The sequence below is a fragment of the Dromiciops gliroides genome, chromosome 2 (assembly GCF_019393635.1).
Source record: "Dromiciops gliroides isolate mDroGli1 chromosome 2, mDroGli1.pri, whole genome shotgun sequence".
Lineage (NCBI taxonomy): Eukaryota > Metazoa > Chordata > Mammalia > Microbiotheria > Microbiotheriidae > Dromiciops > Dromiciops gliroides.
Genome location: NC_057862.1, coordinates 521584405 through 521872762, shown reverse-complemented (window position 1 = coordinate 521872762; position 288358 = coordinate 521584405). Strand labels below are relative to the sequence as shown.

The following is a 288358-nucleotide window of genomic DNA, read 5'->3' as shown; positions in this document are numbered from 1 at the left end:
TTCTAACCACTGGACCACCTAACTCCCCTCAGCCCTACTATCAGAGATTCTGTTCTCTTCTCAGCTAACAAAAGCTTCCACCTCTTACCACTGGGCCCATGAAATACCCTCTCCCTCCCTAAATCAAGAACCATGTATGCCACTGAATACAGCTTTCAAAGGTAGCCAGGACGGTGATGCCACATACACTTAACTTTCCATTTTGTATCCCAATGCATAGCCTCTTGTATGCCCTCCAAAGAGCTCTTCTACAAGAGTACATAGGGAACACTGGGAGGTGTTTTTTCCCCTGGGGGAATTGTGTTAGCACCGCTTAGCTCCAAAATGCCTATTTGAAATAGAATTCAGATGTTTCCAATCAACTCAATACTTCTCTGTGTCTCCCACACCTACAAGTCTCTGTGCTGGCCTATTTGATGGGTGAGAAAGGTTAAGGCAGTTGGAGCCTTTCCTTTGAATTATGGAAAAAAAGTACCACGTGATCCATGGGATTGGATGTTCGTGAGTCAAACAGAAATGGGTCCCTTTTTCCCCTTGATGAAAAATATTAGAGAAAACACACATGAGCTAATGCCTGCATTCCATGCATTGGGAAGCAGCTCTACCTGCTAGTGCCATTTCCCCCCCCCCCTTTTTTTTTTTGTGAGGCAGTTGATGTTAAGTGACTTGCCCAGGGTCACATAGCTAGTAAGTGTCAAGTGTCTGAGGCTGGATTTGAACTCAGGTCCTCCTGAATCTAAGGCCGGTACTCTATTCACTGTGCCACCTAGCTGCCCCTTAGTGCCTTTTGATGTTCTTCTTCCTTTTCCATAGGAAAACCAGGGGAGATGACTCTTCTGAGCTCGAGTTTAACTAGGCTGGAAGCAGAAAGAGCATTGGAGGAATCTGCAGACTCTCCAAGTCAGGGGTCATGTACCTGAGCACTAATGCCCTCTACATCAGCCCCAGTAAGTGGCCATCTACTGATGGGAAATTCATTCCTTCTGGAGATCCCATTCCCCTTTTGAAGAGCTCAAACTGTTAGGCTATTTTCCTTTATATTATTCATTCTCTCTCTTTAAAACTTTCACCTGTTATTCCTAATTTTGCCTTCAGAAACCAAGCAAAAGGTGTCTAACTGGGGCAGCTAGGTGGTGCAGTGGATAGAGCACCGGCCCTGGATTCAGGAGGACCTGAGTTCAAATCTGGCCTCAGACACTTAATACTTACTAGCTGTGTGACCCTGGGCAAGTCACCTAATCCCAATTGCCTCACTTTAAAAAAAAGGTGTCTAATTTTTCTTCAATTTAATAACCCTTATTCCCTAAATTTTGTCTTCTTCAGGTTAAAAACTCCAAATTTCTTCAACCAGCCCATTATAGCAATGACTTAGTGTCTACTCCCCATCTTGCTTCCATTTCTCTGGATGTAACTCAGCTGTTGATGTTTTTCCTAAGACTGGGTATCCAGAACTTACCACAATGCCCAGATAGAATATGTTTACGGGATTGTGAGGCTTGGGTTCTAGTTGCCTCTCCTATACCCCTGCAGTAACCAATTAGCTGTGTGACCTTGGATAAATTACTTAACTTTTCAATGCTTTAGGTGACTCTCTAAGACAATCAACTGTTTCCCTAAGTTGGTTGAGGGATTTTCCTCCCTCCCTGAGTGTTTTCTATACCAAGGAAATCATAGGTCTGATCCAAAGATCTGTCTCTATTTTTATCTCTAGCTCTATCATCTTTATCTCAATTTGTATCTATATCTATATTATGCATATATAAAATATAAAAACATACACATATATACAGCCATATACATCCACACACATATGTATATGTGTATATATACATACACATATATATTATATATTCATAGATATATATGGCAGGTAGCTGGTACAATACATAGAATGCCAGCCCTGGTTTCAAGAAAGACTCATCTTCCTAGGTTAAAATCTGGACTCAGACCCTTATTAGCTGTGTGACCCTGGGCAAGTCACTTAACCTTGTTTGCTTCAGTTTCCTTATATGTAAAATGAATTAGAGAAGGAAATGGTGAACCACTCCAGTATCTTTTCCAAGAAAGCCGAAATAAGGTAATAGAAATGGACAACACTGAAAAACAACTGAACAAAAACATATATGTAGCCCTCTTATTCTACAGATATAGTAATTGAGTCCCAGAGAGGCTGTGATTACATGGGTAGTAGGGTGGCAGAGCTAGGATTTGAACTCAGGTCCTCTGGCTACAAATCCAGAAACTCTGCCACTTTACCATACCACAGATGAGGGAACTGTGAGTTCTGAAAGATTCAGTGATTTGTTTCTGGAAACACAGTTTTTGATGTTGTTCAGTTGTTTTATTGTGTCTGATTCTCTGTGACCCAATTTGGGGTTTTCTTGACAAAGATACTAGAGTTGTTGACCATTTCCTTCTCTGGTTCATTTTACAGATGAGGAAACTGAGGCAAGCAAGGTTAAGTGACTTGCCCAGGGTCACAAGGTTAGTAAATGCCTGAGATTGGAGTTGAACTCCAGGTCTGGCACCCTATACATTGTGCCACCTTGCTGCCCATGCATTTAAAAGGTGTCAAAGTTAGGACCCAAAGCTCAGCTTTCTAGTTCCAAGTGTAGGGTTCATTTCACTTCATAGTCACTAATTGTTAAATTTTCTAATTAACTAGGGTTTACCCTTTTTAAAGACCAGGACTTTTTTTTTTTTTTTTTTTTAGTGAGGCAATTGGGGTTAAGTGACTTGCCCAGGGTCACACAGCTAGTAAGTGTTAAGTGTCTGAAGTCAGATTTGAACTCAGGGACTCCTGACTCCAGGGCTGGTGCTCTATCCACTGCGCCACCTAGCTGCCCCTAGACCAGGACTTTTAAAAAAATGTTAACCTAGACAGAAGGCTAGAAAACAGAATAGAATATAGATAGAAATAGATATTTCTGAGATAGAAATAGAAATTTTCTTTAAGTGTAACACACAATTTCCTGCCTCTTATGAAGAGAATATTGAATGTGAAAAACTTTTCTTGATAATTCAGGGTCATCATTGGGAACATATCAGTGTAGCTGAAAAAACACTGGATTTGCAGTTAGAAAATGTTGATTTCAATCATACCTCTGCTACTTATCACCTGTTTGACATTTGTAAAAAGCTTTTAAATGCTTTTGAAAATGAGGGAATTGTGTTAGCCAGAACTATAAAGGACTAAAGTCCTAGCTCTAACATCCTGTAGTCTTAATGTACTTTATTTTTTAAAAAAATTTTTTGTGAGTCAATGAGGGTTAAGTGACTTGCCCAGGGTCACAAAGCTAGTAAGTGTCAAGTGTCTGAAGTTAGATTTGAACTCAGGTCCTCCTGAATCAAGGGCCAGTGCTTTATCCACTGTGCCAACTAGCTGCCCCACTTAATGTACTTTAAAAGAGAGATGCCCTGAAGGGTTGTTTAGGTATGTAACAATACATGCCCATAAATTAAATAGTCCCAGATTGTGGTTTATTTTTAATTCTTGTGACTGTTTTTTATGCTTTTTTTCCTGTTTTGTCCTTTTCTGACAAGTCATTTCTTACAGTTGTGAAGGGGCATTCCTTGCTCTACCAGTCCTTTTAATTTTTTTGATCGACTGTAGACTCGAAAACTTGATACCCTAGATTATTAAAATAGTATACGAATTAGAGTGAATAGCCTATGAATGAGGTCTGGAGGGGCTTTTCTGTCCTAAGAATATGGTTAATTTCAGTGCATGGACTTTGTGACATGTTTTGGCTGCTTAGAGATCATTTTTGCTATCTTTGTGGTTCTTGGCTATTTCCTCGTTAGATGAGGTCACTGTGCAGCTGATTTCCAGAAGAGTTGTTATGTTTGTCTGTGTATACATACAAAGCTGTGCAAACACACACATGCTTACACACACACACACACACACATCCATGTCTGAGCAAGGCTCAAAAAGAGGAAGTAGACTGAAATTAAAACAGGTGAGATTATGGTTAGACATAAGGGATTCAGTTCAAGACGACTCAATAAACAATTATCAAATGCCTATTATGTGCCAGACATTTTCCTAGATGCTGAAGGAAAAGGAAAATCACTCTGACAAGTCACTTTTAAGAAGGCAACATGTTGTAATAGAATTCCCCCCCTGCTCCCAATAGAATCTAGTCTCTGCTACTTATTGCTAGTGTGACCTGGAAGAATTCACATTCTCTCTCTGAACTTCAGTTTCTTCTTTTGTTTTGTTTTGTTAAATTATTTTTTATGGGGGCAATGAGGGTTAAGTGACTTGCCCAGGGTCACACAGTTGGTAAGTGTCAAGTGTCTGAGGATGGATTTGAACTCAGGTCCTCCTGAATCCAGGACCGGTGCTTTATCTACTGCACCACCTAACTGCCCCCCCCCCCCCCAGTTTCTTCTTTTGTAAAATGAGTTGGAGCAGATCAGGAGTTCTTAACTTAGGATTCATAGGATATCCTTCTCCACCACCTGCAGTCCAAGTGATAGACATCAGGATCTGTGAACTTGTGTGGGAAGAAAATGATATCTTTATCTTCACTAACCTCTAACTGAAATGAGTATTTCCTTCAAGTAGGAACTCAAGCAACAAACATTTTTTCTGATGAGTCCATGGGTTTCACCAGGCTAGGAAAGGGATCCATGAAAGAAAAATGGTTCAGAGTCCTTGGAATAGCTTTTTTCCAAGGTCCCTTTCAGTTCTAAATCCCATGATTTTACATCAAACAGCAGAATGTGCTTCTAAGGGAGGTTGTTGGATTGCCTCTACTGGGGATCTTTAAGAGAACAATAGAAAACCAACTGTCCTGGATGATCACAGGTGGCCAACTGACCTAGGTTGGATTGTTACCAAAGTCACTGAGAAAAGACGACTATGTTTTCCATACACACACACACACACACACACACACACACACACGCATATACATATACATATGTGTGTCTGTTTATATGTATATATGCATATATATTTAATATCCAGTCCATTTATTATGTCCATCCATGATTCTGTTGGTGTGGGTAGTCCTTCCATGGATACAGAGCCCAGCTGCTCCATACCTTAGAAGATGGTTTCAGAAGTTGCTATGTTCAGCTGGTGGATAGCTCTCTGATGAGGAGTCTCTATGCACTTTGCTAGACTAATTCCCAGATGAGTAGAATCCATGTCTGAGCCTGTGCTTGAATTCCTTCTGTCCTTGGAGGACCTGCTGGTGGTTGCACTCTACTGGCATAGCTTACAAGGACTCACATTCATTCCCATACATTAGAGAAGGACTTAGGTAGAGGATTACATTATTCAGAACTGACAAATGTTTATATTAGTCATCCATTTATTTATTCATAGTGTAGCAGGAAAAAAGCACTGGTTTTGGAGTCACAAGATCTGAATCTTAGTCCTGCTTCTCACTAATGAGGCGACTGAGCAAATCACTTCTTTCTCAGCCTCAATTTTCTCATCTGTAAAATGGGAATAAAGGGCAGGTAGGTGACATAGTGGATAGGGTGCTGGGCCTGAAATCAGGAAGACTCATCTTCTTGAGTTCAAATCTGGCTTTGTACACTTACTAGCTATGTGACCTTGGGTAAGTCGCTTTACTCTGTTGGCCTCAGTTTCTTCATCTGTAAAATGAGCTGGAGAAGAAAAAGGCAAACCACACAAATATCTTTTTCAAGAAAACCTCAAATGGGGTCGAGAAGAGTCAGACACAACTGAAATGATTGAACAAGAGCAAAAATGGCAATAATAGTATTTATACTAACTGCTTCACAGGTTTGTTGTGAGGGAAGTTCTTTGTAATCGAGGGATGCATGCATTATGAATCATTGCCATAATGTGTTTATAATCAATATCATTATTATAATCAATAATAAACCACAACCACAATGTATTGCAATTAATCCAATTACTTTTTTTTGGTTGAGTAATATCTTTGGATATTTTTTGTTGTTTTATTGGTAATTTCCATAGTGAACCCCCTTTCCCACCTCTTTTATATTTGCTTCTAGGATTGCCCATGAAGTTTTGGAGAGGAAAGAAGTCCTTAGGACTAGTGGGATGAGGTAAGGAAAGAAGTCCTTAGGACTAGTGGGACAAGGTCCCAGGTTTAAAATTTCATCTGGCCTGAAGGAAAAGGACTTGAAGAAATGGGTGCTCAAATTCCTTTCTAGCTTTAAGTGTCTATACATTCACTGGGCACCAGTGGGTGTGGCTCATCTGACTTCACAGGGAGTCACAGTCTGTTTCCATAGAGTAGAGGAATGTGAGAACAAAGCATGAAGAAAACAAAGGAATGGAACAGACTCTGCAAAAGGACATAGCAGAAAGAGTGTTGGCTGTGGAGTTAAGAGAAATTTGGGTTCAAATCCCACACCTGACGCTTAATCAGATTCGTTAACCTATACAAAAGTGCCCTGAAAACTGTAAATTGCCATGTAAATATATAATAGATATATAATAGATTTTATAATAAATATATAATATATAAATAGATATTGTTACTATTGTCATCGTCGTCATCATCATCACCATTTGTGACCTTGAACATTAAGCCTCTTTGTACATCTCCAGGTATAAAACAGGGATAATAATGCTTGCATACTTCACTTTGCATTGTGCTTAAGAAGAAAGCCCGTTATGGACTTGGAAGTACTATAAAATGGGAGCTGTTATTGCTATGATCAAACTTTGGGTTGTTCAGACCAGGATGTAGACCCTGAGCTAGGTCTCTAAGTGGGTGGTGAGGTTACTTGATATTCAGCCCTGTTTAAGAGATAGACTCATGACCTTGTCTGCCAGGAGGGTGAATCAACTTACTCAAGAATCTTCTTTCAATTTAAGACCTTGATGAGATTCAAGATATATCTCAGAGCCCCTCAAATCCCAAGGATAATCAATATGGTGAGAGTTCTCAGGGACTGACCTACACAGCCATTGGGCAGGTTGGGAAATTTCTCCGGTACAAGTCTCCTTGGGATGATGGGAGTTGGATCAGGAATTCCTTTTGTAGGGAATAGACCATAAGGATTCAATTTCTCTACCACCACCAAAACATAGAATCTCAGTTCCTTACTTACTATAGCTCTTCACAACCTGGTTCCGGCCAAATTGGAAGGGGTTGCCCTCTGTAGCCCAACTCAAGCAAGAACTCGATCTATGAGGGCCCTGATAATATCCTAGTCTCTGCTCAAAAAACTCTAGGTATAAGGAAATATTTCCTAAAGCAGGCCATTCTATTTTGGGACAACTTGTACCAACATGGAATTTATCCTCAGGTTGAGTTTAAATCTTCCTCTCTACAACTTCTATTTATTGTTCTTTGCTCTGTCCTCTGGCACCCTGAAGAAAAAATATCTCACACTGGTTGCTAGTAAATGTTCAATGATCAGCTCTCCCCAAAAGTATGCTGGACAAGCTTTTAAGTTTAACCTGCATTATTAATATTTTCCCATCGCTTTCTTGAGTCTTGACAATCAACAAGATAATCAAACTCTGATTTTAGCATTTGCCAGTTTCCTGAGGTGTATATGTTCACATTGAAAATTTAACAATGAGCTCTAAGGAGTCAATTGAAGCTGTCTCCAACACACTCCTGAGTGAGCTCAATCCTTTGCCTCAGGAGGAGTCTACAGATGAGAGATTTTTTTGGTATGGATTAGCCTATAAAGATGATGCTTGCTGATGAAGCAAGGGACTGACCTCCCTTCAGGTACTATGACTCCCCAGGGGATATGTGGAGGAAATTGGGGGAAAACTCACAAGTGTCTAGGTCTCTACAAAGAAGCTCAACTACATACCAAGGGCAAGGTGGGGTCTTGAGTGCTTCATGTAAAGATTTACATCTAAAACTTAACTATGGGTGTGGCTGTGACACAGCTGTTGTTTGCCCTCATCTGTGTCGGGAGGAGGGCTCTGGAGGGGAAAATAACCATAGGGTGCCTTATCCATGAATGGCAGCTATAGAAGGACACTGTGTTCCCCCTGCCAGGAGTTGGCATGAGCCACCGAGGAGAATCCTGGTTACAAGGACTTCCCAGGCACGTCCCAGGCTGGGTGGGGTGGGAGGCCTGTGTACAGATGAGGTGGTTTGGCTGAGTGGCTATGGGAATGAAAGCCAGGGGTTAATCACGGCTCTTCTCAGCCTATTTTTTTCCCCCTTCTTTTCCAACTCCACCCTAGCTTGACATTGCTGGGCCTGCTGGGGACAGCTATATCACAGATGACATTGCTTGTTTGGAGAAAGAATTATAGACCTTGCCCTACGGTCACCTTTGTGCTGGGGCTCCCTGTGGCAAAAAGGGATTGGGTCATCTTTGGGGACCCTATTTACTTATCTTCTTATAGGCCTAAAGCTCCCACCCACTGTGACAACAACAATAATGATGATGATATTAATAATAATAATAATGTTACATATATTCAAGTACAGGCTTGGATGTCTACTTGTTGAGATACATGCTCCCCTCTACTTTGAAAAATCTATGAAGGAATGGGGTGGGCAGTGGATCATGGCAGAGGCTATAAAAACTGTTTTTCATGAGTCACCATGGCCAAAACCAGTAATAACGATAATAACAACAATAACAAGAAGAATCAAACTCAAATACTCAAATGCATCTGTGATCTCACTGATTTGGGAATTCCCTCTAGCTCTTCCATACCTGTCTATCTACTGCAACTGTTGTTCATGCATGTCCTCCCCAGAGTTCCTCATGGGGGATCTCTCCAATGTGCTGGAGGTGCTTCTTGTTTTTCTCTTGACATTTAGATGGTACCAGTGGATCACTCTGGCTGTCAATTTGTCACCTCTCATTCTTGTCATGCCACCGCTTCTTATCTCACATTTCTTTGATGACAGTTTTAGAGGAGGTTCAGAGGTGAAGTGGATGGGCATGAAATCAGCAAGATCTGACCCTAGGCAATTCACTTAACCATCACCTGCCTCAGTTTCCTCATCTGTAAAATAAGGATAATAATAGCATATACTTCCTGGGATTGTACCAAGGATAAAATGAAATAATATTTGTAAAGAGCTTTGCAAAACTTAAGCACCATATATATGCTAACTTTTCCTGACTGGGCTTTCTCATTGCTATTATAATGGAGGGACTAGCCAATGAGGCCACATTCCTTAAAATATACACAATTTTCTCTATCTGCTACAATCCAACACCTGGAGACTTGGTGAGTCTGCTTCCAGGAATGTGTATTGGAGAGGACCTTCCCCTACTGGATTGAATCAGTTTGAACTAGACTAAATTGAACCAGTTTGAACTGGATTGAATAGAGTTAGAATGGTTTGAACTGGGTTGAACTGGTATGAACTGGATTAAACTGGTTTGAATCAGTTTGAAGTAGATTAAACTGTATTTTGGGGGGTGAGGATTTCTATAACCCTTTTATTGAGTGGGTCCATTACCTTGTTTGGGGTGAATAAAATTGCCTTTCATGATTTTACTGAGAAGAAGCAAGGTAATGTCTTTGACCAAATCTGCATTTTTCAGGAAATCACATTGGACTGGTTAAATTATCTTGATGGCCATGTTGTACAATGGGTCTATGGGGGGTTGTGTGGATAAGACTTTGATATTTCAGTTTTGTTGAAGCATGGCCATGGAAGTGCGTTTTGGTTTTGTGTTCCAGGAATCCTGCATCACAAGTCCTTTTTCTGCCTGTCCTGCCAATCCCTCATCTCTCCAAGGAAACTGAACCCAGTCTGCACAAGCTACTGCAAATTCCTACTCAGCCATGGGGCCTGGCCCAAGAAATGGGGCAGCCTGGCTGCAATGCCATAGACAAGATCCCTCCTCTCTCCTCCCCATCCTCTCCCCAAACATCACTAAAACAAAAGGATGCTCCCCCAATCCTCACTACCACTGCCTCACTCTCTGTCTATACCCATCCCATCCAAGTACCAACCTCAGCAGGACTCCTCCACTCTCCCCTCACCCATTACCAATGAAGGAGCCTAGGGAAAAAAGGAAAATCTCAGAAATATCCCTGCAAGCTGTAAATAAACTAATCTTACTAAACCCTCTATGCACACTCATAAAGGGGGGCAGGCAGGAGGAGGAACTGGAACCCACATATTCCCTCATGCCTCTGGAAACCAGTTCCAGTCCATTAAAATTAGTACCCAAGGACATCAAGGTGGACAACCTCATCTTCTCAAGCCTCCTAACTCCCTTCTCGCTCCACAGTGCCCTTCCTACCTAATTTGAACTGGTTTGACCCGGATTAAACTGGTTCAAACCAGATTAAAATGAATTGAACCAGTTTGAAGCAAATTAAAATGATTAGGACCAGCTTAAACTTGTTTGAGCTGAACTGAATGTGTTTGAACTAGATTGAACTGGTTTGAACTGGTATAGAAACTTTTCACTCAAAAGCAACTAAGGAAGAGAGTTTTTCTTTAGGCCTTTTTGTTCGATGAAGAACTGTGAATGACTTGACTATTCTCAATGATATATTAATCCAAGACAATACCAAAAGAATATTGATGAAACACAACATCCACCTCCAAAGAAAGAACTGATATTGATGGGACAGATTGAAGCATGCTATTTTTCAAATTATTTCACTAAGTGACAAATATGAGGATGTTTTGCATGATCATATATATATATATATATATATAAAATCCATATTGGATTGTTTGCCACCTTGAGGAGGGGGCAAGGAAGGGAGGGAGGGAGGAATAGAGTGGAACAGAAAACTCTAAATAAAAATGTTTAATCTGGAAAAATTTTTTTTTAAGGTGGGGAGGGGTATGCTGGGAAGGGTTCAGGAAGTTATATATGTATTTATATACACACATAAATATATATGTTGTGCATATATGAGTTATTTAGGTCTTATATAATAATTATATTTTAAAATTTGTCATATGTATTATTTATATAAATGGATATGTATAAATTATTTACAGAACAGTTATTTAAAGATTTAAAATGCTAAGTTATATGTATTGCAATATATCTAAATCTAATAATGTAGAAAATTTACATTACATATGTCACATATGTGTGTTTGTATATATTATATGAATGTTTGCTATATGTATAAAACATAATTATATATCTCAAACAAAAATAAAATGAAAAAAATGTATACTTAAGTACAGCTCAGCAGCAAATTTAAAAGCTTATCATAAAAAGCTTATAATTAGCTCCAATTCAATTCCATTTTAATTCAATACAGTGTAGTATGACTTCTATGACTCAACCTCATTCAGTCTTCACAACAGCTCTGAGAGTTAGTCTGTCCTGGGAGATGAAATTGTTGAAAAGAATAATCACCCTTCCTGATGAAAGCATCCTGAAAAAGAGAAAGTCAGCAGCAAAGTACAGCTTACTGGAGGTGTTAGGCAGTTGGGGGAAAGGGGGAAATGTCTAGGAATAAAAGAGCCTGAAGGGCACAGTGCTGATGATATGTACTGAGGGAAAGGGACAAGTGTTTATTAAATGAATACATGTGCCAGGCACTGTGCTAAGCACTTTACAAATATTAACTCTTCTGATAGTATTATTCGAAAAACATTAGATTGGATGTTAAAGGACACTAGTTCTAGTCCTGATGCCTCCATTAGTAGTGAGAGCTTGGGTTAGTCCCTTCCTGTTTCTGGATTTCAGTGTCCTCATCCCTAAGAGGTAAATTTTAGATTAGCTGATTACTAAGGTCCTTCCTATATCTAAATCCCCCGATTTAGATTGTATCGTATCATCACATGGAACACTGGATTTGGAGTCTAAAGACTTGTGTCTCAATCTTAGCTCTGTTATTTACTAGCTATGTGACTTTGGGCAAATAAATTTGCCTCTCTGGGCTCCAAGTGACCTCATTTGTAAAATAAGGTTAGAACTAAATCATTTGTAAAGTCCTTTCCATCTCTAAGCTTTTGGATTCTGTTTTATCAATTATCATTTCATGTGGTGCCTAATACAGAGCTAGAAACATAGAAGGCACTTGTTAAGTACTTATTGATTGACTGATTGGGTCATAGTCAAAGAAACCAGCTTATTAATGTGGCCAAAAAGAAAAGCCACATCTTAGAAGCCAGAAGCTTCCTAACCTTTGGCTAGTTTGTGAGCTCAAGTCAAAGCATCTATTTAAGCCTGGAGGGAGGTGTCAGTAGTTTACATATTATAGGACTGTGATGGACTAACACATCCCATGCTAGTAATTCTTGTTGTGTGAGTGAGGTTTTCCCTTTCTGGGTATATGAAAAGCCAACAGGCTCAGACAGTAGGTAGCCTGTGTGGGGTACAGAGGCTCACTGTGAGCCTTCCCCTCTGAATAACCAACCACATGAGTGGCTTTCTGTCCTCTCTATAGGGAGGGGGATGGCAAAGGAGAAAGGAGGCCCTTGGGGAGGTCTTTGCTCCAAAGAGAAACAAGGTAGACTAACAATGGCAATGTCCAGATATTCCAAGAGCCTCAGGCAGGTGGCTATATTTCATGGCATTTAGGGACAAAAGGGACCTTGGAGATCATGAATGCCAACCCCCTCATTTTATAGGTGGGGAAACTGAGGCCTAAAAGGGGAAATGACTCACCTTGATCTCAAAGGGAATAAGTAGCAGAGATAGGATTAAAAAAAATTACTGTTCTTTTGACTCCAAATCCAGTTTTTTTTTCCTCATGACATTATGCTGTTCCTCTTATTTTTTATGAAGCCGTTCAGGAAGGAGAGGGATGCCTCTCTTATCTAAGAGTATCCTATGGAGCTTAAAGTCTGATAGAGGCTGTGGCTGGAATGAAACCATTATATGTTCTTCCAGCTAAGGGCAGTTCCAACTTTGACCCAAATGCTATGGTGCTGAAAGAACTGGCCTAGGTGTTATGACCAATTTTGCCATTTCAGAGATCTTTGAAAGAATAGGGAAAACTGGAGTGATCTTGTGGGATTGGAGAAGGATAAATACCCCTGTACTTTAAAAAACAAGCTTATAAGTTTCAGAACCATAGCTATGTGACTCTGGGCCAAAGAACAGAGTAGAGACTCAGTTCTAAACTTTAGCCTTGCACATGAGCTTGCAGAGGAATAAGTCAGGGTAGGGGAATAAACCAGAAGGGAACCAGCATTCCAAACCTGGAGAACCGCCCAAGGAGGCTATTACTGTATCCAACAGTAATCTATGGAAATTCAATCATCTATAAGCCAACAGATCCAAACCAGGACAGGAAATTTCAGCCCAGGAGGGCAGTGAACAGACTTTCTCCCACATCTCATCACTTTGGAAGCATCAAAAAGTTACAGGCTCCCAAAGTGATCTGTGAAAGCAGCAGAAGGATATAAAAGACAAGAGCTCAGACCAGACATCCTCCCCTTCCTGCTCCCTGCCAAGGTGAATAGAGTCCAACACTAATATAAAGTCCAAAGTGAAGAAGTAGATTGGAACCATGAGCAAATAAAAAAAGAACCTGACCATATAAAGCTACTATGGTAACAGGGAAGCTCAAGTCACAAACACAGAAGAAGAAAATGAATTGAAAACATTTACAACCAGTCTCAAGAAAAATGCAGATTGAGCCAATAAGAATATCAGAAGAGTTAAAGAGATCGTTTTTAAAAAAGGCAAAAATGATTTTAAAAATAAAGTGAGTGGTAGAAAAAAATTAGGAAATGAAATGGGAGTTTTGCAGGAAAATAATGGAAAGAGAATTAACAGCTTGGCAAAAGAGTTATAAAAATACTGAAGAAAACATCTTCTTAAGAATCAGAATTGGGCAAATGGTAAAAGAGGTGCCAAATCTCACTGAAGAAAATAACTCTTTAAAAAGCAGAATTGAGCAAGTGGAAGCTAATAATGAGACTTCATGAAACAATAAAACAAAATCAAAAGACTAAAAACATAGGAAAAAAGTGAAATATAGCAAAAACAATTGACCTAGAAAATAGATTGATGAGATATAATTTAACAATAATTGGACTCCTTGAAGGCCATGATCAGAAAAAGAGCCTAGCCATCCTATATCAAGAAATTATAAAGGAAAACTGTCCACATATCTTAGAAACAAAGGGCAAAGTAGAGACTGAAAAAAATCTGCTGATCAACTTCTAGAAGAAATCCCCAAATGAAAACTCCCAGGAGTATTATAGCCAAAATTCAGAACTCTCAGGTAAAGGGGGAAATACTACAGGCAGCTAGAAAGAAATTGTTCAAATACGATAAAGTCACAGCAAGGATCATACAAGCTTTTGCAGCTACCACTATAAAGGAGGAAAGAACTTGGAACATGCTATTCTGGAAGGTGAAGGAGCCAGGATTACAACTAAGAATAACTTACCCAGCAAAACTAAATATTTTCCCTACAGGGGAAAAAAGGATATTTAATGAAATAGAGCACTTTCAAGCATTCCTGGTGAAAAGACCAGAGCTAAATAGGAAATTTGACATTCAAACACAATACATTAAAAAAAAAAAACTAAACATGAATGAAAAATCACAAGGGACTAAACAATATTAAACTGTTTATATTCCTATATGGGAAGATGAGACATTTAATCCCTTCAGAATTTTGTCAGCAGTTAGGGCTGTTACAAGGAGTCTACTTAGAGGGCATGAATGTAATTTTATTATGTTGGGATGATCTCAAAAGAATGGAAGGGTGGAAGAAAGATGCACTGGAAAACAAGAAGGGAGGGGAAAAATGGGGAAAATTATCTCAAATAAATGGTCCACACAAGGAGGAGTTTATATATCAAAATGGAACATGGTGGAAGGAAGTGGGCAATACTTGAACTTCCCTCTCATCTGAACTAGTTCAAGGAGGGAAGGATATGCACATGCATAGTTGGGTATAGAAATTAATTTTATCCAGTAGGGAAGTAGGAGAGAAAGGAGTTAGGAGAGAGGGGAGATTAAGAGAGAGAGAGTAGATTGAGAAAGGCAGTGGTCAGAAGCAAGACAGATTCTTGAGGATGAGACAGGATAAAAAAGAGAAGGATAAATATAAGAGAGTGGGATGGAGGGAAATACACAGTTGGTAATCATAACTATAAATGTGAATGAGATGAACTCATCCTTGAATTGGAAGAAGATAGTAGAATGGTTTAGAAATAAGAATCCAATAATATGTTGTTCACAAGAAATACACTTGAGGTGGAAGGATAAACACAGAGTTAAAGTAAGGGGCCAGATCAGAATCTATTATGTTTCAGTTGAAGTAAAAAATGGCAGGGGTAGTAATCATGATCTCAGACAAAGCAACAGCAAAAATACACCTAATTAAAAGGAAGAAACTACATTTTGCTGAAAGTACCATAGACAATATCAATACTGAACATATGTGCAATACATGGTATACAATTAAAATTTTTGGAAGAAAAGTTAAATGAATTATTAGGAGAGAATAAACAGTAAATCTTAATAGTGGGAGACCATAAAAAAAGAATACAGCAGTTAGACTGACCTCATTTGCTTTGTCTACAGGGTTGTTTAACCTGGAGATAAGGTGAATGCTCCAGATATAAGTTACTAGGATTTGACAAAGTATTTTCTTGTGGACAAATGGAGACATGTAAGCTAGACCAGCAGTTCTCAAAATATAGTTTGAGGATGTCTGAGAGACCTTTTAGAGGCAGCTAGGTGGCACAATGCACAGAATGCTGGGCATTTTAACTTGAGTTCAAATTCAGCCTCAGACACTAGCTGTGTGACCCTAGGTAAGTCACTTAACCTCGGTCTGCTTCAATTTCCTCAAATATAAAATGGAGAATGATAATCATAGCACCTACGTCACAGGGTTGTTGTAAGGATCAAATGAGATAATATTTATAAAGCACTTAGCACAGTTCTTGGCACATAATTGTAGGGACCAAAGTTTAATATATGGAGCATTAATTGAGTGACTTGCTGAAATATTGGGGTCCCAGAAATAATGAGGGACCTTTAAGTTCAAAGCTCCCCCCCTCTGAACTGCCCTTTTAGATATTTCTCCCAGGCCAATAAGAAAGTAGCCTTACAGCTTTATTTTCCACAAAAGGATCAGATTTTATTACTTGGGAATTAATTAAACAACAAAAGTGAAATTAATAAAATCAAAGATAAGGAAATAGGGAAAAAGAAATACAGATAAATTCTCTTAACTCTAAACTAAGTCTATGCAATCCCCAGATTGTTTTCAATTAAGCTAATTCAAAGGAATGCAGGTTTTATTTCTCACATCACCAGGAAGAAGAGAGAGAGAGAGAGAGAGAGAGAGAGAGAGAGAGAGAGAGAGAGTGAGAGTTCTCGAAGTTACTCTTCGCCTCTCCTCAACGAGCATTCAATCTCCCTCCCCCAAAAGGGGAGGTGCTTCAAAAACTGCCTATGGAGAGTTTTCCTTCTGACCTTAGTAGCATATGTAACTTCAGGGTGGGCCAGGTGTGGCCCCTCCCAAATGAGTCAACTAAAACTCCAATAACTTTTTACCACATTATAGGTACTTGGTAAATAACTTGTTTTCATCCTTCCTTCCTTCCTTCCTTCCTTCCTTCCTTCCTTCCTTCCTTCCTTCCTTCCTTCCTTCCTTCCTTCCTTCCTTCCTTCTTTCCTTCCTTCCTTCCTACCTTCCTTTTTGTCTTCCTTCCTGCCTTCCTCAAGACCAAAAATCTTGAGAACTGCTGGACTAGACAAGTACCATTAAGTGGATTATGAACTGATAGAATGGCACCAAAGAGTAGACATTAATGGTTCAAATGTCAGTTGAAAATGAGGTCTCTAGTAGACTGCCCTGCAACCACTGCTTGTTCAGCTGTTTAGTCCTGTCTGACTCAAGCTCTTTGTTACCCTATATGGGATTTTCCTGGCAAAGATACTGGAGTGGTTTGCCATTTCCTTCTTGAGTAGATTAAGGCAAATGGAGATTAAGGGACTTGCCCAGGGTCACACAGCTAGTCAGTGTCTGAGGCCACATTTGAACTCAGGTCTTCCTGACCCCAGCACTCTATCATCTGAACCATTTAGATGCCTCCAATAGGATCTTAGGCTTCCTTAAGAGAGGAACATTGTTTAGGACTGGGGAGGTGCTTTACTCTGGAGCATCTTGTTTTACTCTACTTTGCTCAGACCATATCTCAAATATGGTGTTCAGTTCTGCATGCCATGTTTTAGGAAGGACAGCAATAAACTAGAGAATGTTAAAAAGAGGGTAGCAAAGATGATGAAGGACTTAGAGTTAATGCCATATGAGACTTGGATGAAGAAAATAAAGATGTTTTACCTAGAGAAAAGAAAGTTGTTGTTGTTGGTAGAGTGGGGTTTGTTGCAAGCTGTTTTCAATTACTTTCAATTACTGTCCTGTGGCAAGGGTATTAGGCTTCCTTCGCTTAACCCCAGAGAGCAAAATTAGGAGTAATTGGTGGAAGTTGCAAAGAAGCTATTTTAGGCTTGATGTAAAGAATAACTTACTAAGAATTAGAACTCTCCAAAATTAGAAGGGACTGCCTTTGAGATAGTGAACTCCAGAGGAGTCAAACTGGAAGTGTGAGATATAAATTGGATATTAGATCATAAATCTACCCTACTTAACCTTTCCCTTAATTTATCTCCCAGACTAGTAAATGGAAGAAGCTTCTGGTTTTCTAGATAGACCTTTTATTGTATGGTAGTCACAAGGTGATGTTGATTAGAAGGATAGGAAAGTAGAAATACAATACAAATCGTCTTAAGTCTAGGCTTAGTCTATATTCTGTATAAAGCTCACCAAAACCCAAGGCCACCTTTGGGGAGAGAGACTGAGTCAAGCGTGTGCTGTTAACCGAGAGCCGGGCTGAGTCAAACTCCAGTCCGCGTCTGTCTGTGCAGCGCAGCCAGGAGACCAGCGGAGCAGGAAAAAAGGCCCCACTTCCATTCTCTCCTTGCCTTTTAAGCTCACACCCCAGAAGTCAAGTGCTCAGCAGGCAATCTGGCGTGCATCGCAGGCGGACTGGTGTGCATAGCTCATGCTGTTGGTCTCCTCCCCAAAAGGGTGGTCCTAAAAAAAACCTGGCGTCTCTCCATTATCTAACCGACTGTTAAAACTTTTTACCACATTCCCCCCTTTTGTTCCTCAAGAAACAAAATATTTCCTTGATGGAACAGTAAAAAGAATATAATAACTATTGCTAACTAATAATATGTGAACAACAATATAGAAAAGGAAGAGAGGAAAGTTTTGTCCAGAGGGGCGATTTTTTTGTCCTCATGAACCGACGCTTTGACATTAGTCTTGCAAAGGGAGAGCCTCTGCAGAGAGTACATGTTACAGATAGTGTATATTATTACAGAAAGGAGATAGTAAAAACTAACAAAACATATAAAGTCTCTGAGTTCTCTTGTCTTTTTGAAGTGGTAAGATGTCATCAGGAGGAAACTGGATTCTGGACTCTGGTGTGGATTCTGGTCTGGAAAAACTGGATTCTGGACTCTGGTCTGGAAAGCTGGATTTTCTTCTTTAACTGTTTGAATTGCTGTATTTTTACTAAACCTTAGCATAGCATTGTCAATGATCAAATTAATAAATTCCATTTGGCATCTCTCCATTATCTAACTGACTGTTAAAACTTTTTACCACAGAAGGCATAGGCAAAACCCCAGAATGCAGGTTCAACCAGATTAAAATGTAATTGGGAAATATTTAACAAAATAAATAAAAATACAATGCAACATAGATAATGTTAATTTGTGGGTTTCTAAGTCAATATGTATCCCAGTGATCCATTTCTATTTGAGTTTGACAACAGCAGTACATCCTGCCTCTCTCCCCTCAGCTCTAGACTCCATCTTCTTTTGTTTTTGTTTTTGTTTTTGTTTTTGTTTTTGCAGGGCAATGAGGGTTAAGTGACTTGCCCAGGGTCACACAGCTAGTAAGTGTTAAGTGTCTGAGGCCAGATTTGAACTCATGTATTCCTGAATCCAGGGCCGGTGCTTTACCACTGCGCCATCTAGCTGCCCCCTCCATCTTCTACTAAAAGCAGGATGGCCACTAGTTGGGAGTGTTATAAAGGGGATTCTTGTTAAAGTATGGGTTGTACTGCATGGTCTCTGAGATCCCTTTCAATCTTGAGAGTCTATGATTCTCTTCTAGATGCAATGTCCTTCTCTGGAAACACTACAATAAACACTCAGGAAACAATTATTAAATGCATATTAAGTGGGGCAGCTAGATGGCGCAGTGGATAGAGCACTGGCCCTGGAGTCAGGAGTACCTGAGTTAAAATCCGGCCTCAGACACTTAACACTTACTAGCTATGTGACCCTGGACAAGTCACTTAACCCCAATTGCCTCACAAAACAAAACAAAACAAAACAAAAAAATGCATATTAAGTTACAGGCACTGTATCATGTACTGGAGATACAAAGATAAACAAAAATTCTTCCTGATTTCCTTGCTTAGTCTTAAAACCTCCATCTCCAGCCATCTTCTTTATGATCCACCTGCAGGGGTATATTAGTAAATGTTTAACAATTAGCTTTCTGAAAAAAAAAAAGGAACAAGTATACATGGCACACTTTTAAATTTAATCTGTATTATTAATATTTTCTCAATAGCTTTCTTAAGTCTAGACAAACAAACCAAGCCATGATCTTTAACATTTGTTAAAATGGTTCAATCTGCCTCCAATTCAATACTGCTCCCTTCTTTTCCTCTCCCACCTTCCTCAAATGAACTCTATTCCCTCTTTCTCCCAGCCAAAAACATTAGAGCTACAAGGGACTCTGGAGATCATCTGATCAAATTCCTTCATTTACAGATAAGAAAACTGAGGCAAAGAAAGGGGAAATGAATTTTTTAGGAGCTTTGTAGCATTATGGGGGGCAGAAAAGAACTTTTTCTTTAAAGCCCTTGTCAGTGGTTTTCCAAACGCTAGTTGAATTGTGTATTGGGTGCTGAATCTGCATGACCCATTGTAGAAGGAAAGGAAGATGCAACAGACATAAATCAGACATGTTGGCCATGTTGAAAATCCTTCTTCTGCCTTATTTGGGGATTTTTTTTTCACACGGGGCAATGAGGGTTAAGTGACTAGCCCAGGGTCACACAACTAGTAAGTGTCAAGTGGCTGAGGCCAGATTTGAACTCAGTTTCTCCTGAATCCAGGGCTGGTGCTTTATCTACTGTGCCACCTAGCTGCCCCTAACTTGGGCATCTTTAGGTCTTCCTAGAGAAATTCTGGAGTCCCAGGGAACTGTGTTATTGAATTCTTCATGGACACGGACATTTATAGTTGGTTTGGTGAACTCCCAGATCCCAAATCCAGTATGTGATACCTACCCATCTAACAAAAGGAGTAATTTCTTCACTGACACAGACTAATTTTTTTTCTATGCTAACTCATTCTGTGTGATTCTGTTTGTTTAAGACTTATACTGATAATGAAAATGCTAATAAAAAAGTGTTTCTGGATTCTGGAAAAAAAAAAGCCACAACTCTGTGATTTTATTAGTGTGGCATACTCCTGGTATGGAAAATCCCTCCTCTAGTGCAAATTAACAACTCATTTGTAAATTATAGCCTTAGAGAGTTACCTGGGGACATTGAGATTTCTCACAGTTTATAAAGTAAGTATGTGTCAGAGTGAGTACTTGAACTCAGGTTTTCTTGACTCCAAGGCCCTCTTTCTACTAGCATGATACGTCTCATAATATAGATGATAAGAGTTAAAGAGAGGTACAAAGTACAAGGTGAAGTCCCAGGGTGGACAGGCAGGCCATTACCAAATGGAGGATTAGTGAAGGCTCATGAAGGAGGTGACATTTGAGTTGGACTTTTTTTAGATGGTAAGAATTCAGTAGGGATGGCATTAGCAATGTGATGGTAACAAAATGAATCACCAAGTTTGAGCAGAGACAAGAGTTCATGGAAATGAGTAGTGTGGGATTAGTCTAGAAAGTTAAGATGGCAGCAGAGTGTGAAGGGGTACTGTTTGATCACTGGCCAAAAATGCTCTTTCCTTTCCTCTTAGAAGGCCTCATGAATGGTCCAGTTTCCATAGCGTGAACCACACTGGCTTGTTTACAGCTTTCTGCCTAACAACTTGCATTCTAAAGCTTCTCTTACATAAACTATTCCTTTTACAAAAACAGATGACAAAGAATCTGCTTTGGCCTCAGGCCTGAGTTTCATAACTTTATTATTATTATTATTGTTATTAATTTTATTGAAACAGAAAGAAGCAGCACATTATCTTCCTACTCTATATTTTCTCATGGACTAAGACAGCAACAAACATTTTAGGCAGAAAGGCTGCTTTGTTGTCTGAGGAATTGAAGCTGAAGTTGTAAGGAGAATAGGGCTTTGGTCACAGACCAGAGATCCAGGCACACAGCCCCAGGTCAGGGCTGGAGCAGTTGGGCTGATGGGTTGTGCATGGGCAGCAATAACACTAATTTGCTATTCCTTATTAACTTATCTAAGCCTTTCGATATTTAATACAGAAAGCAGGACCTGAGTTTTCTGCCCCAAGATTCTGCTCAATTCAATTGAATTCAATTCAACAAGCATAATTTAAGTTGAAAAGGCTTTTGCTACGAGCCTTCACATCAATGAGATCATAGATAATTTTTCTTTGTTCCAAAGGTTGCCATGGCCAGAATTTTCATCACCAAGTGGTCAGTCTACTGTTGATGAAGCATCAGCATGTGAATGTTGGACAGACATTGCAAATGGACAATTATTTGGGTCTAGTATGAGGCAGGAGGAGAAAATATTAGATTATTTTTTTGTAAATGCTAATATGACTACGGGACAGTTAGCAAAGTAGGTTATATTTTGGGAAGTTGAATTCAACTTTTGGCTATGTTGCTTATTGATGAAACTATAAGAAACATTAGTATGCTAATCGCCTGAAGGTTAAGTCAGCTTAACTGGAAATGCAAGCTCCTGGAGTGTAGACACTGTTCTATTTTTATCAATGTAGACCCAGCACCTAGCATAGTGCCTTACACATAGTAGATGTTTGCAAATGCTTGTTGATTGGCAAAGAGCAGCCCACCTTTCCAAGAAGGCTTAAGGGTGGAAGAAGACATTATGATTTCTGTTTTCAAGTATTGGAAAGGCAATTGTGAAGAACAACAGAAAAAATAACAATTATAACATATGTAAATAAAAGCCATACTAATATAGTCCTTGAAAACTTGCAAAGTGTTTTACAGACAATTTCATTTGATTCTCACAACAATCTCGTGAGGTAGGGACAACAGAATTTTATAGATGGAAAAACTGAGGTTCCAAGAAGTTAAGTAATTTACTCAGGGTTGCATAGGTAGTAAGTGCCAGAGCTGAACTCAGGACTCAAGCCCAGCATTCAAGTGCACTAAAGATTAGGCTTTTCCCATTTGACCCCAGAAGACAGAGAAATAGATTTCAATTCCATATTACGCAAAAACTTGTTAATAACCAAAGTTATCCCAAAACAGAATGGACTGCTAAGAAAGGACCTGAGTGTCATCTAGCCCAAAACAGACCTGAGGAAAAAAAAACTTCCCTCTAAACCATGGGCTCTTGTCCTGGGGTCCACAAATCCCTTAAGTGGCTCATGAATAGCTTTAAGGTTTCTGTGGAGTGGGATGGACAAAAAATTACCTCTTTATTTTCACTAACCTCTAATTGATATTTAGCATTTCCTTTCAATTACTTAAAAGCATGATTCTGAAGAGGGAGTTTATAGGCTTCAGTATAACACCAAAGGGGTCTGTGCCACCAAAAAGGTTAAGAACCCCACATTTCTTCAGCTTTTCTGAAAGAAAGAATGAAAGCCTTCTTCAAATATTTTGCTAAATGCAGGTAAACTATAGTTACACCTGCCATTTTGGTCATCTTGTCCACAAAACAAGCAAGGCTGGTCTGGGATGACCTATTCTTGATGAAGCTATACTAGTTTTTATGATTACTTTCTTTTCCTCACATGCAATAGCCATCTCTTGAATAATAAATTGTAAAAAAAATTAGCCAAGAATCAGAGTTAAACTGATTCTCCAGTTTACAGATTGCATTTCCCCCTTTCCCCACTTTTACAAATTGTTTGCTTTTCCCCAGGTCTGTAATGTCTCTCCAGTTCCCCACAATCCTTTGGAGATCTCTGACAATGGCTCAGCAATCACATCTTCCCTTTATTTCAGGACCTAAGGATGTAAGTAAATCTGAGTTGTTCATCTAAACGAATTTAGGACTCTCTTACCATCTCTTTATTTACCTGGGGTATGAATCTCCAACTGGCTACTTTGGTTTGGTCTTTTGTAATCCAAAGGCCATTCTTAGTGGCAGAGAAACCAAACAAAATCAGGAATCAACAAATCTGGTTTCTCTTTGTCATTAGTAATCCTAGTCTGAATCAACCCTGAGCCGTGATCCTACTGGGCCTTCTTTATCCCCCTCTTTCCTTTAATATAACAAATAAGAAAAACAAAGGGGGCAGCTAGGTGGCGCAGTAGATAAAGCATCAGCCCTGGATTCAGGAGGACCTGAGTTCAAATTTGACCTCAGACACTTAATACTTACTAGCTGTGTGACCCTGGGCAAGTTACTCAACTCCAATTGCCTCACCCTAGCCTGCAAAATGGTAATTTTCCTTTAAGGTTCTTCTCATTTCTACTCCTACCTTTTGGTGAGAATCATACCCAGAATAGTTTTCCCCTTGTTGGTCCTTCCATCTTTCAGAGGGTGAAATTATTATCACAGAAGCAAGAAATTATCAGCTGTTCTGCTTTCAGAGACAACTAAACAGGGAGAGAAGAAACAGAGACAGAGACACAGAGATGGAGATAGTCAGAGACAGACAGAGAAATGGAGGAAAAGAAAGAGAGCAACATGACTAATATGGAAATAGGTTTTATATGATAACACATACATAACCTACATCAAATTGCTTACTGTCTTAGGAGGGTGGTGGTGAGGAAGGAAGAGAGATAATTTGGAACTCAAAATTTTAAAAAAGATTGTTAAAAATTGTCTTTACATGTAATTGGAAAAAATATTATGAGAGAGAGCACTCTAGAAGATAGATGGATCATTAAAGTCTCCCATTACCACAAAATCAATTCTCTGCCAGTCCTGTGATGTTTTTCTAAGCTCCTCATCTATTTTGTTCTGTCCAGGAGGTATATTCCAGTGACAAGATCATTTTTATTTGTTTCTTTCTTGGTCTTTACCCAAATATTCTTCATCATTATTCCTCCCTCTGGTTCCTGGATTTCCTCACATGAATATATATTTTTCATATATAATGCCACCTTGCCCCTTCCCTCTTTACTTATCTTATTTCTTTGGAAAAGGGTAAGGCCTTTCAGAGGTCTACTCCAGTCCTGAATTTCCTCCCACAAAGTCTCAATGATGCCCATGAAATCCATTTTACTTTCTTGCTTTAGGACCTTTAATTCTAGTGCATTGGTATAGAGACACCTGAGGCTATGGGTTTTATTATCATTTCCTTCTTTGGAGTTTGTTTTGTGAACTTTTGGGTATCAGAGTCATTATATTTCGAAAACTCAGAGATTCTAAGAGAAGTATTATCATTTGGGGAAGGGGAAGTAAGGATAAGAGGCTTGGATCTTTCAGAATCAGGGCTATCATGAGGTTTATCCAGAATGCTCACTTAGGGTCTGGTGGAGTGGAGATGATCAAAGCTGAAAGGCCTGATTGAGTTGTTCCTTAATCCCTCAGGAGGTCTCAACTGTTAAGAACAGGAAGGATGTGTTTTCTTTTTTTTTTTAACTTCTTTTTTTGTGGGGGAGGGGTACTGGTATTTGGTAACTGGTTGGGGATTTGGGGAAATCTTGAGGCTAGATAAAGTTGGATGGGTGGATTGGGGGGTTGGGTGAGGATGTGTATGTGGTGGGTGTGTATAGGGACTAGAGTTTCCCTTTTCAAGGTATCATTGCTGGGAAGGCCCTTATGCAAGTGACATTAGCCAAGGTGACTTCTGCAAAGGACTTTAAAAAACAAACTCATTTCTGTTACCTTTAATTGCTTCATTGCTGGGATGCTGATGGTAAGAAGCAGCAGACCACAGAATTCTAAATATAAAGACCTGGGTCTTAACTGTGATACTTGCTGGGTGTGGAGATGGAATCAGAAGACCTTACAATCTTAGGACCTGGGTTCAAATCGGGCCTCAGATACTAGCAATGTGACCCTGAGCAAGTCATTTAACCCGGTTTGCTTCAGTTTCCTCATCTGTCAAATGAATGGGAGAAGGAAATGGCAAACTACTCCAGTATCTTTACCAAGAAAACCCCAAATAGGGTAATAAAGAGTCAGACTTGACCAAAACAAATGAAGAACAACATGTGCCAGGTACTGTGCTAAGCACTTTATAGATATTATCTCATTTGATCTTCACTACAGCTCTGGGAGATAGATGCTTTTATGATCCTTGTTTAAACAATAATAATGATTTTTTTCAAAGCAGTCAGGGTTAAGTGACTTGCCCGGGGTCACACAGCTAGTAAGTATGAAGTGTTTAAGGCCAGATTTGAACCCAGGCCCTCCTGACTCCAGTGCTGGTGCTTTATCCACTGTGCCACCTAGGTGCCCCATAATAATGATTATTTAATAAAAACATTTATTAATTAATAACAATAACAACTAGCACCCACTATATGCCAGGCACTGTGCTAAGCACTTGATAATATTATCTCAACTGATCCACCCAATGACCCTGGGAAATAAGTGTTAGCATTATTCCCATTTTACAGCTGAGGAAACTAAGGCAGAGGTCAAGCTACTTGCTCAAGGTCACATACCTAGGAAATGTCTGAGGCTGGATTTGAACTCTGGTCTTCCTGACTCCAGGCCTACCAGTCTATCCATTGCCCCTCCTAGCAACCTAAATGAGACAATTAATATATGTAAAGTGCTTTGAAAGTGCTACATAAATATCATATATTAACATGGAGTTAAAAAGAAAAGGCTTTAAAAACTGTTAAGTGTTATGTAAATGGGAGCTATTATTATAATGATGCTACTAACATTCTCTGTAGAAATGTTTTTAAGTGGTAGGAGCTGGAGAGGAAATGGGTATGGGCCAAAATAGTATTTTAGCCTCAACATTTAGCCTGCATTTAACATGACTTCCTAGGTCTGGTTAGGATGTTATCACTTACTGTATATAGTAATAAATTTTGCTATCTCAGTTAAAAAGCCCTCACAGTGAGATCCTCTGCTGCATTAGGTAAGCCTTTGCTGGGGAGAAAAGCAAAAAGGAACACACAGAGGGGAACCACCTTGGCAAAGACACACATAAGACAATGGCAAACAGAGCCAGTTTCCTAATCTGCATATATATATATATGTATATATATATATATATATATATATATTCATTCATTCATTTAAATACGTATTGTGTCCTGACTGTGTCAGAGACCTTGAAATGAAACAAAAAAACCAAGATGTGACTCCTGGTCTCAAGGAACCCACAATTTAGTAGACTTTAGTGTGGAGGGCTTTTCCACTCAATGCTGGAAACAAATCTGAACAAGTCTGTTGGGAAAGAGTATTGACTGATTCTAAATAAGTAACTGCACCTCTTTACCTCTCACAACAGCCTCAGTTTCTTTATCTGTAATATGTGGAGGCTCAACTAGATGAAACTTGGTAGGATCACAGTGACCTTTTATGTCTGAAAATCTCATGTTCTTAATATATGGGTATATACATTTATATGTATATGTCTGATACATACATATATTGATTCACAGCCAATAGGCATTGATTCTACTTACTATGTGTCTGGCATGAAACATTCTGTCTCTCTCACCCTCTCTTTCTCTCCCCTCCTCATTCTCCTCTTCCTCTGTTTGCTCTTCCTGTTCCTCCCTCCAACTTCCTTGTCTTTTCCTCTTTTCTTCCCCATTTCCAACCCTCCCCTCCATCTTTTTCCTCTCTCTCTTCTCTCTCCACTTTTCTATTTGTCCCGTCTCCCCTCCTTCTCTTTCTCCCCCTATATCGTCCTTTCTCCCTTTCCATCACCTTCCTCTCTCTCCCTCTCCCACTTTTCTTTCCACTTTTTTATTTCTCCCCCTCTCCCCTCTTTCTCTTTCTCTCCCAGATTGTCCTTTCTCACTTTCTATCACCTTCTTCTCTCTCCCTCTCCCTCTCTCCCCTCCAACAGTCTGCTAATGAGGATCTCTGACATTGTGACATTAGTTAGCTATGCTGGTCTCCTCTGATAATGGACACAGTCCATCACTGGGCCCATACTTGAAGTCTTTCTAGCTTGTTAGGAACTATTTGTGCTTTTATTCCACTGAAATATCCTGCAAGAACCCAGGGTCTCCTATGTCAGAGGAAGACTTTAGTGAAAGAGATTAAAGGACTATAGTGTAAGAGATCAAACTGGATAACATTCAGGAAATTGCACAGGGCTTTAACTAATCTTCGACTGGCCGCTGGCATTCTCATAGTGGTTCTGTATGGTTGTGAACCATGGAAAAATTAAAAATTACATATAATCCAAAGGACAATGGAAAGCTGCATGGTGAGTGTAGGCAGACCTCTGCATGTCATCGTTTACCTTTGAGAAGTGCAAGAGAAAGAAGTGCTTCACAAACCTCTTCGTTTTATGCTCAAAAATGCATATAACTGGGAAAGGAGGTGGCTTAGTTATATAACAAAAACCTGAGCTAAGAGGTAGACAACCTCAACAGTATATTAGCATCCTGAGATATTAAAAGAAGAACATTGGGTCAATATTTTAAGAAAGATTTTTCTAAATCATAGGGAACTGTTAGACAGTGGGAAAGAACACTAGGTTTTGAGTCAGAGGACCTGGGTTTCAATACTGGCAGTATGACTTCCCACCTGTGCGACCACAAGGAGGTCACTTAACCTCTATGGTCTTCATTTTTCTCATGTGTAAAATTAGAAATTGGACCACATGGCCCTTCTTCCAGACCTAAATCCAAGGTTATGAAACTATCCCGTGATTTATAGGAGAAAAATGTGCAAGAATTGCAAAAGATGGGAAGGTTAAAATTTGTGTGAATGGATAAAGTTCCCATAATGATGAAATCACAGCTCTGGCCAAGTTCAAAATTGTAAAATGAGCATTTGTTTTAATCATTTAATTTTTTGTTGTTCAGTCATTTGAAGTCATATCCAACTCTTTGAGACCCCCCATTTGGGGTTCTCTTGGTAAAGATACTGGAGTGTTTTGCTATTTCCTCCTCCAGCTCATTTTACAGATGAAGTAACTGAAGCAAACAGGGTTAAGCGACTTGTCTAGTAAGTGTCTGAGGCCACATTTGAACTCAGGAACATGAATTTTCCTGACTGCAGGCCAAGCACTCTATCCACTGTACCACCTAGCTGCCCCTAAATCCTTGGATTTACTGGAACTTGAAATGAGCTTCTTCACCACTTCCCCTGTACCTCATCCCCACTGCAAAACAGTAGTCAGAAGGGAAGTTTTATGAGTGAACTTTCCTCAACCATCTCTGTACCAAACATTGGTCTTTTTTTTTAAACTGGGAATTTCTCTAGAAAAGACACATAAATGCAAATGTTAGGCCACAAGATGGGAAGACCTTGAGGTGTATTTAGTACATGGATTAGTTTCTCTTTTCAAGGAGTAAGTTCTGGGAAGGTGCTCATGCAGGTGATATTTATACCTGTGTCTGAAGGCAAGAAGCAAAGAGCTTAATATTAGCTACAAAGAGTTGGCCGATCCTTTTGGAGACTCTTTGTTGGATTCCGTACTTACACAATCCCTTTTCCTGATCCCCCTTAATTCTAGTGCCTTCCTTCTGTTGATTGTTTACAATTTATCCTGTATGCTCCTTGTTTGTAAATCGTTGTTTGTTGTTTCTTTTTTGTTTTTGGTGGGGCAGTGAGGGTTAAGTGACTTGCCCAAGGTCACACAGCTAGTGTCAAGTGTCTGAGGTCAAATTTGAACTCAGGTCCTCTTGAATCCAAAGCTGGCACTTTATCCACTGCGCCACCTAGCTGCCCCCGTAAATCATTGTTTATATGTTGTTTCCTCCATGACACTATAAACTCCTTGAGGGCAGGCATTATTTTATTTTTGTCTTTGAATCCCCAGCTGCTTAGATCAGTGCTTGGCACATAGTAGGGGTTTAGTGCTTGTTTCAGAAAGAAAAATATTCAAAAAAGAAAATATTTAAAAATGTTTCAGAAATGTCAGTTTAGGTTTGATAAAAGAAAATACATCTTAAAAATTGAAGCTATCTAAAGTATAATGGGCTGCCTTGGGAGATAGTGGTTTTCTGCTCACTAGAGGTCATGTAACAAAGTCTAGATGCTCACTTGTTGGAGATACCGTAGAAGAAATTTTTGGTCAAATATAAGTTTGATGAGTTGGCCTTTGAGGTGCCTTTCAACTCTGCCATTCTAATACTCTGAGGCCCAGAGAAGGGAAATAACTTGCTTCAAGACAGATGTAATAAAGTAGCAGAACTGGGACTTCTACTCTGATCCTCTGGTTCTAATCCTGGTCTGTTTCTAGTACCTCATAATACATCATCATCACCATCACCATCATAATTGTTGTCACCACCACCGCTAACATTAATACAGTGTTTGCTTTGTGCCAAGCACTATGCTAAGCGCTTTACAAGTATTACCTCATTTGTTCCCCTCAACAACCCTGGGAGATAGGTTCTATTAATTATTCCCATTTGACAGATGAAGAAACTGAGACAGAGGTTAAGTGACTTGTCTAAGGTCTTGCAACTACTAAGTGTCTGAGGCTAGATTTGAATTTAAGTCTTCTTGCCTGCGACTATGTGGCACAGTGTATATAGTGCCTGGCCTGGAGTCTAGAAGACCTGAATTCAAATCCAGCTTCAGACACTTACTAGATGTGTAACCCTGGGCAAGTCACTTAATCCTGTTTGCTTCAGTTTCTTCATTTGTCAAATGAGAAGGAAAGAGCAAATAATCTGATATCTTTGTCAAGAAAACCCCAAATGGGGTCACAAAGAGTGAGAAATGACTGAACAACAAACAACTTTCTGACTGCAGGCTCAGTACTCTATCCATTGTATTACCTTTTAATGTTGGACTATAATCTGAAGGTGCATTAAAGCCCACTGGGTGAGTTGGGTCAAGTGAAGATGGTCATGGGACATATCAAATGGGATTATGGTATTTAAAGAAACAAAGACAGTATAGGAGGCAGTGAGGTAGTGCTTTGGACAGGTGTATTAAACCTGGAATCAGGAAGGTTTGAATCCGACTTCCACCTCAGGCACTTCTTCCTGTGTCACTTTGGGCATGTTGCTCACCTGGCTCAGACTGGCAAAATGGGAGCCTATATAGTCAGATGTAGATAGGAATAGCACCTCCCTCAGAGGGTTGTAGTAAGGATCAAATGATCTCAGTGCTAGCTATTATTGCTATTGTTATTATTATCTTTATCACGATGACGATGATTTCCTCATTCTATCTGACATCATTCCAATTCTGTTTCAGTAGCATATACAGTGTGGATGGCTGGCAAGAGAGAAACAGGAAATGATACAAAGAAAATGGCAAAAATGATGAAAAGAGTAAGAAATATGAACAATGAAGAAAGGCTAGGAGCATTGACACGATTTAATCCAGAAGACAGAAGCTTGAAGCAGGTGCGAGAGGGACAGAATGTCTTCAAATCCCTGAAGGGTTTACTGGGAGAACCAGCTCTTCTCCTTTTCCCTTGAACACCCCAGAGGAAACTAGTTTGGTGTGTAATAGGAAGAACTCAATTTAGACAGGAGGAAGAGCTTTTGATTATAGGGGTCAGGCATCAGAACAGGCTGTTCTGCACTTCCTTTCCCGGGGCATTTACTCCTTCTGCCTGACATAGGTTTAGATATAGTCCCTCCCAACCCTCAAGTCTGGCACATTACCAGCCTAATGGAATCCATGCAAAAGGGGCTGAAGGTTCCAAAGAGGGGAACATTCCAGGAATTGGAGGCAAGGTCAGAAAAACAAAAAACACCTACTTCATTTTCAGAGGGTGCCATTTTCTGGTGTAGTGGATGAAGCACTGGACTTGGAACCAGGAGTTCTGGATTTGAGTCCTAGCTCTGACCACTATGGAACCCTGGGTAAAATTACTTTACTTCTTTGATATTCAGTTTCTTCTTCTGAAAAATAGAATCAATTCTGATATTATTTAACACATAGGGTTGTTGGGTGGTGGGTGGTGGGTAGAGTGTTTACTAAACTTTAATGCAGTTGTACAACAAAAAATTTCTGGAAGAGAGGACTGATGACAAAATATGTTAGGATACCTACCTTTTGACAGAGAGGTGGTGGACTCTGGGAGAAGAATGAGATATACATTTGTTGGATGTAATTGACACAGGAAGTTTTTTTTTTTTACTTGACTCTGCTTATTTGGGGGGGGGCAGGGCAATGAGGGTTAAGTGACTTGCCCAGGGTCACACAGTTAGTAAGTGTTAAGAGTCTGAGGCCTGATTTGAACTCAGGTCCTCCTGAATCCAGGGCCAGCCAGTGCTTTATTTACTGCGCCAACTAGCTGCCCCTGACTCTGCTTATTTTTTGCAAGAGATTTTTTTTCCCCAAGGGTAGCAGGGGGAGAGAACATGGATTTTTGTTAATTGAAAAAAATTAAATTTAAAAAAGAAATGGCAGTTGTAATTATTATAAGAATCTAAAGAAATGGAAGAGATCAGTCCTTTGCAGAAGGCAGCCTTGCCTAAAGGATGCTTGGTTAGCAGGTTATCAGTGAGACTGAATTGCTTCCTCTCTCAGAGGGGAGTCTAGGAAGGTTTCCTCAAAGGAAGAGCATCCATGTAAAACATAATGAATTGAAGATCCACTATATATAAAGGTAGACATTGTAATACAGCTGTCATGAGGACGTGTTAGAAGGGCAGGTGCTTTTGGTGCCTGAAAAGGGATAACAAAGAAGAGTTCCAAATCTGTGAGAGGGTCCCCAGCACTGCACAGGAAGACGCTTCTCCAATTTGTGACAACTAGTTCTGTATTGTCAGTTGGAAATAATGATGGAGTGTAGAACAGCAATGCTTGGGGGGCATTCTTTGCTTCATGGAAATGTCTTTAAAGAACAAGAATGCTGGATTAGGTATCCAAGGGCTTGGGTTTGAATTCCAGCTTGCCATTTATTTCCCATGTGATATTGGATGTGACCTCTCTTGGCTTCAGTGTAAAATGAGACAGTTGAACTAGATTTTCTAAGGTCTTTTCTATCTTTAAATTTATGATCCTATGATCCAAGTCCATGGTGTCGAAATGAAACAGAAATGAATTCCTGTAGGCTGCAAAGTGACCACATAGAAAATCACAAATTAACATTATCTTTGTTGTATTGTATTTCTACCTATTTTATTAAGCATTTCCCAAGTATATTTTAACATGGTTCTTTCTTACTCTGGTATTTTGCAGCAGGCTGGAAATTTGATACCTCTGATACAAGCCACTCTGTTTGCATTCATGCTTACCAAGTTGTCTTCTAATTTTGTAATTGGCCCTCCAATAAACCAACCCACGAACAGACAGTACCTTGCACAGGCAGTCTCATTCTGGTTCTCATGCCAGACGTAGCTCTCATTATCACTTAATACATTGACTTTCTTGTATCCCCAGCACTTAAACACAGTGTTTGGCACATACTAGGTTCTCAGTAAATACTAGCTGACTTGACTTGATTTGTCCAAGGTCACATAGTAAATAGCAAAGCTAAGATTTGAATTCAGGTCCAGTGACTCCAAATTCAGCACTCTAAGGCTAGTGCTCTTTTCTTTTCTTTTCTTTTTTGGTGAGGCAATGAGGGTTAAGTGACTTGCCCAGGGCCACACAGCTAGTAAGTGTCAAGTGTCTGAGGCCAGATTTGAACTCAGGTCCTCTTGAATCCAGGGCCGGTGCTTTATCCACTGTGCCACCTAGCTGACCCACTAGTGCTCTTTCAACTGAACCACACTGCCTCTCCAATTAGAGAAAAAACATTTTAATTATTTGTAATAGGTTTCTGCATTCCCCATGGCTATGTATGTCAGCAGAGTATAAGCTCCTACAGGTCTTACCAAGCTGGGAAGGCTGTGAGCATAAGCCCCAGCTACAGCCTGGCTAAGGACAGAAAAAGTTTCTCCCTCTGGAGGCTGATACCAGGTCAATCATTTAATCAATCTACAACCATTTTTAAGCACATGAAAACCAAACCAAACCAAACCCTTGTAATAATATGCATAGTGAAGCAAACCAAATTCCCCTGGATTCCATATCCCCCAAATATACATCTCATCCTGAATCCTGAGTCTCCCACTACTCTATCAAAAGGTGGGGAGCATGCTTCATCATTGGTTCATTTGGAATCAGGGGTAGCCATTGAGCTGATTAGGGTTTCTAAGGTTTATAAAGTTGCTTGATTTTATACTCTTGTAGTTATTCTACAAATTGTTCCAGTTCTGTTCCCTCTGCTCTTCATCAGCTCATACAAAATCTCAGGGTTCACTAAAACTGCCCCTCATCATTTTTTATGGCACAATAGCTTTCCATTATAACACAACATTCGTATACAATAATTTGTTTCAGCCATTTCCCAATCAATGCCCCCCCCCATTCTTTGCTACCATAAAAGGAATTGCTGTAAAATTTTTGTAGATGTTGGTCCTTTTCCCCTTTTCTTAGATCTATAAATAAGTTTACATTCTAATAAGGGAGAAAATAACTCCTTTTAAAACAGTGTGTCATAAATGTAAAGTTAAGAAACACATCTATAAGTATATACACATAAAAGAGTTAGATGGAAGGTAGTTTGAGAGGGATAACACTGGAAGTGTGTGTGTTGGGGGTGGTGTGGAATCAGGAGAGCCTTTTAGCAACTCAATAAGACCAACTACTGAGGCAAGGAAGAATTGTGATTAAGTGATAGGTCCTTTAAATTTGATTAAATTACAGGTTCTTTGAATATTGAAATAAGTAATAAATGAGATAAATTTCACTTAATTGAAAGTTCTTGAAATTGCTGCTCAGCCTCCTCCATAATGTTTGACCTTGGAGTTTTATTGATGTAATTGACAGAGCTCAGCAAGGAGACTTCTGAATGGAAGCTGAATGTGACAGATGGAATTAACAGGCTCAAACAAGTGAGAGTCCCCTCTTAAACAGGAAACAGGACTTGGCCGCCTCTGTTTTTCCATTGGGACTCTCCACAGTAGCTGACAAAGTACTTTGCACCAGGTGTATGTCTCATAAATGTTGCTGACCTGCAATAGGACAATACTATGTAAGAACTTAATGATGATTTTGTAAGTAAGAGATATCTGGAAGATACCATCTCAGCCTGCATTCCTAGCTAATGCACAACATCTGAGCCACTTAGACTTACTCATGATACTTGATTGTGGGCACCATTTCAGTGCCTTTCATCCAATCTGAAAAGCCATCGCAACATTAGAACCAGCATCCTGTCATGTGCTTAGAATGGTGATGTCCAAAGATTGTTGTTTTGTTTTCACTCATCAGGGTTTCCAGGAGCCCCATGGAAAGGGGTGAACTTGAGCCAAAAGTCAGCACCCTTCTTGGTGGGGAAGAATTCTGACAGTGCAAATGACCTGAAAACCAGAGACAGAGGACATGATACATGATGAATGTAACCAGATGTCCTAGTTTGGCTGGGATATACTGGGGCTTATTATCTTCTAGGCTGATAGTTTATACAGTTTCAGTCCTGGCTCTTACTAGAAACTAATTAATTCTGTAACAGGATGTTTTTGCCAAAAATCTGGAGATTGGAAATGGGCAAAGAAGGGAATAAATTATAATTTTTTACTTCCAGGTTGGATTTTCATATCATTATATAACAAATTCTGGTAATTTTTATTTATAAGGGGAGCAAAATCAATTGAAGGCTGGTGTGATTTTTGTTGTTGTTGTTTAGTCATTTTTCAGTCATATCTGATACTTCATGACCCCTTTTGGGTTTTCTTGGCAAAGATCCTGGATTGTTTTGCCATTTTCTTCTCCAGCTTATTTTATAGATGAGGAAACTGAGGCAAACAGGCTTCACGGTGACTTTCTCAGGGTCACACAGCTAGTAAGTGTCTGAGACCAGATTTTAATTCAGGTCCTCCTGACTCCAGGCCCAGCACTCTATCCACTGTGCCACCTAGTTGCCCTCAATTGAAGGCTACACTTAAGTGAAAAACAATTTATTTGGGAGTTGTTTTTAGGTGTTAAATACAAATTGGTTTTCTTATCCATTTTTTTTAAATCAAGAAGAAGAAACACAAACCTTTATGCAACAGATATGACAAGTCATAAAAAATATACTGTGGTTTTACGTTATGTCCAGTAAAAGGAGAAAGAAATGGAGAGAAACTGAGAGAGGTTTCTGAGTTAGTATGTTAGCCAAAGAGAGACTTTTGTCATTCTCTGCTGTGTCTTGCTTATGAATATTTGTATTAACAATGACAATAGCTTACATTTTATAGTGCTTTAGGGTTTGCTAATCACTCTTTTCAAAACCCTTTGAAGCAGACAGAGAAATTGTTATTGCCCTATTTTATTTACAGACAAGGAAAACAAAGCTAAGAATTGTTAACTTGTCAAAGGTCACAGAGTTAAATTAAGCTAGTAGGTGGCAGAGGCAGACTTTGTAAGCAGGTCCCCTGACTCAAAGTCCAGCACTCATTTCTATAACACTCTGATTCGTTGAGTGATATCTGAAGGTTATCTTTGGACCACGTACTATATAATTGTTTCCAGTCTTTGTCTACTGAATTAGTTCCCATTTAAGGACAGAAATGTCTAATTCTGGTAAGGTGGGGAAAATAGAGTGGGAGTTCTTTAGGAATATATGGGTTAACCACTGTTTATAGTTTTTCAATTGCTTTTATCTAGCTTTAAAAAAGTTCTGGCGGGGCAGCTAGGTGGCGCAGTAAATAAAGCACCAGCCGGCCCTGGATTTAGGAGGATTTGAGTTCAAGGTCGGCTTCAGACACTTGACACTTACTACCTGAGTGACCCTGGGCAAGTCACTTAACCCTCATTGTCCCGCCCCCCCCCCCCCAAAAAAAAAAGTTCTGTCCTGAATGGAAGAGCCTCAGCATTCCAATAGGAGTGACATTGTTTTCTGCACTGTTGTAACGCTACCATGCAGGGTGGTTTAGGAGGAGGCCTGGGCTCTTGTCCTGGGTCTGCCACTGACTAGCTATGTGGCCTGGAAGAATTGATTTACCCTCACTTTCTTCATCATTGAAATAAGGGGATTAAATCTGATGATCTCTAAGATCCCTTCCAGGACAGAATTATTATGATTCTATGATGAAAATGGTAGCTGATCATCTTGAGTCCTATTCTCTTGGATCGAACTAATTAAGTTTATTTTGAAAAAATTTTTTATAAAAGATTTTATTTCTATGACTTTCTTCCCCCTTGAAAATTAACAAAGATGGAAAAATAATATTCTATGCATGAAAAATTTTCACACTATTATCTGGATGCACAAAAAACTCCACAAAACCCCACACAAGTATTCCCCCCCCCATTTTTTGTTGAGTAGTATGGTTGAAAAGAGTGACAGATTTTCTGTAGAGATTTTTTCTATTTATTTTTAATTTAAAAGTATTCTGATAAAATTCTCACCAATTTTAAGTCATAAATAAGAAAGGAAGTATTTTAAATGCTTTCTATGGTCCTTCTCAGATTTGAAATTTATTATTTCTCTCAAAAGGTTGGATCCCATCGGACATACAGACCAGATCTGAACCAAATAATTGAGCAACAGCCACTTGTCTGTTCATCACAGGCTGTATACACACACACACACACACACACACACACACACACACACACACAGAGTTATTCTTTATTCCTTCTTACTACCTTTTATCTCCTTAGTGTAAGGGTTATTAACTTCTCTAAGGGGAAGCAAATCAGAAATTATATAGGGCCTACTATGTTCCAGGCACTTTCTACAAAATTCTCTCATTTGACCCTTACAACAAAGGTTCTATTATTTTTATTTTGTTATTATTAATTTTAAAAATTTATTTAATTTTTCTTAGTAGTATTTTATTTTTTCCCAATTACATGTGAAAATTATTTTCTTTTTTTAATTAATAAAGTATTTTATTTTTTTTCCCATTACATGTAAAGATAGTTCTCAACTTTTGTTTATACAAGCTTTCCAATTTCAGATTTTTCTCCCTCCCTCTCCTTCCTCCCCCCTCCCCTAGACAGCAGGTAATCTGATATAGGTTTTATATATATATATATGTGTGTATATATATATATATGTATATATATGTGTGTGTATATATATATATATATATGTATATATATATACACACACACACACATAATAACATTAAACATATTTCTGCATTAGTCATGTTATAAGAGAAAAATCAGAGCAATGATGAAAAACCTCAAAATAGAAAAACATCAGCACCAAAACCAAAAGAAATAGTATGGTTCATTCAGCATCTACTCCACAGTTTTGTTTTTTTTTTTCCCTGGATTTGGAGATCCTCTTCTATCATGAGTTTCCTGGAACTCTTCTGTGCCATTGCATTGGTGAGAAGAATATAGTCCATCACAGTAGATCAACACTCAATGTTGATGATACTGTGTACAATGTTCTTCTGGTTCTGCTCATCTCACTCATCATCAGCCCACACAAGACCCTCCAGGTTTCTCTGAACTCCTCCTGTTCATCGTTTCTTACAGCACAATAGTATTCCATTGTATTTATATACCACAACTTGTCCAGCCATTCCCCAATTGATGGGCCTCCCCTCAACTTCCAATTCCTTGCCACCACATAAAAAGCAACCATAAATATTTTTGTACATGTGGGTCCCTTTCCCCCTTCCATGATCTCTTTGGGAAAAAGACCCAAAAGTGGTATTGTTGGGTCAAAGGGTATGCACAGCTTTATCGCCCTTTGGGCATAATTCCAAATTGCTCTCCAGAATGGTTGGATCAGTTCACAGCTCCACCAACAATGCATTAGTGTTCCAATTTTTCCACAGCTTCTCCAACATTTATTATTTTCCTTTTTTGTCATTTTAGCCAATCTGATAGGTGTCAGGTGGTACCTCAGAGTTGTTTTAATTTGCATCTCTCTAATCATCAGAGATTTAGAGCATTTTTTCATATGGGAACAGATAGCTTTGGTTTCTTCATCAGAAAACTGCCTGTTCATATCCTTTGACCATTTCTCAATTGGGGAATGACTTAGATTCTTATAAATTTGATTTAGTTTTTGATATATTTTAGAAATGAGGCCTTTATCAGAAGTACTGGCCATAAAAATTGTTTCCCAGCTTTCTGTTTCCCTTCCAATTTTGGATGCATTGTTTCTGTTTGTACAAAAATTTTTAAATTTAATGTAATCAAAATCATCCATTTTGCATTTTATAATATACTCTATCTCTTGTTTGGTCATAAACTGTTTTCCTTTCCAAAGATCTGATAGGTAGACTATTCCTTTCTCTCCTAATTTACCTATGGTTATCACCTCTTATGTCTAAATCATGTATCCATTTTGACCTTATTTTAGTATAAGGTGTAAGATGTTGGTCTATGCCTAATTTCTGCCATACTATCTTCCATTTTTCCCAGCAGTTTTTGTCAAATACTGAGTTCCTATCCCAGAAGCTGGAGTCTTTGGGTTTATCAAACACTACATTACTAGTGTCATTTACTACTGTGTTTCCTGTGCCTAGCCTATTCCATTGATCCTCCACTCTATTTCTTAGCCAGTACCAGATAGTTTTGATGACTGCCGCTTTATAGTAAAGCTCCAGGTTTGGTACTGTTAACCCACCTTCCTATGAATTTTTTTCATTATTTCCCTGGATATTCTTGATTTTTTGTTTTTCCAGATGAATTTTGTTATTATTTTTTCTAGCTCTATAAAATAATTTTTAGGTAGTCTGATTGGTATGGCACTGAATAAGTAAATTATTTTAGGTTGTATTGTCATTTTTACTATATTAGCTCTGCCTATCTATGAGCAATTGATATCTTTCCAATTATTTAGATCTGATTTGATTTGTGTGAAGAGTGTTTGGTAGTTGTGTTCATAGAGTTCCTGGGTTTGTCTTGGCAAGTAGACTCCCAAGTATTTTATATTATCTACTGTTACTTTAAATGGAATTTCTCTTTCTATCTCTTGCTGTTGGACTTTGTTGGTCATGTATAGAAATGCTGATGATTTATGTGGATTTATTTTATATCCTGCCACTTTGCTAAAGTTGTTAATTGTTTCAAGGAATTTTTGAGTTGATTCTCTAGGATTCTTTAAGTATACCATCATATCATCTGCAAAGAGTGATAGTTTTGTTTCCTCCTTGCCTATTCTAATTCCTTTAATTCCTTTTTCTTCTCTTATTGCTAAAGCTAACATTTCTAGTACAATATTAAATAATAGGGGTGATAATGGACATGCCTGTTTCATCCCTGATCTTATTGGGAAGGCCTCTAATTTATTTCCGTTGCATATAATACTTGCTGATGGCTTTAGGTAGATACTGTTTATTATTTTAAGGAAAGCTCCACCTATTCCTAAACTCTCTAGTGTTTTTATTAGGAATGGGTGTTGTATTTTGTCAAAAGCTTTCTCTGCATCTATTGAGATAATCATATGATTTTGGTTGGTTTTCTTATTGATGTGGTTGATTATGTTAATAGTTTTCCTAATGCTGAACCAGCCCTGCATTCCTGGTATAAATCCCACCTGCTCATAGTGTATTATCCTGGTGATCTCTTGCTGTAATCTCCTTGCTAATATTTTATTTAAGATTTTAGCATCAATATTCATTAGGGAAATTGGTCTATAATTTTCTTTCTCTGTTTTTGCTTTGCCTGGTTTTGGTATCACCACCATATTTGTGTCATAAAACGAATTTGGTAGAACTCCTTCTTCACCTATTTTTCCAAATAATTTGTATAATATTGGAATTAATTGTTCTTTAAATGTTTGGTAAAATTCACCTGTAAACCCATCTGGCCCTGGGGATTTTTTCTTAGGGAGTTCATTAATGAATGGCTTGTTCAATTTCTTTTTCTAATATGGGTTTATTTAAGGATTTTATTTCTTCTTCAGTTAACCTTGGCAGTTTGTATTTTTGTAAATATTCGTCCATTTCATTTAGATTGTCAAATTTCTTGGCATACAGTTGGGAAAAATAATTCCTAATTATTGATTTAATTTCCACTTCATTGGTGGTAACATCACCCTTTTCATTTTTGATACTGGTAATTTGGTTTTCTTCTTTCTTTTTTTTAATCAAATTAACCAATATTTTATCTATTTTATTGTTTTTTTCATAAAACCAGCTCTTAGTTTTATTGATTAATTCTATAGTTTTTTTGCTTTCAATCTTATTAATTTCTCCTTTAATTTTCAGGATCTCTAGTTTAGTATCTAATTGGGGATTTCTAATTTGTTATTTTTCTAGCTTTTTAAGTTGCATGCCCAATTCATTAATCTCCTCTTTCTATTTTTTATTCATATAAGCATTTAGAGCTATAAATTTTCCCCTAAGCACTGCTTTGGCTGCATCCCCTAGATTTTGGTATGTTGTCTCATTATTGTCATTCTCTTGGATATAGTTATTGATTGTTTCTATGATTTGTTGTTTGGCCCATTCATTCCTTTTTTTTTTTTTTTTAAAGTGAGGCAATTGGGGTTAAGTGACTTGCCCAGGGTCACACAGCTAGTAAGTGTTAAGTGTCTGAGGCCGGATTTGAACTCAGGTCCTCCTGACTCCAGGGCCTGTACTCTATCCACTATGCCACCTAGCTGTCCCCCCATTCATTCTTTAGAATGATATTATTTAGTTTCTAATTGATTTTCATTCTACTTTTCCCTGGCTCTTTCTTACATGTAATTTTTATTGTGTCATGATCTGAGAAGGATGCATTTACTATTTCTGCCTTTCTACATTTGACTATGATGTTTTTGTGCCCTAATACATGGTCAATTTTTGAAAATGTGCCATGTACTGCTGAGAAAAAGGTATATTCCTTTCTATCCCCATTCAATTTTCTCCAGACATCTATCATGTCTAACTTTTCTAGTAATCTATTCACCTCTTTCAATTCTTTCTTATTTATTTTTCGACTAGATTTATCTAATTCTGAGAGGGGGAGATTCATATCCCCCACTAGTATAGTATTACTGTCTAATTCCTCTTGTAACTCATTTAACTTGTCCTCTAAGAACTTGGATGCTATACCACTTGGCATATATATATATTTAATATTGATAGTACTTCATTATCTACAGTACCTTTAAGCAAGATGTAATTTCCTTCCTTATCTCTTTTAATGAGATCTATTTTTGCCTGCGCTTTGTCTGAGATAAGGATTGCTACCCCTGCTTTTTTTACTTTAGCTGAAGCATAATATATTCTGCTCCAGCCTTTTACCTTTACTCTGTGTGTATCTCTCTGCTTCAAATGTGTTTCTTATAAACAGCATATTGTAGGATTCTGGTTTTTAATAGACTGTGCAATTTGCTTCTGTTTTATAGCAGAGTTCATCCCATTCACATTCACAGTTATTATTACTAACTGTCTATTCCCCTCCATTCTATTTACCCCCTTTGTACTTTTCCCCTCTTCTTTCACCCTATTCCTCCTCACCGACATTTTACTTCTTACCCCTGCCTCCCCCAATCTGCCCTCCCTTTTTATCACCCCCCTCTCTTTTCTTTACCCTTTTCTCCCTTGCTTTTGTCCTCCCTTCTATCAGTCCCCCCTTTCCCTTCCCCCTTTGCTTCCCTAAAGAATGAGCTAAGTTTCTTTATCCCAATGAACATATATGTTATTCCCTCTTTGAATCAAATCTAATGAGAGTAGGATTGAAACAATGTTCACCCCTCCTTTCTTTCCCTCTATTGTAATAGGTTGTTTTTTTCACTTCTTCATATGATATAATTCATCCCATTCCACCTCTCCTTTCCTCTCCTCCCCAGACTCCCTTTTTAACCCCTTAATTTTTTTTTGTATCATCACATTAAAGGCAATTTATATTTATACCCTCTGTGTAAACTCCTTCTCTCTGCCCAAATACATTTACAGTTCTTAAGAGTTATGAGTATTATCTTCCCGTGTAGGGATATAAGCAGTTTAACTTAATTGGGTAACCTTTTTTCCCCTCTGTTTACCTTTTTAAACTTCTCTTGAGTCTTGTATGTTAAGATCGAACATTCTATTCAATTCTGGTCTTTTTACCAGGAAAGATTGAAAGTCCCCAATGTCATTAAATGTCCATCTTTTCCCCTGAAAGAGAATGATAAGTTTTGCTGGGTAATAGATTCTTGGCTACAATCCAAGCTCCTTTGCCTTCCGGAATATCATATTCCAAGCCTTGCGGTCCTTTAATGTTGAAGCTGCCAGGTCCTGAGCAATCCTGACTGTGGCTCCATTATATTTAAATTGCTTCTTTCTGGATGCTTGGAGTATTTTCTCCTTCACCTGATAATTCTGGAATTTGGCTACAATATTCCTTGGAGTTTTCCTTTTGGGGTCTCTTTCAGGAATAACTTTCATATTTCAAGAAATTATTCAGGAAGTGATCAGTGGATTCTTTCAATGATGATTTTCTTTGATCATGGCTTACAGGTAGCCCAATAATTCTTAAATTGTCTCTTTTCAATCTTTTTCTAAGTCAGTTATTTTTTCCAATGAGATATTATAATCTTCTATTTTTTCTCTTTTTTTGACTTTGTTTTATTGTTCTTGATGTCTCAAGGGGTCATTAGCTTCCAGTTGCCCAATTCTAATTTTTAAAGAATTATTTTCTTCAGTGAGCTTTTGTACCTCTTTTTGTATATGGTTAATTATGCTCTTTAAGATGTTATTTTCTTCAGTATTTCTTGTGCTCCCTTTACCAAGCTGTTAACTCTCCTTTCAGAATTATCTTACAGCACTCTCATTTCTTTTCCCAATTTTCCACTACCACATTCATCTCGTTCTTTATATTTTTTCAGGAATTCTTGTTGGGCTTGGTTCCAATTAGCATTTTTCTTTGATGCTTTGGTTGTAGATGTTTTCATGTTGTAATCTTCTTCTGAGTTTGTTCCTTGGTCTTTCCTGCTACCATAGTAGCTTTTTATGCTCAATTTCTTCCTTCCTCCTTTTATTCCTTCCTTCCTTTCTCTTTCTTTCCTTTTTGTTGCTGTTTGTTCATTTTCCCAGACTCTTTTTTTACTTTGAACTTCATGTACTTTGAATTTCATGTTAGAGTTGGGCTTTGCTTACTTGAGAGATGGAAAGACACTGTGCCAAGCTGTAGACTTTTTACGCTGCTGTTTTCAGAGTGAGTTCTGGGGGTTTTGCAAGTTTTCAGTGTTTCCAAGATGGGTGATGTGTGGTGAGGTGTGGTTACTGCGTTTCTGGCCTGTACTCTGGTCTTTCCCCATGAATGGCCCCTGCTCTCTTGCAGTCACAAGAATTAGTGCTCCTTTTGGCCTTGAACTATGACCAGGGCCCCTGCTCCCTTGTGACTAACCAAAAACATATCTTCTCAACCCTGAAACTGTGACCTAGAACTGCATATGGGCCATACAGTTGTCAGTCAGTACAAACTGCACCCGTTGCCAGTGAAGGATCCCCATTAATCTTTTTATGACTGGTTGTCCTACCTCCTTATCATCTTAGGCTTAGAGTTCCCAAAGCTGTTGCTGCTGCCTCCAAAGCCCACCACTGGCACTGTCACAATGTGCCTGTGCTCCAGACAGACCTCCACTTTGGTGTCACAGACCTCTCCTGCCAAACTCCTAAGTTATTTTAGGTTGGAAAAATGCCTCCCCCTGAACTTTTGTTGGCTCTGCCATTCCAAAATTTTATTTGAGGCATTATTTTAAAGTTGTTTGGAGGGAAATGTTGAGAAAGTTCAGCTGGGTTGCTGCCTATACTCTGCCATCTTAGCTTCACCCCCTGTTCTAGACTTCTTCATGCTAGCCAGTGTCAATATCTCTTTTCAACTTGTACTTACAATGTCTCTACTGTGATCTGAATGGATCCTGGAAGGAATTCTGTACAATGAGAAATACTTTTCTTACAAAACTTTGGCAACTGTGGAGGCTATTTGGTTCCTTATAAAAGGAGCATATGTAGTAAAATTGTCCTTTACCATTAATATAACATGGTTTTGCTCTGTCCTTTAAGAGATAGGAAGTAAATTCAGACCATTTCCAAAAGTTTTCTAATATTTATATTCTCCAATGAGCAGCAGATGTCTATAGTACTTTTTATACAACAGACACAAGTCTCACACTTCTTAGTGAAATTCACAGCCATCTTGATCCAGTAAAATCTATTTCTTTCTGACTCTAGAGTTCTTTCTTGACCCATATGTCCAAAATCATCTTATTGACCCTTTATGCACCAAGTGCTTCCTTGTACTTGAAGTAGGCCCGGTAACTGCCCAGTATAGTTCTCCATTGTACAGCTTCAGCTTCTGCCATTGTCTCTACAGTAAAGAACATTCAGAAGACTGATACTTGGGTTGTTTGCTATTAGCAGCACATTTCATGATTTGCATCACTTCTCATAGCCCCTTGTCAGCCATCTGCCCTCTTTGCCAATCATCTATAGACAACTGAGGCAAAGAAAATTGGTCTGATGAAGGGAGATTCATGTATGCTGCAAGCACACAGTCTGGCGGAAGTCCTAAAGTTTCAGCTGTGCTGCCATCTGCTTGTAGTCCAATAATTTGCTTGTTGAGCATAGCTTTTATTCCTTCTTTAGGTATCACCACAGCTTTGTTGTCTTGCGATCTTCTAGAAAATGCATCTGCATCCACATTATTCTCTCCTGGCTGGTAGTGTAAAAAATATTTTAACTAACTGGTGGGCCTAATCTGTGAACTGCTGGCTGGCTATCTGACTGCTTTCAGCTGGTAACACTATAGCTGGCTATTAGCTGCCTACCTGCATGGGGATTTTAAAATTCCCCCAGGTTCATTAAGCCCCGTATGGGGACCCAACCTTCAAGGGTCTAGCCCTTCCCCTATTGCCTCTCAGACTGATAAGCAAAAACCTTTTTTTTAAAAAAAAAATAAACAAAGCAGGGTTTATTTATATGAAACAAACTTAGAATTGAATACAAAGAGGAATATGACCTGACTGTGTTTTAAACTTTTTCTCCTGCCATCTGCACATCTCTCACCTGAGGGTATACTGGCCGCAGCCACTGCTGCAGCCTGCAGCCATGCCTCGCTCTGACTGGTTTGCCTCCCCCTCTCTATCTCGCTGCTTGTCCTTCCTCCTTCCATCATGTCTTTCACTACCTTCCCTCTTTCACTGTAGCAACCCCTGCTTCACTGTAGGACCCCTGCTTCTGAATATAAACCCTTCTTTCTCACCGGACCCTTGGGCCACGCTGTGCCCACATGCACACCAAGCTAATTCGCTGGCCACTCCCAGGGCAGGTGTCCATGGTCGGCAGGGGCACTAAGCCTTTGTGCCATGCAGGCCTGGAGCTAGGGCTGGGTGGAGGAAGCTAGCGAATCCCTGAGGTTTTTTGTGCACATCCCTGCTGAGCGGGGCCTGGGCTAGGTGTGGCATGTGAGGCTTACATGCCTAGGGCGATTTCAGGGGAGCAGTTAGGCTGGGGGTGGGGTGGCCCATTTGGGGTGCCCCAGGCCAATTTCAGCTCCTCACAGTAGTGAATATTGAATTCATAGTTAGCTAGTGCTGCCACCCATCTTCAGCAAGGAGCATCCAACATGGAACTTGTTCAGAATATGTCAATGGACTGCTATCAGTTCACACTTACATCTTTGCTTCATATACAGTCTCCAAATTTCTCAGTGATAGCCCATTTTAGAGCCAGAAATTCCAGCTTGTGAATGGGATAACATGTTGTACTGTCACTCAAGCTTCTGTTGGCAAACGTAGCTGGTTTCATGTGACCATCACTTGTTTGGTACTGAACTACTCCCAAGCCCTCTATGTTGGCATTTTTATGCAAGGGAGAAAGCTTGCCTGGGTCATCATAGGCTAATATTGGTTCATGCGTAAGGCAATTGACCACGTCTTTAAATACTTGTTCACACGTCTATCTAATGGTCCCCAAAAGTATTTGTTGGTTTTAAAAACAACTTTGTGCCTCTTCTCTTTCTGCCTCTGTGTTTATTCTATTTGTTCAATGGCTTAGCAATAGCAGCATAGCTTTAAACACATTTTTTTATATTAACTATTAAGTCCAAGAAGAGTCCTCAAATCTCAAATATTCTTTGGCCATGGCCAAGTCAGTGTGTCTCTATTCTTTCTGAGTCAGAGCTCACAGCTTGTTGTGACACAATATGCCCCACATATCTGACAGAGGCTCTACAAAACTGGCATTTGACAGTTGAAAGTTTCAGGTTATTTTCCTCTAGCTGATTTCATTAGTCTTTCTTCATGTTTCCCCAGTATCTTCCCAAAGACAAATTATGTCATCAAGGTATAACACAACACTTGCCAGTAATTCATGTCAGTGACTTTCTCCATCAGTCTTTGGAAGGTGGCAGGTGCCCCTGAAATATCTCAGGGCCTATGTTCAAACTGGTAAAAATCAATCTGGACAGATAAAAGTAGTATTTTATCTTCTTCTGCCACAGGAATCTGATAATAGCCACTATGCAGGTCCAATATAGAAAATGATTGCCTAACAGACAATCCAGGGCATCTCAAATCATTGACATGGTGAATTGTTTTACTTTGGTTCCCTTGTTCAAAGACTAGTACTTTACCAACAAATGAATCTTTCCATTATTTTTTTGGGGGGGACTTCCACTATGGGTGATGTGTAGGGACTCTGTGATACCATTCACATGGTTCTTGAATGTTCTCTGAAGTCATCTATCACACCCAAAGGGATATTTCTAGATCTTTCCTGGGAAGTCTGTGAGTGGCAGCAAGATGGATTTTCTGTATTGTTCACTGTGTATATCCAACATTCCACTTATGCAGTGAGAACATACCTGACCTCTTGCTGAGTTTCAGCCATTCCTTCCATCCCAAAGTCATTAAGGTCTATTTCAGTACTTGAAGACTGAGGCAAGCCCTTATGATGAGCATAGTCACAACTTGGACTAGTCCCTCTATAGGATGGGCCAAAAGTTGCAGTGTTCTAATAACATTTTTGTGTGATTTTTTTTCTTTTTTGGTGGGGCAATGAGCATTAAGTGACTTCCTCAGGGTCACACAGCTAGTATCAATTGTCTGAGGCCAGATTTGAAATCAGGTCTTCCTGAATCCAGGGCCAGTGCTTTATCTACTACACCACCTAGCTTCCCCCATTCTAATAACATTTTGAAAGTTATTTTTTCTTTATTTTCCCCCATTTACAAGATTTGATTTTTCACATGTAATGTAAGTTTATTTCCTATATATTATATATTATTATTAGTTATTAAATTATTAAATATTGAAACCCCTTTGTGACTTTGGCCCACCCTGTATATGTCCGTGTAAGGACTAAAATGCACAGATCTTGAGTTCTAGCTTGTAGCTTCCAATATTCAGAATGGAACCAGAACTAATTTGGTATTGGTTCTAATTAGTACTAAAAGTCAGTTTTCACATAAAAGGTCCTGAAAGACCAGAGCAAGAGTTTTCATTACTTTACTGATACCAGTAGTATCTTTAGGATATTCTAAGGTCATTTCAATATGTCCCAAGTATGGGTAGTTTTTTGTCACACAGTCCTCTGAGGCCAAAATCCTACAAGAGTCATTCTTCAAATGTCTTTCATAGAATGACAGGAACACAATGGCCACCTGTGCTCCTCTGTCTGGGACAGCAATGCAATCCACATTCCCAATTCTTACAGGCACTTCTGTTGAAGTGCCTATGAGACCAGGTGGAAAAGAGCCAGTAGGAATTATCAGTGAGTCTCCGCTTGTTGGGGCCAAGGGGACCTCATTCTCTGGCTCCATTTGATTTTCCCCAAGCCAAATCTGTAGCTCTCAGCCTCTGTAGTACTAAGGGTCCCTTCTCTCCTCTAGTACATTTAGCAGCCACTCTCTCCACAGTCATTAACAGAAATGAGGGTTGCCTCTTCAAGCTTCTCTCCGGGACCAGCGTATGCATGCCATTTTGTTGTGGTCTCCATTCACTTGGAGCACTATTCTTCCAAGGCAGCTGTTGTCCTAGTGCTCATCTTGAGGTTTTCCTTTCAGTTTCTCCAATGAGTTCTATATCCCTTTAGTAATTCTCCTGCTTTGTATCATTGGTCCAAGCTTTGGCAAGTGCTCTTGAACCATTTGTATAACGGGCTTCCAGTTAGAATCCTTATGGACACCCCTGCACCTATTTACCATGTCCTTTATGGTGTCTAGCAACTCTCTGAGAGTAGATGGGTTCTGCTTAAAGTCTTGGCTACCCAACTGTATACTCTGACAAATTTGTAATATTTGAGGCCTGCATGTGCTTGGTTCTAACCTGATCTCATCCTCCATCTCAGCCCCCAGTTCTACCAACCTTCATAATTTAGCATCTACACAGAGCATAAAGTCATATGGCTTCTCACCTCTGCACTGATATATAGATGTAACAGATGTGCAATATACTTGACTTGATGTTTGACTACTCCCTAAGCATTGTTCCAGTTTTTGTAAGCGATTTTGCCACATTACATCTGGATTCCTGTCTACCAGATCTTTCAATAGCACAAAAGCTCTTCTGCTGAGATTCTCCCTCTTCACTGTATCAGATGGTAACCAACCAAGAAGTGTCCTTAAAAATCATATCACTGGAGTCTCCCATGTTTGCTGTCCAAGGGGTTCTGTATTCTTTCCTGAGAAAACTCCCAGCTTGGGCCAGCAGCAGTTCTCTGCCATAACATACCTAGTCTCATGTTTTTCATCAGACAGAGGTTTACTGACCCACACAGCTGGTCTTTCTCCTTTTCCATATTCAGAAGAGTTTTCACTATACAATTCAGGGAGCTAGGCCTGCTCCAACAATGGCATCTATGAGGTTCCATCAATCGGTCTTCCAGTGTCATTAGGCTGTCACCTTGATGCCACACTAACATCAGTCACAAGAGTGATAGCCTTCCTTGAACCTCTGGACATAGGAAGAAGCAAACTCTCTGTCTGAAGGACAGCTTCACCAGTACTAGCTGGCCAAGGCTTTTCTTGAACATATTGAAAAGGTGAGAACTCAAGTGTCTTTTCAAGCTTATTCCTCAATTGCTATACTTCATTATTCTCTTCACTCCTTAGAGTGATAATTTTATCAAAAGCTTTCACCTCACATTGGGGGGTGGGGATCAGTCACAAATTAATGTCCAGTAACTGTTTCTTATCAGAATATTTTCTGGCAACTTGTTATGATGGCATGACTCTTGGCAATTGACACAGCACATCCATGGGTTGTCCACAATCCACAGCACATCCTGGGCTGTCATAATTTCACTTCTTAAGTAGGCTTTCCTACTGTGCCTTAACTTGCTTACATTGTCCTTCAAAACTTTCATTAGAACCTGATTACAAGGTCTACTCAAAGTATCAGTGTACCCTTACATACATCAATGCTTTCAAGGTGCTGATGTTTTTCCAATAACACTGTCAGAAGATCACAATGAAACTCTATAATGCCAATGTTTAACCAGTTAACAAAGAACAATACACAATTGGCCAAGGAATTTAGTCAAATTCGACATAGCTCAACAGCAATAATAATAAGTGGCAAGCTCAGACATGAGGAAATAACAGTTTAGTCACAACTCTAAAACTCAAAGCAGTCAGTCACCAAACAGGAGGTGTTCTCACCGGTGGCACCAAATAACAAGCATTACCCTTTGTAAATGTTTTGAGTAAGGTATGAGGATCCCACTAAATGGTATTTGCAAACAAATCAATTCCAAAACCAGCAGAAAAAAAATTACACTGTCTCAAAAGGAAAACCCAAACAGCCTAGCTTTCATGACAATTGATATATAAAATTCTCTTTAACATTAGCCACTACTGAGTTTAATTCAATTCTACTAAGCTGATAAAATGAATAATAATGATTGTAAAATTGAACCAACCAATTGGTTAAAATCCAGAGGAGAAGTAAATCCTGACATCAATATCATCAACTCTTGGGTAATGTTGGGGGAGGGGAGAGAAGAAAACTGGTCCTGGATGAGATTCCCACACCATAACCTTGACTCACATGCATGAGGTAAATTTTTGCACTAGGGCCTGGATTTGTGGCAGTTCTGTGCTGTTGAAATGGCTTGTGGTTATGCCCCTAATTAAACAGTAGAATCCTTTGACAATGAGTGGGGGTTTGAGCTGTCAGTGCCATGCTAAGAAAGCCCCCTCTCTCTTGATTGGTTCCCAATGCTCTCCCATGCCCTCTCTTCGTGTAAACAAAGAACACCAGGCAACTTAAAGGCATGATCAGTCATAGGTATTTATAAAATTAATATAAACATTTGGCAAATGTAGTTTTTTTTAAAGTGAGCCAATTGGGGTTAAGTGACTTGTCCAGGGCCACACAGCTAGTAAGTGTTAAGTGTCTGAGGCTGGATTTGAACCCAGGTACTCCCAACTCCAGGGTCTGTGCTCTATCCACTGTGCCACCTAGCTGCCCTGCAAATGTAGTTTTTTAATGAAAAAAGTTTAAAAACACAGACACAATCAAGTGGGATTAAAGCAAAGGTGGGGTGAGGCTGCCCTTTTCTCCTATCTAGTTTTTCTGCTACTGGAATAACTGCCCAAGAAAACCCTTCGTAGTCACACACATCTTCACTTGTTCAAGAAGTCATTTCTCAGGGCTCTGAAAGAGGGATCCGCCATTGCTGTGCCTGGAAAAACTCCACTCCTTCATCTCTCAGTCAAGGGATGATATCCAATTAATGTCCTTTCTTCCAAAACTGGTAAGAACTACAAATCCCAGAGGGTTTTGTGACCATCCTACCCCTTGATCTGGATGGTTACATTTGAATATATTTATATATGTACATATTTTCTCTGCTGATAGAATGTAAGCTTCTTGAGAGGAAAAGAGGAAGGAAGGAAAGAAGGAAGGAGGAAAGGAAGAGAGGGAAGGAGGAAGGAAGAAATGAAGGAAAGGGAAAATGGAGGGAGGGAAGAAGGAAGGAAGGAAGGAAAGAAGGAAGAAAGAAAGGAAAAGTTTTTTCTTTGCTCTATGGAGTGCAAAGACCAACTGTACTTAAAGGAAGTTCTCCTAGATCCCATTTTGCAACTAACTTTTCCTATTGCCTATTTTATACCTCTGTATTTTATTTTATACATTTAAAATATTATTCTGAAAAAGGGTCTATAGGCTTCACCAGACTTCCAAAGCGCTCCATGACAGAAAAAAGTTAAGAACCTCTGATTTGGTCCAATCCTTCCATTTTAAAAACAAGGAAACTGAATCCCAGAGAAAGAAAATGATTTGGTCAAAGTCACAAGTTAATAAGTGGCAGAGTTAGTACAAAGGCATTTTGTTGTTCTTGCTATTCATTCATGTTCAACTTTTTGTGACCCCATTTGGAGTTTTCTTGGTCAAGATACAAGAGCGGTTTGCCATTTCCTTCTCCAACTTATTTTACAGATGAAGAAACTGAGGCAAACAGTGTTAAATGACTTACCCAGTATCACACAGCTACTAAGTATCTGTGGCCAGATTTGAACTCAGGAAGAAGAGTCTTCTTAACTTGAGGCTCAGCACTCTATCCACTGCACCACCTAGCTGGTTAATATATAGGGGCATAGAGATGTGTAATGAAGAGTCAGGTTTGAGAAACAGCAAGAAGACCAGTTTGACTAAATTGTTAGGCATGTGAAGAGGAGTAAAGGATAATAAACATAAAAACCCTCCACTGGACACTGAGAGCCAGGCTGAGTGAAAGGTCTGGTTCAGACTAGGTTGCTGTTATCCATACTTTCTGTTTTCCTGCTAGTCCAACCCTATCTATCCCCAGATAAACCATCTCTACCTCTCCTGCCATTTAGTTCTGTGCCTTGGGAAAATTCTTAATTTTCTTTCAACATTTGTGGTCAGTAGGGCTAGAATTTATATCCTGCCTCAGACATTTATTAGCTATGTGACTCTGGGCACTAAGTATTTATCCTCTCTGGGTCTTAATTCCTTATCTGTAAAATGAGAGGATAGGACTCAATGGTTTCTAAAGTCCCGTCTAGCTTTAATGTAGACATCTCTGATCCCCCATCCCCACCCCAAATCCCTTCTGGGAGCTACCCGTGATGAGTGTAGTAGAGGGACTCAGAGGGTTCCCTCAGGGGTCTATATATTCCATATCTTCAAGGTTATAGAAAGCCAACAACTGGTTCCCCAAATACTATCAAGAAAAATGAGGAAATAGGTGCTTCTAAGGTGACTAAGGCTAAGTCTCATGGATTACCAGTGCCAACCCCTAGGGGCCGCCACTGTTAGTCCCAACTACAACTATGCTTAGGACTTCATTCTCACAGCACTAAGAGTATGTCCATAAAGTTCTCAGATACTTCTGATTCTGTAATCTATCAACAAATCTGCCAGTCACTAAGTATAAGGCTTTATGCTAGTCACCGGGGATACAAAGGCAAATATGAAACAGTTCCTGCTCTCAGGGAGATTACATTTTATTTGGGGAGATAACATGTACACATATAAGTATATGTAAGCATATATACAAAATAAGTACAAGTTAATTTTTTTGAGGGGGGATGCACTAGCAGCTGGGGGATTAGAGAAGGTTTCATGTTGAAGGTATTGTTTGAGCTTTATTTTGAAAGAAACTTAGGAACAAAGAGGCAGTGGGAAGGAGAGAGTACAGGAAAGATTGGAAGGAAAAAGGGCTGGAGAAAGTGCAACATAGAGCAGTACAGTAACTAGGATGAGGTGATCAGGACTTTGTCCCAGGATGCCAACATTTAGTGGGTATTGATAAGAACTTATACATCTTACTCACAGAAATAACTGAATTTAGTACTTAGTTATTAGGAATAGTTAAAAATTGGAAGCTGCCAGTTAGCATTTTCCTCATCTTCCTCCTCCCCCTCAACCCAACCTTAGCCTCATGGTATCTTTGCTCAGTTGAATTTGTCTTTGAAAGTTGTTTGGGAGGGCAGCTAGGTGGTGCAGTGGATAGAGCACCAGCACTGGATTCAGGAGGACCTGAGTTCAAATCAGGCCTCAGACCCTTGACACTTACTAGCTGTGTGACCCTGGGCAAGTCACTGAACCCTCATTGCACCACCAAAAAAAAAAGTTGGTTGGAGGGATTTTGTGTTACTTTCCCTTCTAGAATCCCTCCTTATGGTTCTGGTATCAAGACAAGAGTACTAAATTTGGGGCTCAGGACAGACTTTGTGAGTTATTGGTACCAATTGCCCAGGGACCTGTGAATAACCTGTATCACTGTTATTGAAGTTTGGGATTAAATCAGGACTCACTCTCATTGGGGTGGGGTTACAGCCATAAAGTCCATAGATGCCCCTGAATCTGCAAATAGTTCTAGCTGGGGCCAGTGGGTCCTTCGTAGCACTACCTGCATTTGAGGCTCACCTAAGAGTTATCATGTGTGAAAGGGAATACACTTCCTCAGCGTCTGCCAAGAAGAATTAGGACCAGAGGAGGGTTTTTAATCTCTGTTTTGTTGTTATCTTGTTGAATGACTTTATACAAATCTTCCCATTCCCCTTGTCTGGATCTTTGTTTCCTTCTCTGGTAAAGGAGGGGATGATCCCTAATGTCCCTTCCATGATCCAAAGAGATGAGTGGAAATCAGGGGCAGCTAGGGTCTGAACTAAGGTAGTGGTAGTGGGAATGGAAGGTTTCGGAGGTGGATGGGGGTGTGGCAGAGGAGAGGAAGGTGAGGAGCCAATCTGGACTGCTTACTGCTGTCTTCCTCCTCATCCTTTTCTCTCTGAAACAGAATCTTCTGGAGGAGTTTCCTGATCCCTCTGGTTGGTAGTACTGTCTCCCTCAATAGATTACCTTGTATTTATTTATCTATCTGTAGTAGCAACCACCTAGCCCACCCCCAATAGAAAAAAAGCACCTTGAGGGCAGGGGATGGTTGGGTTTTTTTGCCTTTATATCCACAGGGCCTAGCACACTGCCTTCCACGTAGTAGGTGTTTAATACATGCTTGTTGTGTTGAATTGATGGGGATGCCAATTATAAAGACAGGAGAGTTAATCAGGATGAGGAGCTGAATGCCATTAAAGGTGACCCTTTTGTCTTCTGGGGGCCCTTACTTTTTGTCAACCTCAACTTCAGATCCCAGGGACAAGTTGGGCTCTCTGAGTAAGCTTTCTTCTTGCCTCTGTAGAGGTGACATCCTTGGCCAGTTTCTGTATCAGCCTAACAAAGAGGGAGGCAGTGGGTTTTCCTTCTCTTAGGTCTTAGGGTAGAGGCTGGATAACCACTGGTTGGGTAGGTTGTAGAGGGGATTCCTGTTCAGGTGTGAGTTGGACTAAGTGGCCTCTGACCCTGCCCAGCTCAGAGATTCTGTACTTGTGTGACGTCAGGGCCAGAGTCTTAGGAGAGGCTGCCCAGCTTGGCCCAGCCCCCAGAATACTTCCCAGCTCCTCTGTCCTGCTTTCCCCCACAGCTGCTGAATGATTCTAAGAGGGTGCTAGGCCCACAGCTGGCTCTCTATTCGGGGAGTTTCCCTGAGCTATATTTAGTTGAATTGGCATTCTCTCTTCTCTTAACTTTCTGGAAGAACTGCAATCCATGGAGATTTCTTTCTGGGGCTGGCTTGAATACTTTTATCCTTTATCTATGAAATCTGTTCTGGCTTATATTTTATTACCTTGAACTATGGTGCACAATACTGGTTTCTAAGGACCTGACGGCTGAGTCATCTCTTGTGACCTCATTTGTTTTTCTTCCCAGTTGTTAGGTGGTAGCTGAGAGGGTTCTTGCCATTCCTGCCTTCCTTCCCTTCACCTTTTCCTCTCTCCCTCCTTCTTTTCCTTCCCCCTTTCCTTCTTTCTTTCCTTCCTTCTTTCTTTTTTCCTTCCTTCCTTCCTTCTTCCTTCTTCCTTTTTTTCTTCCTTCTTTCCTTCCTCCCTTCCTTTTTTCCTTCCTGGAAAGAATACCATCATCAAGGGGACTGGTTCATGCCTGGCCTGTTTCACCAGAAGAAATGGACTGGAAATTTGGATAATGCAGAATTGGGGTGAAAAGCAAAATGCTCAATCATCAATCCTACAAATTGTTTTTTGCTCTCATGAGATTTAAGTATTAGGATTAGATTTAGGCATTAGACTCCTGAGGGATTATAATAGTTGTTATAAATTGTTATTGAATCCTCTTTGAAGTTATCCTGTCAATGTGTGGTGTGAGGTTGTTTTTTGTTTGTTTGTTTTTTGTATCTATTAGTTGGGTAGTCGATCAACATTTATTAAGCACCTAATATATGTGCTAAGCTATAAGGATACAGACAAGAGCAAAAGACAATCCCTGTTTTCAAGGAATGCAGTCTAATCACATTGGCATTTAGCATTTCTTTTTTTTTGTTGTTGTTGTTTTGGGGTTTTTTTTTGGCAGGGGAGTGAGGGTTAAGTGACTTGCCCAGGGTCACACAGCTAGTGAGTGTCAAGTGTCTGAGGCCAGAGTTGAACTCAGGTCCTCCTGAATCCAGGGCTGGTGCTTTATCCATTGTGCCACCTAGCTGCCCTAGCATTTCTTTTGCATGTAGGATAGAAATACCGGTCCTATTCCTGATTTTTTTTAGTACACATTGAGTTCCCCCTTTAGCGAGACCTGACTATGAGCCCAAGCCTAAAATTTAAATTAAAGAGTTATCAGAAAAGGGAGCCTGAACCCCTTTTCATTAGAACCAGTGCTGGACCTGATAGGATCACATGCCTGAGTCTGCAGCAGAGGAGTCTTTTAAAGAGAGAGAGTGAGCACAGAATCCGATTCTCTTGTACCCCACCAGGCTTCTTATACTTCTTTACTCTTTCCTACTCTATTACTTTCATTGTACTTTAAAACAAATATATATGTGGTGGGTACCTGTTATAGAAAGATATTAAAATGAACGAGAAAACTCCTCAGGCTTCTCATACAATTTTTTACAGTTTAAAGGAAATATAGAGATCATTTTGTCCACTGATGGTAACTAGAGGTGAATTAACATAAATACTCTAGATGGAAGCATTTAAATGTCAAAGTGTATTTTAAAAACTAGCCTTAGGGGCAGCTAGATGGCGCAGTGGATAAAGCACTGGCCCTGGAGTCAGGAGTACCTGAGTTCAAATCCGGCCTCAGACACTTAACACTGACTGGCTGTGTGACCCTGGGCAAGTCACTTAACCCCAATTGCCTCACAAAAAACCCCCAAAAAACAAAAATAGCCGTGGCTACATGCAGAGAATACCCATTCAAAAGGACCAAATTAAAAAAAAACAACATTCTGGTATGCTCATTCAAATGCATTTCAAGTATTCAGAAGTAGGGGAAGAGGTTCGATTTTATTAAGAAAGTTTGATCTGAAAATTGTGAAATTTTCACTAATTGAGGAGGAAGAAGAAAGTTAATTGAGTGAGTAGAGCTGGGTTCTAGTCCTGATTTTGCTACACAAACTGGTTGTGTAACTATAGAATTATGAGAATGGAAAATGCCATCAGAAGTCTTCTAATCCAGCCTCTCAACCCACGTAAGAATCTCACCTACAACATTCTTGATAGCTTATCCTTGAATAATTCCAGGGATATGTGCCTTGCTAGCAAATAAGACAGCTTATTTCATTGTTAAGCAATTCTGATTACTGATGAGCTCTTCCTTTGATTAAGCTAAAATCAGCCTCATGGTAACTTCCATCCATCAGTCCTGCCTCTGCCCCCTATTGCTTCAAAGACAACATCTAATCACCCTTCCACTTGACAGCCCTTCAGATATATTACAACTGTCCACATGTCTTTTCCTCACCCCAGTATCCAAGTCTGCCCTTAACAGGCTAAGAGTATCCAGTCCCTTCACCAAGTTCTCATAGGAAGAAGTTTCCATATTCCTCACTCCTTCATTAGTTCCCCCCCCCCCCGCCCCGTTGGATCTTGAATTTGACACCTTTTAAGATATGACGCCCAGAAAAGCATACAGCAGTCCAGAAGCAGTTGGTTTAGGTAAAGTCATTTACCTTGACGTGGACTTTGGACTTTTACACTGGACAAGGTATTTTCCTTTTGGAGGCCTCGGTTTCCCCAACTGTGAAAAGAATGTGTGTGTGTGTGTGTGTGTGTGTAGGTCTCTAGTAGCCACAGGAATATGTGCTTGTCCCTCTTCTGTTTAACATGAGGTCCTAGATATAGAACCAGAAAGGATCTCAGAGATCATCATCTAGTCTAATCCCCTCATTTTACAAATGAGGAAACTCTGTATCATTCCAATTTTAGTATATGTGCTGCTGAAGTGAGCACTGAAGGACTCATTTGTTTTTGTTTTTGTGGGTTTTTGGCTTTTTTGGTGAGGCAATTGGGGTTAAGTGACTTGTCCAGGGTCACATAGCCAGTAGCATTAAATGTCTGAGGCCGGATTTGAACTCAGGTCCTCCTGAATCCAGGACTGGTGCATTATCCACTGTGCCACCTAGCTGCCCCTGAAGGTCTCATTTGAAAGAGGAATAGATTTGTTCAGTTTGGTCCCAGAGGACAGAATCTGTAGCAATGGGTAGTAGTTACAAAGAAGCAAATTTAGGTTTGATGGTGAGGAAGAACTTCTTAATAATTAAAGCTATCCAAAAGTAAAATGGATTGCTTCAGGGGATAGTGGATTCCCCTTCACTGGAAGCCTTTAACCAGATCCTAGTTGCCTACTTTTTGGGCATTTGTTGATGGGGATTCCTTTGGGAGATAGGATGAACCTCCACTGAGGTCCCTACCAACTCTACAATTCTATAACTCTGTCACCAGATGACCTCTAAAATCCTTTCCAAATTGAAAGTTCTTCAGTTTTACAGTGACTCATAGAGTTGAAGATTTTATGACAGGGTTGTGACCACACAGAGGCATCTGATATCAAAACCACATTCGGATATGCCTAGGGGAGCTAGGTGACTCAGTGAATAGAGCACAGGGCCTAGAGTCAGGAAGACCTGAGTTCAAATTTGATCTCAGGAACTTAGTAGATGTGTGACTCAGGACAAGTCATTTAACTTGTTTGCTTCCGTTTCCCCAATTATAATACTGGGATAATAATAGTACCTACCTCCCAGGGTAGGATCAAATGAGAGTATTTGTAAATGATTAACAAAAGCACATACCAGGCCCTTAATAAATGCTTATTTCCTTCCTTCTACCCATTCCCATGCTTTTTTCCCTTCTCCATCCTCTAGAGTTCCTTCTTCATTTTGCCTACTGTGGGACCTCATTCATACCACTGTTTTCTGGGTTAGGCTTTGCTCTCCCCAACTGAACCCTCCTTTTCTGAACTCTAAGTCTCTGTGCCCCCTGAATTCAGCTGTATGACACAGAGGGAAAAGGATCATAGCTCTATTAGGGAACTCAGAGGTCACTGTCTCTAATCCCCTTGTTTTGTTGTTGTCGTTGTGTTTTTCAGTCCTGTTCGACTCTTTGTGACATCATTTGAGGTTTTCTTGGCAAAGATACTGGGGTAGTCTGTCATTTTCTTCTCCATCTCATTTTACAGATGAAGAAACGAATATAAACAGAATGAAGTGACTTGCCCAGTGTCACACAACTAGTAAGTGTCTGAGGTCAGATTTGAATTCATGAACTTGAGTTGTTCTGATTCCAAGCCCAATTCTCTATCCATTGTGCCATCTAGCTGCCCCTCATTTTACAAAGGAGGAAAAAGACGTAAAGAAGGTATCTGTTCATAGGCCTAGAGTTGTAGAGGTCATTGAGTCCAACCCCTGTAACTCTATTTTACAAATGAGTAAACTGAGACCCTGAGACATCACAGGGTCATAGGTTTAGAGCTGGAAGGGACTGTAGAGGTCATTTAGTTCGACCCCCTCGTTTTATAAATGAGGAAACAGAAGCACAGAGAGAAGTTAAATGATTTGCCCAGAGGCACACAGCTATCTGAGGGAGGATTTGAACCCAGGTCTTCCTAACATTAAGTCCCTATCCATTATACCATTATAGCATTATTCATGATATCCATTATACCATCATATCGGTGCCAGGTTTAGAGGGCCTGTATTCAAATCCTACCTCTGATACTTATTATCTGCGTACCTTGTACACACCACCACCTCCCTAGGCCCCAATTTCCTCATGGATAAAATGAAGATATTGGATTAGTTTGACTTTAGCTCTGAATCCATTACTATGACTTGCCCCAGGAGGTAGTCAAACCATGCTCTAATATAAGTGAGGGAGGAGCTCTTAATTAATGGGTTAATTCTCCTAAGGAGAATATACTTGAGCCATTTCATGTTGACTTCTCATGAGGATCATTCCCATTCCCATGGGGTCTTCATCCTCAAAAGTAGAATTAATGCCCATGAGTTGGTGCCCCATAAAGTTTAGAGGATTTAGCTGAAGGGGCTACTGTCCAATGATGGCAAAAACTCCCACTTCTCCAGGGCTCGGAGGTTTTCAAAGCACGGTCTTCACAATGACCTTTGTGAGTAGAGAGTACAAATGTTGGTCAATATTGCCATGTATTAGGTTATTGATGCCCAGAGGGATTATGTGAAACAGGGTTAGAGACCCGGGTCTTTCTCTCCTATATCCATCCCACTGCTCCCATGACATCTGGATGAGTATATGAGTATATGTGAGTACCTATAGCACAACACCTTTTGGTGCTAGATTTGGGGTCAGGAGGGATCTGGTTTCACAGATAGCCTCTCACACTTAACAGCTGGGTGAGTCAGCATAAACCATTTAGCCTTCTCATCTTTAAAATTATGTAAGAGCAGGACTTACCTCACAGGAGTGTTTTGAGGACCACATGAAATGAAGTAGGTATAGAATTTTATATATGCATATGAATATGTATATATGTATATGTACATGTACACACATATGTACAAATATATACAATACACATATGTATTTATATACACACATATATAAGCTGTTTAAAATTTTTATAAATGTGTAATTTTTATAATATTTTATAAATTTATAATTTTGATAAATTTAACTGTTTTTTTTTATATCACCCATATTTCCCAACATATCCTTCCCCTGGCCCCTCCCAGAGAACCATCCCTTATAATAAAGAATAAAAAAGATTAAGGAAAAAGTGCTACTGGCTGCTCTGAGAACTAGTGCCTTTTACGTCTCAGACCTCTTTCCTCTCCAATGGGCCTTCTGAAAGGAATGGAGCTGAGCTTGAGATACTCAGGTCAGTTTCAGGCATCAGAGCCAAGAGCAGATGATAAGGGGCCCTGGAGTTTCCGGCATGAACTCATTCTTTGGCTTTTTCCCCTTCATGGCCTGAGTGAGGACTCCGCATCTTGCCTGGCTGTGGGGACAGAGGGTCCCTGAAACAGACACCAACAATCCAGGGAACTGCATACGAGGGTATCTGCCATGGTTTGAAAGGCCTCATCTACAACTATATTGACCAACAACCGTGAACACCTGTTTCAGACTGAAGGGCTCAGTGTGGACAAACTGGGAGAAGATGAGTTACATCCAGCTCTCACCTGAACTAAAGGCTGATTGTGGAGTTGGGGGGGGGGCGGGCCAAGATGCTGCTACTAAGATGATGACGAGAATTAGAGTGAATCTTGTGTTGGCATATGCAGGGACAAAGTAAGATTTGAAATCAGAACTTACGCTACTATTGGGGTGACTTTCAGAGGATTAGCAGAGGCTACTTCAATGTGGAATAGAGTAAGGCACATGTGCAGGAAAAATATTTTTATGGTTATCTTTTCAAGATTCATAAGGCGGTAGAGATGAGGGGCAGGGGTGGGGGGAGGAGATGTTGGGACCCTTGATCTGGAGCTAGAAAGTACCTTGGAGTCCATCTAATTCACCCCCCCCCTCATTTTATAGAGGAGGAAACAGGCCCAGAGAATTTAAGTGGATTGCCCTAAGTCACAGAGGCAGTATCAGAGGTAAGATTGGACTCAGGGCCTCTAACTTCCAAGCCAATGTTTTTTCCCCAATTCTTTGCTTTCTATTCCTTCCTCCCTTCCTTCCTCCCTTCCTTCCTCCCTTCCTTCCTCCCTTCCTTCCTCCCTTCCTTCCTTCCTTCCTTCCTTCCTTCCTTCCTTCCTTCCTTCCTTCCTTCCTTCCTTCCTTCCTTCCTTCCTTCCTTCCTTCCTTCCTTCCTTCCTCCCTCCCTCCCTCCCTCCCTTCCTTCCTTCCTTCCTTCCTTCCTTCCTTCCTTCCTTCCTTCCTTCCTTCCTTCCTTCCTTCCTTCCTTCCTCCCTCCCTCCCTTCCTCCCTTCCTTCCCTTTCCTTCCTCCCTCCCTCTGGAGGAGTGGATTTCTCTCTCCTCCTCCCCCATCAATTTGTCTAGCAGCAAAGCTATTCACCCAGAAGGAGACCCAATATTCAGTAGCTGGAGAGTCTGCGGTAGAGTGAAAGGAGCAGAGATACACACTCCAGGCCAACTTGGACACAAGAGGCAGAGTCTTGGAGAGGAAGCAGCTTCTGGAAAGACCTTAAAAGATGAATAGAGAAAGGGAAGTCATGAGAAGAATGGAGCTAAGAGAGTGAGAACATGGTCAGGACTCTGGAAGGCTATGTGAACCTAGAGGTCAAGAGTAATGTTAGGATAAATGCTGTGCTGCTTAAACACCCTCCAGAATACAGTGCCGAAGGTAATATATCTTGCTTTCTTTGTTCTCTTCAGCTCCCTTATGGAGGTTTGGGACTTTTCTGGGTATGGGAAAATCTGTTTACCTTTTTCTTCTTTTACATGTATACTTTGTCTTTATAATCACAGGCTCTTGCTGAGTCTGTGTGCACTTATTGGAAATAAGTAGTTCAAAGGATAGGGGAGCATCCTCCAAAGAAAAGAGAGAGTGATCTAATACTGAGGTGTTTTGTGAGGCTCTGTTTCTGGATGGTGACTCAGAGCTTTAAAAAAGGGATAAAATTACAGATCTCTTGATACAACTTCCCTGAGTAGTAGAGGGATATTTATACTGTGAAACTCATTTAAGCAATAGGAATGATGATGGCGGTGGTGGCAGCTAACATTTATTTAGCATTTACTATCTACTAGACTGTGCTAAGAACATTGTAATTTTATCTCACTTGATCTTCACAACAATACTGGAAATAAGTGCTACTATTATCCCCTTTTTACAGATGTAGAAATAGAGGTAAACAGGGGTTAAGTGACCTGACAAGGATCACACAGCTAGTAAATGTACAAGGTCAGATTTGAACTCAGGTCTTACTGACTCCAAATTAGCACTCTTTCCACTGTGCCACTTAGCTACCCCAATGAATCACTAGTATGGCAAAAGGCGCAGAATTGAGTGATTGAACAACTCTGCTTACCACTGCACCCTACATATTGTTTGTGTCTAACAATGTATGTCTCATTAAGTACCTGTACATCACTTCTCTTCCAAGATATGAGAAGCATGCATCACCATCAGTCTGTTGGAGTATTGCTTGTTCATTGCATTCATCAAGGTTCTTCAAGGCTTTTCAAAGTTGTTTTCCCTTACAATATTGCAGTTGTAAAAATAGATGTGTTTATGAATACTTTGCTCTTCATCAGTTCATCTAAGTCTTGCAGGTTTTTCTGAATCTATCCCTTTCACAATTTCATACACTGCAATAATATTCCATTATATGTATATACCATAAATTGCTCAGCTATTCCTCAAATGATGGGTGCCCATTTTATTTCCAGTTCTTTTGATACAACAAAAAATGTTATTGTGGGGTGATAGGGTATGCAAAGTTTAGTGACTGGGGTTATAGTTCCATATTGCTTTCCAGAAAATATTGCCCAAGTCCATAGCTCCACTAATAATGTATGTGTGCCTGTGCTTCCACAACCTCTCCAACAATTGTCATATTTCTTGTTTTCTTGACAATCTGATGGGGATGAGGTGGAACTTAAGAGTTGCTTCAATTTGAGTTTCTCTTATCATTAATGATTTGGACTGTGTGGTGGTGTTGTTTTTTTAAAAATATGGTTAAGGATACATTGCATTTCTTTTGAAGCTGCCTATCCATGTCCTTTGAATACTACTTCTGTTTTTTCTACCATGAGGAATGGTCTCCAGACCAAGGGAAGAACAAAAAGCATTTAACAGGGAATAAAATCAGAACTTCAATGAGGAGCAGGTAAGAGAGCACCTAGCTGCCTTCAGTTAAGTTCAGTTACTAAGCCTAAGCAACTGGGGTCACAGGGAACTGAAAGAACTAGTGCATGGGATTGTTAAAATATTGTCAATGATCTCTGAAAGATGATGGAGAACTGGAGAAAGGTAACTGTCCTGATTTTTTTTTCTAAAGGAAGACAGGACAATTTCTGAATCATAAGCTAGTGAGGCTTGACTTCAAGTACTGTAAACATTCTAGGAGGTATCAGAATTTGTTAGCATTTATAAAGGGAAGCCATGATCACTAAGAGATATCAACAATCAATCAATATTTATTAAGCACCTATTATGTACCAGGCACTGTGCAAAGTGCCGGGGATACAAAAAGAGGCAAAAAGACAGACCCTGCTCTTAAAGAGCTTACAATCTAATGGGGGAGGGGGGAGAGGGGACAACATGCAAACAGATATATATATGAAGCAAGGATACAAGATAAATAGAAAATAAAAAAAAAGAGGGAAAGCGGGGGTGGGGGGGGAGGGGTGGGGGGGAAGGGAAACTTCCTGTAGAAGGAAGGATTAAAAGCAAGTCAAGTGATACTGATTATTACTTTTTTTGGACAAAGTTACATGGACTGGTAGATGAGGACAATGCTTCAGAATATGTGTAGATGTTGGGAAAGTATTTGAGGTACAGTAAAGTACTTTACCCTATGAAGAAATGTAGGTTTGCCGGCCAATGCTAATTAAGTAAATTTAGTTACCAGTTGAGTGGTGGCATCTGAGAACAGTGATTAATGAATTGATGCCAAACTGGAGGGAGTTCTTTAATAGAAAAAAACTGAGATTTGTCTTGGCTTTATTTTGTTTAATATTTTTTTTTACCAGTAATTTGGATGAGGGCAAAGGTGATATGCTTGTCAATTTGTGGATGACGTGAAGTTGAAGACAGCTAACACGTGGGATGACAGAATGGGAATCTTCCCCCTCTGACTCCTAGTCTCATCACACATAAGAAGAGGGGGTTGGAGTAGATGATTTCCAAGGGCATATTTCCAGTTCTATTTCCAAGTCTGTTCCGAGGGAGAATTTTTCCAGCTGCCCTTTTGATTATTTGAACTTTACTGTTGTTATTTCTGTAAGTCTTCTTTCCCTTGTAAATAAATGTCTAGGAAAAGCACAGTTAACGTCTTGAGTGTGTGACAGGGGGCAAAGGAAGAAAGGAAGGTCTGGGCACCAGAGGCTCCAGATATTCTTATTTTGAGGGGTGAGGGAAGTTCAGAATCTAGATATTGTGCTTTGGTTGGTTTAGCTTAGAGTATAATGATTTCTGTCTTGAGCACAGAAATCACCAAGCCAAAGGCAAATGTTTTTCTAGGTGTCAATTCAGAGAAGGACCTTATTTATAGGAAGGGGAGATTATTAGCAAGGCCTGGGCTGGGGGAATTTATAGTTTGTTCTTATATCAAGCTGAAATTTTCTTCTGCTGAAACTTCTCTTCACAGTTCCTAATTTCGACCCCTGGAGCAGCAGAAAATGTCTCCTCCCTCTTCAAATGATTTTTATATCATGCGGTTTCTGGTCCTATCACCTGTCTCAGAGGCAATGTGGTTTAGTAGAAAGAAAACTGGATCTGGATGAGTCACTTAGCCTCTGTGCGGCTCAATTTCCTCATATGTTAAAAGGAGGGCATTGGGACCAGGTCTTCTAATGTCTCTTCCAACTTCATATCCAATGATTAGCTATTTCTGAATACACTCTAGTTCCAGAGTTCTTAACTTTTTCTGTGCCATGGACCCCTATGACATTTAGTCAAGCTTATGGACTCCCACCTCAGCTTCTCAGAATAATGTTTTTTAAATGCACAAAATACTCAGGATCACAAAGGAGAACAATGTGGTATTAAACCCAATTAATCAATTGGCATTTCTTTAAGCCCTAAAATTATACTAGGTAGTGGATTGTCTTGGGCATTGTGGATACAAAGACAAAAAAGAAAGTCCCTCTCTAGGTTCAAGAAGCTTATATCCTATTCATCCAACACCCCAGATGGAGTCTGATCAGTGAGACTATAACTTTTTGTTTTTAGACACTAAACTTTGATTACTGCAGTCCAAGGTGGATCTGGTTAAACAAAGTCTGAATGAAGCAAAACTTTCACTAGCCTGAAGGTTCTAGTTTCCTTCTTCTTTCTTTTCTTTCTTTTTTTTTTTTGGGTGAGGCAATTGGGGTTAAGTGACTTGCCCGAGGTCACACAGCTAGTAAGTGTCAAGCGTCTGAGGCTGGATTTGATCTAGTTTTCTTTTACCAAGATAGAGCTGGGTCTGTGTGTATAAGGTTTGGGAGATAGGTGGCTGAGAGCTAGTTTCTTTATTTGAACAGTCAGAAATCCAGGAGGAAAAATGGCAGCTGCTTTGCTTGGTTCTGTTCAAGCAAGGGTTAAGGTTACAAGTACTGTTGGGCAGCACATTCTTTCCATGATGTCAGATTTTCAGCACTAGAAGGAGTTCCCTCCAAGGAATGTGGATGGCATGTTATCAGCCCAGAGTTCAGTCTTGGATAGGGGTCACTGCCCTCTTCCCCCATCCTATTCATCCTGAACTTGATTACAATTTCTGCAGCTTGAGCTTTGGCCCAGCCTTTTCTCACCTGGACTGTATCACTCCAAGTGAGACTACCTTGAGCCTGGATCTTTACAGGGCAGGAATGGGGCTCTGTTTGGAAATGTAGATGGGGCATCTCTCCACTCCTTCCTCTCATCTGTGACTTTTGTTCAATTAGGGATATGCAGGAGTTTGGGAGAAATTACAAAATGGCAGCTTGGTGCTGGGAAAGATAGTATAGCACACTTTTTTCCTTCTTGGCATGAAAACCCACTTATTTTCTGCTTTTGAGTGGGAAAATATGACTCCGGAATAGAACCACTGTGTCAGCCACAGAACTAGGGACCAGAAATACACAGGAGAAATAGGGCATAATCTTGACCTCAAGGTGCTTACAAATTGAATAGGGCAGTGAGGAAGATAAAATAGAACACATGCAGAAACAATCAATTCAAAAGCTTGTATTAGGTGCACTGTGCTAAGCACTAAGGATACAAAGAAATGTAAAGGAACTCACATTCTAATGGGGAGAAATATAAATTACTAGGTAGAGACAAGATATATATATATATATATATATATATACACACACACACACACATTTATATATGTGTGTATGTGTATATATAAATGTGTATATATACATATACACACACATATATGTGTGTGTATATATATATATATATATATATATGAATGAGAAAATGGGAGATAATCTCAGAGGGGAGGGAAAGAAGAGGTCTGGGAAACAGCTAGTAGCCAAATTTGTCTGGAAGAGTGAATTTTAGCAGGTCCAAATTACAGAGGACCTTAAATGCCAGGTTAAGAAGTTGGTATTTTATCCTCTAGACAATAGGGAGCCACTGAAAGCTTTTGAGCAGAGCCAGGTTGTAATCTGACCTGTATACTCAGCATCTTAAACCTTTTAAATGCTCTTTCATTTCCATTATCTCATTTGAACTTTACAAAGCCTCTCTGAGTTAGGTAGAACAGGATTATCCTCATTTTACTAATGAGGAAACAGAGGTTCAAGAAGTTTGTTAAAGTGAATTACTCGATGTCATATAATGATGGAAAGAATCAGAACTAGAACCTGGGTTCATAAAATTTGTAACTGGAAAAGACCTTGGATTTCAGCTAATTCAACTGCTTATGTTTTAGAGGGAGGAAAGTGAGGGTCAGGATAGGGTAGTGACTTGTTCATGGTCATCACACAAGAGGAAGAACGAGGCTTTGAACTCAAGCCCTCTGACTCCAGAGTCATGCTCTGGGCCCTGTGCTCTTGATATCCTGCCATGTTACAATGGACTATCTTGACCATTGTTTCTTTATCTTTCACTTTGGCCTGTGTACTTAGCTCTGTGTTCCTGGTCTGTTTCTTATTCAATCTCATTTCTGGTAGGGAAAGATGCTCCTGTGAGATATGGTACAGAGCCTGACCCACTCTCTCTTTTTTGTTTTTTGCAGGCCAATGAGGGTTAAGTGACTTGTCCAGGCTCACACAACTAGTAAGTGTTAAGTGTCTGAGGCTGGATTTGAACTCAGGTCCTCCTGAATCCAGGGCTGGTGCTCTATCCACTGCACCACCTAGCTTCCCCCTCCCATTCTCTTCTGAGGCTCATTAATTCCCTAGGTTTTCTATCACTTCATCAAATATAGGGGCAGCAGGGCAGAAAGCTATTCCCATATCAGAAGCATCAAGGAAGACAAATCAGGCTATCCCCGCCTCCACTTTTTAAAATAAAATCTTCTCAAGGGGGTCTTGCAGAAATCAAATACCCGTGAGGCATCAAGCTATTATTCTAGTCATTTGAAAATCTAGAAAATAGAACAAAGATTCTGAGCTAGCAGCATGGAACTTATGTGACAGCTTTTTTTTTTTTTTTTTAGTGAGGCAATTGGGGTTAAATGACTTGCCCAGGGTCACACAGCTAGTAAGTGTCAAGTGTCTGAGGCTGGATTTGAACTCAGGTACTCCTGAATCCAGGGCCGGTGCTTTAACCACTAGCTGCCCCCCCCCATCCCCCACCCCGACAGCTATCTTAATAGCTTTTGTAGGCTTACAGATTTTTAGCTAGAAGGATTCTCAGAAGCCATTAGGCCAGATGAGGAAGGGGAGGCCCAGAGAGATAAGTGACTCGCCTATGGGCATCTGGGGCTTAAGGGTTAGAAGAAGGATTTGAAGGAGAATGAGTCAGCAGACCAGGGCTGAAACTTTATTTCTAACTCACTCCTTAGATGACCATAGGCGAGTTGCCTTTTTTTTTTTTAAATAAGTCACTTAAAAATTCTTGGGTGTCCATCTCCTAGTCTGTAAAATAAAGGAGCTGGGTCAGTTAGCCTCTATGGCACTAGTTCATCTTTGGATCTATGAACTCAGGAACTTTCTTCTGCTAAGTTTCGGGTCTGAAGTATTGGGCATCCCAAGGAGCAATGTTATAAATGGTCACACCACTTTGCTGCTGCTCCACTATTCCTTCTCCTTCCCCCCTCTCTCTGTTGGCCTATGAAATAAGGGTGAGAGTGTGAAGTGACTTCATGAGGCAGGAATGTACCAGTATCAGCATGGCTGAACTTCAGCTCCTGGTTACAGCTGCCCTGGATTACTCTGCATGCACCTGTGTATGATATCCCCAGCAAAACACCAAGAGTCAGAGGGCAGTAGGGGAAAAACACATGGAAGGTTGATGAACACTGGGTAAGTTTGGGTTGAAGGGTTCTGGGTCTCATGGTATCTGGAGCTAGAAAATACCCAAAGTATCTGGAGGAGATCAGGCTATGTTCCCTTTCCCTCCTAAAACATCTGATTTTGCCACTTACTCATTATGTGAAAATTCTTTGTTATGAGGCATGGATCTCTAGGATGGGTGACGGGAGAAACTGAAGAGATGTAAAAACAAAAAGCTATTAATAAAAATCTATTTAAAGGACTCATTATTTGACCTTGGGCAAGCTATTTAACTTTTCCATGCCACAGGTGAGAAAACTGAGTTTTCTACCTGTAAAATAGCAATAATAAGCATACCATTTTTCTTGTCTACCTCACAGCTGAGGCCAAAAATAGAAATAACAAATGCGGAAGCTCTTTCTAAAAGTGGAAAAAAACCATACAAAAGTAACGTATTATTATATTATTGTGAGGCATTACCTTGCCTGGCCTATTTTCCTTAAATAATGACTAAATGGGGAAAGTCCATGGACATTTTGCCTTTTTCCTTGAGGCTTTGGGATACCCTAGAAGTATGTAAGCCTTGGGATGAGCCAGAACTTTGCCTTATTTATCAAGTTCTTGATACCTACAATCTATTCTCCTACATGATTTTGCTCTGCCCCTAAGTTCCCTATTGATCTCCTGATTTCTGCTTGCTTGCCCACCTGGAATCAGTGAATGAAAATGAAGATATCTCTTTCTTTTGATTCCAACATCCTAACCAGTTGGTTCTCAATTGTTTTAGGGGAGTTTGGAGGCTTCAGTGCTTCTAGACTCCCCTTCCTTGTTACATTAGAGCCTGCACTAAATGGGTAAGAAGTTATGTCTGAAGACCCAATGGGCAAAGGCAGTAACAGAAGGAAGATAGAAATTAGAGTCAACAGTAGGTTGTGGAACATGCAGATGATGAACTAGGAAGGTACACATGGGCAAGGTAAGACTGGTGGTCAACAGTTCAAGAAGACTGCCAGGAACTACAAAGGACAGGAAAAAGAGGGTAGAGAGACAGACTAAATGTGCTAACACAAGCACGATGGAGGCAAGTTTTCTGGCTCAACCAGGAGCTTCCTTCACAGTCCAGAGGTCCAAGAGGAAATTGTTACACTTAAAATCTAAAGACATGGTTCAGCTCTTGCCTCTGCTGCTTCTGGTCATGGGCATTTTCTATTAATGTCTTGGATGATGAGGGCACAGGTGGCATGCTTATTACATTTGTGGATGACATAAAGCAACCCATTAACATAGCTAACATGTTTGGATGATCAAATGGAGATCTTAGCCTCTCTGGTTCTCACCTTTCTCCTCTTCAAAATGGGGGTGAAGGGGTGAATTGGACTAGAACTGGATAATCTGGAAGGTCCCATCTAGCTCTAACATCCTGGGGTTCTAAGAAAGCAGGAGATTATATAAAAAAGATCAACATTTTCAGAACCATAAAATATTGTGTAGACTTTAAAATCATAGATTTGAAGCCAGAAGGGACTCTTAGTCCAACCTCTCATTTTATAGATGAGGAAAATGAGACCCAGAGGGATTAAAGTGAATTGACTGTGGGGCAGCTAGGTGGCGAAGTGGATAGAGCACCGGCCCTGGAGTCAGGAGGACCCGAGTTCAAATCCAGCCTCAGACACTTAACACCTACTAGCTGTGTGACCCTGGGCAAGTCACTTAACCCCAATTGCCTCACCAAAAGCAAACAAAAAAAGTGAATTGACTGAGGTCATACAGGTAGGATTTGAACTCAGGTTCTCTGACCTCAGACTGAGAACTTTTCATAATTGACCATGCTGTCTTTTGGAAAATGCCAGTTATGATGGTGGTGGTGATGATGATGATTATCTAAAAGGAGACACTAGGAAATAAAGAATACCTAAGCTTCGACAAGGCTAAGGGGAGAAAGATAGGTTCACAGAGCCACAGCTAGAGGACCTTAGAAACAATCTAGTCTAACCTCATTCCTTTATAGGGGAGGCCTACAGAGAAGCCAGGAAGCCCATGATCATTCAGCTAGTGAGCAGAAAAGCCAATATTTAAACCCAGGTCCCCAAGACTCTAAATTCACTACAACATCCACATCCTCCAAATACTCCAATCCAAATACCATCCTTACTAGGATTAAATTGGAAACTGCTGTCTCACCTTTCCCAAGAAGTTTCTCCTGGCTCCTACTGTTCACATTATTCTCTTTGATGCACAAACTCCTTACCTGTGTCTTGTCATTACAATCTGCTCTATTTGCTTAATTACAGGCTGTTTCTACTGCTCTACATTTATGTTTGTGTGCATATGTTTGTCTCCCCAACTGTGTTTTTTTTTTTTTAGTGAGGCAATTGGGGTTAAGTGACTTGCCCAGGGTCACACAGTTAGTAAGTGTTAAGTGTCTGAGGCCGGATTTGAACTCAGGTACTCCTGACTCCAGGGCTGGTGCTCTAGCCACTGCGCCATCTAGCTGCCCCCGCCAAACTGTGTTTTAAGCTTCTTTAGGGCAAGAAGGCTATGTTTTATACTTCTCCTATAAGGAGCTAGTACAGCTCTGGGTATGAAGCACATGTTCAGTTTTAGCTTTTGTCCCCTTTGCTAGAATAATTTCATTGATTCTAGGAGGCAGGTTGTATTCCTTGCCAATTTTTAGGATCCTTGTAATTTAGTGATGATCATTTTACTTAGGTTTACATTAATATTTGTACAGTAAAAATTCAACATAATTGCAGTGATATTTCAAACTTATTTTTTTTTTAAAAAAAGTCTCAGTCATGTTTTAGAAAAAAAAGAGTTCATTCCTTCATCCTTCAAAACAAGATACAGTACAATCAAACCACAGTGCACATTTCTGGAAAAAAACACAAACAACTGTATTTTATATTGCTTGCTCCTCTTTAAATAACTAACTTGGATACTGAGGAAAAGAACTGCCAATCACATTAACATATTACAGAGATCAAAATTAATTTACCACACAAAATAAATTAAAACATTAAATATTAACTTTTTCAGTGCAACATATACAGAAGAGAGAGTAACCATGACTAAAAAGCATCCGGCTGGTTAAATAATAAAGACAATGATAAATTGAACGTTTTCATGATGGGTTAGTAAAAAGCTACACTGAGTAGTTCTTAGTTCTTCATGTGGGCATCTGTTGGTCTTTCTGTCTGTCTGGATACTATTAGGATGTTTCAGAAAGACTGGCTTCATCGGTTACTGGGAAGAACTATGGTTTGCCTTTGAGAACATTTAAACATTAACATAAGTGCTTACATCATTTCTGCAAATGGATACCTTGGGTCTCTCTGGGCCTTTGAATATTCCCAACCCCCTTGGCTAGGCAGGGTGGGAGACATCAAGGCCTGGAAACTTGATGTCTGTCCCTGGCAACATTGTGTGGGTAAATAACAAACAGCCCATACACACACTGAAAACACTGTCCCCAGAAGACTAGCTTATTGATGCAATGCCCTTCCTACAACTGAATATGGAAAGTCTCCCCAAAAGAACCAGTAAAGACAGACTTCTTAAGCCCAGTGTGGGAGCAGGAAATGTCAGCCATCAAAAGCCTTTTTGGGCCTATATATCTAGATTCTCTTTTGGAAAAGGGCTTAAATATTCCAACTCCCTCTCTGAGGTCAAATTACAATACCGTTCCTTGGTCCATGTGCCAAAAGAGGCACCTCTCTTCTGGGTCAGGATTCTCATCTGAGTTGAAACACCAAATCAGGCAAATGTATCACTTGGGTCATGCCATGGTTAATGAGCTGGAAGAAGACATTTTGCCACTGGTGTGTGCTGGATAACTGGGCTCTGTTTTCCAGGGATCTGTGAGTCTTTTTTTACCTAGTGAGCTTTCATTGGCTCCCCAATCTGACCTTGGGGCTCTATGGACTGCATGTTGGTTCGGTTCAATGCATTAGCTAAGTGGCCTTGAGGATTCAACTCAAGAAAACCCTAATGGACAGCTGATCTTCTGAAGCCAGTAGAATAGAACTTGTAGACGTTGGCAGGAGGGCACAGAATGGACAAATTTTAACCCAAACAGAGAAGAATACACCAATATGACATTTTTACAGTCAAAAACAGAAGTATCATTGCCCCAAATGGTACATTAGCCAAATGCTCATCAGTTATTCCATTTCTAAGCAAGGAATCACCAACTAATGAGCCCAAATTGGAGAAGAAAGCCATTAGTTCAACTCCAGGTTCTATAAAGAGTCATGGAAAGGAAAGACATTTGAATTCCTCTCCCTGAAAGAAGCCTCATCTAAATTACTTCTTTACTACAGCCTTTTAAGACACCACCAAACAAGCATTTACTAGAGGGTGCTTAGTGTGTGGCTAGCCTAGTGCCGCATCTAGGGGACAGATCAAAGCCATGAGGTGAATGGACATTCTACCACGAGTCAGCATGATGTGAGAATCAAAGTGTTGACTGATCCCAAGCCAGAACCCTCTTACAGAGGCCCGGGAAAGTTCCAGCTGGTTTCAATGCCTGCATGTCCCAGGACTGACTTTGAATGGCATCTAACACTGGCCACCGGGAAGGCATGCAGATGCTCATCAGAGAACATATAGAGATAACGGGGCTAGAATTACACATGGGGAAATGCTACTTATAAGCAGAACCACCAAATCCCACAGACTAGATTTTAATTAGTCCATCTAGTAAAACAAATACTTCATATTGGTACTTGAAAAAAATTTTAAAAAAAGAAAAGAGAACTCATATAGCTTCTGCTAAACTATGAGGAGACAGGTTTGCCTTAAAATGAAAATTTTGGCCCACGTTAAAAACATTATTAGAAATCTATTTTCAAATTGTAACTTAAAAAAAATACCTGCACTTTTATGAGTCTCTCCTCTGCACAGACATCTTAACCTCCCAGGAAACATCCTAGGAGGGGGAGGAAGAACGGAAAAGACCAAAATGCCCTGGGGGTCTGGTTTTGATAAAGAGGCTGTGATTGTTCCTCAGCTTGATACATCCATGGCTCACGTGGAGGGGAAGGGTGCTTACCTGCACACTGGAAGCTGACATTTTATTTTACAATTCCAAGGGAGGGGAGGGGAGAGGGCGGCTTAGATCACATGGAGAATTAGAGGGGCAGGTTAGAGAACGGATTGAATCCTCATCCTCAATCTCAGAGATTCCAGCTACATTAATAAAGGAAACAACTGATACTCCAAGGTTAAGACATGGGTGATGGTATTATTATTATTATTATTATTTCAGTTCTTTAAAAAAACAACAAACAGAAGTAAACTGAGATGGGGTGGAAGACTAGAGAGGGAAAGGGAATGAGGGCAGGGAAGGAGTCTGTGAGAAGAGAATTTCAAACTATCTTTACTCATTTAATAGAGTCCTTTTAAGATTTGAGGAGCAGAATGTATTGAAGAGTATAAGTCTCTCATTTTTCAAAGACTAATGAATAAATAGTATCCTTGTATATGGTACAGTAAATTAATATATATATATATCTACCTCATTATAATTCTATCTTGAAATTTTAACTAACAAAGTCTAGTGATATACAAGATATCTACCACTGTTTATTCAGGGATGGTAACTGCATCCTAAGCCAAAAAGTACCCTGCTGTTCTCTGAGGAGGAAATATCTGGCCCAAAAGGGGCAAGGAGGCTTATTTGACATTTAATTTTTTAAAAAAGTTACCTCTAATGGAAAACAGAAAAAATTACTAGAATGTTTTGCTTAATGGCTTGAAAATAAATAGGAAAGGTAAAGGTTCCCAATTTGAAAACAAAGCAACAAACTGACTGAATTACACAAGGAAAGTAAGTGACTGGCTCTCTTTTTCCTGGATCTGGCCTGAAATTTCAAGGATGCTCGGCTAACCATCAGTTTCCAAATACAACTTAGAAGATTTCTCCAGGGGGCCGTCAACATGTTATTTTCTTAAAAAATAAATGAGTAATTTTCTATACACATAGCAGAGCTTACTTACCCTACACACACAAGTACTAATCTATATGCCCATTCATTCTCTCCAGAGGGGATGAGCTTCACGTTTGCTACTTGCTAGTTATCCCACCTAGAATAAGACTGAACCTATGGGATGGCCTAGGGTCTCAAAGCTCAGCTTTAAAATTTCAGTTGTGCATTTTCCCCCCCTGTGATATGGTTCATGCTCTTCCTCCCCAGAGACTAATGATTAGGATGCTGGAAATGCTTCCCCTGATCAAAAGATGCAAATATATTTTTATAAGCTATAACTTCAGTCTGTAACTAAACAGAAAATCTAAAGAGGTTTTGCGTGTGTGTGTGTGTGTGTGTGTGTGTGTGTGTGTGTGTTTTACACTGGTTTAAGAGATGAAAAATGAAAGTCTTTTGTTATCTAATAAATTAGAAATTATCACCATGGGAAAATAGCAATAGAGGATTTATGATATCTTTCTATCAATGGATACATCCAGAGGGCTCAGAGGGTTAAAGTGTTAAAGGTTCTGTAGCCAGAAAAGACAATTCCTCTTAGAACTAGTTGTCTTTCTATAATATAAGCAGCAACCCCATTTTACCCCCTTCCCCTCATCAAACAAATGAGACAGAACTGTAACAACTTGAAAGAAACTTATGATCCCAGGCAAATTCCCAAACACCATAAGGAGGTCATGGGAACGGACCGACAATTTCATCCAAAGACAAAAATGAAGCACAAATGGACAAGAGTGGGGGGAAAAAAGAGGAAGAACTTCGGATTGAAATTCGTCCGGGCAGCGCACACACTCACACCTGCACCAAACTCAAACACCTCCACACCTGCATCCAACTTTGCTACGTAAACAAGAAGCCAACCCTCTTTGCAGTTCCTTCCAGCATCATCCGTCATCCAGCTCCAAAAACGCAGTCTTAAGGGTTACGTGGTCTGCCGATTTCCATCCTCAGTTCACACCAAGTAACCCCAAGCAGATGGAATTCTTGATGAGTTCTGAAAGCCCAGCAAATAATAAAGAGGATGCATAGGAGTTTTTGAGGCAATGCAGGAAAAAAATGCTTGCTAGTATGTCCCCAGCAATACTTGCTTCCATGGAAAATGCACTTCTTCAGAAGAGTCCTTTCTCCTTTATCAGGCAGCAGCAGTCCAACCGGCTGTATCCCTTGGTGTCCTTCCTTCAGACCACTGGAAGAAAAGGGAAAGGCTCCATTACTGAGAGTTCAGAGCTCTCTATTCCAGTTGTTATTCTAAACAGGAAGTCAGCAGGGAGGAGTTGACTTTCAAGACAGAAGTTTGGAATGGACCATAAAAAGCTATCAATTTGTCATCACTATGATGCTTTCAGGCTGTTAGGCTTCAATTCAATTTTTGCTGAGTCCATCTTCAGGAGATTGTTGAGAATTTACATTAAAAGTGTTTGTGGGGCAGCTAGGTGGTGCAGTGGATAGAGCACCAGCCCTGGAGTCAGGAGGACCTGAGTTCAAATCCAGCCTCAGACACTTAACACTTACTAGCTGTGTGACCCTGGGCAAGTCATTTAACCCCAATTGCCTCACTAAAAAAAACAAAAACAAAAACAACAACAACAACAAAAAAAGTGTTTGCAAGGGGCAGCTAGGTGGTGCAGTGGATAGAGCACCAGCCCTGGAGTCAGAAGGACCTGAGTTCAAATCCAGCCTCAGACACTTAACACTTACTAGCTGTGTGACCGTGGGCAAGTCACTTAACCCCAATTGCCTCACTAAAAAAAAAAACCAAAACAAAAAACCAAACAAAAGTGTTTGCAAACCGTGGAGTGCTATATAAACGCAAGCTATCATTATTATGAAGGAGAGGAGGGGGGAAGAGGAGGAGGAGGAGGAGGGTAAAATTGGGAAAGCAGAAAAACTCTCTTAAATGCTGCACTGAAAAAATAAATTGAACACAATAGAAACAAAGGGGATAGCCATCATCTTGGTCTTACCTTTAAGCCAGTATTGCTCAACAGCCAACCTGGTGGCCTTGTAGGCACATCAGGTAACCAGCATTTTAAGTTGGGTGCCCAACTTATAAGAGAACAGGACTTACATCTGGAATCAACCTTAGAGATCATCTCGTTTCATTAACCTCAATTCAGAGATAGAGAAACAGAGGTCTAGGGAATAGAAGCAATTTGCCAAGGTCATAGCCAGTAACGAGCAGTCAGGATTTGAACCTTAATTCCAGATCTAGTGTTTCTGAGGCTATAGTACCAAGCTCACAGCTTCCTGAAATCTGCTACCAGCTGTGGGGGTCTCTGCAAGGCCACTATCCCCATAGGAAATGAGCTACACCCTATCTTCCAGAGATCCTGAGAACTTGTAGAAATGAGGTAATATTCATTTGATCTTCAGCTTCCCTGGATTCACCCTGCCTACTATTGTGTTGTCTGTTTTAGAGACTATTTCTTGCTTGGCCACAATCAGGGAGAAGGAGGAAACAGGGCATTATGGCTCCTGCCTTTGGCAGCACATGACATCTTTAACAGGTTGGAGGTTTGGGGATGGGAAATTTATCTTGCCTACATTTGACCTTCCCAAAAAAGGCGCATAATTAAGTCATTAAGAAAATGATCTGGAGTTTGAAAGGAAGGTTAAAGCAAAGAACATCAAGTTCCAGAGTTGTAGGGGATTTGAGAATATGCAAAACCTAGCATGCTAGAACTGGGAAGTATCTTAGAACATCTTAGTGCTAATGGGACTTTTAGAGCTAAAGGTTAGACGTTAGATGTCATTTACATCAACATTCTTATTTTATAGATTTGGAAACTGAGGCAGCAGTATATTATGGAAAAAAGCACTGAGTTTGGAGTCAGAGGGCCTGGGTTCAAATTCTACCTCTCACTATGTATGTGACTTTCGACAAATCACTGAACCTCTGGTCTCTGCTTCCTCATCTTGGATGAGATGGTTTCAAAGGTCCCTTCCATCTCTAGATTTAGGACCCCATGAGGTTCTGAGAGTGGGAGGCATTTGCACAAGGTCATCCAGGTTGTAAGTAGCAGAGCCAGAGTTTGAACTAACTTTTCGACTCTAAATCTAGTATTCTTCCCTCTCCAGTGCTATGACTTTCTTTTTTTTTTTTTTTTATTAGTAAGGCAATTGGGGTTAAGTGATTTGCCCAGGGTCACACAGCCAGTTAGTGTTAAGTGTCTGAGGCCGGATTTGAACTCAGGTACTCCTGAATCCAGGGCCGGTACTCTATCCACTGCGCCATCTAGCTGCCCCACTATGACTTTCAATGAAGCCAAGGAGTGGGTAGGGGACACCAAAAAGTAATGGGATGCCATGCATTATAGACAACTACAATGAACACCAAGTCTTCCTCAAATGAATAGTTTTCTATCTAGGGTGTTGGGTCTAAATGCTGGGGAAACATTTATCTTTCCTAAGTCATTAACTTACTCAGTGGGTTGTCCCAGTAGGTTAGTGGAGGTATGTCTGTGAGGGGGTGGGGTTTGTATGTCAATCCTGGTCCCCCCCCCCCAAGGTAGAAGCACAATACAGTGGAAAGAACCGTGGATCTAGAGACAGAAGGTTCAAGAAACCTAGATTTGAGATCTGGCTTTGATAGTTCTTCTCTGTGCGACCTTGGACAAGTCATTTGCCTTCTCTGGGATCGATAAAACCAAGGGATGAGAACTTTAGTGTCCCTTCCAGCTTCTTCTTCTTTTTTGGGGGGGGGTGGCAGGGCAATGAGGGTTAAGTGACTTGCCCAGAGTCACACAGCTAGTAAGTGTTAAGTGTCTGAGGCTGCATTTGAACTCAGCTCCTCCTGAATCCAGGGCTGGTGCTTTATCCACTGTGTCACCCCCCCTTCCAGCTCCTAACAGTTTTTTCTGTGATGCTGTCCCACCAAAATGACATGACTGTGGCATGCCACTTTATGGCCTGTTTCCCACACTTTAGACAAAGAGTGAGCATCACATACTGCCCACTTTCTTCTTAATAGTACTTCAGGGATGAAAAAGTCAGCCTTCCCCAAAGGAATTTGGATATCTCTGTATGTCACTATACATACAAGAGAGCATAGCCATGGGTAACAAATTCCTCAGCTTTCTCCAACCACCTCCAGATCCCCTATTTGAAAATGCTTACCCTATATACGATAAACTTCACTGTAGTTGAAGTTCACCTCGACATCCATTCATTCAGCTCAGCTTATAAGAAGTACAAATGGAGGGATATGTAAACCACACAGAGGAAAGGGGTTGCCAGGCCTTGGAAAATCCTGAATCTTTGATCTGTCCCTGTCCAAATCTCTCTTCTATTGTTCGATGTGATTTGGAGGTAAGCAGCAATTTTAAATTATGTGTTTGCGATTGAATTAACCAACAGGACTTTCATAAAAATTTCACTTTCAAAACCCTTAGCTGAGATTGAGGAGGACTTAGAGAGTTTATTTTTTCAGATAAATGGAACTTCAAATTCTAAAATGGTTAGGGTCAGTATTTTAATGCTAGTGAGACTGACTCAACTGAAGGGTTTTTGTTCTTGTTATTCAGTTATTTTACTCATGTCTAACTCTTTGTGACCCCATCTGGAGTTTTCTTGGCAAAGATACTGGAGTAGTTTGCCATTTCCTTCTCCAGCTCATTTTACTGATGAGGAAACTGAGGCAGCAAACAGGGTGAAGAGACTTGCCTGGGGTCACATGACTAGTAAGTATCCGAGGCTGGACTTGAACCCAGGAAGATGAATCTTATTAACTCCAGGCCTGACATTCTATCCTCTGCATCACCTACCTGCCTGAAATGAAGGACCAGGATTCTAAATCTCTTAAGGACGTGTATTTGGCCTTCTCATCTATTCCTTCTGTCCTTCATTGACATTTTAAAAATCATCCACAACTCCCTATTGGCCCATTGAGTGAAGGTCAAATTCCTGTCCCTGACATTAAGGGCTCCCCAAATTTATCTCACATTACTCCCCTCCATGTACTCTATACTCCAGCCAAACTGGACTCATGCTTGTGCAGCTAGGTTTTTGCTTATGCTCTTTTCTAGGCTTAGAAGAACCTTCTTCTCCCTTTTAACCTATTGAAATCCTACCCATCCTTTAAAATCCAACTTAAAGGCCACTCAATTGTCACTAAATCTCTGATGCCTTGGTGGATAACCTATTCCTCCAAACTTTACAGAGAATTTTGGGTGTATCTATTTAATGCACTTATACAATATTGTGACTTAGTTATTTGTGTTAGTGTCTTAGCTTCTTATTACACCATAAGTTTCTTGAAGGTAGGGTCACTGTCTCACCTAAACTCTGTATCTCTTGTAGCCTATTTGCGTGTTCTTCACACGGTAGGTACTTATTGTTCATTCAATGACCAATGAGACAGGTTCATAAAAGCTGCCAAATACTTTCAACTTTCATCTAAGTAATGCAAAAGCAAATCATGATCAACTTGGTTAAAAAAAAATTAGAAATCAACCTTCCTTCCACTGCCTTACCTCTATTTCCTTTCCAAGAAAGAAGCTGGCTGCTTTCTTTACCAACTGGAACCTCCAAACAGAATACATCCCCAAGACATTTGTGCTTACCTGTCTCTGAGCGGCAACAGGTTGTTGTTCCTCCCTTCAAGAGGTCACTGGGCTTCTCATGCTGACAGATGAAGCCTCGGCACCACTCACAAGGCTTCCTTATCCGACAGCAGCTGGAACACGAGGGAGACAAGAAGACAATTTGAGCAATGACTTAAGCCATTAACAGTAGTCAAAAGCCACGTCTGAGTTTTCCACAGAAAGGGAATGCCTGGGCATTCTCTCTCTCCAGACAGAGGCTGAGGGCACATGGGCATTATGAGACTCTTAATATCTCTGTAGCATTTTGGGGCGAGTGAGCAAAGGGGAGAGGAGATAGAGGCAGATTACAGTTAATAAAAGGAAACGTCCCATATTAAAATGGGTTGCCCATGGAAATGGGGAATTCACATCTTCAAGCAGAGGCAGAATGATCCCTGTCAGAAATGCTGAAGAAGGCATTTTGAGTTGGGAATGTATTGGACTAAAATGATCCCTGAAGTTTCTTCTAACCCTAAGATTTAGTGATACTTCTGTTCTTTCCAGTTGGGAACACACTTGTGCCAGTTTTCTGGGAGGATTAGAATCACTTTTTCATTTCTAGAATCTATTTACAGAATCCTTTGAACTCCAGTCTCCTCTATTCTCCCCAGAGGGCTGCATACCTAGCTGTCTCCCAAACAAGAGAACAGTGTTCATGGATGGATATTCCTAAAGGCCTTTGGATGAAGTTGAAAGACCCTGTTGAAATAGAGCACCACTATTAAGAAACAGTTGTTTAAGACTGTGACTGAGCAGCCATCCCAATATCATCCATGCCATACCACTTGAAGATTTGAGGAAGGTGAAGAAAATGAATAGTCATCTACTTCTTGAAGGTTAAGAAAGGAATTTGGAGAGCATGACATAATCCCATGGGAAAAGCTTGGTGGGGGTGGGGGTGGGAGGTGGAGAGAGGGAATGAGTCACCGTTTTATAAAATGGACTCCTAAGGGATCCTGATAACCCAAGCTATCAGGTCACTGAAAGCTTAACATATTTGTGGACGTGTGTCATTACCGTGGTATTATTGCAAGGTCAGAATTACAAATGATAGATACAGGGTCAGCCTACTGTTCCTGTACATTTAAACTTGTTTAAGTCTTTGGATACAATATGAATGGTTTCCCTGGAATCAGCTGAGAAAGGGTACTTATTAGTACGTGAAATCCTGCTTTACAAAACCCTGGGCTTGAAAAAACAGCCAATTGTTACAGAATCTAGAGGTAGAAAAAGGGATCTTAGAATTCACCCAGTCCATGCATTCTTAACCTTTTCCACATCATGGAGCCCACTTTGGTAGTCTGGTGAAGCTTATAAATCATGAATATGGATTTTAAATAAACAAAATAAAACAGGATTACAAAGGAAATCTTTTATATTGAACTAGTTCTCAAAATGTATTTTTTAAACTGAATTTATGGATCTCAGGTTAAGAACCCCTAATCCAGTCAAACCTTCTCATTTAGCAGTTGAAGAAGTTGTGGCCCAGAAAAGGGAAATAAGTGACTTGTCATAAGTCACATTGGTTCTTAGGAGGAGAATCAGGATTCAAATCCAGCACCTTTGATTGCCCATAGAATGCCCTGAATAATTAATGTTGGAATGGGAATTCCATCCATTGAGTGTCAGATTATCTACTCCAACCCTTTCATTTTACAGATCAGAGAATCCTCCAAAGTCCCAGTGAACTTATGGTAGAGGCAAGACCTTGATCCTTCATCTCCTTTCCAGTTCTGTGCTCTTTCCATTACACCACATCTGTCTCTACTGATGATGTGTGAGCAGCATTTACAGGAGGAGCTAAGGGGAAGAAAGAAGGAATGAGATGCTCAGTGGGAAAATGAAATGGGGTATCAAGCTAACTACGACTAAAAATAAGAACAACTAAGACCAACTGGTACATCAGTCCATTTTATCTTAAAGGAAGATCAGACTATGTTGAAAGTTGGCTGAGATGGTTTCTGTAATCTATAGAGAAAATTCCCAATGGAGGAAAAAGTGTCCATGGAAGAGAGTAAAGACCACTTTCATGATTCCAATATAGTCTATTGTCTATCAATCCATAACTTCTATCTATATTTAGGGGCTCAGCTCAAATTCTGTGCCATTTATGAAGTCTTCCTTGAAGAGTCTAGTCCCCACTGCTCTCCACTTGGTTATCTGCAGTATTATAGTCTGGGATACAAAGTTATGTTGCAGTTTTTAACCTCACAGGTCTCTTTCTAGGGTGTTTTTCCCCCTAGTATAATTTATATAGTTACTTGTGCCTTCCTTGGTTGCTGCATTTGTTTACATTTCTTATATTTCTGTTGTCTTGGACATTTGGAAAGCAAATTATTTGCCCATGTCTGGCTTTCTTTGTAGGAAAACTTCAAATATCTCCTTTTTATTAAACACCCATATATTTTCACTGATGGCTAGGTTCAGGTTTGTAGTGTATATCACCTAGGATTGCATCATGAGTGCCTTTGTTCTTTGGAATAAGTTATTTAATTATCTTCTGTAGTTTCTGGTGGGCACAGAATAGTGTTGTATTATTCAATTTTTCTTTCCTTTACATTTGAGTCTTTCTCCAAGTCACTTGAAGAACTGAACTGTTAATGACAACTATCTTCTAGTTTGCACCATAGGGTTCTCTTCTGGAAGCAACTTGTGGATTCTTTCAAGAGGTACTTTGTTTTCTGTGTTCAGATATTCTGTTTAGCTTTCATGTATTATTTCTTGCATTTGAGTGTTTAACTTTTTTGACCTGTCATGTTCTTCTGGGAGACCTATCATCTTTAATTGTTTCTACCTTCATGTTTTTCTTTTATAGTGGTCATGGTTTTAAAAAAATCATTATTGCCTTTTGTTTTCTCTTCTTCCAGCCTGTCCTTCATTTCTGTGTATATGCATTTCCAATCAGTTTTGTCTCTTTGGTGAGATATTATTAATTATATCTACTGTGAAAGCCATGAATTATACTGTCATGATCCATATTTCTCTCTTGAACCTTTCAGAAACATCCTGTTGTGTGGTTCTATACTCTTTTGGGAGTTCACAGGGTCTGTTGAGTAACCAGGTATTGATTAATTTTCCTTTGTTATACAATATTTATTCAGATAAGTTTGGACTCATTTTGACGATCTGGAGGTGATCTTCCCTGTTCTTATTTAATCGTACTCAGGGTTTCTAATTTGAGTTATATTACTCCTGAGATCTTTGGTAATTTCAGTCTTTTTCTACCCTTATATTCCCCTATCATTAACTTTTTGATTACTTTCCCATCAGTGGCCATTTCTCTGGGGGCTGAGATCTCAGCTCTTTCTCAAATAGGTAATTTATGTTTTACTGGGCTTCTCTACCTCAAGTGACTTCTGGGGAGGGGAACAGAACTGACATTAGCTGGATGCTGATTCACTTTCTTTCAGGTGTGAGATTTAAAATTGGATATTAGATCATAAATCTCCCCTACTTAACTTTTCCCTTAATTTATCTCCCAGACTAGTAAATGGAAGAAGCTTCTGGTTTTCTAGATAGAGCCTTTATTGTATATAAGGTGTTGTTGATTAGAAGGATAGGAAAATAGAAATACAGTACAAATCGTCTTAAATCTAGGCTTAGTCTATATTCCTTATAAAAACTCACCAAACCAAAAAGGCCACCTTTGGAGTGAGGGAGACCATCTGTGCCGCGCCGCCAGGAGTCCCGCCAAGCAGGCAAAAAGGCCTCCTCTCGTTCTCTCCACCCCGGAAGTCAAAAAACCCGGCAGGCAGTCTGACATGCACAGCAGGCGGACTGTACCTGGCAGGCAGTCTGACATGCGCAGCAGGCGGACTGTACCCGGCAGGCAGTCTGACGTGCGCAGCAGGCGGACTGTTCATCTCCTCCCCAAAAGGGTGGTCCTTGAAAAACTGGCGTCTTTCAGTTATCCTAACCGACTGTTAAAAACTTTCATATTTTACCACACAGGTATGGTGGAGCCACACACACATGCTGGTGCCTGCCCCCAGTTGCCTCTGTTTCCTAGTTCTCTTACTGAACATTGATAGACTGCAGTAAGGATGCTACCTTACCCTAGACAAAACAAACTTCTGCTTAACTGTATCTCCACCTCTTCTGAACATTGTGGGGGGCAGGGAGGGATGAGTTGAATTCTATCACTTGTTGTCTCAGAATGTTGGAGTGGGGGTAAGGCCAGGGAGAGGGTGGAATGTGCTGTCAGACACTGTGGCTGCTGCAATAGCAGCAGCAAGGAAACTACCGAGTGGATCCCAGACCACAAGCTTGTGGGATGGGTTGGGTTGTTCTATTGGACCATGGAAGCCAATGGAGGAGGGGGTACTAAGTGAGTTAGAAATTAGCTTTCTCTGCCAGTAATTCATCAGGCTGTTACCTGAGTTAGACCATGGAGACAGCTGTAACTCTTGTGCATAATTGCTCTTTTGGAAAGGTTTGAGAAACTGTGAGGATCAGAAAAAAATGTCTGGTCTTCCATCTTTCATGTAACCCCAGAAGTTCTGGGCTGTTCACTTAAAGAGACGCAGCTTTGTACAGTGGAAAGAGTCTTGGGCTTCGAGTTAGAATTACTTGGGTTTCATTTCTTGCTCTCCTGTTGCCTCAATTTTCTGACTTCAGGGATGACACTGAACTTTATAGATCTCAGTTTTTCATTTTTAAACTGAAGGGATGGAATAGCATGACTCCTTCTAGCTCTTTTCTTTTTTAATTTTTAAAGAATTTTTTTTACAGGGCAATGAGGGTTAAATGACTTTCCCAGGGTTACACAGCTAGTAAATGTCAAGTTTCTGAGGCTGGATTTGAACTCAGATCCTCCTGAATCTAGGGTTAGTGCTTTATCCACTGCACTACCTAGCTGCCCCTCCTTCTAGCTCTAAAAGGCATGCTTCAGTGACCTGAAAAAAGTAATTCAACATTTAAAGTATTTTAAGGAGTAAAAATCCTAGGATGGATTTGATTGACCTAGGAGTCAAGAGGACTTCCAGCACTGCTACTTATCAACTGTCTGACCTTGGGTAAATCAATTAATGTTTCTGAGCCTCAAATGGGTTGCATTAGGTGATTTGTAAAGTCCCTCCTAACTCCAAACCCTATGATTATATGTCATATTCCATAATGAAATAGTTATTTTTTTTAAAGGGTGAGAACCCTTGGTTTAGATGAACAAAGTCCATACTTACTGTATTAGCACACAGACCCCAATGAGGACAACCAAGGCTACTATGGAAACCACCACCAGGGCAGTGATGGTCTGTTTCTTCTGATTGGCTGCCACCACTGCAAGGAGGTCTGCATGTTCACATCGTGCCCCAACATACCCAGAATGGCAGCTGTGGAGAAAAGGAAAATCAGTGATGCTCTATGAGATGACCTCATCCTTGGCTGGCAATGGGATGGAAGGGTTTAAGACCAACAAGGAAGTAGGGAAGAACAGAAAAGGCACTGGATGGGCGGTGGGGGGGTGGGGGTGGGTCAGAGGACCTAATCCTGGATCTGTTCTTTATGACCTGTGTGACTCTAGGCAAGTCACTTTCCCACAGAAACAGCCCCAGCTTTTTTATCTGTAGATTAAGGCAGGAGAGGAGTGGTAGTGCCGGCGAATTAGGCAATCATTGCAATCCTGCAAGTTTATGAAATAAGTCTGGTCTCATGAGTGGCCTTCTCAGTTCTGCTACTGACTGCTATATGACCCAGGACAGAGATCTTATTTCTAAATGTATGCAAAGGGCTATCACAGTTCCTACACATCTCCTTCACAGAATGACCAGAAGATTTAATTAGGGACAACTAATTTTATGATTCTAGGATGAAAGGGGCTCCCCAGGGATTATGCTGCTCCTTAGGCAAGCTTTGCAAAGGAAGAAAAAAGGCTAAGATGTGGAGGATGAAAGTTTTCATTTTAATATTCCATAAGGACCAGGTATTTTTTTAAATGAAGAATGTATTAAGAAGATGAGATAAAATAATTGTGCTAATGTAAATCAAACCTGGAGTGACAGATGGGAATTAATTTTCATTTCTCTTAAAACATACCTTCAACAACTAATCCAAACCATAATGGGTTCGAGAGATTGTGTACTATAACTGTGGACCAGGAGTCACTCCAGAAGACCTAGTTTTGAATCTTACCTAAGGTACTTATTAGCTGTGTGACATTGGCTAAGTCATCCTTCAGTTCTTGGGGCCTTACTTTTTCCTTCTCTAAAATGAGGGTTTCTGGACTTGATGACCTCTCAGTTCCCTCCCAGATCTAAAAATCTGTGATACTATGCTCTGATTGTTTGCTATATAATAAAATGATGTATGACCTTGGACGTGTTCTTGGAAGTGTGGTGCAGTGGAAAGAGTGGCGAATTTGGAGCTGGAACACTTAGGTTTAATCCTGCCTTTGCTATTTACTCCCTGTGGGGTTCTGGGCACTCTCACTGAGCCTCAGTTTCCTCCCTTGAGTTTGGTTAGTCTCTAAGGTCCTTTTCCAGTTATAATATGCAATGACACTAGATTTTAACATTCCTTTGCATTGATAATTTAAGTAGCAGAAGTAGCAGTGGCCAGTTTCTTGGGTAGGAAAGTCTCCCCCACCTATTCTGACAGTGATTATAAGGAAGCCCCCAAGCCCCACCTGGAGCTGGTTTTCTCCCTCTTTTGTAGAGGAAGTCTTCCTTGTCAGAAGGAAGACACTCTAGGATTATGCACTCTCTGATGTAGGCACTATATCCAAACACAAATCTCCAGCCCTGGACATTTTTGTCCAGACAATTTTTATTTGTCTAGAAGTCCCTTAATATATATACATTTACAAACACACATGTGTTTACATACACAATTCTGTACATATCTATTGCACTAGGGTTTTTTTTTCCTTCAGAATTCTGTAAAAGCATGATCTGGCTAAGAAAGTGAACATTGCCTGTCACATTTATGATATGCCAACCACTCTGTCCATTATATATATATTCACACCCTTCCCCAAATTTTCTTTCTTTTTAAAGACAGGATGAAAACATCATTCAACTTTTTATTTAACTTATTTATGGCAAAAAAAATGACAGTTACTTGTTAGTCACTACTTCTATACATAAAGATAGCACCTTTACTTTCTCAGTTTTAGATTTTAAAACTTTTAAGGAAATAGGTAAGAGGATGAGGTGTCATGAATGAAACCTTTAAGCAAGGAAGAATTTTGACTCAACCTCTAGCCTGGAAAAACAAGATTTCTGAGTATCCCACAAAGGCCCTTGGGTCATTTATATATTTGAGGAACCAATTTTCCTATGGAAAGAGATGATTGCAGGAAGTCCAGAGGGCTGTGGAACATGTAGACGCCTAAGGAAACTGGTAAGATTCAAACCTTTAACATCATGGCCCTGTTAAAGTGGGAATTGGTTCATGAATAGACAAAACAGCTTGTGTTTATTTGAGGCTAAAGTTCAAAACGGAGAAAATGCTTCAGATCCCAAGATATACATTTTGAGCGTCTTTTTATGAAAAAGGAATCACTGAGATCCAGAGAAGGAAAAGGGTAGTGGGAGAGTATGACATACTCAGATGTGAGCTGTGGGAAGATGACTTTGGCAGCTGAGTGGAGAATGGAGGGGGGTGGGGGGGGAAGAGAGAGACAGAGAGACAGAGAGAGACAGAGACAAGGAGAGAGGGAGGAATAAGCATTTATCAAGCAGCTATGTGGTACATTGGATAGAGCACTGGGCTCAGAATTAGGAAGACTGTCTTTCAGGGTTCAAATCCAGCCTTAGACACTTACTAGCTGTGTGACCCTGGGCAAGTCACTTAACCCTGCTTGTCTCAGTTTCCTCATTAGTAAAATGAGGTAGAGAAGGAAATGGTTAACCACTCTAGTACCTATGCCAAGAAAACCTCAAATGGGGTCACGAAGAGTCAGACACAACTGAACAACATGCTTCTACATTGTGGTAACATAAAAGAAGCTAAATTTTTGTGAATGGAAGGCATTAGGAGTAAATTCTCCCAGGAGGCAAGACTTCCTCAGGTCAAAGCCTGGGTTATTAGCGGAAATCATAGATTCATGAGATCATAGGGTGTAGTACTGAAAGGAAGTTTAAAGACCTTCTAGTTTAACTCCCCCTTTTTTTTTTTTTTGGCAGGGCAATGAGGGTTAAGTGACTTGCCCAGGGTCACACAGCTAGTAAGTGTCAAATGTCTGAGGCCAAATTTGAACTCAGGTCCTCCTGAATCCAGGGCTGGTGCTTTATCCACTGCGCCACCTAGCTGCCCCCCTAACTCCTTATTTTCAAAAGCAATGTGGTAAGGAGTCAAACCCAAGTTCACAGTGCAGAAAATTAATAATGTGGAATGTAAGCTATTTGAGGGCAGGGGCTGTTTGTTGTCTTTTTTATCCCTAGCACCCAGAGGGTAACTGCTTAGTAAAATGGGCTTAATTAAATAGCTAAAACCAAGATAGAAGCCCAGGCTCTTCTGAATCAAAATTTAATGTTCTTTCCATTTCATCATAGGCCTACAGCTACAGTGGACAAAGTCACAGCTTCCCTCACAGCTTTCTTTACTCATTTGTAAAAATGGGACTCACTTGACTTCCATCAGAGAAAGGTTAATGATAATTAACTGATCCACATAAAGAGCCTAGTGTAACTGGATGAAAGGCAAAGCATTCAAGCGTTCCAGCCAGGTGTATGCTTTCCCCCAGGTCCTCCCCTCCCCCAGTGTCCCCACCTTCTTCCCTTTCCCCCCCCTGCAGTCTGTGATTAAACCTTAAGACCACAAGGATGCTTTGGTGTTTCCCCAGGAGCAAACATCGTGGCTGGGTGTATTTCCATTTAAAAAAGAAGAATTAAAATGTCTATGAAGTATAAGCAGGGCCCCTCCAGGCTCCAAGGCAAACTGCCAATGCAAGCTGCTCAGTGGGAGAGTTTGGCCCCTGGTCAGAAAACCCAGTAGGAGCTTCTCAGCTTTCTAAATGTTCTTCCCGATGAGCCGGGCCTGAGCAGGGCCAAGCTGGGGAACCAAGGAAGGACTGAGTGGCCCAATCCCCGATCAACAAAGTGAGTTCTGTTGGGCCAGAGAGAAAGAGCTCAGTATCACGGGCATCTTAGAATTCAATCTATGGGTAGGTTTTCAATCAGGACTTGATCGTTTTTCTAAAATTTCTGCTCTTCCCCTACTCTCTGGTATACTCAGCGTCAGAGATCGACTCACTGGATGCCAGAGCTGGAAGAGATCTTGAAACTGAAGCCTTCAGTCAATAAACACTTATTAAGCACTCACTATATGCCAGGCACTGTGTTAACTGTTGGGGATAGAAAAAGAGGCGAAAGACAGTCCCTGGCTTCAAGGACCTTAAAATCTAATGGGGGAGAGGGTAGCTACGTGGCACAGTGGATGAAGCTCCAGCCCTGGATTTAGGAAGTCCTGAGTTCACATCAGACCTCAGACACTTGACACTTACTAGCTGTGTGACCTTGGGCAAGTCACTTAACCCTCATTGCCCCGCAAAAAAAAATCTAATGGGGGAGACAACAAACAAATATGTACAAACAAGCATGTACAGGAAGAATAGGCAATCATTAACTACAATGAAGAAGGGTTGGGAAAGACTTCCTGTAGAAGATGGGATTTTAGTTGGTACTTGGGAGGTCAGTTCATGGGAAGGAGGGAAGAGCATTCTAGGCATGGGGAACAGCCAGAAAAAATGTCCAGAGTACAAAGACAGAAGGTCTTATTTGGGAAACAGCCAGGAGGCCAGGTCACTGGATTGGAGTATGTGGTGGAGAGTAAGGTATAAGAAAACTGGAAAGGTAGGAGGGAGATAGGTTACCAAGGGCTTTGAAAACCAAATGGAGGATATTGTATTTGATCCTGGAGGCAATAGGGAACCATGGAAGTAATTGAGGAGGCAACAAGGCAAGGTCACTTGAGGAGGAAGATCACTTTGGTGGTTGAATGAAGGATGTGTTGGAGTAGGGAGAGACTGGGGTAGGCAGCCTCTCCAGCAGGTTAATGCAATAGTTCAGGTGCAAGATAAGGAGGACCTGCACTAGCGTGGTGGCAGTGTCAATGGAGGGAGGGAAGCATATACAAGAGATGTTGCAAAGGTGAGACTGAAAGGCCTTGGCAGCAGATTAGATATGGGTGGTGGGGCACGGGGTGAGAGATAGAAGAGTCCAGGGTGACTCCTAAATTTCAAAGCTGAGGGACTAGAAGGATGGCATTTCCTTGTACAGTAAGGGAAAGTTAGGAGGCTGGGAGGGTTTAGAGGATAAGATGAATTCGGTTTAGGACATATGAAGTTTAAGATGCCTATTGGACATCCAGTTTGAGATTGGAAATGCAAGATGTAGGTCAGCAGAGAGGCTGGGGCAAGATAGATGGATTTCAGAATTATCAGCGTAGAGATGGTAATTAAATGCATGGGGGGTGGGGTGGGATCATCCAATGAAGTAGTATAGAGGAAGAAGAGAAGAGGGCTCAGGATAGAGCAGTGGGGGGGACACATAATGGCCAGAGGACATGACCTGGATGAGGATCCAGAGTATAAAAGGGGTGAAGAGATTTGTCAGTGGCTACCCTGTGAGTTGCTACAGTTGAGTCACCATTTTTCATCACATGGTAGAAATAGCACTGGTCTTGGAATCAGAAAACCAGCAAGTTGTGTGATATCTCTGTTTTCATTTGTAAAACAGGTGTGTGTGTGTGTGTGTGTGTGTATAATATTTCCTTAAAGAGTTGCTATGTATAAAGTATTTTGTAATCTTAAAACGCTATATGGAACTGCAAGCTATCATCCTTTTTATGATAGTCTTTTATAACATGACAAACTCCTGTGCCTAGACGAATCTGGAATATGACCAGCTCCCATCAGGGTTGCCAGTTTCATAGAAAGGCAAATTGAGTGTATAGAGTTGAGGATACCCTTTGCAACCTGGCCTCTTTGGAAGGTCTGCCCCTTTTCTCAAGCTCTGCCCTGCCCCACACTCCCAATGTACAAGGTGATCTCCTTGTTCCCTATTACCACATCCAAACTTTTGTTCTGCCAATATTATTGATGGCTTCTCCTTTGAAGTTCATGGCTTTAGATTCTCCAAGATCTTTGTCATTTTGTCATAGTAATTTTAGCCTCTAACTATAATGTTATTCTCAGTCACAACTAGCTGACATTTAAAGGCAAGGCACAATGTAAGGGGCTGAGATTTTAATGAAAAAAATGTTAAAAAACCATTCTGCCTTCATAGGAGTTTACATTCCCTAATATGCACATAAGTAAATATGTTAATAAAAAAAGGAGAGGGGGGGGGCGGCTAGGTGGCGCAGTGGATAAAGCACCAGCCCTGGATTCAGGAGTACCTGAGTTCAAATCCGGCCTCAGACACTTGACACTTACTAGCTGTGTGACCCTGGGTAAGTCACTTAACCCCCATTGCCCCACAAAAATAAAAAAATAAAAGGAGAGGGCAGTCATGATTGAGAGATCAAAGAAGACTTCCTGGAGGTCTAAGAGGTTAAAGTGAGGAGGTTGTATAGTCTAGGTAGGACATGGGGATCTGGATAAAGGCAAAGAGGCAGGAAATGGAAAACGAGTTCAGGGAATAGCTAACAGTTCAGTGTGTGAAGAGGAATACATTATTATGAAAAAAGCATGGAAAGGCAGGACTGCTTCCACAGAGCAGGGGAATTTGGAGGGTCCCCCCAACTCTCATGCAAAGTTTGAATTCATTTACCACAATTCCAAGAGGTTGAAGTCAGATTCTGGAGGGCTTTAAATGCTAAGCTGAGAAGTTTGTGTTTTATCACAGAGTCGGTTAAGAGTCATTAAGGATTTTTCCAGCATGCTCAGATCTATGCTTGAAGATGATTTTGGCAGATGTATGCACCACGGTTTGGAAAGAAGAGAGACCGGAGAGAGACCAATAAGGAGGCTACTGCAACAGCTTAGGCTAGAGGTGATAAAGGCATGGACTGGGATGTTGGCTGTGTGAATGGGAAGAAGGGAAAGAGTGTGATAAACATCATGGGGACAAATTTGATAAGGTGGAGGCAACAAGGGCTGGGTAAAGAAATGACCTCTCCTACGTTTGGGTGAAGTAGCCTGGAGAGCATGGCTATAGAGCCAGGTCAGGATGTTTGAAGTGGGCGGGAGTTGGGGTGCAGAAGACTGACTTAGGTGATGACTAAAGGGGAGTGACCTGGAGGGCTATGGACGGACGGACGGATGGACGACAGCAACGAAGATCTAGATGGCAAAGAGTGAACTTAAGAGGAGAAGGGGTAATAAGTAAAAAGCAATTCTCCAATTCCACCTGTGTCAGGCAGTGTGGGAGAGGAGCAGCTGGCTTTGCAGAGGACGTGACATGTGTTTAGTAAAAATCTAGGATTTAGTGAATACCAGAAGATGGAAGGAATGTGAGAGGAAGAGGTATAGCTTGGGTGTGTCCTCAGGATTGAAATATTCCATACCCATTTCCAGTTTTATGTTTCCCATGACTTTATGTTGTTATTGTCCTGGAATAGATATTTTTCAAATCGAGTTTTCTGATATAGATAGAAGCTAGCAGGGAGATATGCAGGGGGAGGTGGGATTGGAAACAGGGCTAACAGATATAAATTGTCAACAGTAAGTATCCTTATCATTGGATATTTTTGTTGAGAATTTTCTGTATATTCCCAAGTCAATTTACATTTTCCTCTCTCCTATACTTTATGATGTCAAAAGCCATTTGGGCTTTCTCCAGAAATCAAATCCCCAATTAGAACATTGTACCTGTGGGAAATTTGGCTCTGAATAATCTTGTTTTGATAAAGTTCACATTTCTAGGACCATAATCCTAGAAGAATCCAAAAGTGTGGTTCATTTGTGTGTTTTATTCTCTAAGGCTGTGATTGGCTGGCTAGGGCTTGTTTCAATGTTCTGCCACTCAGACATACAAATATTTACACGAGCTCCTATCTAGTCTTTCCAATTACTACATTGGTCCGAATATAGGCTGTACTCCACTCCCACCCACCCCCCTCCAAGTCTGGCTTGTATAAAACCGGATTCTGGTCTATAATCAGTGTTGTTTTTCAGTATATACTTATCTACTTACTCAGAAAGATCTCATTTTAGTTGGGCAGCTTGTATTATCAAGTGCTCAGCTCAGAGATTCCCACCCCCAGCTTAGGCCAAAGCCATTCTTTCTGGCCAACAAAGTCTCTTCTGTGGCCCAAGGGAAGGAAGAATGTCACTTGTCTATCTCATTGCAATTCAGTGAAGTTCTCTCCCATTTGAGAATGAAAGACAAAAAATTTCCTTCCTGGTCAGATGGTGGGTATCTGGATACCACATTCATTGGAGGACCACAGGACACAATCTTAACCGGCATCAGTTAATGAGGGTCCTAATTGTTATTTTAGTAATGCTAATGATGATGACAGGTAATGAGAATGACTATTTAAAAAATCTATGCAGAACCTTTCTTTGAGGATATCAGAGGGATTTGCAAATATTGACTTCCTAAGCCTTACATCATTTCTAAGACAGAGAAGGAGATGCTTGGGCTATGAGCTTCATCAAAAGCTATGGAAAGGAGAAGGCCTTAATTCAAACAAGCAACACAGAATACAAGAAGAAAACTTTAAATTTACCATTAAATTCTTAGACTACCACACTAGCTTCCAAACCACAAAAAACACTGAAACTCAGGGCTGGACGGGACATCACAGTTTGTTTATCTGATTCAAGCCCCTCATTTTACAGCTGGGGAAACAAAGAATGGGAGAGAGGAAATTACTTGCCCAAGAAGACCCAAGACTGGAGTCCCTGCCTTCAACTCCTTTCCAATATGCTGTTCAACGAATATTCTCTAATCATCACTTTGATCATGCTCCCCCACCCAGGCTCAAAAATATTCAGTGGCTCCCCACTGATTTTAGAATAAAATTCAAACTCATTAGTTTAGCACTGTGCCTTTCACAGCCTTCCACAAGCTGGCCCCAGTTTACCTTTTCTTTTCTTTCCTCTTTTTTCTTCTTTTTTTTCCCCCTTTATTGTTTATATCATAAAAAGTATTTTATTATTCTCCAGTAACATGTAAAGATAGTTTTCAGCATTTGTTTTCCTAAGATTTTTAGTTCCAAATTTTTCTCCCTCCCTTCCCTCCCCCCTCCCCAAGACAGAAAGCAATCTGATATAGGTTATATATGCCTGATTTCCCTTTTCGAAATAACAAACATTTACTTTCTACTGTTCCCACTCTAAATAAACCCATGTCAAAGTGGGCTCTTAACAGTCCCCTGAACATGCCTTGTTTAAAGCATTTCTTTAAACCTCTCACATAAACTGCTCTCCCTACCTTCTCTGTACCTTTTCAAATCTTATCCATTATTGGAAAAAAGTTTCGTGAATCATACTTTAGAGTTGGAAGGACTTTAAAGATTTAAGTCCACACCCCTCATTTTACAGATGATGAAACTGAGGTCTATGGGGCAGCTAGGTGGCGCAGTGGATAAAGCACTGGCCTTGGATTCAGGAGTACCTGAGTTCAAATCCGGGCTCAGACACTTAACACTTACTAGCTGTGTGACCTTGGGCAAGTCACTTAACCCCAATTGCCTCACCAAAAAAAAAAGAAAAAAGAAAAAAAAAAGAAACTGAGGCCTAGCTAGTGAATAGCAAAACCAGAATTCAAACCCTGATCTTCTGATTCAAAATGCAGTGTCTTTTGAACCTTTCTGTACTGTTTCTACAATCTAATCTCTTCTGCTCAGAATTCTTTGGCTTCCAATGGTACTTACTGTATGGACTACTTACAAAATTACTGCCTTGTAGCACCGAAGTCCTTTTCTGATGTACCGTCACACAACCATTCACAGGCTACCTTTTGGAGGCTTCTTGGTTACCTTCTATTTAATTCTCTATACAGTTTGTCTTGGGATCCCCAATACCAACTTAATAAATCTCGTTGAATTAAGGATGGCCTTGATATTTATCATAACCAGATTCTTCTCAAGTCCAATGCCCAGTGACATGGAAGTAACTATGACCTCTCGAGCGCCATGTCAATGGAATGGTTCTGTGACATCCAACTTTGACTATGGATCTGATGACATTTGGAGGCAACATGGCACAGTGAATGCAAAGAGATCTGACTGGTTCTGGAGTTGGAAGACCTGGATTTACTCCCCACCTTTGTCCCTTGCTACCTGAGTCACCGTGGGCAAATCTCTTAACCTCCCTGGACTTCAATTTCCTAATTTGTAAAGTGAAGACGGTGGACTAGGACTCTCTTGGGTTCCCTTCTAGCTTGATCCTATGCAAATAGAACATGACATACCAGGTGATGCATTAAAAAAAAAAAGCAACAACAATTAGCTATCTAATCAGACATGGAGGGTTGTGATCTGAACTGTTGAGATTTATACCACATGGTTCCCATAGTGCTCTTGAGTGAGGCCTGAACCAGATTAAAATGTAACTGGGAAATATTTAACAAAATCAACAAAAACCTAACAAAACATAGATCATATTACAGCTTAAAATTAAGGCAATATGTGGCCCATAAGGATCCTTATCCTTGGATTAGTGACCCCACTTTCTATATGAGTTTGACACTATTGAGCTACAGAATTGCAGGGAAGGAGAGGGAAAGAGAAAGAGAAAAGAAGAAAGGGAGAAGGAAAGAGGGAGAAGGACAGAAGAGAGAAGGAAAGGCAAAGAGAAAGGGAGAGGGGAGAAGGAGAGAGAGGAAAAGGGACAGAAGGGAGAAAGGAAGAAAGGAGGCAGGGAGAGGGAGAAAAGAGAAGTAGAGGGAGAAAGGGAAACGGAGGAGAGAAGGAAGAAGGAAAGGAGAAAGGAAGAAGGGAGAGAGGGAAAGGGAGAGACACGTTGTTATATTTACATGAACATATATTATTTCCCCAATTAGACAGTAAACACCTTGAAGGGAGTAACCCATATAATGTTCTTCTTGATATTCCTTATAGTAGCCCATATAGTGCTTTGATAGATCTTGATTGATCGACCCTTCTCCACCACCTTTGTGGGAAATGACCCATCAAGTCAATTATTTCTTGCTGGTGGATAGCACCACACCTGCACATGGGGATTCAGAGGTCCACAGACTAGGAGATACTTACTGACATGCTGGCTTCTCCTCCTCCACCAAAAACCTACAGGTTCCATGAAAGCAGTACTGACTGTGGGAATCTGGGCACTCATGAAAATGTGAAACCACTGCGGCTGCCATAGGGGGACCTGCTGCGACAAGAAAAAGAATGGGGTCAGACATCAGGTGGAATGCACCAGGATCGTTCATTCAGTAAACACTTATTATGGGTTTGCTTTGTGCAGCATGCTGTGTTGGCAGTAGATGCATATGTTATCCCATTGCCTACAAAGGAATGACTCTGGGCAAATGTTACTTGATGGTAAATTTTGAGGAGAGAACACCAAACTAGTCTGAAATCCCTCATGAAACATGGGCTATTTGATCCATGTGGGAGGCATCATGATGTAATAGAAAGGACATTGGACTTACTAGACAACAGAATTTGAATCCTGATTCTACCATTGACTCAAGCTTGCCAAGCCTCAGTATGCTTATCTGTAAAATACCTACCTTGGAGGGTTGTTATGATTCAAAAGGGATACTGTTTATAAAGGACTCTGCTAACTTTAAAGCACTATGTAAGTAGACATTATTATTATTATGAACATTTAATAGTCAATTTAAACATTCTTGGCAGAGTCAGAGGTGATGTCCACCATATAAATTTCAGCTGCTGTAGGATGACATTTTCAATCTCATTATTGGGGAGGGGAAGGATTAAGAGTTATTGGAAGTTGCCAGGATAATTCTCCTACTTAAATGCTACAGCACTTTCCATTTGAAAACCAACATCAATTTTATTAGCTATTCATCGCAACTAATTTTATAAATAAGGGAACTGAAGAGCAAGAAAGGAGTTTAAGACATGCATTTAAAGTCTCATCACAAGTTTCAGGCACAGCTGGCATAAAAATCATTGGCCCAAGTTCAGAAGCAGCTGTGTCACTCTGACCGCCACCCACACTGTCTCTTAAAAACTTGGAACCAAGTCATATGCCCGTGACATTGCTAGTGTCACACCTGATTTATATACAGTATGTTAGAATTGAAAAAATCCCTCAAAATAATCTAACCCAAGTTTATCAGTTTTACAAATGAAGAAACCGAGACTTGGAAAAGATTTTAGAAGATTCATGGTCATTAGAAGCAATGATGGAAAAATAAAGAATTGGATTTGAAATCACAAGATGTAATTTTGAATTTTGGCTCTTCTACTCAGTAGCAAGTCACTCTCCCTTTCTAAGACTTGGTTTCTCTCATCTGTAAAATGGAAGGGCTAGACTAGATGATTGCAGAAGTCCTTCCCACTCACCATCCTCCCAAACTTCGTGGTGTTTTTTTAAGGGGTTGTGGAGCAGCTAGGTGGTGCAGTGGGTAGAGCACTGGCCCTGGATTCAGGAGGACCTGAGTTCAAATCTAGCCTTAGACACATAACACTTACTAGCTGTGTGACCCTGGGCAAGTCACTTAGCCCCAATTGCCTCACTAAAAAAAAAAAATAGGGTTGTAAGGTTTGAGGTCTATGCAAAGGTTATTTGTAACAGGTTGTCTCCATTCCAGATTGATCCCCTCCTGCTTTCTGGTATCTTCTAGCCTGCCTCTTTTCTCTAATATTTTGTATCTGAAATGGTTCATGCTAGAAACTACATGTCTCATGGTGTACTCAACTGGGCCTCACCAATCAATCCCTGGAATCTCCCTGCTGAGATGAGAAATCAATCAGACATTCCTCAGTGGACCCCACCCTCTCTGTGACACTCTTGTCTCTCAAATGCATTAATGGACCAGAGGCATCCTCTGTAGAACTCAGAGAAATGACAAGAATTTGGTATAACCTGGAGCTTCTCACAGGACCATCCCTGACCCGCTGTGTTGCTGCTGCAACCTTGAGATTACCACGCTTGAGAGCACCTGCCTTACGTGACTGAAATCCAGATGCCCTGAACTGTTTACCTTGACCCTATTCCTATCTTAAGTTATGTCCAATGCCTTCCCTTGTGTGAGTTAAAATGTGTTTGGAATAAGGGGGCTTTCAACTTCATTGGCCAAGAGGTCATTTTTCAGGAAAGCCTCAAAATTCCAAAGTAGCTTCAAGATCTGGGTTTGAATGTTGGCTCTTCTATCTAGTATCTGTGGAGCCTTAGGAAAATTATTTTTTCCCTAAGACCATATTTCTTCATTTGTAAAATGAAGGTGCTGCAGCTTAGATAATCTCCAAGGTTCCTTTCAGTTCTTTTTTTTGTTGTTGTTGTTTTGTTTTTTTTTAGTGAGGCAATTGGGGTTAAGTGACTTGCCCTGGGTCACACAGCTAGTAAGTTTGTGTTAAGTATCTGAGGCTGGATTTGAACTCAGGTACTCCTGACTCCAGGGCCTTTGCTCTATCCACTGCACCACCTAGCTGCCCCCCTTTCAGTTCTAAAACTACACAAGGTTAGTAAGTGACAGAGCCAGGATGTGGTTGAATGCAGGCAGGTAATTTTCCCATTATTCCCCATAGTGGTACAGTGGATAGAGCACTGGGCCTGGAGTCAGGAAGACCTGACTTCAGATCTGGGCTCAGATACTTACTAGCTGTGTGACCCTGGGCAAGTCACTTAATCTCTGTTTGTTTCAAGTTCTTCAACTGTAAAAATGGAGATAGTAACAGCACCTACTTTGTAGAGCTATTTTGAGGATCAAATGAGATAATGTTTATAAAGTGCTTAACACATGCCTGGTACATTGTAGCCACTAAACAAATACTACAAATACTTATTCCCTTCCCTTTCCCTACCCTGCCTTCTCTAGGAACCACATTTCAGATTTAAAGAAAAATGTTAGTCAAGAATCTTTGTTTCTGGCTATAAGACATCCAGGATTCCTTGGACTACATTCCCCCCTTCCCTCACAACAACTAGCTTGATTGCTCCATTTCCTTTCTCTCACCCACAAGCAGCAGTTCACTATCTTCAGACTAGCAAGTCCAGACACCCATGACTCAATTCTGCCCCAGTCCTGATGGCCTGCACCTAACCTCATCAACATCAGACAAGTACATGTAATTCTGAACGAAAATTACACTTGATAGAATATAAACTTCTTGTTGTTTTTGTTTTTGTTTTTTCGTGGCAATGAGGGTTAAGTGACTTGCCCAGGGTCACACAGCTAGTAAGTGTCAAGTGTCTGAGGATGGATTTGAACTCAGATCCTCCTGAATCCAAGGCCAGTGCATTATCTACTGGCCTTGCCACCTAGCTGTCCCCAGAATATAAGCTTCTTGAGGAGAGGGTCTGTCTCACTCTTGTATTTGAGCCCTGGATCATCATAGACACTTAATAAATGTTTGCTGATTGAATTAACAACAACAAATACAACAACACAAAACCTACTGTCTTAAAACCACTTAGTGCCAAAAACAAACTTTCATTTCCAAAGAGTTTTTTACTTACCAAAGCACTTTCTCATCTATTAACTCATAAGTAGATTGAGTATTACAGTTTCTTTTAGACAGATGATAATAATAATGATGACAGTTAACATTTGGATATGGCTTTAAGCTTGGCAAAGTACTTTATATACATATAGAGACATACATAATTTTATTTGATGAGGAAACAGACCCTGTGTGGTAGTCAGAAAGCCTTTTTGGTCCTAGACTGACTCTCTCTCCCTCTCCCTCTCCCTCTCCCTCTCCCCCCCTCTTTCCCCCTTCCTTCCAACAGGCTGTCTCTCACCTAGACACATGTCTTCTTCTTGCCTGCCTACCCTCTCCCTTTTTCTGAAATCTTCCATTTAGAAACTTCCATTGCCCATGCAACCTCATTGATTGGCATCTCCCTACTTATAACTGCTGAAATAGGAAAACAAATGGGTAAGATCCTATCCCCTCCCTACAAAACCTCCTAACCTTTTGCCTACATCTCCCAATAGTGTGCTGCTCTAACACAAGGAATAACTGTGTCAAAGAGTTCCTCTACCTGAGCTGGTAACAGCTTGGTATAATGGAGTGCCAAGACCAAGAGGAATCCTTTTCCAGGATCATCATTAACTCCTCCCTCCTAACACGGCCTAAAGACCACCATGCTCAAAGTTCTAGTAATATAGTCTCATGGACAGAAAGTTCTGGACTTGTAAACAGTAGCCCTAATAGCCTTCCCCGCATAGCCTATTTCAGCCTCTTTGCTGCCACCTTTGACAGGTGAGTGTTGAGCAACCTTCTTTTTTATTTCAGGGTTGAGTGGTAAGTCTACTTCTTCTTCAGTTACCTTCCCTTTATCCCCACCCCTGAGCTTCAGTCCCAAATAGTCCAGAATAGTCCCAAAGAGTGAAAGCAACTTGCCTAAGATCACAAAAGACAACAGTAGAATCAGGATTAGAATACAGGCGACTTTTTCCTCTCCCGGGGCCTGCATGTTTAGAATGCCTATGAGCTCATGTTAGAGTCATAGCAATGTGTCAAGGCAGAATTTAGGATCAAATTGTATAATTAAGACATAGGTTCAGACAGTGGTGGTGATTATAAATACGGTCTGAATAACAACTTTTTAAAAAGTGCTTTCCCATCCATTACCTCATGGGATGGGATGGTGACTGTTGAGGGTATGTTGGTATGCCAGAGACCTCACTCCCCAATGTCACTTGCTCTGCTGATTACCTGTGATTCTTACTCTCAGTTATATATAAGATTACAGTATCTAGAAGTTAGAAAGGATGTTAAAGAGCATTAAGTCCAAACTTCTCATATAGATGAGGAAAATTTAGGCCAGAAAGGGAAAACAATTTGCACCTTGTTGCACAGTTAGTAAATAGAGGAGACAGGATTCTTCTAAGTAACAAACTCCCCTAGTGTTCTGCTATTCCCTTCCACCTTATTCACTTTATATATTTCATTAATAAAGTTTTTTTAAAAGAGAAAAACAGTTTTAGTTATTACAAGTACTGTAAAGTATTGTGGTATAAAAGAAATAACACAGGAATAGGAGCAAAGAGCCTTGATTTCTACCACACTCTCGGTTTTGCCACTAATTAGTTGTATGACTGTGGTCAGGTGATTTAGTTTTCAAGGGAAGAAGGGAGGGGGTCCTCATATGTCAAGTAATAATAATAATATCCACTATATCTCATATTGTTGTTGTTTGTTGTTCAGTTGCTTTGGTCATATGCAATTTTGTGACCACATTTGGGGCTTTCTTGGCAAAAATATTGGAGAGGTTGATTTTTAAAAATGCAAGGTAAACTATTAATACAATCTCCTGCAAACTCCTTTCTTGCTTAAGAAACATTTGAAACACGATAGATAAACATTTTCTCTCTCTCTCTCTCTCTCTTTTTTGGTGAGGCAATTGGGGTTAAGTGACTTGCCCAGGGTCACACAGCTAGTAAGTGTCAATGTTCTGAGGTTGGATTTGAACTCAGGTACTCCTGACTCCAGGGCCGGTGATCTATCCACTAGCTGCCCCGATAGATAAACATTTTAAGAAAGCCTTACAGTAGTAATTTTCCTATGACCTCTTTCTCTCTTGTACTCTGCACCTTTCATGGTGTAGTGAGGGTGGTGTAGATCCTCCCCATTCAGTATTTGGGTGACAGTATGCGCTTGGATCTCTTGTCATTTCTAAAGGGCCATTAAAGTCCAAATTGCAGGGGTGCTAGTCACCACGCCAAATACTGGATCTGTTCCCCCATCCTGCTTTTTAAAAATAGTCTGAATTAAAATTAATCCAATTCTAGTTTTGGTTCATTTTTCATTTATTTATTTATTTATTTTTGCGGGACAATGGGGGTTAAGTGACTTGCCCAGAGTCACACAGCTAGTAAGTGTCAAGTGTCTGAGGCCGGATTTGAACTCAGGTACTCCTGAATCCAGGGCTGGTGCTTTATCCACTGCACCACCTAGCGGCCCCTTTGGTTCAATTATTAATTAGCTATATGACTTGTTGGGCAAGTTAGGTATGGAAGTGAAATTCCACAATTCATGTAGAAAAAGAAGTGACTCCATAAACAACCTTTATGCATTGCTTCTCTATATGTCAGCTAAGTGGCTCAGGGAATAGAGTATTGCAATGGAAATCAGGAAGACTCATCTTTTCTGAATTGAAATTCAGTCTCAGACACTTGGCAAGGCAGTTACCTTGTTTGCCTCAGTTCCTTCATGTGTAAAATGAAGTGGAGAAGGAAATGGCAAACTGCTCAGAAAACCCCAAATGGGGTCACAAAGAGTCAGACACAACTGAAATGACTAAATAACAATAATGTCTGCATTGCTTCTCTGAATATTTACATTGCTTCTCAGTTACCTACTAGATTTCCTCAGGGGTAAATAATATGGACAGATAAAATCAGTAAATGAGTTTATTTGGATTTCCCCAAAAACCTTTGATAAGACTTCATAAAAAGACTATTGAAACAACTGAGACACCATAAGATTTTAGGGAATGTGTTTATCTTGGATAGGGGGACTGCCTTAGAGATAAGAAACAAAGGGTAGATACAAAAGAATACTTTCCTAGGTGAATAAATATAAATAGTGGAGTCTCCAGAGGGACTTTTGGGACTGCCTTCTTTGATCTTTTTAGAAGTTATCTTTGAGAATGTCTATGCATATAAGCCTCCAAGCTATTCTACATAGTGAAGTACCCGGTCAGTGAGTTATAAAGTAAAGGAAGATGTACCTAACAGGGCTGCATGAATGAACCAAAAGGAGAAGATAAGGTTCATGTAGATGAACATAGGCAAAGGTAAGATGTCAATCATCCTGTTTCTATTTGATTATTTGATTGTCCATCCTATTCATCTAATCTGATCTTCTATCGTAATAAGGCTCAACAGCTTAAGCCTTCTTCCTCAATGAATGGGAACATCCTGAACTTTGGTGATTCTGGAATCATGAAATCTTAAGACCCACATGGTGCTCTTCCAAGGTAAAGTGTCTGACTTTATGGATTCCTCATTTGGATTGACTTGACTATTTGCAGGAGTGAAGTTCTTCATCTGGTGACACTGTCCAGTCACAATCCAGCTAATAAATGCATTACTGATAAATCATTTCACACAGATCACCAAGAAGCCAAGCATTCAGAGGATCATTGATTTAGAGCTCAATGGGACTTTATAGCATATCCAATCCAACTTGTTCATGCTAATACTTTTTCTGACCTCCAAAATGACAAGCATCAGGAGCTAAGCAGTGATGACTTGTCTCACAACCAAAGAGTAAGGGAGACCATACTGGCTTAATTTACTTTAATAAGCACAATTTCCCCTTTTCTCAAATCTGTTCTAATACCACTTCATAGGCTGTCTTAAATATGGAAGAAATCACTAAACCACTAATAATAATATTAATAAATGAAATTTAAAAGAGATATTAATAAATGAAATAAAAATGGGATATTAATAAATGAAATAAAAATATATGTATAACAGTGCACTAACAAATTTAAAAGTACGCAACAACATGGGACATATAATTCATTAACAGGAATCACACCTAGTCACTTGAGTATCAATTTGTCCAGTGTTCCCTGGGACATTGTAAATTAGTCTGATTGCTAGTTGAATAGTTCTGGCTCTCTTCCATCCCTTGATCTGTCTTTTCTTATACCTGATCTAGGTAAATAGTATGGACTGAGCACAATTCTCATCCGAAATCTAGTCCTATCTTATCTAAACCTGACCATTTAGACGGTTCAGACTAGCTAGCAGTATAACTATACTCTGAGGTGTGTCAACCCTAGGAGCCTTTCCAGCTAAGTAAGGCACTAGGTAGCACCCATCAGGGCACAAAGGAAACCATGATTGGGTGAGGTCTTACATAGCACATCTGCTGTGAGGCAGTGAGATCTGACTTGGTCTTCCTGACTGATGTTTACTAATGGTGTATCACATGCTTCTGGATCCAGGTGCTTTCTCTGCTCCAATCAGTGTGAGCTGCTGGGGTTTGTTTTGTGAAGCTTTCTTGGAGCTGAAAAGGATAGAACTAAAAAAAGAAACAAACATCCCGCTGAGCAGCTGATACATTTTATCTCTAGGAAAAGACAGCTTATTTTCAAGATGACTTTTAAATCCATCTAAGAGAACTATACCAAATTTTTCTCCTGCAGTAAGATGTCTTAGCCATCTAGTTTTCTCAATTCCCAGATTCCTTACAAAATGACAATGTGTATGTTTTATAGGTAAGGGGAGGCACCAATCACCACTCCATTCAACATATGATGAAAGCAGAGCAGGTAAAGTGACAAGTAGAAATCAAACCCAAAGTTGGGGCACTGCTATGGTAAACAAGGTAGTATTAAACCCAATCATGGAGGCAGAAGTTTGTCAAGTTGGGAAAAGTCCAGTGTAATTTACCTAGGTCTCAATTCCAAAGGGCTACAGCTACCATATAGTAGAGCAGGTCGACTCCTGCCCAGTGTCTTTTCAGATTCATGTTGAAGTCTCCCTGTACCTCAGTCACATATGTTACCCAGAGCTTGGTGTTCAGAGTAGGCTCTTGGCTTTTCTTTCTTTAATGAAAACAACATGTCACCCTTTTATTTCTGAATTTCTACCATCTTGTTGAGGCAGTTGTTCAGGACCAGGGAGCACTTGGTCTTAGATTCAATATCCTGTTAACAAATGGGACACTCTACCTTCCACTTCATCTGTTTATTGATACAAGATGAGCAGAAACTGGGTACAAAGTGGCAGCCTCAAAAGTGTTCTGACCAAATGATATACTGGAGCCGGTTCTCTAGCACAGTGGTGTCAAACTCAAAAAGAAATAGGCTGCTAAACCTGTTAAGGATCCCTGGGGTTGCATATTGACTTAGAAAATCTCAAATTAATATTATCTATGTTCTATTGTATTTTTATTTATTTTGTTAAATGTTTCCCAATTATATTTTAATGTGGTTCCAGTGTGTACTTGATATCTCTGCTCCAGTACATAATTCACAGTTTGAGAGTCTTTTCTTCTCTACTCTCATTTTCTCTTTCTCTTCTTTGTTCTTTTCTAACTCCTATTCCTTAACTTGAATGACAGCCTCAAAACTCTTCTTGTTCCACCTTCATTCTTCCATTAGAGTAAGATGCCTTTGTACAGCATGTTCTAGCTGCTCCTTCAAGCCTTCTTCTCTATGCTGTTTCTTTAAATTCTCTAGCTGCTTCTCTTCTTTTGGAAATTCTTCTCAAGCTATTCTACTCCATGCTCCTGGTCAAAGCTATAAACAGCTGGTCCTGTAATTCCTGATCTTTGTTTTTGTTGGCCACCATTCCCCTGTGGCACTATCATTCCAAGTAGAATAGTTTTGTCCATAGTTGCCTCCTTCAAAATATTTCCTGAGAGCTTCTGGTTTTGAATCTTCATCTTTAGTGTGGCTCCTTTATTCTATTTTTGTGGCTCACAGGAGGAGATATCCCAGAGTCAGTTAAGGTTGAATCTTTCTGAGGCAAGTGCCCCTTGGCAACTTGGGCCTTCTTATCCCTGCCCCACCAGTTTTATCTCTTCTATCAACCAAATCTTCTTCTTCCTTAGGAGGAGGTGTGTAAATCAGGTCCCAGGTATTATTCCTTTCTATTAAGGTCTCTAGTATTTTTGAATGCTTGAATATATCAAGCAATTCATAGAGTACTGATTTGGTGGGTTTCCTAGACCTGACCTTACTATGAATTAACTTCCAGTCTCTTAGCTCTTGGACATTTATTTTTAAGATTCTTATGATGTCCTTTATTTTTATCCTCTAGATCTACTCCTAAAATTAGGAGCCTCCCATGATTCTCCAGTCACAAAACACTGCACTACTATTAAGTATGTCAATATCCATCTTTAAAAATAATAATAAGTTTTATCTAACAAATCAAACCTGATTGTGATAGCTATAATTATAACTCCAAAATGCCACCTCAAACTACCTCAGTATTCCATTTGGCTCTTAAAAATACAGTATAGTATCTGTAGTCCCTGTGTGAGAGTATAATGTTTTAGGTTTTTTTGGCAGGACAATGAGGGTTAAGTGACTTGCTCAGGGTCACACAGCTAGTAAGTATCATGTGTCTGGGGCCAGATTTGAACTCAGGTCCTCCTGAATCCAGGTCTGGAACTTTATCCACTGCACAACCTAGCTGCCCCTATGTGAGAGTATAATGAAACAGATGTTACATAAATAGAGTTACAGTGTTGTCATGTCGTGTCTCCCTGCCCCATGACACTTTTTTTTTTTCCAGGCTAGATATCTCTATTTTCTTGAACAAATCCTCAAATGGCATAATCTTTAGTGCCTTCTCTGTTCTGGTCACCCTTCATAGACCTGTTCCTGTTTTTCAATGTCTCATCTAAAATATCCTGTTCAAAACTTAAGACAATATTCCATATGTGGTCTTGCCAGGACAGAGGACAGCAGGCCCAGCAAATGTCTCACTCTGACTGAGTTCTTGAAAACTGGGCCAGTAGCATATATATTTACTACGTTTTCAAGTTGGAAAGGCTCTCCAAACTGTTCAGGTAATGGACCATATATCTCTTGTCTGAAGACCAGCCTAATAAAGTACAGTCTCATTCCCAGAATATTTTTGGCTATAAAAAGTCATGGAATGTGTAAGACTTGTAACCCACCTCACTGGAGGAAATGCCCACATGAGTTTATAGATCTTTCAAAGCATCAATGTAATGTTAAACAATAGATCTGGCTCTGTTCTCTTTCATGTAGTAGTAGCTACTCAAAACAAAATGTCTAATGCTGGCCCATGAAAGTTTTTGGTTATTCAGTTACCATCTGTTTGACTCTTATTAGAGCAGATAATAATGGATATGGGTAATCACTTGATAGTGATTAACAACAAGAGCAATCATTAAGTGATTTTTAATAAGTGGAGTCCTGTGAAACTGTGCTGTGGGCTGTAAAATGAGTTAACGAATATGGCCCTTGGGGAACTCATAACCTCATATATGACTGACTTTGTCCTATTATCTACCTACAGACTCTTCCGTCAGCTTTGGGATCCCTGTGGAGTCCTGATTAGGCTAGGTCCACCTGAATCTTAGAGACCAGGTAGAAATAGTAGGATGAATTTGGAAGGACTGTAGGAGAGTTCCCACCTTCTTTCACAAACATATACTATATTTTAGAAATTCAAGAATGAAATCTCATTGGGGATGAGGTGAGTCTGGTGCATTAGTCAGTGTATTGTAACAGATCCCTGGGGTAAGAGCGAAGTCACCTGGGTGAGCAGTAACTGTGTTGCTGGCCTAGTCACTTACTCTCTCAGTCCTGGTTTATAGGACCGTATGACTTAGAGCTGGAAGGTTCATCTAGTCCAGTTTCCTCATTTTACAGCTCGGGGACCTAAGACCCCAAAAGGGGAAGTAACTTGCTAAACATGTTCCTAGTAAATAGTGGAGTTGGGACTTGACCAAAGTCTGGAGACTCCACTTACACTGTTCTTTCCATTAGGAGGAAATATGGTGAGATTTCCTTATCTATAAAGTAGGACTAATAATGATCTTTCTCACAGGACTGTTGAGAGAATTTACTGTCCCATTCATTTGACAATTAAATACATCAGGATCTTAAGTTGTCACAGATGGAAGGGACCTGGGATTTCATCTATTCTAATCCTCATATTCTCATTTTACAGATGACAAAACTGCAGGTTCAAGAAGTTAACTTGCCAAAGGTTTAATCCTATGCTTAAGTATTTCAGGATCAGAAAATTTTAGTAAAAGTACATTGATTAGTGTTGGGCAGGGCAGATTTAGTGGTCATTATAGCTTGTCATTACTATTAGGGACCTAAAAATTATTTAATACACAATGGAATCAGGCAATAAAAATCGACTACATGAGAGAGAGAGAGAGAATGAATGAGAATGGAAGGGAGGGGAAAACATCTAGTTTGCTTCAGTTTCTCAGACATGGAGAATAGATGGCCTGTGACCTGCCAGCCACTTACAAGCTTTGAGGACTGCTGCACCTATACAGAAATTAAAGTTGGCCTTTATGGTTGCATTGATCTGCTTAATGGCTTACACCCCAAATCTTTCATCTGGCTAAAGTGGCACAATCACTTTATAGAAAGGGGCATTCCAAGGAATTCCCCTACCATCCTCAGTTTCCTAAACATTAATTCATTTCCTTTGAACACACAAGTCAGTACCCAGGGAAGGAAGGAGTAGGGACTCAGATATTTTTGGTTTTCTCATTTAAGGGAAGGAGTTAAAAAATGGGTAGAAGGACTGACTTGGGTAACTCCATATAAGGCTTCATCTTTAGGCAGAGAGAACAGAAAATACAATAGAGTAAATGAAGAGCTGTGGAAACAAGACTTCCATTACAGCGAGGGCCCAGCTCTCTCGGTTCCCTAGATCGCGACTCCACTGCTTTCTATTATGTCTAGTGCTGTTTTCCATTATCACTCAAAGCTGATATGAAAAGCAAATATTCTGGTTCTCTGAACAGACCTCATACTGAGACCATCAGCAGTCGAAGCTTCAAAGCTTGTACGGTTCCTGTTTCCATGAAAATTATGGCAGGCTCTTGCAAAGTGTTGATTAAATCCACATCTTGCAAACACTCTTGTTCTCTGGGGAGGTTAAGTCTGTGAGAGGTATGCATGAAGACCCACAGTCCCGGCACTTAGGGTCAACTCATGTGCACAGGAGAAGTTAGAGGGGGTCTGGTACAGTAATTTGGGGAGAGGAGAGGGTAAAAGTCTATTCCACTTACAAAGAAATCAAGATTCATTTCACAGGTGGAGAAAGCTATATAGATTGTGTATGTTGGATAACCCAGTGGTTCTCTATTACCTGTGTTACAAAATACAAATGCCTTAGCCTGTCATTTAAGGTCCTCCACAAATATCCTGAACTTAATTTTCTTGCATTATTTCACATTATCCTCCTTCATATATTATGTATCCCTGTAGCTATTCTAAGAGCTCATCCTGTTGTTTTCTACCTCAATGAATTTGTTTAGACTTCCCCATGAAGGTATTCCTTCTTTAGCATCTCTTGAAATTATTCTTTCTTTCTTTCTTTTTTTGCAGGGCAACAAGGGTTAAGTGACTTGCTCAGGGTCACACAGCTAGCAAGTATCAAGTGTCTGAGGCTAGATTTGAACTCGTGTCCTCCTGAATATAGGGCTGATGCTTTATCCACTACACCACCTAGCTGCCCCCTGTTCTCTTTCTTTAAAGTTGAACTCAGGGATTATCTTTTCCATGAACTCTTCTTGTTTGCCCACTTTTCCCTGTCCCCATTAAAAATACTTTTTTCCCTCCTCAAATTTCCTTAGCGCCCTTTCCTTTGCCTAGATCTCTCATTTGCTCTGAATATAATCTCATCTTGAGATATTCTTAGCTGTAAATAGTGGTGTTCCATCCAACCACTAGTAAAATATAAGTCATCTTTGTATTATTCCCCAGAGTCCAGGAAATTCTCTTGCATGTCTCAAATATTCAAATGGTTCTGTGATTTCACCTATTTGGATGTTCCCTTCAATCATGCAGACCACAACTCATCCATGCCTGCCCATCCTATGTGACCTTTGTCCCCATGTCTACCCCTACATTCACTATAGAGGGTCTACCCAATGAGGATGGAGCTTTGCTTTCTCTGGCTATCCCAAGGAAACAAGATGACCAGTTGGTATTCAGAGAGAGCTCATCAACTTAATCCTTCCTGCTGTTGAAGTTAGGCAGTTGTATACAACTTGAATAGTTTTATAATGGCAGGATGACAAAATCACTCATACAGGGATATAAAGGGACTCAGTTATTGTCCTTCACTACAGCTCAGGGAGGTTGTTACTTGTCCAAGATGGCAGAGGTTGTATGGTTGGTTGTTGTCCTTCACTCTCAAAGAGGACCAAAAATGACATCACTTTGTTGGGTTCAAGGTACAGTGTGTCTGACTGTATCTGAGCAGACCAATATGAGCTTGAAAGGTTCTACCACAGGTCAGGTACAAATAGTTCATATGAACATCTGGAGTGTAGATATCTCTAAATTTGCATGTCTTACATTTTGGGAGAGATGGTAAATGACAGGGGCAGGATTTGAACCCAAGTCCTCTGACTCCAGAGTCAAGTGTTCTTCCCTCCCGCATGTCACAGTGACACAACAGCCTACACAGCTTTTGCCAGGACCTTTAGCCAAAGCACTCCATTCCTTGGGCTTTCTTCATTCTGCATCTTTCATATATACAACTGAGACAGTCAAGAGCCTCTTAACTCTTCAGAAGAAAGAAAACACAGATGAAAACTCCCAGAGAAAGGAGCACATAGAACCTTGCTATAGAACTGGGATTCTTAACCTGGGGTCAGTGAACTTGTGTTTTTTTTTTGTTGTTGTTGTTTTTGGTTTTGGTTCTGTTTTTGTCTTTAGTATTTTGATGACTATGTTTCAATAGACTTTGTTTCCTTTGTAAGCCTGTGTATTTTATTTTGTGCATTTAAAAACATTTTTCCCTGAGAAAGAATCCATAGGTTTCCTCAGACTGCCAGAGAGGGCCACAACCTTAAAAGGGTTACCCTGCTGGAGAGGGCCTGTTATTCAGTCCTGTCTGACTCTTTGTGACTCCATTTGGGGTTTTCTTGGCAAAGATACTGGAATGGCTTGCCATTTCCTTCTCCAGCTCATTTGATAAATGAGGAAACTGAGGCAAATGGGGTTAAGTGACTTGCCCAGGGTCACACAACTAGTAAGTATTTGAGGCTAGTCTAAGATCTTCCTGACTCCATGTCCAGCACTCTATCGACTGCACCACCTAGCTGCCAATTTTGGAGGGGCAGGAAGTTTGTTTGTTTGTTTTTGTGGGGCATTGAGGTTAAGTGACTTACCCAGGGTCACACAGCTAGTAAATGTCAAGTGTCTGAGGCAGATTTGAACTCAGGTCCTCCTGAATCCAGAACCAGTACTTTATCCACTTCACCACCTAGCTGCCTCCAGAGCAGGAAGTTTTAACATCAAAATCTGTGTTGGTACTTAGGAAAACAACTGAGAGGGAGACACTTTGGGGATTGTTTAGTCCAATCCCTCTTTACAACTGGAGAACCTTGGTCCAAGAGAGGTAAACCAACTTGTGTGTGGTTATGCAGGTTATAAACAGTGATGCCAGGCTTCTCCTAACCAAATATTGGGGACCATATTCTACTACCCACACCATCCAATAACATGCTTTAGCAAGTTCCATTACAGTTTAGGTCCAGTGTGTTGGTAGTCTCATCTTACTGATGAAGCCTCCCCATTCCTATCCTCAATCTCAACACTGACTGGAGGAATCGGTAAAAAGTGAAGGCAACTGCAGTCTCGTGGGAAAGGTTTGGTCTTGGATTTTGAAGACCTAGGTTCACAATCTTCTCTGACACTAACATGATCCTGATACTTACTGGCCACATGATTGTGAGTAAAGCACTTAATCTCAAGAAAAAATGGAGGATGGATAAATAGAGACTTGAAAAAGTCACTGAGAAGTTAAAAAAAAAAGATTGTAGCACACAGAACTGGAAGGGACTTTGGTGATGACTTGTACCCACTTTACAAATAAGGGAAATTCAGAAGTGAAAGGACTTCCTCAAAGTCACACAGGTAGTAGGGGATACAGCCAGCATTCAAATGTAGGTCCTCTGACTATGAAATCAGTGCTCTTTGGGGGGCCACATACAAAGGAAAAGCTGCTTATTTCAATTTTATGCATTGGATATATATTCTGAAAGATTACCGGATTCAGAGTTGAAAGGAAAACTAGACATTATTTCATCCCCACCCCCCACCAGACACACATTTTACAGATGAAGAAATGGAACCCCAGAGGGAAGTGTTTATAAGCCATGATCACTTAGCTCCAAAATGGCAGCACCAGAATTCAAACCCAGGTCTTTGGCCACCAAAGCCAGTCCTTTTCCTACTCTATAAGCTGCCTTCTCATCCATGTAACATTTACATAAAACTTTTTTTTTTTAACCACAAACACAAAACTAAAATATGTCAATTTCAATTTCATAGCACTAGTTAAGGGCAAGTGGCAGGGAGAGGGTGAAGCATGAGGAAGGAGAACAGAGGACCCGGTGCTGGAAGGGACCTCCGAGGTTGTCCAGTCCCTCTCATTTACCAAAATAGGAAACTGAGGAAACCACAGAGGTGAAGTGGGATCAGAGGAGGTTAAATCCCAGAGAACCCAGGTTCCCTGGAAAAGAGAGAAATGGTAAGAGGAGATTAATAGGGGAGAACGGGAAAGAAAAGACAAAAAACAATTAAAGAGGTAGGGGAGACTGTTCTTAGGGAATTTTAGACTAAATAAGCCTGAAGAAATGACCTACAGCAGGGCAACCAGACAGTTTTTCTTTGAGAGTGCTGTGGGCAAACAGTTCTTATTTTTATTCTAGACAAAATTAGAGAGGGAAGAAAAATCAAGGAATCCAGGGACCAGAGGTTGGTTCCATACCTTGATAAGATTACTACTTGAGATAAGTGGCATAGTCTCTCTGTACCTCAGTTTCCTCATCTGTAAAAAGGAAAAATTGAACTGAATGGTCTTGAAGGGCCCTTCTAAATCCTATGAATGTGAGCAGTCAGGGAGTTACTTGGAATGTCTCTGGTCATATGTGTTACTGTGGTCAAATGTGGTTGGACGTCTTCTGAAATAGCAATGGAAAAATACATTTGAAACAGCCTATCATTGTGCAAAATCACAGCACTGTATCAGAGAAAGTATTGGATATAAAGCCAGAGAAGCAGAGTTGGCAATCTACCCACATCATTTACTATCTGTACAGTCCTGACTGAGTCACTTAATCTCTCTTGGCCTCTGTTTACTCAACTGTAGAAAAAGGGTCTTAGACTAGACTAAATCTATAATCCTATGATCCCTGGTAGGTCTATATCAAAGAGATGGAAAAAGGGAAATGATTTAATTCTAGGACTATAATATATCATAAAATGTTGAACCTAAGTCTTCCTTTTCATTCTATGAAAATTCTTACAGGAGAAGGGGGCGGGGTAGGAAATGGTTTGGCATGAAAACAGGCTAAAGATGAGGACTTGCAAAGTCCAGAATGTGATCAAAATCTAAGGACAATGGAAAAAATGGAGAAGATGCTAAGACTTGTTCACCAGATCTCAGGATATTAGAGCTTAGGGAGCACTGCTTGGAAGTTGAGAGAGAGGGGAAGGGGGAAGAGAATATATGAATGAGAATGAATATGTTAGGACAAATATAAGCAAGTGCTGCTTTATTCAGAGAACATATGGGACTCATTACCCCAAGTGGAAGTACAGGCAGAAAAGGCTTAGTAAAAATTCATAGGTATCAGATCCCATAATGGATTGTCCAGGGAAACCAGGAATTTGGAGAGTGAATAGGAAGACAGGCCTACAAGTTTGTGGGTATGATATAAGAGACAACTACCACACCCTTTCATATAACGAGCCACCGTCCAAAATCAAATCTGCCCTATAGATGGACCCAATATACATTCTCATCCCAGGACTGGGAATTTTTGAGCTTATTCTCTAACAAATTAGGTAAAATAGAACCCATATTTATGGTTCTTTTGAGGATGAAAATGGTGGGCATCAATGCATATATGTGATCCTGTTGGAATAATGTGGGGGATTTGTAATTGGAAGACCTCGGTTTGAGTCCTGGCGGCTCTGCCACTAACCAGCCCCACGACTACAAACAAATTCAGTTCAATGCAACAAATATTTATTAAGTATCTACTATGTGCAAGGTAAGGCAGCAGGATAGAGCGCTGTGCTTGAAGTTAGGAAGATGGGTTCAAATTCCATCTCTGACATAATAATAGCCATGTGACCCTTGGTTGGTCACTCAACATCTACATGTTTGAAGCAACTCCATAAGATTTGTCTCCCAAGTCAGCGATCAGCAAACTGAAGGCAAAATCCAGCTCACTGCCTATTTTTGTATAGCTTCTGAGCTAAGAATTTTATTTTATTTTTTTTTTTGCTGACCTCGGTCCTAAGTCATAGATTGGTTGAAATCTGTGTGGGTAGAAGGAGTTCCCACACAAGGAGTTCCTTACATTGTTTACCTCTGAGACACTTCTTATAAGACACTGTTCAAGGAATTGAGAATATAATGATATCACCAAAACAATAAGCCATAAAGAAGTTTATATTCTAATGGTGGGGGGAGCACTTAACCAAAATGAGCCTCATTTTCTTCCTATGTAAAATGGCTATATCCACCACATCAAACCTGCCTTAGGGAAAGCAGTTGATAAACCATGAAGCAATATGGGAAAATGGAGGTGATCAATCTTGTTCCAACATGATTGTCATAAGCCAGCATAGTCACTTGTCCTTATAAATATACCCCACCATTGCTGTTGGGGTTCCCCAAAAGGTGCCGAGAACATGAATTCACAGAATCTGAGCCTTTGAGGTGGGAGGGACACCAGAAGTCATCTAGTCCAACCCTAACTTTCTACAATATACATAACAAGTGGATACCCTATTTTCTGCCTTGAGACCTCCAGAGATAAAGCATTTTCTGCCTCCTGCAGCACCCCATTACACTTTTCAACAGCCCTAATTATTAGGATCTTTTCACATAGGTCAAATCCATAATTCTACTAAAAACATTTGTACTCTCATTTGGTTTCTTACCCATCCTGCCTAACCTCTAGTTAGTTCTTTAACCTGTACAACTGAATAATAGCAATAGTAATTAAAATAGTCATAAAATATTCAGGGCCTCTCACAAAAGGCTCAGGAGGAAGACGCTTTGTAAATTGTAAAGCAATCAAATCCAATAATTCAAAAGTCTAGAATTGCTTAAGTGCAGAGTACATTGTACAAAAAAAAAGTAATGGTCAGTGCTCTTAGGGAGCTCATATTTTATTATATATGAGTGTAAGTGATGATAATGAAGAAGATCCTCCGTGAAATGAAGGTTTTGCACCCTCTGGTCTCTAAGGTCCCTTCTAGATATTACAATCTATAAACCTATGATAGTGATCATAATTTAATACCTCTCTGTTGGCACCCACTTTGTGCAAAATCTATGGTTTATAAAATGAGATAAAAATTAAAAGTAAAGCAAAGGCTAATGCATGATATATTTTAAAAATGCTTCCTTCAAAGGTTCCTAAAATGTACTGCCGTCCAGATACACAGGTCTAAGTTGGAAGTAGAATGTTCAAAAGATCACGGGAGAGAAATGGGATATGGGAGGGGGCATGAGCACACAGACAGATATGAAGAGATAAGGAAAAACCTCATAGGCTATTTAGTAACACTAGTGCCCATCCTGTTTGTATTTGTTTTGAGGGTGGACACGCCTAGTTTGCTTTTCACGCTTTGCCCCACATCCTCTTTGTTCACATGAATCACATAAAGCCAGATAACAAGAATGTGGGAATATGATTTGCTAGGTTTGGATCCAGTCCAAAAACGCATGGACTTCAAACTAACTTGAACCTTCTGGGGCTGCCTTTGTTTCCCCATTGCATACCACTAGCTACTTACAGCTTTTGGTAAGAGAGACTTGAGGTAGGGAGGCTTAAGAGAGCTCCTGAAGTCATCCTAGACAACCCAGACAGTTCTTTCATTTTGTAGACAAACAAATCTAGATTTAGGAATCAATATTCCCTTGAAATTCTCAGGAGTGTTTTACAAATAAAAGAGAGTATGAGTCCCAGGGCTAAACAGCCTTAATTTGCAATCTAACTATGGAACAGAAAACCTCTGTGGGATTATTTGAGATGTTGTGAAGAGCAGAGTGCCAAAGCACAGGTACAGCATTCTAATAGAAAGAGATCCAGAACTCGGGTCAGGATAACAGGAAATAGAGCTGGTTTTGGAGGTTGGGAACCAGAGTTCAAATGGTGACCCTGTTTCTGAACTCCCAGGAAGATGCTGTGAAAGATACTTCTCAGAAGGGGGCAGCTAGGTGGTGCAGTGGATAAAAGCACCAGCCCTGGATTCAGGAGGACCTGAGTTCAAATGTGACCTCAGACACTTGACACTATCTGTGTGACCCTGGACAAGTCACTTAACCCTCATTGTCGTCCCCCCCCCCCCCGCCCAAAGAATGTTTAAAAAAAGATACTTCTCTAGACTTTGGTTTCTTTATCTATAAAAATGACAGGGTTGGAGTAAACGATTTCTAAGATTCCCCTCCAGCTCTAAAGTCTATGGTACATAATCACTTTTTGGTTATAAGTGGTCAGTTCACCTCTCTGAGCCTGTTTCCACATCTGTCAAATGGGGTTAACACTTGCACTGCCAATTTCATCAGGGTGTTCGTGGACAAAGTGCTTTGTAAGCCAGATGATAAGATTTATTTTTGTAAAATAAGCTTTCTTTTTTATAGTCCAGATGAACCCACCCTTGTAACAAAAGAAAAAAAAGTTAGGCAAAACTAACCAATGCAGAGACTAAATCTGACAGAGAATGCAACATTCTGAATACATAGTCCACCACCTCTTCAAAGAAGGTTTCATCCATTGTTCTTGGAGACCATGATTTGTCACTATGATTTGACTCTGCATTCACTTTCCTTTTAGTTAAAACCATGATTTAAAACTGGAAGAAAACCTTGGGGTTCATGTAGTCCAAACCCCTCATTTTGCCTGGAGAGGTAAAAAAGATTTCCCAAAGTATTTAAAATTCATTCATGCTCTCTCAGGTCTCTCTCTCATCTCTGTCTCTCTGTCTCAGCATGCTCTCTCTCTCTCTCTCTCTCTCTCTCTCTCTCTCTCAGGTCTTGGTGTTTGTCTGTCTGTCTGTTTGTCTCTCTCTCTTTCCCTCCCCCATCTGTCTCTCTTTCCTGGAACACTATATATGTAACATTACTTTATCCTGTCTCTCACCTCAGACACATTTTTGAGAAATAAATGAGGAAAAGGATACAAAGAAAAGGAAAACCCCAAATGGGGTGGCTATGCCTTAGATTCACTGCCACAACTATGATTCAGATTTCATCTGATTTTTAGTTCACTAACTAACAAGAGGGAAAAGCCTCCACCAAAAAAAATATCTTCCCAGGTGTTTATTTTCTAGAGTCCACTTCTTATGAGGACACTCTCCCTCTGCTCCCCACCCCCACTCTGCTGCAACATAATGTGTTGCTCAGTAGAGAACAACTAGTAGCAGTGATTTGTCTTTGAGGAGCTAAAGCTAAGCCCCTCTCACCTTTTAATATTTTAAGGTTTGACTTCAAAGAGCTAAATCCTTTTCTTTTGTGTGTCTAAACCAGAGGGTCCCTTCCCCCTCTGATCATATCCTTTTGGAGATCACCCAGGACTTTGAAATGATTCTCTGTCAATTAGAGCTTTCAAAGAAATTAATTAGCACACCCTCAACTCCCCTGCTTTGAACTGCACTGCAGATGAATAATTCTTTGAGAACTGGGAACATTGTCCCTTTGGAAGGGGAGCTGGGCTGGCAGTGTCCCAGGGGACAGGCCCGTTAAAGCCCAAGGCTATGGCTTAGCAGTACCTGTGTGTCTGGGTTCCCCTTTTATTCATAATAAAAACTGTTACCCTGGGGTAAAACATTAAGCAAGAACTGTACAGTTTGCTCATAGTGTGTGTGTGTGTGTGTGTGTGTGTGTGTGTGTGTAGGTAGAGGGGGTGGGTACAACAGATCTCTTTATTATTTCTTTGAACTGTAAACCCTCAGAAATGTGTCTTTGCCTTCTGGCATCTCTCTCCTGGCACTTTGCAGGGATCTATTTTTCTATTCACTTATTCTCTTCTAATTTATATCTGAATCATTATCTGTGTTGGTATCTTATCCTTCATTTACCCTGTAAGTTCCTGAAGGGCAGCACCTACAATGATGCTTTGCACAGAACACACACCTAAATGTGTGTTGACTTTATAGCAGGAAGAGCCTTTGGACCTGGAGTTGAAAGACCTGGGTTCAAATCCCAACTTTGTCACTAAAAGTCCAGTGTGATCTTGTGAATTAAAATCACAGAGTCACAGATTTAGAACTAGAATCTCAGAGATCATCTCATACAACCCCCTTATCTGACAGGGAGGAAAAACTGAAACCCAGAGAGGTTAAGCGATCTGAACAGGAGCAAATACATAGGAAGTAAATGGCAAAGTAGGGATCAGAACACAGGTCTAACTCCAAACCTAGCACATTTTTTACTCTACTGCACTGCTTTGGAGCTTCCAATTCAATTCAATCCGTTAAATATTTGTTAAGTGCCAGGCACTGTGCTAAGTGCTAGGGATAGAAAAAGAGGCAAAAGATAGTCCCTGCCCTCAAGGAGCTTACTATCTAACCCAGGAGATTAGGCAAACACACATGTATACAAAGCATACTAAATATAAGATAAACAGAAAATATTTACATATAGCAGAGGGAAGGTACTGGAATTAAGATGGGTTGGGGAAAGTGTACTGTTAGAGATGGGGATTTCACTGGAACTTAAAGAAAGCCAGGGAGGTCAATAGTTGAAGTGGAAGAAAGAAGGCATTCCAGGCATGGGGGACTGCTGGAGAGAATGCTACTATTTCCTCATTTATAAAATGAAAGGGTTTCACCAGATGACTTCTAAAGCCTTCAGCTCTAAAATCTTATGATCATATGAATTTACATTTACAAAGAGACACTCACGCAGCTAGAAAAGCTCTATGTTTCTAAAGGCAACAACTGTAAATAATGGCTCATATTTCTACAGTGCTTTGAGAATTGGTTTTTCAGCACAAGATTGTGTGATACAGTTTCCCCATAACTTTATATCCATAGGATGTTCAATAGCTACTCTGTATCTGTTCATTTTTCATGACTGTTAAAAAGATAATCTTTCCTCTTAGATTTGTGGAAACTGGGACACAGAGAGGTTAATTTGAACAGTCATGGTCATAGATCAGAAATAATTAGTTTAGGAAAGCCACAATTCTCCAAATCCTGGTCTGACATTTTGTCCATTGGAAGAAGAATGACTGTCTTTCCAGTGTCTGCCTGGGGTCTCAGAATGATTTTCCACTGAACTCAAATTAATCCTTGTTACCACAAAAATACCAATGGGTAAGAACGTAGATGTGTATTGAATGGTAATATAATAGTTTCACTGCCCACACCATAATTTTATTGTGTAAGACAGCCCACAGAACCTCTTTATGACTATTTTTAAAAAGAAGATTAAATGCATGGTAATAATATTTACCCATCAAGTCATTTCTTCAAGATCTTACACTGATGCTTCAATGTGGCCTGAAGGTAACCCTGGGTTCTTAAATTTGCAAACTGCAAATCCTGGCTGACATTACTAGGTTTAAAAGGATCTTAGCTTTGGGGCTAAAAGGAATCTTGGAAGTCATGTAGCCTATGTTTTGCAGATTAGTCCATTTTGTAGATAAGGAAACAGATGCCCAGAGAGGTTAAGTGACTGCTCAAGCTTATGTGATTAGCAAGGGGGCAGGTCCTAGATCAGAAACCAAGGTCCTTCACTCCAAAGCCTTTCTTTCCACTGAGGATTGGGCATGGTAGCATTATTTAACCCTGAGTTAGGACCTTTTGAGGACAGCCCTACTTAATCTGGAGCAGTTCATCACAAGAAAGTTGGACACCAAGGTCATGAATGTGCTTAAACCAAACCAACTCACAAGGTGGTCTAAGAAAGCCCAGAAAGGCTTCAATCTATGTCAGTAGAGAGAATACCCACAGTGACAAAAATCCTGAGTCCTCTGGATAGGTACATAAGGTCTTCTGACAAATAATTCTGTATAGGAGTGATCCTTAAAATTCTTGGTAGTCAGTCTAATTAACTACATTATAGACTCAGCAGCATATTCCTGAACTCCTCATTGCAAAAACCAACCAAATAAATAATTTTTTTTAAGAAAAGGGAAAACAAAACCCTCCTTATTTGATCCACTCCAATCTCAACTATCTGACCCCTTGCTACTTGACACTGTATGGTAAAGGGTAAAAGAGTTGTCTCTTGGTGGTGATGTTAATGGGTTGTTGAGAGGTGGGGTGGGAAGATACAATGGGAGAGGAGCAAGATCAAAGCTAGCAACCTTTGGCACTGGCAAATTTCCAACAAGAATTAAAAACAGAATAAAGAATTCTCCCTTTCCTTCTTTTTTCTTGGTGTTGACAAGAAATCTCATCCAGACACTACCAACACATTGGTATAACTCTTTGGCATTTTAGGGTCATGCAAATGGATCCCAAGGACCCAAAGGGTCACACCTTAAGAACATCTGCTCTCTAGCAAGTTGTCTTATCCAGAATCTCATCATTCTCTACTCCACAGCAGAACTGTTTTCACTTGTTAGATACGACTGGAGTTTAACAACCTGTTTCACAGGAAAAATACAGTTGCCTATGCTTATTTTGCATGAGATCTGTTTTTATCATATGACAAATTATAGATATAGAAAAACTTCAAGCCCTTTACTATTTTCCTTTTATCAACAATTTTAATAAGAGCCTACAAAGAACAAAAAGTAATACTGATGGGGCAGCTAGGTGGCGAAGTGGATAAAGTACCAGCCCTGGATTCAGGAGGACCCGAGTTCAAATCTGCTCTCAGACACTTGACACTTACTAGCTGTGTGACCCTGGTCAAATCACTTAACCCTCATTGACTCAAAAAAAAAAAAAAGAAAAAGAAAAAGAAACAGTAATGCGACCACCGACAAAACCAGCAGAAGACAGATTCAGACAATCATTGGATAACTTTAAATTTGGAAAGAACTTTGGATGCTCTCTAGACAAGCCCCTTTATTATGTGGATGAGGAAATTGAGATCTAGGGCAATTCAATTATTCAAAGTCACCCTGGTAGTAAAGAATCAAACACTTCTCATTTGATCATATCACAATCACCATTGGGAAGGCCCTTAGAGGTCAGATAGGCCAAACTCCTAGCCAGTGTAGGAATCCTCTCCACAGTAGTGGTGATATGTTGTCAGAAACTTTTAATTTTTTTTTTCAAAACCAATAAAGAACCATGGTTTCTAATAATACCAACCTCTTGGAACCAAAGATAAGCAATTTTTTATTTTTCCAAAATTGTGTCAATTTAATTTCTCACCAGATGGAAACTCAGAATCAATACTCAAGTTCACCAGAGAAAATGTGGTAAACCTAAGAAAAGAAGTGATAACACCTGTTGAGCATATTTTCAACCACCCTTTTACATTTATCTGGCATGATGTAACTATAGTCGAGATAGATTGGGGGACAAGTCAAAAAACTTTCATAATTAATGGAAAATTATAATCCACAGTCAAGTAGTATGACAGACATACAAAGGAACTAAACAGAAAAGCCTCTTGATGCAATCATGCTACACAACACATGGATGTTTCTCTAAAAGCCTCTGCGTCTACATGCTATGTTCTTTTGTTTTTTCAATTCCTTTTTATTATTTTGAACTCGACAAACATCAGCAAACATGAAATTTTTCCATTTGCAAAGAATAAAAAGAGGTCTGTATATAAAGCTGTGTATCTTGATTATGTACACCTTGGGGGTGGGGGGGCAAAAAAGTTATCTATTTCAAATTTAAGATGGTGGTGTAATACTGCCTCACTTGTCTGTGTCCCCTTCTGAAATTTCTTTTTATCTTCTGTTTTGTTTTGTTTTGTTTGTTTTTGGTGGGGCCATGGGGGTTAAGTGACTTGCCCAGGGTCACAGAGCTAGTAAGTGTCAAGTGTCTGAGGCTGGATTTGAACTCAGGTCCTCCTGAATCCAAGCCCAGTGCTTTATCCACTGCGTCACCTAGCTGCCCCACTCTGTTTATTTTTTTGGGTTTTTTTTTTTTTTTACAGGGCCAATGAGGGTTAAGTGACTTGCTAGGGTCACACAGCTAGTAAGTGTCAAGTATCTGAGGCCGGATTTGAACTCAGGTACTCCTGAATCCAGGGCCGGTGCTTTACCACTGCACCATCTAGCTGCCCCACTTCTGTTTATTTTTAATGATTCATTGATGATTTCTTTTTTTCTTCCTTTTAAAAAGTATTTTCTCCCATTTCCTCCTGTAACTCTCTCCCCCACCAATAAAATCTTTCGCTTGTAACAAATAAGTATAATCAAGCTAAACATAATTACACACTGGCTGGGTCTGAAAAGTATGTATCTCACTCTCCACTTCTAGTCTATCACCTCTCTGCCAAGAGGTGATAAGCAAGCATTATTCCTTATCAGCCTTCTGGAGTGCTGATTGGAGATCTTAAGACTTTCACAGTTGTTTTCCTTTAAAATGTAGTTCCTGTATAAAAGGTTCTCCTATATATGCTCACTTCACTCTGCTATCGGTCTGTACAAGTTTTCCCATGTTTCTCTGAATCCTCCCCTTTCATCATTTCTTACTTACTTTGCAACAATACTCCATTACATTCACATACTATAATTTGTTCAACCATTCAGCCATTCCCCAATTGATGGGCAAACACTTTGTTCCTTTTGGTTTTGTCTTTGCTACAATATAATTCCTCTTTCTTTGATTTCTTTAGCATATAAATCTAGTAGTAATATCACTGAATCAAAGGGTATGCACAGATTAGTGACTTTGGGGGTATAGTTTCAAATGAAAAAACTGTACTACATAGCAAAGGAAAATGATGATCCCTTCTTTGGGAGATGGATGGCCCATGGTATCAGACCTTTAGGGGGGGTCACAAAGAGTCAGACACAAATGAAATGACTGAAAAACAATAACACTTTTCAGAATGGCTGGATATACAGCTCCACCAATAGTGTATAAGTATGCCTGTCTTCTTACAGCCTCTCTAAAAACTGTCATTTTTCTTTTGTCATCTCTTCAAATCTGATGGATGTGAAGAGGAACCCAAGAATTGTTTTCACTTGCATTTCTTCCCCATGCTCAATGTAGAATTGATCCAACTGTGCACATGTTCTCCAAGTGACCCCTGATCACCACTTACGAATCTCTCCACATCTCCCTTTATTTAAAAAAATACAATTCCGTGCTCAGCCAATGCAGAGTAGTAGAAGAGAGCATCAGACTAGTAATCAAGAGATCTGGGATTTAGTGGAAGAACTCTGTTACTATATAACAGAGTGACCTTGAGTAAATTGTTTCCCTTCTCGGGGATTTAGTTTGATCTTTTGTAAAAGGAAGGAGTTGGATGCTGGAATGCAATTTGAAATTAAACTAAGAAAGTGACTTAAATGGCCATACATTTTGACTCAGAAATTTCACTGCTAGGCAAGCTTAAACGAGGAAGTTAAAAATAGAAAAAGACCCTATATGTGCCCAAATATTTATGGTAGCAATTTGGTATGGAAGCCAAAAATCAGAAACAAATTTTATGTGCATAAACTAGGGGTTAGAAACAAATTGTGACACATAATGATAATGGAATGATTACTTATTACACAACAAATAATGAAAGTAAACAATACAGAAAAGCATGGGAAGGCTTATATTAATTGATACAAAGTCAAGCAAGCAAAATCAGAAAGATAATATATAAAATGACTACAAAATACAAATGAAAAGAACAGGAAAATGAAAGTGAACCCTGTATAATCACTCATAATGGCTGTTAAGAGATGAGAAAAAGTACTTCCCTCCATTCCTTATAGAAATGGGGAGCTATGGGTATGGAACATTGTATATACACTGTAAGACTGCACTGATGTGTTAAATTTTGCTTAACTCCCCTTCCCCCTCCCTTTTTTCCCCCTTTGCTACAAGGGATCGTTCTCTGGCAGAGAAGGTTATAGAAATGAAGGTTATGGGTTTTTTTTAAAGATCTTTTTTTTTTCTTTAAAGAAAAGCAATGATAGTTTGGGTCAGGTGTTTTATAAAGTCTCTTCCAGCTCTAACAATATGTCCCTACTCCAAAGGTCCAGTGTGTAACTTTAAACCAGGAGAATCCAGCTAGCAGATCAGAACTTAAGTAATCTCAAAGATGAAGAAAATTCTCCAATTTGGTTATCCCTATCACAGGCCATTCTCTGAAAGGTTGTTGGAATTTCAGGAAGAAGGGAGAGGCAGCCAGTTTTGCCAACATGCCTATTCCCCACTAAGAATAATAGAATTTTAGAGTTGAATAGACATCAAGTGCAAACTATGCCCAAAGGGCTATAAGACTGTGTATGCCCTTTGACTCAGCAATATCACTATTAGGTCTATACCTTCAAAGGGATTTTTTTAAAAAGGAAAAGGAAGTATTGTAGAAAAATATTTATAGCAGCTCTTTTTGTGGTGGATAAAGAATTGGACATTGAGGGGATGCTCAAGAAGCAGGGAAAGGCTGAATAAGTTGTGGTATATGATTGTGATGGAATACTATTGTGCTATAAGAAATGACGAGCAGGATAGTTTCAGGAAAAAAAACTAGGAAGATTTACATAAATTGATGCAAATCGAAATGAACAGAAACCAGGAGAACATTGTACATAGTAACCGTAATATTATATGATAATCAACTCTGAATGATTTGGCTATTCTCAGCAATACAATGATCCAAGACAAATCAGAAGGACTTATGATGAAAAATGCTATCCACCTCCAGAAAAAGAACTGATGGATTCCAGTTGTAGATTCAAACATTCTTTTTTTAAACTATTATTCTTGGGTTGTTTGGTTATGGGGGTTTTTTTGGTCTTCATTTTCTTTTGCAACATGGCTAATATGGAAATATTTTACATGATCACACATTTATATCAAATAGATTGAGGGGGGAAGGAAGGGAGAAAGAGAATTTGGAACTAAAAATAAAAAAACCAAATGTTAAAATTTTTTTGTTTACATGTAATTGGGGAAAAAAATTAGTTAAAAAAGAATACCCACTACTACATACCTGAAAAGAAAGAGGTCACCTGGCCTCTGCTTGAATACCCTCTATAAGAGGAAACTCACTACTATGTTGTATCCTATCCCATTATCTGACAGTTTTGCTTTTTGCTCTCTAGGGCCAAATGGTACAACTCTAACCATCCTTCCACACATCAGCTCTTCAAACACTTGAACACATTATCACAACTCCTCTTCCTTTTCCCCTGGCCTCCCTCCCCAGTCCTCAAAGGACATGGATTTGAGGCTCTTAACCATTCCAATTGCTCCTCTGGATTCTCTCTAGCTCATCAATGTCCTTAAACTGTAGTGCCAAGAACCGAAAACAATTCTCCAGATGTGATCAGACTAAGGTAGAATACTGAGGGATGCCACTTCCTTATTTTTGGGAGCTATGCCTCTCTTAATCCAGACTGACATCACATTAATTCTTTTTTTTTTTTTGAGGGGGAGGGGGTTGTTGGTTTACTGTGGATTTACATTGAGATTCTAGTTCACTAAAAGCTACAGATCTTTTTTTTTTTCAGATAAAGGATTTCCTGTACTTGGGAAGGTGATTTTTGAACCTAAGTGTAAGACCCCCTCAGGGTTACCTCTAGAATCCTGAGGGGGAGATGTAGTTCATTTGGTTCTATGATAATGATCTGAGAGCATACTCCCTGCAAACAATTATCTTACCTCTATGCTGTTTTTCTGGTGTGCATCAGGAAGGTAACATTAATATAAATGAGAAGATAAAATAAAATAATCAATGAAGTCACTACTATTTCTAACATTTTATAAATTTTAAGTCTAAAGCCTCCATCTGGGTGGCAGTCAAGAGAATCAATCAGCATTTATTAAATACTTTCCAAGGGCCAGGGACTGGGGACACAAATGCAAAAGTGGGATGGCCCCTGACATCATGGAACTAACATTATAGTGGGGGAGAGAGAAGTAAGGAAGATAAAATGTGTTCACAGATAAGTAAATACAAGATAATCACAAAATAAATTTTGTTGTTGTGTTGTTTCAGCTGTGTCCAACTCTTTGTGACCCCTTTCTGGGTTTTGTTGGCAAAGATACTAGGGTAGTTTGTCACGTCCTTCAGCTTATTTTACAAATGAGGAAACTGAGGCACACCAAGTTAAGTGACTTGTCCAGGTTCACACAGCTAGTATCTGAGGCCAGATTTAAACTGAGGTCCTCCTGACTCCAGGCCTGACACTTTATTCACTGCACCATGTATCTTCCCCTAACACAAAATATATACAAAGGGGAAAAATGATTGGGGACATTAATAGCTGTGGGAATCAGGAAAGGCCTCTTAAAGGGGCTGGCCCATGAGCTGAACTTTGAGGAAGCTAGCAAGCAGTTTGTAAGATGTACAGGTGAGGAGGGAAAACAGACTCCCCACCATTTTTCCTCTTTCTTCTCTTGCCCAAATCTTATTCAATACTCCTACTAGTAGGTGTTATGATTTCTCTTCCTTATCATAGAGGGCAACTTCTTGACTCACAGAATCTTAAGAGTTGAAAGAATCATAAATTTAGGACTGGAAGAGACCTCAGAGACCATCTAGTCTAACCTCTACTTTTATAGATAACAAGTGCCAGCAAAGAAAGTGACTCATCTGAAGTCATTGTGTGTGTGTGTGTGTGTGTGTGTGAGAGAGAGAGAGAGAGAGAGAGAGAGAGAGAGAGAGAGAGAGAGAGAGATAGAGAGATAGATAGAGAGATAGATAGATAGATAGAGAAAGAGAGAGAGAGAGAGAGAGACAGACAGACAGACAGACAGACAGACAGAATGAAGGGGGGTAGGGAGAGAGGGAGGGAGTGTAGGGGGGGAAAGGTGGATTTGAAATCTGGTCGTGTGATTTCAGAGTCAATTCTTTCTACTGTAATGCTTTCTATGACCTCAGGAGCCATCTACATTCAATCTGTACCTGAATAAGGAATCCATCCCTCCTATAGTATTCCTCATAACTGGTTATCCAGCCTCGACTTAAAGATCTCCAGTGACAAAGGGATTTATTTGCCAGGGTAATTTACTGTCTTCTGAAGCACTGCATTTCACATTAGGGCAACTAATGGTCAGAAGTTTTTTACTTATACTGATCCTAAACATGTCTTTCCACTGTGTCTACAAATGTTCTTATTTCTCTCTTTGAGACCAAGTGTAACTAAATACTTTTTTCACATGATAGCACTTCAGGTACCTGAAGTTGGCTCTCATATGTCTCAAGTCTTCTCTTTTCTAGGCTAACACCCTCCAGATTCTTTCAAATGACCCTCAGTAACATAGTTTCTGGTTTCCTTACCATCCTGGTTACTTTCCCATTGATTACACACCATGCTGTCAATGTAAAACTAAGAATGAATTGCTAAGAATTGAACACAATATTCCAGATGTTGTCAGATCATTGCAGAGGACAATATGGCTATCCCAATACCCCTTCAGTAGTCTATGATCACAATAGTATTTTTGGCTGTGATGTCATATGAACAAGATATACTTTCATTCCTATGTTATTATTATTAATAATTATTATTATGATGACCATGTCCCCAAGTCTGGGTGCTACCCACAAGATCTATTTCCTTTTTTTTTCTTAGAATTTCAAACTCACTTTTTATTTCTTTTTGGTGTATGGCCCATAAGTATTGTTCCTTATCTTTTTTACTGTTGCTTTCTCCTTAGAATGACTTGGGTTTGTTTTCCATTATTTTTCTTTCTGTGTTAATACTTGCCCCCTATAATACTGAGTTTACCAATTTTATCTAAGGGTTTTCCTCCTTCTCCCTCATATTTCAGTTTAAAGTATTCCAAAGCAGGTCAGAAAGTGTCCTGCCAAACATGGTTTTTTTTTCTTGTCTGTATTCCTTGCCAGTAGCCCATTATTTTGATATTATAAGTCATGGTCTAGCAAACCAACTTGTGTTCTTGGACACCATCTTCTTAGCCAGCTGTTTACTTCCCACATCCTTCCCCCTTTCCTCTTCCAAAGTCATGACCTTCAACTAGAGGAAGAGAAAAAACATCACCTGTGCTACCTTCCTGGTTTCTTTTGGCTGTATCATGAATTCTTATATGGATGAACAGAAGTGGGTCTGTGGGTTTCATGAGTCTCAGCAGGTTCTCAGTCTCGTCTTGGATGTAGGCTAATAGTAGGCAGCCAACTCTTCAAATAGCCTTTTCAGCTCTACTTTTGGATTCTCTGTATCACTCAGCCAGAGGTCACCAGCCACCACTATGGGCCTTGGGTGTCTGACCCTAGGAGTCAAGAGTTCTGTATTCTCTGTGGAGAGCAATTTAATAGTATCCAAAAAAGGAAATGACTGACAGATAGCAAGTACCCATAAAATGTATAGGGTCATGCTCCAGCTTGTCCATGTCCTATTAAAAATGAGATACCAAGAGCTGAATACAATACTCCAGATATGGTCTGATCAGCTAACAAGTCAGGAAAGTAATACCACAAGACACAGCTCCCAGGAATTACTCTCTCTTGTTCCCTAATTGAGGACATCGCTGGTCACAGGAATAGGACAATGGTCACATATTTACCTGTTGATGGTATAAGATACTGCACATGCCAGATTTAGGATTAAAAGACCCAATTCTCTGATTTACTACATGTAAAACCTTAAGCAAGTCAGCTGTCCTCTATATTCCCATTTCCTCATCTGTAAAATGGTCCTTGAACTATGTGATCTCTAAAGTTCCTTCTAGCTCTAAATAGAGGACTCTATATTCTTCTAACTGACTCAGGGACTATAGTGCTTAACTCAAGTCTGTGCTAAAATCTAGGCAAGCCTTGCTAATCCTTGGATGGACTAACTCTGGTACCAAATCCGTAGGACTTTTTGGGAGATGGCAGGTGTGGGTGGGAAATAAGCTAAAAAAGTGTTGAGGCCTGAATCTAGTTATTAAGATGTGAAGTTGGGAGAAATTATCTTTTGAAAGGCACTTTTGTACACTGCCCAATCATTCCACCTCAGCCCCAGAGGGCTAAATTGAGTGAGGAGTGATGGCTCCAGCAGTTCTTAGCTTCCCACACATCCTAAAGCCACCAGGCCACCAACAGGCTCCTCATAGCATGGAAGGAGGATTCTGTCATTTCATCTCAGCTCAGCCACTCTGTGTCGTGGTGCTTCTGCCTTCCTAATCTGCTCCCAGGGCAGAGGGAACACTTTGGTTCAGTGGGCTTGGGACACGGGCTCTCTGGGCAGGTGCCTGTAGTCCCCGACCACCTGTTAGAAAAAGGTGGGAGTTGGAATGTTGCTCTGAGGCACCCTGGCCTCACTCAACCCTTGCTTTTCACACACCCATTTCTTAACCTCATTCTCTACCCATTTCATTCCTCCTCCTACACAGTGTTTACCAAAATCTCTCCTCCCCACCAAATGACGCTAGCTAGTCCTACAAAGGAAGGTTCCCACAGCTGGGACAGATGCTGTGAGAGACCTGGCAGTGCTGATATCCTGTAAATCTTAGCATTCCCAGAGCCCTCTGTTGCTTCTTCATGGCTGGAAAAAGCTCTCATTTAAACCTGGAGTCGGGCCCTTTCACCCAATTGCCCCCTCAAAGTGTATAATCAATTCCTATCTTCCATAATTGGTGCTGCTGACTTTTAGAAGGTCAATTATGAGGCAAATCAATGTAGCAGAAGGTAAACTGGCCTTGGAAGCAGGAGATTAGTGTTCAGCATAGTACAAGGGACAAGTATAATGGAAAGAACACTGATGCTAGAGACAGAAGACCCAGGTTAAAATTCTACCTCCGGGACTTATCTGCATGACTTTGCCTTCTGGGCTTCAGTTTCTCCATCTGTAAAAAGAGGGGATTGGTCTAGATGGCATCCAAGGTCCCTCCCAGATATAGTTCTATCTATGATCACAGGGAATACTTGTCCTGGATCCAGCATTTGCTAGTTATACAGGACCATCGGCAAGTCACATGACACGTTTGACTCAGTTTCTAAAGCAGTATAATAATGGATTTGGAGGTAAGAGGAACTGGATTTGTGTCGCAGTGATAACCAATGTGATCTTAAGCAAACCATCAAACCTCTCTGGGTCCTGGGGGTTAGAGGAGAGAGGGAATGTCAATGTTGATTTCAAAAGTCTGTTCTAGCTCTCTATCCCATAAAACCTATGAAAATAGGGGCAATGAGTACATCATGGCAACCTCACAGGGTTACTGTGAGGAAAACACTTGGGAAGCCTAATCTTAAAGCCCCTTAGAAATATGAGGCATTATTATCCTTAGGTGTATAAAGAACAGTAACTTTTCCCTTGGAGTTGAAAAAATATTTTGAGCAGCATCTAAAAGGACTCTAATGTCTTTGTTTATAAGCATGGGATAGCAATCATATGACAAGTGAAAACTTGCAGGATGTGTGTTAGGTTTACCATAAGGATAGTTTAACCAGGTATATATTCCCATCTACTGGTTATTGTATTATACATGTAAATGAGTAAGTAAGTATGATATGGTGAAAAGGACACTGGATTTAGAGTTAGGGACATGGCTTTGAATCCTGCCTCTGACATTAATCATGTTTAATCAGTTTCATCATTTCTAAAACGGAAATAAGAAAAAATAGCTGTACTCTTTTAAACCTCAAAATGGAATAGAAACAGGATATTTCTATTAATAATAATTATTATAGTAATCAATTACAAAATTTGACTTCTGACTAGTAATATAAGCATCACTTTGGGAGGCTTAGCAAATAAATACAATCCCCCTTTTAAGAATCAGCTCAAAAAAAAAAGAATCAGCTCAATATATAAGTAGTAGGTTGAAAGGTCTCTGCTATGGGACTTTAAGTAAAATCATTAAAAATACAGAAAAATAATGCTGCATTTTATCTCTCCCTAAGGACAGGAGAAACATTCATATTGTTCTAATTTGGAAAATAAAAGTATATGTCAGTTTCCACATCACATCACAAAGGCACTGATTTTTGTGGCTATGTTGCATTCTCTTTCTTCTAACACAATTTGCTTTTCAGTTTGCAGATTTCAGGGCTGACAGTGAGCTTTACAGTAAGGTTACATAAGCACAGTGGAAGTTCTCTCATTCACTTGCAGAATACAGAGTTTTCTTTTACTCAAATGCTGTTTTAATGGAGTTGGGCATCTGCCCCCTCCAGTCTAGAAAGGAGGTTTTATTTCATTGCCAGGGCTGTTATTTACGAAGAGAACTTCCAAAAGACACAAATGCCTTTCAGCGTCACCCTGAGTAAATAATTGAGGTGGTATGAATTGGTCTCTCACTAACCTCCCAACTCACTTTGCTTTGAATACAGGTAAGCCATGAGACAACATCCGCCTCAACGACCCAGCCATCTCAGCAATGTATCATCACAAGAACAAGTCTCTACATATGTGCTTTCTATGCCCTGCCCCGCTCATTTATCCAGCCTTGGAGCATGCCAGAAAAAGAAAGTGTTGACACGTTTGTATACCTTTTAACTCCATTCCCTTCAATTCTCCCCATTCATAAAACCCAGTAAAGGGTCTATGAAACAGGAGTGGCTGTCTCAGGTTTCACCAATCATCATATCTGGTTTTATCTATCAAATGAGCCATAGTGAGTGGGAACTGATGAGAAAAAATGGCCAGTGTTCACTTCCAAGTCCAGAAGTAACAGGGAGTTCACACCCTACCCCATCCCTGACCCACCCACCCCCAACTATTTATCTATCATTCTCAAAGAGGTCACTCAGGTGGCCTTCCAGAGCCATAGAGCACATGCTTGCATAATTAGATAATTTCGTAGTTGGCATGGTCCTCAGAGGGATCCAGTCCAATTCTTACTTGAATATGAACCCCCTTTACATCTCCCACAAATGGCTACCCACTCTCCAACAGGGGGTCTCTTCTGGGGGCAGCCCAAGTTTCCCTTTGGACAGCTATAGATATCAGGAAGTTTCCTTCACAGATACCATGGAACACCCACATTGAGAGATGACCCTTCAGTGAGTCTTCAAGTCATAAAGGGTGTTGCTAGCCAGAGACAATAAGGTGTAAGAAATAAGGTGTGAATGATGCAAGACCCATAGAATGGTAGTATTATGGAAATTGGGGCAGAGATTTTCAGGTGAGCAAAACCAGATTTTATGAGTAAGAGTTCACATAGCACTGATTTGTAAAACAGGGCTTGACAGTTTGGTCAACCTGAGATTTACCTGATGAAGTTCCAAAAGAAATCAGAAAACTCTCAGCACAGGAATCTCACTCCTGCCAGTTACATATATAACCTAACTTCTTAGCTCTCATTTCTTTTCAAAAGGGCTCTCAATGGTCTTCACTATGACCAATGAAAGGGCCTTATTTTTCATATGGTCATAGGATTCAGAATTGAAGTGACTATTAGATCAACCCTCTTATTTTCTAGTTGAAGAAATTATGGTCCAGAGAGGGGAAGTAACTTCCCTGAGGTCAAACAGTCAGAAGTAGGGGAGCCAGGGCTCCAGTCTAGGTCTGTGGACTACAAAGCCAGCGCTTTTTCCACTAAGGCAGGCTGCCTCACAGCTTCATCTCTTCCACTACATCATCTTCTTCTCTTCCTGGCCATAATGGAAAAGAACTCAAAAAGAGCAAGACTACAGCTATCTTAGCCTGTATATGCCCATGTTCTGTTAGACAGTTTAGTGTAGGGGCCAGAGTGTTGAACTTGGAATTAGAAGGATTCGAGTTCAAATCCTACCTCAGACACTGATTAGCTCTGTGATCCTGGGCAAGTTGTTTAGCTCCTTTTGCTTCAGTTTTTCCTAGGAATAATAATAGCACCTACTCCCTAGGATTGTGAGGAAAAAATGTAAAGTATAAATATAAATATGAGTATAAACCACTTTGTAAACCTTGAAGTGCTCTATAAATGCTATTGTCTATTAATTAACTATTATTTCCTATCTGTAAAAAGAGGATAATAGCAGTATCCATTCCAGAGGGTCACCGTGAGGTTCAAATGACAGTTTTGCAAACATTAAAGTGCTATATAAATGTTGACTATTATTATTTGAGGAAGCTAGGTGGTTACAGTGGTTAGAGTCTAGGTCTGGAGTAAGAAGACCTGAGACTTAGACACTTATTGGCTGTATGACTCTGGGCAAGTCATTTAACTTGTTTGCCTCAATTTCCTTATCCGTAAAATGGGGATAATGATAACCCCTAACCCTCGGGGCTGCTGTGAGGATCAAATGAGATAACTTTCATAAAGTACTTAGCATAGTGGCTAGTAGGCATTATATAAATATTAGCTATTATTATTCTTAATTTTAGATATTCTCATCTTCAACCTTTAATCTTGAACCATGCTCAAACCCTAAGTTCTAGCTTTCTACTTTACCACAGATTGGAATAAGTTATAACCATGACCCATATCTAGATCTCACATACTTGAAATCTGCCCTGAAAAACAAAACTGTCTTTTAAGTCACTCCCTGATAAAGCACCTTCTTTGAGGAACAGGAGTGCTAACTTCAGTTATAGTTTGGCCCCACTGTCTAACTATGCATAACGTTGGTTTGTTTTATTTTTGATTCATTTTTATTTATATGGCTTCCCAACATCTTTGGAAGTCTCAGGGCAAATATACAAAATGGAATATCATGTCTATGATTGTACATGTGCATGTGTAATATAGATATGTATACATAACTAAATGTGTATGTATATGCACATATGTACACACACTCGGTTTATAGGCTGTTCAGTGGTGGTTCCTAGGGGATGGGTAGTTGAAGGATGACCCTAGAGGGAAACAGGCTGTTGAAGGTTCACTGGGGTATTGGGGACATGCCAGAATAGACTTCTGAAGTGTGGTGCATAGGGATCCTGTTCTGGAAAAGACTGCAAGAGGTCATTGGACCAAAGCCATCTCTTCACAAACGAGGAAACTGAGACCTAGAAAGGTGAGGTAAATCATACAAAGTCACAAAGATAGTGAGTCTTGGAATCTGAAGCCAAATATTCAAACTCAGATACAGAGCCTTCAAATACAGGCTCCTTCTCCTAAGCTATTTCTGTAGCTTTGAGGAGAGAATCATTCCTGACACTCTAGAACTTGGACTCTAAAACCATGATGGGGGATAGATTCTAGATCTTTTGCTATGTTGAAAAGTGGAAATAGCTCTCCTAATTGTAGGGAGTGTATGTGGTAAGATACAGAACACTGAATTCAGATGTATACCAACAAGCTAAATAACACACACCACTGATTAGGCAGCAACCAGGGCACAAGGTCACCATAAGCTTACCAATCAATCTGAAAAAGAACCTTCTGCTCCTTGAAAAAAAATGTCCCTGCTTCTCTGGCATTCAGTCACTGAATTTGAATATTATTTGAGTCAATGTGGCATAGCAGATGGGATAGAGAGTCAGGCAGGACGCCTACATTTAGCCCTGGCTCTGCCCCTCAAAAGCTAACTGTGGGACATTGGCCAAGTTACTTAACTCCTCTGAGGGTCAGTTTCTTCATCTATAAAAGAATAATACATTCAGGTGGGGTGTGAGGGTTTTTGAGGTGCTTTTAACGCTTGAGGCAGGTAGTGAAAGTACTATTGTAACCAAATGACAGATTTGGCTGGGAGGTCTCACCTCAAAATCCTGTGTTCTTTATCTTAAATTTCAACTGGAAGGAGTTAAGACTAAAGAGAAATACATGCAACTGATATTTATACTAGGCTTTAAGATGTGCAAATCACTTTACATACTTTACAAAGCAAGCACTGACACATCCTACTTTCCCTATTTTTACAGATATGGAAACCGAGGCTGAGAGAATTGAAGGGATTGGCCCATGGACCCACAGCTATTAAGGAACCTCTATCATCCTTTCCAATTCTAAAATCCTATTTGAAAAGGTATAATGCTAATAGCATTTGTATAGTATTTTAAAGTTTACAAAGTGCTTTACAAATATTTTCTCATTTTACCCTCACAATAACCCTAGGAAGTAGGTGCTATTAATATTCCCATTTTATAGTTGAGGAAGCTGAGGCAAAAGAGGTTAAATGACTTTCCAGAGTCACAGAGCTAATAAGTGTCTGAAGCAAGCATCTCTTCATCTCCCTGCATCTGAAACCCATTCACTTAGATTGGTAACATAGCAGGCTCTTAATACCACACCTTTTTTTGGGGGGGGGCTTGTTTTTGTTTTTAAACAACCTGTCATTCCAGATTCTTTTTCACCCTCCTGTGTTCTTTTTCACTATCCTTCTGCTTTTGTTCTTGTGTAGTGTTTATTTGGGGAGTTAATGGGGAAAATTGGGTCATGCTGCAGGTAAAGATTTGAGGAGATGATTGCTAAGGTTTTGGCTAGTTCTAAGAATTGTGGGATTTTCCTGCAACTATAAGTAGGAAGAAGGACTATAATCCTGATCCTGCTATCATAAATACAGGGGGTCTAAAAAGTATCTAAATTGTGCATACCCTTTGACCCAGTAATGTCACTATTATGCCTACACCCCAAAGAAATCAAAGAGGGAAGGGCCTATTTTGTACAAAAAAAAATTTCTAGTAGCAATTTGCTCCAGTAATAGCAAAGACCTAGAAACTAATAGGGGTGCCTATCAATTGATGAATGGTTGAATATATCATATGAATGTAATGGGATACTATTATTTGTCTGTAAGAAATGACCAAAGGGATAGACAAACTTGAAAAGGTAGGCTATGTATGGACTGACACATAGTAAAATGAGCAGAACAAGGAGAACAAATTTATAAAACAACATTTTGTAAAGACAACTCTCAAAGACTTAAAACTCTGTTCAATGCAATGATAAACCACGATTCCACAAGACCAATGAAGAAACATGCTACCCACTTCCTGACAAAGAGGTGATGAACTCCGAACTATAGGGTGTAGACTTACATTTTTGGACATGCCCAATGCTTAGAATTTGTTTTGAATGATGATGCAGATTTGTCATAAGAGTTAAAATTTTTTTCTTTTAAATTGTGAGAAGAGAAAATAAATGTTTGGTTTTTTTTCTAATCTACAACTTTTTTTGGCGGGGGGTGGGGGGGGGACTTTATTAGAAATGTGAGACTCTTCCCTTTCAGCAAGTTCATGCAGAGAGTCCTAGGACCTCTACCCAATCAATGACGTCAGGCTTTTATCTTTGAGCACTGCTGTCACCTAAGGTAATCCTGAATCCTTGGGGCTTTGGTGTCTCAACCTGTGTCTTTTGTTCTGTGCAGAATTGAGATGCTGGAGCCCCAAGTTATCAACAATAAGCCCAATTACAAAACAAACAAACAAAAATCTACTGACTTGACAAAATTTGCAACAGACACACCCAAATTTACCAATTATGTAATACCCTGAGAACCTGAGGACTATGGAGAAAAAAAAAACAGCCTGGAGAATTACAATGTGAGCTAAGATCTTCTTAGATATCATTTCATTCAGTCGCTTCATTTTATGTCAAGAAACCAAGGCAGAGAGAAGTGACTTAACTGAAGTCAAACAATTAGTGTGACCTCAGAGTCAAGACTTGATCAGCAGAGTCAGGACTTGACCTCAAGTGTCCTGATTCAGGGGGTTCTTTCTGAGACACTTTAGCTTAATACCACTTCTAACTGGGGTAGACAGTGCTAGTATTAAGTGGCATTATTTACTCAGAGGCTTTGAAAGGTCCTCAATTTGAAAACAAAACTGAATGATCAAGTAAATCAAGTAAAGGGTAATGATCAAGCTAGGCCCCAAAGAAGTGAGAGGAAAATGTCTCTCTCTCTCTCTTCCCTTCTTTGTAGAGATGGGAGATGATGAGTATGGCACATTTTAGATACTTTTAGACAGAACTTATCTATTAATTTAACAGAATTACCCTTTTCCCCCTTTCTTTTATTACAAGGGGTAGCCTCTCTAGGGAGGGGAGGAGTAAGAAAATCTTTGGAAATGAAGGTGATAGAAAAACTAAGGAGATCAATTCTTTTTAAAAAGAATTGATCTCCTTAGTTGTAATTACTCTACTGATGCAAATTAAAATCCTTAGTATCTTCTCATCTTCAGCCAATTTCTATCGTCCACCCAAGTTTTGCCATTAGCTAAGTAGAGACCTTTATTTACCAGCAGGCTGGACTACTGTAATAGTCTCCTAGCAGGTTTTCCTGCCTATGCCCCCTCCTTAGCCAGTCAATAGATATTTATTAAGTGCCTACTATGTGCCAGGCATTTTACTAAGCACTTGCGAAATAAAGAATGGCAAAAGTGTCCCCTGCTCTCAAGGAGCTTATATTCTGATGGGGAGATGACATGGAAAGAACTATGTACCAACTATGTACCTCCAAAACATACAGGGCATATTTCAGAGGAAAGGCATTAGCACTGAGGGGAAGGAGGATTGGGAAAGGCCGCTTACAGAAGGTAGGATTCCACCTAGGACTTGAAGGAAGCCAAGAGGCAGAGGCAACAGCTAGTACAAAGTCAGGAGGTAGGGAGAGTATAAAGGTCGGTGTTACTGGATTGTAGAGTACATGCAGGGGGCTGTCGAGCACCCTTCAAATAAAGTGTACTAAGCTTGGAAAAAGGGAAGGGGCAAGTTGTAAAGGGCTTGAAAAGCCAGAGGATTTGATATTTGATGCCAAAAGTAATAGAAAGCCATTGGGGAAAGGAGATTTCAGATCATCTTAGTTGTGTTAGGAGGTGACTACTTCTTGGCCACTTGATTTTCCAATGTTGACGGAACATCCTTTTTGCACACACCCTCTTGGAGCATGCTCAACCAGCCCAACTGCAGAGCATGAGTCTGGAGTGGGGAGTACTTATTTATGAAAAAAAAAGGAACTTATGGAAATATCAAGATTCAACTTCTACTCAGCAGTGAGGACTTAGGGATCTCAAGTTTTTGCAAATATCTTGATTAACTAAGACTTGCAGGGCTAACTCTAGCTGCCATGATTCTCTGGGTCTTGGAGCTCTGTTCCTCCATCCAAAGCATTGTTCCTAAAGGAGACTCATTTACCCTAGAACTAGGGCCCTCACACACACACTCACTCACTCTCACTCTCACTCTCACTCTCTCTCTCTCTCTCTCTCTCTCTCTCACACACACACACACACACACACACATCCCTTTGGCTCTTTTAGAGGATGATCTAAATAGACATTCTGGATGGAATCTGAGTTCCAAAGTCAGACTCATTTGCAGCAATTCAGGAAATCAGCTTTTGGTGTTCCAGTCATGGATTGCTATTTAATCACAATTTAAGTACCAAACCATCTACTCCTATATGAAAAGAGGCTAATCAGATAGCATTCAATATAGGACATTATAAGGACACACACAAGGACATATGTGTGCGTGCACATATATGTCTTGGGACACCCAGATGGCACAATACCAGGCCTAGACTCATCTTCATGAGTTCAAATCTGTCCTCAGACACTAGCTAGGTGACCCTGGACAAGTCACTTAACTGTTTGCCTCAGTTTCCTCATCTGTAAAATGAGCTGGACAAGGAAATAGCAAACCATTCCAGTATCTCTGCCAAGAAAATTCCAAATGAGGCCACAAAGAGTCATACATGATTGAAACAACTAAACAACAATGCACACAGACATATGACATAGATAAATGATAGCTCTCCATAGGTTTTTTTCCCCTCTTTTTTTCCTGTTTTTTTCCTCCATAGGTTTTTTTTTTCTTTTTTCTTTTTTTCTTGCAGGGCAATGGGGCTTAAGTGACTTGCCCAAGGTCACACAGCTAATAAGTGTCAAGTGTCTGAGGCCAGATTTGAACTCAGGAACTCCTGAATCCAGGGCTGGTGCTGTATCCACTGTGCCACCTAGCCACCCCCCTCCATAGGTTTTTTTTTTTTTTTTTTTTTTTGCGGGGCAATGGGGGTTAAGTGACTTGCCCAGGGTCACACAGCTAGTAAGTGTCAAGTGTCTGAGGCCGGATTTGAACTCAGGTACTCCTGAATCCAGGGCCGGTGCTTTATCCACTGCGCCACCTAGCCGCCCCCCTCCATAGGTTTTTAAACCCTAGATGAATTTTAGGGATCATTTAGTCCAGTGGTGTCAAACTCAAATAGAAATAGGGCCACTAATTAGTATAAGGATCCTTGCTGGCTATATATTGACATAGTTTTAAGATGTAACATCTATATTTTATTATGTATTTATTTTGTGAAATATTTTCCAATTATATTTCCATCTGACTTGGGTAGCATGAAGGGTTTTTTATACCTCTCATTTAGTTCATCCCTTTTATTTTAGAGAGAAGAAAACTGAGTGACAGAGCTAGAAGGCTCTATTTGGTCCTCTGATTCCAAAACCATTAAACTATGCTGCCTCCCATAATCACAAAAGGTTACAAAGGCCTCCCTTCTCCATCACAGGGAATTGAGTGGGAAAGGAGAACAGAAAGATGGGAGAAACCTTGCCAGTTCTTCTCTCCTCTTTCCCTACTCCTTATTCACCATATATTTATCTAAGTCAGGTCCCAGTTATGTGAGGACTGCCTGTATTTGAAATGCTTGGACATAAAGTATTCCTCTTCACCTTCATGGAAAGACCTGTATGCAAATAGTTTAGGTACCACTTTCCACTTAAGTGTTTATAAATACAGTAGACACAGACTGGCATTTAAACATATGGCATTACATCAAACAATTGTGTCCTCCAAAAAACAAAGTCACAGGTTCTGAGTAGATGCGTATGAAAATGAGGCTCATCCACAAAGTTCTACAACCCAAGCTAATATATAAAAATTCAGCCTACTGTGGTTTACTTTATATTATTGGGGGTAGGGAGGACAAGACGTATGATTTCATCAGTGAAAAAACTCCCAATATAGAATCTTCTTCTACCATATGTATTATATATATTATAATATACAGATACACATAAACATTCCTACATGCACACACGTGTATATAAGCATATATATATGTGTGCGTGTATATACACACACACGTAAAATAACCCCTATTCTCAAGGTGGTTACATTTATTTTTTCTCTGTCTCTTTTCTATATATGATGAGTATTATATATATATATATATATATATGTGTGTGTGTGTGTGTGTATGTGTGTGTATACACACACACACACACACACACACACACACACACACTCATTTTCCCCTCTTCTGGTGCTAAGAACTAATGCTAGTAGCAAGCCATTGGCTTTTTTTTTGTTTGGTTGGTTTTTTTTGTTTGTTTTTTGCGGGGCAATGGGGGTTAAGTGATTTGCCCAGGGTCACACAGCTGGTAAGTGTCAAGTGTTTGAGGCCAGATTTGAACCCAGGTACTCCTGAATCCAGGGCCGGTGCTTTATCCACTGCACCACCTAGCTGCCCCCAAGCCATTGGCTTTTAAAAAACTTCCTGCTGCACCAGCCTCGGTGGTGAAATGAAGCAAAGGCTGTGTGAAGTTATCTCCCATTGCCCAATCTTGTAGGGAAGTCATGCTGTAACCTCCAGGTCAGGAAACCAAAAAGAGACATGAGATGAACTTCTAAACAAAGTTAGAAACCTGCTGTACATACATCCTCTTTAACTCAGATAGTCTTTGACAAAATGCTTAGGTTGACACATCACAGATTTATGCATCCAGATTAAACCTTTGTTCTGAGTTATTGTGCCCTATCACCAACTGTCTTTTTGTTACTTCAAATGGGAAGTCCTGTTGGCATCTCAAACTCAACATGTCCAAAACAGAACTCATAATCTTTCTCCCCAGACTCTTCCCAACTTCCATGTTACTGTTTAGGAGTACCCCAGTCTTTCCAGTCACCCAGGCTCATAGCCTCACTGTCAATCACAACTTCGTATTCTTACTCACTCAACATATCTAATCCATTGTGTTAAATCTGGTTGTTTCTACCTTCACAGCATTTAGGCACACAGACAAAAATGTATGTATGTATGCATGCATGTGTATATGCATATGTGTGTGTGTAGCAGTCAGGGAGTGCAATGGATAGAGTATCAGGACTGGAGTCAGGAAGACCTGAATTCAAATCTAGCCTCCAACATTTACTAGCTGTGTGACCCTGGGCAAGTCACTTAACCCTGCTTGCCTCAGTTTCCTCATCTGTAAAATGAGCTGGAGAAGGAAATGGAAAACCACTCCTGTATCTTTGCCAAGAAAATCCCAAATGGGATCACAGAGAGTCAGACATAATTGAATAACAAACACACACACATACATATATGTATATACATGTATGATACATCTATATGATACATGTGTATATTGTACATATACATGCATAATATAGGTGCATATTTGCATATATTATATGCAAACAGGTGCATATATCTATGTCTATATATATACATAATACATATATATGCAAACATATACACATAGCTACATATATGTGTAGATGGAGAGATTCCACTCCCCCACCCTTTTCTCTCCACACATACAGCCATAGCCCTCATTCAGGTCCTCTTCACTTCTCATCTGGACCACTGCCTTAGCCTTCCAACTGGTCTCCTTGCTTCCAATCTCATCCCACTTCAATCCTTCTTCTCTCCACTCAACTGCAAAGGTTGATTTTTCTAAAGCACAGGTCAGACCACATCAGCCTCCTGCTTACCAAGTTCCCAATGTTATCACCTCCAATATCAAATATGATCTCTTCTGTTTGAGGCTTACAGCTCTTCCTAATCTGGCTCATTTCCTTTCTTAACCAGTCTTCTCATACTTCACTCCCTTCCACTTAATCTATGATCTGAAAATACTGGCCAACTTGCAGTTTTTTTTAACAGGACAGGCCATGTGCCATCTCTGTCCCCCATACTGGGAATACTCTGTTTCCCCATCACTTCACCTCTGCCTCTTAGTTCCCTGGTTTATTGCAATACTCAGTTCCAATTCTACCCCTGTAAGAGGCCTTTCCCTCTGTAATTGCCTTCCATTGATGAATCTTGTTATTTACGTGCTATCTTCCCCATATGTAAGCTCTCTAAGGACAAGGTCTGTTTTTGTATTTTCTTTGTATTCCCCAAATTCGGCACAGTGCTTGGCACTCAGTCAGCACTTAATCTTTCTTTGGTGACTGATTATATCCCAGGGAAGTTTTGTTTTTTTTCTTTTAAAATGTTTTATTGATGTCATTTTATTTTATACCATTGTTGCTGTCCAGTGATTTCCCCCACTTCCAACATAAACCTCCCTTGTAACAGATAAGTATAATCAAGCAAACAAATCAGTACATTGACTGTGTCTGAAAATGTTGTTCATCACTTCTCTGATGAGACATAGGAGGCTTAACCATTAGTCTTTGAAAGTTACAACTGAATGCTACAATGAACAGAATTCTGAATTATTTCATAATTTTCTTGCATATTGCTGTTGTCATCATGTAAATTGTTCTCTAAAGGAAGTTAATGACATCAAGAAAAGACACATACAAAAACATCCACGGTAGAGTTATTTATAGTAGCAAAAAGAAAGTATGTGCCCAAGAATTGGGGAATGGCCAAACAAATTAGTTATTAATGTAACTGATTATTACTGTATTGTAAGGAAGGCCAGATTCAATAAAAAAATTCAGAAACACTGGAAGACTGGTATGAAATGATGAAGAGTGAAGAATTCATAGCTCTGAAAACAAGACACAAGGACTTCAATGATGTAAATAAGAAGCAACAAAATTCTGGGCAATTGTAAAGAGGCAACAAAACTCTGATCAATTATAATAAGTACCACATTGCCAAAGTTAAAGAACATATTCCTTCCTTATGCTAATAACTGATCAACAATTTTCTTGGTGGATATACTTTGTATAGTCAACAATCACAGCTAGTAAATATTTACTATTATGTGTTTAGACACTTTTTGCTAGATGCCAGAGGAAAGAACTAGGAATAATGGGGGAAAGTTGCAGAGGCACATTTAGGCTTGGCATAGGAAAAAAACTTCCTAGGAACTATAGGATCATAGACTTGAAACCAGAAGAGACTTTGGAAGCCATTGAATCTAAACTCCATTTTAATAGCTCAGTAAACTGAATCTTAAAGTAATTAAGGGATTTGCTGAGGGTTACCCAACTAACATCTGAGGAGGGTTTAAAGTCGTGTTGCTGACTCTAAGTCTAGGTGACAGTGGACAGTGTGCCTTCTTTACAAAGTGAAATGGGTTGCATCAAAAGCTGGTGGGCTCCCCTTCATTGGAGGTCTTCAAGCAGAGGGTGTGCTATAGTATATTCTTGACTATGAGTTATTATTTATATTATTTATTATTCTTTATTGCTCTTTGCACATAAAACTCAAACTATCAACTCAGTTTCTTGGCACTGTCAGCCCACATGCTTCGAATGCACTCTCTCCTCATCTCTGCCTCCTAAAGTGCCTCTTCCTTTCAAGTGCATTTCAGGCACCAAATTCTGCCCAAAGACTTTTCTGATTCCCTTCCAACTGTTAGTGTCCCTTCTCCCCAAATTATCTTGTATTTAATTATTTTCTGTATATTTGTGTTTATTCACTCTACATTTTGGCTATATATATTAATATATGTACTTGTTGTCTTCCCTATTAGAATATAAGCCCTTCACTAGTAGGAATTATTTTTATTTGTACTTGAATCCCCAGGTCCAGGCACAGAGTGGGCACTTAATACTTAGTTGTATGATTGATATTATAGTGGGGATTCCTTTGGTGAGTGTGTATTAGACTAGATGGCCCCTGAAGTTCTTTCCAACTCTGTGATTCTGCCCCGGGAAGTAGCAGGTTGCTCTTGCTAGAAGTCTTGAAGAAATAGCTACATGGCCACTTGTTATTCTCCCAGGGTATTCTTGTTCAGGTAAGGAAGGACTAGATTACTTCTGAGGTCCCTTCAGATTCTGAGGTCACATGAACTCATTGCCTCCTGAAGCAGCCCACTTTGCTTTTGGACAACTCTAACTATTAGAAAGTTTTTCTTGAGATCCCATGAATTCTGGAAATTCAGGTAAAGAAAATGCTCTTCATCTATTCCTCAACACTTCCAGGCTCGAATTTCAGAGAAATGTTCAGGGGACAGAGGAAGTGCCCTTATCTCAGAAGAAGAGAACTCTGGTTTTGCTTCTCAGGAGAAGGTGCCAAGTACAGCTTTATTAGAACTCAGCTTCTTTTTCACCCTTGTTGATGAAGTCCTTAAGACATAATCCCAGTTGAAAGAAAAAAGAAGCCTAATAAAAAAATACCCCTGACTTCCAGCCCTGGCTTAATAATGGTTATAACTACTCAGAGATTTGTCCTGCTGGGCTGGGGCTTGAAAAAGCCAAGAGCTAAGGACATCCTCTCCATGGAAACCCAGAGAGACCAGACGTCCAGGTCACAGAGTCCTCTCAGATCATTTATACCTTTATTGCTAAGTATCGAGCAATAAAACACAAGTAACTGGACTAACATTTAAGACATGTGGGCTTAATGATAATAATAAGAGCGCCTGACGACTTACAGTCTACAAAGTACTTGGCACCTCAAAACAGCTCGGTGAAGTACATAACTAGATGTCATCCTCCTTTTATAGGGGAGGAAATAGAGGCTCAGGGATGTTCAATCCCTTGCTCAAGGTCACACAGTGGTGGAAGCCAGACTACAATGCTGCTCCCCTAACTCCAAATCCAGTAATCCTTCCTTCCATTGCACTGCTTCTTCCCTGCTGATGCATCTTTTATAAGCTGAAGAGATTTTTATGTTACCTAATCAAATAAAATGACTGTGGTCTTTTTTCTGGATTCCCTTAGTAGAAAAAGTATTTGTTTTAAAAGGCAGATCAACTAGTTTCAACTCCTACCTCCTACACAAGCTATGGGTGTGACCATGAGCAAATCATTTAAGCTCACTGTGCCTCAGTTTTCTCATTTATAAAACAAGAGTTGGATGAGATGACATGTAGGTTGCCTTTTGTGATATCCCACCTTGTAGAATAGATCAACGTATCTGGATTTCTTTAAAGCCTACAATAGACTGGCTTCTTTCAGAGTGTTCCAACAGCTTTAACATTCCTGACTTCTAGTCAGAATTGCCTCCTACTCTGAGCAGGTCAAAGAAAGGAGGGTAACAGACAGTAGAGGGTGGAGGAAGTCTGCTATTTGATCTGGCCCTCTTGTCTTAGGGACCCAGAACACATCCAACAGAAGTGGACCAAGCCAATCCTATAAATAGGGAGGACATCATAATAACAATTGCTAGTGTTGATATAGTGGTATAAGATTTGCAAAGCACTTTAGATGTTATCTCATTTGGTTTTGGAAATACACAAAATTGAGAACTAGGAATGTTTAGCCTAGAGAAGATTTAAGGGGCAAACATATGATGCCTATCTCCAAGTAATTGCAGGAATGTCAGGGAGAAGGGTTAGACTCCTGCTTTGGCTAAAGGGGGAAAAAAACAAGCGCAAAGGGTGACAGTATGGGGAGACAGATTTCAGGCAATCTTCCTAACAATTAGACCTGCCTAAAAACTGCAAAGGCTGCCTCTGGTAGGTAGCACGACTTCCCCTCACCTGAAGTATTCAAACAAAGGCTGGATAACCAATTGTTGGGGATTTGGAACAGGGATGAATCGGAATGGATGGCTTCAGAGGCAACCAGATAGAGTGGAAATATGGCTAAATTTGCTGTCAGAAAATTTGGATTTCAGCTCTGTCTGTTATTTACTACCTATATTAAAGCAACTCTCTCTGGCCTCTACTAAGATGGAGGAGTTGGAACAGGTAACCTTCAAGATCCTTATCAGTCCTCAATATTATGATCCTGTGACTTGGACTGGATTCTCAACTATGTTGATACAGCAGAGCCCATTCATAGATCATAATTTTGGGACCAGAAGGGAACTAGAAGATTGTGGAGAAGAGGGGACGGGAGCCCAGAAAGGGAAAGGGATTTGTCCCTGGTCATACAGTAACTAGTAGAGGGGCATTTGAACCCACTAAATTGAATATTCTCGCCACTGCCCCAAGTTGCAAGGGAATATACCTGGCTGGACCTATAAAGAAAGTATTTGTTGTTCAGTCATTTCAAGTCATGTGCAACTTTTAGTGACCTCATTTGGAGTTTTCTTGGCAAAGATACCACAGTAGTTTGCCATTTCCTTCTCCAGCTCATTTTACAGATGAGGAAACTGAAGCAAACAGGGTTAAGTGACTTGCCCAGAGTCACACAGTTAGTAAGTGTCTGAGGCCAGATTTGAACTTAGGAATATGAATCTTCATGACTCTAGGTTCAGTGCTCTATCCACCACTCCACTTAGCTGCTCTCAAAAGTCTACTCAGTATCATTGGTAAAATCACCAAATACTGACAGCATAGTATAATGAAAAGGTTTGGGTTTGGAATCAGGAGCCTCAGCCTTGAATACCTGCTCTGACACTTGGAATATCCAGATATAAAATGCTTGGTATGTCATTTAAACAGCTCTGAGTCTCAGTTTCCTCATCTGTAAAATGGGGATAACATTGTTATGACAGAAATACTTTGCTAACCCCAAAGAGCTATAAAATATGATCTATTCTTACAGATACTTGGAGGCTCATATGGTTTTAAGGTTGATAAGGATACTGGAGGTTGTTTAGATCAACCCCTTCATCTTCTATGTGAAAATAAGGTGCAGAACAGCAAAGTGACCTCCCCTTAAGTCAGTTCTATGATCGTTGATCTTGTTGCTATTTGGTTACCTTTTTCATAGCTCTAGAGATCTCCCTAGATGGCCTACAAATTGGAAAACAGATAATCAAACAAACCCTAAACCCCACCAGTCATTTGCAGAATGGGGCATGAAATTCTTTTTTAAAAAGAGTTAAGGAGGAAAAAGCGACTCATGGAAACAGTCTTCTTCTTTCTCATATATTTGTAGGAATAATATTCCCCTCCATGTTCAAAGCTGAGGTCTGAGGCAGAACTGTAGAAACTCACAAAAGGACCTTGGATGTCACCTAGTCTTATTCCCTCCTCTTACAGATGAAGCAACTAAATTGCCCAAGATCATAGAGGTCCTAAGTGGCAGAAACAAGATTTGAACCCAGGTCTCCCAACTTCCTTCAAATCTCACACTTGTCTAGGTCATGGCCCAGAGTCTCAAGGCATCAAAAGCCATGTTGCAGATTGTGCTTCATATCCACATTGATGAGATCCTGGCTCCACTGAAGTAGCTAACTTTAAAAAAAAAGTGGTTCTCAAAATATGGTCCAGTGAACCCCAGAGTTTCCAAGATCCTTTCATGGGAATGTGAGAGGTCAAAACTATTTCATAATAATATTGAGAAGTTTTAATTTCCTATATGGCAAATACCAACAGATATAACCCACACAAACCACTCTTGGGGGAAGGTCCTCAATAATTTTAAGGGTATTGAGGAACCACTGATCTCATCCAACCCATACCAGAAAAGTCCATTTACATAATCCTGCCAAGGAGTGATTTTTGGGCTTAGCTTGAAGGCCCCAAAGCAGGTTCACCTTTGGCCACTGACACCTCCCAAAGCAGCTCATCCCACTTTGGTCTATCTCAAATTGTTAGGAAAATCTCCCTGTTTAGACCAAATCTGCCTCTGCAAACTCCAACTGCTGACTTCGGCTCTGACCTCATGGGTCATGCTGACAAGACCTCATCACAAGGCAGTCCCTCACATTCTGGAAGACAGCTATCAAGCCAAGCCTTTTCTTCTCCCATTTCACTCCCACTAAATAGCAGAAATGTAATGGAAACACAGGACCTTGATCTCCAAATCCATTACACAACATTGTCCCCTCAACAAAGCTCTCCTTTCAATTAAGCAGAATAAATCAAGATAGAAATTCTCATCTCTCATTCTATTTGTGGACAAGATGGAGATGACTCAATGATTCTTAGGGGCAGCTAAGTGGATAGGGTGCAGATCTTGGGATTAGAAACCCTAAGACCTCAGACACTGACTAGCTGTCCTATCCTGGGCATGTGGTTTCCGCATCTGTAAAATGGGAGTAATAATAACCCCTATCTCCCAGGATTGTAGTGAGGATCAAATGAGAAAAATGTTAGTTTGTAAAATGCTTTGCAAACCTTTGCTTTATAAATGATAACACCAACTATTTCTCTTTCTCCTCCTCCTACTAGTTATGTCATAACAAGGAGAAAAACTGTAGTCAACCAGTGTTGAACAATGAACTTACCTAGTCTTTGATGGACATCTCTAAACCAATGCTGTGTTTTCAATAAATGACTTGACAACAAAATGGCATAATCAAAACTTCAAATAAAAATAAAAACGAACATTTTAAAAGCACCTTAAAGGGGGCAGCTAGGTGGCGCAGTGGATAAAACACCGGCCCTGGATTCAGGAGGACCTGAGTTCAAATCCGACTTCAGACACTTGACACTTACTAGCTGTGTGACCCTGGGCAAGTCACTTAACCTTCATTGACCCACCAAAAAATAAAAAATAAAAAAAAAATAAAAGCACCTTAAAGGTTAAAAAGCTTCTGTACTCATGATTTCATCTCACCATCACAATAATCTTATGTATCATTAGTCCATTTTGCAAAAAGAGGAAACTGAAGCTCACCAGAAGTAAAGAGACTTACTTGCCTTATACTCAGTCAGAGAGTTAAGTCTCAGAGGCAAGATTTGAATCGGGATCTCTCCAGACCCCAAGTTCAGCTCTCTTTCCATGATAACATTCTGCCTTCAGGCAACAGACAGTAAAAGCTGGGAGAGGTAGTTAACATATTGCATACCATTACTGGATTTCAACAAGACAGACTAAAACAATGGACCCAAACTAAGATGATAAAGATGGATAAGAATCAAGGTAAATTCTTGCCAAGAAGGTCCAAAAAATCAACCACAGCAATGCACAATGGGCTGTGGGAGTGGTGAAATGTTGGCCAACCACAATTCAAATGAAAAGATACAGGGGTTTGGATGCCTTTAAGGTCAGTATGGGCCACAAGGCTGCTTAGGCTAGGGAAAAAAAAAAAAGACCTAGCATCATGTTAGGCAGCATTATTAGAAATAGAATATCTAGATTAAATGTGGCAACAACGTAGTTCTATTTTGTGCAGGTCAGACCACATCTGCATTATAGTTCTGAGACCTGCAAGCCATATTTTTAATAAGAATGGTGATATGTACTGGGGAGGATTCAGCAGAGGAAGATCAAGAGGGGTCAGGAAATTCTACCATACAAAGAACCAAAGAAACTGGGAATGCTTAGCCTAGAGAAGAGAAGACTTAGGGGAAATCTGATTTTGTCTCCCATTTTTTCAAGGATGGATGTTATCTGAAAGAGGGATCAGACTTATTAAACTTGGACCCAGAAGGCAGAACTAGGACCAATGACAGAAGTTAAAGAAATTTTAAGTGAACAGAAGGAAGGATTGCTAATAATTAGAGCAGTCAAAAAAAAATGAAACCTTCTGCTTCGTTAGTGGTCAACTCTCCATCACTGAAAGTATCTGAGCAAAAGCCAGATAACAATTTGTTAGAGATGCAATAGAGGAGATTTAGGGGCAGGAAGTAATCCTAGCTGATCTCTAAGGTTCCTTTCAACTCTTAGATCATATGATTATTTCAGAAGGTTTTTATAAGACACTTATTCAGCTCTGATAATTTTTGCCTGGATGACTTTGAAAGACAGAATAGTATGCTTAGCTTACTCCTTAGGCAAGGACTAAAGGTAAAGAAGTTTCTAAATCAAGGTTCTTAATCTTTTTTGTATCCCAGACCCCCTTTGACAGTCTGATGAGGCCTATGGACCTCTTCTCAGAGTAATGCTTTCAAATACATAAAATAAAATACACAGCATTACAAAGGAAACAAATTATATTGTAATACAGTTAACAAAATTGTTTTGTTTTGTTTTTTAAGTTCATAGACCCAAGCTTCAGAAGCTGTGTGATAGCCTGGAGAGTGAATAAGCCTAACTCTTCCCAGAAGCAATTGCTTCTGGGATGCTCTCTTCATATGGAATATAATTTATAACATTGCAAATAAAACTGCTGCTGCTAAATGGTATTTAAAAACTACTTGTCCCATGAAATATAAGAGAAATTAATCTAGTAACATGCACCAATATTGGTTTTTTCCTCCTCAAACCTACCCTTCTCTCCTGCAGCCAATTTCAAATCATAAGGCAACTTTACACATCTTGGTATATTAGGGACCTGATGATACACCATATATAGATTTATTTTAGGAAAACCAAATAAAAGAGTAAATATCAAAGAGTAAAATTGCTGTCTAATTTCCACAAGATCCAGACTGATTTCTCTTAGGTCCTTCCTACATGTGCAAAAGTAGTAGAAAATGGTGTCCCGTCCCCACCCCCCCCCCAAAAAAAAAAACACTAGAAAAAAATTCTCCTCCAGGGCACCAGTTATTGTGGACTGACTGTCAGACAATGTCTCCGGCAAGTCTCTTGACTTCTGTGTCTTGGTTTCATCATCCATAAAGTGGAACTAAAATAGCACTTATTTCACAGGGTTATTGTAAAGATCAAATAAAAAATGGATGTAAAATGTTTGGCAAACGTTAAAGCACTATAAATAGAAAGGTAAGCTATAATTATGCTTATGATTATGTAGCTTGTGACCCTTTTGTAAGACCTGCCTCTTATCTGTGCCCGGGAGATTCTCCAAATAGAAAATGTGGGAGTAAGATTGAAAGGATTCATAAATTTGGAGAAGAAGAAACATAGGGGACTCTTCTGTCCCTTGCTGCTTCTGTTTTGGGTTGACTGCAATGAGTAAACCTATTTTGAATCATAGACTATTAGAGCTTAAGGGGCTGGAGGTGGGGGGACAGGCTTTATGGATCTGCCCAGTTCCTAGTGTGTGTGCTCACCAATATTTTTTATTTACTTATTTTGGTGTGTGCTCTCCCCGTACCTCCACTCCACCCCCCAGAATATCAGCACCTTGAAGAGTCGTTGCCTTATTTTTGACTCTGTAGTAGTACCCAGAACATCGTCAGACACATAATAGGTATTTAAAGTGAACATTTATTGATCATCTTTTGAGTGATCATTTAATCCAACCTCTTTCTTTTCTGGATAAGAAAATGAAATCTGGAGGGGCTTAAATTCACATGTTGCTGTCCTAAATTCCAGGCCAGTGGGTTTGTACTTATTTGTTTTTGTTTTCCCCACTACAAAGCACCTTTTTGTTGCAAAAAGCAATTGATCTGGCACTGGTGACACAGAACACTGAATTTGGAATCACACCTCCTGGGTTTGAATCTCGGCTCTGCTACTTACAACATACTCCTTTCTCTCTTAATCCTAATCAATTCTCCTCTTTAAGCCTCAGCTTTCCTCTCTGTGAAATCAAGGGGTTGGACTAAATGTTCCCCTAAAGTCCCTTCCTTCACTGAAATTCTATAGTTATATCAAAAGGTACTTGTCACACATGCAGCTAAAACCTATACTTCCATTATGAGAATATGTAAGGAAAAACTTCCTGTTATTAATTGGAGTAGAGGTTTAAGCAATTTCTCCTTTCTCTAGGCAGCCCTTTTCCATTGCCCACCTCTCCCAGCCCCCCCTAATATTTTTTTAAAGGTAGTTTCATCCTCCAGATGCAGCCTGCCAAGTTTCTTGCATATTGTGCTTTATTCCCAGATTTGGAGCAGGTGAACCATGTACCTGGGTAGGGCACGTGAGTCTTCTAATTTTAGAATGACTTCAGCTCATTTCTTTGTCCCCAGACAATGGAATGGGGAAGAGCCTCATGGCTCTAAAAAGCTTTTGTTGAGCAAGATGCCCAATAAACAGAGGACTTGCTGGCTGACTGGCTGACCCATATTCTCCTAATTTCCAAACAAGCACAACCTCCAAAGAGGTTTTTCCTGATTCCTGTTCTCCTTTTATCAAACTTAATTGATTTCCTCAGGTCCCCACTACGGATCTTGTTCCTACCTCCTCCACCACCACAAGCACCAAGATAATTAAAAATCGAAATGTCAATGAAGAATCACACTCAGTAATTTCTTTGGCTCCCTTCAGCAGCTACTTAAAAAAAAGAAAGAAAGAAAAGAAAAAGCTTGTTGTAAATGAATTAACCCTCCCAACAGCTCCCCATATGCGGCTTTGTATCACTGGATTTTGCAAGGGGTTAAGTGGTGACACTTGGATAGAAAGACCTCTGCACACCACCAGACAGAGTGGGGTGTCATCTCCCAGGCCCATGGACCACACCTCCTCTCAATCATTACACTTACGAGAACCAGCCCAGCAGCCTCCAAGCTATGTAATGTTTTGGAGGTTTAGACAAGCAACAGCCTAACACCTTTGTAATCACAGTGCATTTTGTCCCTCCCAAGCCACATAAAAATGTGCCTTCTAAGAGATATGGAACAATCCATAGTAGGGAGGGATCACTGGATGTTCTTGGGTGCTGCATCCCCCACCTTATCCTCAAGGTAGTGTTTCTCTCCATACCGGTATGGTAGATTTTGTCAAAGAATGCAGGATCAAGGACCGATGATCACTTTCTACTCTAGGTACCTTGAACAAGAGACTGAATCTCTCTGGGCCTCAATTTCCTCATTTGAAAATAAGATGGTTGAATTCAGAGAGTTTTCAGCTCTCAATTGATGATCCCATGATCCTTAAAAATTAACGGCCCTGGGGCACCTAGGTGGTGCAGTGGATGGAGCACGGGCCCTGGAGTCAGGAGGACCTGAGTTCAAATCCGGCCTCAGACACTTAACACTTACTAGCCATGTGACCCTGGGCAAGTCACAATCCCAATTGCTTCATTAAAAAAAAAAAATTAACAGCCCTTCCCTAAACCACCCCCCCCCCAAGCCCCAAACTCCTCACATACACAACCAGAAGTGACTTTATGTATTAAATCCCATGGCCTTGTGTCTTCCCCCACATTATTTTACCATCTGTATCCATCAGCACTTGGTTTAGAGGATCTAGATCAGGAAAAGGCCATAGGGACCACCTGACCCACATCCCTCATATGATGGGATGAGGAAACTGGGACCCACAGGCAAGACAAGGCAAGGCAAGTTAGCAGGCAATTACAGAACACCTTCTATGTGCCAGGCACTGTGTTATAAGCAGAATGGCAAAAGACAGTCCCTGCCCTCAAGGAGTTTACAATCGAATAGGGGAGATGACCAGAAAACAAACAACTGTAGACATAAGATATGGATAGGATAAAACGATGGTAATCTCGGAGGGAAAGCCCAAAGAGGGGAAGGGATTGGCCTAGGGCCACACAGGCAGCTAAGGCACAGAAGCAGAATTGGAACCCAGGTCCTTTGACTCCAAATCCCTCACCCCATATTACCTCCTAGTGTATAGTGCGTTGTTATTATCTATATTTTTGGAAGGATGCCCTTTTCTCCCCAGGTAGCCTGCAGACCACTTGAGTAAAAAGTCTAGGACTGAAAAATCACCAAATAGCTGGATGGACCCTTGAAAACCATCTAGTCAGTCCCCAACTCCTAATGGATGAGAAAACTGAGGTCCAGAGAAATTAAATAGACATACAATGGGGCAGCTAGGTGACGCAGTGGATAAAGCACCGGCCCTGGATTCAGGAGTGCCTGAAATCCAGATCCAAATCCAGCCTCAGACACTTGACACTACCTGTGTGACCCTGGGCAAGTCATTTAACCCTCACTGCCCCGCCCCCCCAAAAAAAAAGAAAAGAAAAGAAAAATTTCCACACATGAGGGAGCTGGGGCTAAACCTCAGCTGGAATCCATTACTTTTGCAGTACCTAGCAATTACTAGCTGTGTGACCATAGGCATGTCACTTAACCCCATTACCTTGATTTCCTCATCTGTGAAAATGAGCTGGGAAAGGAAACGGCAAGCCACTACAGCATCTCTGCCAAGAAAACCCCAAATGGGGTCACAAAGAGTCAGATGCAACTGAAAACGACTGAACAACAATCTAGTAAGTACTTAGCAAATGTTTGTTGATGAAGATGATTCCAGACATTTGATCTCTAGCTGCACCCATTCCCTTTTAGTGGGCCCTAAGCTGAACAACAGGCAGAAAGAACAGCTGTCACCTTAACAGGAAGACTGGAGGGCAGGTAAGGTAAGGAGTCTTAGAATCATGGAGGTTTTGAAAGTGTATTATAAGAGATGTCACCCTGGAAGACAGAACTTAACAAAATTGGCAGGGCCCTTGGATGTTACTTAGTCTAACCATTACTCCAAATGGAATCTGTTCTACATTTCTGATAAGTAAGTAGTCAAGTGACCTCTCCTAGTAAATCTCCTGTGAAGGGGAACTCCCTCCCTCCTTTGGCAGCCCTTTCTATTTTGGGGGAGTCTTCATTGTTAGGGAAGTTTTGAGCTCTTTTTTGGACAGTGGAAGAGTATGTGATATACTTTCCGTGATGTCATCTCCAGAAGGTAAGGGTTGTACCCTGAACTCTAAATATTCATCACTAATTACCAAAGGCAAGTCAAGGATTTATCATTGAGTAATTTATCTAAATTTACCTTGACCTAATTTCCATTTTCCACTCATGTCTCTTTTACTACCCCATGGGTAAAGTAGCATTGTACTTCTATTTATTTGTTTTGAGACCACCTTCCTTCAAATGTTCAAAGAGGGTCCTAGGGTTTTAGTGCTCTAGGAGTTCTTGAACAAGATGATAACCAGAAAGATTATTATAGCTTAGAAGGAATTTAGAAGAGTTGGGGAATGGGAGGTAGAAACAGAAGATGATGAGTATTCTTTAGAACATTGTTCAGTTGTTTTTCAGTTATGTCTGATTCTTCATGACCCCATCTGGGATTTTCTTCATAAAGATACTGAAGTGGTTTGCCATTTCCTTCTCCAACTCATTTGACAGATGAGGTAACCAAGGCAGACAGGGTTAAGTGACTTGCCCTGGGTCACACAGCTAATAAGTGTCTGAGACCATATTTGAACTCAGGAAGATGAGTATTCTTGATTCCAAGCACTGGCTCTATCCACTGAGTCACCTAGCTTCCTTGCCTTATATATAGTATGTCTCTTATAAATGGTAGGCATGTTGAATTAAATTATTCTTAAAGCAAAGTTTTCCAGCATACAAGTGTATTACTCCCTTTCCCCCTCCCCATTCCACTACTAACTCTCTGACTACACAGCGGTGACAAAAAGGGTAGGTAGGTAGAGAATACTCTCTCTGGTAATGGAACTTCAAGAACAGAACTCATATCTTTCGATTCCCAAGACTCTACTATAATCCATCCGCCGAAGTCCTCCTCTGATAGGTCATGTAGGCTTAGCGTATACAGCTAGGACTTAAATGAGCATGAATAAGGAATCCCTTGTAATAGTCCTATTATTTGAATTCACATAGCATATTTCCATTACACTAGAACCAATTACTGTATTTTATATATAACTGCCTTATTCAGATTCGAACTATATGAACTCACCTCATCAGTTTCTTTGTTCATACTAATTGGGACTCAGTAAAAAACTGTGAATCTGTTTTTGAAGGACCAGCCTTGCTGAATGCAGAAAGGTGCATCACCAGAGGGTTGGTTATAACAAAAAGGAAATTTTTTTTCACCAAAAGACACTCATAAAGACCATCTACAAAGAAATTGAGGTTGCAATCGACATTGGTGGTGGGAGTGATCAAAGAAATAGAGCATCTTTGAAATATTAACACAGTTACATTAGAGCATGTGATAGGCTGTCCCTTTCATAGCAAGAGACCACATATGGGCTTACAGGACAACCATTGGACTTGAGAAAGAAAGGGGGAAATTAATCCCAGGAAGAAGCTGAAGACCTGAGTTAGTTTGTAGAGAAAGTTTTCCTTTCCATTACCTCTATGAAATGGACTTTACATAGAAGATTTAACAACTTACCATTCAAGGCAGATGTTGTATTCTCCAAAGCCTGGCACACGGCTAATAAAATACCTATGGAGATAAAAAAAGAAAAGGTAAGCAAGCAATTCAAAACAAGGTCAGATAAGCCAACTAAATAAAATACAACAATCTTAAAGGACTAAGTCTTCAGAAACAAGCTTTTTAAATGGCAAATATCTGATCATTTTAAGAAGCTGGTAGGGTAAATAAAAAGAGGTAGCATTTATATAGTGCTTTTAAGGTTTGCAAAGCACTTTACAAATATTACCTCATTTGATCCTCACAACAACCCTGGGAGTTAGGTACTATTCTTATACCCTTGTTATGGATGAGGAGACCAAAGCAAATGAAGGTTAAGTGACTTGCTCAGGGTCACACAGCTAATGAGTGTCTGAAGTCATATTTGAACTCAGGTCTTGATCTCTCTACAATCCGAGCTACCTAGAAACAAATGAGTAAAAACTAACAAAAATGCTTTGTAACCATAAGGGTTGTTTCTTTTTTTTTAAAAAAAGATGTCAGATGTTATTATTATTCTTATAAAGTTATAAGCTGTAATTATTATCATTATCACAGTACAATGGAATGAACCCTGGAGTGAAGATTAAGAAGATTTGGACTTGTCTTGGCTCTATTGTTATCCTGACAAGTTTCTTGGAGTTTTTGGGTGGTTTGTTTTTTTCTTTTTTTTTGGTTTTTAATCCATAAAATGGAGATAATACACTTACCTCTCTGACAGGGTTGTCATGGGAAAAGCACTTTGTAAAACAAAGTGCTTTATGATTATTATTCCTATAAATTACTATCAGTTATCATTGATATTTCAAGGATCTGTGATTTTATTGGTGTGGGTGCTCTCTCCACTAAGGTAGACTGCAACCCCTCTGATGAAATGTCTACATAGACTGATATGTCTGAACAATTAACTAGCTTGTAGTCATCCTGGTGATGCATGTACCTTGAGACAACAGACATTCAGTCTATTGTTCAGTCATTTTTCCCTCATCTTCAACTCTTTGTAACCCCATTTAGGGTTTTCTTGGCAAAGATACTGGAGTGGTTTGCCATTTCCTTCTCCAGCTCATTTTACAGATGAGGAAACTGAGGCAAACAGGGTGAAGTGACTTGCCCAGGGTCACACAGCTAGTAAGTGTCTGAGGTGAATTTGAACTCAGGTCCTTCTTACTCTAAGTCTAGCATTCTATCCACTTTGCTACCTAGCTGCCTCTGTTCCTAGCACATAAATACTTGTTGACTTGATTGATCAAACACAGGCATTAGATTATGTGACCTTTAAGGTTTTCTCTACCTCTAAGTCTACACACTTATGCTCCTTCCATAAAGGCAGATCAAAACCTCTCTATGACTTGGGCTTTGAGAGTTGCTACAGGCAAAAAGCTGCCCACTTTGTGTTCAGCCTGGTGGAGGGCCTTTTTGAATTTCACCAGGCTATCGCTATCAGTCTGCAGTTGAAGCTTTGCTGAATTCGTAGGCACTACCAAAGCATATGCTTTGTGGTTATTGCCTTGCCTTAAAGGACCCCAGCTCACCTCTATACCACAATCAGGCACCAGAGGAAGAGTTTGGTGTATGATTAATATTAGTAATGATAATACCAAAAGTCTGAGTTCTATATTGGGTTAAAACAATAAGTTCAATGAATGAATTTAAAGTGTTCAAAGAGAAATTCTACTTTGTTATTCTAATTTTGATTTAAAAACAAAACCCAACATATTCCTTTTTGTTTCATATTCAGGAGACCCTCCTTTTCTAACCTGGATACAGAAGAAAAAAAAACTTAACTTGTAGGGGTAGATTCAATTAGGCAGTCAAGCTCACAATCTGCCTTTCCTTTTATGAAATGACAAACACAGCAATGAGCAAACTGCAGATATTTCTAACAGGAGGCATTAGAATGACATTTGAACCAGCACTATGGGCTGTTAAACTCAATCACCTGCAGAGCCTCCAAACTCCTGAACCAGATGCTTACAAAATAAGCCAAGAGCTAATTGTGTACATGCTGAGCATTGTGAGTACTCATTCTGATCATGCAGTTCCCTCTCAATGTCTAAACATACTCTGGTTGGGCCAGTCAGTCTCCTAATTTTGGCCACGGCTCTCAGAACTCAACCACAGTGGACAGCTTGGAAAGGGCTATTTTTGTAAACTGAACACAAACGGTTAAAAGCAAGACATTCCTCCCCAGATCTGGGAAAGCTCTTAATGGTTTAGGGCTGTCAATTGGAGGAAGTGTTCATGTTTTGACATTTGCTGGCACCTCCACAAATCACCCTGGAGAAAAGCCAGACTATGACCCATAATTATGTCAAAAGAAGATACAGCCTAACAGTGGAATGCTTTGCATACCTCCCTGGAGTGATTCTAATTGGCCTATTCATAGTTTCTCTCAGCACAAAAGAATAATCAACTCCCACCTCAACTCTTCCTCCCAGTATTCTACATCAATGTGAATACAAGAAAGAAGAGTTCCTAGGTCCAATGAGGACAATTTTTTTTTAAAGTCAAGAGAAAGGGAAATCATAAGCAAAAGAATATAAGATATAGCAATATAAGAAATACACTGGTATAAGAAATTCTACTTCCAGGCTGGAGTGATGCAATATAGAAATGTTGTAGGGTCAAGAAGCTAAGAATGAGTTGGTCACTCTTGGAGATTTCATCATGGTTTAGGTCCCCGGCCTTAAGGCAAGTTACTTTACCCCTTCTGCTTCTTCATTTCTAAAGATGAGGATAATAATAGCTGGCTAACTCATAAAGGTGCCCCAGGGATTAATTAATGTTTGTAAAACCATTCAGTCCTACAGATGAAAGGCACTGGGCTATTATTCATAATGCGAACGATATAAGAAGACTATTTCCTCGCATTCCCATAGAAAAGCAGCTACTTAGTGACCCCAGCTTGACTGTGTAAGTCTCATTCGAGGGCCATGTCTGATGAGCTCCCTTGGGGAGTCTGGTCTAGGCCAAGACCACAGACCCAGGAGGAGATGCAAGGCTGGGGAAGAAAACCACCCCTGCCTGTTGTGCCTTCTAAGTGAGAGTGAGAGTGAGAGTGAGAGTGAGAGAGAGAGAGAGAGAGAGAGAGAGAGAGAGAGAGAGAGAGAGAGAGAGAGAGAGAGAGAGAGAGATGATGTAAACATGTGGTATCAATTCCCTTAATGAAAGCCACCTTGCCCTGGACTTCCTCTCCTTTCCTTATGAGCTTGCCTCATCCCCCTCCTAGATAACTTAGCACTACCAGACATAGTGAGTTCTCCAGTGAGATCTCACTTGAAGACCAAGTGAGAAAATGGTGGCAGGCGTGTGCCCATTTGAGCAGCAGATCCCCAAACACAGGCCCACTGTAGCAAATGAATAAACCACAATAAAATGTGGAATCCTCTCATAAGCCTGGGTGCTCATCTTGCCTAAGTTTTGTGTTTCCTTCCAACAGTAAGCAGCACAGTGCTCTGCATACAATAACGTCCTTCATCAATGTTCGGTGAATGAATGGATGGATGAACTTCCCAGAATATGCAGGATATGAAGAGATTTTATAGTATGAAGAAGTGGAAAGGAGACTTGAAAATCCCCTCCTTTTAGAGAGAAGGAAACTGAGGACTAAGATAAATGATTTGCTCACAATAACATAGATTGTAAGTAGCATCCAAACATAGGTCCTCTCATTTTAAATCCAGTGAAAAGCTTGATGCAACCAGACACTTTCCTATGATTACCTCCAAGCTAATAATAATCACACACAATTCTATAGTATCTTAACATTTACAAAAATGCTTTTCTGCTAAATACGTCAGGTTTATAGTACAAGTATTATTCTTTCCTATTCTACTTATGAGGAAACTTAAGGCTCATAGAGAAAAAGCAACTTTTATCATGAGATTCAGAGCCGGAAGAAATCATAGAGATAACTTCGTTAGGAAAGCTAGAATTTGAATTCCAAGCCTTGACTCTAAGTCTAGCTACTTGTCTATTATATCACACAGCACTTACTCCTGGTCACAGGTGTAGAATGTATTGGCATTGGGACTGCACTGTTATTGATGAAACATCCAAAGAACCAGAGGAAGGAATCCAGGTTTGGTGTTGGGGTGGGGGGGGCGATGGGGTTTATAGAAAGGAAAGAAGGTCCAATTCTGATGAAATCACAGATTCGTTGAAATAATGAAGACAAGTAATTTCTTATCTTACAAATGTTTCATGTTCCAAAAGTCCATTTCCCTATTGATTGTGTGCAAAAGAGGAGATCAGATGATTTCTAAGGACTCTTCCAGCTCTTACACCTGATTATTCTATCACTTGTTAGTGGATTACACAGCTGCTGAATGAGGACTGGAAACCAGGTAGTCTGACTCCCAAGATGCACATCACCACACTGCCTCTCACATATGCAAACAAATCCCACAGAAGTTAGGGACTTGTCTACACCACACAAAGGCGTTTATTTTGTCATTCTGGGATTTCAGAGAAATTTTCTGGATTACTGGGTAAATTCGATTGAACTAAAGAAACATGTAGTAAGGACCCTTTTTATTCTGAGTGCTGCTATCTAGGTGTAGGAAATAGAGTTTAGCTAAGACACAGTTCCTCCCCTCTAGGAGCTTACTAGGTAGTAAGGAGATACGATAAATCCAGAGAACTAGAGTAATAATAATGATGACACTGAAGTACACAAGAGCAAGTATATACAGTTAGTTCTACTATAATGCTTGCTTTGAAAATGAGAATTTGTTCCAAAGCAATTGACAGATTAGGAAACAATTCGAGCATAATTTAAATTTTGAATTTTAGTCACGCTTTCTTCTTTGAGAAGCGGCAAGAATATAGAAAACAGCCCCATTTCACAATGACTCCCAAGGTCCAATCCTTCAGATGGTCACTCCCACATGAAAACTTCAGGTCTTCCTCAAAGGCAAGTGACACATTTATTTGATATCGTTTAGTGCAGCAGTACTGTGGGGAGGAAGCCTGGAGTTGGAACTGCTGAGGCTTTGGATGCTGCCACTATTTATTGTAGCATTTATGTATTTCTTAGACATTTAACATGTACGAAATCGTGCTACCATTTTTATGAGGTTTATCTTTATTTTTTATGTGTCACCGAGGAAGCTTTTGAGTATCGTGTCCTTAACCCTATTTTTCTTATAAGCCCTGTGGTTTTTATTGCATGATTTCACACAGTGGGGTGCTTTTTGAATCTGCATGCTGTGTTAAAGCAGAACTGACTATTATTATACAAAGTTCCAGGGACCAGAAAAAAGTAAAAAGTCAAGTGTTTGCTTGGTGCCTACTATGTGCTAGGCACTGTGCTTCATGCATATGGCAATACTTCAGGTTTTAAAGAATAACTAGGGCAGCTAAGTAACACAATGGATAGAGGACTGGTCCTGGAGTTAGGAGGACCTGAGTTCAAATCCAGCCTCAGACACTTGACACTTACCCATATGACCCTGGGCAAGTCACTTACCCCTGATTGCTTCAAAAAACCCCCCCAAAACCCAAACAAACAAAAAGAATAAATTGAGGGATTCAATGGGCAAAAAGGGGGATGGGATAGAATTCCAAGTCTCATCCAACATTAAGTGTGCCCACTATGTGCCAGCTACTGTGCTAAGCACTCTTTTTTTTTCTTTTTTAGTGAGGCAATTGGAGTTAAGTGACTTGCCCAGGGTCACACAGCTAGTAAGTATCAAGTGTCCGAGGCTGGATTTGAATCCAGCGCCAGTGCTCTATCCACTGCACCACCTAGCTGCCCCACTCAGCACTCTTGATACAAATAAAGGCAAAAGACAATTCTTACTCTCAAGGAGAAGACAACATTGTAAACAACTATGCATCAACAGATAATGTCAGAGGAAAGGCACTAAGATGAAGGAGGACTGGAAGAGGCTTCTTGTATGAAAACTTTAGCTCAGACTTTAGAAAAGCCAGAGAAGGCAGGAGGCAGAGATGAAGAAGGGAGTTCAAGGCATGAGGGATATTCCAGGCACAGCAGATGGTGCAAAGAAGTAGGACATTTTAGAGAACCAATAGGAGTTGGTCAATCATCTAGTTTGTCTAAAGCACAGAAAAAGGGGGTAGAGGACAGTTGAAGCAAGGTGACAAAAATAGGGAAGCACCAACTTGTGGACAGCCTTAAACGCCAGACTTTGAATTTTCCTCAATAGGCAAGAGGGCTTCAAATGGAGAGGTAGCATGATTGGGTGTATGAAGAGGGAGGATTAGTGTGAAGGATGGATTGGAGGGGGTGTGAGAATGGAGGTGGTAAGAGCTGTTAGGAGGCCATTAACAATCGTTTAGGAAGGAGGTGATATAGACCTGAATTCCTGTGGTAACAAGGGGAATAAACAGAACGGCCTTCTAATGGATGACCTCCTTCTTGAAGACTTTATGGATAAGCTGCTATTTTGTTTTTGAGGTGCTGCTAACCGTAATGGTGACCTGTTTTTTCTTCTTGATTTTCTCTTGGTCAGGAGGAGGGAATGGAAGCTAGAAAACCCGTGGTTATATAGGAATGTGGGTGGAATACCCCTAAACCCACCATGTAATCAAGAGACTTCCTGACTGGCTAGGAGTGAGCCTGGGATTTTAGATGGAGGAAGCAAATCAGCTCGAACCAGTGTATCCAGGTAAGCAAATTCCAAATAGTTTTGTGTAAGGGTAGGAGGCAAGGAAGGGGGATTTGTCATCTTTTTCTGGAACCAAGAGGGAACCGGATGGTTCCAGCTTAGAAAAGATATCAAAGGCTAGGCCTGGGGAACTTCAGTTAAAGATTTGATTAAAATTCAGTCTGAAACTTGGTAGTTTTCTTTTATATACTTCTGATGACTCTGTCCTAGTATGATTTCTGATTTTGTATAGTCTTTTCTTCCTTTGCAAAGAAACCTCGGAAAATCCAATCTTACAGTTCACAGTGTGTGGCAAGGGTGGGCAGGGCAAGGAGCAGAGGCCAGATTTAGACAATTACAGTGGCAAAAGAAGGGGGAAAAGATAATTAGGGATGGGTTGCTGGGCTGTGGCTGACTGAACTCAGAGGGAGCTTAAACAGACGAAAGGACCAGTCAAGGTCAGAGTGCAGTGCCTCAAGCAAAGAGTTCGATGAGCAGTGAGTGTGTCAAGTCATGAAAGGTGAAAAACATGGGGCCATCACAAAATTTCTGGAATCAGTTTTAGAGGGTAAGAGGTGCCCCAGAAATGCTGATCAAGATCAGCAAGGCCTAAGGCTCAGTTATGACTGGTAGTCATGAGATCCTAAATAGCAGAACAGTACTCTCAGAAAAGGGGCAATAAGATTAGACAAGCCCAGATAACATCAAGCTTTCACAGTGGAGGGACTAGAGTAAATTGAAGAGCTGCCTACAGAAATAGTAACGTCTCAAGAAGAAGCAGGTCTCAGGGACAAGATGAGTTTGATTTGGGATATGCTGAGCTCGAAGTGTTTCGGGAACATAAAGGCAATCCTGTCTCATAGGCAGGCTTTGTTAGTCCGTCAACAAACATTTATTAAGCACCTACTCCGTGCCCACCAGGCACTGTGCTAACTACTAGAGGATACAAAACATAGGCAAAAAATAATTCCTCCTGTCAAGGAGCTCACAGTCTAATGGTTGGAGATGCAAATTTGATTAAGATTAATCATCTTCTTAGGCAGAGAAGGATCCAAAGCTGTTATCAATGGAGGGAATTCTCCCCATATTGATGAAATCATCCATCTGTAAAGCACTGAAGTAAAAACAGCTCTGTACACATCCCCACACCAGCTAATGAGAGGGGGTAATATGAGGTGAGTGAGAGTCCCAATCTCTGTCCTGAAAGAGTATATAATAATACTATATTAAATAACTGTCAAGTGTCTGTTACTAGATGCAACACAATTTCCCACTCTGCTGAAATAGCTAAAAATATTATTTCAAACAGTCGCCACTTAGAATCCTAAGATCATACATACATTACAAAATAGCTAATATTCCTATAACTCAGGTCTTAATGAGTACAATGTTCTGCCACCTAACAGCCTTAAAATATCTAAAGCTGGATGGGACCCTCGAGGCTGTTGAGCCTAATCTTTTCATTTTACAGATGAGGAAACTGAGGCTCAGGGAAGTTAAATGACTTGCCTGAGGTTACACATATCTTTAAGTGTCAGAGGTAGGATTTGAACACAGGTCTAACCCTGTCACTACTCTCACCCAATAAACTCCATTAGTTCACTATTACCTCCAGGATCAAATATAAAATTGTCCATTTAGCTTTGGACAGAGCATTGGATTTGGAGTTAGGAAGTCCCAAGTTTGAATCATGCCTCGGGCATTTATGATATATGGGAACCTGGTCAAACCACCTAGCCTCTTTCAGCCTTAGCTTCCTCATCTGTAAAATGGGGATAATAAGGGCAGCTAGATGGCGCAGTGGATAGAGCACCAGCCCTGGAGTCAGGAGTACCTGAGTTCAAATCTGGCCTCAGACACTTAACACTTACTAGCTGTGTGACCCTGGGCAAGTCACTTAACCCCAATTGCCTCACTAAAAAAAAAAATGGGGATAATAAAAATATCTGGTTTACAGGGTTGTTTGTTGTGAGGATCAAATAGATATGTAAAGTTATGTAAATGTTAGCTATTATATGGTTGTTGTCTCTTCCATTGGAACGTGAGCTCCTTGAGGGATCATGTTTTTGTATCTTGTTTTTCCCAGTATCCCTAGACTCAGCAAAGTGCCTGACACACGTCTGACCCTGGGTCCTCCCCTGTGCTCGGTGCTCTTTCCATCTGGCCAGGATGTTTCTTGTACCATTTGCTACTCCAAATGTAACTGCTCCTCCCTCCATTCATTCCATGCTACCTGATCAAGTCCTACTCTACCTTTTCCTTACATCTTTCTGTTTCCTGGCTAGCTTCCACTGGTGTTGGCACAAAGGGAAATACACAACACTCAGAGGCATAGTTTTACCTTACTGTGATTCTCTCTAAGACCCTATCTCCAGGAATAGACTGTGTCTGAAGATGGAAGCATCCAGGTTCCAGTCTGGTCCACTGGTTCTCTGTTCAAATGAGGGCTAATATCTTGGGCAGAATACATCAACAATCCAATCACCAAATCCTGATTAGGTTCATATAACTTGTCCTTAGCACTGTCCTAGAACTAAGGGGGATAAAGGAAGTACAAGGTATCCTATCATTTCTGCCTATAGTCTACTAGGGAGCCAAGACCAATTCTTATTTTCTTACTCAATCAACAAATACGGAGCATCTCCTGTGTGCTGGACATAAACGATAGCAAATGACTCAGGATAGAATTCAATATCAAAACATGTGGTAAAGACTTTAAGCCCCATAGAGGAGAGAGGAGTATCAGTGAGAACTAGATGGTAAACAAATTATTCCAATGAGGAAAAATGCAGAAGGGTCTAAAAGAAACCAATGTGGCTACATAGGTAACATTTACCAACTTGAGTTTTTAAAGGTCATAAAGGAGGATAACAAATGCTTTGTTGAATGATAACTAAAGATGAATACAAAAGAATAGCTCTTTCTTTTAAAAGTAGCAAGAACACTAAAACCCAGAAAGAGCTGAGATTCAGATTTATGGATAACAATGGTATACTGGGGCAATGGGAAGATTAAAGCAGGGATAGAATCACTGCTAGGGGTAGATAGGATGATGAGAAGAGAAGACAAAAAGAAGGCATACCTATTCAGCTCTTATAGTGTTTGGTTTTTGCTACAATGGAGAATGATGTTTGGACTGGAAAGGATAGAAGAAAAATGATAAACAAGGAGTTTAAAATTCAAGATAAATGAGAACACCTCATTGCCTCCAAATAAGTTTGTTGTGTGAGTCCCATGTGAATTTACTGGGGAAAAAATTATGAGTATGATTGTTAGAGTCATCGCTGGTGATCTCCAAAAAAAATCACGTGGAATAAGAAAGATACAATAGGAACAGTGAAAAGAAAATAGTCCAATTAAAAAAAAATCAGCAAATACATACATTCCTCCTGATTTCAATTCCCAGTAAAATTATAGAACATATTTTTCAAGGGATGGTTTGTGAGCACCTAGAAAGGGAAGCAATGTTCAATGTGAGCATGGGCTCATCAAGAACAAGTAATGCCAGCCTAACCTCATTTCCTTTGTTGACAGGGTTACTAGACTGGTAGATCAGGGGAATGATTTGGGCCATAGTAAATCTGGAGTTCAGCAAAGCATTTTAAAAAGTCATGTATGGTATGCTTGTGGACAGGATGATAAAATATGGGCTTAGTGGTAGGATGGATTCAGAAACTGGTTGAATGACTAAAATTGTGATTGGTGTCAATTCAGATGATGTCTGTAATAGAGTCTAATAGGGATCTGACCTCATTCTTCAAAAAAATTTTATCAATGGGTTGCATGAAGGCATATCTATCATGTAAGTATGCTTACCAAATCTGAAGGTGATACAGAGCTGGGGGTGGGGGTGGCAATAGCTCTTCCCAGTTCCTCCTCTATGATAAAAGAGAGTCAAGACACCTATGGGGTAGTTGCTTGGGCTCAAAATGCATTTTTGTTGGACATCTCTCCCAGGGTTCTGTAATTCTGCTACTAGCTGTTTCCTAACAATGCCTCTGGTATTAAGGTTTGTCCTTTGGAGTCTTCTTCCTTATAGGATCATAAGGACTAAGAACTCATTAAGCCCAACCTCCTCATTTTAGAGATGAGGAGACAGAGGCCCTGAGAGGTTGAGTAAAGTAGCTTTCCCACAGTCACACAGGGAATAAATAAGCAGCAGAACTAGGATTCAAACCCTGGTCCTCTGATACAAAATCTTCTATGCCATGCTGCCTCATTTTGATTTCTTCTCTATAACTGTCAGACTGATATTGGGGCTGGTATAAAAGGATAGTGGGGTTCAGTCATTTCAGTCATATCTTACTGTGACCCCATTTGAGGTTTTCTTGGCAGAATGGTTTCCCATTTCCTTTTCCAGCTCATTTTACATATGAGGATACTGAGGCAAACAGGGTTAAGTGACTAGACCAGGGTCACACAGTTAGTGTCTGAGGCCAGATTTTAACTCAGGTCTTCTTGACTCCAGGCCTGGCACTCTTTCTACTGTGTCATCTAGCTGCCCAAGCTGTTATTATAATGGAAATTGTATGTGGAGTCAAAAGATATGGGGTTCAAATCCAAGCTTTGCCACTGTGTGATACTGGGAAAGTCACTACTCCTTTCTGGGGTTCAATTTCCTGATCTGAAAAAATTATGGACAAATATAGACAAAAATTATGTCGATGGTCCAAAAGGTCTCTTCCAGCTCTAATTTTCTATGACCCCCAAGATCTTACAGTTGAGAAGAATTTAACAGTTGTTATTATGCCCCACCATTTATACTTTCCAATATAACCCTAATGGAAGAGCTCGTTTGCTTCCCCAATAGCCACAAAGTCTTACATTCAAAACCCTTATATTTCACTTCAGAGCAAATGCCCAGTTACCCAAAGCACATTAACTGACTTAACAAATGTCTTGATCATCTATGTTAGGCCCTGCATGGGATGCAAAAGAAATAGAGGAAAAGGAGAGTAGGTTTCTAGGGCAATGTAGACATTATTGCAACCCCCTCATTGAAGAGAAAAGGACATTGAGGATTAGGAGTTTGTTCAAGGTCATATAGCTTGTAAATCGCACTAGAGCTGGGACTTTAAATTCAGGTCCTCTGATAACAAATCTAGAGCCCTTTCCAATAGGAAAATCAGCTTTACATTTATTATTATTACTAATAAGAATAACCTCCCTCAAAGTCCAATCTATTGACCAACCCATGACAGGGAAGAAGAGGGTAATAGCTGACTAAGGGAATTCAATTCAATAAATATTTATTAAGCACCTACTGTGTGTCAGGCCTGTGCTAAGTTGCTGGGGATACAAAAAGAGGCAAAAGACAGTCCCTTCCCTCTAGGAGCTTACAAATTAATACTCTGCAGCCCAGTGACACTGGCCTCCTAGCTATTCCTGGAACAAGACTTTCCATCTCCTGATTCTGCCATTTTCACTGGTCATTAACCATGTCTGGAATACTTTCCCACTTCATCTCTGCCTCCTGGCTTCCTTCAAGTCCCAACTAAAATCCTATTTTCCCCTGATTCCTCTTAATTCCAGTGTCTCCCCTCTGTTGATCTCCAATTTATCCCTGTATATAACTTGTTTGCACAAGGTTGTTTTTCATGTTCTCTCCTCATTAGACTGTGAGCTTCTTGAGGGCAAAACATGTCAGGACCCGGCACATATTAGGTTCTTAATAAATTATTTTTTTGACTGATCCTAAGGAGATGCCAACCATGAAATTTTCCTCTGAAACCTTGGGCTCTATTCTTGAGATTCCTGATCAGATAGATGAGTTTCTACTGCTCAGAACTTGTCCTCTAAAGTCAGGCACTATCTTGTTGACTTATATTTTAATCTTAGCCCCGTGCCTTGGCACAGAATAAGTACTTAATGTTTTACCTATTATACCATCCCAGAATAATAATAAATGTTTTCGTTATTAATGATAATAGTTAGCAATTGACATTTGGGAGGAAGCCTGGTGAGGCAGGGAATTGAAATCTAGCTGGTGACAACCTGGCTATAATCACACAAGACCCTTAAACCCCTCTTACAATCTTCCTAAGAAAAGTTTCTAGGACTGTAAATTGGCAAACAGTTTCAGATTTATCTGCAACAGGAAGGGGTATTTACTATACCAATGAAGTTGTTGTTACTGTTTTAACGGAAGACATTCCATTTATACAATGCCTTATTGATTTCCAAGGTGCATTACTTCAAAATTATCACAGCACTTGGGAGGCCTCTTCAATCAGTCTTCACTCTGGGCTGTCCAAAATGGTACAGAGGACTTTCAAGTTTCTTTCAGCTTTGAAGTCTACAATCCTACTTTCCCTGTGCAGGACTGGTATTTTTCAAAATTCCAGATCATGAGCAGCATCTTTAAGGATGTAGGGCACAGATCTGACTGATTCCATGCTACTGCACAAATACATTTTGGGACAACCTACACAGCTGCAGCTCAGGATAGGTGATGATTCATAAAAACACAGAATGTTACAGCTGGAAGGGACATAAGAGGTTATTAGAGGTTACAGAGCATCTCAGTCTCTCCGGCAGCATGGCTCAATGGATAAAGAGTTAGCCTTGAAAGTAGGAAGATCCAGTGGTTTCAGGTCCCACTTCTGACATATACTGACTATGTGACTCTAGGTTAAGACATTTGACCTCTTGCTCCTCTAGGCAGTTAAGACTACCATTTGAAGAGAAAGTATATTGTTAGAACGCATTTCCTTAACCAAAAGCCTCCTATAATAATGAAATAACAGGTTCAGGGTTTATCCCATAGCAGTACCCAGAAGAATTATAATTCGAGGACTACTCAATAACTTTGGTTCAGTCATGTTTAGATTATGGAATCATAAAAGGGGAAGGTTCCTTGAGGAACATGTAGCTCAACGGCCTCCTTTTATAGGCAAGGAAATAAGTTCAGAGAGGTGAAGCATCTTACCCAGCCACATAGCTAGCTAGGGAGTGGGAGAGTAAGACAGAATTTGAACACAGGTCTTTGAATCCATATTGGCTTCCTTCTTCCTCTTCAATTTAATTCAACAAATGTTTACTAAGTATGTAAGGAGGTGAGGGAAAAACGAAACAAAACATTGCTTCTGCCCTCAAACACCTTACAATTTAGTACCAAATAGTCTTTTTCTGACTTTGTTTCAAGGTCTCAGATCAAAGAACATTATAATTTGGTTAAATTTAGTTTGATCTGATCCATGATTGGCCTGGATCTCTACATTTCTCTTCAAGATCCTAAGTTTTTTCGGTTTTGACTTTTTTTTTTTAACTATGATTCTCACCACACTTTACCTATTATATAACTAGGTTTCTTTGGGCTGAAAAAGGCATCGTATGGTTTGTGATATCAGTTACATACTTTCTAGCAGGGTGATATTTGTAGCAAGATATCATTACATTTTAAATTCATCTTTCGATACTGTAAAACACAGGCTTAGTGATATCCCCTCCAAGAGTTTCTTTATTTGACATTCAGCACATGGTAAAATAAGGTATTTTCCCATGTCCCTTAACATATCCTCTTCTAGTCTGGCATTTCAGATAAAAGTTTTTTGTCTTATATATCCTAAGCATAAAATGTCATCTCAGACAACCACCACCACCACCACCAGCAACAACTCGTGTCTCTAAAGCACTTTAAGGTTTACAAAGTACTTTCCTGACAAGGTTCCCGAAGACTCAGACAGGTTAGGTTAGTTACCTAGGGTCACACAGCTAATAAAGTATGTGGGGTCTGAATGAAGATTTCATGATTCTTCCAGTCCAGTTGCCTTAAGCATTGCACTATAAGTTTGCACTTTCTTTGTCCACACTAGATGGTTTATGTCTGTCCTGACTCCTAATTAGACTGTGAATTCCTTAAGGGCAGAGACAATGCTTTCTACTACAGTAACTGGCCACAGGGCCTTCTTTTCACTGATCAGATCCTTGATTGAGACTGTTGTTGACAAAGCACAACGAATTCCATCTTTCTGATAAAATCTGATTTCTCAATAAAAGGCAAAGCCTTTCTTTGCAAAGTTGAATAGGATGGTATTCTTAAAAACGAAATTCTAGCTGGTTAAATTTAACCTCAAATAGGTTTGTTCTCTGGGTCAAGAGCATTTTCATTTCCTGTTGCTCTCACTCTATAACCCTCTGGCTGTTTGGTGTCATATTCATGACAGTTGTGGAAGTATTGATCAGTGGGGATGGCTTCTGGCTAAGGTTCCCCTCTCCTACTAAAGTAAAGTAAAATTGTCTTTTAATTTTCCTCCCAGCTAAAGATGACCTCATACTCAGTGACACATTTTCAGGGATTGCATAAGAAATGCTATTTCCCTCCATTGTTTGCCATCTTCAAAGCCAAGCCTTCCCTCAGACACTCCCTTGAAGTCTGGCTTTAATTGTAATAAAAGTTGGGGAGGTAGAAGGTAGGAGAAAGGGGTGTACAAAAAAGCTACTACTTTGCTAACAAATTCTGATTTTTAGAATGTTTACCAACCTAATTGCTGAAATACCCAACCAAGTCACAATAGATAATAGACACTAGCATGGTATAGGGAAATGAATGTTGGATTTGAAGTCAGAGGACTTGAATTCAAATTCTAGTTGTGACATCTATTACCTGTATGTGCTTGGACAATCAATGAACAAGCATTCATTAAACACCTGCTGTGTACCAGGCATTATTAAATTCCTCAACCTCTCCGGATATGTTTCCTCATCTGTAAAATGAGGGACTTGTACTAGTTGGCCTCTAAAGTACCTCCCAACTCTAAACCTAAGGTCCTGTGGCCTAATAAATATAGCTCACAGGTGGGCTTCTCACAGTAGAATGTAAGACCCCCATAGGGCAAGGGCAGTTTTCCAGTTTACCTTTTTACAGAGTGTTCTAAAAGTCTTACTGCAGTTGTAGCTTGTTGTTTAGTTGTTTCCAGTTGTGCCCAACTCTTCATGACCCCATTTGGGGCTTTCTTGGTGGAGATCCTGTAGTTGTTTGCCATTTCATTCTCCAATTCATTTTATAAATGAGGAAACTGAAGCAAACAAGGCTAAGTGACTTGCCCAGGGTCACATAGCTAGCAACTGCCTGAAGTCAAATTTGAACTGAGGTCCTCTGGACTCTAAGCTAGCACTCTATTCACTGCACTACCTAGCTGCTTAAGTAGTTTAAGATAGCCTTAAGCTAGTCCCTTCTATGACAGGGCTGACCAGAGTTAGGGGAGAGCACTGAGGGCAATCAGGACAAGATGGATAAGAAATTAGAATCTACTTTTAGACTTGATCAAACTTGTTATTTTCTGTTATCTTAATATCTTCTTTTGTAATCCATATCCAAAATATTATCCATGAAGTCCATTCTCTTCTTCTAAGCTCAATGGAGACAAAAGGAAGGAACTATATCCTCTGAGTAACACACATACTTAAGCATGGGACAGTGGAAAGAATACTGACTCTGAAGTCTAAGGTTCAGATCCCATCTCTGATGTTTACTACCTCTATGTGACCTTGAACAAATCCCTGAACCACTAAGGGCTTCATTCTTCTCAGCCATAAAAGAAAAGGATTGGGTTAGATGTCCCTTCTAACTTTAGATTTATAATCCTGTGAATGCCTCAACAAAGCATCTGTCCTACTTTATACTATGATGTGCTAAGGCAAGTTCTCAAACATAGGTATAGCATTGTATGTATAGCATTGTCCCAATATAACCTGCAAGAACTAAGATGGGTATCATGCATGTCACCTAACAATGATGCTATAAGAAGATTCTGCATGATTGCTGATAGCCTTTACTTCTTCAGGATCAGCAGTCCCAACTCCTTTAACAATTCCTCAGAGCATTAATTTTTTACAACCCTGTAATCCATTTAGTTGCTCTCCCCTCTGAGTCATCTACGAGAGAATAGAGGACTTTTCCTATAACCAGTAAACTCTCCGTCTTGAACTGATTCCCATAAGACTATAAAGACGACACTCCAAGATTTCAATGATCTACGATTTCATTCATGTGACCACTCCCTCCGCTAATGTAGTTTTCGTGAGTTGTGCCTGGTAAACTTGAAAGCATTATGAATGCATTAAATCGTTGTTGTCGTTATATGTTTCTTTCCCCCCTCCAGAGTATTTGTTTCATAGTTCAACTAGCTTCCAGCTAGCTACACTGCCAAAATGAAAAAGAGACTTTCTCTTGCAAATCATAGTAAACAGCTTTCAGGGCCAAACTATCCAATCAATATTTACTAAGGTACACAGATCCACATCTATGCCCTCCAGTCTAAGATGAAGTTGCTCTCCCTGCAGAAATATGGCTTAATCAAATGATCTCAGTGAGGGGAGGGGGGGGGTTACATGCAGAATTACAAATATCCACTCCCTTAGTTAGAAACCTCCAGGAATTGGCTGGGCTTGAAGGGGGGTTGGAGGGGGAATCCCAGTTCTATTTCCTAGAAGGACTGGTGTCTCCATGTGTACAGCAGGGGTACTGGTGCTTCCCTCAAAACTGAATCACTCCCTGACAAGTTCTCTGAGAACCGAGTCATGTGAGTCATAGTGTGAAGAGGCTTTGCAGCCAAGCCTTGGCACTCAAAACACCTGGTCTGGCCAATCGGCTCCGTGATCTGACAGAATTGTGATTTTTCTAGCAAGACTCTCAACTGTGAAATTTACAAAACTGATTCTGCCCTTTAAGCAACAAATCCCACTACTGGGGGAACTATCTGATGGGTATTATGCTGATAATTCAAGGATCTGTCATTTCATTGCTATCCCTCCCCTCCATGCCGGAAGGAGATGTTCTTTGATGGGAGCTGTGACTGAAAAACTCATCACCCTCTGGCAATCTGTGACTTGTCTCTCTACACTTAGCTCTGTTCTTCCATGGACACACAGTCTGTTACAGTGGCCCATATCCAAAGCTGTGCCAGCTTGGTAGGAACCCTCTTAAGGGGTTATGCACTAAGGACATTGAGAAATCAAGCTCATCTCCTCTATGCCATGGTGAACAATAAAGTAGGTAAAGCGCTGGACTACTGTTTGAAGTGTATGCTTTAAAGTATATGCATAGAAATTCATAGTGGCTTTATTTGTATTAGCTCCAAATAGAAAATCATAAAATCTTAGAACTGGAATGGACATTAGATTTTTTTTAATTAAATCTAACCCACTTGTTTTCCAAGCTAGGAAAAAGATGCAGGGAGAGGAAGTAACCTGCCTGAGGTCACCCAGGTAACACAAGTTTTAAGTAGCAGTACTAGAACTCAAACCCTGGGCTCCTGACTTCAGATCCATTGTAACAGTATTCCATTCATTATATCCCAGTCCCCCTCAAAAATCTATCTGAACAACAATCAAATGGATGAATGGTTATATGTTGATGTTACAAAATATTGCAGTGTGAGAAAAAGAGCAAATATAAAGAAATATGAAAAGACATGCTGAATCAGAGCCTTGCATACAGCAAGGCTGAGTCTGCTGAGTAGAGCTGTGCACAGAGTTGAATGGACTGCTTCAGAAGGTAATGAGCTCCCTATCCCTGGAAGTGTTGAAGCAGAGCTACATGAACATTGGTTCAGGATTTTGTAGAAAAGATTCCTGCTCAGGTAGAGGTTGAACGAAATGCCCTAGAAGGTTGTTCCCTTTCAGCAGTGAGACTGTGATTCCGGTAGGTAGAGAAAGAGAAATTAGATCAGAAAGGAGCAGAGAATAAATAAGATACGATGCCAAGGTTTCATTTCTACATTTTTCCTCGTATCAAAATGAAAAACTGTTTAGAATGTTTGGCTTTACAAATGACATTATTCCTCACTTTGTTTATTTGATTAAGATTAAGTTTATGAGAAACTGAAAAGGAAGGAAAAGAAAGAAAGAAGGAAAGAAAAGTAAGTTTCACCTAGTTCCCTTGGAGACCCAGAAAACAGAAAAAGGTCAGACCAGCCAGAGAGACTCGAGGTCCTTTTTTCTTCTAAAAAATAAATAAAGGGGATTCAAAGACACAAAGTGACCTGACCCTCATTTTTTGCTACCATACAGGTGAGCCATGGCCTGGAGCATCTAACTACCATGGAATGAAAAGGTGTTGGCCTTGTTTCAGGAAGCAAATTCCAAGTCCTACAATACAGCACTGGCTGTTGAACATCCCTCCAAACCTTCCCAAATGCTTTGGCTCTCCCTCCATGGCTCATTTTCCACCTGCTAAGAAAGGAAGGGAATAAGCATTTACATAATGCCTACTATGTGCCAGGTACTGGGCCGAACGTTTGTTTTTTTTTTACAAATATTATCTTATTTGATCCTCACAACAACCCAATTTACAGTTGAAAAAACTGAGTCAAACAGAAATTAAGTAATTTACTCAGGTCACACAGCTGTGTCTGAGGCTGTATTTGAACTCAGGTGTTCCTGATTTCAGGTCCAGTGCTTGCTTCTAAGGGATGCTCAGTAGCACCCTTGAGGCATGGTATAGTAGAAAGAAAACTAGATATGGAAAAAGAAGACCTGGGTTGAAATCCTGGTTTTGCTAATAATACTCTGACCTTGGTTTCTTCATCTACAAATGGGGGATAATAACAGTTAATTCTTTAACTCACAGGGGTCTTGTAAAAAATTCAGTTGTTATTCAGTGATATCCAACCCTTCATGACCCTATTTGGGGTTTTCTTGGTGAAGATACTGGATTGGTTTGTCATTTCATCTGACAGATAAAGAAACTGAGGCAAACAGAGGTAAGTGACTTGCCCAGGGTCACACAGTTAGTAAGTGTCTGAGGTCAGATTTGAACTTGGGAAGATGAGTCTTCCTGTTCCAAGCCCAGCACTCTATCCACTATGTACTGTGCCATTAAGCTGCCCATCTGGTTCTTTGTAAATGTTTAGGTCTTTTAGAAAAGTGAATCCTCAAGTTGACTATGCCTAGAATCACTATTCTCTGTGCTCAGTCAGGCTGTGAGACCAAGCTCCATCTCTACAGCCCTACACTTACACTCAAAACATAAATTGTTTGGAGAAGGTCATTATCAACCAAACACATATGAAGGAAGTGTCATCCTATTTGAGTTTTAGCAATTCAACAGGTGAAAATGAGGAGCAAGGGGGCAGCTAGGTGGCGCAGTGGATAGAGCACCGGCCCTGGAGTCAGGAGTACCTGGGTTCAAATCCAGCCTCAGACACTTAACACTTACTAGCTGTGTGACCCTGGGCAAGTCACTTAACCCCAATTGCCTCACTAAAAAAAAAAAAAAAAAGAAAATGAGGAGCAAGGTCATCCAAGGCATAGGAAGCTCCAGAGACCAAAGTCCCAAAGATGAAAGAGCTTGAAAGCAGACCTTTGTAGCCCTGTGCAAGGACTAGACAGCTCAGTCTGGGGTGAGGCAAATCCTATCTTATGAGTTCAAAAATCCTACAAGACTCAGGCCTCAGTTCCTGCATGCCCTGCCCGGCACAGAACATTACAACCTCTGGGAACTCAATAAATATTTGCTGAATTAAATTACTGCCTGATTTGGATTAGGACTGTTGGGTCTTAGATGTGAGGGTCAGTTAACATTTGATTAATTGGACAGTATCTGATGATTTGACTGTGAGTATCTTGAGAGAAGGGACTTTCCCCCCCCTTAACAGAGTATATAGCACATAATAAGCTCTTAATAAATGTTTCTTCTTCTTGATGATTGGCTTGATCAGAATGTTATTACAGAAGCTGCATTTTTCTAATTAATGTTTGTGGATTTTTGAGGGGGCTGGACTTTTGATAACATTAGTGCTATTCTTGTGGTTGTGAGAAGCATATTTAATCCACTGGTTTGTTGAAAGTCTTGCCTACTTCTAGTTGTATGAACCAAAGAGAATCTTACACAAGACGTCCAAATTTGACAGAAATTACTAATGACGGAGACAGGTCAAAGAACAAGAGATCAGTCAGACTAGCTTGGTCCAGGGGGCATTTGAGTTTTGTTTATTCTTGTGAAAGGTAAATTATATGAGGAAAAAGCAACTGAGAAAGTGGAAGCTGAGGCTTGAGGTTCTGAAGGGGAAAATACAGCAACACACCAATGGGTTATTTCCTTCTGGGTCTGCCCAAGACTTGGGTGTCTCCTCTATTCCATTGTCCACCATTTCCGGCTTAAATGGGGAATAAGAAAAGAATGAAGATATAAATTTAAGCCAGTGGTAAAGAAAAGAAAACATGGGGGAAGGAAAGTGGAACCTGAACGGATTATAGGAGTTAGAGCTAAGGAAAGGACTTTGGTGATAATCTAGACTAGGGCTTAAACTTTTTCCACTGGCAACCCCTTTTTGCCCAAGAAATTTTTAAATGACCCCAGCTATATAGGAATATAAAATAAGTATACACAACCTTTTACTGTTATCAAATTTTTCTCAACCCCCACATCATGACCCACAGTTTAAGAAGTTTTGATCTAGACCAGTCTCTCATTTTCCAGAGGATAAAATTGAGACTAAGTGGAAATGACTTGTTGAGGGGCATTTAGATGCCTCAGTGGATAGAGCACTGGCCCTGGAGTGAGGAGGATCTGAGTTCAAATCCAGCATAACACACTAATTAGCTGTGTGACTCCAGACAAGTCACAACCCCAACTGAAGGAAGGAAGGAAGGAAGAAGGGAGGGAGGGAGGGAGGGAGGAAGAAAGGAAGGAAAGGAGGGAGGGAGGGGGGAAGGAAGGGAGGGGAGGGGAGAGGAAGGACTTGCTGAACATGAGAAGATCCTCCAGAAACAGTAGCACCAGACCAGAATCACAGACTAGAATCCACATCTCCTGGCTTCTCTCTTACTATGCCTCAGGATAATGAGAATGGAATTCAGCCCCCTAAATTGTAGGGATTCCTGGGAAAGATTATAATAAACAGAGAATTTTTTTGACTTCTTAGCACTCTATGTATTTAGGAGGCAAGGCCCAGATACTATCAGATTCTGACCAATGCAAACTATTTTAAAGTCAGAAATAGCTAACAGACAACACCCAGAATGAAATGGCCTAAACACTCAGCTAGCACTGTTGTTGTTGAGTTGTTTCAGACTCTTCATGAGTTGGACTTTTGGTGACCCCATTTGGGGTTTTCTTGGCAGAGATACTGGAGGAGTTTGCCATTTCTTTGTCCATCTCATTTGACAGATGAGGAAACTGAGGCAAACAGCCTTAAGTGACTTGCCCAGTTTCCAGATCTGAACTCATGAAGATGAGTCTTCCTGATTCCAAGCACAGTGCCACCTAGCTGCCCCTACCAAGTAAACATACAGCTGTAAAACCTGCCCCCTCGTATACATACCAGCATGGAAACAACTGTTTGAAGACAGAGTAAGGGTTTTATTCTTTTCTGCCAAGTTCAAGAAAAGTTTCCTTCTGGAAAGAGCAAGGAATAGATTTGGAGTGGGAAGAACTGAGTTAGAATCCCTACTCTGCTGTTTGCTAATTGTGAAAACTTGGATAAGACATTTAACATCTTTGGGTCCCCCAGTTTGCTCATCTATAGAACGAAGGGGTTAGACTGTATAGCTTCTAGGCTCACTATCAATTCTTAAATCTGATGTCACCTGTGGTTTGAGGTTCAATTTTTTGGCAAAGCTCAAAGAATTTCCACTAACCCATCAAGCAGAAAGAGACTTATCCTTGGGGACAGAGATATTTGACTGTCAAGGCAGGCCATGCAAGATATTCCTCAACCTACCTTAGACTTCACTATTACTTTGATTAGACTGAAAATTACACAGACTTCTTAATATATACTTGAAGCATTGAATAATGACATCAACATCAGGATCCACTTTGTAGAACCTCAGTAAATGTTTACTGAATAAGTAAGCTCCAGAGGAGGAGAAATGAAGGTTCTTGGACAGTTCCTGACCTCATTCAAGCAAAAGGTTTCTTGTCTCATAACACATGAACTAAGGTGAGATTTTCAGACTGGGTGGTGGTAAAATCCCAACCAGTGCCAATCAGGAATCCTGTCAAGTGCTTTCATGGCTGGAACCAATGACCATATTTTACATCTAATTATAACTTTGAACATTTAGAATCTTAATAATGCGACCACTTTGTGGGAGTCATTAATCGGCATCCTAATCAGGACCTGGCAGTAGAACCATATCTTCCCAATAGAAGTATCTACCTGGTTGCAGTAGGTAGAGGCAGGGTGGTCTGGTGAAGAAGGACTTAAATAAACATAAGGTGGGTAATGACCCTGGACATGGAATTAGAAGATATAAATTTTGGTTTTGTTTCAGCTACATGCAAGCTGTTTGTGTGACCTTGGGCAATTCACAGGATCATAACTGTTAGGGTGCTAGAGAAAAACTGAGGCAGAAGGGCATCAGCAAGTTGGGATCAGCAAGTGAGATCGGAGTTCAAATCTTGCCTATGAAAATAATTGGCTGGAGGACCATTGTCAAGTCACTTCCTCTCACTAACCCTGTTTTCTCATCTGAAAGCAGAAGTGTTCACCTCATAGGATTGTTGTATGGAACAAACTAAATAATCTATATAAAGTACTTTGCAAATATTAAAATCCTATGTAAATATTAGTTATTATTATCATTTAGTCCATCGCCTTTCAACTTCAATGATGAAGAAATTGGGTCCCAGAGAGGTAAGCTCTTAAGTCATGCAAGGTAGAAAGTTTCAGGGACAAGGTTTGAACCCAATTCCTCAGATTACAAATATGGTACTCATTCCTCTTAACTGTACTTAATTAACCACAGTAATATGGGACATGGTTTCCCAGTTTTAAAAATGGAAACGATGATACTTTCCCTGTGTAATTTGTAACAATTGGAATGATGCCACCTGCTGGAGAGCTACTGTAGGAAAGCTCCGCCATGAGGAGAAGGTGTCTGAGGGCAAGCCATGTGGCCACGGTCCTTGGCGTCAGGAAGTGACGTTTGCTCGTGGGTACTGTCTATCAAGGCTACCAGCCAATCAACTTGAGGAGCCTCCCATTTCTGGGAGGAGGACACGAAGTAGGAAGTGGATGCTGGCAGAGGACTTTTTCCTCTTTTGGTTCCTCACCTTGCCATGGCAGGTCAGATGATGGGGTCTCTTAGAAAGTTAGATTTTTACCTTTTTCTCTGATCCTAATGCTCTTTAATAAATACTTAAACACTTAAATACTCTTGCTAAAGCTTATAATTTATTGGCAACCACTCATTAGATTTTAGATAGTATAGCTAGAATTTTAGCCCCTTACAATTTCACAGAGTCAAGAGGGAGGCACTTTGTACATCTTAACACATTCACAGACGTGCCAGTTATTATGATCAAGGGGCATTAGAAAAGCAAGGTAGGAGCAGGAGAGAGTGGTCTTCTAGACTCCTCTATGGATAAAAATTGTTGGTCATTGTTTTCCAGGGAAGTTAAAAGAACCACTTAAAGCAGTGATTGATCCTTAAACTTTATTATGTCATGGTTCTCCTTTGGCAGACTCTTGTGAAGCCTGTGGACCCCCTTTTCTAAATGATGTCTTTAAATGCATAAAATAAAATGCATAGGATCCCAAAGAAAATCAATCATAAAAAAGCAAGCTCATGGAAGCTCAGTTAAGAGCACCTGATTTAAAGATTAGCAAATTAGGCCTTAAATTTCAACATTCTGGTCACCTGCCAACTGGTTTACCTCCTATAATTTCAGAGAGACAGCTGCAACATCCTAGAAGTGTTTGTCTCTGCAGTGGATAAAGAGGTTTAGAGATAGCCATAAGTTCCCCTTTGACCTGGCAGAGAGCTTAGTGACATGGTGTAAAAGTGAGATTATTATCCATCTTGAATTTCTATCTCCAGCTCATATAGATAAACCTCAAATACAAGCCCCTCCAAAGCAAAATGAAACCACAGTTAGGAGAATTCTTTTCCCTCCACATAGCCCTGTATCCCTCCTCACCTGCTCTTGATGGAAAGGCAACAAATAGAAGGATCATGCCCTTTTATTTGTCCTCTTATGTCCTTTCAATAAATGTGTACGTGCATTTTATATTAAAAGACGAAGCCAGCAATCTCAGGTAGATTCATCCTTTGTTTCTTTGATTAAAGAAACATTGAATTACTACATGAACAGAGATTAGCACTGCTCTAGCCTGCTCGTTGGCCCTCCAGTACCACAAACAATTTTTTTCCTGATCTCTTGCAGCTGCCATTGTCCCCCTCCTGAAATTACGTGTGTATATATGTGTGTGTATATATGTATATGTATATATATATATATATGTATTCTCCCCTAAAAGTATAATAAGATCAAAAGATGATTGAATCTAGAGTTGTAAGGGATCTTAGTCCAACTTCCCCAACCTCATTTTACAGATGAACAAACTGAAGCCTAAGAGAAGGTAAGTGACTCACCCTAGGTCACATAAATAGTAAGTGGCAGAACCAGGATTTGAAATTGAGTTTCCTAACACTGAAAACAATACTCTTTCCACTAAGCCCTGCTGCTAACAGAATAGAAGTTCTTTGAAGACAGGGACTTTTTCATTTTTGTCTTTGTATGTTCAACTGTTAGCCCAGTGCTGGCACATCTTAACAGTTTAATAAATGCTTGACTGATTTAACAAAATAGGAGAGCAGCGGCAGTTATTCTTTTCTTTGATTTTCACATTTTTAAGTCCAATCAACAAGTCACCTTTTTCCTTCTGGAGAGGTCTGGCCTGGTAACTAGATACGAGTTATCACTCACTACCTCTTTAGCGTCTGGGATAATAGTGGGCAAACCTAATATATGAGAATCTGTCCTAAATCATAGCAGCCTGGCATCTGAAGGACCTCAAGGAAATTACAGGATCTCTAGGCTGTTTTAATTCAAATAGAAACCCTAGGTTTGCCTTGAAAGAAACTCGAATGCCCCCAGGATAAATAAATTAGATTATCTGCCCCAAAGGGAACTGCTCAACTACCAATGAATGAACCATAGAATCATAGGATGTTAAAGGTAGAAGGGATCGATCTTAGCAACCTCCTTGTCCAGCCTCCGGTCTTTGGAGGCCCATTAATGTTAAATGGATTGCCCAACGTGATAGAGACTTCTCAGCTTCTTAGAAGTTCTACAGATGAGAGGTGTCGAGGGGGACAGGCCAAACCCTCCCGGCATGCTCTGTAATGGACACTTCAACAACTTTCCCAAAGCTTGATGGAAAACTAACCAGCCACTAAACTAGAAGATCCAGAAGGATCCTTGTTAGAAGAGTCTTGAAATGACAATTCTTTGATCACAGCATGCTGAAGTGCTAAAAGGGTCTAAAAAACATGAAAACAAGGGCAAGTCACACCTATCTCTATGTTGCTCTCCAATTAAATTAACTGTTTAACCTATGAATCTTATCTCAAACAGGACTGGAAACTACTTTCAGGCAGGGGTTGAGTCTTCCACTTGGCTATGTTAATAGATACAATGGTGTATCCAGGAGGAGAGAAGGGTTGTTTGACTGTCCTAGTATCTGGATAGCATATACTGTGTTCATAGTGGGTGGCACAGTTTAGGAAGGACACTGGTGAGAAGAAGGCAAGAAGGATGGTTGAGGGGGACTAGAAACTGTTGCAGAAAGGTAAGTTGAATAAACCCAGGATGTTTTGCCTAGAGCAAAGTACACTTAGCAAGAATATCATCATTTGTCTCCAAATATGTGAAGAGCTGGCACATGAAAGGGGAATTAGAATTGATCTGCCCAGTCGTAGAAGGCAGAAATAGAAACAATGGGAAGTTGCAAAGTGGCCTATTTCATGTTCGTATCAGGAAAAACTTCACAGCAATTAGAGGTGTCCAGAATGACAGAACCAGGAATGGAGAGATTTGGGAGGCAGTGAGCTCCCCACTCCCCCTCACTGTAGATCTTCAAGCAGAGACTGGATGGATGACCGTGCATGAAGGAGGAACATGGGTAGTACTAGGTAGATGACCTCTGAGCCCTTCTAGATCTGAAATTATAAGGATTCTGGGATTTTACTCCTACAACATTTAGCACATAGTAGGCACTTGATAAAAGACTGGATTTTGTCGAATCCCTTGAATAATGATGGTATTTAACAGATACAGGCCCTCCTCACCCTAGAATAACACCACCGTGGCACTGATGGCTACAGGGACACAATGCTCTACCAAGGTGTGTCTCTCAGTCTGCAAGCATATTATAGAATGCATCATTCCCTCCCAGAGTGACAGAAATTTCTGTAACCAAAGTCAGTGGTTATCTATCACCCAAGACAATGCTAGAACGCATGTACCTGAGCACCCCAAATGCAGGGCCCAAGGCATAGATGGGAGCAGGTGGAGATCCTCATCACCTAGTCATTAAGCAGAAGGAAACCACAACTAATGTTCCAGGGTGGCATATTTCCCAGTGTACCCTGCACAATGACAGGACACACTGACACACCAGGTCTACGCCCTCACTCGCTCCTTTCTTTGCTAGGGAGTTGATCCTGCTTAACAGGCCTCTGTTGCAATGCCATGGCAGATTTGTTGGTTCACATGTCTGCGGTATTTGTTTCATGGACCATCTTTTTTTTTTTGAAAGGATTTTTTAAAAGCATGAATTTGTAGCCTTCATCTGCCTCCTTAAGAACCCATCATTTCTCTACTGCATGGGTACTACCTCCATTACTAAAAAAAAATCTTGAGTAATATGTTGTCATCATCATTATTGATGCTGTTGTTTTGTATTTCAAAGGAGGATGGGAAGATGAAAAAGATGCATTTAAATTAATCAATCAACAAGCATTTATTAAGTACTTACTGCTATGTGCCAAATATTGTACTAAGAGATTAAAAAAAGGCAAAACCAGTTCCCATCCCATACATTACAATGAGGGAGACAATATCCAAATAACAACATACTTATAAGAGATATATTGTATTAAAGGAAGGTAAACTCAGGCAAAAGAACATTTGTTTCTCTCCCAGGTATCTCCCAAGCACTAACCACTCTCTTCTTTTTTCCCCACCTTGACCATGTGGTAAACTAATTTAAATCTACACTATCCTTCTCTTTTGAATCACTACCCCCATTCCCATCATTTCACCAATTACACTCTGATAAGCCTTAGCTACCATTTGCCACCTTCACTCCTACCCACACACTGCCAAATAAAGGGGGAGAAAAATGACACATTTATCTTGATTGAATACACGACCTCAATTGGGCTCTCACTGCTGCTAGGCAATCTTTCTATAACTATTGGCTCCCTACTCAAATTTCTACCTCAGCTCTTTCAAACTTTTTCATCCCTCCTCAAACCTCCCATGGCTCTCTGTCCCTTACCCTCTCAGCTGAAAGTTTTGACCTGTATTTTACAGAAAAACTTGAGGCCATTTGGCATGAGCTCCTTCTCCCCTCTTCCTCATCTCCTATCAGTAATTTAGATATCTTCTATCACAATCTTCCTCATTCACCCCTCTCAAATGATGAGGTAGCTTTATTACTTACCAAACCATCTCCTCCAACAGATAGCCTTCTCTGTTATCCCCATTCTCTCAATTATTTTTATCTCTCCCTGTCTACTGGCTCATTCACTACTGCCTACAAACATGAATATTCTGAAGAAATCCTCATTTGATCCTTCCATCCTAACTATTGTCCTATATCTCTTCTGCCCTTTGTGTCTAGCCTCCTCCCAAAAGGCCATCTGCAATAGATACCTCCATTTCCTCTCCTCTTACACACTCCTTAACCCCTTACAATCTAACTTTCAACCTTATTATTCCACTGAAACCTCTTTCTCTAAAGTTACCAGTCTTCTCGACTTTAACAAATCCAATGTCCTTTTCTCAATCCTCATTCTCCTTGACCTCTCTGCAGCTTTTGACACTAATGATCACCTTCTCCTCCTTGATATTCTCTTCTCTCTAGGTTTTCAGGATACCATTCTCTTGGTTCTCCTTCTACCTACCTGCCTGCTCCTTCTCAGTATCTTTTCCTGGATGCTCATCCAGATCATGTCCTCTAATCACAGCTGTCCCTCAGAATCATGTCCTAGACCCTCTTCTTTCTCTAAACTATCTCACCGGGTGATATCAGCTCCTGTGGATTTAATTAGTATCTCTATGCTGACAATTCACAAATCTACCTATCCAGTCCCAACTTCTCTTCAGACCTCCAATTTCATATATTCAACTGCCTTTCAGACATCTTGAACTATTTATCCAGTAGACATCTTAAATTCAATATGTCCAAAACAGAACTTATTATCTTTCCCTCAACCTCACGCCTTCTCCTACCTTCCCTATTGCTGTAGAGGGCAACACCATCCTCCCTAGGTTCGAAATCTAGGAGTCATCCTGGATTCTTCACTATCTCTTATCCCACCCCTCATATCCAATCTGTTGCCAAGACTCAGTGATTTCAACTTTGTGACATCTTTTAAATACGTCCCCTTCTCTACTCTGACACTGCCACCACTCTGGTGCACACCCTCATCACCTCACACCTGAACTATTACAATAGTTTTCTGGTGGATCTGCCAGCTTCAAATCTCCCCACTCCAATCCATCCTCCATTTGGCCACCAGAGTGATTTTCCTAAAGCACAGATCTGACTATGTTACCTCCCTACTCAAACTCCAGTGGCTCCCTATTGCCTCCAGGAACAAATACAAAATGCCCTGCCTGGTATTCAAAGCCCTGGATGACATAGACTCTTCCTACTTTTCCAGTCTTCTTACACCTTACTCCCCCCTCCCCCAACAGGTATTCTTCACTCCAGTGACACTGGCCTCCTGGCTATTCCATGAATCTTGAGAGATGGGAATTTTCTCTGGCTATCCTCGATGTTTGGAATACTCTCCCTTAATTCTTTGTACTCCCTGGCTTCTTTAAGTCTCAACTAAAACCCCATCTTTTACAGGAAGCCTTTCCCAACCCCTCTTAATTCTAGTGCCTTCCCTCTTTTAATTATTTCCTATTTATCCTGTATATAACTTGTTTGTACACATTCGTTTGCTTATTGCCTCCCCCATTAGATTGTGAGCTGCCAGAGGGCAGGAGCTGTCTTTTGCCTCCTTTTGTATCCAAAGTGCTTAACATAGCACCTGGGACATAGTAGGTGATTAATAAGAGCCAATCAATCAATAAACACTATCTCCTTCCCCCTCCCCCCACCCAGCAAATTATCCTTTGTAACACACATCTGAGGGGAAAGAGGAAAAGAAAGTAGCTTAGGTGAAGTTATAAGCCCATAGTTTGGCTTGAATCAAACCTAAGAGTGAATTCTTACCTAGCAGCAAATGTTTAGTGACCCTCTACTGTGTGGATCTACACTAGACATTGTGGAGACTAGAAGTGAGGAGGATAAGAGGAAGAGTATGCCTTCTCCCTACCTCCTGCAAGAAAGGGAAGGGAAAGTTAAAGATCTAGAAAGTTACTTGGAAATAAAAGTTCAAGAATAAAGATATCATTCTTCTTACTAGACCATAAGCCCTGTGAGGGCAGGAAATGGCCAATTTTATGCTTTCTACATAATTGGTTCTCAAATGCATGGTGATTTATTTAATATAATATGGTCTATAGAATAGGTCTTTTATAACTTCAGACCTTTTTCTCCACTACAACAGAAAAGTAAGGAAGCATTCAAAGAGCCCTTGGCATTAATGAGGCAGAAATCTAATAATTGAAAAGCCCCAGGGTTTCCTGAAACTATCAACAGCAATTTGTGTGGAAACCAAGAACCCCTAAAATACCAATGCAAGGGAGGAAATCATAGCCCAGGCAAAGGAAAGCATTGAGCTTTATACAAAGCTGGTAGCAATTCACAGGATTTAAAGTAATATGGAGATCATGTGCAGTGTGGGAGACAGAGCAATGGACTTGGAATCAGAATGGCCTGAATTCAAATCCCACCTCAAACACCAGCTGGGTGACCCTGGGGAAACCACTTACCCTTTCTGGACTTCAGTTTCCTCATCCATAAAAGGAGGAGGTTGGACTCACTGGCTTCTAAGGTCCTGTCCAGCTCCAAGTCCATGATCCCAAGATCCTATCTAGTTCAATCCTCCCATTAAAAAGAAAGAAATAGGTCTAGTTGAAGGGAATTGCTTAAGCACACACAGCTAGTTACATACTTCAGACCCTGGTTGACCAACTACTCTTTTGGAGTTGTTTTACTATATGTTGGTGTTCAATCATTTCAGTTGCATCTGACTCTTCCTGACTCCATTTAGTATTTTCTTAGCAAAGATACTGGAATTGTTTGCCATTTCCTTCTCCAGTTCACTATACATATGAGGAAACTGAGGCAAATGGGATTAAGTGACTTGTCCACGGTCACACAACTAGTAAGTATCTGAGGTGAATTTGAACTCAGGTAGATGAGTTTTCTTGGCATCAGGCCCCCATGCTCTCTCCACTGCGCCACCTAGCTGCCCCTCTTTCAGTATACCTTGTCTCTAAACTAAGAATATGATGCTGGTGAAAATGCAAGTCGTTTTAAACAATCCCTATTAATTTAATTTTCTTTGGTTTTCTTTTCTGAAATCCAAATTTTCACATTCCAGTAAGCCTTTATTAAGCACTCACCATGTCAGGCAACCATGGGAAACACTGGGAATATAAGGCAAAACATAAAAAACAAACAAACCAGTCCTTACTCTCAAGGACTTTATTCTGCTAATGAGTCAGATCCTCAAGGCAAACAGTGATGTTATTCTTTAGATTTGCCCATGTCGTTTTCACTATATAAGGTAGAGTCAAATAAATGTTACCACATTGCCCGAAGGCAACCAACAGCCTTCTGCAGAAAACATTGTCACAGGGTCATATAGCCAGAAGGGAGCCTAAAAGCCATCCTGTCCAACTGCCTCAGTTTAGAGGTGAGCCGTCTGAGGCCCTGAGAAGTGAAGTGACCTGCCCACTGCCCAGCTCAGAGATAAAACCAGGATGATTAATTCTCAGGCCAATCCCTTTTCCCTGTGGAGGTCTTTCAGAGCTCTGCTGAGGTCATGTCATTTTAACAAAAGGAATACAGGCCCAGAAATCCTTTCCCCATTCACTAAAACACCTAGAATATTTTCTTCTTTAAAGTTTCTCATCCAAGGAAACAGTTCTGGTGTGCATACATTTATATCTATTTCTTTGCAGGATAAAGTCCATGATGTCAGCCTACTTCCAACAAAGTAGATAGCATCAGATAGTATGGCCTATGACCCATGCTTGATTCATTTTGATAATCCCCACAACTTCAAACACAGTTGCTGTTGAATCGTTTTCAGTTGTGTCCAATTCTTTGTAACTCTATTTAGAGTTTTCTAGGCAAAGATACTGGAGTGTTTTGCCATTTATTTCTTCAGCTCATTTTACAGATGAGAAAATGGACTCCAAAAGGGTTAAGTGACTTGCCTAGGGTATGTGACATAGCTAGGCCAAATTTGAACTCAGAAAGATGAGTCTTCTTCTGACTCTATGCCCCACATTCTATCTACTGTGCTACCTAGATGCCCTTGTCCACCATATAAGTGTGATAAATGTTGAGTGAATCATATTGAATTCAGAACAAATCTTTGGAGGCTATTTGCCTCAATTAGGTTTTTTGTTTTCCAGATTTTCTATGTTCATCGATCTTTTTGTACATATCAAAACCATTCCAAACCTCCAGTGGATCTGTGTTTGAAGAATTCATTATTTTTGTTATGAAGACTCCTCCCACTGGGCATGGTTTGCAATCCCTCCTCCTCTTGTATGATTCTTTTTTTTGTGAGGCAATTGGGCTTAAGTGACTTGCCCAGGGTCACACAGCTAGTATGTGTCAAGTGTCTGAGGCAAGATTTGAACTCAGGTCCTCCTGAATCCAGGGCACCACCTAGCTGCCCTGTGATCATTGGTTTTTAAAAGAGTTCACCAGAAAACTCCTTTTAACAATACATTTGTCTAATGAATTTTAAATTCCTCTGAATTCCATAAAACCTCATCTGACAAAATTCCACAAATTTTCAGGAGTATACATCAAGCTTAGTATAATTAGGAAGCACATGGGATTATGAGTAAAAGAATTTGAATTCAAATCCAAGCCATATGACATTAGTCAAGTCCTTTCCCCTCTCTGGACCTTTATTTCTTCATCTCTAAAACATGAAGATCGGATGACATGATATACAAAGTCTCTAAATGAGAAGTGTTGAAATCAGAAAGATATTTTCCTATTCTTTAACAGCTTGCAAAACAGACTTTCATTCAACCATATTTGTTCTTTCCGGTTTCCTGGTAGAACAGTGGTTGTCGGTGGGCAAAAGATACCTTCCTCTCTAGTTGAAAATACACCCTTTCTTTTTCTTTTTTAAAAGTTATTTATTTCAGAGGAGCTAGAATCTCATCAATGTGGGTATGAAGCATAATCTACAGCATGGCTTTTCATGCCTTGAGGCTCTGGGCCATGACCTAGACAAGCATGAGATGTGAAGGAAGTTGGGAGACCTGGGTTCAAATCTTGTTTCTGCCACTTAAGACCTCTATGATCTTGGGCAATTTAAGTTTAGTTGTTTCATCTGTAAGAGGAGGGAATAACTGTAGGTGACATCTAAGGTCCTTCTAGCTCTAAATCTATGATCCTCTGGTCTCTGGTAAATCTTCCATAGGACTTCCACACATTGCAATGGGAACATCTCCCTATTTCCATTAACATTATGTAGTGTAAAAGTTCAGTGAAAATCACAGAAGCAGAATCTGTTTTCCTCTCTTGACACATGACTGGCCCAATTCATTTTTCAGTCATACATCTCTTCGAGTATATTTTTACAATGTATTTTGCATACAATTCTTTATCAGCAATATGTTTTAGGCTTTTTATGCCCACTATGCTGGTAGGTGGTCCAGTGGATGTAGTGCTGGGCCTGAAGTCAGGAAGACCTGAGTTCAAAGCCAGCCTCTCAGACATGTATAAGGTGTGTGACCCTGAGCAAGTCAGTTAACCCTCAGTTAACTTGCCTCAGTTTCCCCATCTGTAAAATGAACTGAAGAAGGAAATGGCAAACTACTCCAGTATCTCTGCCAAGAAAGTCCCAAATGGGATCACGAAAAGTCAGGCACAACTAAAAAATACTGAACAACAACATGAATCTCTTCAATGTCCTTTGGACACTGACTTCATCTTTGGTGAAGAATATATAAATTTATTCTGAGGTACAATTACCTTTTATAAAAATGGTGTTAAAGGAAAGAAGACAGCTCGTGTATTAGGGATACAATGTCACATTCATTTTTAATTACTGGCTATTCTATCAACTCAATGGAAATGACATGTATACCTGATAATCTAGGACCAATGTAAATAAATTATTGGTGAAAATTTAAATTTCTGTCTCTTGTGTATAGCTGAACTTTTGCTTAAAGGAGAAAAAAATTAAAATTTTATATTACATTTTTATTTATATTACACTTATATTTTACATTACAGTTCTTTATGTTGCTACTATTTCCCAACAGCTTATAGTATTTATTTTTAACTAGGATTTTATACGGCAAATATTTATGAAAGGCTGTCTGAAAGTTAGACTACTTTTAGCACAGATGTCTGATTTTAGCATGTGGATTTGTCCCATGGTCCAGAGCTTTTATTTTTAAAATAAGAGCTCCAATAACATGATTGCATTCCAGTTCATATCTCATTCACTCCTTTGGTCTCATGACCAAAGGTTTATTCAATTCACTTAGCATTCCATCATTGTTTATTTGAATAAGGTAGGGACCAAATGCAAGGTCTGGTCATGAAGTTGTACCTCCCTCATAAAAAGAAATCACCCTATCTGATGACTTAAGGAGGGATTCTCATCATCCAGTCCAGTCCCCCCATTTTATAGATGAGGAATCTGAGGCTCAGAGCTCAAAGTCATAAAAGTAGCAAATGTTACAGTCAGGTTTTGGAATTGGTATCCACATTTAAAACCCATTCCTTTTCTGCCTTACCATGCTCTTTGGCCTCACTTCAAGAAGAGGTCAAACAATGGACTTGCAGACAAGGACCAACCTAGCTAAGTGTGTAGGAGATGAACACTTAGCTGTTGGACACAAGGGTTGTCCATCAGGTGGTCAACTTACATGGCAGCCACAGCATCTCATGAAACCCATTGTTAAAGTACAGATAGGTTTCTATTTACATTGGTAGCAAGAAGAGAACATCACAGCTGCTTTGACACAGATGGAATGACATCTACCATGCTCAAAACACATTTATGTTTGTGATCAAAGCAAGAGAAAAGTCTCTATTATCCAAAATCCAAACATAAACCTCAAACAAATGGCTGACTCTCATTCCTCTTTTAGCAAAAATACAAGACCATATCATATATTTAGTTAAAGAAAAAAAAAACCCAAAACCTTCCAAAGTACATTCATCCAGAACTGCGAATGATTCGACTGTGAATGATCCAAGACAATCCCAAAGGACAAATGATGAAGAATACTATCCATCTCCAAAGAAAGAACTTATATGGATGGAACACAGACTGAAGCATGCTATTTTTCACTTTCTTCATTTTTTCCTTTTAATCAAGTTTTCTTGTACAAAATGACAAATATGGTCATGTTTTACATAATCGTATATGTATAACCCATATCTGATTACTTGCTGCCTCAGGGAGGGGGGAAGGGAGGGAAGGATAAAAACTGGAACACAAAACTATAAATAAAAATGTTTATTACATTTAAAAAACAAAAAAAGAAACCCAAAGTACACTCATCCCAATTGCTTACACTAGCTACATGCAGAACACTGCAATGAGACATTCTTTTCAGGACAATGGCCCTGGGAATGTCCAGTCATTAAAGATTCTATTATCCCAACAATACTGAGTAAGGCAGGAAAGTGAACTAATGCGTTTTATTAATATTTTCCAATAAAAGCTGAAACAAACATGTTTTTTAACCCTCAGGCAAGAAAACAAATGAATAAGAATACCTCATTCTCCAAACATTCAAGTTAATGAAGGTTTTACTATATATCTACAATTCTGTATAATGATAATTGATGGTTATAATGACTACCTGGAGCTCCCATAAGTACCTGAAATATATTCTAAACCAGCAGTTCTCAAACTTTTTGGTCTCAGGACCCCTTTATGTTCTTTAAAATTAATGAAGACCCTTCAAAGAGCTTTTGCTTATGTGGGCGATATCTACCAGTATTTTCCATGTTGGAACTTTAAAACTTCTTAGCATTATTGTGAAAACAGCTTTGAACTCAAAGACCCCCTAAAAGGGCCTCAGGCCTGGACAATACTTTGGGAACCACTGCTCTAGAGCATAAAAAAGATGAAAAGTGTAACTTCAGTGCCTTGTATATTGTTTCAACTAATCAAAACCAAGCTCTTGCTAACCATTGGGCCTACAAGGGAGCTTGTAACCTTATTTATGATGGGTTTAAAGGAATTGAATCAAAACAATTCAATGACATAAAAAGTGAAATATTTTCAAATCACAAATGACAGAGGCAGAACATAGATTAGAGAATGGGAAATTTTACATTATTTGCCTTGTATCTTTCTCCTTTATATGAATATTCTCCTAATGATGTTATATGTCTGTGAATCATGGAACATCATGATCTCATAAAAATCAAAATTGCAGGTGTCCCAAAGGGCAATCAAAAGATGCACTTGTGGATAAAAGAAGCCCACAGCATATTGCCAACTATTACCTGTGTACCAGATAAAGCATAAACATAGGCCTTGGTGCCTAGCACAATACCTGGCACATTTTTGTTGTTGAGTTGTTCCAATCATGTCCAACTTTTCATGGCCCAAATTGGGATTTTTCTTGGCAAAGATACTGGAGTGGTTTGTCATTTCCTTCTCCAGCTCATTTTATAGATGAGGAAATTGAGGCAAACAGGGTTAAGTGACTTGCCCAGGGTCACATAGCTAGTAAGTGTCTTGAGTTTGAATTTGAACTCCGGTCTTTCTGACTCCAAGTCTGGCACTCTATCCACTGCATCATGTAGCTGTTGTTACCTGGCACATAGTTGGCACTTAATATGTGCCTGAAAATTTGCATGTCCTTAAATATATCTTATAGCAACCCACCAACCAACATTAGTTAAGCACCTACTATGGGCCAGACATTATCCCACTATGTGGGAATGCAAAGACAAAAGTTAAACAGTTCTTACCCTCGAGAAGCTTATATTCTATGGGTATCTAATATTATAAGCCTCTACTAGATTGTAAATTCCTTTAGGCTGACTGGGATTATATAATTTTTCATTTGTGTCCCCAGGGTTTAGTATTATTTGTTGCACATTTTCTTCCCCAGACTTATGATTTCATCAGTATGGGAAACTCCCAGTGTGGAGACACCCTCCATCTATGCAGATCAACAGCAGGTCTGTTGCTCCGGGCCCTGAGATGTGCCCACTGACAGGCCCATGGTCATACAATAAGTCTGCGTCAGGGGCAGGATTTGAACCATGGTCTTCCTTAAGCCAAAGTCAGTCTCCTATGCACTATGTCATACTCACCCCTTCTAACACACATAGCAGACACTTCATAAATATGTTCCTGTGATGTATTGAAAGAATGACAAATAAATGGTCCAAGCACAACACAAGGTTCCTTTTAAATATCAAAAGAATTGAAGATAAGCCTTCAGGCTCAATGGGGGCTTTACAGAAAGACAGTCAAGAAGTGGACAGGTCAAGATGGTGCGAAGGGGCTACAATGTGCACCCAAGGAAGCTGCCTCACAGATTCGCTGAAATCTCTTCTCTTCAGAGCCTAAAATTTACAGCTAGAACAACACAGGGTCAGAATAGTACCACAATATTTCCCCTTCCCTCCTGCAAACGGTCTTCCAAACCACACTGTTTATCATGGTGTTGGTTGTTCCATGAACTTGCCTCATAACCAGAAAAAAAAAATGCACAGGCTCTAGATTTGCTTTGCTTGTGTGCTTCCCCCTAGTCCAGGTCCTATGAATCATCCCCTGAAAGCCCTAATTATAACACCCAAAGGCCTGCTATGCTGATGAAAAACATTTGTCATGGTTCACATTCACTTGCAGTGTCTGTGGACTGCTTGTATACGTGCATGAAAATATTCTCTTCTTGTGCTAAAATTGTCACATAGAACACTCCACGGAGGCGATAAAGTTACATCCCAGTCAGGCCAAAGTAAAGACGTTTGTTCAGTAGCATAATTGAGAGAATAAGTTTTACCCTTCTGTGATTCCTAAATCTGGGGGTCCCTATCGAAGCGAAGAAGGGCTAGTCGTCCTTAAGCCTTATCTTTTTTGCATATTCCCACAACAATTTAGTGGAACACGTTGTGTACCCGGATGAATAAGTCAGGCTCAAGGTATTCAGACCCAGAAGGGTCCTTTGAGATAGATTTCTAGTCCCATCCCTTCATTTTACATGGGAGGAAACTGAGGCTCATAGAGGCTAAGTGACTTGCCCAAGGTCACACAAATTGTGAGTGACAGAACCAGGATTTGACTTCAAATGGAGTATTTTTTCCACTGTACCACAGCAAGGGCTGAAAGAGTGAGAGGAAACCAGAGTATCACCCCAACTGACCTCTTAATTTACCAGCTTCTGCTGCAGTTGTGTCATACATTAAGCCTGTTAATCTCCTTTTTGGAAGCAGGGTCATTAAAAAGAAGTAAGAGGTGATGCAACAGGCCCCAAAGAGTACCAGAGTAGTCACCACAAAAGGGTTACAACTTCATTGTTTACTGCCCTTATTCAAACTGAGATTCAGGAACTGAAGCTCAAATATTCATTCCACCTCTGCAGAAGAATCCTGCTCTCTGATCCAGGGTTATCTTGGTTTCAGATACTATAGTGGTATCTTAGTGAAACAAAACACAGCACTTGGGAGGTTTTTAAAGTTCAATAAACCATCACTTATTTGCTTTGGAGTCCCCGCCATTAATAACAATGTCATCTGTCTTATTCTTCAGAAACAGTGTCACAATCTTGGCACATGAATTTATGATAGCAAAATAAAGTTATGACACAGGTTTGTAGAAATTATATAAAGCATGAAATCTCCCATGGTATTCAGTTTATTGATTTTGCAAAGTCTTTTTTTTCTAAAAAGATCACTGCCAAAAAATGTAATAAAAGTCACAGTAAATAGCCTTTACTTTGGGAACTCTTTTTTTTTCAAATTTGGTAAAGCCATATCAACAGGATCTGAAGTGGAAATTTTTAGTAATATCTCTACGTCAAGGTTACCTTTCACAGAAAACTTTAAAACTATCCCTAAAGTAAAAAACTCCTAATTGAACAGTGAGAATTTAGTCCTACGGTAAAAAGTAGTGATGTCACTACTTATGTTTTTTGGGATATATAAGTGTGTGTGCACATATACATATATATGTTAATAGTCTGAAGTTGTTACTTGAAGTAACAACATTTTAAGAGTTCAAATACTTTCAAATCTATCTATAGTCTTTAAAAAAACACCTAATCTGCTACGTTAGAAGTGCATAGTATATATTATATATACTTATACGTGTGTGTCTATATCTTGTTTGAACATGGTTGTGTGCATGTCATTTCCCCCATTAGACTGAGCTCTTTGATATCAGGGACCGTTTACCAGTGCCTAGCACAGTGCCAGGCATAGAGTAGGCACCTAAAAATGTTTCTTGATTTGATCACTGAATTAAATCAAATCCCCCATTTATAGTCTGTACTACACCTATCATCTTGTTCCATTTCAAAGTTTATTACATTTGACAACCACATAACTAGAGGCTTGCCAATTGAGGTTTATATTCGCAAAGTGTACTTTGGTTGCCTCTATATCAGAGGAGTTGAGTAGAGAGGGATTCCTAAAATTAAAAAAAAAAAGCAGTGACTAAAATATAGAGCTAGAGTCAGCTAGCCAATAAACATCAATTAAGAGTTTCTTATGTGGCCAGCACTGTGCTAAGCTGGGCTGAGATACAAGAAAGGAAAAACAAACAAACAAACCTTTTGCCCTCAAATAGCTCAGATCCTAATGAGGGTGACAAAGAACTAGAGGATGAGATTACTTCATTTATTCATCATTGGAAGTAGGGCTCCTTCCATTGATGTAGGTTACATACAGTTCCTTCATACCTTTAGTTCACAATTTTCTTGAATTGCTTTGACTAAAACAATTCATCACCTAGTGGTTGACCTGGTGAAGAACCACACTTCTCTTTGCTAACCAGGTCCACAAAAAACAAACATTCCATCCATGGGCCCATATTCAGTCTGCCAGAATTCATACTTCATTAGTATAGCCTCCAAGAGGTAAGGATGTCCTCTATACCATAATGAGACTTAGGAGTATGACTTGAATGGAAGAGAGGGTGAGATTAAATAAGTTAGATATATATGACTTATTATGAGATTCCATAACCACTTATCAATATTTGAAAAGTGTAAACACAAAGGCATTAAAAACTTAATGCTTCAAGGTGACGTGGACAGAGGGCTAAGGAAAAAGTTGGCAAAAGGAACATTTACACTAAATATAAAATAATATCTAGTTCACTCATATATAGGATAAATTTTATATGAAGAAGAATTCAACTTGGAACACCAAGATGAATGATACAGGTGAACAAATAGGTCAATCTCCATTACTATAGGCTCTAAATTCCTGATCTGAATATTAAGGAGCTAGACTGAAATGACTTTCTAATGAGGTCCCTTCCAGTTCTAAAATCTAATGCTCTGATGAAGTATCAGAGACTTAGGATTTCAAGCTGGAAGAGATTTTTTTTTTTAAGTGAGGCAATTGGGGTTAAGTGACTTGCCCAGGGTCACACAGCTAGTAAGTGTTAAGTGTCTGAGGTTGGATTTGAACTCAGGTACTCCTGACTCCAGGGCCGGTGCTCTATCCACTGCGCCATCTAGGTGTCCCTGAAAGAGATTTTTAAGAGTTAAACTAGTCCAAGCCTCTCATTTTACAACTAGGTGATGCAGTGGATAGAGTGCTGGACTTGGAATCTGGAAGACTCATCTTCATGAGTTCAAATCTGGTCTCAAACAACTAACTTATGAGGGGCAGCTATGTGGCACAGTGGATAAAGCACCAGCCATGGATTCAGGAGGACCTGAGTTCAAATTCAACCTCAGACACTTGACATTTACTAGCTGTGTGACCCTGCGCAAGTCACTTAACCCCAATTGCCTCACTAAAAAAAAAAAACAACCCAAAAAACAAAACAACAACGACAACAACTAGCTTATGATCCTGGGCATGTCACTTAACTCCATTTGTCTCAGTTTCTTCATCTGTAAAATGAGCTGAAGAAAGAAATAACAACCCACTCCAGTATCTTTGCAATGAAAATCCCCAAATGGGGTCACAAAGAGTTAGACATGACTGAAAGGACTAAACAAAAACAAAGTGTCTGAAAGGGTGGGGCATCAAAATCCCAACTTGTAAAATAAAAACATTTCTCTCCTCTCTCGCCTTTCTCTCTCCTCTTGCTTGTCTCCCTATGCCCAAAAGCCCCTTTGGGGGCACTGGAAGATGCCCAATTTTACACAGCCATAATAAACATCTTGATAGAGGACCTGAATATTTTCGGCCAGATCATTGAGAAATTATTCCCTGTTAAAGGCATCTTAATAGCAGAAGCTCATGTAATTAGAATCATAGAATACCAGAGCTGGGAGGTACCTTAGAACATAGAATTTCAGAATTGGGAGGGAACTTAGAACACAAAACACAGAATATCCTTGGGAAGCACCTTTATGGACTGTAAACCAACCAAAGCCAGCATTTTTCAAAAATATTACAAACTTTCAATAAAATATAATTGGTGAAGCTTGAAACTTTCTCCCAAAGCAAGTAAGCCTTATTATAGTGGATATGACAGTGGTTTAGAGTATGTAATGATTCCTGGGACAGTGTGGTCAGTGGGCAAAAATTTTATAATTTCATTCACAGAAATTTATTTTGGTTGAATCACAATCTTCATTTCCAATCTCCTTGGATGAAGAACCAGGAAAATGGAGCATTGTGGAAAGTGTTCTTTGGGAAAAAAAAGTTTTCACTAAACCTTTGTAGTGTTCTTTTTGTCTTTAGTTACTCTAGCAACAAACTTAAGCCTGCTAGGAATTTCACCTTTGCAGTAGGCATCTAGTACATGAAAGCTCACTGTCCTGAAAAACCAATTTTTGAGGAAGCCAAGCATGGGAAACCTGACCTCAGCTTGTTCCCTACACACCATAGTGAACTACAAATATCATGGTCTGATACCTTAAAATGAAATTCACAAATGTAATTATTGAAGATTTATAAAATGATCTAAACTCTCCCCACAAAAGAAGCTCCACTAAAAATGAGTTGTGTGTAAATTCTATTTGAGCATACATAACTTTAGAGAGTAACTTCACAATCCTTGAACATTTCCTTATTTCTGTTCATTTAATTCTTTTGAATATAAAAGTCTAATTTCCAGAAATAATTTTTTCCAGAGGCTCGACAGCATTAAGGATGGAGAGTTGGTTTCAAGTCAGGAAGATTTTGAGTTCAAGTTCTGCTTTTGACATATACTACGTGAACCTGAGCAAGTCACTTAACTTCTCATATCCCCATCCAACACTGAAACTATATATTAATAATAATAATAATGGTGTACTTTTATATAGCACTTTAAGGATATATATATATATAATATGTATATAGATTCATTTGATTCTCATTACTGTATGAGATGAGTGCTATTATTATTCTCATTTTACAAATCAGGAAACCAAGGCTGAGTGGTAAAGTAACTTGCTCAAGGTCACAAAAGTAGTAAGCCAGCACTCTACAGGTTGGTCAGAGTAGTGCAATAATGAATTCCCCTTGAAGTGGTCTCATTACTCAAATTCTCAAGGCATATTTCCATTGGGCTGGAACTAATTACCACATTTTACATATTGTGTCCTCTATGTCAGGAAGCTGTTGTTGAGTCTTGTCCAACTCTTCATAACCCCATTTTAGGTTTTCAAGGCAGATACTAGAGAGGTTTGCCATTTTCTTCTCCAGCTCATTTTACAGATGAGGAAACCGAGGCAAACAGGGTTAAGTGACTTGTCCAGGGTCACAAAGCTAGCAAGTGTCTGAGGCTGGATTTGAACTCATCAAGATGAGTTTTACTGACTCCAGGCCTGGAACTCTTTCCACTTCAACACCTAACTGCCCCTGTCACCCAGCTGCCTAATTGTAAAACAGTAGTCAATATATTATAGAAGGTAGTTTCCCCACTGAGAACTCCCTATAACAATAGAGTCATAGGGCAGTCTGAAAAAAAAATTATCCACAAAGCAAACAGATAAAGTTGATGCTTCCAATTTATACAAGTAAAAATCTGGGAGATTATGTAGGAGTTTTTCAGGCAACTGATAGTTAAAGTCAGGTTTGGGGTTCCCTCTTACCTATAAATACCCTTCAAGTTCTAAAAGGATTAGAGATTTTCTAATCATAAGAGAAGGGTAGTAAAGTGGAAAAAGTGCCAGACAACGGTGAGTCTGGGGAATTGAGTCCAGTTTTGCCTCTGCCATTACCTATGTGACATTAGGTAAGTCATTCCTCTATGGGCCTCTGTTTCCTCACATGTAAATTAGGGCATGATACTAAATAATCTCTAAGGTCCCCTACCAGTTCAGAAATTTTACGTGTCAAAGTTATGTTCAGTGTTACCAGTATAAATGTTTGTAAGCAAGAAAATGGTGGGAATATATTTAAACCAGGAAGATATGTCTACAGCACTTGGGAAGGCATATCTAAGATAGTAAGCTTTTCAAAACTGGAGAAATAAGCCTTTAACTCCATCCTGAAATCCCCAAGTCTGCCTTCCCCCCAAAACTTAGAAGGAACTGACCTGTTCAGCTCCTATTTAAGATACAAGATCTACCACTCAAGTCCTCCATGTTCCCTGAGACTGTGTAGCAGATCACATCAATCCTTCCCTTCTCTGTACTACACTGGCAATGTATCAATGTCTATGTATGAAACATATGTATGTATAATGTCTATGTATGAAATGTATCACTTGGCCATTTACTTACTTTTTGTTGTTTATTAATAATTCCATGTGTATCAGCCTTGTCTCTTTTTTTTTTTCAGGGCAATGGGGGTTAAGTGACTTGCCCATGGTCACACAGCTAGTAAGTGTCAAGTGTCTGAGGCTGGATTTGAACTCAGGTACTCCTGAATCCAGGGCCACTGCTTTATCCACTGCACCACCTAGCTGCCCCCAGCCATGTCTCTTCAACTAGATTATTAACTCTCTGCAGCCTTATCCATTCATTACTCCCCATTTCCCCCTGGCCTCAACAAATACTTGTTTATTGACTAATGGAAGTAAGAGCTATTAAACCTTGTGTGACAACAAAAATTAAAGAAATCAGTAGAGATGTAAGGACTCAAAGTCTTCAGACTATGACAGTGCAAGAGACTACCTCGCTGGAAATTAACATGCTCTATACAATGCTAGGCTGCTCCCTTAGAGACTGCAGGCACAGTCTACCCTTCAAGATCACACCATCAGCATTTATGTTTCCATAGGACTTGTTTATCTCAGGCACAGTCTCAGGAATGTGGGGTCACCGCCATGCCATGAAAATGGCATCAGGGGAGGAATTAGGTGGAGACATGGAACAATAGTCACTGGATATCACTTAGGAAGTGTATCATCATATGTTGAATGTGAGGCTGCCATATTCTTTTCTTTTTTTATCCAGGGCAATGAGGGTTAAGTGACTTACCCAGGGTCACACAGCTAGTAAGTGTCAAGTGTCTACAGTCAGATTTGAACTCAGGTCCTCCTGAATCCAGGACTGGTGCTTTATCTACTATGCCACCTAGCTACCCATGTCATATTCTTTCCATTTGGAAGGGTAAAGGACATTCAACCTCTATCTGGGCAAGGTTGGATCACACCTTCCTTTCCTTTGGTCTTTTCATCTATTTCTCCACTTTGGTTTTTATATCAGCCAACTTTTAGAAGCAAATTGTATTTTTATTCTTAAGCAATAACAGCTCATGGACACATGGTGCTTTAAGCTTTAAAAAGGACTTTCTGAGAGGTTACAGCTGTACCAGGATACTTGCCCTGACATCTAAAGTCATGTGTAGTTCAATTACTCTCTAATATAATGTGTTTTTCTGACAGAGAAAAAAGTACAGGTCTCTAAGGGCTAAATGCATTTCGTGTTGGCCTGTCAAAGATTGTAAGGCAAGGTTCGCATAGATACCACCACAGTCAACTGTATGATGTTTCCCAGTATGGTCACTAGGACACTCAGCTTTAATACAATTCCAAGAGCTCCTTCACAACAGCTCATCCCCCAAAGATGGATCATAGGTCTTAGAACTGGAAGGGATGGATTTTAGAGTTCACTTAGTCCCAACCTATCATTATACAGATGAGAAAAAGTAACTGAAAAGAGGCATAAACCCCAGATTCTAAAATGTTGATTTCTCCTCCTCCTTGCCCCCTACCTTAGGGGTATGGGAGGCTCCAGTTTTACTTAGGCAGAAACTTGCTAGGAATGGAACATTATCCCATTCTCTCAGACCTCCCGCAGGTCTAATTTAAGCACAGCCATGGGCATAAAAGACATGGAAGGGTTTGGAAATTTGCAGATGAAAGAAACCCTTGCAGTTAACCATGGGCTAGAAGAAAAAAAAAACATTTGTTTTTTTGTTTTGTTTTGTTTATGGCATCAGAGAAAACCAATCACATTTCTGAAAATCCCAGTCCTAGAATGCTTTCTCCTCAGAGGTGGGGATAGAGTCTCCCTTCTCTAGCCAGATAATTAGGTCAGGAGTTGGCTGGGGCAGCTAATTGCTCCAAATGTTTTTAAAAAGATAAATGAAAGATCTGTCACTAGTGCAAATCACTCCTTCCTTTTCTTTATACTCTCCCCATCTGCCTTTTAATTTGGTCCTTTTAGAAATGGGCCTTTTTGTGTTGTTTTTTTCTAACTGAGCACTATTTTTTCATTCATAAATATAAGAGGGAAAAATCCCCAAGAAGATGAAGCTGAAGAAAGATTCTGTAACAAGTCCAAAGAGAAAGAAATATACCTAAGTGTTAACATATGCAGCATACTGTGTCCATGGCAGGGAAGGTTTGAGGCTTGATAAAAGTGTGACTGACAAAATCACTTCCCCTTCACAGAGTCCCAGTTTATTTATCTGTAAAATGTGGGGATTGAACAAGGGGTGCTGTGTGGTCGTTTTCATCTGGAAGGCGGATAACACCAAAGTAAATTAATTATGCAGTTTTTTTTTCATTCCTCATTTGCATTTTTTACTGGAGATTCTAAGATCACCTTGAGATTCTTAGAATACAATACACCCCCAAGGAGCATTCCCTTCAATAGATTCTTGGAGATAGACAAGACCTATACAGAATTTTGACTCCCAGAATCCTGATGACTTTTCATACCTACAATCAGGAACTATAGATTCTTTTCCTGTGAAGCTTTGTAAACTGTAAACCCAGGACAGAGACTGTGGGCTTTTTTTTTTTTAACTTTGGTATTCTCGCTGCCCAGAGTAGTGCCTTTGATAGCACTTCAATTTCTGTTAAGTGGAATAGTTTCAATTAAGATCATCAGTGCCCTTAAAAGGTTAATTGTTTTCAAACCCAGAAGAAACAGCTCCTCTATAATTTATTCCTTTGTGTGTAAAGATTATTTTTTGTTAACAACTTTTGGCATTTCTGATTATTTCCTCCCTCTCTTGCCACTGTTACCACCCTATTACAGGCCTCCATTACTCCTTCTGGATTATATGGTAAGAGTCATCACTCTCCCTGCTGCTAAACATCCTTCATTCCACTACTGAACTGACAGTTCAGATCTTCAGATTTGGTTGTGTTACTTCCCTACCTCAAAATCTTCAGTGATTCCTTATCATCTAGCAGTCAAAATTCACACCCCAATGTTCCTAGCTCTCAATTCCGGCAACAATCTGACAATGCCCTTTACTAGCTTTATCTTTACCCTTCACAAACTTCCCAAAATGCTCAAGCCAAACTTGACAGCTCTCTTTGCCCCCAAAACACATGTTATGTTCTTCTCTATATTTGGAATGCCCTTTCCTTCGGTTAGAGTCAGAGGCCCTGAGTTCAAGGTTCTGACTCTTAACATTTACTGGATAACCTCTATAGTCAACCTTCAGCTCTAAATCTATGACCTTGTGACCCATTACTCCTCTTGAATTCCTATCCATACTCTAATGTTCAAGTCAGATGCTGCATCCTCCAAGATGTTCTTCCCTTCCGCCTTCTCCTGCTTGTCTGTTCCCCTTGTCTCTCTCTAATACAAGCATCGTGCAATATTGTGTATTATCACTATTGGTGTCTTATCTGTTTACTAGATTATGAACTTACTGAGTGAGAGTAGGGGCCAGGTTTTAACAGAATTTTTAAGTTCTCCCATATCCCTAAAGGAGTGATCTGGGCCTTAGTTTCCTTATTTGTAAAATGAAAGTGAAAAGGACTAGCTGGCCTCAAAAGCTTAATAAATGAATTAGGGGGAAAATGAATTAATTGAATAGGTGTGTATTTTTTTTTTAACGGATAGAAGTAATTGCAGTATTTCTTAGTTGGTCCCTGCAGTCTAGATATCTGATCACCAGAGACTGACCGGTGAACCAGATCAATGAAAGATCCAAAAAACCAAAAAACCTCATCTCCAGAAATTTGCAGGGTTTAAACTTCTCCTCCCCTCGGGGCGCCCCCACCCCCACCCTTGCTTATTTCCAAGAACAAACTCGAAGGAAATTAGCCAGGCTCCTTCTAGAGTTTCATTCCTGCTCTATTGTTCCGCCACCAAACCAATCTTTTCCCCAAGGAAACTCATCTGCAGAAAAACACCGACAAACACCATAAATTCCGAGGTCTCAAAAATGAAAGATCAAATGAAACTCAGAGATCGAAAACAGAGGCGATTAGGACTCAAAGGCGCTTGGGGGAGGGAAAAGTTTACCTGAGAACGAAGCGGGTGGGGGTGGGGGTGGGGCAAGAATGTCACCTGCTCAGGATCTAGAACTGGAAGAGGCCCTGACAGACCACTTCGTCCAATCTTCTCCTCTTACAGAGAGGGAAACTGAGTCCCCCCAAAGGGAAGGGATTTATCCAAGGTCACACAAGTAGGGAGTATCTGAGCTGCGCTCCAAATCTAGGCTCTCAACCCAGCACTGGTCTCCGCCGTAGCAGCAGGATCCAGTTCAGGGCACCCTATCTTGGTTCATTAAAAAAAGTCAACAGACATTTGGCTCCCGACACTCGCGGGGAGCAGAGGGGGGGACAGGGGAGGGAAGATGCAGCCTTCAAGGAAGAGGGAGAGGGAAGGAGGGAGGGGTGTGTGAGCAAATTCAAAGATGCCCGCACACAGATGAAAGTTCACCCCCCTTAGAAACGACCTCCCTTTCCGTGGCAGCTTTCAGCGGGGTCTGCAGAATCCTTTTCAGGGGGCCATCCTTGGAGAAGTGGGTGGAGAGGGGGTCTGCGATGCAGCCTCCCTTTGGAAACGGGTGCAGAAACGTCAGTCCCCGGGAGCGGGCTGCCTCCTCACCCTCCGTCTCCCTCGCCCACCACCTCCCCAAGCTCCTGCCATTCTCCGCTTGTCTCCCACCACACCCCCGCAAGGGGAGAAAGGGGAAGGGGCTGGGGGAGAGAGGTGAGTGAGGAGGAAAGAAGGGGACGAGGAGAGGAGAAGAGGTAGTGCACTTACCTAGCCCGATCAGTGCGAGCTCCCCCGCCGGAGTAACCATTTTCTAGGCAGGCGGCAGGAGCCTCCTGCCCCAACCTGCTGCGCCCAAGTGACTGAGACACGGCTCGGTGCGGGGGGGAGGGGGGGGAAGTAAGTGGGGCGGGAAGACGGGCCCTGCTCCAAGGCTCCCGTGAGTGGGAGAAGGAGCGAGCGAGGCAGAAACTCCTCTCTCCGCGCTCTCGCTCCCTCTGACACACACGCGCACACACACATACACCCCACCACCCGGCTGAGCGGAAATAGGAAGGCGGTTACCGTCACCTCTCCGCCACTTGGCGACCTGGGCACGGCTGACCACCCTCCCACCCCCTGGGGGTGCCCCCCTGAGGGCACAAGGGGGTGGGGACTGCGGGCTGAGCGTGTAGGAGAAAGAGAAGGAGAAGGTGGGGATGGGAGGGGGGGGGCGCACCGGAGGCGTGGGAGTCAGGGTGGGAGGGAACCTCGGGGAAGCTGCGGCCAGAGGTGCGGCACGCAGCAGCAGCTGTAGCTGCTAGGCGCACCCGGGTGCGGACTGGTAGCCCAGCCAGGGATGGGTCAGCGGGAGGCAGGGCAGGAGACTGAGCGTTCCTCCAGTCCGGGCGCTTAGGGGCTGGCTACCTGCGGGATAGAGTCGGAGGTGAGAGGGAGAGACAGCAACAAAGAGGGGGAAAGACACTGAGAAGGACACAGGGAAACAGCGATACCGAAGACACTTAGAGAGACAGGAGAAGGGCCACCAGCGCACCAGTCAGGATGCCTGGGCTGGAGAACTAGGCTGGGTATAAGCTGCTGCAGCAGCTGTTTTAATAGAGGACAAGCCCAGGAGTCTCCGGCTCCCAGCAGCCCGGGATGTCAGCGGCTACGGCGGGCTTTCCCAAAGCGCAGTGGCCTGGAGAGGCAGCAGGGACTGCTCCTGCTGCCCCAATGCCGGGAGCAGTTCCCCTGGCGGCCTCTGGGCTCTAGGCGGCGGTAGTGAGGCGGCCAGCTGCAGTTCTACTCATTTCACCTGCGCAGCTGGCCACAAAGAAAGCCGGAGGAAAGTTAGAGCGGGAAGGGACCTCTGAGACCATTTAGTTCCATCGTCGTCCAACCCCTTAGCTTTATAAAAGACGAGGAAACTGAGGCTCAGAGAGAGGAAATGACACAGCCAGTACATACAGTTATTCTGATTCTGTGTCCACTATTTACCAGCTCCTGGTTCTTGCGCTGTTCCTCCTCACTCTCCTAAGATCTCGTTTAAAAAATGTGCAGTATAGTAGGGGGAAAAGCCCTGCAGCCAGGACGCCTGGGTTCCCTTTCTTCTGTCGCTTTTCTGTGCCTCAGTCTCCCTATCTGTAAAATGGAAGGTGGACCAGATGATCTCTACAAGGTCCCGTTTTGTTGCATGAAATGAAGCAAAGGACAGTTTTAGGAAAATACGTAGGTGAGCTGGACTTGGCCCAGGTTCCCTGGTACTGCGTCTCAATTAGCCCTCCTCCGAGTTTTTCCTGCACCTGTACTCTAGCCGAGGCTGTACTTGGCTAACTTACTAAGTGATCCATACAAAATTACTACCCCTCTCTAGGTCTAGGTTTCTCCTGTGAAATAAAAGGGTTGGTCCACATAGAACATCTTTAAGGTCTCTCCCTGTCGGTAGTAACAGTTCCTGCTTCTGAATGGTTACTTTGTGCCCAGCAAAGTGTTAAAAACTGTGTGTGTGTGTGGGGGGGGGGGGCAGCTAGGTGGCGCAGTGAATAGAGCACCGGCCCTGGAGTCAGGAGGACCTGAGTTCAAATCCGGCCTCAGACACTTAACAATTACTAGCTGTGTGACCCTGGGCAAGTCACTTAACCCCAATTGCCTCACCAAACAAACAAACAAACAAACAAAAACCAAAAACTATGTGAGGGAGGGAAGGAAGGAAGGAGAGAGAAGTTTAAGGTAAGGTTCTGACCTCAAGGAGCCTACATACAGTTCAGATGGAGACAATCCCCATCAAAGAATGACGCAGCATGCGATGAAGTGCTAATGTCACTCTATATAATAATTGCAAAGTGCATTGTGGGCCTCAGTCACCAAGGAAGCTTTCACGGAGGAAGTGGGATTTGAGGTCAGTCTTCAAGAATGGCGTGAATTTGGTTAGCTGGAGGAAGGGAGGGAGGGTATTCCAAGATTTTTGCATCGGTGAGACATTTTGTAATTCTTTTCAAATGGCTATTTAGTCCCCATTATTAACTCTTTAGGACATTTTCCCTGCTTTGTTTGCTTTTCAAAATAGTATTTTTAGTCATCTGACTTGTGGATTAAGTCTGGGCTGGGGATGGGGGACACTTCCCCCACCAATCCTCTTCCCCTCCCACACACTGCCTAGGTAGGCTTTCCCCACTTGCTTGAACTTGGACAAATCCCCTGTTGGTTGATTTTCTCTCCCAGTTCTGGGAGCATAAGAATGCAGGAAAGCCTTGGGAATTTGTTCAGCTCTCCCTCTGACCCTTTAAGCTCTCATCACTATCTGACTGTGGCTTGGAGAGCAGGACTGACAATGGTATTTGTTTCTTTGGAACTCAATCACACAGCCAGAAAGAAGAATGTTGGCTGCTTTAAGGGCAAGAATTGGCTGCAGCTGAGTGAGGCACTTTCAGCATAAGAGAAAAAAATGGGTAATGGGAGGAAGTAGCAACAATGTCAAAACAGGGAGCTAGCACCTTCTCCTTTCATTCATGATAAAACTAGGTTGGGTGGTGTGGGTTTTTTGGTTTGTTTTTTGTAGTTTTTTTATTTGGTTTGGTTTGGTTTTGGGGGGGGTGGGGGCGGTGTTTGCCTAGTCAAAAAAGTCATTTTTTCTTCAAGTAATTAAGAAACAAAAAAGAGGGAAGTCACCAAAAGGGAAAGAACAAATTATTACTCCCCAACATTTTCTTTTTTTTTCAGTGAGGCAATTGGGGTTAAGTGACTTGCCCAGGGTCACACAGCTAGTAAGTGTTAAGTGTCTAAGGCTGTATTTGAACTCAGCTACTCCTGACTCCAGGGCTGGTGCTCTATCCACTACGCCATCTAGCTGCCCCTACTCCCCAACATTTTCAAAAGTCAGGTTCAGTTAGTATTTAATCTCTAGTTATCCAGTCATTTCAAGTTTTCTGTTGTCTTGACATATGTTCTTCCTTAGATTGGGTAATCAACAGTTGGTTGTAATAGTAATAATTCTATATTATGTTACATATGAACAAAAGAGTAATAATTCATGTTTACATAGCACTTTCCTAGAAACAAGCCGGTGAGTTACTCAATCAAGGGCTATTCCAATTTGATAAATGAGGAAGCTAGGCTCAAAGTTGTGACACAGTTCCTAAGCGGTGTAGCCAGGGTTTCAGCCCAAGTGTCCTGACTTCAAGTTCTACTGTTCCCACTAAACCACACTGCCTCTCATTTTTTGTATCTTGCTTAGAACAATCTACAATACTTTTAACTTGCCACTTATCTATGGTTGAGAAAAATCCCAAGAAATCTTTACTTATCTAAAATAGCTGTCTGTTGGGTCTTAAAACTGCCAATGATCAGTCAGGGAACATATTTTTCCTTCCTTTCTTCCCTGCATGCTTCACTTAACATGTTGATTTGCTAACACTTCATTTAGGCAAACACAAAAAACACAACCAGCTCACAGGACATAATTGTAAACAAATCAAATGACATTATCTCTCTTTCCTAGCTTTTGGAATAAAGGGAGATAGATGAAATCACAAAAGATGATTTCAGGTGAAGAGGTCATTTCTTCCTAAACCTTTGGAGTGTTCTGGGTTTTAATTGTTTGGAATGTCTTCTCCTACTTAACTTTTCCACTTTGTAAAATTCTGGCCAAAGCCACTGGAAACTGGGTGGTGACTCGGTAAGTTCGAACACCTAGAGGCACATATGTGCTGTCTTGCTTTGGTTCATAAAGTCCTGTTACTCCATGCTTTGGGCTGCCCACATAATGTGACTTTCTCCCTGGTTACTTCCAGTACCTCCATCATGCAACTGATAGCATCACTTTGGAAAAATCCAAACAAAACTTCTTTCCACCCCTGTCTTTCCTAGCCTTCTTCCTATGGGGATGGGAGTGATGAATATGTTTTGTTCACCCCAGAGTCCAATAAAATCCTTTCTGTCATTTTTCTGTGTTTCCTTTCTTCGACATGCTTATTACCAAGCATGTGCTTAAATAGACTCTTTCTTCACTGTAATCAGCCTCCCCCTCCTTCCTGATTCATTTGTGGAAGTGATTATCAGGCCACAAGCCCTGGATTCATCCTGGAATGATTCAAGCCAGCTGAGCTGGCTGTTTAGGATGGGAGATCACCCAGATATTAGTGAGTAAACAGCCCAGATATTGTGAGGGAGTGAACAACAGTTATCAGTAGCTCTGTGGAAAGAATTACACTTCCACGAGGCAAGCCCGGGCTGTGTGTGGCTCTTGAAATGGATTGTAAAATCACAAGATTTTGAAGGACTGCAGAAACCATCTGGCTCTGGGTTTATAGAAAAGGAAACTGAGGCCCAGGGAGAGGAAATGAGTGGCTCAGGGTCATTAAGTAGCAAAGCTGGGGTGTGAATCTAAGTCCTCTGGCTCTGAATCCTGGGCTTTTCCCTCCATGCCATGCTAGAAGTTGGAATTCTGCCTGGAGCTAACTATAAGATCTGACAAGAAAGCACAGTTCACTGATGGTAATCAATATGAGGACAGAAAAGGGCGTAAAGCACAATATATGTACTGATGCATAAAACAAATGATTGGACTACTCTCTGTCTGACCCAATATTGCCGTCTGCTTTCTCCACCTCTTAACCATTACTCATGCTGTTTCCTATACCCGACTAGTATGTCATAGGAGCTAGAAGGAGAACACCTTAGAGGGCCTCTAGTCCAATGCCCACAGTTTACAGAGGGGGAAACTGAGACTCTGAAATGGTCAATAATTTTCTCCAGGTCACATAGGTGATGAATTGCAGAGCCAAGATTTGAACCCAGGTCCTCTGAGTGCAATTCCATTGTTCTTTCTACTTCACCATAGCAGAAATGCCTCTTTTACCTCCCCCACTTTACCTTTTCCTTTTCTCTCTTCACTGGATTAAATCAATTTATCAAGAAGCATTTAGTAAGAATCAGGTACTGTCTTAAGTTATAGGGATATAAAAACAAAAAAGCATTGCCCTCAAGGAGCTTTGGCTAGACAACATGTACCTCTATAAATAAAAATGAAACAGATACAAGACAATTTCTGTTGAATTCTTGTTGTTTTTGTTTAGTTGCTTTTCCCCCCAGTCATGTCCGACCTCTTCATGACCCCATTTTGGGCTTTTTCCTTCTCCAGCTCATTTTATATAGAAGGAAACTGGGGCAAACAGGGTAGGGTTAGTTAAGTGACTTGCCCAGGGTCACACAGCTAGTAAGTGTCAGATCCTAGATTTGAACTCAGGAAGATGAGTCTTTCTGACTCCAGACCTGGCACTCTATCCACTGCGCCACCTAGCTCCCAGTTTAATTCCTACCCATTCTTTAAAGCATAAATAAATAGCCACCTCCTTCAGGAAATCTTCCCTGATCTTCCAGGCAGCAATAACATCCTCCACCCACCAACACAACATGTAGCAGTTTGTTTTCAACTCTCTAAATGCCTTTATCGTGTAAAATTGTCCATTAGAGTTATTTGTGTTTGGGATTTATCTTCCAGGAGACTGTAAGTTTTATGAAGGCAACGACCTGATATTATGGACATTTTCTATCTGTCCTAGCATCCAATTCAGTGGTTTGGATACATTAAGAACTTAATTAAATGTAAACTGAATTGTGTTGAAGGTATTGGTCAAATTGCACAGTGGAAAGAATACTGGCTGTAGAGTTATGATTTGTTGTTCAGTCATTCAGTTGTATCTGACTCTTTGGGACCCGGTGGACCATAGCACACTAGTACTGTCCATGGGTTTCTTTGGTAAGAATGCTGAAGTGGTTTGCCATTTCCTTCTCCTATGGATGAAGGCAAACAGAGATTCCATGACTTGCTCCAGGTCACACAACTAGTAATTGTCTGAGGCCCAATTTGAACTCAGATCTTTTTGACTCCAGTCCCAGTGCCATCTAACTGCCCTGGAGTTATAATATCTGGGTTCAAATCCCAAATCTGATGTTTACTACCTTTGTGACCTTGTGCAAATTACTTAAATGCCTTGGCCCTTAGTTTGCTCATCTGTAAAATGAAGGGGTTGGACTAAATGGCTTCTGAGCCCTCTTAGAACAGTCAGGTATTCAATAATGGAGAAATAGATGTGTGTGTGTGTGTGTGTGTGTGTGTGTGTGTGTGTTGCTAGGGAAACTAAGGATTGACCACACAATAAGATTCCTCTCACCTCATTTTGGTGGATCCTTTATCTTTAGCATTGCCACAAAAATAGACAATAGGTATGCTGAAGCCACATCTAGACAGCTATAATTACCAGCCTAATTAAGGAGGGGGGGCGGGGGGGGGGAGCAGCAAGGGAGGAGTCTATTTTGGCCTCAATTATCAGAATCTTGTGTATGTATGTGTTTGTCCATGTTGTCCACAAAGTGACCCAGCCCTTTCCTTAGCGTTGCCCTGGCTTAAGCCCATAACCCCAAATCAGAGGGCAAACTGTAACCCCTGAATTTCCTACTTTGTAAGTAGTGCCCAGAAGTGTTCTAAAACAACATGACTTCCTTTAGTGTTTCAAGCACTACCAGAATTATAGCTTGTGCACAAACAATGAACAAATTATTGAATGAATGAAGTGAATTGGTTTCACCAATGCCAAACTATCCTGTATAATGTTCTAGGTAAAATGGAGGGTATAGGTTCTAATTTCATCAGCTACCAACTCTGAGCAAGTGATTTGACCTCTCTGGTCCTTAATTTCCTCATCTGTCAAAAGATCGAGTTGAAATAGATGTCCTCTGAGGTCTATTCCTTCTCCAAGTCTATGATCCAAAAGATCCCCTGTGTAATTGTAGCCACACAATATATTCCAGTATATTAAAGCTGACTTGAATCATAGCAATCTGCTAGTGCAGGGGTCCTTAATCCAAGGGGTACATGAACTTAAATGGGAAAATATTCCTCTTGCTTTTCATTAACTTCTTTTTTTTTTCTTTCTTTCTTTTTTTTGGTGAGGCAATTGGGGTTAAGTGACTTGCCCAGGGTCACACAGCTAGTAAATGTCAAGTGTCTGAGGTCACATTTGAACTCAGGTCCTCCTGAATCCAAGGCCGGTGCTCTATCCACTGTGCCACCTAGCTGTCCCTTTCATTAACTTCTAACTGAAATTTAACATTTCCTACAATTATGAATGTGGGCAACAAACCATTATTCCGAGGAGTCTATAGGCTTCATCAGACTGCTAAAGGGGTACATGATACAAAAAGGCAAAGGATTCCCTGCTCTGGTCCAATCCTGCCCCCTTTTTAATAGATGAGGAAACTGAGGCACAGAAAAGCACAAATAACTTTCATAGTATCACAGAGCAAGAATTTAAAACTTAAGTGTTCTGAGTACCAGTCTTTTATTCTTTCTACTCCACTTTGCAGTTTTCATTCATTCAATAAGCATTTACTAAATACCTACTATGTGCCAGACATGTTGCTGGGGGTGTTACAAAGAAAAACTGAAATTTTTGTTAAAATTTTTAAAAACCCTTTACCTTCTACTAAAGGAAAAAAAAACACATACACAATAAGTCAGTCAATAAACATTTATTAAGAACCTACAATATGCCAGATACTGTGTTAACACTGGGAATACCAAAACAATCCCTGCTGCAAAGGAGCTCACAGTCTAATGGGGAGGAAGATATGCTTGCTAATGACTATGTACAAACACAATATATACAGGATAAATTGGAGATAATCAACAGAGGGAAGGCACTAGGATTAAGGAAATATTTCCTTTTTAAAGTAGTATTTTGTTTTATTTTTTCCAATTACATGTAAAGTTAGTTTTCAACATTCATTTTTGCAAGATTGTAAGTTCCAAATTTTTCTCCCTTTGTCCCTTCCCTCCCCCCTCCTAAAGCCAATGATAAATCTGATATGTTATACAGTACAATCATGTTAAACATATTTCCACATTAGGCAAGTTGTGAGAGAAGAATCAGAACAAAAGGGGGAAACCACAAGACAGAAGAAACAAAAAAACAGGGGGAAAAGGTGAAAATAGTATGCTTCAATCTCTATTAAGACTCCATAGTGGGGGCGGCTAGGTGGCGCAGTGGATAAAGCACCGGCCCTGGATTCAGGAGTACCTGAGTTCAAATCCGGCCTCATGCACTTGACACTTACTAGCTGTGTGACCCTGGGCAAGTCACTTAACCCCCATTGCCCCGCAAAAAAAAAAAAAAAAAAAAGACTCCATAGTTCCTTTTTTGGATGTGGAGAGCATTTTCCATCATGAGTCTTTTGGAATTGTCTTGGATCATTGTATTGCTGAGAAGAGCTAAGTCTATCATAGCCAATCTTCACACAATGTTGCTGTTACAGTGTACGATGTTCTCTGGTTCTGCTCACTTCACTCAGCATCACTTGTAAGTCTTTCCAGGTTTTTCTGAAATCTGCCTGCTCATCATTTCTTACAGCACAAAAGTATTCCATTACATTCATATACCACAATTTGTTCAGCCATCCCCCAATTGAAGGGCATCCCCTTGATTTCCAATTCTTTGCCAAAGGAAAGACTTCTGACAGAAGGTGAGATTTAACCAGGACTTAAAGGAAGCCAGAAAGGAATGAGAAGGGAGAGCATTCCTGGCACAGGGAATAGCCAATAAAAATGCCCAGGTTGGGGAGATGGCATGTCTTGTGGTAGGAATAGCCTGGAGGTCAGTGTCCCTGGATTGCAGAGTAGTAAAGAAGAGGGTACAAGGTGTAAGAAGACTTGGAAAGGTGATATAGGGGTAGATTATAAAGAGATTTGAATGCCAAACAGAGAAATTTTCATTTAATCCTAGAGGTAATAGGGAGGCAATGAAATTTATTAAATTCAGGGCAGTTTTGTATGGTCAGACTTAAGCTTTAGAAGATCATTCTGGCAGGTGAACAGCATCTGGGCTATAGTGGGGAGAGACTTGTAGCAGGCAGATCCACCAGGAGGCTATTGCAATAGCCTAGCCAAGAGTTGATGGTGTCAGTGTCAGAGGAGAAAAGGGGTTGTATAGAAGAGATGTTACAAAGGTAAAAATGAAATAGTTTTGCAATAGATTGACTGTGGGGGAGGCAAGAGTGAGGAATTGAGGATGATCCCTAAGCTGTGAGCCTAAGAGACTGGGAGGATGGTGACTCCCATACACACACATACATGAAAATATATATGTTGTGAGAGCTCTTCCCCCACATGTAGAAAGGGGTGTCATTGTGTGGCTTGGAAGGAGACAGATTAAACATCTCTACCTTCTTCTCCTCTGGTGCTTCTCAAAGGGAAATTTAATTTCCTGCGAGGAGAAGCAAAAGTTTGGAGCCATAAATTTGACCACTCTTTTCTCTTCAGATAGAGGGGCTACTGGGCTAGAATTATATCTATTTGCTTCCTTAAATTATTAGTACTATCATTAGTCTAGGGGATGTGGTTTTCAGGTTCATTCTGTTTTGTTAATTGAGTGGAAGCAGAACCTTGAGTTTCAAATCCAAGGCTAAACTTCCTTCCCATCAAATCATACTTTCACAATGAACACACATAGCAAATAGCGAAGAAATCCATTTATCCAAGTTAAATAGCAGCAACAATAAAAAAAAGTCAGAAAAAGAATACATAGGAGGGGCAGCTAGGTGGCTCAGTGGATAAAGCATTGGTCCTGGATTCAGGAGCACCTGAGTTGAAATCCAGCCTCAAACACTTACTAATTGTATGACCCTGGGCAAGTCACTTAACCCTCATTGCCAAAGAAAGAAAGAAAGAAAGAAAGAAAGAAAGAAAGAAAGAAAGAAAGAAAGAAAGAAAGAAAGAAAGAAAGAAAGAAAGAAAGAAAGAAAGAAAGAAAGAAAGAAAGAAAGAAAGAAAGAAAGAAAAGGAAAGAAAGAAAGAAAGAGAGAGAGAGAGAAAGAGAGAAAGAAAGAAAACATAGGAGAATATTAGAAGGATAGAATAATAGGAGAATATATAATGCAATATAAAGTGAAGCTCTTCCATTGGGAGTGAAGTAAATCAATGGATCCACATTTCACCCAAGGAGAAGTTGCCTGAAGTCTCAAATGTAGTAAACAAGGGAGAGGGACAAGGTGGAGACTGCCAGTTCCTCTCATATTTTTTCCTTCAGCAACCTGAAGTGAGATTGGCCTCTTCCATCTTCACTCTCAAATCTGGAAACCAGAAGCATATAGTTCAAGAGAACTATAGAGCTCAAAGGAAAGTGAAGAGACTTGAAGAAGTTTGAAGAAAGTAAAGAGACTAAAGTAATTGGATACCTCTTGCTCTCACCAACTTTTTCCTGCCCCCACACAGTCTCAGGACATTGATTTCCACCAATGAAAAGAAAGTAGCACAGAGACAAGGGTTACACACACATATACATACATACATACATTTCTATATACACACATACATATACACAGAGAGAGCAACTTGTGTAGCCCCAGCTCCATTGGAAAGAACATTGCATTTGGAATTATTCAAATAAATAGTGGAACTAGGATTTGAACACATATCTTCTGCTCCATATACAGGGCTCTTTCCACTACACTTTGCTCCTGCTTATGACACCAAGGAATACTACTAGTTGACCTTCCAGGAAAAGAATTGGGAGAAAAGAAATGATTAAAATAGAAAAAGAAGCTTTGGGGGTTGGAGTAAAGGCAAGGACTCATTTGGGCTCTCCCAAATGCCCATCCAAACAGCATTAAAATAATGCCTCAAAATGAATTCTCAGGGGCGGCTAGGTAGTGCAGTGGATAAAGCACCGGCCCTGGATTCAGGAGTACCTGAGTTCAAATCTGGCCTTAGACACTTGACACTTACTAGCTGTGTGACCCTTGGCAAGTCACTTAACCCTCATTGCCCCGCCAAAAAAATTTTCCATCCCAAGAGAACTTAGAAAGTTGGCAGGAAAAGTCTGTCTCACTGGGGTGAGAGTGGAGCACAGTCCAGAATAAACCATTCACAGACAAGCCAGCAGCAGACCTGGTGTGGTGGTATGTGTGACTGAATGGAGGCAGCAGCTTCCAGAGCTCTCAGCACACAGACAGTATGGTGTCAGACAACTAGCTGGTCAGAAGGAAATTGCATGAGACCCTTTACTGACACTGGGGGCAGGACTCAGTTGCATTGCCTAAACAAGGTTTTAAATTGCAATCTAAGGGCCAGGAGGAGGATTAGCAGGAGCAGAGACCTTGAACACAGTTCCAGGGCAGAAAAGAGTACTTATGGTTTCTCACAGACCAGAACATAAGACAAGAGAGCAGTGGCTACATTTCTCCTTAGATCATGCCACCTTGGAAGAACTGAAAACTTCTAGACACTCCCCCCCCCCTCCTCCAAGTCTGAAAATAGCAGCACAAAAAACCTGAAGCTTGAGACAATGTCCCCTATACACTGGGAGCAGAGCCCAACTTTAACACAAAGTTAAAAGTCAACAAATAGGCTGAGAAAATGAGCAAACAAACAAACAAAAAAAGAACCTGACCATAGAAAGTTACTCTAGTGACAGGGAAAATCAAAACACAAACTCAAAGACAGCAATGTCAAAACAGCTACATGCAAAGCCACAAAAGGGAATGTGAATTGGTATTAGGCCCAAAAGGAATTCTTAGAAGAGCTCAAAAAGGATTTGAAAAATCAAATAAGAGAGGTAGAAGAAAAATTGGGAATAGAAATGAGAATGATGCAAGAAAAACATTAAAAGCGTCAACAGCTTAACAAAGGAGGCACAAAAAATACTGAAGAAAATAATACTTTAAAAGCAGAATAGGCCAAATGGAAAAAGATGAACAAAAAGTCACCGAGGGGAAGAATTCCTTAAAAAACAGAATTGGCCAAATGGAAAAGTATGTACAAAAGCTTGCTGAAGAAAATAATTCCTTTAAAATTAGAATTGATTAAGTGGAAACTAATGATTCTATGAGACACCAAGAAACAAACAAAATCAAAAGAATGAAAAAATAGAAGAAAATATGTAAAAATCTTCTTGGAAAAACAACACACCTGGAAAATAGTTCAAGGAGAGATAATTTAATTATTATTAGACTACCTTAAAGCCATGATAAAAAAAGAGCCTAGACATCATCTTTTAAGAAGTTATCAGAAAAAAACTGCCTGGATATCCTAGAACCAGAGGGTAAAAAGGAAATTGAAAGATCACATCCAGAAAGAGATCCCAAAATGAAAATTCCCAGGAATATTATAGCTAAATTCTAGAGCTCCCAGGTCAAGGAGAACATATTACAGTCAGAAAGAAATAAGTCAAATATCATGGAGCCATAGTCAGAATAATATAAGATTTAGTAGCTTCTACTTTAAAGGATCAGAGAGCTTGGAATATGATATTCCAGAGGGCAAAGGAGCTAGGATTACAACCAAGAATCACCTACCCAGCAAAATTGAACATATTCTTTTTTTTAGGGGGAAGGGGGTGGCAATGAGTATTAAGTGACTTGCCCAAGGTCACACAGCTAGTAAGTGTCAAGTGTCTGGGGCTGGATTTGAACTCAGGTCCTCCTGAATCCAGGGCCAGTGCTTTATCTACTATACCACCTAGCTGCCCAAAATAGATAATATTCTGTATGTGTGTGTGTGTGTGTGTGTGTGTGTGTGTGTGTGTGTGAGAGAGAGAGAGAGAGAGAGAGAGAGAGAGAGAGAGAGAGAGAGAGAGAGATAGGTTTGGGAATGGATATCTAATGAAATAGAGGACTTTTGAGCATTCCTGATGAAAAGACCAAAGCTGAATAAAAAAATTTGACTTTCAAATACAGGACACAGAGAAATCATAAGCGTCTCAGTAAAGTTAAACTGTTTACATTCTTACATGAAAAATGATACATATAATTCTTAAGAACTTTCTCATTATTTGGGCATTTAGAAGGAGTATACATAGACAGAGGGCACAAGTGTGAGTTGACTATAATGGGATGATGTCAAAAAGAAATAAAATTAAGGGGTGAGAAAAAAAGAATGCACTAGGAAAAGAGGAAAGTGAGAGGTAGAATGGGGCAAATAATTTCACATAAAAGAGGCATGAGAGATCTTTTACAATGGAGAGAAAGGGGGTAGGCAATTTTTGAACCTTACTTTCATTGGAATTGAGCCATTGGAATTGGTTGAAAGAGAGAAGATGCAAAATGTCAACCATTTCCACTGATCTACCATAGAGTGAAAGTAACTGGGGTCAATCTGTCAATCTATTTCATTTTTCCCCCCAACCCTGGACACAGGATCATGTAGTCTGAACTGGCAATCTCCTCCTGTGCCCGTTAAAAAGTTCAGAGTTTAACAAAGGTTCTATGTGTGTCTGTGCCCAACATAAAAGACACAGATCCCCTGTTTACTTTGGATGATGAATGTTCAAATGAGAAAAAGCAAAAACATTTGAGTTTTTACCCTTTCAGTTTCTTAAACAAAAACAAATTGTAGCAAATGAGACTTTTTGGCATCTTCTCTGAATGAAAATCAATCAGCCTAGATCAACCAATGGAGCCTTCAGTTTCCCATGTTTATTTTTATTTTTTTTTAAATTTATGATCTGAAAGTTAAAAAGTAGCACTGACTTGGCTGATGAAGTATATCAGAAGAGTGGCATTTCTATTAGTAGAGTCAGTCAGGTAAAATGACCTTTACCCCTTTTGAAAAAAAAAAAAAGGTTGACTGCTGTCTGGGAACATGGGTGAACGAGGCAGAGATTTGCTCTCCCTACATTCATTCCCACCTCCCATCCACTTCTCTGCTCCTCATTCCCACCCCACCCCCAGTTCTAACTCTGACTCCCTTGAAAAATTGGTCATTTAAATTTTTTAAAAATTAAAAAATTTTGTTTTATTCTAATTAACAAGCATTCATTTTCTCTCCCTTCCCCTACCCATTGAAAACAAAACAAAACAAAACAAAACAAAACAAAACAAAACAAAACAAAACCACCCTTGAAACAAAAATGCATAGCCAAGCAAAACAAATCCTCCCATTGGCCACATCTAAAATACATGTGTCATTATTCTTATAGGGTCTTTTAATCAGTCAGTCAATAGACATTTATTGAAAACTTTCTATGTATTAGTTTGAGAGTTTTCAAATCTTGCTCTGTTCGACCAGAGATAGACATGATACCCATGAGGTGTTTGCTTTCTGAGGGAACTGTTCACAGCCATAGGAGCCTTCATGGGTTCTAAGTATGTTGACACCAGCCAGAACACAAGCTGTAGAATCCTGATCTTCTTTCAAGGTTCATTTCTGTTACCACCTCCCACAGGAAGCCTTTCCTGATCACCCTAGTTGTTAGTACTATCTCTTCCCTCAAATTAAATTTTATTTATTTATCTTTGTAAATGTATCTCTCCCTCCCCCCCCACCATGAAAACTCCATAAAGTCAGAGACTATTTTAAAATATTATCTTTATATTATCCATGTCTAACAGAGCTCCTTGCACATAATAGCTGGCTGGCTGGCTGGCTGGCTGGCTGGCTGGCTGGCTGGCTGGCTGGCTGGCAAGAAAGAAAGAAAGAAAGAAAGAAAGAAAGAAAGAAAGAAAGAAAGAAAGAAAGAAAGAAAGAAAGAAAGAAAGAAAGGAAGGAAGGAAGGAAGGAAGGAAGGAAGGAAGGAAGGAAGGAAGGAAGGAAGGAAGGAAGGAAGGAAGGAAGGAAGAAGGAAAGAAAGAAAGGAGGGGTAAAGGAGGGAGGGAAGAAGAAGGGAATAATAACACTTATTATTAAGTATTTACTATGTGCCAGACACCAGATTAAACACTTGAAAAATACTGTCTCATTTAGGATTGGGTAGTCAACAAATGAACCTACAGAGTTAAGTAAATCCAGGGTAATTTACAAAGAGTATATATGTGATAGAGCTAGGCTTCAAACACCAAGGCCAGTGCTTTGTCCATTATACCATGCTGCCTTACTAAAGGGATGCACATTCTAGAATATGTGGGGAAGTACAGCTTCCAGGAAAACAACTTTGATGTTCCCTCTTGTGATGGTTTAAATTATCTGTATCGGGGTGTGGAACCTCTGGCTAGTCATATCTAGTTTGTTGCTTCATTTTATCCAGAGGCAAATATCTAAGGTGATTTTTGTTGGACATAGTCCATAGCTCAGAGAATAATTTTCTCCTAAATGGGCTGCCGTAGCTATCCCATTTCAAGTGGAGCCTCTGAAGGTTTGGTAATCACCTGCAATGAGCTGTAAACAGTAGCTCATATATTTGACCCTGGCTTTTATTTTCCTTCCACCAAATTTTTATTGGTATGTATGTGTGTATAACATATATACATATATACATATACACATATATACCATGTGTGTATACACACATACATGTGTACGTGTGTGCATTTATATACACACAAATATATGGGTATATATATATATATATATGAATATGATGTGTGAATTTTGTGGGTATGCATGTGTGTGTGTTACCATCACTAAAAATAAAAGCCAGACTGATTTTCTTTTTAGGGGAAAAACCTCCAATGAAAGAAGTAATAGTTCCAAATGTAACCTTCAGGCTTTGTTTAATGATGGAGTCTCAGTCTCTTAAAGAATAAAGATAACATAACCAATTTTGGATGTCTAAGAGATTATAGTCCAATAAGGAAACTGACCGCTCCAAGATTCTAAATTAAAATTTCAAAACCTAAATTATTACAAAACTTTCAGAATTCCAAGAGGAAAGAAACTTTTGATTTTTCTATGTTGTTTTTTTTTAACCTCACAGGTTATTTCCCAGAGCTCAAATGACTATTCTAAGCCATTAGAGGTCTCGTCAGACTATGAAAAGGCAGTAATAATTTTTTCTGATGCCTATAGCCCAAACAGAAGTGAAGAGCAGTTTATTTTTGCTTAATACACTTACCTCAAAAACAGTTGAGCCTTCTGTTCTCTTTTTCTCTTCTAGGTCTCCTTTCCTTCTCCATCTCTTTTCCTTTCACCCCTTTACCACCACCACCACCACCACCACCACCACCACTACCTCCTTCTGCTCCTCCTCCTCCTCCTCTTCTCCTCCTCCTTCTTCTCCTCCTCTTTCTCTCTCTCTCTTCATCTGTCATATTATATTTCCTCTTTTATTCTCTTCCCCTAGAAATCTCTCTCCATCCCTATTCTTTATCTAACAAAAATAAGGAACTAACAATATATTTTTATATTTATTTTTATTGCATGGTGTTATATATTTCTTTCAGTTAGTCAACAGACATATATTAAGAATTTAATGTGTGATTGTGCTATATAACCTATACCAGATTGCTTGCTGTCTTGGGGAGGTGGGAAAGAAAGGAGGGAGGGAGAAAAATTTGGAACTCAAAATCTTACAAAAAGAAATGTTAAAAACTATCTTTATGTGTAATTGGGGAAAATAAAATACTATTAAGTTTTTTAAAAAAAGAATTTAATATGTCAGGCATAATGCCAAGCCCTGGAGATACAAAGAAAGGTAAAAACATTTTACCTGCTCTCAAGAACCTCACATTCTAATGGAGAAGACAACATACCAATAATTATCTACATATGGAATGCACAGATACATATTGTGAAAGTGGAAAGCAATCTTAGCAGTTGTTCTTAATTTTCAGAGAGTAAGTTGAAAATATGTTTCTCTCAAAACAAAGTGAAATTAGGCATTAAGTTACCTCTGCCTTTTTTGGTGGTTCCTATTGGTTTTTCCTCTTTGGTCCAATGACCCCAACTTGAAAAAAGCTCCCCCCCATTGTCATATTCCTATTTGAGAGCTACTTTTCATTGCTACCACTTTCTTCTCCCTACTTCCAGACAACGGGGCTTTAAAGCTGTAGTTTTGACTCCCCAGAACACAGGTTGAATCCATTTGCAAATCCATTCAGAGCCTGTCTGAGCATAATCCTCTTTTTCTTCAGAAATCCAGCTACAGTTATGTCTCAAAGACCATGACTTAGCTCTGATAGGTATGCATGTTGGTGAGTATCTCCTTTCATCAAACCCTTTCTCTTCCTCACACTCCCACTTCAGTGCTGCCATGGATCTAGTCTAATAATATCTTTGATTATTGTTGAACCTGATCTCCCTACCTGCAACTGCCATGATTCTATTCCTAACACATATAAGCCTCCAGTAATGGGGCAGGCCAACTAACCTGGCCACATAGTCAGGATCTTAGGTCACTCACCATTTAAACCTCAATGGCTCCCTACAGCCTCTAGGATAAAATTCAAATTCTTCTCTTAGGGATTTAAAACTTTTCATAATCTATCTTTTTAAGCCTATTACACATTGCTCACGAACTCTGTGTTTTAGCCAAAGTGGCCTATTTACTGTGTTCTCTGTCAGGGACCTTTTAACTCCTGCCTCTGGGGTTTGGGATAGAATGTAATTCATGCCTGGAATGCACTCTTATACCTCTACCTCTTGGAACCAACCCCGAGGCTCCCTTCAAGGCTCAGCTGAGGTAAGAGATATTATGACGTAGTGGATAGAATGATGTGCCTGGGTTAAAAATCTGTCTCTACTACATCCTACTCTGTGACCCTGGGCAAGTCATTTATCCCTCTGTGAACCTGATTTTCCTCACCTGTAAAATGAGGGTAGCTAGGTGGCTAGTAGATAGTGTGCTCAGCCTGGAGTCAGGAAGACTCATCTTCCTGAATTCAAACCCAGCCTCAGCTTATTAGCTGTGTGACCCTGGATGAATAAATCACTTAAGCCCGTTTGCCTCAGTTTCTTCATCTGTAAAGTGAGCTAGAGAAGGAAATGACAAATCACTTTGGTATCTCTGCCAAGAAAACTCCAAGTGGGGTCATGAAAAATTAGACGTGACTGAACAGCAACAAAACTGAATAGGTTGGATTAGATGCTCTCTAAGATTCCTTCCAGTCCCTTTTTTTTAACTTTTTGTGGGGCAATGAGGGTTAAGTGACTTGCCCAAGGTCACATGGCTAGTAAATGTCAAGTGTCTGAGGCTGGATTTGAACTCAGGTCCTGCTGAATCCAAGGCCAGTGCTTTATCCACTGTGCCACCTAGCTGCCTCTCCTTCCAGTCCTAAATCTATGGTCCTAAAAAGTGTCACCTCATTTAAGAAGGCTTTTCCTAATTTCTCCCATAGCAGTGTTCCTACTCCCACCCCCACTGAAATTCCCAAAACTAATATGGACTTATTTTGTATGTATCTTGTATTTACTTTCCTGTATTCCTTCAGTAAGATGTAAACTCTGAGGGAAGGGATTGTCTTGCTTTTGTATTTGTAGGCCCAGCATCTAGAATAATGCCTGGCACATTTGTTATTATTCAGTTGTTCAGTCATGCTAACTCTATGTGACTCCATGGACTTTGTTCATGGGGTTTTCTTGACAAAGACACTGGAGTGGTTTGCCATGTCCTTCTCCAGTGTGTCCCCATTTTACAGTTGAGGAAACTGAAAAAAAGCCAGGGTTAAGTGACTTGCCCAGGGTCACAGAGCTACTGTCAGAAGTCAGATTTGAACTCAGATCTTCCTGACTCTAGGCCCAGTCCTCTTTGCTTTCTTTCTTTCTTTCTTTCTTTTTTTTTTTTTTTTTGGTTAGGCAATTGGGGTTAAGTGACTTGCCCAGGGTCACACAGTTAGTAAGTGTCAACTGTCTGGGGCCAGATTTGAACTCAGGTCCTCCTGACTCCAGGGCCAGTGCTCTATCCACTGCACCACCTAGTTGCCCCACAGTCTTCTTTTCATAGCACTACCTAGCTTCCCCTGTCTGGCACATACCAGGGGCTTAATGAATATGTGTTGATTGATCTTCTAACAGGTTGAGTTATGTTATGGTAGGATTGTGTGAACCAACCAAGTCAGTGGTCAGTGTTTCTTCTTTGGAAAAGCATCCCCCAAGAAAAAGGACAAGGCTTTCATGAATAATATGATAGTCCCATTGTGCTATGCTCTTTCTCGTTAGACCATATTTCGAGTATGGTGACGTGCAGTTAGTTCTGTGTGTCATATTTGTGGAAGAGTGTTGATAGAGAACATACAGAGATGGGCAGCTATGATATCTGAAGAGCCTTAAGTTCATGCCATAAGGGAATTGGCTGCTGGGGAAGCTAGGTGGCACAGTGGATAAAGAACCGGCCCTGGATTCAGGAGGACCTGAGTTCAAATTTGGCCTCAGACACTTGACACTTACTAGCTGTGTGACCCTGGGCAAGTCACTTAACCCTCATTGCCCTGCAAGGGAAAAAAATAAGGGAATTGGCTGAAGAAAGCAGAGCTTTTTATTCTGGGGAAGACTTAAAAGGGCAGGATCGTTGTTTTCAAGTATTTGAGGGACTGTCACATGGAAGAGGGATTAACTTGTTCTGTTTGGTCCCAGAAGACAGAAATGAAAATAATACTTAGGACTTGTAAAGAGGCATATTTAGGCTTGGTTTAGGGAGAAACTTGCTAAAATTTAGAGCTGCCCATAAATGTAATGACCTGTCTCAGGGGGCATAGGGCTCCCCCTCATTGGAGGCCTTTGAGCAAAGAGTAGTTAATTATTTGTCTGGAATGCTATAGAGTGGATTCTTTTTCATACTATGTTTTGTATTTTAGGGCCTCTGAGGTCTCTTCCGAACTCAGAAATTCTTTGATTCTGTTCTATCATTACCATCAAGACCCCTTGATGAGGAGAATTAGCTAAATGACATATCCCTGGAAAAATAAATTTATTAAAATGAGCCTCCAGGGACCATTGTTAATCGAGGTTTAAATCTCTCTTCTCTCTGGATTATCCCTGCCCTCCTACCTGATAAGACATCCTATGATAATTACCACCTGCGTGCAAGAGAAAGGGACTTTTTTTTTTTTTTAAGAAAATGAAGCAGCAAATAGTTGCATACATTACAACCAAGGAAGACTATAAGAGAGCTGAATGGAAAACTTTTCTGACTAAGGGAATTAGGAATGACAGGCATGCGCTCCCCTTGGGAGGAGTATCACCTGCATATATCTTCATAAACAGAAATGTGTCTTAGCATGTGTGGTGGTGAATACTTTTCTTTCTTCATGAAAAAAGAAATCGGTGATAACAGGACTGAGAAAAGTTTAGGAAAGAATTTTCTTCTGAGGATTATTCAGAATAATCCTGGGAATTTGGGAGATGTATCATCAGTTATATGACGATGTCACTAACCTCTTTGAGCCTCATTTTATCTATCTGGAAAATAGGGATAATATACTACCCAGGCTTATTGTGAGGATCAAATGAGATGATAGATGTAAATTACACTTTGTAGCTTGGGACTATGCTGCCAATTCTACTAAATTATGAGTATTCATTGACTCGGTTATAACACTAGGAGGCCTATATTCCAAAAAGATCAAAGAAAGAAGGAAAGGATGTGTAAAGACAACAACAACAAAAGAACATATAGCTGCTCTTTTTGTCGTGGCAAAGAACTGGAAACTAAGAGGGGGAGACCCCATCAGTGGGGAATGGCTAAACAAACTATGGTATGTGAATGTAATGAAATATTATTACACCATAACAAATGACGAAATGGATGGTTTCAGCAAAACCTGGTAAGACCTATATGAGTTAACGCAGAATGAAATAAGGAAAACTAGGAGAACAATTCATATTATAACAACATTTATATGTATATAAACTTTGAAAGACTTGAGAATTCTGATTAATGCCATAATCCAACATGATTCCAGAGAACCAGTGATGAAGCATGTTATACTTCTCTTATATGTCCAGTGTGGGAATTCACTTTACTTGACTATGCATAGTTGTTATAAGGGAAAAACATTTCAAAAATCAAGTGTACTTTGTAAACCTTAAATGATAAGATCAGACAAATGTTGGCTATTATTTTTATTACCCGCTTCACTCAGTCGTCTGGAAGAAAGCTCCTCGTCCTAAGCCTTATCAGGCATAAACCTCTGATCTAGTACAAAGAGCACTAGACTTGGAGTCAGGACATTTGGGTTTTAATCTTGGCTCTGACACTAGCCAGGTAATCCACTTAATTTCTTTGAATCTTGGTCACCTCATCTGTAAAACAAGGTTAATAATGCTTGCATTACCTACCTCGTAGGGTTGTCTTATGAAAAAACACTCTGTAACCCTTGAGGTGCTAGAGACGTGTGAATTATGATCATTACCTGAGCCCCCTGACTCTTGCAAAGTGCAGCTGGAAGGCACCAGAGGACCAACATCTGCTCTCCTTTGGGACGTGAAATCCTAAGAAAGTAACATGTTTTTCCAAATTTTAGAACCTCTCTTCATGAAGAGAGACCAAATGTGAAACCAGCCCCTGGGACTGAAAGATTTACTGGTGACCGACCTCTCAGGGCAAATTCACTCATGGTTCTTTGCCTCAATTTAAATACTCAGGAAATAAGGATAACAAGGCCTCCCTCTCTGAGGGACTGTGAGAATTCAGATCTCCTGACCGGGGCATAAGTTTAAATTCCAGGCCTCACAAGCAAATCTTTACAAGGCTTCCCTGCTTTTGACACGTCTAGTTAACTGTCTCCTTTCTCTCTCTGAATACTTTCTCCACCGGCCCTGGATACTCCTTCCTTTCCATAGGCTCCAAAACACTGCAAAGGCAGCTAGATAAATTTATTTGCTCCCTGATCATAAGAGCAATGCAAACAATGTGATACAAAATTTTGGTTTCATGCTTGAGAACCTGTTAGAGGCAGGCAGACAGGCAGAAGGACAGGAAAAGGCAAGAATGCCCCATTTCTCTAAATCATGTTTCAAAGGGCCCTTCCTGAAGATTTTAAAGATGGGTGAGCAGAGGTTGTCATCATGAAGAAAGTTGGGGTGATGATTTGTGCCCATTCTTCTTGCTGGATGGAAAAAAATCCCAGATGGCCACAGAGCAATCATACAGAATAACAAATTAGTCAATCAACAGGCATTTATTAAGTGCCTACTATGTGCCAGGTGTTGGAGGTACAAAGACAAAAAATTTTGTTTTGTTTTGTTTTGTTTTTTGGCGGGCATTGGGGGTTAAGTGACTTGCCCAGGGTCACACAACTAGTAAGTATCAAGTGTCTGAGGCTGGATTTGAACTCAGGTCCTCCTGAATCCAGGGCCAGTGCTTTATCCACTGCGCCACCTAGCTGCCCCCTAAAGTCAAAAATTTAACAGTCCTCCACCCTCAAGTTGTTTATATTCTATGAAGAGAAGTGAGGAGGAATATAGAGCCAAAAGCCAAGAAATTAAGAAAAATGTTTTTTAAAATATTTAAAGATACAAAATTTTTTTAAAAAAAAAGGTCTAAAGGGCAAGCTTAGGATCCAGGGAGAAAAAGAAAAGAGCATAGGTCTCTCTGACCCAGCCAAGTCAGAGAAGTTGGGAAAGCTCGGTTTTCTTTGGCCTAGAGGCTCATAGCCATAAAGGTTACCTGTTCCAATGTCTTCATTTTTACAGTTTTACAGTTCAGAAAACTGAGGTGCAGAGATCACTAAGATCACAAAGGAAATAAGTAGCAGAACTAGAATCAAATCCAATTTCTCTGACTCCAAATCCTGAACTATAATTTAAAGCACACGATAATACAGGTTCTGCTATAATTGATGTAGAGAGTAAGTAACTTTCTTAATACACATATGATACAGAACACACTTGTCCCACCAGAATTTAGAGAACCTCTAATATGGTATTGGCTTCTTACCCTGGCAAAAGCAAAGTCAGTGGAACAAAGGATTTGGAGATGGAAGAAACCTTTGAGATCATAGGATGATAGGACCTTGAACTCAAAGAATCAGCTAATCTAGCTCCTTTATTTTACAAGCTAGAGAAACTGAAGCCCAGGAAAGGAACGGGATTTGCCCTGTTTTCAAAGCTTTTAGAGATTTGCCAGTGCAAAGGGTCAAAGAAACACACAAAGCCTTCTTGAATACATTATTATAATAACAGGACCTCTGAAACCGGACAGACACTATAATTGTAACACTATAATGATAATAATTAATAGAAGAATAATAACTTTACTTCCACTTCCTATTGCCACCCTTAGTTCAGGCATCTTCCCAACCCTGCTGAAAGCATTACAGTCTCTGGCCCAATAGCAGCTTCTTTATAGGGTGTAACCTTGTGGGCTTGAAGGGGCATCACATTGTAAATTAGAACAGGAAGAGTTCATCATCTTTTGAATCTAGGCTGAGGAATTTAGTCTGAACTGTATAGACTTAGGTGCTGGATTTATACAGAGTACTGCATTTGGGGTCTGAAGATATGGATTTGAATGGCCATTAGCTATATGTTGTTCAGTCATGACTATTCATGACCCCATTTGGGGTTTTCTTGGCAAAGATATTGCAGTAAATTGTTGTTTTCTTTTCCAGCTCATTTTACAGATGAGGAAACTGAGGCAAGCAGGGTTAAGTGACTTGGCCAGGGTCACAGCTAGTAAGAGTCTGAGACCAGATTTGAGCTCAGGAAGATGAGTCTTCCTGATTCCAGGTCTGGAACTTTATCCCCTGTACTTAGCTACCCCAGTAGCTGTGTGCCCTTGGGCAAATTACTTCTCTGATCCAGGCCTCATTTTCCTAAATTGCAAAATCAAGAGATAGCATGGTGCAATGGAGAGAGACAGAGACAGAGACAGAGACAGAGACAGAGACAGAGACAGAGACAGAGACAGAGGCAGAGAGACAGACAGAGAGAGAGAGAGAGAAAGACAGAGAGAGAGAGAGAGCAGGAGCAAGTTGGATATGTTGTCAGAGGTTGAACTTGAGATTGGATCCTCATTCTGGTATTAACTGCCCCTGTGACCTTGGACAGCTCACTTAAACTCTGGGGGGTCTCAGTTTCCTTTTCTATAAAATGAGAGGTTTGTATTAGATAATCTCTAAGGTCTCTTCCAACTCTGAATCTATAATCCAATAACCTCTCTCTGCAAACATCCCCCATTAACTGGTTTGGATAGCTTGCTGAGCACCATTATTTTGGGGGAAAGGAAACGAAAGGAATTTGTGCTGTTTGGACTGAGAATGAGATGAGGTCAGGTAATAACAAGTGCTCCCTGCCACCAGCCTTCTTGCATCTCATTATCCATCCAATCAGTTTCCTTAGACAAAGATGCTGATTGTCCCCAGATGGAGGCCCCAGCCTCTGTGATTGTAGAAGCTCATGCTAACTCAGCACTTTGCCCAGTGACCTTGAGGTTCATGGGCCAGACAACCAGAGCAGGCTGGCACGATGTCTGTGCCTGTTGTCTCGCTCCCTTTAAGATGTCCATTTAAAACTCCTGAAAGGGGGAGGGGAAGCAGAGCTCAGCCACAAGACTCTCATTAAGGCTTTTTGGAGCCCCCACAATGAGATCTGACGTCAGGCTGTTGGAGTGGGGGGTGAAAAGCCCAGGAGGCCTAGAGAAGGAAAGCTGTGTTAGGGGAAATGACAATTTCTGTGGAGAGAAGATGTATGACCCTGCTTCTGCCTGGGATTTCCAGAAGCTGACAGAACAGAACAAGAAAAGTCTTGGAAGAGCTATGTAAATCATTTGCTGGGCTGCCAAGAAAGATTGGACTTACAGCCGCCCAGGGAGAAGAAAAATCATCTCCCTCTATATTCATGCCATAAAAAATGTCCTGCGTTTCAGGGGATATCCTTGTTGGCTCCCATACATAATAAACTCAGCGCTGAAGTGAACCCTACTTCAGGAGCAGAGCTGGGGAGTTAATTTGGTTCTCTTTCTGAAAGTAGTCTGTGTTTGAGGCAGCAAGGGATTCCTTTCCTTGGGCCACATCTAAAGGGCTCTTTCTATGGACTCAGAATGCAGCTTCTCCTATATCTCCCACACCTTCCTTGGTAGCAAGTGAGCAACAGTGACAAGTTTTCACATCCTTCCCCTCCCCTCAAGTCCCACCTAAGTCACTCTTATTGATATCCTTTCAACTTTTCTACCATCAACTATTTTAAGAGTTTTCTAACGGGTCTTTCTGTCCCCAGTCTCTTCTCTCTTCTGCCTGTTAGGGTCTTTCTTTCTCCCATCCCTATGTCTTTGCTTATAGCATGTCCCATGCCTGTACCTGGAACATAATCTCTCTGCCTGCCTTTCTGTCTCTGTCTCTGTCTCTGTCTCTCTTATTCTCTCTTCATTCAGTCATAGGTCTAGAGCTGGAAGAGCAAAGACCATCCAGTTCAATTCCTTCCTTTTACAGATGAAGAAACAGAGGTTCAGTGAAGTTACATAACTGACTCAAGGACACACAGCTAGTGTCAGAGATGAGATTTGAACCTGGGTCCTCTGATAGCAGAGACAGTACATTTCCCAATGTACAACATTGCCTCCTAATGAAATAATGTATATAAAGGGCTTCAGGAACTCTAAAGTGCTAGGTGAATATGAGTTATTCATGATACGCCTTCATTCAAAATCTTTCAGGGGCTTCTCATTGTACACCTCATAAAGCATTATAGATTCATAGCATCCCATAGTCCTCAGAAGTCAAGCTGAGTCTAACCTGTACCAAAGGAAGGATTCCACCAATTATATCTCTGGTGTGATTATCACCCTTTTGTTTGACGACTTGCAGTGATAGAGAACTCACTCCATCACAAGATAGAATATTCTACTTTTGGACAACTCTTAATCCTTAGGAAATCTTTCTTTATTCCAATCCTAAATCTAGCCCTCTGTGTCTTCCACCCATTCCTCCTAGTACTGCCTTGTGAAAACAGTACTCTGGTATTCACAGTCCTCTGCTCTCTGACTTTAACTTACTTTCCAGTCTTATTACCTTCCATATTCCTTTGTGTTCTCTCTGTTCTGGCCAAACCGGGTTTCTCTGTCACTGTTCTGGTCCTCTTTTCTTCCATTTTTATACCTCTGCTTGTGGCATATCCCACCTCCATACCTAGAACATAAACCAAAGGGCTATTGGAGTCCAAAGCACTAGTCTTTGAGTCAGAAGAACTGGCTAATTCCACTGCTAATACTTTTTTGTAAGACCTTTGGTAAGTCACTTGACTTAACTGAGCCTTGGTTTTTTTTGTTATTGTTCCGTTGTTTTAATCATGTCTAACTCTTTGTAAGCCCATTTGGGATGTTTTTTGGCAAAGGTACTGGAGTGGTTTGCCATTTTCTTCTCCACCTCATTTTATAGATAAATAAACTGAGGCAAACAGGGTTAAGTGACTTGCCCAGAGTCACACAACTAGTAAGTGTCTAAGGCCAGATTTGAACTCAGGTCTTTCTGACTCCAGGCCTAACACTCTATCCACTGCACCATATACCTGCCCCAGACTTTGACTACTTCTCAATTTAGCCAAGGGTTGGTATTGAAGGAAGAGACCTGGAGGGTTTTCAACTTATGTGGAGAATGTTTTGGGTCCACTGGGCTGTGTGTCCACCATCCCTAAGATTCAAGTAATGGAGTTCATAAGATCATATATTTAGAGTTGAAGGGACTTCAGAGAAGATCTAATTCAACCTCATCATTTTACAGATGAGCAAACAGTCCCAGGGAAGCTAAGTGACTTTCTACACATCACACAGGTAGTAAGTGGCAGAACTGGGATTCTAATCTAGGCTTTCTTGAGTCCAAATCTACTGTTCTTTCCACTGAGCCATACCCTCCTTAATTAGACCAGATGACCTGTAAGGTCCTTTCCGGCTCTGACTCTACCTCAGCATGCCCGCTAATAGAGCAGATCTATCAAAATAGCCTCTCTCTGTCTGGTTCCCATTAGCCTCTTGGCTGATTGTTTTCTAAGAGGTGTGACCTTCATCAGGATCATGCCTGTCATTACTTAATTTATCTCTTCCAGAGCAGCTAGGTGGAGTTTCCTCCTCCTTCCCTCTTATTAGAAACAAGTGTTGGTCCTGAGACAAGTGGACAACATCCCTTTCTTCCTATACCTAAAGGATCCATAATGCAATCAGGATAACTTTGTGTTGATAATTCTCTACCTTGCGCTTATCCTGACTGTGAACCACATTGCACTCCACTGAAGTCCTTCTTTGATGCCTCAGCAGAGAAGAGAAAGGACCATGGGCTTCTTGAAAGCTACTCTAACAGAGCCCAAGGCCTAGAAGTTCCTACAAAACTGGAAAACTTTGGAATACTAGTCTGATGGGGCAGCTAGGTAATGCAGTGGATAGAGCACTGAACTGTGAATCAGGAAGACTCAATTTACTGAGCTCAAATCTGGCATCAGACACTTGCTGGCTGTGTGACCTTGGGCAAGTCACTTAACTCTGTTTGCCTCAGGTTTCCTCATCTGTCAAATGAGGTAGAGAGGGAGATGGCAAACCACTCCAGTATCTTTGCAAGAAAACCCCAAATGAGATCATGAAGAATGGGACATGACTGAAATGACTCAAGAACAATCAATATGATAATCATAAGAACATAGACTCAGAGATAGGAGGGATCTTAGAAACCATCCAATCCAACTCCCTAATTTGGCATATGAGGTCCACAGAGATTAAGGAATTTGCCCAAGATCACATAGTTTCCAAATATTAGAGTTGGGGTTTGAACATAGATTCCCTGATACAAATCAAGCTCCCTTTCCATTACAAAAGATATCTGTTATTTGAGGAGCAGTGGAACTAAGTTTGTAAAGGTTCTCGACCATAAGGTTGGCCACCTGGCAACAAACTGGTCTTTTTCTTTGTTTTGTTGTGCCCAGAGCCACTCACAAAAACCATCTACTAAAGCTTGGGGGTGCTGCAATCTGCATTTGTGGAGGGAATGTCTACATGGTTGAACTCACAGATCTCCGAAGCACTGAAGCAATAACCACACTGTGGTTCAGGATTGGATGCTCAGAGAAGGTAATTGGGGTTAACCACACCGTTGTAGGATAAGGGAAAGAGGGAGTGGATGGAATTTCTTGGATTTCTATAGCACTCGGTATCTGAACCAGATAGTGAATCATTTTTTGTCTCATATTGCTATCTATGTCTTATCTCCAGAATGAAATTGTTCCTCAAGAGCCTTTTTAAAAAATCCTCTGACACTGTTATCAGTGTTGGACACAGGTTAGATACTTAATAAACATTAATTGAATTAAATCAAGTTATGAGAAGGCTCCCAGCCTGCTTTCTAGAAGATCAACCCAGCCTTATTATAGGTATGTATATCAGAAAGATACATGTCCTAAGTCACATTCAAGAGGCAACACCACATAGGAGATAGAAGGCTAGGAAAACCTGGGTTCAAATCCTGCCTCTAGCACATAATAAGCTGTGTGATCCTAGGCAAGTCACCTAACCACTCAGTGCTCAAAGCAACTCTCTGTGACTATAAATTACAGAGAAGTTTCTGATCTGCATGGGTGGAGGATGTTTCTACACTAATTATTCTCTACACTGAACAAATCCCAGGTCCAGACCCCACCTCCCACCAACCTATATGTATTTCCCATGTGACATTGCCCCAGCCAATATTACCTTTCAGAAAAGTTGTTAGGAACAGCTAGGTGACTCAGTGGATAGAGCACCAGCCCTGGCTTCAGGAGGACCTGAGTTTAAATCTGGCCTTAGACACTTAACTAGCTATGTGACCTTGGGTAAGTCACAATCCTAATTGCCTTCAAAAAGGAAGGAAGGAAGGAAGAAAAGGGTGGTTGTTAATATTTTACTACAAAACACATTAATGTTAGAAATTCTGCTAGAGGAGATAGTATAGAATAAAACCCACTACATTTTAGAGCTATGATGAGACCTGGGGTCAAATCCTCTTCCATTATTTGCTAAATATTTATGATTTGTATTACTTTGTGAAGGTCATTTTATCTCCCTAGGTCTCACTTGTCTCATCCTTAAAATAAGATTAGGCCAGATGCTCTCAGAGGTCCCTTCTAGTTCTAAAACATATGAATATTATTTGACTAGTCACTCAGCATACAGGTCAGATAGTCACTTTGTTGAATGTCAGCTTCTGAATGGTAAAAAGGGTTTCTCTATGCTGAATCTAAAGGCAGACCTTGATGGTGCCAAGAATCTATTCATCCAAAATACCTAAGGCTGGGGAAGTGACCTGCTCCAGGCCAGATGGCAGGTGGCAGAGCTAGAAATTGAATCCAGCACTTATGAGTGTTGCTGCTTCATACCCCGTCAATGGGCTCCCAAACTCATTCTATTGCACTCCATTCATTCGGACCCTGGTGCTCATGGTCACTAAGGAACACATCTCCCATTTATATCATAGAACATTGTAGAAACAATGAACAATATTAGGAGGGTTTTGCTTATATTTGACTTTTCACGGGATCATAGACTGAGAGTAGGAATGGAAGTCAGAGGTCATCAGTACAACCTCTTCCTCTTACAAATGAGGAAACTCAGGCTCAGCATGGGAAACCAATGTAACCCAGGCCACTCATTTGTGACATAGCTTAGATTTGATCTTTAAACCCAGTTCTCTTGCTACCATGCCACTCTGCTTCCTTTGGATACTTTGAAGAATTCATTATTTTTGTTATGAAGACTCCTTCCACTGGGCATGGTTTGCAATCCCTCCTCCTCTTGTATGATTCTTTTTTTTTTTTTTTTTTGGTGAGACAATTGGGGTAAGTGACTTGCCCAGGGTCACACAGCTAGTAAGTGTTAAGTGTCTGAGGCCAGATTTGAACTCAGGTCCTCCTGACCCCAGGGCCGGTGCTCTATCCACCGCGCCACCTAGCTGCCCCATCTTGTATGATTCTTGTCCTTCCAGAGGATATCTAGTCAACATGCTAGAATATACTGGATTTTATATTTCATAAAATTCTGCCTGGAAAATATCAAGCAATGGGATGAACAAAAAAAATCCCACTTGAGGAATATGGGATACTGCCAAAGGGAGATTTCATGCAGAGTGACTTGGACTTCAAATCAGAAGATGTAGGCCTGAGTCCTAATTCTTCTACTAACCTATTGCATGAACTTGGGAAGGTTACTTCATTTCCCTAGGCCTTCTGTGAGACTTGGCCACTGGACCAGAATTGGAGATTCTTAACCACTTTTATGTCATGGACTTCTTTGGCAGTCTGGTGAAGCCTATGGACCCCTTTTTGGAATACTGTTTTTAAATGTATACAATAAAATACAGAAAATTACAAAGGAAGCCATTTATATTCAAATACAGTTTTCTACATATATATGTGTGTATATATGTAATAGATTATTTTCTGATAGATTATATTATAATATATTGTCTTTTAATTATAACTTTATATATCCATATATGTATATGTAAATATGTACATATATTTGTTGTTTGTCCTTTGTTTTCTAACAGGATGATGACATCATGGGTGTTGTCTTGACTTGTGCATGAATTTGATTTAAGTGAGGCAGAGTTGCACAAAATTGTTAGCCTCATTATCATCCAGAATCATTGAAGTCCAGTGGCAAGACAGAAGTCAGGATGATTGGTGATGGCCTGAGATGTGACCTTGGCATCTTTGATGCCTGACCAAGCTCTAAGAATTCCACAGCGCCTTCATCAGCTGCTTTCATGGCTACGGGAACAAGTTGTTCTCATCTGCCTATTCCACCGGGGAAAGTCTTCACATGATTGAGGGAGACATGCCTCTACCTCACCGATGGGTTTGAGGTTTGTTGGTTACCCTAAACCTGCTTGACAGTTTTACTGGAGTGTGGCCACTACACATTGTATAGCTTCTCGAGAAAATTCTATAAATTTATAGTTCCCCAGATAAGAATCCCTGGATTAAACATGTATTTATATCATGTATCATTATATGATATCTTATTATATCATATCATATAGCATTATATATTAAATGTTTCTATTATGTCATTTTATATAGATGCAATATGTAATGTTATGTCATACTTTATAATATTGTTTTACATGTGTATACATATACACATGTATATATGTACATATGTATATGTGTATGTATATACAGATATAAACACAAAACATAAATATACACATGAGACAGCTAGATGGGTTAGTGGATAGACCAGTGGGCCTGGAGTCAGGAAGACTTGAGTTCAAATCTGGGCTCAGATACTAGGTATGTGACCCTGGATAAGTCACTTAACCTCCGTTTGCCTTAATCCACCAGAGATAGCAGAGTGGTTTGAAAATCACTTCAGCATCTTTGCCAAGAAAACTACACAGACAGTATTGACATGCTATGTCTGTAAAGTGCCTCACATGATTGAATGACTAAATACATACATACATACATACATACATACATACATACATACATACATACATACATACATACATATCTATACCTATTTACAGACCTCAGGTAAAAACTTCCACACTAAATGATCTCATGGTTGTTTTGAGCTCTACCATTCCACAATTCTGTGACTTAATTGTCTGAACTATTAAAACCTGTTCAAGCTCAGAAACTCTCTGTGGCATGTCAGCCTCTTCCCTCTCTTCCATATAAACTGTTATACTCAGTTCTGCTAAAATGTCTTTGTTCACCCATAATGTCCTCCTCCTTCCTTATGGCTTGCCATCCCTGCTCCCCTCTGTCCCTCTCTTCTACTTTCTTTCCAACTTACCTCAAGCCTGACCTCTTCCATGAAGCTCTCCTAGGCTACACCAATCCAAGGTGATACCTTTTGCTGAATACTGGTGACATTTATGTTAGGAACATCTTGCATGCATTCTAGTTCTTCATCCTGGGGAAGCAGCATGGTGTACTTACTGGAAAGAGAGCTGGATTGGGGATCAAAGAATCAAGCTTCAGATACTTGCTCTGCCACTTACTACCTATTGGAAGCCTTTCCTAAACTATTTTCCTGATGGTTAGTGCTCACCCCTTCCTCAAGTTGTCTTTTATTTACTTACACCTCGTGGTATCCTCCAGTAGAATGTAACTTTCTTAATTCAGATCTTTGTCTTCTATCCCCATTATCCAGAACAGTCTTGCACCTAGTAAGTGTTAAATAAAAGTTTATTCAATTGAATTGTGTGGACTTTGGTAAGTCCTCTCACTTTCCTAGGTTTCTGTTTCATCTATAAATGAGTCCATCTAACCTGATAATGGATCTAAGGTCCCTTTTGCTCTTGGATTGAATTCCTTGTTTTGTTTCCTACTTTTTTGTGGTAAATATGTCTCATCTGCACAATTTTACTGGAAGTTATTCAATGATGATAATCATAATAACAACTCATATTTACAAAGTTTTTTCCTCCCAACAACATTGTAAGGTAAGTAATGGGGATAGTATTAACCTATTATGAATAAAGAAGTTGAGGTTAATAGGGTGAAGTTACCCAGGGTCACAAAGTAAGTGGTGGAGGCAAGAACCCCTAAGGGAAGGGTTGCCATGCCCTATGCCTTTGTTTTCCCCCACATCCCCTAGCCCTGTGCTAGGCACGCAGCAGACACTTTAAAAATACATATTGACTTGATTATAGGGTTGCAGGAGAAAATCACTTATTGGTTAGTATAATTATCCATCCTTCCCACACTCTCCCTACTTCCCTTCCAATTTGAGCCTTGATCTCAAACATGTGTTTCAACCAGAGGCTGATGGGCCAGGTTTATGTTTCACAGAATTCTCAAGCTGAAAAAAATATTTGCTCCTTAATTAAAAGTTCCCATTTCAAAGGAGATTTAATTTTGAAAAAATGTTTTCCTAACTAAAAGGACATCCAAGCTTAATGACCCTTGTTTGAGGATTTCTCAGCCTGAGCTTTTGTTTTTCCAGGGTATAGAATGGGCCTGGTTGGCATTTTGGATTTGCCAATTAAATCTCTATTTCTTTTTCTTCTTTCTTCCTCTCTTTTTCTATTTCTTTTTCTCCCTCCCTTCTTTCCTACTTCTTTCCTTTCTTCCTTCCATATTTCCTTCTATTGTTCTTTCCTTCCTTCCTTTCCTCCCTCCTTCTTTCCTTCCTTCCTTCCTTCCATTGTTCCATTCTTCCTTCCATTTTTCTTTCCTTCCTTGTCACCTCTATTCCTGATAAAAGATCAGGAAAATGTCTAGCTCTTAAACTATGGAATAATTTGATGAAATGGTGAAAACATATTTCTAAACTGAAAAGGAAACTAGGAGAGAACATGCTAACAACCATTCCTAGTCTAAATTGTGAAATTTGTATTCAGTCACCCCTCTTTCCTATTTTGGAGACCCTGATTTTCTGACCCTTCCACCATGAGCCCATACCTTCTCTTAGTTCCTATATTCCCAGGTTCATACTATTTTTTGGTAGTCAAATTCTGAAATTATCCTCTCTGACCACATCTCTTATCCTTCCATGTTTCCCACTCACCCAGAACCTACCCTTTCCCTTTATCATTGCCTCATTCTTCTCATTTCCTCACTATTCACCCATTTCATCATCATGATTTTTTTTTTTTGAGGCAACTGGGGCAATCAGCTAGTAAGTGTCAAGTGTCTGGGGCTGGGATTGAACTCAGGTCCTTCTGACTCCAGGGCTGGTGCTCTATCCACTGTGCCACCTAGCTGCCCCTGTGATCATGATTTTCTTTCTTTTTTCTGTTTAGAATTTTATTTTCCAAATTACATGTAAAAACAAATTTTGACATCAATTTTTTGTTTTTGTTTTTTTTGTTGTTGTTTTTGGTGAGGCGATCGGGGTTAAGTGATTTGCCCAGGGTCACACAGCTAGTAAGTGTCAAGTGTCTGAGGCCAGATTTGAACTCAGGTACTCCTGACTCCAGGGCCGGCGCTCTATCTACTGTGCCACCTAGCTGCCCTGACATCAATTTTTTAAAACTTTGTTGTTCCAACTTGTCTTCCTTCCTCCCTTCCCACCTTACCCCCACTCCCAAGAACTCAAGCAATTCAATATAAGTTATACATGAGTAGTCATGGAAAACATCTCCACATTTAGCTAGGTTGTGAGAGAAAACAGATTTCAAAACTTCAGATTAAGGAATTGTCAAAAAATTATACTTCATCTGTTTTCAGATACCATCAGTTCTTTCTCTGTTGATGGATTGCAATTTTCATAAGTCCTTCAGAGTTATATTGAATCATTGCATTGCTGAAAATAACCACATCCTTCCCAGCAAATCATCTTACACTATTGCTGTTATTTTGCTACAGTACATTTCACTCTGATTCAGTTTATGTAGGTCTTTTCGGGTTTTTCTGATAGCATCCTGTTCTTCATAACTTGTATACAGTACCTTAAACTTGACAAAGAATTTTTTTCACAATGGCCCAGCAAAGTAGGTACCATATGTTTTTCCATTATAATCAATCATCATAACTGTTTCCCTCCATCCGATTCCCTTCCCATGATATTTACTCTATTTTCTATCTTCTTTTACCCTATTCCTCCTCAAAAGTGTTTTTCTTCTGACTGTCCCCTCCCCAGCTCTTCTCTCCCTTCTTTCACCCTTCCCTCCTTATCCTCTTCCCCTCCTACTTTTCTGTGCGGTTAGATAGTTTACTCCTCCCAATTGGGTGAGTATGTCATTCCCTCCTTGAGCCAACCCTGATGAGATTAAGGTCTTTGAGGTAATTCTGTGTTCTAAATTTTCTTCCTCCCTCCCTCCTTAACCCTCCCTATGAAATCAAGCAATTCAATATAAGTCATACATGTACAGATAGGCTTTTTACAGCTCCCTCCCCCAGTCTGCCATTCCTTCCATCCCCTCTTCTCTCTGCCCCCCTTGTCTTCTTCCCCTCCCACTTTCCCTCAGGGCAAAATATATTACTATGCCCACTTGAGTATGTATGTTATTCCCGCTTTGAGCCAATTCCAATGCTAGTAAGGTTCACTCATTCCCCCACTTCTTCCTCCTTTTCCCCTCCCCTCCATAAATCTTTTCTTGTTTCTTTTATGTGAGCTACTTTTCCTCAGTCTACCTCTCCCTTTCCCCCTCCCCCAGTGAATTCCTCTTACTTCTGAACTTTATTTTAAAGATGTCATCATGGGTTAGCTGGGTGGCACAGTGGACAAAGTACCAGTCCTGGACCCAGGAGGCCCTGAGCCCAAATCTGGCCCCAGATATAAGCTGCCCCCACCCTGCCTGCCCCACAAAAAATAAGAATAAACAAAAAAATGAATGCTTTACCGATATCATCCCTTCATATTCAGTTCAGACCTGTGTCCTCTAAGTGTATGCCTTTCAGCTGCCCTAATCCTGAGAAAGTTCTTATGAGTTAGAAATATTATCTTCCCATGGAAGAATATAAACAGTTTAATCTTTTAATATCCCTCATGATTTCTTTTTCCTGTTTACCAGAAGAATGACTGGTACTCTTAATGATGTGATGATTCTGGTCAAGGATTCAGCAATGTGCAAAGAAGATTAGCCTGGAAGCAGTATGAAAGATGGAGAAGAGGGAGAAAAGAGTGGAGGTGGTGAAGACCTGTTAGAAGGCTATTGTGATAGTCTAGGCAGATGGGAACGAGGGCAGTGACTAAGAATTCAGAGGAGAGGACAAGTACAAGAACTATTTTCCAAGATGGGATAAACAGGACATCATGTATTCTCTCTACTTCCAGACTCTAGAAAATTGCTGATGGTCAAGGTCCATGCTGCCTGGTTTCAAGGCAAACCCATTCTAGATATGTTCACCTGGATGTACCAGAAGCACCTCAAAATCATCATGTCCACAAACAAATTTGCCCCTGCCCTCCAAAATCCCTACTTTTCCTGATTTCTCTTTTTCTGTTAATGGGACCCCCTTCCCCAGTTACCCACACTCAAAATACACGGGTCATTTTCAATTCTTCCTATTTTCTCTTGTACCACATGCAACCAGTCCTGGCAATTCTTCCTGCATAATCATGTCTTCTAGATAAATCACCAATCAATCACCACCATCATCATCCATCTTCAAATTCTCAGAATCTTTTGCCTGGTCTAATTGTAGTAGCCTCCAAACTCCATGCTTTCAATTATTTCTAAGCAGTTAGGTGGTGACATACTGAAGTGTCAAACCTGTGGTTGACAGACCAGGATGGGAGGCCTGTGAAGTCTGTGAGGCCTGAACCAGCTTAAAATATAATTGGGAAATAAATAACAAAATTTAAAAAATACAAGAGAACATAGATAATGTTAATCTGTGGTTATTGAGTCAATATGCTGCCACCAGGGATGCTTATATAGATTTAGTGGCTCACGTTTTAGTGTACAGTGTTGGAGTTGGAGCCAGGAACACCCAAGTTCAAATTGTGCCTCTGATGATTACTAGTTATGTGACCTTAGGAAAGCCACTCAATGGTTCTCAGTCTTGGCTTCCTCATAAAATGGAAATAATAACAGCCCCTTTCTTGCTGAGTTGTTGTGAAGACTAACTGAGGTAATATATGTAAAGTGCTTTGAGAGCCTTAAAGGGTTTTATAAATGCAGCTATCATCATCATTATTTATTATTCTCTTTCCCTCAATCCATCCATACTGTTGTCATGTTAATTTTCCTAAAGTACAGGCCTGATCACGTCATACTCCTACTCAGAACACTTCAAAAGTCTCCTAATGGTCTCTGGAATAAAATTTAAATTCTTTAGCCTCACATTCAAAACCCTACATGAGATAACAATTCACTTCGATTAGGTAAGCACTTATTAAGCACCTGATATGTTCTTGGACCTATGCTAGGGGATGGGCATACACAAACACACACACAAAATAGTCTCTGTCCTCAAGGAACTTATATTCTACTTGGTGGATGCAATGTGTACACAGAGATGTAAATGTAAAATATCATTCCAGTAAAGACAAATCAATTTTAGTGGGAGAGGAGAGGACGAACCACTGGGAGAAATAAGAAAGACTTGGAGTAGCAGGTAGCATCTGACTTAACCCTTGATGAGAGCCAGGGATTTTAAGAAGAGGTAAAAGGGGATCAGCTAGGCAGCACAGAGGATAAAGCACTGGCCCGGGATTCAGGAGGACCTGAGTTCAAATCCGGCCTCAAACACTTGACACTTACTAGCTGTGTGACCCTGGGCAAGTCAGTTAACCCTCCTTGCCCTGAAAAAAAAAGGAAAAGGAAAAGGGGAGAACATTCCAGGCACAAGTAATAGCAAGCAGGTCAGTTTGGCTTAAGTATAGGGTGTGAAATCCATTTGGAAAGATAGTTTGGAGTGGAAAGACATATACAAGAAAGAATCAAAGTGAACTCTTTGATCATGGAGTTGTTTGTGGAGGATTTTATGTCAGAGGAGCTTGTCCTTCATGTTATGCTAGGCGCCATAGGGAGCTTCTTGAGCCTGAGAGTGAATTCTGTTTTAGGAATATCAATTTGGTGATTTTGTGGAAGACAGATGAGAGAGGAGAGATAGTAGAAACTGGAAGACCAACTATTAGACTTTTGCCGAGGTCTCCATGAGAAGTGATGAGAGCTTGAAGCTAGGGCTGTGACAATGTAAATGGATGAAAGAAGACAAATTGAAAAGATGTTGTGTTGGTAGAGTTGCTAATTGGATATGGTGGTGTGAGGGGACGGAAAGGGGTAACATTTATAACAAATGAAAGGAATATTTGGCAATGCACCTGAAAATGGAATATGCAGATCTTCAAGAGGGAAGTGCTTGCCAGGTTCCTCAGTTCCTCCCAGAGAGTCACCATCCGCTCAGCCTACTGCTAAAGACGCTTTCCCTAGTGTCTGTTGAACAATTCAGTTCTATCAGGAAACATTAAGTATCAACCCAACATTAGACATTAGTTAGGTTCCAGGTGCTATATAGAGTTTAGGTCAAAGTCGACTCTGATTTAAAGGAATAGCTCTTGGCCTGGCAGGATCTGGCATTTCTCTTTTCCACATAGTTATAATCAATCAGTCAACAAGAACTTATTAAACATTTGTTATGTGACAGGAACTGTGCTACATATCTATAAATATTTGGTCAAGATTTCTGTGGGTTATTGTTAAGCTAAAGAGACTTCATCTTCTGATACTTTCCCCTTCACATACTCAATGATCCAGTGTTGCTGGCTACCTTGCTGTTCCTTCCCTGGCACCCTGTCTCTGTACTCTGAATATTTTTGGTGGCTGTCCCCTTTGCCTGGACTGTTTTCCCTCCTTAGCTCCACTTCCTGACTTCCTTTAGATCTCAGCTAAAATTCTAACTTCTGCCAGAAACCTTTCCTAATATATTTTTTTCAGGGCAATGAGGGTTAAGTGACTTGCCCAAGGTCACACAGCTAGTGTCAAGTATCTGAGGCTGGATTTGAACTCAGGTCCTCCTGAATCCAGGGCTGGTGCTTTATCCATTTCACCACCTAGCTGCCCCCCCCAATACCTCTTAAAGCTAGTGCCTTACCTCTGAGATTACCTCCAATTTGTCTTATATATCTTTCGTTAGTAGAGAGCTTTTTTACATGTTGTCTCTCCCATTAGACTGTAAGCTCCTTGAGGGCAGGCATTGTTGTTGGTGGTGGTCTTTCTTTGTTTTCCAGCACTTGATATAGGGCCTAGTATATAGTAGGTGCTTCATAATTGCTGGTTGACTGACTGGATCCATGATTATATTAGTTTGGACACTCTTTCCACCATTACAGATCATGCCTTTCCATGTTTTCTCATTCAAGTTTTCTCATAAATCTTCAATAGAAGATTCATCTGCAAGCCCTTGTCTCTGTATTCCTAGCATCTAATACATTGTTTCGTTGTTGTTCAGTCATTTTTCAGTCATATCTGACTCTTCGTGATCCCATTTAGGGTTTTCTTAGCAAAGGTACTGGAATGGTTTTGCTATTTTTTTCCTCCAGCTCATTTGACAGATGAGGAAACTGAAGCAAATGAGGTTGAATGACTTACCCAGAATTGTACAGCTAATAAGTGTCTGAGGCCAGATTCGAACTCAGGAAGATGAGTCTTCCTGACTCCAGGCCTAGCACTTTATCCACTGTACCACCTAGCTGCTTTGTTAATATGTTTTGTTAATACATTGCTTATTTCTTGTTTAATATTTATTTTCTTTCTTAATATCTTATCTTTAAAAATATCTCAACTTTAACCAAGAAATACTTGGGCTAGCTATCTGTTGTCTCTCATTATCACTACATGGTCAATCCTCCATCTTTTATTGCTCTAACTCACTATTTTTTTTTTGTTTTGGTTTTTTAGTGAGGCAATTGGGGTTAAGTGACTTGCCCAGGGTCACACAGCTAGTAAGTGTTAAGTGTCTGAGGCCGGATTTGAACTCAGGTATTCCTGACTCCTGGGCTGGTGCTCTATCCACTGCGCCACCTAGCTGCCCCATCTTTTATTGCTAACACAAGTCCTTGGTAATGTATTTTATTCTCCTCCCAAGCAAGTCATAGGGTAGTATGCTGAAGCCTACCTAAACCCACCATACATATTTCCACTGTCTTTTGGGTTACTTGTAATTTTGATTTGTCTGAGATCCTTCATGATTCATAACATATGTACTTTAAAGAAACTGATGGATTCTTGCAATAGTGGGTAATTTGGGTGGGATAATTTAAATTCTGCACAGTTTCCCAAAGCTGATCCATCTCCATTTCTTCTAGGCAGCAAGGTGTCCAAGTAGATAGACTCCAAGCTGTACTTGGAGTCAGAAAGACCTGAGTTTAAATTCTGCCACAGACACTTACTAGTTGTATGACCCTGGGCAAGTTCTTTAACTTCTCTGTGCCTCAATGTCCTCCTCTGTAAAGTGGGTATAATAATAAACACCTATCTCACAGGGTTGTCATAAAGATCAAATGAGTTAACAATATGTAAACTGTTCTGCAAATCTTATAGGGCAATATAAACTGTCAGGTATAATTATTTTCTAGGCCCATATTCAGGACTTATCCAAGATGTTTTTGTATGTTTTGATGGACTTCCTCAGCAGACTTCCCTTCTATCTTTCTGTTATAATTTGGGCAATATACATTATCATCAATTTTGTCTTTCCAATGTAGATGATTAATTGAGCTTTAACAGAAAAAAAAAACCCAAAGCCCCATGGTTTTTAATTTTTCTAGTTGCTAAATTTCAATTAGTCATTGGTTAGAGCATTAATCTCTTACTGAGGCAGCTGCCAATTACAGATTATAGCTGATTTCCACCCTCCCTCTGTCCCCCAGATAACAGGAATTACTTAACTGAATTCCGTCCCCCCCCCCATTTTCAAAACCTGTCCTGATTAAGACTTAAATCAGAGCCTCTTCTCTTTGCATTGCCCTAAAGAGTTTTCTGACCTTACAGATAATAAGATAACTAACTGTTCTTAACTAGTAATATTTTAATTCAGCATAGTCTGTACCACTTACATGGCAAAATTCTTAGTGAATTCCTAATAACATACTTGATCTTCTTTGATGTGGAACTCAGTTGGCCACAGAAAAGACCCTGAGGACATACTTTGCAATATTTCTTTAAACAGTTATAGAGATCAAGCCCTAACTAGAAACACTGTTAAAAAAAAATCAGAAGTCTTACAACCAGTATCTCACTTAGTTGCCCATCAATTTGAAAGCATCACCTGTAAAATTTGAATTTTAATGTGATGGATTGAGCTGCAATAGGGTTATAATGGAGAAATGGAAAAAGACAATTCATTTCACAGGCTGGCAGGAAAAGAAAATTACAGGGAGGTCAATATTTTCTGTAGATCCTGTCAAAAGAATATCAATACTTCATTGTCATAGGTCTATTTCCCAAACAAAGTGTGATAGAGCAGAAAAAAACCCACTGGATTTGGAGTCAGGAAATTTGAGTTCAAAGCCGGTTTCTTCCAATTACCATTAGTTCTGTGACCTTAGATAAATCATCTCACTGGAGGTAGTATAGTATAAGGCACTGCCTCTGGAGTCAGAGGACCTGGGTTCAAATCATACTTCTAACATTGTGTGACTTTGGGTAAGTCAGTTTCCTTATCTGGGGAGGGATGGAGGGAGGGAAACAGACAGACAGAGACAGAGACAGAGAGACAGAGACATAAAGAGACACAGAGAGAGACAGAGACAGAGAGGGACACAGAGGCAGAGAGAGAGTGTGTGTGCTCATGCTGGAGTAGGGAAGTGTGATTGAATTTGATAGCTTCTGATGTCCCTTTCTGCTAGATTTATGATCCTATGGCCTCTTTGGAACTCAGTTTCCTCATCTTCAAATGACAGGATCAGAATAAATAACTGGTTATGTCTTTCCAAATTCTAGTTCCTGATACCCATAATAAAACCCTGAGGGTCTTCTATGATCCATGGAAGTTTTCTTGAGATCTGATATATGTTAAGAGAAGGCTGAAAGATGTAAGGGATTGTCAGAGAGAATATTAATAGAGAAACCTGTAGGACAATGGAGAGGGAAAATGGGATTTATAGAATGAACGTCAAGAAACAGATTTTGTTACCTACTGCTTTCCCATCACTATGAGGGAAGACTATGCCTTAGTGGAGACCTCTCAGGTATATGCCATCTGGCCAAACTTGGGGTTAATCTATCATTGTGGGTAGATCTGAATAATGATAATTGACTTCAGTCTTTCACCAGGTCTTTATTCCCCAAGTCCAAAGAACAAGACCACTGGTGTCTCCCTTCCTGTCTTTCTCTGAGGTACACAAAGACAGAACTTACCTTATAGTCCAGCCCCATGGAAAGAACCCAGAGGAGCTTCACAACTCACACAAAAAAAGATAAGGTAATGGAACCCAACTCAACATAGGTATAAGTGGCAAATGAGTTTTCAACCAGATCCAAGTTACCACTCCTAAAGTACTAGAATAGTGCTCTCACTTGTACTGTCTCATCGCTAGTGAATTACTGGCTCTATCTTTTCTATATTGCCTGTAATTATCTTCTAGAGGTGTAATTATAAGCAGGTGACCCCAGCCTGGTGGTACATGTTTCCCCATTCCTTTCTTACTTCCTTACACTGATAGTCCCAACACTAACACAAAATGGGTGGGGTGGGGTATTGCCTAACCTAAGCTCTATTTACTACGGGAAGTCAGGGAAGTGATAGTCCTATTGTATTCTGCCCTGGTCAGAGCACCTATGATGGAGTATGTTATTTCTAGATGCCACATTTTAGGAAGGACATCCTGGAGAAGGCAACCCAAATGACAAGGGGATTGTTATTCATGGCAAACCCAGTTCAATTACAAGAATGAGGTATGTTCAACCCAAAGAAGAGAAGACCCAAATGGCACATAATTTCTGATTCATATATTTGAGAAGCTATTGAATCAGAGAGAGTTCTTCCTAGTCTTAGAGGATAGGATACAGAGTAATGGGCAAAAGTTACAGAGAAGCAGATTTCAGCTCATTATAGGAAAATAATTCCAAATATTTCCTAATAATTGGAGCTGGTCCAATTGGAACAAGTGGAATGAGCTGCTTTAGGAGATAGCCATTTCTCTTCCAGTGGAGACTGGGGGATGACTTCTCAGGGGTGGCATATAAGAGACTCTTATAGAGAGAGGGCCATCACCAACAAAAGTTCATTTCTTTAGTCACTAAATTAATCCAGGTGTAGAACTCGAGGAATAGAAATATACTTTCAGAGTGGCTTAAGACTCACTCTAGGGCTCGTTGATAAATAAATAAATAAACCAGTGATGGTTAAAAAAAAAAAAAAAAAGGACACGATGAAACATGTGCCAATCAGCTCTGCTGGCTCCTCAGTTCTTGACTATCTACTCTAATAGTTATTTTTGCACAGCACTTTGGTCCCTGAGAGGCAAAACAAATAGCACACACAGTAGATGGCAGAGATAGTGCCTAATGGCAAAGATAATCCTAAATACAGCCAGGTGCCACTGGAAATTTTACAGTCCAGGAAGCAAAGAAAGCTCAAATATTTCTCAAATGTACCAACAGACCCCAGGAACTTTTTTTAAATGCACTGACTATATGCAAGCTAGAACAGGACAAACACAGAGGTTGGTAAAATTAGTTTGATGTTACTGGGGTGGAGGATGTGGAAGGAGGATGAGAAGGAAGAGGGAGGGCTGTTCTCAAGAATCTATCATTCATTCTAGCTGTTTCTATCTACCTGACCCCCATCTCTCCAAAGAGGGAGGAGGCAAGATGTGGTCAGACTACATCAGTTCCTTAGGGGAAAGTTTCTACTAAGAAGAGGAAGGGATATTTGTACAACAATATTTCTAGCAGCTCTTTTTGTGGTGGCTAAGAATTGGAAATAAAAGGAATGCCCATCAATTAGGGAATGACTGAACAAGCTATGGTATATGACGATGATGGAATATTATTGTGCTATAAGAAATGACAATCAGGAGGATTTCAGAAAGGCCTGGAAAGGCTTGTATGAACTGATGTATAGTGAATGAGCAGAACCAAGAGAATGTTGTACACAGTGACAGCAATATAATTTGATGAAGAACTATGAATGACTTAACTATTCTCAATACAATGATCCAAGACAATCCCAAAGGACTATTGATGAAACATACTATCCACCTCCAAAGAAAGAACTGATATTGATGTAACACAGATTGAGGCATGCTATTTTTCACTTTCTTTCATTTTTTTCTTTTATTCAAGTTTTCTTGTACAAAATGACTAATATGGTAATGTTTTGCTGCCTTGGGGAAGGTGGAAGGGAGGGAGGGAAGGAGGGATAAAAATTGGAACTCAAAACTATAAATAAAAATGTTTATTACTTTAAAAGATAAAATAAAATGAGCTAAAGGAAAAAAAAGAAGGGATGGGGAAGTGATCTGAATCCTTGGAAAGATGGCCCATGGCACAGATATCATGGCTCCGTGAAGTAATAATAATGGTTGACATTTATATAGTGCTTTAAATTTTTTAAAGTTTTACCTAAATAATCAACATTAAGACTCACAATAACCTGAGTTCAAGACTGGCCTCAGACACTTGACACTTACTAGCTGTGTGACTCTGGACAAGTCTCTTAACCCTCAATGCCCTGCAAAAACAAAACAAAACAAAACAAAATAAATACTATAGTCTGCATATACAGATGAAGAAATGGATGATCAGGGAGTTTAAGTGACTCTGTAATCCAGTGATAAGGGCCTTCTTGCTGTTCCTTTCACAAGTCATTCCATCTCTTCACTGAGTATTTTCACTGGCTGTCCCCCATGCCTAGAACTCTGTCTCTATCTCTATCTCTATCTCTATCTCTATCTCTATCACTATCTGTCTCTGTGTCTCTGTCTCTCTGTCTGTTTCTTCATCTCTATCTCCTGATTTCCTTTAGGCTTCACTGTCTGTAAGAAGCCTTTCTCAGTTCTCCTTAATCTTTTGCCTTCCCTCTGAGACTACCCCCAATTTATCCCACACACAGCTTGTTTGTACATACTTTTGAAAAAAATAACCATTTTTATTCGAAGTTTTGAGTTCCAAATTCTATCCCGCCTTCCCTCCCTTCCCTTCCTCTTTGCTGAGGTGGAAAACAATCAGATATAGGTTATACATGTGCAATTATATAAAAACATTACCATATTAATCATTTTGTATAAGAAAACTTGAATAAAAGAAAAATATGAAAAAAAAGTGAAAAATAGCATGCTTCAGTCTGTTCAATCAATATCAGTTCTTTCTCTGGAGGTGGATAGTATGCCTCATCATTAGTCCTTTGGGATTGTCTTGGATCCTTGTATTGCTGAGAATTGTTAAGTCATTCCAAGTTCTTCACTGAACAATATGTTTGTAACATATTTGTTGGCATGTTAGACTTTGTACTCCTTGAAAGAAGGGACGACTGTCTTTTGCCCTTCTTTGCAATCCCAACACAGCACAGTACCTGGAACATAGCAAGCACTGAATACATGCTCCTTGTTTGTCCATAAATGTTAAGCACTTACAATGTACAAAGCACGGTGCTGAGTTCTGGAGATACAAATATAAAAGGAAGACAACCCCTGCTTTCAAAGGACCCACATTCAAATGGAAGAGACAGCCTAAGTATAATCATACAGTGTGATGATTAGAGGTGGGTTCTGAACCTTTATCTTCCTGACTCTGGGTCTTAGTCTCTTTCCCACTATATCATGTAAGCACTAGGTTACATGCCTTAGGACTGGGGCTAGAGATAGATGGAAGGCATTCTTTTAGGCATCAGCTGAACATTTTGAATACAAAATTGAACCATTTTCACTAGAGCTGCAAAAGACTTTAGAAATAATAATAATAGTTAGCATTTATATAGTACTTTAAAGTATGCAATGCTCTTTATAAATATTACCCCATTTGATCCTCACAACAACCCTAAGAGGGAGGTCCTATTATCCTCATTTTACAAATGAGGAAACTGAGGCAGGCAGTGGCTAAACAACTTGTTCAAGGTCATAGAACTAGTGTCTCTGAGGCAGGACTTGAATTCAGGCCCTCCTGACTCCAGACCCAGTACCCTATCCAGAGTATCTAGTAGCCTAGATTATCTAAATTACCTACTCTATCTCTCTTATTTTCCTTGAGGAAACTCAGGTCAAGAAAAGTTAAATATTTGCCCAAGGCCATATGAGTAGCAAATTGCAGTCAGGATTTTAAAACACAGGTGTTTTGACCACTCCCCCCACCCTCAATCCAGAACTCTTTCCATTTCACCAGGGCTGCTGGACCATCCTGTGTCCTAAGTTGAGAGGGAGAGTCATTGAAATGGTCAGAGTGCTGATTCTGTAGGCAAGAAGATGTGGGGTCAGATCCTATACCTGATACATACAAGCCATGCCACATTGATTACCTGAAGCAGGATGTTAGGAAGGGGTTGGCTTTGCTTGTTTGGCAAATTTTGGTTTAAAAGCTTCATGATGGGGCAGCTGGGTGGCAGCTAGGTAGACCACCTGGAATCAGGAGGACCTGAGTTCAAATCTGGCCTCAGACACTTGACACTAGCTGTGTAACCCTGGGAAAGTCACTTAACCCCAATTGCCTCACCAAAAAAAAAAAGCTTCACCATGGAGCTTTTATACCAGTAGATCACTTTTTCTAGGCTGTTTACCTGTACCTGCTAATAAAAGACCTACCTACCCCAAGCCCCATCATGACATGGAGGTGGCCCTGAGTTCTTGCTGTCTGTATCAATAGAATGCAGGCTCAGGCAGGCCCTATTGAGTCTCTCTGGTTGGAAAGGCTCAGAACAAGGGCTCAATGATGTTTCTGGATGGATTTTTTTGACCACTGTAATTCTCAAAGTTCATCCACTAATTTACAGACAGGTTGTGACCTGTGTTGGCTGAGGGAGGACCAACTCAAGGAAATTACAGATCCTTAAGCAGTGAAGAGATACTTCATAAGAAAGAATAAATGAGTCCTTTTACTTTAACAGGTCCGCTGGTGAGTGACAGATTGCTCTTTGAGGTGGTCAGTTCAGTTCAATTTGATTCAACATATAAGAGGAGGTGCCCTAATGAAACTTTGGCAAAAACTGAAGACCAGTTAGGGCCAAAAAGATGGAGACATTGAAGCGGAAAGACAAAGGCCCTCGGATACAGAAGTAGGCTCCCTCCCAACCCATAAGAGGTGTGAGGTTTGAATAGCTCAATTGCATGTGAAGAAGCCTGTGAGACATTGAACTTGCCCCCAGGGTAGAGACTGGACTCATGACCATGTCCCTAGCGCCAACTCTACCTAAAATCTGAAAAGGGGTATGGGAGGATAAACTGACAAAATTGAAACTAATCACTGTAAAGCATGGATTCTTTTGGGGGTGAGGCCCATTTATATAGTGCTTTATGGCTTGCAAAGCACTTTACTTGTGTCATCTAGTTGCACAAGGGCAACTAGGTAGTGCAGTAGATTGAGTGCTGCATCTGGAGTCAGGAAGACCTGAGGTCAAATTCAGTCTCAGATACTTTCCAGCTGTGTGACCTTGGGGAAGTCACTTAATCCTGTTTGCCTCAGCTTCCTCATTTAAAAATGAGCTAGAGAAGGACATGGCAAACCATTCCAGTATCTTGGCCAAGAAAACCCCAAATGGGGTCACAAAGAGTCAGACATGACTGAAAAACAACTGAAGAGCAACAACAAAATATCCCCACAACAACTCCTTGAGATAGGTGATATCACCTCCATTTTACAAATGAGGAAACTGAAGCTCAGTGAGGCTTAATGACTTGGCAAAGAGCACACAACAGAGGCAAGATTTGAACTCAGGTCTTCCCATCTCCAAGTCTCACATGATACTTAGCTGACTCAGGATTTTGAGCAGAGGAGTGACCTGATCAGATCTATATGCAAGGAAGATTACTTTAGCAACAAGGTAAGGAATTGTAGGAAGAAGAGAATGGGAGTATGGGATCACAGATCTAGAACTGGAAGAGACCCAGAAGCCCTCTAGTCACTCCCCCTTATTTTACAGATGAAGAAACTGAGGTTCAAGGAAGTGACTTGCCTAAGGTCATCTAAGTAGTGTCAGAGGTGGTATTTGATCTCAGATCCTTTGACTCTAGAGTAACAGGCCATTACAAAATTCTAGATGCTGTAAGGAGGGCTTGTATTAAGGTGGTCATCAGAATAGCAGAGAATGGAGCAAGACTGAAAGAGTAGAAAAAATGGAACTTGATAATTGATTGGATATTGGAAAGGTAAGGTGAATAAGAAAGAGAATTCAACATTATTACCAAGGTTTTGAATAGGAATAATTAAATGAATTGGGCAGCTAGGTGGTGTATTGGACAGAGTGCTGGGTCCAGAATCAGGAAGACTCACCTACATGAGTTTAAATATGCCCTCAGACCCTTACTAGTTATGGAACCCGGGCAAGTCACTTCACCCTGTTTGCCTCAGTTTCCTTGTCTGTAAAAATGAGCTAGAGAAGGAAATGGCAAACCACTCCAGTATCTTTACCAAGAAAACCCCAAATGGGGTCACCAAGGGTCATGGACAATCAGACCCTACTGAAAAACAACAGAATGAATGGTATTGCTACTGATAAGACAAGAAATCAGAAGGGGAAGCAGGTTTGAGAGGAATGAAAATAAGTCTAGTTTAGGCATTATTGCTACCCCCTGCATTTTGCCCAAGGATAACATATCACCACTGGGAAGGGACACAGTTGTTTTTTTATCAGTAACAAGGAGAAAAAGTAAAACCAAATGTTCTAATTTTAACTAGGGTGGGAGAAGAAGAGTCATCAATGAGTTTATTAAAAGGCTTTATGGTATGGAAAAGAACAAGGTCCCAGGGTTTAGAGCACACGGAGTTACAATAATCTAGGACCTATCTCCCATGATGTTTTGTAAACATGAAACAATCCATCAGATGCTGCTGTTCCCAACATCCCCAGAAGGAACCTTTGCCCAAGAGTGATTATGCATAACGTAATATGTAATGTAACATTCCGTGATGTTCTTCATAGATAAAGAATCCCATAATTCCAGAGTTGAAAGGGATTTTCGAGGTCATCAAGTCTGATCCATACCCAAACAAGAACCCCCACTGCAGTGTACCCAACAACCAACTCTCCAGCCTTTACAGGAAGACCTCTAGAGAAAAAGCAACCGGTACTTCCCAAGGCAGTCCATTCTTGTAAAAAAAAAAAAATTTTTTTTAATTTTCCTTATGTTAAGATTAATTTTTCTTTTGTAACTTCTTCCTGTTGCTCTGCCCCCAGGACAGAGCAGAATAGATTGAATACCTTTCACGTGACAACTGACTTCAAATAAGTATGTCACTGCTTTCTCTCTCTCTCTCTCTCTCTCTCTCTCATACACAGACAGACACACAGACACAGACACATACAGAAATACACACCCCTTCTTTCCAGGGTCTGATCGGGATAGAATACAAGCAAGACTTCCCTGCTAGTCCTTGATACTTTGCCTCTCAGAGGAGCCCTTCAGGCAACTAGGTAAATAGTGCTAGACTTGGAGTCAGGCTGACATGAGTTCAAATCCCTTCTCAGAGATTTATTAGCTATGTGACTTTGAGCACATAACAACCTCTCTGTGCCTTGGTTTCCTCATATATAAAGATGGAATGATAATAACAGTATCTACTTCCCAGGGTTGCCAGGAGGATAAAATGAGATAATATTTATAAAGGGCTTTGTAAATCCTGAAGCACCATTTAAATGCTAAGTCCTTGAGGGCTAACATTAAACTTGAATTATTTTGTATTTGCAATCCAATATACCATCATATTTTTTCCCCAGAAAACTGCAGTCTAGCCGTGTGTCTCCAATCTTTTGAATGTAAATTTGTTTTTCGAACCAATATGCAGTAATTTAAACATATCTCTATTCATTTTCATCTTATTACATTCAGCCAAACTTTCTAGTTTATCATGACCTTTTTAGATCCTCATTATATAATCCATGTCGACCATTCTTCCCAGCTTTGTGCATTCTGAAAATATAAGCTTTATATTTAAGTCTTTATTTGACTCTGACAAAATATTAAAAAAAAAAAACCAGGGCCAAGTTTAGAGACCTGTTTGCACATGACTATCCCATGATGAATGACTTTTTGGATATGACTTTTCTGACTAGTCTCTAAGTCACAAAACTAAATTACCAGCTTTTTCAAATCTCGCCATATGTTCTACAAGAATAACGTGACAGAAATGGACAAATAGATTGTTAAATTTGAAGCAAACTATTTCTACAGCATCATCCTCATCTACTAAGGTAGTAACCATGTCCAGATAGGAAATGAGATTAGTTTAGCATGACCTGTATTTGGTATAGTCATGCTGGCTCTTTGTAACCATGTTTGTTGTTTCCTTTTCTAAATGTTCACTATCCTTTCAATCACATGTTCTGGAATGTTACCAAGAATCAAAGTCTGATTCACTGGCCCACAGTTTGTAGACTCCATTCTGTTCCCTCTCCTTTTGGGGGGTTGGCAATGAGGGTTAAGTGAATTGTCTAGGGTCACACAGCTAGTAAATGTCAGGTGTCTGAGGCTGGATTTGAACTCAGGTCCTCCTGAATCCAGGGCTGGTACTTTATCCACTGTGCCACCTAGCTGTCCCCCCTTTTCTTTTTTCTTTTTTAAAAATTATTTTATTATTTTCCAGTTACATATAAGGATAGTTTTCAACATTCGTTTTCACAGGATTTTTAGTTCCAAATTTTTTTTTCTCCCACCCTTTTTCCCCTCCATACTCCCCAAGATGGAAAGCAGTCTGATATAGGTTGTATATGTACAATCACATTAAACATATTTCTACATTAGCCATCTTGTGAAAAAAGAATCAGAGCACAAGGGGAAAACCTCAAAAAAGAAGGGAAAAAAACAATCCAAAAGTAGAAACAGTATGGTTCAATCTGCATTCATAATTCACAGTTCTTTTTTCTGGATGTTGAGAACATTTTCTATCATGAGTTCTTTGAAACTGTTTTGGATCGTTGCACTGCTGAGAAGAGCCAAGTCCAATACCATTGTTTATCACACAATGTTGCTGTTACTGTGTACAATGTTCTCCTGGTTCTGTTCCTTTCAGTCAACATCAGTTCATGTAAGTCTTTCCAGGTTTCTCTGAACTCCTCCTGCTCATCGTTTCTTACAACACAATAGTATTCCATTACATTCATATACCACAACTTGTTTAGCCATTCCCCTACTGATGGGTATTCCCTCGATTTCCAATTCTTTGCCACCACAAAGAGAGCTGCTATAAATATTTTTGTACTTGTGAGTCCTTTTCCTTTTTCTATGCTCTCTTTGGGATACAGACCTAGCAGTGATACCACTGGGTCAAAGGGTATGAACAGTCCCATAGCCCTTTGGGCATAGTTCCTAATTGCCCTCCAGAATGGTTGGATCAGTTCACAGCTCCACCAACAATGCATTAGTGTTCCAATTTTTCCACAGCTTCTCAAACATTTATTATTTTTCTTTTTTTGTCATATTAGCCAATCTTATAGGTATGAAGTGGTACCTCGGCCCCCTTCCTTTTCTTAAAAAAAATCAGGACATTGAACTTTTATTCTATCCTATAGTACTTTGTTCATGGTTGATGATCTCTCAAAAATCACGGACACTTGTTCAGCCATCATCACATATGCCTGTTTTTTTAGTAGCTTAAAAGGTAGGGTTAGGTCATCTAGGCCAACTGACTTGAATTCATCAAGGGCAACCTGATGATTTCTGTTTCTTTACTTATCTTGTGTATTAACTGCTAGCTAATTTTGTTCTGTTCTTGCCAGTCCAAAGATCATTCTCCTTGACAGAGAAAACACAAGTATAACAAACTGACCAGTACTGCTTTTTCTCTGTCCCCATTTGCCTCGAGAAGTCATTCTATCCCTTCTTTCATCCTTCTCTTTTCTCCCATGTAGCTAAAAACACTCTTTTTGTGACCTTTACTTTTTCTTTCTTACCTCGGTTCATTCGAAGCTTTACCACTTCTGGTATTATTCTTACAAGGCTGTGCCATGCTTTTTGTATTTATTATCTCTTTCTAGCTCTTTGCTTCCTTGTTTGTTTGTTTGTTTTTTAATATCTAGATTGGTTAATGTGTTCCCTTGGCACTCACAGAGGTCTCTTTAATCAAGTCTTCCTTTTCCTTCTCTTTAGAGATCATTTTCTTTGTCTTTAGGCATTCATTCTTCAGAGCTCCCTGTCTTTCCTACACTGATTTCCCCTGTAGAATTTGAGTCCACAGGACTCTACCTATCTCTTTGAAATCTGCTCTCCCCAAATCTATTGGACATGGTAGATAATTTTCGACTTTCCTTGTCTGATCTGTCACAAAGATGGTAGAGCTCACTTCCTTTAAGGGTTTCCATCATTTCCACTTCAACAAAAAGTTCCTCCTATTAGTGAGAATTAGATTCAGAATAAGTTTCAACTTCTTGATATCCCTAACTTTTGAAAAAATGACTATCGTTAAGGTAAGTAAAAAAAAAATAAGCTGCTCTGTTCTTGGTATAGAGAGAGCTCCATCAAATATCTGATGAAGTCAAGTCCCTCTATCATTATTATATTATGCTTCTATACCAGGCTTGTGATCTGTTTCTGAAACTCATCTAGTTCCTCTTTTTGTTCCAATGATCTTTGGTGGATCCTGATGATCATCTTGCTTCTGTTTGTACCTCTATTAAAATGCATTCCACCATTAATTCCCCTTATATTTCCTGGATTTCTTCATATGAACATACATTCTTAATATATGACAATACTCTATCCCGTCATCCCTTCTCTTTCCAGTTTCTATATGAATAAGGTTTAGGCTTCCACAGTCATATTACAGTTATGGGTCTCATCATATCCAGTATCAGTAATACTTAAGAGGTTGCATGTGTCTCCTTGCTTTAGGCTTTCAAGTTCTCCTCACTTATTACACATATGTTTTGTATTGTATATGGATAGCTAAGGCCATGGGTTTTTATTGCTTTGTACTAGCTGTCCTCCATGGTTAAAATGCTCTCTCATGACTTCCTTGACTTTCTTCAAAACTCAATTCATATTTTACCTTCTACAAGAGGGGAGGCCTTTCTTAGATTCTGGTTCCTGTGAATTTCTGAATGTCTCTATTTCTATTCCTTTTTGCTTATTTTTTAAAATTCAATTTTATTTTATTTTCAGGTCTACTTTCTATCACTCCCACATTTACCCTCCACCCCCATTGAGAGAGAAACCCCCCCCCAAATTCCTGTTATAAACATGTATAGCCAAGAGAAACAAATTCCCATTTGGTCATGTCCAAAAAAATCTTTCAGGCTGCACTCTGAGTCCATTGTCTGTCTATTAGGAGATGGATAGCATGTTTTATCATGAGTCTTCTGGAATTATGAATGGTCATTTTGTTGAGTCTTTCAAAGTTATCTGTTTTTTAAAGGAAAAAATAATAACAAAGTTATCTATTTTGATAGTGTTGTTGTTGTATAAATTGTTCCTCTGATTCTACTCACATCACTGGGCATTGGTTCATACAAGTCTTCTCAGGGTCCTTCATCATTTCTTACAACACAATACCTGCATTTATTCTTTAATCAGTTAATTAATAAATATTTAATAGAAGCTGGCTATGTGCTGGACATTGCTATAGCATCCATACAAAGAACACAAAGACAAATATGAAATAGTGCCTACCTTCAAGAAGCTTACATTCTAAAGAAAAAACATGTAGATACCATGTTGTCAAGTAAATATAAACAAAAATTTTTTTAAAAGGTAATGTGTGGGGCAGCTAGGTGGCACAGTGGATAAAGCACCGGCCCTGGATTCAGGAGTACCTGCGTTCAAATCCGGCCTCAGACACTTGACACTTACTAGCTGTGTGACCCTGGGCAAGTCACTTAACCCCCATTGCCCCGCAAAAAAAAAAAAAAAAAGGTAATGTGTGTGTGAGAGGTGGGGAAAACCCCAATAATTGGGGATTAGGAAAGGCCTCTTCACAGTGGTGGTGTTTTGAGCTGAGTTTTAAGAAAAATAAGGGATTCTAAAAGCCAGAGATGAGGAGGGAGTCAATTCCATCTGTGGAATAAGGCTGGTTTGGCCAGATCCTTTGTGAAGGGGAGTAATGTAGAAAATGTCTGGAAAGGTGGGTTGGAGCCAGGCTGTGAAGAGCTTTACCAAACAAGTGGTGGGACCTTGGACAAGTCATGTAACCTCTGCCAGCCTCAATTTTCTCATCTGTAAAATGAGGATAATAATAACACCTACATCCCAGGGTTGTTGTGGAGACCAAAATGAGATATCTGTAAAGTGTTTTGAAAACCCTAAAACACTATATAAATGCTGCTGCTGCTGTTGTTGCTATTATCATTTATTACTATTGGATTCTAGAAGTAGTAGGGAATTTCTGGAATATAATGTCTAGGGAAGGAAGAAAACAAGCATTTATTAAACTTCTACTCTGTGCTGAGCACTTTACAAATATTTCATTTGGTTCTCACAATAACCTTGTCGAGTTGCCATTGTTATACTCATCTGTGAGATGAGGAAACTGAGGCAGACAACAGTTAAGTGACTTGCTACAGTGTCTGAGTCTGGATCTTGACCCCAGTCTTCCTGACTCCAGGCTTAGTGCCCCATTTTCTGTACCACCTAGATGCCTCTTGGGGTAGTGACATACTTTAGGAAAATCACGTTGGTAGCTAAGTGGAAGATGGATTGGAGAAGAGAGAGATGAGGCAGGACAAACAATTGGGATACTACATATGTTTGTGCATGTGGGTGTGTATATATGACCATATGTATATACCAGATACTGAGGTCCTTTTTTTTGAGGTAAACTGCCAAGTATTCAAATTCTAATGCAGACAGCACATTTCTGATGAGCTGACCACATGGTTTGCATGCCAAACATACATTTGCCTAAAAGACTATTTTGGGGAGAACTCGCACAAGGAAGGTGCTCATGTGGTGTGGTCTGAAGAAGTATAGAAGTCTCTCTGAAGAACTTTGGAATCGATTGCATAACATGGACATGGAACCACCCAGTATGGCATGCCTGCCTCAAAGAAGGTGCTATGCTCTACGAGCAAGCAGAATTGCAATAACTCAAAAGACATGTGAGATGTACAACGTTGGAGACATCCCTCCTCCAAATGTTCATATGAACTATTCATGTCCAACCTGTGGTAGAGCTTTTCAAACTCATATTGGTCTGATCGGCCACAGTTGGACACACTGTACCTTGACTCCAACATAGGGATGTCATTTAGGTGCTCTTCAAAGTCTTCCAGCCATATTTGTATACATGTATGTGTACATGTATGTATGCATGAATGTATATGTGTGTGTTTCAATAGTCCAGTTATGAGGCCTCAAGATCTAAAGAAGAGTAGTGCCAGTGGGAGTGGTGAGAAGAGATCTGATATGAGAGATACTGTAGAGGTACAATTACAAAACAAATTCTTCCTCCTCTGTTGGAGCTACTGTTTGGAATGTCTCACCTGGTGGCTCTACCTAAGTAATTTTCTCCCTCCTCAGTACTGATCTTCTGGACCACACAGATTACTTGTCAGCAGGACATATGCTTTCCCTGGAAATGGTGTTTCCAGGAGTGGCTAGGACTAAGTGATTCACCCACAAGCTCTTCCTTCATGTGGCTTCTGATCGGTGGAGCCCAGTGGTGGTACAACTGTTCAGGGTATATTGGCACTTATGGCAATGTCTGTGAAGGATGAAGTGTACGCACTCACAGGTCGATATTTGGGTCAAATGGAGGCTGAAGCTATGATTTTGGCCTAATCGTTAGAACCACATTTTAACAAGGGAGGTAACAGGGTGTTTTAGTGGAGAGAGCTTTGGACACAGTATCAGGAGACCCAAGTTTCAATCCTGCTTCTGACATTTAAACTTGCTAAGCCTCGGGGCAGCTAGGTGGTACAGTGGATAAAGCACTGGCCCTGGATTCAGGAGGACCTGAGTTCAAATCCAACCTCAGACATTTGATACTTACTAGCTGTGTGACCCTGGGCAAGTCATTTAACCCTCATTGCCCTGCAAAACCCCCCCAAAAAACCAACTTGCTAAGCCTCAATTTTTTAAATCTATAAAATAGGGATAATAATACTGGTACTATATTCTGTACCTATAAAGTTTATAAATATAAGCTATTATTATAATTCATGCTATTATATAATACATTATATTATACACAATATATTTTGCATTATTATCTTATAGTATACATATTATTATTCATACCCTGTATTCCCTTGTCACTGAAAGGAAAGCATTTTCTAAATAAAGCATCATATACATGAAATCTATTATTTTAATCTCTGCTAATCAGTTAGAATTCCTAGGGGAAGCTAGGTGGCACAGTGGGTAAAGCACCGGCCCTGGATTCAGGAGGACCTGAGTTCAAAACCGGCCTCAGACACTTGACACTTACTATCTGTGTGACTCTGGGAAAGTCACTTAACCTTCATTGCCCCGCAAAAAAAAAAATAAAAAAAATAAGTGAACAGACACTCTGTTCTTCTCTATACTGGATATCACTGTCAGGACTGATTTACACTGGAGTGAGTTAATTTACTGGCTCATTGACAGAGTTCATGTGTGGGTGACTAACACCAGTCTCTCTCTAAACAGGGTGTTAAAGGAAGTTGGTGGAAATAAATTCTGACTCACTAAGAGGTGGCTTGTTTAACCTGGCGTTCAAGGCCTTCCACAATCTGGTAACATCTTACCTTTCCAGTCTTATCTCATATTAGTTTCCTTTTACACATTCCATACTCAAGTTAAACTGGTCTACTCTCTGCTTTTCCAACATACTCTGTGCTTGCCTATCTCTATGTCTTGGCTCAACTTGTTCCCTATGACTGAAAGGCTCTCCTTTTTCTCTTCCCAATGAATTCCTACCCAGCTTTTGAAAATCAGCCCCAAAGAATCTTATCTCCTGCTTTTGAAAATTGCCTTGTGTCATGATCTTCACATAACACTTTTTTCTGGTATAATAATTTAATCAGATCTCAATTAACCATTTTTAATAGAACAAGGCCATTTCATGAGCATAAATATTAAATTCAATCTAAATATTAAGATAAATTTCATAAATGTTTCACATACAAAAGCAGTTCATGCACAAAACAACATCTAGCAAACATTTATAAAAATAATGAAAACTAACAGCTTTTAACGATAAGCTAGACTTATAGTTAATCTACACTGTTTACCCCTTAGGAAAAGACAGCTAAGCAAAGATTTAACACCAACAACTGTCACAACAGAAAGTGGAGTTTTGTCAGTAATAAGAATGCTTTCGGGGCACCTAGGTGGCACAATGGATAGAGCACCGTCCCTGGAGTCAGGAGGACCTGAGTTCAAATCCGGCCTCAGACACTTAACACTTACTAGCTGTGTGACCCTGGGCAAGTCACTTAACCCCGATTGCCTCACAAAAAAAAAAAAAGTAAAGCCCTTAGGGGAAATTGCAAGTAATGTTTTCACGCAATGCTTGAAATAAGAATGCTTTCAGTATTAGTGAATATATTTTGTAAGACCAGACTAAAAAAATAAACATAACATTTTGTTTTGCAGCTAGGTTGTGCAGTGACTAGAACCCTGGACGGGGTTCAAATCTAGCCTCAGACACTTACTAGTGGTATGACCCTGGGAAAGTAACTTAATTTCCATCTACTTCAGTTTTCTCATCTCTAAAGTGAGGATAATAATAGCACCACAGGTATAACCTATATCAAATAGCTTGCTTTCTCAATGAGGGGGAGAAGAAAAGGAGAAAGAAAGAGAATTTAGAACTCCAAAAATTTTTAAAATGAATGTTAAAAATTGTTTTTACATGTAATTGGGAAAAATAGAATATTAAATAAAAAAAGTACATCCCAAAATAATAATAACAGCACCTACTTCCCAAGGTCATTGTGATTATCCAACAAGAGAATATTTATGAAGAACTATGCAGTCTTTAAAGTGCTATGTCAATTTTAGTTATTGTTATTATCACATCTCTCTGATCAATGTAATGTTGCATATTATGATTGTAGTAGAAAATAGCATTAGATCTTGTCCAGGCATTTCCTAAATCCCACCTCTCTATCTGTATGACGTTGAACAAGTCTCCCAACCACTGGGACTCAACATCTTCATCTGTAAAATGAGAAGGTTTGACTAATTGGCCTCTAATGTTTCTTTGGACTCTAAATCTTTCACTCCAGTTATTTGTATTTGTGTCTTATTCCCCCATGAGATGATGAGTTTTGTGAAGGCAGGTGCTTTGTCTTGTCTAAACTTTGTTTCTTTTTAGTGCCTGGCAGTGTTCTATTTAAAGTGCACATTTGTTATAGGTTCTGTTGAATGCTGAATGAATAAATCTTAGAATATTAAATAATTAATCTAATATAATTAACAAATCCAAGAATAAATCAAAAGAACATTATGAAACAATGGACACAAGCCTTAGCTCAGTTTTCAATAATGTCCACAATTGGCCTTCACTCACTTTCATCTTCACCCCTAACTACTCATTTCCTTAGCTCTCTGCTCCAGCCAAACGGTTCTAGGTCATGGTTCTAGGGAAACATCATCATGGTGGACAGCAGTGAAAAATCCCTTTGGCTCTGGCACACAAGCAATTTGTAGCAAGTTAAAAGACCGTGAGTGCTCTGTGAGAGCCATGCCCACGACATAAACACTGGAAGAAAGAGTCATTGCTCCCATGTTGTTTGTCCTTCGTTCTGGAAGAGGAACATAACATTGAGGTGATGTCATGACTTTCAGTGAATTGGATTTAAGTGAGGGAGGGCTGTGCAAAGTCCCAAACGTCACTCTCTCCTCCAGAGCCATCTGGGTCCAGTGGTAAGAGATAGACAGACAGATAGATAGATAGATAGATAGATAGATAGATAGATAGATAGATAGATAGATAGATAGATCAGGATGACTGGATATAGCCTAAGATGTTTGAGGCAATTGGAGTCAAGTGTCACACAGCTAGTAAGTATCTGAGGTGAGATTTGAATTCAGGTCCTCTTGACTGAAGGGCCGGCACTTGATCCACTGTATCACCTAGCTGCCTCTGTGATCCTGTGTGGTGGGACTAAGAAAGCACCTGGTAGCCAAAGGAATGTGTGTTCAATGTGTTCTTAAGAATGGATGTCACTGGGGCAGCTAAGTGGTGAAGTAAATAAAACACTAGCCCTGAATTCAGGAGGACCTGAGTTAAAATCTGGCCTCATACACTTGACACTTACTAGCTGTGTGACGCTGGGCAAGTCACTTAACCCTCGTTGCCCTGAAAAAAAAAAAGAATGGATGTCACTGCTGAAGGAATCGAACCTCCCCCTTGAAGAGCCAGCAGCAGCTTAGATATGATGTCAGATTCCTGCCATTTGCTGAAGCTTCCTTGAGATAAGTTTTGCAGAGTGAAAAACCGATGTGTTTTTTGAAAACTGACAATTATGTAAATGCACACAGTGCTAAAGAACAAAATTTGGATAAATTGTGGTGACCAATCTTAGCCTTGGAGAATACATAGTGAAACACTGCTTTCCTCTCTGTAAAGAGGTGAGGAGTCTGCATGTGAAATGTGTTATGCATGAAAGAGTCAATGGATTGTTGGGTTTTTCCTAACTGCTTTTTGTTATTACAAGAAGAGTTCAGGGGCTGGAGTGGGGATGTTGAGAGAAAATGACTATTATGTAAAAGCAAAAGGCAACACTAAAGTTTTAAAAAATCATCCATGAAAAGGGCAGCTAGATGGCGCAGTGGTAAAGCACCGGCCCTGGATTCAGGAGTACCTGAGTTCAAATCCGGCCTCAGACACTTGACACTTACTAGCTGTGTGACCCTGGGCAAGTCACTTAACCCTTGTTGCCCTGCAAAAAAAACAAAAATAAAAACAAAACAAAACAAAAAAAATCATCCAAAAAGTGATACTGCCTAGGCAGCTAGGTGGCACAATACAATTGGAGTCAGGAAGGTGTGGGTTCAAATTCTGCCTCAACACTTACCAACTACATGAGGCCAGGTAAGTCACGTAATCTGTCTCAGTCTCAATTTTTATTTTCTGTAAAATTAGACCAATAATAACATCTATCTCCCCAGGACATTGCGAGGGAGGATATAGTGAGAAAATATGTAAAGTGCTTTGTGCATGCATGCGTGTGTGCGTGTGTGTGTGTATGGGGGGTATAATAGTAGCAGTAGCGGTAGTGGTGTTGTGTTGGTGGTAGTGGTAGTAGGAGTAGGAGTAGCAGAAGTAGTAGCAGTGGGAGTAGCAGCAGCAGCAGTAGGAGGAGTAGCAGTAGTAGCAGCAGCAGCAATAGTAGGAGTAGCAGTAGTAGCAGCAGTTATTTTTAGTTACGAAAGCAGAAAGTTCAAGAAATTCTGTTTTTACTACTTTGAGTGTCATGCCCCTTCCTCACTTTTTGTGTGAGCTTTTGCGGCTTGGATACATCCATTCAAGTTTGATCCAAGATGGCGGGCTCTCTCTCTCTCTTAGGGGAGCTGTGTTGCTTAGAAGATGCCATGTGACTCAGTGGGAAGAACACTGGCTGTATACTGGAGGTACCTGGCTTCTGCTGCCAGACTGAGACTCATTAGCTGTGAGACAAGCCACTTAAAATCTCTTGAGATTTAGTTCCTTTATCTTTAAGATGCTGTGAACCCCTTATAAACTGTAAAATATAGCATCAACAAGTATTACAATATATTAAATTTCTCCTCATCCCTTAGAATCTCTCCCTTCCTACCCATTTCCCTAGATGCAAGTGTCTAGAATTCTATTGTGAACAATTTTTCACACAGAAAAATATCAACATAATAGGAGAGAATTTCCTTCAATAGTAGTAATTTAGCTACCTATATCGTGTACTTCATCACCTTTACAATTTTATCCATTCTATTCCCTCTGCCTGAAAGGAAGGAAAAAAGGAAAGAACCATCTATTGAGCTCCTTCTATATACAAGGCTCCAGCCTTATGACTATGGAAACCATATTTCTGGGCAAGTAGCCTTGAACAAACTACTTCCTCTTTATGGGCCTCAATTTGCTTATGTAGGAAACCAGGAGGTTGGACTAAGATTACTTTTTTCTTTTTGTTGTGAATTCTCTTCATCTAGATCCAATTTATTTTTTATTGTGAATTCAACCATCATCAAAAAACATGTCATAAAGAAAAAAAGGAAGAAGACCATCCAAGAAATTGTTAACTTAGAACATGAGTTCAATGGAATATTACTGTGCTATAAGAAATGACAAATGTGATGCATATGAAAAAACGCAAAAAGGTTTCCATGAAATGATTCAGAGTGAAGTAAGCTGAGCCAACAAAAGTATATACATTGTGCTTATAATAATTTTTCAACAGAAAGAACAACCACAAAACAAATGAAAGGGATTGTTACAGAATTACAATGAACTAGCACTGCCCCAAAGGAGAAATATAAGAAGACACCTTCCCCCAACTCCTTTGAAAAGGTGGACAGTTCAAGGCTGAGGACCATCACATATATTTTTTTCCAATAAATTGGTTAGATTTGCTGATTTTTTCTTTTTTCTTTAAAAATATTCTAAGTTATATGGGATGATTCTCTGGGAAGGGAAATTTAGGTGATAAGAAAATAAAAGATTAATAATTAAAAAAAACTATAAAGATAATGAATGCAGAGAAGTATGGAAAGACTTACGATATATACAGTAAGTACAATACTGTAAAAGGAAAGAATGATCACCACAAAGCAATCAAAAATGAATGCCACAAAATTACAAAGGACAAGCTTGACTGCAAATAAGAGATATAAGAAGCTACCTTCTCCTACCACTTCTTCCTAGAGGTGAGAGAACACTGGGTGTGGAACATTGTCTAAAATGTCAGATTTTTTTCCAATGCATTGATCAATTTTGCTGATGATTCTTCTTCATATTTTTCCTTTAAAAACCAACTTTGAGGGGCAGCTAGGTGGCGCAGTAGATCCGGACCTGGAGTCAGGAGTACCCGAGTTCAAATCTGACCTCAGACACTTAACACTTACTAGCTGTGTGACCCTGGGCAAATCACTTAACCTCAATTGCCTCATCAAAATAAACAAACAAACAAAAACCAACTTTGTTATAAGAGATGACTCAGGGAGGGGGTAGGGAAAGGAGATACTGGCGGAAAACTTAAGGGATGTAAAAACAAAAAAAATCAATGCAAAGTTATTTTCAAAAGAAATTGTGAATTTTCTAATCACATACTATTTTTAATCATCCCCTCTCCTCTTTATTTCTCTCTCCCTCCCCCCTCCCCTTCTGTTTCTCCCTTTCATTTACACCCCCACCCCCACATAAAAGATTAACTAGATAATAACAAATTGCTCCATTTTGACCCCTTCTGCACCTTCTCTCTTTTCTCTCTGTGCAACTTTTTATTTTATTTTATTCTGAACTTGAGAAATAAAACAAGCATTTCCATAACATAGTAGAATAGGGGGGAAAGATGATTGTCCTTGAAATGGCAAATCTATTATGTATAGCTTGCTATTCCTTTTAGATATATAATCAACTTGTCATGAAACTTTTCCCTCTTTTTTCCCTCCCCCCACCCTAGAGGTGGTGACCATTAGACACAAATAAGTGTGTGTGTGTGTGTATAACATCATTCTAAACATTCTTCTGTTTATCATTTCTTTCTCTGCCCAGCAAATGGGGAATGGCTGAAAAAGTTGTAGTATATGGTTGTGATGGAATACTACCATGCTATAAGAAATAATGGACTTGATGAGTTTAGAAACAAACACATGGATAGATTTGCACAAAATAATGTAGAGCAAAATGACCAGAACCAAGAGAACACTGTATACAGTAATAGCAATATTGTTCAAAGAACAACTTTGAGCAACTAAGTCATTTTGACTATTATAAATACCCAAATTAACTATAAAGGACCTCAGCACAACTTTTAAAATGCTCTATTGGTACTTTAAAAAAAATCTATCATTGTCTTCAGTTCCTTTCATTTCCTCTCCCCTCAAAAAGCTCTACCTTATGAGATACACACATCTACATACATACATCATACATACATCCACATACATACATACATTTGAGCAAAGCAAATAAAGATATTGACCATATCTGAGAATGCATGTCTGGTTCTTTATCTCTGGACTAGACTACTTCTAAAGTCCTTTCCATCTAAAATTTTTAGGGCCCTTCTGCAAAGCGTCATTAAAAGAACACTTTATTTTCTCAAAATCAAAAATGCCCCAGAACATTCAGATCAATGTACCTACCTCATACTAGACAAAATTATGCCAAATCTCAGCCCATTCACTTAAATTCTCTGGGTCTCAGTGTCCTCATCCATAAAATGAGGAGATGAGACATAGATTAGCTCTGAATCTGACATTCTGTGTTCTATTTTCGAAGCTCTCTTCCAACTCTGACATTCTTTGTTCTAAAGTCTCTGACAATTCTGGAATTTTATGCTCTGTGTTCTGAAATCCAGATCTAACAATCAATCTTCTTTTCTTTTTCCCAATCGCTGTCTCCAGATCCGACATTTTATGTTCTATTGTCCATTCTAGCAATGATATTCTGTGTACTTAAAAAAAATTAAATTAATTTTTTCAGTTTAAAAATTCCATTTTCTCTTCCTTTTATCTACCCTTCATTTTTTAAAAGAAAAAAGTAAAGCCTTGTAACTAATAAATAATAATAATAATAAGTAACAACAACAACAACAATAAACAACTTGGGCAGTTAGGTGGCCCAGTGGATGAAGTGCTGGGTTTGGAGTGAGGAAAACTCATTTTCCTGAGTTCAAATCTGGCTTCAGGCACTTACTAGCTGTGTGACCCTGGTCAAGTTACTTAACTTTCTTTGCCTCAGTTTCCTCATCTGTAAAATGAGGAAACCAAATTAAATGGGATCATAAGGAGTCAGACATGACTGAAAAATGACTGAACAACATTCTAGATTCTAGGTTCCTTTCCACTCTATTTTCTCTGGTCTAAGGTCCCTTGTAATTCTAAAATCCAATAATAAACCTGCCCTTCACCTAAGTTAGGGTCTCAGTGGTTGAAGGGGTCAGGAGACCAATTCAGAAGTCAGGCTTGTAGGAGTAGTTCCTTCCTTCCTGATAGATTCTGCTAAAAAAAAAAAAAAAACCAAAGCCACAATTACAGTTTGTTATTAGAGGCCCTGGAGGCTCTACCAAAAGCCATATTTATATACAATATCCATTTCAATGAACCCATTCAAACTTGTAATTGGTGAAGGTCATTGACTCAGCTTATTAAGGGTTAATTCTTTACAGGCTCTGGTTTGCTCAGTGAAAGTGGGGGGGGGGAAGCAATGGAGAGCAAGGGAGAGTCAGAATCACAGAGATGGTTCTTTGTCAAAGCTGTCTTTTGTTTTGGTCACAGACTGTTAGAACTAGAAGGAGTTTTAGAGAACATTTTAATCTAACTGCCTCATGGTCAGGGCCCAAGATGGGGAGTGACTTGTTCACACAAGAAGTGAGTGAAAAAAGTCTAGGCAATCTCAGCCTAGGCTTTCTGATCTCTTTTTGTCCTAAACATTATATTGCTTCCCTTTCTCTTTTAATTGGTAGAAAATACTGCCAAGGTGGGCCTTGTCTTCTTTCTCCATGATTGATGAACAGTAAAGAGACTCTTTAGGAAGTGCTTGTTTTGGAAACCCCAGATAATTATGGAAACCCCCTGATTCTATAAACATCATGGGCATCTCCATTTCAGGAGGCAGCTAGGCATAGAGTAAAGAAGACCTGAGTTCAAATGGAGCCTCAGACATTTACTAGCTCTGTGACCCCAGGCAAGTCACTTAACTTCTTATTGCCTGACAAAAATGGAGCCACTGGATCCACTGGATCCACTGGAAAAGGAAATGGCAAACCATTTCAGTATCTTTGCCAAGAAAACCCCAAATAGAGTCGTGAAGGGTAGGACATGACTGACATGATTGAACAACAACAACAAAATGGAAGGTAATAAGAGCACCTCCTTTCCCCCAGGATTGCTGTGTTTAGCACAGTGCCTGGCACATAGTAGGCACTTTCTAAATGTTTCCTTCCTTCCAACTTTCAGAGGCAAGTGATGCTCTTTGGTCTCTGTCAGTGATGGAAAGATCTCACTGGATTCACTTCTTAGGCCTGAGTTTCAAAAGGCTAGGGGCATCTTTAGCCTTCTGTTCAGTGCTCAGGCTTATAGATTTCAGTAACAGAATAGGAAGATTGAGAAAATCCCCAGAGGCTGGGGCGGGAAAAGTTACAATCTACTGTTGCTCACTTCCGCCAAGGTAGAGAGGCTTGCCTCAGGGTTTTAGGAGTTTCAGAGCCCCTTCTTTAGTTTCACTCTGTAGATCTTCCCGTTGGCTGTTTGGGAAGAAGGACTGCACCCCAGGAAGGGTGGATAATGATGGTTTGTCTGAATTAGCAAGGTGAAGCAGAGATTTTGTACTACTGGGGCCCCAGAAATAGTTAGGAGAATGTAAAAATGTGTGTAACTGTAGTAGTTGGGAGGAGCATCAGAGAATTTTAGGGCTGGAAGATATCTTAGAGATCATTTATTTTATATCTCTCATCTGGCAGAGGAAGAAACTGAGACCCAAAGAGGGGAAGTGACTCATCTAAGATCACACAGGTTAATAGGATCATAGGGTCAGGACTGGAAGGAAGTTCAGAGGTATCTACTTCAATCTCCTAATTTTACAGGCAAGGAAACTGAGATCTAGAGAAGTTAAATGACTTTACCAAAGTCACACAGGTAGCAGAGCTGAAAAATTTGAACCCTTGTCATAGAATTGTAAGGCACCTCAAAAGTTGGCTGGTCCAGTCTTTTCTTATATGACTCAAGGAAGAGGGGGACCAATTCCCAAGAATATTCATTCTGCTTTGTTACTGTTCTAATTGTTTTGAGGTTTCACCTGACATAAAAGCTATGGTGGTGGTGGTTTGGTTTTGCTTTGCTTTTTTTTTTTTTCAGGGCAATGAGGGTTAAGTGACTTGCCCAGGGTCACACAGCTAGTAAGTGTTAAGGTCAGATTTGAACTCAGGTCCTCCTGAATCCAGGGCCGGTGCTTTATCCACTGTGCCACCTAGCTGCCCCCTTGCTTTGCTTTTTACATCACAATCCTTTGACCTGGAATCTTGGGTAGTTGTCACTTCCCAAAACTGCCTCTAGCTGGGTCTCAGGTATTTCCCAAAGAACACCAATATGAAAACCTGTCACTGTTGGGAAATGCTAATGTGCTGCTTTCTCCCCTACTCTGGTGGGAAGATAAAAAGCCAATGTCTCTAGCTTGCAGCCGAGGGGAAAAATTACCGGGAAGCAACCAAGTGAAGAGGAAATAGTTGGTCAGCCAGCCATCAACCATTTATTAAGGATTTACTAGGTGGTAGTCCCTGTGCTATGCTCTTGGGGAGCTTAGAAATGAGGATGCCAAGAAAGACAAAATGCAATCCTTAAACCCAAGGAGTGAAATCAGAAGAGTAGAATGTGAATCCTGCCTGGGCTGCTTCTTACCTATAAGACCTTGGCCACATCCCTTGTCCTTTCTTGACCTCAGTTTTGTCATTTGTAAAATGAGAGCATGGGACTTGGTGATATCAATGTCCCTTCCAATTCAATCCTATCAACTGCACAGTGTGAATGAATCTCTCCAGAGATTATTAATACACAAAATGCTCTCTTCTTGAAAAATTGGATAAAGGACCAGGGAGTTAGCAGAGACCCATTCACTAAGCACTCTCAAAAAGCCTTTCCTTTGACTTCAGAACTAATTTTAGGGGAGTCACTTATTTACTTGGTGCCTCAGTTTTCTGTATCCAGGAAAAGGGCTGATAATGCCTACTGCTTGGAGGTGGAGGGAGGATTTAATTAATGTTTCCAAGGTGCTTTGAGATCCATAGATGAAAGGTACTCTGGAAGGGCAGAGTATCATTACATTCCACAGTACACCACAGTTTATCCAGCCTAAGTTAAAAACAAGGACTGTCTATTTAAGTGGGTGATAAAGATGGTAAATGTGTTCACTAATTAGCACTCTATTAGTATAACAGGAGTATCAGTATGAGGATGCCACAAGAATATATTGGTTATAAGCCACCCTGCTTAGTTTGGCTGATCTTAGACAAAATCATTCTCTTTTCTGGGGTTCAGATTCCTCACTGGCAAAATGACACGGATGAATTAGATGGTGTTTAAGGTCTCTGGCCACTCTAAAGTCCTATGATCCTGTCCTGGGAAGGAAACTTGAGCTCGCCTGATGGCATGAAGAGATAATTGCTGAAACCTTCCCTTAGAGACAAACAGCCTACAAAGAATTGTGCTAAGGGCCTGGGGCGGGGCGGGGGGGGGGGAGATGCCAACAGATGCCAGCCAAACAGGGGCCAGTTGAGGGAATATGATAACGAGTAACCTGAGTTAAGTGTTTACAAACAGAAGGCTATGGATTTGTGAATGAACTCGCTGAGGAGCCTGGATGTAGGAAGAGCACCACCTGCTGTCACTGCAGAGTATTTTTTTCTATTCTTGAGCTCCGTCACTAGCCCTCCTCATGGTTATTTTGTTTCTTTGATAAATAAGAATCAAAGAAATTTTGTTTCTTTTCATAAGAGAAGAAGAGAGGAGAGGAGAGGGGAGGGGAGAGGAGAGGAGAGATACAAACACAGAGACAGAGACAGATAGACAGACAGATAACAGAGAAAGTGACAGAGACAGAAAGAACTAAAGTATTTCTTCACTTAGGGAGGCAGAGCAATTGTGCTTTGGTAGTAAGAAAATTGGAGTGCCCCTAAACAGGGCTCCCATCTCTTTCTTGCTTTCTGGCTGCCTATACAGCCTGGGAAAGTTTGAATCTCTGGGCTCATCACTATTCTATGACTTGTGCTGAATGAAGTTGCTGATCAAAACGAGCAAGAAAGCCCAGTGAGAGAACTCAGTATGGCACAGCTATGTAATAGTTCTAGGATGGCTTTTCCTCTGGGTCTGTGTCTCTTCCCTTGTGCTGTATGTCTTCCTGGGAAAGCTAGGCAATGGTAATGCCATATCAGAAAATCAGTGACAACTGAGATGGTGGATAGCTGTGGATAGAGCACAATAGACAGAGTCAGGAAGAACTGGGTTCCAATTCTGCCTCAGATACTTGCTGCATGATGGTGGGCAGGGCACTTAATTCCTCTGTTATACTATCTGCAAACTATATCTGTAATTCCCATCTCTCCATGTTGTTGTGAAGATCAAATGAGATATTGTATTTGTAAAAGATATTTGAGAACTGAGGTGCATGCTGGGATTTGTAGTTCAGAAAGACAAGCATTTCCTCACTGCTGTGAGAGCAATTTAGAGCTACTGAAATCTTAGATCCAGAAGGTAGATTTGACTCATGCCCGGGAGTTCTTAAAGAGATACACACAGTCCGCAAGAGACATTGAGTGGAAGGAGTGGGGACTATAATAACTGATCAGCAGCCATGGGGAGGTGGTATCCTTAGCTCTGAGAGGAACTTACCTGGATGAGCTTGAAATAGACAGCACAGAGGCAATGATCGAAAGGAAGACAGGGTTGTGACAGAGAAGGGAGGGGTTGAAGTGGGTCAATGGGGTTTGCATACATCTCTGAAGAGAGAACTCAAACTAAAGCTATAAATTCTTAGAAAAAAGGTTTGCTCTTTCTCCAAGTTTTTCCTCTTTGCATCTGTCTGGAAACAGACACAGAAATATATTGTTTGCTCCTTTTATCTATATATTTCTTGTATCCTGATTTTTTCCTCAAACATAAAGAATCTAGGAGTTAACTAGAGAATCACAAAACTTTTAAAGTAAGATGAAGAGCTAACCGGGGCCTCTGGTGCTATTATTATTGTAGTAATAATTTTTGTCTGCTACCAACTCCATAAAACAGTAAAGAAGAGGCCGCGTGAAGCCAAAGGCCATTCTATTGCCCCTGAGCTGAGAGTGAGCTAGCTGTCATGACCCAGGGGTGGCCAATGAAATCTTTAGTCTCCGAGATGAAAAAGAAAAAGTGTCAGAGGGGAATCAGGTAAGGCCAAGTGGTGAGATGGGAGAGACCAAGGTGAGATCTAGCTTTGCCCCTCCTAGAGGGGAGGACCAGGTGTATAATAAAGCGCCACCTACTGGTATCACAGTGTAAAGCATTTTGTACATTTTTGTACATTTTAAACCCCAAATCCCTCACAGCGCATCTAAGACCTTCCTTATTCTTTCTGATTTGTCAAAGGTCATGGGACCCTGCCACTTTGAATCATTTCATCTTTCTGAGTTTCTGTATCTTCATCTGTAAAATGAGGGGTTGAGGAGCAGCTAGATGGCGCAGTGGATAGAGCACCGGCCCTGGAGTCAGGAGTACCTGAGTTCAAATCCAGCCTCAGACACTTAACACTTACTAGCTGTGTGACCCTGGGCAAGTCATTTAACCCCAATTGCCTCACTAAAAAAAAAATGAGGGGTTGGACAAGATGGTCTCTGAGGTTCCTCCCAGCTCTGAGTCTGATCTTTTAGCATCACAGAACAGTAAAGGACACTAGGAAACATATTTAGATCCAATTAACCTAATTGGGTATCAATAACACATCAGGCAGCTACTGGCAAAGTCGACAGAGATTTGAACCTGGAGTCAAGAAGACCTGAGTTCAACTTACCTCTCTGCCTGTAAAATGGGATAGTAATAGGGGCAGCTAGGTGGCACGGTGGATAGAGCACTGGCCTTGGAGTCAGGAGGACCTGAGTTCAAATCCGGCCTCAGACACTTGACACTTACTAGCTGTGTGACCCTGGGCAAGTCACTTAACCCCAATTGCCTAGCAAAAAAAAGAAAGAAAGAAAGAAAATGTGATAGTAATAGAACCTAAATCTCACAATTGTTGTGAGGTGAAATTTGTAAAGCACTTCACCAACTTAAAAGTACTATATAGATGCTAGCTTTTATCATTATTAGTGAGGTCCTACCCATCCATTCTGAGAACCACTGCATAAATCATATAGGTATCTATATCAGAATCACAGAACCTGAGTTGACACTTACATTGCTAACCTAATGATTTCCTTAGTTAATTGATAGCTGTGGTCTTCATTAGGGGATGTTAGAAGATCAAAACTGTACTTGTTGACACAAGTTCTGATGTGTCATAAGTCCTGCATGCATTTATTTTTTGTCCCCAGAGCTAATTGTTGGGGTTTCAGAAAGCATCTTTGATGTACTAACAGTTCCTAATGAGGACAGTTAAATAAATAGACAAAACCCATGATAATCAACAGAGGTATAATGTGCTAAGTTGTTGATCATCAATGGCCAGTAGCCAGGAATAAATATTAGCTAGCTGCAAAGGAAATTAATGATGATCTTTGTCATGTGTCTCATCATGATTCATTTGCTAAAGAGGGCTGATATCAGCCAATGTTCAGAAGGGAAACCATAGGAGTAAAATCCAGGTTATTAAGGTAAGTTAAAATATGGCTGTACAAAGAATGTGAAAGATATGCTTGGTAGTGTCTGACTCTTTGTAACCCTGTTTGGGGTTTTCTTGGCAAAGATACTAAAATGGTTGACCACTTCCTTTTTTCCGCTCATTTTACAGATGAAGAAACTGAGGCAAGCAGGGTTAAGTGACTTGCCCAGGGTCACACAGCTAGTAAGTGTCTGAGGCTGTATTTGATTTCTGGTTTTCCTAACTCCAGGCTTGGAGCTTTATCCACTGTGCCACCAAGTTGCCTCATTTTACAGATGAAGAAATGGAAGTCTAGAAAAGTTTAGCAGCTAGCCCAAAGTCACACATACAGTGAATTGTAGAGCTAGGATCAGAATCCTGGGCCTCTGCCTTGAAATACATTGATCTTTCCACTTTAACATGCTGTGTTGTTTGTCCTTTATTTTTGAAGAGGACCATGACATTGGGAGGTGATGTCATAACTTGCAATGAATAGGATTTAAGTGAGGGAGGGCTGTGCAGAGTCATTAACCTCACTCTCTCCTCCAGAGCCATCTGAGTCCAGTGGCAAGATATAAAACAGGATGACTGGAGATGGTCCCAGGTGTTTAAGACAATTGGGGTTAAATGACTTGCCCAGGGTCACACAGTAAGTGTCAACTGTCCGAGGCCTGATTTGAACTCAGGTCTTCCTGACACCAGGGCCAGTGCTCTATCCACTGAGCCACCTAGCTGCCCTTACTTTAACAATGCACTGAGTGAATGAATCCATGACTTGAATTAATTAATGACTTGGTTATTTCTGAAACCACAGGTAGGATATTTAGTCTTTTAGAAAATTCTAGTTCTTGAGTACCAGATCCTCTGGTGGGGTATCTGTTCTTTTGTTCCTACCAGCCCTTTGCTTTTGCTCTCCTCTCTCTGCTAAATTACTACAATGGATGGAGGAACAGCAAATAGAGTGCTCTTCCCTGGGAAGTGAAGCAGCTCTTGCAAGTCAAGGTGACCACACTCACACTCTTTAGCCTTTCCAGGTTCATTAATACATCCAGCATCTAGACCTCCCCAAACCATGACTCTATGGATACTTGGATCCTTTGTTCTTCTCTTTTTGCTTTTCCCCTTCCCCATTTTCTCTAGATAAGCAGCATGCATCTCTGAAGCCTGGCCTTACTTCAGAAGTGAAAAATCTAATTCTAACTTCCCTGAGTGATTCTCAGTGCATTTCTAAAGTTACACTCTGGGGTTTCACACCATGATCCTTTGTTGTTGTTGAGTTGTTTCAGTCATAGCCAACTCTTGGTGACCCCATTTGGGGTTTCCTTGGCCAAGATACTGGAATGGTCTGCCATTTCCTTTTCCAGTTCATTTTACAGGTGAAGAAACTGAGGCAAACAGTGACTTGCCCAGGGTCTCACAGCTAGTAAGTGTCTGAGGCTGGATTTGAACTAGGTCTTCCTGACTCTAGGCCAAGCAGTCTATCTACTAAAACACCCTAGCCGTCTCTAAGTTTTGCTTTAGGAAATACTAATAACTGTTCTAAGGGTTGGGGACAGTGGGGTGAGAAGGGAAGTGTAAGCACCTCACCAATGTAAAGGGGGAGAGGAGAGGTATGGGTTTAACCCATGTTGTAGGGAAATGCTGGCAGATATAAATCTTATTACACGGATCACTCCTATAGAAACTCTAGCTTAAAGTACTACAGGAATGTGGGAATTATACAGCAGTGTACTCCCTCATGTGGAAATGGAAGAAGGTTGTAAGGCGCACCAGAGAGTCAGGAGAACTCATATATTATTAGGCTTACTAGACCACCGATTGCTAGGAATTCTGAGACCACTGATGTATACATGCCTAAGAGAAGAGAGAAGAGATTAGAAAGTGGTGAAACAGATGCAGCTGTCACTGACCTTTAATAGCACAAGGTCACTATTGCCTAGTCCTTTGGTTTATTTTGTGTCTAAGAACTAAGGCATCTTATAGCACACGTTACCATGGCATGGAGGAACCTAAACACAGACACACAAGGAAAGGCATCCTATCAATCTGGAGCTGCTGAACCTCAGATATCTTCCCCAGCTCTCTTGTTCTTCTGCCAGTCTATACAATCAGCCCTCTAGTCACAATATGGAGGCTAGTTAAGGAAATGCCTCTCAAGCTTTTCCTGGTTTTCATAATTTGCTTTCAGGTTGCTTCAGAATGGAAGTAGGGCTGGGCTGCTTATTAGAATCAGTAGCAGTAGGGGCGGCTAGGTGCCGCAGTGGATAAAGCACCAGCCCTGGATTCAGGAGGACCTGAGTTCAAATCCAGCCTCAGACACTTGATACTTACTAGCTGTGTGTCCCTGGGCAAGTCACTTAACCCCATTGCCCCGTTAAAAAAAAAATGTAAAAAAAAAAAGAATCAGTAGCAGTAGCTGCTACCTTTCAGAGGCCTGTTTCAACTTTTCTACCTTCCTGATTTTGGTAGCACTGAGTCCCAGTTTGGGTCCCAGTTTGGGTCACCCATGTGACTTTGGATAATTCTCTAAGCCTATTTTCTCATGTGAAAAAATGAGAGGATTGGACCAAATTATCTCTTAGGTACTTAGGCACAAGATTCTATGAATCCTTTTCTCAGGTTGCAAATCCATTTCATATTTTCCTTTTCTGATCTGTGGCAGGATCCCTCTGCCCCATTCCAAGGATCCCTAGAGAATCTGACCTATCTTTAGTGCCAATCTTCCTGATCCCATGATCAAAATACTGTTTATGTTAGAATGCCCAGTTTCAAAGAATGAACAGGTCTGTAGGAAAGGAAGGGAGTAAAAAAGGAAGGAAGGGGGGGCGGCTAGGTGGTGCAGTGGATAAAGCACTGGCCCTGGATTCAGGAGTACCTGAGTTCAAATCCAGTCTCAGACACTTGACACTTACTAGCTGTGTGACCCTGGGCAAGTCACTTAACCCCCATTGCCCCGCGCAAAAAAAAAAAAAAAGGAAGGAAGGAAGAAAGGGAAGGAATGAGGAAAGAAGGAAAGAAGAGAAAGAAGTACTTATTATATTCCACACATTGTGCTAAATGATTTACAAATATTATCTTATTTGATCCTCACCACAGCCCTAGAAAGTAGGTGCTGTTATTATCTTCACTCTATAGTTGAGGAAACTGAGACAAAGGTTAAGTGACTTGCTTATACCCATAATGAATTTCTGAGGCTGAATTTGAAGTCAGGGCTTTCCTGAGTCCAGGACTTGAGCTCTATTTCCCATGCCTCCTACCTATAGGGAAATTAAAAAAGAAAACCCTCCTGTGATATAGTTAAGTAACAATTAAGAAGGCAGTGGAGGATTAAGTGCCCAAATTAGTGATGTAGCCAATATGCCCTGCTGTGAAGCTGAATAGGAAGGCTTAACAGGTAAGAATTAGGCTGGACCTTTAAGGAGAGGGAGGATTTGGAAATGGGATATGTATGAGAAGAATGAGGAAATTCTAGTAGGCTAAAACAACATAAGCAAAAATACAGAGATTGGAAAGAAGATGGTTTTCTCAAGAGAAGGTGAAGATAGCATGGTTAGCATGGAAGCTACAAGGCAAGGCAAAACCAAATTAGGGAGGGCTCTGAGAGCCAGCTTCTTATTACTAGAGAGTCACAGGAGAATAGGAGTTCAAAGCCATCATAGTGATATGAGGATACTGAGGTTATTGGGCTAGTCATCCAACAAGGTCAGTGGATAACAGATGGACAAACCAAGAGCTGTACTGGTGGCCTGATGGCCCAAGGGAAGCCCTCCTGTGTGTCAGGTGGATCTATGGAAAAATAACAAGAATCACATGAGATCAGCACTCTTGAAGGGAGCACAGGATTTAGAACAGGAATCACCTGAGAGAACCTTCAATCCATGCCCTTCCTTTTCAGATGAGGAAATTAAGGCCAATAGAGTTTAAGCAACTTTCCCAAAGTCACATAGGTCACAAGAAACAAAAGTGAGATTTGAACCCAGGCTCTTTGTTTCCAAATCCAGTGGCTACACTATGGGGTTGGGATCTGCATTGGTGGAGGAAGTAGTCATGCTGATGAACCAATCAGAATATCGGTGTGTAATAGAAGAAATTTTCTCCTACTGATTGGGAAATTTATTATTTGTCCCAAGACACCTATAAATTGTCAAGTATATTGTCTTTTTAAAATATTTGGGGGGCAGCTAGGTGTTGCAATGGGTAAAACACTGGCCCTGGATTCAGGAGGACCTGAGTTCAAAATCAGCCTCAGACACTTGACACTTGCTAGCTGTGCGATGCTGGGCAAGTCATTTAACCCTCATTGCCCCCCAAAAAACCCACAAACAAACAAACAAACAAACAAAAATCCCCCAAACCAAAACAAATAAAATGTTTGTGTAGTTCCAGAGGTGTTTTCTTTGTTGCCTCCAGGGGTCAGCAGAGGACCACTGGATATATTTTAAAACTTTCCATTCCTATTCCACACACATCGGTTAAACTGTACTGAGTGCAAGACAAGATACAAGATACGGAGAATAGAAAAATGGAAAAAAAAAAAAAGGTGTAAGTCTTTGTCCTCAAAGTGCTTACAATCCATTGGTGCTGTGGCACATGCACAAGTAAATCTATTGGAAGGAATAGAGAGCATCAGGAAAGTATTTATGAAGGTGACCCTTGCACCCAGGTTTAAAGAAAGGTAAAGGGTTTGAGAGGTGGAGATGAATAGGGAATGTATTCCAGCCACAGGGGGTCCTGGAAGCAAAAGATGGAATGTGGAATTCAGAAAATAGTTATTCAGGTGGGTTGGAATTTGGAGATAAAACATTGAGTTGGGCTTGGGAGGATGAGTGGAATTTCAATAGGTGGAGATAGAAAGGAAGATATTGCAGGTGCAGAGAATGCCATGCCTAGGTATTGGACCTCCTATGAGGAGGAAAAGCAAGGAGTAAAGCAATCAACAAGCATTTCTTAAGTGCTCAGGCACTGTGCTGAGTGCTGGGGGTACAAAGATAAAAAAGAAATGACCCCTGCCCTCAAGTAACTTACAATTCTAAGGGGGGTTTACAATATACAGCCTGTACTTGGATATAGGTATATACAAGTTACATACAGAGTAGGTTAGAAGTAACCTTAAAAGCTGCACTAGCAGCTAGAGAGCTTGGAAAAGGGCTTCCACAGAAGGTCATGTTTGAGCTGAGTTTTAAAGGATGCCAGGAATTCTAAGAAGTGGAATTGAGGAGGATAAATATTGCAGGCATGGAGGATGTGTATAGTAGGGTGAGATAAGGCTGAAAGAATGGAGGACGGGGTACCATATTTGAGTTCTTGCAGAGGTCTAGGTTGGTGGGAGGGAAGGAAGGGTTATACCAAAATGGTGTCAGTAGAAATGGAAAGCAAGGTGGAGGGTAGGGTGGATGATAGGGGTACAGATGAGAAAGATACTAAGGAGATAGAATGGACAGGATTTCTCAACTGGTTGGATGTGGGAAGCTCAAGAGAAGGAGTCAAAGATGGTACTGCAGTTTCTAACCAGGGTGACTGGGTGAATGGTGATGTCCCTGATAATAATGGAGAAAAGGGATGTTATGTCATTGTTCTGGGGCTGTTTGGTTTTATAAAGTTTATTCTCCCAGATACCACCAGAGGGAGTGTTGGTATCACAGGACTAAGCATGTACACTTTTACTAACATAGCTTGTGACCCAATTCTGTGACAGTTTCCATAGAATGTATGAGCTGGAAAGGACACCCCGGCATACAAACTGTCAAGGTTCCTGTTGTGCTCTCTAGAGCTCTAGCCCAGGGGTGTCTGCTGACTTTAAGAATCCCATAGGGTCAATGCTGTAAAGATGGCAGCCCAGTTCAAATAATCTAGTAGTTTAAGGATTAGTAGAAGGCAAGTACAAGCCGGGGTATACTGGAGCCAGCTTCAACTGGCTGTAGAGAACTGACTGTTAAATTTTCAGTGTGAGCATTTACACCTAAGAAATTGGAAAATGCTACAAATCTGAGTCTGATTTGTTTTGTCGATTATCTAGACTTAAGAAAGTGGTGAGGGAAATAATAATAATGCATGTTACATTTGGAAACGTGTTATATTTACATTCCTTTCTTTTCCCCAGAGAACCAGTTGTTGCTTTTTAAAATTTTTTTGAGAACCAGTTAAACATTTAACAGCACACCCTTCTGTGAATAAATACTGCAACAGGTCTACTGCAAAGAGTTCTTGCTTTGAAGTCAGAAGACCCAGGTTTGACTTCTAGCTCTGACAATTGCTAAATTTGGGATCATAGGCAGATCATGAAAGCATAGGATTTAGAGCTGGGAAGGGAATTTAAATATTATCTCACTCATTTTATAAATGAGCAAAATGTAGCCTTTGTGTGGGGAGGTGACTTGACTAACTTCACCCAGGTAAGAAATAGAATATCAAACTCAGATCCTTCAACTCTGACCCTAATGCTCTTTGTTTTTGGAGTCAACTGGGGTTAAGTGACTTGCCCGGGGTCATACAGCTAGGAAGTATCTGAGGCTATATTTGAACTCAGGTCCTCCTGACTTCAGTGCCAGTGCTCTATTCACTGTGCCACCTAGCTGCCCCAAATCTAATGCTTTTTCAAGGACATCCTGCCAGCTCAATGAACCTCAGTTTCTTCATTTGCAACATCTGAACCAGTCCAACCTAAGAAGCATTTATTAAGCAAGTGTGCAAAGCACTGTTCTCAGTGCTAGGGATACAAAATCAAAATGAAAACTGTGTCTGCCCTCAAGGAACTTACATTTTACTGGAGGAGGAGAGAGAAAAGACTTGATGAGGTACAGTTAATGTGAACAGGATGCAACAAAGTTCTCATATTTTACAGGTGAAATATCTCCTCTTTTTTTTTTTAGGACTATAGATCCATACACGTAAATAGCATCCAAGTGGATCCTTTAATGCTTGATTCTTTTTTTTGGGGGGGGGGCAATTGGGGTTAAGTGACTTGCCCAGGGTCACACAGCTAGTAAGTGTTAAGTGTCTGAGGCTGGATTTGAACTCAGGTCCTCCTGAATCCAGGGCCGGTGCTCTATCCACTGTGCCACCTAGCTGCCCTAATGCTTGATTCTTGAGCTGTGGGGCACGTGGAGGAGAGGGAGCCAGTTTTGATTTTTTTTTGTTGTTGTTGGTTTTTTGGGGGGCGGGCCAGTGAGGGTTAAGTGACTTACCAGGGTCACACACCTAGTAAGTGTCAAGTGTGTGAGGCCAAATTTGAACTGAAGTTCTCCTGAATCCAGGGCTGGTGTTTTACCCACTGCGCCACCCAGCTGCCCAGAGAGCTAGTTTTGAAATAAAATTTGTAAGGCCGGCAGTGAAACCAAGGTGACTGTGGATTGTTGGGAAGAAAGTAGTTTATAAACTTTAAAACCCTATAAAAACAGGAGTTATGATCATTGTTATAGTGGAAAAGAGGGATGGCCTCAGAGTTAGGAATAATCGTGGTTAGCATTTATATAGTGTTTTAAGGTTTGCATATATCATCTCATTTGATCCTCCCAACAACATTGTGAGGTGGGTGCCATTTTACAGATGAGGAAACCAAGGTTAAGAGGTTAAATGACTTTACGTGAGCCATGAAATTAGTTAGTGTCTTAGCCAGATCCCTCGGGCTTCTTGACTTCCAAGTCCAGAACTTTGTCCAGTATAACCCCTAACTGTCTCTAGAAAGATCTAGATCCAAATTGTATAACCATGGACAAATGGCATAACCACTTAGTCTTGGGCAATCTACTTAGTCTTAGACAACTCTCTAAGGCTATAAATTACAGATACATTACTGATTTTCATAGGTAGAAGGAATTTCCCCATGCTGAAGAAATCACAGGTATTGACCAAAACATTTTTTAAAAAGGAATAAATGTCAAAATATGCCTTTCATAGATATGGATTAAGGGATGGATCCTTAACCAAACAAGGAAGAGAAACAATTATAAAAGATAAAATAGCTACTTTTCATTACGTGAAATTGAGAAACTTTTACACAAACAAAACTAACACATCTAGAATAAGAAGGGAAGTGGTTGACTGGGAAAAAAATCTTCATATCAAATCTCTATCCTAAGAATTTGATATCTGAGATATGTAAATAGCTAATAAAATATGTAAAGAAAGAGGAAAATAGTATGTTTCAGCCTGTTTTCAAACACTATCAATTCTTTCTTAGGAGGCAAATAACATTCACAGTTGTTCATTATATAATATTGTTGTTGCTGTAAACAACATTCTTCTTGTTCTGTTCACTTCGTTATACATCAGTTCATGCAAGTCTTTCCAGGTTTTTTCTGAAATCATCCTGCTCATCATTTCTTATAGCACAATAATATTCCATTGCAATCATATACTATAACATGTTTAGCTATTTCCCCAATTGATGGGCATTCCCCTAATTTCCAATTCCTAGCCATCACAAAAAGAGCTGCTATAAATATTTTCATACAAATAGGTTCTCCCCCACCCCCTTTTAAAAAATCTCTTTGGGATACAGCCCCAGCAGTGGGATTTCTAGATCAAAGGGTCTGTACAGTTTTATAGCCCTTTGGGCATAGTTCTAAAGTGCTCTCCAGAATGTTTGGATCAGTTTACAACTTCATGAACAGTGCATTAGTGTCCAAGTTTCTCACAATCTATTCTTTTTTTTTTTTTTTTTGCAGGGCAATGAGAGTTAAGTGACTTACCCAGGGTCACCCAGCTAGTATGCGTCACGTGTCTGAGGCCAGATTTGAACTCAGGTCCTCCTGAATCCAGGCTCGATGTTTTATCCACTGTGCCACCTAGCTGCCCCCTCACAATCTATTCTTAAAAATAAATAAATGTCCAAATAAAAAAATAGTTGTCATTACTGCAGAATAATATTTATCAGGTATCTGTTGCTGGAGAAGGAAGATACATATAAGTCATGTGCTAGGCCACGAGTGATTTCCTACTTTCCATTTCTGATTTTCCACACCTACTTTCCTGTTTCAGATTGTGACTGGTAAGCTTTTTCTGGCTATGATTTTTTTTCTTCGTAAGCTTTTTTTTTCCTTGTTCCAGCCATATTTTTTCCCTTGTGGGAGTCTAGTCCAGAGTCCAGAATATCAGAATCCAGTCCAGAATCTAGTCCAGAGTCCAGTATCAGAATAACCATAGACCCTATCAGAGAGGTACAGAAAGACAGAACCAGAATCAAGGTAACCAGGGTCTCCCTCAGAGAGGGGCACAGGATTGACAAGACAGCTTTCACCTGGAAAAATAGACAGTGGACCTGGACTAGACTCCCACAGGGATTTGTAGACAGTCCCACATTATTTTCCCAAATTTTACAGCAGGATCTGGCCTCCATTACCTTTAAAGGCTCCATGCTAGTACAATATGTTGATGATTTACTTTTAGCCTCCCTTAATGTTGAAATTTGTCAGGAAGATAGCCGTCACTTACTACTAGAGCTGCACAAGAGAGGCCACAAAGTATCCAAGACAAAAGTACAATGGTGTTTGCATCAGGTAGAAAACTTAGGATTTTTTCTGGCTGCTGGAACTCACTCTGTCTCTCCTAAGAGAGTCCAGGCCATTCAATAACTTTCTGCCCCCACTAGTAAGAAGCAGTTAAGAGCCATTTTGGAAGCCACGGGTTCTGCAGACTGTGAATCCCTTTTTTCGGGGAGCTCACTAAACCCCTGATATCCTTAACAAAGAGGCTTTTTAACATCCTCGGGCAAGGTTATTGCTAATGGGGACCTTATTAAGGACCTCCTAGATGCCCTGAATCTGCCAATGCCCAAATACTGGTACTGAAGCTTTTTTAATTTAAGGCGATCACACAATTTAGATTTTAAACATCACACCCTGCTTGTTCTGGGCACAAAAATTGCTAGTAACAGTTCTGGGGAATAACAAAATCAGTTTAAGTTTCTCAGGTGGATAGTCACATTCATTAAGAGGAATTTCAGGCAGGCAAACATAGTTTTGAAGAGGGTACCTAATGATGCTTTTTACCTACCTTAGGCAGTTGCTCCTCACAATCTCTAGTTTGTCAAGGGATCAAATAAGTAGAAACAAATTTTTTTTAGAAGAAGGTAATTAGTCATTTCCTACCATTTCCCCTCACCCCACCCTCCATCACCTAATATTGTTATAAAAAGCAGCTGATGGCACAGTGAATAGAATGGTGGGCCTGGAATTAGGAAGGCCTGAGATGAAATCTGGCCTCAGAAACTTATTAACTGGGTAACCCTGAGTAAGTCACTCTCCCTCAGTTTCCTCAACTATAAAATGGGGGTCATAATCTCATTCTTATGAGGATCAAATAGGATAATATTTGTAAGATTACTTAGCATAGGATCTGGCTATTATTGCTGCACTTAGTAGGATGCGTTTTTACACTCAAAAGGACCAAACCTTTCTATCTAGGTTGGAATACAGGATCACAGAAAAGTAGCACCTTCAAGCTAGAAGGGAACTCAGCACAACCCTTACCTGAGGAAGAATTCCCTCTCTAAAATTCCTAACTATTGTTCACCTAGACTGCTCGTGAAGACCTCCAGGCCTATGGCCTCCTGTATTAGCCCATTCTATTTTGTTTGGCTCTTTTTCTTTAAAAATTTTTTCAGTACCTCAAGCCTAAGGTTGTTCCCATTTCCCCTAGTTGCACTCTCTGAGGCAAAGCAGAAAAAGTCTAAACCTTCTTCCATATGCCAGTCCCTCAAAGGTGTGTACCCAATATGAAGCCCTTCTCTTCTGCCACTAAGAAATTGTGATTCAGTGGCCAAAGGCCAGAAGATAATGAGGATGGTGGCTCCAAGTCCCACAGTATTAATCCTTTTACTTTTGTATATAACTCATTATACTCTTATTCATTCATTCATTCATTTGTTTATTTATTTACTGGGGGGCAATGGGGGTTAAATGACTTGCCCAGGGTCACACAGCTAGCAAGTGTCAAGTGTCTGAGACCAGATTTGAACTCAGGTCCTCCTGAATCCAAGACCAGTGCTTTATCCACTGTGCCACCTAGCTGCCCCCATAACTCACTATACTCTTGAAAGGGTTTTCTTAAATTACTTCATTTCAACAAAAACTGTGCTGCTAGGAGGCACAGTAGATTTTTGGGAGTCAGGAAGACAGGAGTTTAACTGTGGTCTCAGACACTTACTAGCTGTGTGACTCTGAGTAAGTCACTTAACCTGTCAAGTTTCTTGACAGCCTCAGTTTCTTCATCTCTAAAGTGGAGATAGAATAGCACCTGTCTCCTGGGGTTGCTTGTGATGGTCAGATGAGATAAAGTTTGTATAGCTCTCTACAGACCTATATAAATGTTAACTATTAAGTTAGGTAGGACAAATCTTATGAGAGGCAGTAGAAAGAACATGAGATTTAGAGTCAGGAGAACTGGGTTCAGACCTGGCTCTGCTACTTCACTAACTGTATGATTTGGGGCAAATCACTTAACATCAACTTAATATTTACCCTCTATAAAATGATGGGCTTGGAATGGCAAAAGTCTCTTTCAGCTCAAACATTCCATGATTCTATGAAACTGAACAAGCTATTTAGCCTCAGGGAAGCTTATCTATAAAATGTGGATAACAATTCTTACACTGTTGACTTTACTCCATAGTTGTGAAGAAAATGCTTTGTATGCAATAAAAAATTATAGTAATGTACATTGTTATAACTACTCTCCGCTCCATTTTGCCAATGAATAAACAGGCTTGAATGTTTCAATGACTTACTCAAGATCACAAGTTAGAAGAGACAGGACTCCCGACTTGTTTTTTCCTACTAGGCCATGCCATCTTGTTACAGTTACCACAACACTCTTCTTCCCAACAAGTGAGGAAAGCTTAATTAATGCTTTAAGAAAATCTAGAGATCCACTGATGAAAGCTCTAAGAAGGGCGGGCTTGTCATTACACACATAGTACTTTTGTCTTATCTCTAGCTTTTGAAGCTTTTCTCCCCCAGTGGTGGTGGGAGAAAACAAAGGATGCGTTTTCCCTTGGTTTATCATGTGAGACACTCAGCAAGGTGACTTTCTGGAGTTCTCCCTGAAGCTCAGTGAGCCCTTATTGCCACACCAGAGTTACCACAGAATCATAGTTGTAGAGATGGAAGGTCTCTTAGGGGTCAAGTAGTCTCACTTTCTCATTTTACAGATGGGAAAGCCAACGGCCCAGAGAGGGGAGTAACCTAAGGTCACATAGGGAGTAAATAGCAGATCTAGCACTTCTGACTCCCAGGCCAGTCCTATTTCCACTCTATTACCCAGCCACACATCCCGGCTTCAGAAACATTCTATCACGTACTGATACCTGCTTCGGCTTGCCTCCCATCTAGAATGGATGAAATTGTCAGGAGTTTGGCTTCTGGGTGGCAAGAGAAGAAGATAAGCAGGTAGCATTAAAAGCCATAGTGATTGTTTAAGCAAGGAATGATTGAAGTTGTCACCATAGGGGAGAGGGCAGCTGCCTCCTAAGGTGGGGTAGTTTGCTTCTTCTGATATCCCCAGCCTTGGCATACTAAAGCCAAGCTTCTTAAACTGTGGGTCTCAACCCCACGTGGAGTTATGTAACTGAATGTGGGGGTCGTGAAAAATTTGGCAGCAAATGTTTGATTTCTATACCTATTTTATATACCTATATACCCAGGGTCACATAAAAATTTCTCTGGTGAAATGGGGTTGTGAGTGGGAAAAGTTTAAGAAACCCTGTACTAAAGGAGTCTTGGACTTAAGGCTCAGAAGACCCCTGTACAATTATTGACTCTTGTATCTAAGAGCTGGATGAGCCTGGGCAAGTCACTTTACTTTAACTACATCACAGGGTCACTGGAGAGAAAAGCACTTCGTAAAACATAAAATGCCGTAGAAATACGCACTACTATCGTCACCAGGATCATAGATTTTAGCACTGGAAATGACCTTAGAGGTCATCATGTCTAACCCCCTCATTTTAGAAGCAGACAGAGATGAAGTGACTTGTCTAGGGTGATGCAGCTAGTCAGTGTCTCAGGGAAGATTTGAACTCTATCCATTCCTATTCTACCCACTGCCAGTCAAGGAATAAAAAGTCAGTTGAGAAGATATATTCTTCACTGGAAATCTGTTATTGATTGAACCCCCCAGCCCCGAATGGGGGCTAAAATAATTTTTTAAAATAGCTACTGCATGGGGCAGCTAGGTGGCACAGTGGATAAAGCACTGGCCCTGGATTTAGGAGGACCTGAGTTCAAATCCAGCCTCAGACACTTGACACTTACTAGCTGTGTGACACTGGGCAAGTCACTTAACCCTCATTGACCAGCAAAAAAAAAAAAGCTACTGCAAATCAAATTCAAGTTTATATAGTCTATACTTGGAGGGATAAGTATAGCCCATATTCAGATCTAAGTGAAATGAATACAGATGGGAAAAGATCCAAAAAAAGACATTGACAGGACACATCTAAAATGTTACAATCTAGTAGGGATAAATAAGATTCAATGCCTGTATATATATATTTTAAAAAGTAAATGACACAAGTACAGAATGGGGGCTGCATTGCTAAAAAAAAAAAAAAAAAGCCAGTTTATGTGCAAAAGACCTGAGAAAGGGGGAGTTATATGAAGGAAGTTATTTTCAGTTCCAAATTCTCTCTTTCCCTCTATCCCTTCCCTACCCATTGGGAAAGAAAGAAATATGATATACATTATACGTGCTGTTATTGTTCAGTCAGATCTGACTCCTTATGACCCCCAATTGGAGGTTTCTTGGCAAAGATACTGGAGTGGTTTGCCATTTCCCCCATCTCATTTTATAGCTGAGGAAACTGAGGCAAATAAGGTTAAATGTCTTGCCCCAGGGTCACACAACTATTAAGTATCTGAGGCCATATTTGAATTCATGAAAATGAGTCTTCCTGATTCCAATCCACTGCACTACCTAGCTTCCCATTATTCATATGGTCATACAAAACATATTTCTAAAATAGCCATGTTGGCGGTGGGGGGGGCGGGGTTGGTACAGCAAGAACAATAAATAGAAAGATACCTCTATCTATACTCTGGGTCCATTAATTCTCTATCTAGAGGTAGATTGTATTTTTTGTCATGAGTCCTTTGGAATTATTATGATGGATCATTATATTGATTGGAATTATAATATTGCTATTACTGTGTATATTTCTTTCCTGATTCTGCTCCCTTCACTTTGCATCAGTTCATGTAAGACTTACCAGGTTTTTCTAAAAACATCCTGCTCTGGGGCAGCTAGGTGGCGCAGTGGATAGAGCACCGGCCCTGGAGTCAGGAGGACCTGAGTTCAAATCCAACCTCAAACACTTGACACTTACTAGCTGTGTGACCCTGGGCAAGTCACTTAACCCCAATTGTCTCACCAAAAAAAAAAATTAATAAATATAAAAACATCCTGCTCTTCTTTTCTTATAGCACAATAGTATTCCATCACAATTATATACCACAACTTGTTCAGTCATTCCTCATTTGATGGGCATCTTCTCTGTTTCTAACTCATTGCCACCACAAAAAAAGATAAACTAAATTTTTTTTTTCATATGGGTCCTTTTTAAAAAAAAAAATCTCTTTGGGATGCAGACCTAATAGTGGTACTGCAGTGTCAAAGGGTAGTCCTTTGGGCATAGTTCCAAATTGTTCCCTAGAACAATTAGATTCATTCAGAGTTCTACCAACAGTACATCAGCATATCTATTTTCCCACATCTCCCTCTAGCATTTGTCATTTTCCTTTTCTGTCATGTTAGCCAATCTGATGTGTATGAAGTGATATTACTAAGTTGTCTTAATTTGTATATCTCTAATTATTACTAATTTAGAATATTTCCCCCATATGACAATTTCTGGCTTTGATTTCTTTTCCCGAAAATTAATTGTTCATAAACTTTGACCATTTAGCAAATGGGGAATG

The 288358-nt window shown here is 40.2% G+C and overlaps 1 protein-coding gene across 3 annotated transcripts; it reads right to left on the bottom strand.

Moving 5' to 3' along the window:
• Window positions 1-75127: 75127 nt before the first annotated feature.
• On the bottom strand, window positions 75128-204031 carry TGFA (transforming growth factor alpha). Of its 3 annotated transcripts, none has more exons than XM_043989276.1 (7): window positions 203715-204031; window positions 155466-155519; window positions 96017-96137; window positions 85093-85242; window positions 81620-81712; window positions 79892-80004; window positions 75128-75516 (listed from the first exon to the last, which is right to left on the bottom strand). In XM_043989276.1, exons 1-7 carry the CDS (start codon window positions 203752-203754, stop codon window positions 75509-75511), a joined length of 579 nt encoding a protein of 192 aa, XP_043845211.1. In that variant the 5' UTR covers window positions 203755-204031; the 3' UTR covers window positions 75128-75508. The 3 variants fall into 3 exon arrangements, with proteins under 3 accessions (XP_043845211.1, XP_043845212.1, XP_043845213.1); XM_043989277.1 differs by having other exon boundaries at window positions 96017-96134; XM_043989278.1 differs by lacking the exon at window positions 81620-81712 and having other exon boundaries at window positions 203715-204028.
• Window positions 204032-288358: the final 84327 nt, after the last annotated feature.

Bases quoted from the DNA above. Each gene is read 5' to 3' on its own strand.
- TGFA (XM_043989276.1), bottom strand. From the start codon at position 203,754: ATGGTTACTCCGGCGGGGGAGCTCGCACTGATCGGGCTAG. The intron at 81,713-85,092 runs GTAAGTATGGAC...TCTTCCCCTTAG, and splicing joins GGGGTCTGTGTGCTAATACA to CTCCTCCTGTAAATGCTGCT. The intron at 80,005-81,619 runs GTCTTGCCTCTA...CTCGTGTTCCAG, and splicing joins AAAGGAGATGAAGGATCAAG to CTGCTGTCGGATAAGGAAGC.